We start from the raw sequence: 280681 nt of genomic DNA, 5'->3' as shown, positions 1-280681 counted from the left end.
GGGTACCCAAAGGACGTATATGAGCCGAAAATGTTGCATTGGATGTTGAGGGAAGCTGTGTTAAGATTGATGTCTCTTGTGGAGACTCTGGTTTTTTTTGTGTGTGTGCATATAATTAATAACTGCTCCTTCAAGAGGGCAGGAGCACGGATGTAGACGTAGGCCCCTCGTTGCCCCAAAGATTTGGTTTTTTTTCCCCCAACAGATAAGATCTGATAAGTTGACTGAGGAAATGAATATCGGCCGGTGCACGCTGAGCGCTGTCTCATAACTGAGCACCAGCGCTGCGGGTGATGCAGATAAGACGCAACGATGATGGATTTTGACCTCCCGCAGCAAGAGCGTTGCGGGCATGTGGAGATGAAGATGTTTGTTGGCCCCTCAAAAATCAAACAAGTGACTTGCGACTGTGGAGAACATGCGTGGCCAACAGTGACAAAATCGGCTCAATCATTTCGAGCAACAACCAAGAGGGAGGGGTAGGAGGGAGCAAATGAAGTCATGAATTTGTATTGTCACATTGTAGCATGACGTTTAGCATTTGCAGCATGTCAAATGAACATTTGTCCCTCTCTGTAAAGGGCGAAGCGTCCTGTTATGCCAACGCCAAGAATCGACGCCAGTGTTCCAATAATCCCTCACCAGCAGGTGAGCTTTCCCACAGCGCATCACAATTGTCTTGCCCTCAAATGGGACTTTTTGCCTCCCAAAGCAGACAACATTGTCAAAACGAGACTTACAACATCAAAATGAATTTGGCAATAATCCTCATACAGAGCTTCTCAAACTTTGGGGCTCCCAGAACCCCTTCTGGGTCGCATGTTTCCCCTTCTTCATCCCAACGAGCTCATTGTAAATGTTTTCGGAATCGAAAGAGAAGAATTTGTCATTTTACGATTTAAATGAGGAGTCGTTATAATGAAGTAGTATTTTTCAAAGCTAACCGGTAATAATATTCAAGTACAAATTTAAGAATTTTGGAAGACAGACTTACCAAGTGAATTTCCAATTTTTTTTAATCCTCGTATTGTGCCTTTTATTCTGGGGTGGGGGGGCTTATTTTCCAAAAACAATATTTTTCAAAAATAATTTATTCCTGTCAAAATTGATTCATAAAGTGACGTCGTATTGGTGCTTAATTGATACGCCTGTTCCAATAGGGCGATATGCACTTTTTCAAACCAGCAGACATCAGAATGAGATGAGTTGCAAAATATTTGCGGACGCCCAGGGTCACTTATTTTTTCTGTCGCACAACCTGATGCTTCTCCCTAGTGGTAACTTCAAACATAGTTTAAAACAGAATTTAATCGATGGACCTCTTCTGCTCATCTCCTCCCTGGCCGTGGTCTCAGGTGAACGGTCGCCCGCCAGTCTGCGGCGGCTCACCGGGGCCCGCCCAATCGGCTGGCAGCCCCGCCCACAGGAAGCAGTATAATTCGCCCGTCGGCCTGTACTCAGAGGAAACTCTGAGGGAGATGGCGGCCATTCAGGCAGGCCTCCCCGCGGGGTACGTAGCCAGAATGGAGGGGGGGGGGGGGGTTACAGTAACAACAAAATCATTCAAACATGGCAGTGAAGGCAAAAAGCAAGAGCTTCAGAACATTTGCTGTCAAAATGAAAGCAGGGTGGGCAAATCTTGGTGCTCAACTTCCACTTTTGATTTGACATATGGACACAGGATTGGAAAAAAAGAAAATATATTTGTAAAATGGTTCATTTCATCCACCCATCCATTTCCTGAAGCGCTTATGCTCACGAGGTTCGCCCGTACTCTGGAGCCCATCCCAGGGCATTGAGTCTTGAGTGTTCCTTGCCTCCATCGTTGAGGCGGCCGACCGGAGCTGCAGCTGTAAGCTGCTCGGTTGTGGCGGCAACCCTCAAACCCGCCGGAGGACACAGGCTGTATGGGAGGCTGTCCGTCAAGGCTCGTGGGAGGAAAATTAGAGAGACCCCAGGACATGACATTGTCTCCTGGGAATGCCCCTCCCCCGGATAAGCGGGATGATTGATGGGTGGATGGATAGTATCCTTGTTCAATTCATTATTTGCAAAGAATTCAATCAATACCAATTCATTTAAAAAACTTATTGGACCGGCATTTTCGTATTATATTAATACTATTAATTTATTTAATTAAAGAGCCTAAGAAAGAAATAAATTTTGATTAATCACCTTTAGGGAAAAAAGGCCACTAATATAACAAGACTGTTGACTGGACGAAAGAATTTAGATTCCAAGATGAGACAGAAAGAATTTGTGATCAGTTTGCTCAGCCCGCTTTCGGAGCGAGGGTGTCCCCTGTTGACTGTTTGGAGGCGAGCGCTAGTGAAGACATTGTGCAACAGAGCTCCGACTCCGTTGCCCAGCATGCCTTTGGCTGGGAGCAGCCGGTTGCCGGCTCGCTCCCTTGGACACGCAAGACATTTGACCAAAGGCTTGATTGATGAGCCCTCCTTGTCGCTTGACTTCAGTCCAACCTTTTCAAGCCCTACCAGGGCCGAGTTTCAGGCTCATTCGTTGTGTTTGTCCACAAGCCGGATGCAAGGAATGAATAGCAACATTTTGAGCTGCTTCTGTTTGGAGTTTTGAACCAATGCCGCTAATTAAAAGTAGAACCTTCTCATATCTGTGTGGAGCCCTTTCAGTCATTCGGGTTTGTTGGGCACTCTTGCAGAGAAGCAGCAAATAGCGCAATTTCGCATGAGGTCACTCACCTTTCTCCTCCGTAAGATCACTTACTGGAACCCCCTCGTCATCCTCCTCTTCCCACAAACTGAAAGTGATGTCATGTGACTAATGTTCTCTCTCTTCATCGTCCTCACATTGGCTGGCCGCTTTCCTCCTCTGCCCATGGCCAAAACCAGGTTTTCAGTCCCTCTGTTCCCAAGTTAGTATCATCGTGCCGAGCGCATCAAGTATCAAGTGTGTGTGTGTGTTTATGTTGTCATGGCAGCGCCGACTTTAACGTTGCATGGCATGTGTCGCCAGGAAGGAGCTGCTGAACTGGGCTGGTTGAGTTTTGTTAATTTGCAGTGATATGGTGCTACTAACAGGTGACCTCATTTTGTTATTTTTTTGAAATTATTTAACCTTTATTTACCCAGGCAAACAATTAAGAACAAGTTCTTATTTACAACTGCGGCCTGACCCAAAGAACAATGGCTCTTTGAGGAGGGTTGGGGATGGAGTGCTAAAAAATAAACACATAAAACAAGGTTATATACATACACAATCAAAAATAAAGAACAACAACCAAGAACAATAAAACTATACAATATAACAACATATTTAAACTAACAGCTGCAAGAGTCGGTTAAAACTTGTTGCAATTTTTGTTTGGAAACTGTAAATGATGTGATGACAGTGAATCTAAGGGTATTTTGCATAGTATTCCAATCATAAGCTGCAGAGAAATGGAAGGAGTTTCGACCGAAAACTGTACGTACTTTGGGTATGGTAGATTTAATAAGATTACTGGACCTCTCCCCTAGTCCCCTCGTCCCTCCTCGGACGTCCGCGCCGTGGACCCGGTTGGTCCGGATGACAGCGATGGAACTCCGAGATGAGCGAATGGTCGAGTATCCAGCGGCTCGGCACCCAGGATCGGTGCGCGTTGTCATAACCCTCCCAGTCCACGAGGTACTGGAGGCCACGACCGCGCCGCCGTGGAGGCAAGGAGCGGACGGCGTAAGCCGGACCCCCTTTGATGTGCTGGGGCGGCGGGACGGACGCCGGCCTCGACGTGCTCTCAAAGATGGGCCACACATGGAACGTGGGGTGAACCTTCATGGACTCTAGAAGGAGAAGACGGACGACGGATGGGCCAATGACCTTCTGAATAGGGAACGGTCCAACAAAGCGGGGCGCCAGCTTGCCGGATCCCGCTCGCAGCGGCAAATCCCGCGTCGAGAGCCACACACGCAGCCCCACTCTGTACTCCGGAGCCGGCATCCGGCGCTTGTTCGCCTGGCGGGCGTAGCCTGAAACTGAGCGGAGAAGAGTGATCCGGGCCCTCGCCCAGGCTCGATGACAACGGCGGACACAAGCCAGGGCCGACGGGCACGCTGCACCATGCTCCTGGTGGGCGAACAAGGGTGGCTGGTACCCAAAAACACAGTGGAAAGGCGAAAGCCCCGTGGCCGAGCTGGGGAGGGAATTGTGAGCATACTCTACCCAGGGAAGCTGTTGGACCCACCTGCGCTGGTCCCCGGCGGATATGCATCGGAGGGACCTGCCCAGTTCCTGGTTCAGGCGCTCCACTTGCCTATTGGACTGAGGGTGAAACCCCGAGGAGAGGCGTGGTCGTGTCGCAGGTGATGCCAGCATGTGACACAATGGGCCTAGGATCGAGCCGTGAGGAACCCCTTTGGAGATGGTGAGAGGGTCAGAAAGAATATTTTCCAATTTAATTTACTGGAGTCTATTATTTAGGTAGCTGGCAAACCAATCACATGCGTGTGATGACAGAGCCTCTGCAGGAGGATGGAATGGATGACTGAGTCAAAGTCAGGTCAATGAAAGCAGCAACACAAATCTGCTTGAAATCCAGGGAAGTAATGATATCGTCTAGGACAGAGCTGTCGTGCATTATCAAGTTAGTTGACAACTTTTGATAACACTGTCCCCAAATGTTGGCTTTTTTTTTTCCTGAGGACCATAATATGTGAATGGTTCCTGGTTACTTTGGGCCAGCTGAGCCTGAAAGTGAGGTGATATAATTATTTTGGACCATTAACTGATTGACAGATTACAGATCAGACAATGTGCGCTGGAAAAAAAAGACAGAGCAAAAGGAAACGGCTTAGAGTCCAATGCAGATGCGGATGTTAAAGTTAGCTTAGCGTCGCGCAAGGGGACACAATCGGTCACAATCTCTTCGGGCTGTCTTATTTTCCGCATTTGATCTTTAAAGGCCATATTGACATTTCAAATGATACAACTGGCTTGGTGTGTGTGTGTGTCTGTGTGAGTGGGTCTGTGTGTGTGTGTGTGTGCGTGCGCGCGTGCGTGTGTGTGTATGAAACTAATCAAGCGAAGCTGCCAAATGAAGGTGCATTCACGGCTAAAGTAGCAACGGTGTATGCGTTGCTTTGGTTTGCTGTGTTGCGTTGGATTGCCGTGTTGGTTGGTGGTCGGCGCCGGCTTGTCTGACGCTCGCCGTGACGGCAAAGGTCATGCAGTGCTAGCGCTGACATTTGATTGGCGGAAGCAGGTCGATCCCAGATGACAGGTTCTGTGCTTGTGAGGGGTTGTCAGGCACAGAATTTAGAATTACCTCTCGCAAGCTGCGCAAACGCTCTCGCACTCACTGCTGACACACTTTCAAATTGTCCTCTGACACAGCCGATTTGCACCTGAAATCTACTCTGCCAAACACTGTCTCACATGTGACAGAAAATGCTCTCATGGAAGTTGCATGAGAGCAGTTTTCACACACTACTGACAAAATCTGACCATTAAACTGCCATTTTTGTTGTGCAGTTGTGTGTGTGCGTGAGTGTGTGCGTGCTCGCGTGTGTGTGTCTGAGTAAGAGAGGGTTGCTGAAGTGCATGCGAGGGTATTTTATTCAGGCGTGAGCGGTCATCATGCCTGACTTTGCATTGCGTGAATGATGACATCATACGGTCGAAAGACCCGCACCTCTTTTCAACCGTACGCCGTCCTCACCTCTCAGCGCCGTCGGCGGCGCGGTGGTGAAGCAGGCCGGCACGGCTAGCCACAAGGCCATCGAGGTGACGGGCCCGGGAGGCAAGGCCACCATCATCCACGCCCAGTACAACACGCCCATCAGCATGTACTCGCAGGACGCCATCATGGACGCCATCGCCGGGCAGACCATGACCAAAGGAGACCAGACCGGGTGAGACCCCCCTGCCCAGCTGCTTCTTCCTTTACCCATCTCCTCTCTCTAGTCACTACAAATACATTTTTCATGGAATTTTCAAAAAATCTAAAATCTAAAATCCCAGATTAGAGAGGAGGAAATGAGTGAATGCATGGCAACGCATTCAAAGACTGCAGGAAGCATCATCTCACTCTGCGGGAATGTCGGAGTCAGTCATCGCCTTGGGAGTGGAGCAAATTGTTTGTAAATGATGACACGCCCGTCACACTTGACTTGGTCCCTGCTGTTAGAAAGCGCAAGCATTTTTGGCTTTCCTTCTCCTCTCTCTTGTCTCTCCGGTGAGGGCGTTGTTGCGGTTGGGGGCAAATGAGAAAATGGTGTCAAGTGCTGCATTGTGCTATTGTCTGCCATGAAAATATTGCTGTGTCCGAAATGACAAGAATTCTCCAGTGAAAACTGCGCTCGTCCTCTGACAGTCATCAGCCTTCATCACTCAGATTGAAAGTGACAATCATGATACGCAAATGTTCTGAACTTCTTTATCTTCTGTGTTGAGCACAGGCATGTTTTTCTTTTTCTTTGTGTACCATTGTTGTGCATTCTTTTTCCCCCCACTATGACTTTAATTCATTCCAAAGCCACTTTTTTATTTGGTTTCGTCACCCAAAAAGTACCCCAAAAGAAAGCTCTGAGCTGACTTGTTGTCGGGGTCTTATGCGGGTGGGTGGATTGGTGGTGGTGGCGTCCCCCCTGTGTCCGGTCCCAGTCCATTTCCAGAGCGTCTGGTGGACAGCGCCTCGCCCGTCTACCAGGCGGTCCAAAGCGCACAGGAAGATGAGGACGAGCGAGGACGCCGTCGCCAGGCCAGCACCCAGTCCAAAAGCTTCCAGACGCTCGCCCACATGATGGGAACGGGAACGCAGTGTGGTGAGAAAACGGCCACCACCGTGTTGTTTAGATATTCCAGTAGACTCGATCATGTGAATCAGGGGTGTCAAACTCATTTTTGTCATGGGCCGCATCGTAGTCATAGTTTCCTTTGGAGGTCCATTATGTCAACCCGAATAAATGTATGAACGCCTCGTATTCTAAACAGTATAAGATACAAAACAAACTGACTGAAGACTCTTCAACTATTTGAAAAAGATGATTTTTAAAAGTGAAGACAATTTGCAATTTTAGTAATGACACATGAATTTGATGCCCAATTTGTCCACGGGCCACATAAAATGATGTGGCGGGCCGTATCTGGCCCCTGGGCCTTGAGTTTGACACCTGTGATGTAAATGCTCGGTGGACTACTTGCTTTGCGGCCAACGGGACATGCTTTGCATCGCTAACTCCACATCGTCCATTTTGTTTGTGTCTCACAGTAATGGAGGATGGGGAAGCGGATGTTGAGGTGTTGACAAAGAGCAGGTAGGCTGAGTCACTCACACTTCAGAACCTGCACAGGACGTTCAACCCTGCCCTGCCCCGCCCTGCCCACCTTACCTCAGCTCACCTCCACCCTCACCACCTGCCCACCAACCTGTCACAAACACCAAGTTATTTCATTGCCTTAGTCTTGGTTGTACCTAATAAAGTGTCCAGGTGTATTTGGCAAGGAAAGCATCACTTGGAGGTCCAGCTTTCGAAAGCGGTCCAGGTTGTTCTGTCGTCATAGCAACAGCAGCATTTGAATAGTGACCCACGATACTAAGACTCACTCTTTTGTGTGTGTACGTGATTCTTCATTATTACTGTACTCACATTCTTGCTGTCGGGTGAGTTCAAGTGCAGTTTTATTCTTCTTGTTCTTTCCCCACAAACTGTTGACATACGTGCATCTTGATGTGTATTCTTGACACCTTTGAGAGTGAAGCAGACTCAGGTTGAGCCTTTCTTGTGTGCTTTTGCATAAATCACATTTCTTGCAGTCTTTACCAGGCGAACGTGTTGCCTTCTACTGTGGCATCAAATGCGGGTTCTTTTCTCTCGCCAACTGCTCCAAAGCTTGCACGGCAATCTTTTTTGGGCCACACGTGTCGGATGGTGACATTTGCACTTTTTTTGTGTCCTTCACTTGCAGCCTGACGCATCAATCGCCTGCCGGCGTCCAACACAAAGCGGCCGTGTCCAGGTACCGCCGCCGGCTGATTGTGTCAATGCCCGCTGTGGCAACCGCTCCATCCTGGTCTTTCATTGAGCTTCCACGCCCATTTCACCACTGCTGTCTGAATGGCCAACTGGGGCTGGGGGCTATTTCCGTGGATACTTGCTTGGTCTATTACTTTATTTTTGCTTTGGGTATCGAGCCAAAATTCGGGTTAACTCAACTGTGTGGAATTTCATTTGACTCCAATTAAGGGGGAAATGAAAGGAAAATGGAGCAAAAAAAATACAATGAGCCCTGGCATGTTACTGAACAGGACAAACACAAATGCAAACTGAAAGCACTCGCAAGAAGGCCACAACTCTAACCTTGCTCATCTTCATCATCAACTAATGCCTTCATTGTCATTCTCATTTGTCAACCATTTTCAGGCCTTGATTTGCATCCTCTTTTGCTTCCTCCCCAGTCAATTTGGCCAGCCGGCCCCCGCCGCCCTGCCCCCTGCCCAGCAAGGCTCGCTCACTATGCATTACCAGCAGGCCCCGCCCATGCCGCAAGCCTCGCCCCCACAGCACTACCAGCAGGCCCCTCCCACCCAGCAGAGTTCCATTCAGATACCTGTCAGCTCCGCCCCTCCCAAGGTGGTCAGCACGGCCTGCATCTACCCGTCGCAGCCTGGTGAGCCAACAAGTTTGTCGTAAAAAGAAAGTTGACATCCCTGTTTGTCGATAAGGACGTTTCAGCGGTTTGTTCCGTCACAACTGGATGAGTCGAATAGGAAATATGTTGGGCGAGTGGAGTTTGTGTGCAGCTGAGAAACTCTTTTGTGACATCACAATTAATGCACGTCTTTTTTTATGTGGAAACTCGCGACAGTGCTTATCAGTTGATTTGGTGGTTGAATGATAGTCACAAGTTATTTGCCATCTTAGGTTGGTCACCTGACTAAGGCTTCCTGTCTCTTTCAGCTGCGCCACCTGCTCACCCGCCACCACACATCCCCCAAGCTCACCCCCACCCCACCGCCCCAGTTCCACCCCAGGCAGCAGGTGACGCGGGTGGCAACCGCCCCCCCTGGGTAACCGACAGCTCCTTCGCCAATAAGTTTGACCCGAGCAAGACCACCACTACCGTCATCAAGGCGCCTCCACTGCCTCAGGCCGCGCCTCCGCCGCCCCAGTTCATCCCAAAGGCCTCAGCGGCCGCCCCTGGCCCCGCCCCAGTCACTCCTAGCCCTGCCCCCTTCCCCCCTGTAGCCAGGGGGGTGGCGCAACGGGCCGAGAGGTTTGCCGCCAGCAGCCGTACGCCCTTGTGTGGAGCCTGTAACAGCATCATCAGGTAACCCATCCGCTGCCAAACACCATCTCGACCTTTCCCCACATCACCTCGAGAGGCATACCGGCCTGGTTTTGCCTTCCCATCCGAGTCGGTAACTGGTCTGTGTCGGTCGCAGGGGTCCATTCCTGGTGGCGCTGGGCCGCTCGTGGCACCCGGAGGAGTTCAACTGCCACTACTGCAACATGTCGCTGGCAGACGTCAGCTTCGTGGAGGAGCAGAACAGCGTTTACTGTGAGAACTGCTACGAGGAGTTCTTTGCCCCCACCTGCGCCCGCTGCAGCATCAAGATTATGGGGGTAAGGTGTGAAACACGCAAGCCGGTCGGTCACCATGGACGTCTCTACTCTTTACTACTTGACTATCCTACACTCTTTCAGACCACTTCACACAGTCAAGGAAAAAACAATTTCTGACCAAAAAGAATGTGGTGGTGGTGTTGTAGTTTGCTTGTTGTTGTCTGCCCTGGCAGGAAGTGATGCACGCTTTGAGGCAGACGTGGCACACGACCTGCTTTGTGTGCGCTGCCTGCGGCAAACCCTTCGGCAACAGCCTTTTCCACATGGAGGACGGAGAGCCATACTGCGAGAAAGGTAGGCCGCCGACACTCCTCGTGTACTTTAATGGCGTGAGCGAGTCGTTAACAACGGCCCTCGTTGTGCTCCGCCCCCAGATTACGTGGCGCTGTTCAGCACCAAGTGTCACGGCTGCGACTTCCCGGTAGAAGCTGGAGATAAATTCATCGAGGCTCTCGGTCACACCTGGCACGACACCTGCTTCGTGTGTGCGGTGAGAAACGCTTTCAGGCAACGCCATACCCTCTTTACCTCCACCGGGAGTCCAAGCGGCTGAAGTTAAAGTTAAAGTTAAAATCCCAATGATCGTCACACAGACATCTGGGTGTGGTGAAATTTGTCCTCTGCATTTAACCCATCCCCATGTGATTTTAATCCATCGCCTGGGGGAGAGGGGAGCAGTGAGCAGCAGCGGTGCCGCGCTCGAGAACCATTTGGTGATCTAACCCCCCAATTCCAACCCTTAATGCTGAGTGCCAAGCAGGAAGGCAATGGGTCCCATTTTTATTGTCTTTGGTATGACCCGGCCAGGGTTTGAACCCACAACCTTCCAGTCTCAGGGCGGACACTCTACCTCTAGGCCACTGAGCTGGTCAAGTCTTAATGGACAAAACAAAAAAACTGTCGGCCACACACGCATGCACAGTCAAAATAATGCAGCCGAGATATAAGGAATAGACTGTTGGAAATAATGACAATTTCATGGAAGAAATAATTTGTTTGTCAAGTCAGGTCCAATTTCAACAAAATGTTAGAAGGTCAAAAAAGCTCGTTTCATCTTTGATGTGCATTGAACATTTGCCATCATCAGTATAAAGGTCGGGTGACTTTGTTGTTGTCGTTCCAGGTGTGTCACGTGAACCTGGAGGGTCAACCCTTCTACTCCAAGAAAGACAAACCTCTGTGCAAGAAGCACGCTCATGCCATCAATGTGTAACCTGGCAAACACACACACGCACGCACATGCACACACACACACACACACACACACAACTACTGATCACTACTTTTAAATGTGTGTGCAAAAACAACAATTTGCTTTCAGGTGGTTTTGACAAGAACTTTGCTTTCGGGTAGTTTTGACTAGATTTTGTGACAGCTTCATTTTGGCATGAGTAATTTTCAAACTCTTGCACTCACAATATTAATTCAACATTAGATTTTTCATGAAGACAGTGAAAACCAAACATTGAATCTATCATTGTTCTACATGCTTGAACACAGTTTGAAAAAAAAACGTGGAAGTGCAGCAGTCTTTTTTGTTTGCTCAGCCTACCTAACATGGGCTCTCCTACACTATCTCAGACCCCTGAACTCAACATATATTGTCCTTACTTATGAATAACCCAGAATCAACCAACGACATCCTCTCCTACATTTGTACATCACTGCTCCTATTTATTTTTCAAGTGTCACTCCTTGATTTGGTGCTCATCAAAAGGGATTTACTTAATCTAATATGAGTTTGATTGTTGTATCTAAAGCATCTGGGATTTCCCTTGCGTTTGTCTTTCTTTATTTTAGGGATTATTTTTGAGTGGATACGACAAGCCTGCTCAAGATGTTTTTGTGTTTTTCGCTTGTAGAGAAAATAAAAGGAGCTCAGCAGTTGAATGAGTTAATAGATGTATTTTATCATATTTACCCTTTGCTTCAAAGCCCGAATGAAGTTCCCCATGAAAGGTGCAGAACAAGAACAAAACATTTTTTTCAAGCATCCAACTGTTCCAGAGCGGAATGGACGGTCAAACCCGTCCAGTTTTTCGATGATTTTCATGAATGCGTACGCATACCCCTTGTTTGTCGTCTCACTTTTTTTGCATTTATGCCACCACATCGAGAAAGTGGATTAAAGTCAAACATTTGCTGCAAGCACCATGTCTCGAGTTTTTTTTTTGTTCTAACAAAAAATAAATGAAAACAGAATTTTATGTTCTACATCAAAAAAAGAGTCACAACATCATACTGCATAACAGAATGTAGAATTAAACAATTTTTAACTTCAGTTGATAGTGTGGCTCCTACTGGTGGATGTGCCTTTGCCACTTGGTGGCAATATAATACAGTACATGGTGACAGAGGTCGCAACTTCTGAACACTACGTTGTTTTTTGTGGATGATAAAGAATGTATGTCGGTAATTAAAAAGCACGCGATACTTTGCTGCGCGGCCTCTTTTTTTTCTGTACCATACCAGTGTCCAGTGTGCCAAAATAAATTCACTTGTTAAGCTTATAGTGCAGTTTAGCTTCATCCTAAAATGTCGCCCCAACGTCACAAACGTTTTTGAGTAGTCTCATTTGATAGATTTGAAACACCACCAGACTGAAACAATTGACATATTCGGACAACAATTGACATATTCGGACAGACGTTAAAGGTTCTTTATTTCATTTGCAATATTTTATAAAAGAAAGTAGCACTGAAGCTCAGGGACACCGACTGCAGTTAAGTGTGTGTGTGTGTGTGTGTGTGTGTGTGTGTGTGTGTGTGTGTGCGTGTGTGTGTGTGTATGCGTGTGCGTGTGTGTGTGTGATTGTGTGTGATTGCGTGTGATTGTGTGCGTGTGCGTGCGTGTGTGCGCGCGCGCGCATGCGTACGTGTTCTTTCTTGGCAAAGCGACATGCATGGCAAAAGGCGTTCGGATATGTTTCTGACATCCAGCCCTGTGATTGGACGCTTGAGGCAGCACAGTTGCGCCCGACTGACGTCATTCTACACACCGACCAATCAGCTGAAAGCTGTGTGGAGAGAGGGCGTAACGCAGAAGTGGAGCCAAGACAACAGGAGGGGAATGGCGGGAATTTGTCTTGTTTCTCCTTATTGGACTGGAACAAGGAAGTGACTGCTGACACTAAAAGAGTTCACAGACAGCCTTTTGTAAAACTGCAATTGTGACAGGTAAGAATGACATTGGCTCTGACGCTAATGAAATAGGAAATACGACAATTGTTTACTCACCTACTGAGCTCCTTGTTGGGTCTGTTCTCCATCTTCTGTTTTTGCATTCTCAGTCTGCACGAGAAAAAAAAAACACATCACACAGGTCACATGACTGCTGCCATCTTGTTCTGCCCACGATTCACTGCACTGTAATCTATAACTTTTCTTCCCAAAACAAAGCACTCTTTGTTTCAGCACTGTGGTGATGACATAACTATTAAGTTGCTAGTCTTGCCGTTATTAAGAGCTGTTTGTTTTACCTCCAGTCATTCATGTTGAAAACTAAAAATGTAACATCTGTGTAATACATACTGTACCTGGTTGAAATCTGGTAGAAATGGGATAAAATTCCCAGCATAGGTTTGTCTCAAATGAAGTGAGACTGTAAAGCAGAGACGTCAAAGTCATTTTTTTCGCGGGCCGCATTGTAGTCATAGCTTCTTTCGGCGGGCCATTAAGACTGTCAACCCAAATGTATGAGGACCTCATATTATATAGAGTAAAAGCTACAAAACAAACTGACAAATAACTCGTTTTCAAATCAGATGAATAAAAACTGGTAAAAAAAAAAAAAAAAAAGATATTAAAAGTGAAGACAATTTGCAATTCTAGTAATGACACGCGAATTTGATGCACAATTTGTCTTCGCGGGCCACATAAAATGATGTGGCGGGCCGTATCTGGCCCTCAGGCCTTGAGTTTGACACCTGTGCTGTAAAGAATTGGTTTATTGTTTTTTTGTTGGTGTATGATAAATGGGTGGACCCACGGAATTTCTTGTGGCAGATCAAACTGGTTCTTGGGGCAGAATTTTGCACAAAAAAAATTAGAGGGTGTTGCTGAACAAATTTTCAAAGGTCACACCCCAAATTCCAACAAAACAAAAAAACTGAATAATAACAAATGTGGCTACAACTAGTAAATATTTCCAGAATCAAGTATTCTTCTCATGGATCCCTTATGACAGTGCTTCTCAAATAGTGGGGCCCCTTGGGGGGCGCGGTGCTATACCTGGGGGGGCGCGTGTGACCCTGGGGAACAGGCTTTTTTTTTTGGCAGTACTAGAATAAAGTGTAATTGCGCATCTTCACAGCAGGGGGCAGTGGCGCTCTCATTGTTACTTCTGTGACGTTTGCGACAGTGCGACATTTTACGACTTACAAGACAAGTTAGGATAGTCACGGTGGGGAGGGGGGGCGCGAACAGTTTTCTTCTTGCTAGGGGGGGGGGCGTAACAGAAAATAATTGAGAAGCACTGCCTTATGATGATTGACAAAAATGGACTCAGTTCTCCCTTGCCCGGATACAGGTCACCAGGGCTCCCCCTCTGGAGCCAGGCCTGGAGGTGGGGCTCAAAGGTGAACGTCTGGTGGCTGGGCCTTCACCTATGCGTCCCGGGCGGGGAAAGCCCAAATAGTGGGTCCCCCTTCCCACCGGCTCACTACCTGTGGGAAAGGCCAAAGGGGTCGGATGCAGACTGAGCTGGGCGGCCGCCAAATGGGACCTTGTCGGACCGATCCTCGGCTACAGAGGTTGGCTCTAGGGACATGAAGCTGGTGTATGAGGCAAAAAGGTTTCGACTAGACGTAGTTGGACTTGCCTCCACGCATAACTTGGGTTCTGGTACAAGTCCTCTCGAGAGGGGCTGGACCAGACATGGGCAAACTCCAGCCCACGGGCCACTTCCGGCCCACGGGGCCGTTTAATCTGTCCCACCAACCCTTAATAAACTCTATTATTAAACTTTTTTTTTTTTGGTGGTCATTTTTCCTGCGATGACTGCGTTTCCCCAGTAGATGGGGAACCGCCCGCCCACGCATTTACTACTGTAAGCCGTGTCAGAAAGCTCGGTGCACACTCACAAGTGCGTGTACGTACTCAGTAGTACGGACACGCTGCACTCCGCACTCCATTTCTATCAGTTTCACCTCATAAAAACATCTTTCATAAATCTGACCTGCAGGCGCTGAAGTGATGAAAACTGTTATTCATAATAACAGTGTCGTATTTAATGAGAATCACTGATAGCAGTTTTTTGGGTGAAATGTTTTTTTAATGCTGTTAATACCTACTAAAGGCCAAAACCTTTTATGCAATGACCTTTACACGTCGTTTATATTACTTCACACAAACACAACATCCATCTGCCCCTGGTTCGGCCCCCCGGTCAAAATTTAGAACCCAATTCGGCCCGCAAGTCAAAAAGCTTGCCCACCCCTGGGCTGGACTCTCGTCCACTCTGGAGTTGCCCACGGTGAGGGGCGCCGAGCAAGTGTGGGCTTACTTATTGCCCCACAGCTAGGCTCCTACACATTGGGGTTCACCCCAGTGAACAAGAGAGTAGCCTCCCTCCTCCTTCAGGTGGGGGGACGGGTCCTGATTGTTGTTTGTGGTATGCACCAAACGGCAGCTCAGAGTACCCACCGTTTTTGGAGTCCTTGGAAGAAGTGCTGGAGAGTGCTCCTTCTTGGGGCTCAATCGTTCTGCTGGATGACTTCAATGCTCACGTGGGCAATGACAGTGAGACCTGCAAGGGCATGACTGGGAGGATCATCAAAACCCGAGCGGTTATATTACTGGACTTCTGTGCTCGACATGAATTGTCCATAATGAACACCATGTTCAAACATAAGGGTGTCCATGTGTGCACCTGGAACCGGGACACCATAGGGAGCAGTTCGATGATCGACTTTGTAGTCGTGTCATCAGATTTGCGGTCGCATGTTTTGGACACTTGGGTGAAGAGAGGAGTGGAGCTGTCAACTGATCACCACCTGGTGGTGGGTTGGGTCCGATGGTGGGGGAAGATGCCGGTCCGACCTGGCAGACCCAAACACTCTGTGAGGGTCTGCTGGGAACGTCTGGCAGAATCCTCTGTCAGGAAGAGCTTCAACTCCCACCTCCGGCTGAGCTTTTCCCACGTCCCGGGGGAGGCGGGGGACTTTGAGTCCGATTGGACCATGTTCCGCGCCTCCATTGTTGAGGCAGCCGACCAGAGCTTTGGCCGTAAGGTCGTTGGTGCCTGTCGTGGCGGCAATCCCCAAACCCGCTGGTGGACACCGGCGGTAAGGGATGCCGTCAAACTGAAGAAGGAGTCCTATCGGTCCATTTTGGCCTGCGGGACTCTGGAGGCAGCTTTTTGTTTTTACAAAAAACAATACATCACTATTCGATGTCATGTTTTTCTTTCTTTCAAAAACATTTTTGAATTTCATTTGAAAGTGTAATTAAAAGGTACCGGATGGCCAAGCGGAACGCGGCTTTGGCGGTTGCTGAGGCAAAAACCCGGGCGTAGGAGGAGTTCGGCGAGGCCATGGAAAATGACTTCCTGACGGCTTCGAGGAAATTCTGGTCCACCATCCGGCATCTCAGGAGGGGGGAGCAGTGCACCGTCAACACTGTTTACAGTGGAGATGGGGTGCTGCTGACCTCGAATCGGGACGTCGTGAGTCGGTGGGGAGAATACTTCGAAGACCTCCTCAATTCCACCTACACGCCTTCCATTGTGGAAGCAGGGCCTGGAGACTCTGCGGCGGACTCTCCAATCTCTGGGGTCGAAGTCACTGAGGTAGTTGAAAAACTCCTCTGTGGCAAGGCCCCGGGGGTGGATGAGATCCTCCCGGAGTTCTTAAAGGCTCTGGATGTTGTGGGCCTGTCATGGCTGACACAACATTGCGTGGACATCGGGGACAGTGCCTCTGGATTGGCAGACTGGGGAGGTGGTTCCCCTCTTTAAGAAGGGGGACCGGAGGGTGTGTTCCAATTACAGGGGAATCACACTCCTCAGCCTCCCTAGTAATGTCTATTCAGGGGTGCTGGAGAGGAGGGTCCGTCGGGAAGTCGAACCTCGGATTCAGGAAGAGCAGTGTGGCTTTCGTCCTGGCCACAGGAATCAGCTCTACACCCTCGGCAGGATCCTCGAGGGTGCATGGGAGTTCACCCAACCAGTCCACATGTGTTTTGTGGACTTGGAGAAGGCGTTCGACCATGTCCCTCGGGAAGTTCTGTGGAGGGTGCTTCGGGAGTACGGGGTGCTGAACCAACTGATAAGGGCAGTTTGGGCCCTGTATCACCGATGTGATGATCGGTCATCCGCGAAGGACTCTGAGTCAAACTGCTGCTGCTCCTTATCCATGAAAAGAGCCAGATAAGGTGGCTCGGACATTTCATGCCTCCTGGACTCCTCCCCCAGGAGGTGTTCTGGGTATGTCCCACTGGCAAGAGACCTCAGGGACAACCCAGTATGCGCTGGAGAGACTATGTCTCTCGGCTGACCTGGCCTTGGGATCACCCGGGATGAGCTGGACGAAGTGGCTGGGGAGAAGGAAGTCTGGGCGTCCCTCCTAAAGCCGCTGTTCCCGCGCCCCAACCCCGGATAACTGGTTGGGTGGCTGGATGGATGGACGGACGTGTGGATGGATAGAATATTCTACCACTCATCTCATCAATTAATTGGGTGGTACGGTATATGCATCTGAGGTACAGGTATTACCGTATTTTCCGCCCTATAAGGCGCACCTAAAAACCTAAAATTTTCTCAAAAACCAACAGTGCGCCTTATAGCCCGGTGCGCCTTATATATGGACCAAATTCCTAAATTTAAACTGGCCTAAAGCATTGGCCCGCTGAAGACTATGAATCATGACTCAAAAAGACTATGGATCATTATTTTATGATTATAAAGTAATTTGTTTGCGTCTGAAGTTGAAATAAAAAAGATAAAATGGAGAATGATTTGATTTGGATTAAAAATCTGACATGATGCATTAATGGTGCGCCTTATAGTCCGGTGCGCCTTATATAAGGATAAAGTTTTAAAATGGGCCATTCATTGAAGGTGCGCCTTATAGTCCGGTGCGCCTTATAGGCCGGAAAATACGGTACTTTTATCCACATGCGGTCATCATCCTCACATTCTACAACGCAGTATGAATGTGTTTTGTTTTGTTTGGCAGGCCTGGCCTGGTGAGTGAGGTGGTTTTGATATCAAGTTGGAATAATGTTGCTGCAGCAGAACCATATTTGAAATAATATTCAAGCTTTTGTGAAAGTGAACATGACACAGGGGGAGAATTGGAGTTAATTGGAGGAGAAAGTAGATGAGTTATGGTTAGAAGCAGATTGACATCGCCACAAGCTGCAAGAATGGTCAAAAGTTAAAGTTCATACATATTCATGCCAAAAGGCAAAGGTTAAAATAAGAGGGTATCATTGGCATGTCAAACTTCAGATGGAGTTTAGCACATTTGATAAGGTTTAAGCATTACACTCATAGTCATTTAGTTTTTTAAAAATATATTAATTTACTGTAATAAACTTCACCGTACGCTGTTATTAGCAGCCATGTTCCGATGTACTCATAAATGAAAGACTTGGCAGCTTATTGCTAAATTACAAATGATACCCTACTTACTTTTTGGGTGAGAATACTTGAAATTCCGTGCCTAAAGTAGTGGTTTTTTTTTTTTCATATCAAATCATTAATTGCAACGACGACGATCAATGCCAATAAAAGCCTGCAGTGTAAGAATTTGCGAGGTGCATGAGCGTCATGCCATGCAATTTGTCAGTCATTCATCAATCAGGCACCTCGTCGGTCGCCGGTACCGCCTCCTCCTTTTTCCGTCCAGTCCGGACACAAACAGAGACAAAGACTACTCGTTATTATTGCGGCAAAAATGCAAAGTGTAGTGACAACTCTTCCTGGCGTCTGAAAAGAGTGCCAGCACTGTCAGAAGACGTCGGCGCTCACCACAGTGACAAATCCAGTGGATAAGGCGGCATTTTCCACACTGTCCACGGTGGCCTGGGCAACGTCGTTGGCCCCGGCAACAGCGGCGTCAGCCACAATGTTGGCCTGCTCGGTTGTCTTCTGAGACACTGGGAGGACAGTTTTTGGTCAGCAACCAGTTTCAGGGCAAAAAAACAATCCATGTTCTGCTGCCGATGACTACTGATCAGAGGAGGGATTGAACAAGTGAGTCGTACCTGTATTGACGCCGGTCACCACCCCCTCCATCGTCTTGTTTCCTGGAAATACCACATTGAGGGCACAATGCATGTGTAAAATTTCCGCCGACTTTATGAACCACGAGTCTTGGCTTCGGGTAGCCGTTTTCATGGCCAATAGCATCTCGAGTCTAAAACCAGTAGGCAGTGTGGTGTACGTTTCATTTTTTGTTTTGACCTCAATTACAATGTTTTGTAGAGCTAATGCAGGGCCAATATGCTCCTCCTGACGGATTTTGACATTCTTGGGGTTGGGGGGCCTTCTTGAGCACTGTCAGTCCAACTTTTGCCAAATTAATCAAATGCCACTGCGAGCGGACGTGGGCAGCCCGTGGGCCACCACTGGCCCACCCCTGCTGTAGGTCATGAATTCTATTCGTGACAGTCATTCTTGCGTGACACCACAAGCTTTTAAACCAGGATGAAGGAACAAACGGCTGCTCTGTGTGTGTTGCGTGTGCAAGTGCGTGTATGTCTGCTCTCTGATGTTTGTCACCACAGAATCATTGTTCTCTCATTCCAACTCGTCACATGGTACATTGTGCTCCCCCTGATGTCCTTTTGATGGCGCTGTAGTATTTAAGTGATCCTTTTATAGGCTCTTTGTTCTTTTCAGATGAAGAGAAAAGCAAGACTTTGCGAGAAAGATGAAAGACTGCAGGTGAGGCTTTGACATTACGGTTGCTTATAAATGTCAATTTCTGCTGCAGTTGTCGAATGTTGTATTATTGTCAGTTTTGTGTTTTACCTTCCTGGTAATCCATTCCAGCTGACACATTTTATTTAATAATGATATGGAGCTCATTGTTATATTGGACTTTATAAAATAATGTAGTATGGTGATAACATAATTGTGTAGAACAAAAGTATAGATAGCCTTAAAGACCTTGTGCGTCACAATTATGAATCAAATAGTGATTGTGTGGCTCCAGGTGTCCAAGTCATGCTTGGCCATCAGTGAGAGGATAAAGAATGTATGCCTCATTACCTCCACTGCTTGTGTTCTAATTCATGTTGCTTGATGCGTTGCGTCACCGCCGCATGAATGCCATACATTATCCCATATTGTGTTCACCATTATGTGTTAGCATTAAGCTAATGGACATTAAGCCAAATTTATCTGGTGATTTGAAATATATGCAACAATTAATTGCATCCTCGAGATCTAGTCCATTAAGAAATGAATAATTAGAAAAAAAGCAGAAACCGAATTCTAAGGAATTTCAATTATAATGAATTTCAACTTGAAATTTTCGGAAATAAACAGATGGTTTTTTTTGTTTTGTGTTTAAGCCAAGTTCAAAATCCACAAAATTACGGCAGCACAAATCATTACAGTGGGGAGCGATGTCCTGTGGTTTTCCTCTAGCTTGGAGTGGCATCCCAATTTGGTCTTCTGTTGAATATTTATTTGTACATCGCAACAACCAGACGGCTCAGTCCGGCCACACCCAGACCGCCGCCCTGACTTCCTAATAATTCACTCTACTTGGGGAAGCAAGTAATCACATCAAGTGAAATATTTTCTTTTTTTTTTTTTTCCTTGCACTCACTTGCTGTCATAATAAGATGACATTTGGCTATTGGTAACTCACCGACATACATGACCCCCTCCTTGGTCTTGGCGGCGGCCTCCTCCACGCCGGCTTTGGTCTTCTCTGCGGCTGCCACCACGCCGTCCTTGGCGATAGAGAATCCCTTCTTCAGAACGTCCATGATGCTTCGCTGCTGCTGCTGCTTCTCCTCCTCTTGCCGCCTCGACTGTCCCGTCCTCGTCCGGTCTGCTCTTCTTGCTAATGGAGAGGGAGGGAGAGGGGAACAGGGGAAGGGAGGGGGACCGGGGCGATGCCAACATGGGAGGGAGAGGACAGAGAGTTAGTGGCGCAGAGGAAGGAGGAAGACCAAAAGGAAAACGTGGAAAGAGAAAGGAAGCTTTTTATTCATGGATGTAATTTCTGCTCGTCTTTCACCAGCAATTAGTATCAATGTTCATTTCCAACAAGAACTCTGTTCACAAAGCATTGAAAATGTTGCCACTGGTAGAGGATGCAACAACGCCCTCCAGGGCAAAGGAGGCCTTCTATTGGCTGAGATTTAACTGCAGGATCCTCGCTTGACTTTTTTTTTTTCTCTTAAGAAAAAAAAGATCATAAACTGGTCACAAATCTTGAGGTGGCAGCACACCGCACTGCACTGCATCATACTGAGAGGGCTTTCCAATAAGTGAAGTTTACAACTTTTAACATTATCAGGAGTTTAATCGCAATAAATCATGAAGTGAAGAATTACCGTAAATTCCGGACTATAAGCCGCGACTTTTTTCCAAAATTTTGAACCTTGCGGCTTATAGTCAGGTGCGGCTTATATAAGGATTTTTTCGTGATTCAAGATTTAAGAGTTTTTTATTCGCCATGTTTGAGCGTGCCAAACAAGGAATTTTACATTTAGGTGACTAACAACACTCAGGACATGTGAAAAATGGCCAAAAAAATAAAAAATAAATTTCACTTTTATACACTGCGGTATCTTGAAGAAAAAAACAACAACAAAAATACTATTTTGAAACACTACTATATATACCAGAGATTACACAAAGCAGTGGCGCTGTTTGGACCATCTGCATTGTATTAAAACCCAATCAATCAGCATTTAAATTAAATTCTTCTGACATTTTGCTCATCAAAAACAAGTTGTAATGAACGTGAACTTTTAATGCATTTTATTCAGAAGGTTACTTTGAACCCCGGGGCTTAAATGGCGGCGCGGGGTATTTATGGATTTTTACGGCCTCCAGAGGGCGCTCTCGTAGGAAGCAAGTCGCTCTTGCTTCTTATTCTTCTTATTATTATTATTTTGTGGTGTGCAAGGACTTGAGTCGGAGGCGGAGTGACAAACGACGGTGCCAACGGCAGTTGACATTTATAATTATTCTCATTCAACAACGGCCAGACTCTTTTCCCTTTGAGATCCTAACACACACACTAAACTAAACAGGAAATTCCCACACGTGTAAACTGTCCCACCGGAACTATGTAGCGTGAACTTAGGTTCCGGGTGAATTATGTAAACCCACTACAATTTCTTCTTTGTCAGCGAGACAGACGAAGAAGAAATAATAATAAGAAATAATGCGCCGAAAAAGACGTGCTAGTTTGTGTTTTGAACATTTCGCGCATCACGCACACACCCTCATGGAAAACACACGAAGAAATGCATTTGATGCAGCTTTTAAGTTAAAAGCAATCGATTTGGCTGTCAAATAGGGAAATAGAGCTTAAATGGTGGCGCGGCGTATATATGGATTTTTACGGCCTCCGGGGCGCTCTAGCAGGAAGCAAGAGCGAGACAGACGAAGAAGAGATAATGCGCCGAAGAAGACGTGCTAGTTTGTCAAGACGGTTGCGTAACCCTTTCCTTTATTTCGTGGTCCCGTCGACTCTGGAGCGAAACGTGTCGCTCGCTAGTTTAATGTAATTTAGCGCTTCGTGCATGAATAAAATTACCATGAACAGACCCTCATCACACTCGAAGAAATGAATAAAAGCGACGACGAAAGAGAGACTGATAAAGTGTGAGGCGAAGGATATCTAACGCTATTCCAATCGGACGCTGAGGAGGAAGGCTGGTTTCACCATTGCACAGGAGGAAGATGAAGACGATGAAGCTCTTTTTTTACATTTACTGGTATGTTTTTTAACGAGCCCTGTTGGTGCTGTACTACCGTGTTGCTGCTGTGTTACTGCCGCGTCTCAGTGACTTTTACCGGGTATGTTTTTTTTAATCCAGCCCTATTAGTCTTGTGTTACTTCCGTGTTGCTGCGGTATTACTGCCGCGGCACGGGCAGTGTTTGGAAAGAAATGTTAAGGTATGTTATTAAAACTTTAAAAAAGCTTTCTGTGTCCAGTCTTTCTTTGTTAATAACTCGCGTTGGAAAGAAATGTTAAGGTATGTTATTAAAACTTTAAAAAAGCTTTCTGGGTCCAGTCTTTCTTTGTTAATAACTCGCGTGCACACTTCCGTGTTGCTGCGGTACTACTGCTGCGTCACAGGCAATGTTTAGAAAGACATGTCAAAGTATGTTATTAAAACTTTAAAAAGGCTTTCTGTGAACGGTCTTTCTTTGTAAAAAACGTGTGTGCACGTGCGGCTTATAGTCCGGTGCGGCTTATATAAGAAAAAAACTAAAATATCCCCCAATTTTAGCTGGTACGGCTTATAGTCCGGTGCGGCTAATAGTCCGGAATTTACGGTATATCTTGTAATCGATCACATGATATGGTGCAGCTAGTTAAGTAAAAACTAGACGATGTACAGAGACAACTTGCAAATTAGTCAATTCAAAGCAATCTTTTGGGTGTATGTGGTTGATAGGAGTCAGGTTTAAGTTAAGTTTATTTATATAGCCCTAAAACACAAGCAGTCTCAAAGGGCTTCACATATACCAAACAAATTGACAATTATTCTCAAAGCGTCCCCTGATCTTAAGTTCCCAAGAGGGCAAGGAAAAACTCAAACAACCCTTACTAGGGGAAAAATGAGAAATTTTGAGAAGGGACCACAGATGGGAGGATCCCCCTTTCAGGATCACCAGGCTGCAATGGATGCAGAAAGGGCACATAAAATACATAATATAAAAAATCAAAGAAAAAGTGGATGTCCAATTCAAAGCGAAAAGCTGCAGGAGGTGCCCTCTATTGTCCTGGCACTGTCTCCGAGGGGGGTAATCCGCTGCAGTTCCCTCATCTGGATTGGCCCATGAGAATCCAGACAGGCGCTGTCAGCTTGGGTGTCACCTAACCACCTCCCCGGGGGGGGAGTGAAAACACAAACTCCAGCCGAATCGGCCACTATAGGTTAATTAAAGGCCATATCATAGAAATGTGTCTTTAAACATCTTAAATGTTTCTACTGAGGTAGCAGTTCTAATATCCATTGGTAGGGCATTCCAAAGCTCTGGAGCCCAAATAGAAAATGCTCTCTACCCTGCAGACATTTTTTTGGCCCTCGGGGTCACTAAAAGACTAGCGTTTTGCGAGCGGAGGCTACGAGACGGAACGTAAGGAACAACTAGGTCGACGAGATATGAGGGCGCTAAGCCATGCAATGATTTATAGGTTAATAGAAGAACCTTGAAGTCACATCTTAAATGGACCGGGACCCAATGTAAGTTGGCTAATACAGTGATCCCTCGCTACTTCGTGTTTTGTTTATTGTGGCTTCACTACATCGCAGATTTTTTTCCAAATTAAAAAACAATTTAAAAGTCAAAATAAAACTTCTAAGTTGAGGAAACGTGTCTAACCTTTAGGACAATGTAGTATTGCTCCAAATGTTCGTTCACATTCCTTTAGAACAGGGGTCCCCAAACTTTTTCCTGTGAGGGCCACATAACCTTTCCCTTCTCTGATGGGGGGCCGGTGTCAGTTTGTAACAGAAAAAGTGTGACGATCGTAGGGGAGCTTAAAAAATTGATTGTTTTCCAGAAAGCCACACATAACCAAATAACGGTTATTTAATAACCCTTTCCAGGTTCTTTACAGAAAAAAAGTCAGGAAACAAATAATAACACTATTAATGAAATAAATAATAACTAAATAACCCTCTCTGAGTTCTTCACAGAAAAAACAACTAAAAAAATAACTAAATAACTATCTCTGGGTTCTTCATAGAAAAAAAACCATGGAACATTAACTTTCTGTTGTGCCATGCACAATCTTAACAGATAAAAGTTCAGCTCAGTTGTCAGAGCAGAACCTCTCTGACACATATGAGCAGTCTCTTAAAGTTCTTGTGTTCCTTCCTTATAATCCTTTTGTAGGTTCCAGTAGGCTTGTAGACACCGCTGTCTTTTTTGTTAAAGTTTGATAGTGCGTCATAGTCTGGAGTAAAATTTGTTGTGGCAATTCTTAGGCGAGATCCGAGGTGTTGGTCCGTTTACCTCGATCTGTGACGGGTAGATGTTGACGTTCATGTGGCTGAAACTGCATCTGAAAGCTCAGCGCGCGAATTACAAGAATGCTGTCGTCACAGCCCACGCTCTAAATTCGGGACTGATACAAATAGAGCGCGAGTGCGCCATGTCCGTACACGCACGCACTTGTGAGTGTGCACCGAGCTTTCTGACACGGCTTCCGGTAGTAAATGCGCAGGCGAGCGCTTCCCCATCTACTGGGGAAACGCAGTCATTGCAGGCAAAATGACCAAAAAAAATAGTTTAATAATACAATTTGTTCAGGGTTGGCGGGCCGGATCAAACGGTCCCGTGGGCCGTAGTTTGGTGACCCCTGCTTTAGAAGTTTGTTTTTGCGTGTTAGCACGATCGCGAATTAGCAACTTTCCGCTAACTCGTTAGCCTGCCCAGTACCGTTTTTTTCCATGTATAATGCGCCCCCATGTATAATACGCACCCTAAAAATGGCATGTCAATGCTGGAAAAAAGCCTGTACCCATGTATAATACGCACCAAATGTTTGTTTTGTTGTTGTTTTTTTCCCAATGATCGTCACACACGCATCTGGGTGTGGTGAAATTTGTCCTCTGCATTTGACCCATCCCCGTGTGATTTTGATCCATCCCCTGGGGGAGAGGGGAGCAGTGAGCAGCAGCGGCGCCGCGCTCGGGAATCATTTGGTGATCTAACCCCCCAATTCCAACCCTTAATGCTGAGTGCCAAGCAGGGAGGCAATGGGTCCCATTTTTATAGTCTTTGGTATGGTCTTAACTAGGCTGGATGTATTTTTTTTGTTGGCGTTGATTTCTCCGACTGCCCGTAAAGGCACCACCGCGATCAGTTAAAATGAAGAGAGGAAAGTGACGTGCGGACATGTGAAAAAGGCGGCTCTGTATGGGAGAGAAGTTGAAGAGGAATAAAAACACCCTTGGAAACCAAAACTTGCCCCTCGTCGTGACTCGGAGCCGCAACAAATGTTTCGGATTTGTGTAGGGTACATTGTGACAGCATACGAGCAGGTGATCGAGCAAGCGTCTGATACGAGAGCATTGCGTTCGTATGGAGCGTGTTTGAAGTGAACAGCAGAGACGAAAGGAACAAGGCAAAGTGTTGTGAAATATAAAATTACCTGTAATACGCATTTTGTTATTTGCTGATTGTATTAAACTATCACATTCATTGTCAGTCAAGAAGAGAAGAGGACTATTCGCATCGGATCCATAGTGCGCATGCGCAGTGATACTGCCTCCGTATGACGTCCAGTCCGCGATGGAGATTAAAAAACAAACAATATTTGACAATAACACAGGTTTCTGTTCCTGTCTTTGGTAATGTCATCCTGTCTTTGTTCCACGTCTTTGTCGGTCAGTTGTTGTTGGTTTTGTTAGAGAGTTATGTTAGTTTACCAAGTCTGTGTTTTGAGTTCCTCCAATGAACCCTAGTCCAAGCTGCACTTGGTCGCCCTGCTCCTTTCCAAACTCCATCCGTGACAAGTTTTTCTTCAAAAATTGTTGTACCATGATTTTCTTTAAAAAAAATAAATAAATAAATAAAAATTGTACCCATGTATAATGGGCACCCCGGATTTTAAGACAATAAATTAGTTAAATTTTGCGCATTATACATGGAAAAAAACTGTACTTCTTGTTGATGACCGTACTTCGCGGATTTCACATATCGCAGGTGGTTTTTGGAACCGATTATCCGCGATAAACGAGGGATTACTGTATTGGGGTAATGTGATCAGATTTTCTTGTCCGTGAGAGCAGCCTTGCAGCAGCATTTTGTGCTAACTGTAGACCTGTACTAAAACAAGCTCATTTGTGGGGCAGAGTAGAGAAAACTACAAAAATGGCTACCAAGAGAGTCTTACATCAGTAGTCTAAAACGTACAAATTGACAGTTAAAGCTACTCGGGCAAATTGTTGAGAACAACTAAAACTCACTGACGTTATTTAACAGTTCAAATCATCCAGGCGACGTTTGTGTGGTGAACCATTAAAATGGCTGCCAGGTGAGTATTGATTCCATAATAATCATGATAGAGTTAAGAGAAGATTGAGAGTGAAAGTAGTTTCAGCATGAGTCCAGGAGACAACATCCAAGAGAAACACACTGATAAACAAAAGCAGCCTGTCCTAAGGAGAACTACAAAGATGGCCGGCAAGCTTGTGTTCTGTCCATCTGACGATGGAGGAGAGGGAAGTCTCCTGTGTGACTCAGCAAAGTTTGCTATTGTCTGATTGGCTGCTCTTTTTTGGCTTCTGCCTTCCCCTCTTTCCCCTGCATCATCATCATTATGCCTGAAGTTACCATGACGATGAGTGCTGCACTTTACAAAGCACTGAAGATGTTAGCTTAGTGCAAGTTTGTGATGATGTAGCTTTTCAAAGGCCTCAAATAGTGTCTCGGGGGCACACATTTTGCAAATCGAATACATTTGGAGATGGCTAGCGTGAAATGACTACTGTTGGAGCCAATTTAGTTTCCTTAGCTTAAATTCTTATTTTTGTTTAAGATTCGCTAGCCTTGGCCCATGGACTTTTATTTGACAAAGCCTTTGGTCTCCTGATCAGTCACCTGATCAGGGAAATAGGCTGCTCCCACTTAGTAGTCAGTCTCAGTTAAACAAAGAGGGAAGATAGTAGTGACATTGTTTTTTACCGCTAAAAGGTCATTACAAGCTACTTCTAGTCTGCTCCAAGCTTGTAAGTTTTGGAACTTAAGACTTGGAATTTAGAAAACAAACTCTACTATACTTCTTGGAACCCTTTATGTTGAAACCTTAGTTGGATTACAAACAATTTGGATTTGTACCTGTGTGCCACCTGTTTGCCTGCCTGCCATTCCCCCTCCCCCCTTTCCTTGATGGTAGATGTACCCAATGAATTGTCTCCTGACTTGCCGCCACAATTAGCATTTTATGAAAGGTGTCACAATGTTCAGTGGCCCTTCCAACATCAACCCACTGACAAATTTTACACGTTTTCATCCACTGGGACAAGAAGTACTGGATCACATGTTGCTCTCAGTCATCTTTACGAGGAATGCAACTCCTGCCTGCTAATTGGCGTCACACATCTTTGGAACATTTTTGTTTTAAGCAGCAGCAGAACACCCCTGAACTCTTTTTGACTCTGCTTACGCTAACAATTGTTGTTGTTGTTGTTGTTTAGAGTTCACTCAACATCAAACCCTGCAAACATGAGGACTTCATATTCACATGGTGAGTAGATAAAAATACTTTGGATTTCATCTCAATTTAAATAAAAGTAAAATTTCTTACAAGAAATGTTGAGGGAAACCATAGTTTTTAAGGGAATAATCATATAAAGGGAAAATAAAACTGAGAAAAATGTCAAATACTGAAGGAATAGGGTCAAAAAACAAAAAAACCCGCCTAGCCACAATAACAGATACGCTCACATCTCTTTGGATAAAGTACCGTTTTTTTCCATGTATAATGCGCAATTTTTTTAATTTTATTTTTTTAAATCCGGATATCATACGGAGGCCGCCATTACAGATGCGCTTTCTTCTCTGCTGTTCACTTCAAACACGCTCCATACGAACACAATGCTCTCGTATCAGACGCTTGCTCGACCACCTGCCCGTTTGCTGTCACAATGTACCCTACACAAATCCGAAACATTTCTTCGCTATTGAGTATGCTAACGCATGCGCAGTGATACTGACCGGCAGAATAACATCCGGTTGTTCCCAAAGATGATCTTTTTTCTGAAATAATTTTACGTTCACGGACTCAAGTAGGAGTCAAAATTTGGGTGCGTATTATACATGGGTACAGGCTTTTTCCAGCATCAACATGCCATTTTTAGGGTGCGCATTATACCGTTTTTTTCCGTGTATAGTGCGCCCCCATGTATAGTACACACCCCTAAAAATGGCATGCTGATGCTGGAAAAAAGCTTGTACCCATGTATAATACGCACCCAATTTTAATGAATTTTTAAAAAAAAAAAGAAATTAATTTTTTTTTTTTTTTTTTTTTTTTTTTTAAGTCCCAATGATCGTCACACACGCAGGGAGGCAATGGGTCCCATTTTTATAGTCTTTGGTATGGTCTTAACTAGGCTGGATGTAATTTTTTTTGTTGGCGTTGATTTCTCCGACTGCCCGTAAACGCACCACCGCGCTCCGTGCGCATGGAGCGTGTTTGAAGTGAACAGCAGAGAAGAAAGGAACAAGGCAAAGTGTTGTGAAATAAAATATTACCTGTAATACGGATTTAGGTAGAGAACTGAACTCTCGCTCTTTATATAGCTGACGTGTCTTGCTCATCCGTTCTGCGCATCTGTAATGGCGGCCTCCGTATGATATCCGGTTTGCGTGTGTGCGAGAGAGAGCGAGAGAGAGAGCGTGCGAGAGAACGCTCAACCGTAGCGCGCCGCCGACCGCCCAACTGCACCGGGCTGGTCGATTATTGTGACAGAGCCGTCGCTGAAATTTAGAAGATATTTTTAAAGTCCTGATGTACTTTCTAAAATTTAAGTGGACCTCAGTGCGCACTGCGCAGGGAGCTTAATTTGGTGCGGTCGCGCAACCGCAGCGCGCCGGGCGCTCACTGTCGCATTGCTTAAAGAGCGCCTTTGTGTTTTAGGATGAACAGCAGAGACCAAAGGAACAAGGCAAAGTGTTGTGAAATAAAATATTACCTGTAATACGCATTTTGTTATTTGCTGATTGAAACTGCTAATTAAACTGTGAATTGAAACTAATAGGAAGAAAACAACTCTCGCTCTTTATATAGCTGACGTGTCTTGCGCATCCGTTCTGTGCATTTTATTTCACAACACTTTGCCTTTCTTCTCTGCTGTTCACTTCAAACACGCTCCATGCGACCGCAATGCTCTCGTATCAGACGCTTGCTCGATCACCTGCTCGTTTGCTGTCCCGTGCGCGCACGAAGCGCGGTGGTGCGTTTACGGGCAGTCGGAGAAATCAACGCCAACAAAAAAAATTACATCCAGCCTAGTTAAGACCATACCAAAGACTATAAAAATGGGACCCATTGCCTCCCTGCGTGTGTGACGATCCTTGGGACTTAAAAAAAAATAAAAAAATTTAAAAAAAAATTTTTTTTTTTTTTTTTTGTACCCATGTATAATGCGCACCCCAGATTTTAGGACAATAAATTAGTTAAATTTTGTGCACTATACACGGAAAAAAACGGTACATGGGGGCGCTCTATACATGGGGAAAAAACGGTATATAAGCAGACAAGTATATTCACGTAGTCAACCAATAAAGAAGACATAACTAGACATTCTTTGATATAAGATAATAACAGAGGTTGCTACAACTTCACGATTCAATATGTATTCCGTGAAATAACAAATGTTTTTTGATATATTGCCTAAATAGCTTAATGACCCTTAAGGAACTGTGTAATGCATGCCTGATGGTTTTTTTCTAAATCATGAACACAGCCAGACTCGTCTTGACCAGAGTCGTCTTGACCGTTCAGTACTTGATTATATCTTGTGTCTTGACTAAACTTCATATGTCGCCTAATGCGAGACGCCAGCTTTTCGATTACTACTGAACGCTCTGCACAAAGGGAAATATTTTGCCTAACAAAGAAAAGATACGGTGGGAAGCATGATTAAACTAAGAATATGATGATGTAAGCAAGTACATGGAGTATCAAAAGAACAAACAAACAAAAACATGGTAAGTGGTGAGTACAAACTTTGCATAGTCAGGGAACATTAATAAATTGATGATGTCACAGCCAAAAGCTCACATAATGCCGTCCAAAATGACAAAATTGAAAGAATGACGAATGGATGAGGTGCGACAGTGTAAGAATGGAGCAGAATGTTTACAGGAAGGTCACTTGAAGATAAAACCAGCAGGTGCCAGAGGGAGACAGCCAAGGACTCGGCCAAAGATGATCGGCAAGGCCGAAAGACGGTATGGCACCCACTCCCAATGAATCAAACTCTACTGCGAACTCGCCCCACCCCAACGACTCATCACTGTTAGGGTAGTGCTCACATAATCATACAATGAAGATATTCTGCAAACCCTAACAATTACCCATCAAACTCGCCCCACACCGGCCTGTGCAACTGAATATAAGCTGACCAAAGAACCTTTAACGTTGCCTTTTCTGAATGGAGACTTCCTGCTCTTGAAAGGCCCAGCGCTGTATTGTACTTTCCTGAAAACAGAGCTTTCTTAACAAGAATTGTGATTGAACTCAACCAACCTGTGTAAATCTAATCTAATTTCTGCTTCAGTGTTTTAGCATTTTCATGAATCTGAAGAAATCAAACGAGCACGCAGTGAGTAAATTGGATAACAGGTGATTGGCAATGGCTTTTGCCGTGAGGCGCAGATAGCGCGCTCCCTAAATTATGGACCAAATCCAACAATACAGTCCAGTCAAAAACAATGTATGATGTAACTATGTTTTCTGAAAAAAAAATAATCTGTCAAAAAACGTTTTAATTACACTCATCCATCCATCCATCTTCTTCCGCTTATCCGGGGTCGGGTCGCGAGGGCAGCAGCTTCAGGAGGGACTCCCAGACTTCCCTCTCCCCAGCCACTTAATCTAGCTCATCCCGGGGGATCCCAAGGCGTTCCCAGGCCAGCTGAGAGACATCGTCTCTCCAGCGCGTCCTGGGTCGTCCCCGGGGTCTCCTACCGGTGGGACATGCCCGGAACACCTCCCCAGGGAGGCGTCCAGGAGACATCCTGATGAGATGCCCGAGCCACCTCATCTGGCTCCTCTCAACGTGGAGGAGTAGCAACTCTACTCCGAGTCTCTCCCGGATGACCGAACTTCTCACCCTATCTGTAAGGGAGAGCCCGGACATCCTGCGGAGAAAACTCATTTCGGTCGCTTGTATCCGGGATCTCGTTCTTTCTATCACGACCCATAGCTCGTGACCATAGGTGAGGGTAGGAGCGTAAATCGACCGGTAAATTGAGAGCTTTGCCTTTTGGCTCAGCTATCTATTTACCACGACGGACCGGTACAGAGTCCGCATTACTGCCGACGCTGCACCGATCCGCCTGTCGATCTCGCGCTCCATCCTCCCCTCACTCGCATTCCACCCTTTTCCGATCGAGGACCATGGACTCGGATTTGGAGGTGCTGACCCTCATCCCGACCGCTTCACACTCGGCTGCGAACCGCTCCAGTGAGAGCTGGAGATCACAGCCTGAAGAAGCCAACAGCACAACGTCGTCTACAAAAAGCAGAGACGCGCTGCTGAGGTCCCCAAACCGGACACCCTCAACGCCTCGGCTGCGCCTAGAAATTCTGTCCATAAAAATTATGAACAGAATCGGTGACAAAGGGCAGCCTTGGCGGAGTCCAACCCTCACTGGGAACGAATCCGACTTACTGCCGGAAATGTGGACCAAACTCTGGCATCGGTGATACAGGGACCGAACCGCCCTTATCAGTTGGCTCGGTACCCCGTACTCCCGAAGCACCCCCACAGAACCTCCCGAGGGACACGGTCGAACGCCTTCTCCAAGTCCACAAAACACATGTGGACTAGTTGGGCGAACTCCCATGCACCCTCGAGGATCCTGCTGAGGGTGAATAGCTGGTCCACTGTTCCACGGCCAGGACGAAAGCTACACTGTTCCTCCTGAATCCGAGGTTCGACCTCCCGACGGACCCTCCTCTCCAGCACCCCTGAATAGACCTTACCAGGGAGGCTGAGGAGTGTAATTCCCCTGTAATTGGAACACACCCTCCGGTCCCCCTTCTAAAAGAGGGAAACCACCACCCCAGTCTGCCAATCCAGAGGCACTGTCCCCGATGTCCACGCGATGTTGTAGAGACGTGTCAGCCATGACAGCCCCACAACATCCAGAGCCCTTAAGAAATCCGGGCGGATCTCATCCACCCACGGGGCCTTGCCACGAGGAGTTTTTTAACTACCTCAGTGACTTCAACCCCAGAGATTGGAGAGTCCGCCTCAGAGTCCCCAGGCCCTGCTTCCACAATGGAAGGCGTGTCGGTGGAATTGAGGAGGTCTTCGAAGTATTCTCCCCACCGACACACGACGTCTCGAGTTCGAGTCAAGGTCAGCAGCACGCCATCTCCACTGTAAACAGTGTTGACGTTGCACTGCTTCCCCCTCCTGAAACGCCGGATGGTGGACCAGAATTTCCTCGAAGCCGTCCGGAAGTCATTCTCCATGGCTTCGCCAAACTCCTCCCACGCACGGGTTTTTGCCTCAGCAACCGCCGAAGCTGCGTTCCAGTTGGCCATTCGGTACGTTTTAATTACACTTTCAAATGAAATTCAAAAATGTTTTTGAAAGAAAGAAAAACATGACATCGAACAGTGACGTATTGTTTTTTATAAAAACAAAAATTCATTTTAAAAAGAAATTTGGTCAAATTGCCATGATGTAAATTAATTTCAAGAAAAATAAAAATGCAAAAGAAACCCTTCAAAACGACTGAATATATTATTTGAATTCTAAAATACACATAAATTAAGAAATTACAAAACAGATCTGGTCAAAGTTGATAAACAACACAATAATTCAAACTAAAAGAAGCAGAAATTGAACTTGGCCCTCACAAGTCAAAAGATGTGAAAAGAAAAAAAGGACTTGTCTGACCATTGGAACGTTTGCATGCACAAACTGGTCATCGTGGCGACAGACTCACTTGGGCCACTAAAGTGGTAAAAGGAAATTACATAGCTTGTTTGGTCTTTGATTCCCATCAAGCAGGGCACACAAAGGGCAGATTAAGACCAAGAGCGTGAAAAAGAACAAAAAGCCCATGTCAACGGTGCCTATAAAAAGTCTACACACCCCTGTTTAAATGCCAGGCTTTGTTTCGAATATGAGAGAAATGGAAACAAATTAAAATATGTAAGTTACATTTATTCTGGAATGGAACCTCAGGCATAAATGTCTATGAACCTACCTTAAATGTCCGTGAAAATTTAATGCTAAGCCACACTTAAATATTTGCATTAAATATCAGTCAGGGGGGCGGCTCGGTGGCGCACTTGGGTAGCACGTCCGCCTCGCAATTAGGAGGGTGCGGGTTCGATTCCACCTCCGGCCCTCCCTGTGTGGAGTTTGCATGTTCTCCCCGGGCCCGCGTGGGTTTTCTCCGGGCACTCCGGTTTCCTCCCTCATCCCAAAAACATGCTTGGTAGGCCGATTGAACACTCCAAATTGTCCCTAGGTGTGAGTGCGAGTGCAAATGGTTGTTTGTCTCTGTGTGCCCTGCGATTGGCTGGCAACCGGTTCAGGGTGTCCCCCGCCTACTGCCCGATGACGGCTGGGATAGGCTCCAGCAAGCCCGCGACCCCCGTGGGGACTAAGCGGTACAGAAAATGGATGGATGGATCAGTCAGGGGCAGTTGGACGAGCAGCAAAATGGCAACATCTCCCTCTTGTGGACATCCGTGTACAACAGAAAAGAATTGAGAAGCACTGATTGAAATCAACATTTTCTAATGTACATACATGAGCCCAACTGCAAATGGCGAAAATTCTAAATGAGATATTTTTTCCCCCAAAAGAAAAATAAATCAGGATTAGCTCAGGTAAATAAACAAGTGGGTTAGGTGAAACAATGCAAATAAGCATTTGTGCGAATAACGGTGGAACCCCCGAAAAAATGAGTGGATACATTTGCAAATGCCTCGCCGCCAAGGGCTTCTCAAGCGTTTTTTCAGCATTAACATGATCATCAATGACTGTAAACATTCTATAATAGCAACTTTGGCAAATTTGTCTGCAACTTAGAATCACAAACTTTACCTCACTAACTTCCTTGCCATGCAACATGTAAATGGACACCACTGGAGTTTTTTGCAGACTGGTTATATTTGCTAAATATAGCAGAAAAAGTCACTTTCGGGGTACTTCCCATGTTCACAGACATGTTAGTTAGCAGTGCATATCGGCAGGGACACCGTGAAGAAGAAATACAAATGATACTGGCTTCATCAATCAACAGTCTCGCCTAACTAAAAAGAGACACGAGGCAAGTTTTGATCAATGGACGTTTTTTGTTTAATAGATAATCCTTGAGCACATAATCATAAATGTACATACAGCCCCTGGTCAACATTTGACATACAGACAGTCACTAAAGTGGCAGTAAAATAAGTTAAAAGACTCTTTCGGGCCTGTGAAACCAGGTAAATAACCAGCATCTTTCCTTCTGCGTGCGCACTTTTTTTTTTTTTAATTCTGTGTTTCCGCGCTTCTAACTTTGAATAATTTGCGACCTTGGCAAAGAAGAGGGGCTGCATTTTAGACGCTAACGGGAGATTTTTAGAAATCTAAAACCAAGTGTTGACTTGAAAGCAATGATGGTAATGGCCAAATGATTTCAATCTTTTGAAATGTATATTTCCACATAAGGCGTTGGCCACATGTACGAGTGCCAACGAGAAATCACACAAGCGTCTCTCCCTTCTCATTAGCATCTGTACAAATGACTCAACATATGATGATTTTTTTTTTTTGATGCATGTGAATCAAGAGCATAGGATAAAACAGAAACACCCTTCATGATGTCGCCGATTTGAGGTAAGCAATAAGGTCCTGGCGCTCGCCCTTCTTCTTGATGCCGGCGAAGATCATCTTGGTGCCCGGGATGTATTTCTTGGGGTTCTCCAGGTACACCATCAAGGTGTCCTCGCCCCACACGATTCCTGACACAAATTGAAATTGGGTATCTTGTCAACAAATTGGCCATTTTCAACACAAATAGCCAGCCTCCCTAACGTCTTTGAAGACAGCGACACACGGGAAGTGGTGTCACTTTTTACAGCTGTAAGAAGCCACATCCAATCCAACCAAAAGGTAAGGAAGATTGTGTAATTGATTTTAGTCAAACGTTTTATTCATTTCTTAATAGTTGACAGTAGACCTATGCATTAAAAGTTGTCAATTCAGCACAGAAAGACCTACCTTTGCTCTTGTTGGCGTCTGTGTACGAGAACCCCGGCGCCTGGCCCGTCTTGCGGCCAAAGAGACCCCACAGGTTGGGCCCAACCTTGTGCTTGCCCCCCTCCTCAACAGTGTGGCACTGCGCACACTTCTTCACAAACGTGTTCTTGCCTTTGGCCACGTCGCCCATAGTCGCCTGGAATGAGACGGAACGGACAAGATGACATTCACCACATCCTGCTGCATGAAGGTTTTGAGATCCTTTCAGTATTGCATATTTGTCCAATCTGGCAATCATAGAGTGACACCCCCCAACCCCCAGGGCTTCCTAGGGAGTTCATACAAGGCAAAAGGAAGCAAACCTTGATTGTCCTCAAGGTGGTAAACTGAGGATGAAGAGCATATGAATGAGTGGGTTTGATCAATGACATGCTATCCTTCCTTCCTCGTCTGTCCTCTGCAGTGCTGGATGAAGGACGTCGAAGGTAAAACCAGTGCAACCACCTCTAAGCATGCTCTTATTACATGTACCCAATCTACGAGTTACGTTATCACCCGACTCGTCAAAATGAGACTTCCAGCTCGAGGTTGTTGGAGACCCAAAAGTGTCAAATGCGTTAGCTTAGCTTTAGCCCCCCTCCTCGACCGGCGTTAGCTGCTATGCTACTCAGCATTAGCCTCCCGGTGGTTGCCAGTGTGTTTTACTAAATGAGGCAAAATGAATACTTTTGACGTCATTTTTAATCCGTGAACCACTATTGGGGGTGAGTTCTACCTCGCAAAAAAAAAATAGCGACGAAAACCAAAAAGGCTGGCCGACTAGCAGGGCGGTTGGCTCTCAAGGACGACCATTAACATGGCAGGCCGAAGATTTCAAATCCTTTCAGTCCAAGACTTCACATTGTATTCCAATACCTTGTAGTGTTTTTCGTTTTCGTCCAAAACGTGGATGATACCACAAGATCAGGTTCACGGTGACCTCATGTCACCTCCAACCAGCTCTCAGGATGCTTGAAGGAGTTAGGACACAATCCACACAACTCACTCACCACACTTAAAATTTGTCCACCCGAATAAAAACTCTAAGTGTGTTTACAGAAGCACAAGATAACATAAACCCACTGAAAAGAACAACTAAAATATTAAAATGTGCCCCAACGTCATTGGGGCAGTTTGCGTTCACTCCCCGCGGTTTTAAATATAATTGTTAACATAGCTTCAGCACATCAAATTCAAATGTGTTGTGTTGTACTTGCCAGTAGTTTAGAATTCGTTGAATGGAACTGTCTTCTATGTGGTTCCTCTTCGCTACGAGAGAGAGACACGTTGTGGCGGTCGCACAGAAGGTCAGTTACGAATGCCGGCTTATGACGTCATGTAGTCATGTGATGGCGGTTTCGTCTCGCGTCGTCAAAGGGCCACGTCTCGTTTCAATGTCGGTAGTTTGTTCGAAGGTTCGCTTACTTGACACTCGACCCGCAGTCACAATTAGTCGTTGGTCAAATGAAAAACTGACGTAGTAGGTGTTTTGAAGCTGCTGCGCTGAGTATTCGTTCGTCCTTAAGGCAGAAAGAAAAGCCCAAAAGGAATATGACGTCACCTCCTTTGACCACTTGTAATCGATTGTACTATTAGTACGTTTCATACGCGTTGCGTCAAGGTGTCATGCAAAAAAAAAAAAAAAAATGCTCTTATAAAACAAAATGCCGCGACCTTCGTAAGGATAAGCAATATGAATTAATTAATTATTGTAATTTATTCAGTTAGTATATCTAGTTGCAGCATAGCATCTGAGTATATATCCTTGATGTAATGCAGGAGGTGTATTACAGAAAAGTCCTAATTTGATAATCTAATCTGTCTAGTTGCCGTGGCAATGGCACTTTAGGACCCTATTTAGGAAAAGTGTACTACAGAACAGTGTTTCTTAACTTGGTTTGCACTTCCAATCTCAAGATAAGAAAAGTGTATTACAAAAGCATCCTACCTTCGAAAAATCTTAAATAAAATTGTCCAAATTTTAGGATAACCCATTTCGTTGTCCTAAGTGGTGTTTTTGAGGGATTGAGTGACAAGGTTAAGAACCACTGCACTAGATACAGGCGCAGTCACTGAATTTATGCCACCAAACAATGAATCATGAATGTTTTTGCAAATAATGATAATAGCAATACTCATACCTTCAATTACCTTGTTTTTAAAAGCAATTCAATGATTAAACCGCCATTGAATTGAAATACATTTTCTACAATCAACTAAAATTTACGATGAACTCTATCAATCATACTGCACCTACAGGCGCGTTCACTTTTTGTCACTTCTTATGGATAGGGCTAACCTAGCGGTAGTATAGCAAAACGGCTAAATGTCCACCAGAGAGCACTGTTTCTCCCTTTATGAACGCCAGCTCTTTCTGATGTCTTTACAGTTTAGGAAAGGAGCCCAAGGAGAGATCATGTGTTTCGAAATTATTTGAAAGCGACACCCACCTGCCCTTTTTGGTCGTTATCAGTCAAACATTTGGAGATTCAAGAATTTATCCCCACTTAGTAACTTTTTAAAAAGTATGATGGAACAATCTATACAAGTCTGTTTACTCAACGTTTAGTGATATTTAATATGAATGAAATACAATAATATTCAATGCTATTTTTCCATGTGTCCTCAAATATTCCAAAAACAACCTGTTCATTGAAGACTAAAAGTCCGTAGTTGTGAATGTGGCAATGGATGTAAAAGTTTGGCAAGCGCTGCAATAGGCTCGAGCTAACTGGCGACCTTAATGAGGACAAGCGCTGTGAATGGATGGATAGTTGGACGGATGGATTTTAGCCACTTCTTTCCAACGCAGAAACATCTATTTTCACCTGCATGCACTGACATGGCCAATTTTGTCAATCATCCTCGACCACAGACAGGCGGCGAAGATGACTTATTGGGAAGTAGACAAGGAATACCCTGAACTGGTCACCAGCCAATTGCAGGGCACACAGAGACGAACAACCATTCACAGTCGCACTCACACCTCCAAGCAAATTTTGGAGTGCTCAATAAGCCACACCCTTCAAACTCTGAGGCCGACGTGCTAATCAGTGTCCTAGTATTAGTTTTCGTAACGAGGACAGCATTGGTCATCTGCACACTTACGTTGGCTCATCTGTTTACTAATAACAATTGCAATTGTTAGCCGATCAAAATCGCTCCAGTAATTTCTACAGAAATGGCAAAAGTACCCAGACTTCGTGCTTGAGTAGCAGATGTTGATAAAAGTAGGATTGAATCAACTCTGATTCCAAAATTTAAAACCAGACGTTCTCTCTAGGGATTCTGAATGACACATATAAAAAACATTCTCAAATAAACTTCAGATTATTGAAAAATAACAATATTTTTCCATTGTTAAAAATAATGCATCTTCACAGCCCAAAAAAAGTCTGGTCTCACCCACTTGGTGTGCTTCCAATCAAGGTCCAGCAGGTCGCAGCTCTGTACCACCTTCTTTGTTCACGTTCTCCTCCCGCAGAATGAGGGCACTTGATGTCTGAATGCTAAGTCCGGCATTATCTCACACGGCTTTGACTCCATGACACAGAGCAGGAGGGTACTGTGCTGCTGTTACAGTAGTGATGCAGTTAGGGCCATATTACGAACGGGCCGGGGGCCCGTGGGGGCTCAAAGCGATGCAGATGCTGATGCCAATTGCGATGTCAGAGGGATCTTATGACTACTTACACTGTGATTAGGCATATCTGTAGAGAACCATGAGAGAGGGGTGGTATGAATTGGAACATGGGGGACGGCAATCAGAGGGCCCCTGGGCCACTTCAGAGTCTTGTTAGGATGAGAATCTTCCGCGGATCCGCGGATTTCCGTGTTTTTTTTCGTCGGGAGTATCATTTTTGTGAATCGTGTATCGTGGGCATACCGATTTTTTCCATGTATAATGCGCAAAATTTAACTAATTTATTGTCCTAAAATCTGGGGTGCGCATTATACATGGGTACAAAAAAAAAACATTTTTTTTTTTTTTTTTTTAAATCCGGATATGATACGGAGGCCGCCATTACAGATGCGCTTTCTTCTCTGCTGTTCACTTCAAACACGCTCCATACGAACACAATGCTCTCGTATCAGACGCTTGCTCGATCACCTGCTCGTTTGTTGTCACACTGTAGCCTACACAAATCCGAAACATTTCTTCGCTATCGAGTTTGCTAGCGCTTGCGCAGTGATACTGACCGGCAGAATAACATCCGGTTGTTCCCAAAGATGATCTTTTTTCTGAAATAATTTTACGTTTAGGGACTTTAGTAGGAGTCAAAATTTGGGTGCGTATTATACATGGGTACAGGCTTTTTTCCAGCATCAACATGCCATTTTTAGGGTGCGTATTATACATGGGGGCGCATTATACATGGAAAAAAACGGTAGCTCTAGAGCAACATCATCTTACAACTCGGAACACAAAGACGCTCTTAATGTCATGGATCGGAATGGAGCAGGGCGACCAAATGCAGCTTGGACCAGCGTTTATTGGAGAACTCAAAGACAGACTAAGAGAAGCTCGACTAGGGACAATACTAATTGAACAAAAAGACAAGATAAAGAGGAACGACGACGACAGGCGAGACGAGAACAATCCGGCAGGTGTATGACACGCAGACAGGACTTATATACACGACAGGTAACGAGAGGCAGGTGACTGTGATTATTAGTACATAGATTGAGAACAGACACAGGAAGGGAGGGGCGAGCACACAGACACTTAAAGCAATGCGACAGTGAGCGCCCGGCGCGTTGCGGTTGCGCGATCGGATTGAATTAAGCTCCCTGCACACTGAGTGTAACAATATGATCTATTGTTAGCCAACTGGGAACTGTTGAAGGAAGGGGGAACGTTGTAAGGGGGGACACTTCCCGTCACAGTCCTGCGTAAGTGTACCAGGAGACAGAAATAAAAGTTACAATCACGTTGGGTTGAATTGAGACCAGAGTGTGTGCCTAGTTTCTGATAACACCATACATTAAACAGTGGGGTCCGCTTAAATTTTGGAAAGTACATCAGGACTTTAATTTTTTTTTTTAAATTTCAGCAACGGCTCTGTCACAATAATGCAACCAGCGCGGTGCATTTGCGCGGTCTGCGACGCGCTACGGTTGCGCGTTCGGTGGTGCGTTGCAGTTGCGCGATCGGACAAAAATGCGCAAATGAAAAAATGCTTAAAAAAGAGTCTTGGAACCGATAAAAAAAAAATCCATTATTTGTAATGGTAAAAATAGATTCGGAATTCCACCGATTCGCTTTTCGAACCGCCTTCTGGAACAGATTGTGGTCGAAAACCGAGGCTTGACTGTATTATATTCACCTTGGTAGCCCACCAATCAGGAATATTTTTTTAATAACACTGTTGAAATTGAGTAATGAAATTAATGGTTTTTGGGTTGCTATACTGCCAAAATCCAGGAGTTTCCAGGGAGCTTTTCCCCCTGAGCCCCCTCCGGGGCGTTTCCCCTGGCCCCCTGCGGCCCCAAATGGGGGCCTGTGGGCCCTGCAGCCCCCAATGGGAGGCCTAGGCCATAGCAGGGGGTGTTTTACGATGTTGAGTAAACAGAACAACTTTGATTGCGTACTCTGGTCAATCAGTTCAAAGGATCTTAGCACTTTGTTCTACTACTTTGTTAAGTCAGGACAAGTTAGGTTAATTATTACAGGTTACATTCCAACATAATCATAGGATCAAACTAATCTATCAACCCTAACAGAGTGGACACTCCTTCAACTGTGACCCCTGATCTCTGACTCCTCAGCCCTGGGGTTTTGTGGCTCCCAGCCTACTTCAGTTCACATCGTTTGAATGAAGGTTCCAATTTCCTAAAGTTAATAAGACAAGATAAGGAGCGCATAAAAAAAAAAGTACAAGACCATTCCTAAGAAGTGACTGCAAAAAGTGTTTGAACTTCCCTTTGAAATTGTTGTTATTATGACCTATTGGGAGCATATGAACAATTCATGTAGCACATGCCTGGAAATGTCTCAGAGTAACAATTTGATGACTGTGCTGTACAGGTGACTGCAAAAGAAACAAAGAAACACTGTTTGAGGTTAAAATGGCGGGAGGGAGGGGGCACACAAAGTCAAAAGTCAGTCAAAGTCTACTTTATTGTCAATTTCTTCACATGTCAAGACACACAAAGAGATCGAAATTACGTTCCCACTATCCCACGGTGACAAGACATAGTACACAATATACATACAAGTAAACAACACAAAAAGTAAAAACAAGAAGGCACAAACAATGAATAAATAAGAGTGATGAATAAATAATAAATAAACAAATAACATAATAAATAAGAGGAGCAAAAATGGAGCAAGTGTGCATACATCAGACAGTAAGAATATAGCACAAAAGTACAGGACGCTACGTTGAAGGGGGAAGAGAGTCACAATCTCATTTTGGCGCACGCCTGTACATGCAAAACATGCAAGTTCATTTCCGGGGACAGCTTGTTTCTGCCCTGTCCTTTCAATTCAGTATTTAAAAGTATCAAAGTATTGGTCTTTGTGTCTAAAGTGAAACGTCTCACTGTGACCTTGAATTGGCGGTGTTGTATAAAAACGGAAGCATTCCTCGCGAGCCACACGTGGAAACATTGTGGCGACCTCCACACGAGGTCCGGGAGGCGAGCAGGCACCTTTGCAAAGAGGCGTGCAGGATTGCGCCGCCCCCGCCACCCAAAAGTAAAAACAAAGCCCAAGTCGTCCTTGAACCGAATAGTTCGTAACAAGCTGACAAATGCCTCTGCTGCTGATTTCGTGTTGCACAATGATGCAAATGCGCCTATAATGTGCAGGTTGGGGTCAGACGCGTGCCATGTCATCAAAAGTGTTAGGGTCCCGGACAGATCTGAACACCCGAGTGGATGTGGTACCTACATCCACAAATCAGAGGCTCACCTCTTCTTCCCAGTACGATCGCAGTTCGTGAGAAGTTCTCATGTAGACAAACTTGGTTGGGAAATGAACCTTCCTCTTTTACAAACGGTCAGTCAAGTCAAGTCCTCCCAGATATCTAAAGACAGTTTTGACGCCAGAGTTCCTTTTGCTTATTCCACATTCACCTGTTTACCTGCCAGGGTGTGCTCACTTTTGTGCTCAAGGCCTTTTGTGGAGCCCGTTTGGACAGGAGGTGTTCCAGATTTTCACTGCTCATTCTACTTGCTGTCATTTTGTCAGTTTGACGGACAAAACCTCCATCAGGACTGAAGGAAATAGAAATGATTGTAAATTACCTTAAAAGTGATTAACATATTGCTAAATTTATTTTTTATTATCTTTGTTTATTTTGTTTCTTAAAATAACTTAAGGCTAGGTCATTATTTTTTACACATTAAGTGGACGTGGTTTTATTTTGAATGTGTCTTGTCGAAACTCCGTCAACAGCCAGTTCCGCATTCACCATCAGAGAGAAAAGTGTGCCTGTAAGGCTAAAAGTACCTTCTAAAGTTCCTAAATTTGTTAAAACGCTATAGCACCTGGCTACTAAGGGGCACAAGGTTTGTTTTGTTTGTGTGTCGTGCAAGATTGTGTTCAATTTGAGTTAAGTTGCCGGCGTAGATAGACCCTTGAGGGCAGGTCGTGGCTAGCGTTAGCATTAGCATCGGGCTCGCTGAATTAGTTTACATTGAATGAGACCATAAACTAAGCTAGGGTGGCACGGTGCTGCACTGGTTAGCACGTCCTCACAGTTTGGAGGGTGCGGGTTCGAATCCGCCTCCGGCCCTCCCTGTGTGGAGTTTGCATGTTCTCCCTGTGCCTGTGTGGGTTTTCACCGGGCAACCCAGTTGCCTCCCACATCCCAAAAACATGCTTGGTAGGCCGATTGAGCACTCCAAATTGCCCCTAGGTGTGAGTGAGTGTGAATGTGGATGGTTGTTTGTCTCTGTGTGCCCTGCAATTGGCTGGCAATCAGTTCAGGGGGTCCCCCGCCTACTGCCCGATAACTGCCGGGACGCCCGCGACCCCTGTGGGGGCAAGCGGTAGGATGGATGGATGGATGGATGGATGGATGGATGGATGGATGGATGGATGGATGGATGGATGGATGGACGGACGGACGGACGGACGGACGGACGGACGGACGGACGGACGGACGGACGGACGGACGGACGGACGGATGGACGAATGGATGGACTACGCTAACTCCCCACCTGTTGTAGGCCTGTGGATGGAGCAGCATGTAGCAGCATGTGTCGTATGATAAGCCTGGTAAGATTAAAAACAGTTTGTTGACTTAAAGGGAAACGGTTAGCACCCTATTGGAGGTTGTCATAATAAGAAAGATACATTTACATGATGGTTTATTGCAGGGGTGTCCAAACTTTTTGCAAGGAGGGCCAGATTTAGTAAAGTGAAGGGGCCCGGGCGCCAATAGTTTTTTCCAGACATTTTTCAACTACAAAAATTTCATGCAAACACACACTGTTATAAAACAAATTTCATTGTCACAATGGTCTTTATTTTTCAAATGACAAAATAACCAAATATAAGCCATTCAGGCAGATGTGAACAACTCTAAAACACAAATTCTGCCTTTCATTCATATCTGAAGAGTCAGATAACATTGAACAAACTGTTTGAAATACCTTACGTTTAGATGAGTTTAAAATTGGCACTTTTCACTTTCACTTAAGCTTTGATGGTGACTTTTCCCTAATCAAGTGGCCTGTTATTTAAGAAAAAACAAAAATTAGGTAAACCTGAAACCTGTGTACCTAATGGAGTGTCCAAGTGACGTCACAGATCCAACAGCCAATCAGGAGGTACACCTGAAAATGGGTGTGTACCTAATGGAGTGTCCGAGTGACGTCACAGATCCATCAGCCAATCAGGATCAGTGTCCAACTTTCTTTTCTTCGGGCCACTCATTTTAATGGAAGGATTCCAGGGGAAGGTTTGTGGGTGGCATTAGCGTAAAACTGTATCTGAAAACTCGAAATTCGGCACTGATGAAATTACTACGTACTACTGAGTACGCACACGATAGACCATCTGTTTGAGAGTTCAGACCATCATTTAGCCAGGACACTACAATGATTGTAAATGTTGTCATTTGTAGCCGCTTGCTCCTGAAATGATAAATGTTGCACCTCGAGTTTCTGCCCTTGTTTTAGTGCTGTGTGGTGCTCAATCTATTTTCAGCCATGTATACCCCGTGTGAAATTGTTTTTCAGCCAAGTAATAAACAATGTCCTCCATTGGCTTCATGGTACAGATTCAAAAAAGAAATCATTCACTTTATTGATTTCAAATAAATACAGAAACTGAAGATATATCATCTGAAAATATCAGGAAAAAGAAAAGTGACATCATCTTAATTGTCTTGTTGCCCTGAGCTGAGTCTTTTGGCATGTCGTGAGATGTTTTAGTGAGACACTTAATTGGGTTTGTGCTTGACTTAGCGAGCATCTTTGTCATTCACGGTGGCAACAAGGGAATTTCTGTCACCAAGGTCTTTTTTTCTTTCTTTTAATTTTTCATTGACTAGATGCTACTTTTAAATTGTATTTTAAACTCTCACGTACCCACTGAGCTGCCTTCACTATGCCATGCCTACAGCTTCAAAGCATGTTTACTGCATTTATTTTTTTGCTCGTCTTCAAAGGTCAGTACAGGGTTTGGGAAAATTTCTATTTTCTATTTTCTATTTCTCCACGTCAAACTCAACCCACACATTTTCAGTTTCAAGTTTTAGTTTTTTGTGTACAAAACTTGTATAACATCACGCAAAGCGTGAAAAGCATCATCTCTGCATTCTTGGTTGTGTGTGTGCGTGTGTGTGTGTGTGTGAGTGTGTGTGTGCGTGCGCGTGTGCCTGCGTGTGTGTGTGTGTGTGTGCGATTTGGGAGGAGCTGGCTTGCACATGCTTGAAGTGCAGTTCAGCAGGCAGGCTGACGACGCACCAGCATCTTCCCGAGTGCTCTGCTGCTTTGTTTCTGACTGAGTTGGGTCCACGACCGAGTCCTCACATCCCGAATAATGGTTCTGTCATTCGCCGCCTGGTTCTTGATTGCCCTCGCACTGCGTCACACCTGTGTCGGTGAGCAGTTATTCACTTTATTCTATTAGGACGGAAATGTCAGATGCAGATGGACAGTAGAATTGCATTTATTATTCTTTGGTCGAATCTAATGTAACTTAATATAAACGTCATTTAATGTAATGTATTTTTGGGATCACTTTGAGGTTTTGAATGTTTTTCCTTGGCACACTTGTAAATCTGCTGGGTTAAAAATTGGACCGTCAAACTGGGTCGCTCCGATTTTTGACCCAGCGGATTTCAGGGTGATACATTTAATACATTCATACATTTCATACTTCCTGAGAGCATGCTTTCATGAAATGATCTCTTCTTTCAATCCTGTGCCTTTGAAGACATTTTTGATGGTTGTCGCCATTGAACTTTATCAATCCGATGGCATATATCTAGGTCGTGGTGATTTAAAAAACATTTCATGAAGTTCGTTTTGTTTCTTTTACCGTCACAATCACGTTTCTGTCAGTGCGGGTGGGCGATTACTACTGTGCTGAATGCTGCTGGTGTTTTTTTCCCCCTACCTATTCCCATCCCTAGGCAAGAGCCGTTTGAAACAGTTCCAGACCTAAAAACAGGCTTAATCATCACTGTAAAAATAATAATTATTATTATTGTTTTTATTATTATTTTTTACTGTCCGGAATGGGCTACCTTATCCTTTCCTGAGGCCCAGCAAACTCATTTTTGTTTTCTGTAGGGGATGTGTGCTTTTGGTCCGTAGCTCTAAAGCTACACATACCATTGTGTTAGCTCATATTGGCCCTTACAGAGGACATCCTATGCTTTCACATTTGCCGTACCGTCCCGATACCCTCTCAAAAGCAGATAATTGTAAAAAATGAGCAATTTTTCTATATTGATATGTACATCAATGCGTGAACACATTTTGCCCCCGTTTGGTTTGAGGCTCAGGTGCCTCGGTGAAGCACTGGTTAGCACGTCCGCCTCATAGTTAGGAAGGTGCGGATTCGATTCCACCTCTGACCCTCCCTGTGTGGAGTTTGCATGTTCTCCCCGCCTACTGCCCAATAACTGCTGGGGTAGGCCCCAGCACGCCTGGGACCCCTGTGGGGACAAGCGGTATAGAAAACGGATGGATGCCTGGTTTGTGACTTTGATCGCAACGGCCGGTGTAGGACTTCCTGTTGTCCTGCAGTGCCACCCAGAGGTGTTGTTTTGCAACAACCGGATGGACACCCCCCAGAGTTGCTCCCTGCAGGAAGAATGCAGTCACAGAAATGTTGACATCGTTGCACGAAAAGCTTTCTTGCTGTATTATTTGCTGTCACCTCACTCACTCACTGCTCTTATCTGGGGATTGTTCTTGTTCCAGGGGCGTCCATGTGTCCGACCGGATGGCAAGACTACAACAATCACTGCTACTTCTTTGGAACGGACAGTAGGTGCTGGACCCAGGCTGAGGACTATTGTGTGTCCAAGGGAGGCCACCTGGCAAGCATTAGGGACCAACAGGAGCAGGTAATGTGGTTCACTCACTCACTCACTCACTCACTCACTCACTCACTCACTCACTCACTCACCTTTCTTGCAGGACTGGCTGACACAGCGAACAGTGAAAAGTCTTATCTACTGGATTGGCCTGCGACATGCAACGCCTGAGGGCAGCGTGTGGGAGTGGACGGACGGAACGCCTTTCTCCTACTCGTGAGTGTCCTTCAAGAAAGCACGACAAGCTCGTGAGACTGTAAATCGCTTGAAGTGTTCCTCTTGCACACTTGTTGCTTTAAATGATGATGATGACTCAACTTGATACCTCAATATACACAAACAAGATCTCTGAAAGACTTGCAAACATGACTGGATAAGTTAGTTTCAAACCGTTACGTCTGTGCCCAACATTTTCACTCTTGCAGGGCCTGGTACCCCGGTCAGCCAGACAACAACAAAGGCGAGCAAAACTGCGGTGAGATGCGGTCGACTGATGGTGGTCGCTGGCATGACTACGACTGTGACTATCTCCAGGGCTACATCTGCAAGCTGCCCAAGGGTGAGTGCACACCTTGTTTTGTGGCTGCAGCATTAGCGTCTCATGACACTGAAAAATGTGTGGTGCGGGTGATATTTACTTGGGAAAAGAAGTCACAGTTTTTGATGACAAAATTGGAAGTCAAAGTTTATGAGAGCATTCGACTTACAGCGTCAGTTTCTTAAAAAAGGGTTGCGCAACACAGTGTTACTCTGACACCCGAGCCGCGTTCCCCCTTCTCCAGCGAAAGGTGGGATCAAGCAGACGGCCTTAGGTCGGTCGGGCTGCCCGCCGAGCAGGCCAGACTTCGCGCCTGCAGAAGATTCCGCCACCTCCTGGCAAAGTGGGTGTGACGTCAGGCGCCTCCGTTGCAACCACCATCAAAGCCACACATTTCCAATGTTCAGCTTTGGTCTAGAACAGACATAGGCAAACTACGGCCCGTTTAATTCGGCCCACCAAGCCTAAATAAATTGTATTATCAAACTTTTTTGGGGGGTCATTTTCCCTGTTTCGTCAGTAGATGGGGAAACGCCCGCCCGCGCATCTACTCCCGGAAGTCGTGTCAGAAAGCTCGGTGCAAACTCAGAAGTGTGTGTGCGTACTCAGTAGTACGTAGTAATTTCATCTATCAGTGCCGAATTTTGAGTGTAGGCTGTTACGTCAGTATTCTCGTAATTCGCGCGCTGAGCTTTCAGATACAGTTTTACGCTAAAGCCACACACAAACCTTCCCCTGGAATCTTTCCATTAAATTGAGTGGCCCAAAGAAAAGACAGGTGGACACTGAGTGCCGAGTGTTGAAAAAAGAATGGACAATTTGGCTCGACCTACGTGTGTGAGCAGACTCTCAGCGACATGAACATCAACGAAGTCCGTCACAGATAACGGACCAACACCTCGGCTCTATCCTCAGAATTCCAAACTCCAGACTATAATGCACTAGCAAAAATCATAGCATCATAGCAGTGTCGTATTTAATGAGAATCACTGCTAGTAGTATTTGGGTGAAATATGTTTTAATGCTGTTAATAAATACATTTGTTTTCAAAAAGCGTTTTATGAATATCCATGCTTTACTACCTACTAAAGGCCAAAACCTTTTATGCAATGATCTTTACATGTCATTTATACTACTTCACACAAACACGAATTCACATTCATGAATCAACTCTCCCTTTTGAAGTTTGGACGATTTCGTAATTGGCGAAGGCCTCCAGAAACGATTACTTGTGTGTAGTCACTTTTTTTGCCTGAATGTATTTAACGTTTGGCATTTTATGGGCTTATCTACTTCCAGGCATGTGCGCAAGCCCCACCAATGGGGCGCCTTGTTCCTCTCAGGACATGACGTGCGAGTGCAAGATCGCCATGACATTCAGCGCGGTGAGTTTGTGCTGTGGATGCCCAAAAGCATTTTTACTTTCCCGTGGCAATCGTGTGAACCTCAACACCTTCAAGTGGGCATTGTTTGTTCAAGACATGCAACCAAATGGCTTTGTGGCATCGATGATTGTCAGCATTGTCGGTAAATTAGACTCACTGAGGAATGTTTGTCCACGTCGTCCGTGAAGGATTCGAGCTGTCCCCAAAGCATGTGGCCTACTTGTCACCATCTTTCTCCATTGTGTGTGCGCAGACCGGTGGCTTCCAAGGTGTCTTTGGCGGTCTCAGCGTGGGCCGCAAACTCGTCATTGAGGGACAGTCCACTCGCGAAGCAACCAAGTAATGATACGCCCCCCCCCCCCCCCCCCCCACACACACACGCACACACACACATCCAACGAAGGCAGCCGACATGGCATTTGTGGATTTGTCCTCGTAGACTGGTGATCAACCTGGACGTGCGTGAGAGCAGCGGCAAGGAGACGGGTAGCACGGCACTGCACCTGAATTTCAACTTTGGCACCAAGAGCTTCATCGTCAACGCCAAAGTCAGTGACAAGTGGGGCAGCAAGCTGACCGGGAGCCTTCCCCAACAACACCCCTTCGGACCAGGACTCGCCTTTAAGGTGACGTCCGTCGCTATGTCGGCTTTCAATCATCACCCAAATTCTGAACCCGTAGAAAGTAACCCTTATTCTATCGCCGTCTAGATTGTCATCAAGTGTGGCAGTGGCGCTTTCCAGCTGACCTTCAACGGCGAGCCCCAGCAGAACTTTGATTATCAAGTTCAGGACCTGCAAAGCATCAACTGGCTGTTGATGTGGCAAGTGACGCAGAGCCACGTTCGGCTGATGTGACCACGCGCCCATCCGAGCACTGCTTCCTGTCTGGGCATCGTTACGCCGACAGCAACCGGCTCCATTCGGACGTGTTTTTTTTTTCTTATTGTTTCTTTAGAGGTCGCCACCATCTGTTGTTCACTATAGAATAACTGTGCAAGATAATCTCACGGTACATTTTCGCAGCGTTGAGGCCAGACGACGGCGTCTAAGCGTGCTTATGTGGTACAAGTATAAACACATTTTAATTTAATCCACATGTTCTGATGAGTTATCTGACTTTTTGAAGTGACGATTTAAACATCCATTCGTGCAACTGACTATGTAAACGTGTTTGAACCAGAATAAAGGCATTGGCTCTTTCACTTAATTTTGCTCCATATACTGTATATCCGCATGTGTGGTCCACTTCAGATCTTGCCACAATGGATGCAAAGCAGTCACATGATGAAGTGCTTTACTCCATGCTCTTGGTTGCTTTTCTATTTGTGTTATTCTGGGCATACCATTACTTGATCATTCTTGTCTTAACATTTAAAAGTATCCATTCTCAAGATTATATGATCAAACTGGGGAACGCTAAGCAAGCTAACGTAACGTTACAGGTTGTCTTACTAACGACTGGTCAAACACTAAGCTTCATCTTGGTTGTATGTTTGAGAAGACAACTTATTTTCTCAAGCAATACAAGGACTGTTAGAGTGGTGGTCACTCCAACTTATTTTGGAAGAACCACATGGGAGACAATTAAGTCTTTTCGGGCACCTGCAGGCGGAGAGTCCATTCGTCACTGTGCGTACAGCAATGATCGAATGACGTCTGACTCTGGCCTCCCACAAGAGCCTTTTTATTAAGAGAAACAGGGTGGGGGTGAGAGTGGACTGGATACAGAAGAGAAAGCCCTTGACCTCTAGTCAAAACATAGCAAGGGAATGTTTTACGACGTTGTGTAGGATGGGACAAGCTGGTTATTTATTACTGGTTACGCACCAACATAAGCATAAAACTAATCTAGCTGGGTTATTTATTACTGGTTACATACATTCCAACATAATCATATGATCAAGATACTTTGGAAAACCCTGACAAGGACTGCTTTTGGTCTCATAAAAATTTAAATATATGTGTTTTCAGCCAATTAACAGAAAGACGATCACAGCTATAAGAAACTAGCTTGTGACTGAGGAAGATTGTATGACTTAAAATTTGCTTTACCCAAATAATGATTGATTCCAATTGCATGATTTTTGCCAGAGTAATTTTGGACTTTGATACCACCCTATGACTTTTGCTGTGAGTTACCTCCTGTTTCTGACGATCATATTCAAACATAGCAATGTCCCACTTTGTTGGGGGTGTCATGGAACAGATGGAGCAGGGCGACCAAATGCAGCTTGGACCAGGGTTTATTGAGCAAACGCAAAAGGAAAACTGACACAACTTAAAACAATAACTGGACAGACAGACAGACTGACAGACTGACAGACTGACAGACTGACAGACTGACTGACTGACTGACTGACTGACTGACTGACTGACTGACTGACTGACTGACTGACTGACTGACTGACTGACTGACTGACTGACTGACTGACTGACTGACTGACTGACTGACTGACTGACTGACTGACTGACTGACTGACTGACTGACTGACTGACTGACTGACTGACTGACTGACTGACTGACTGACTGACTGACTGACTGACTGACTGACTGACTGACTGACTGACTGACTGACTGACTGACTGACTGACTGACTGACTGACTGACTGACTGACTGACTGACTGACTGACTGACTGACTGACTGACTGACTGACTGACTGACTGACTGACTGACTGACTGACTGACTGACTGACTGACTGACTGACTGACTGACTGACTGACTGACTGACTGACTGACTGACTGACTGACTGACTGACTGACTGACTGACTGACTGACTGACTGACTGACTGACTGACTGACTGACTGACTGACTGACTGACTGACTGACTGACTGACTGACTGACTGACTGACTGACTGACTGACTGACTGACTGACTGACTGACTGACTGACTGACTGACTGACTGACTGACTGACTGACTGACTGACTGACTGACTGACTGACTGACTGACTGACTGACTGACTGACTGACTGACTGACTGACTGACTGACTGACTGACTGACTGACTGACTGACTGACTGACTGACTGACTGACTGACTGACTGACTGACTGACTGACTGACTGACTGACTGACTGACTGACTGACTGACTGACTGACTGACTGACTGACTGACTGACTGACTGACTGACTGACTGACTGACTGACTGACTGACTGACTGACTGACTGACTGACTGACTGACTGACTGACTGACTGACTGACTGGGACATGAGACAAGAAGACTACAGACGTGAAGACATCAAGACACCAAGACAGTACGACAACGACAACACAATGATCCAACGGGGAGTGAGGGGCAGACAGGACTTAAATACAAAACAGGTAACAAGAGGCAGGTGACTGTGGTTACATTGATTGAGGTGACACAGGAGGGGAGGGGCGACGCGAACAGAAACCGTAGTAACAGACATATAATAAAGCAACCGGGGACGAATCGTGACAGGGGGCCAACGCGCTACTTAGTGTTTTGATTCCCCAGTTTTCTAAAAAAGAAAAAAGGGGCGGGGTAATAAAGCTCTAGTACAATTCCAGTCTTTGTAACCATATAGCAAAATTATATACGTATTTTTCTATGACTACTAAAATTGGGATAATTAATGTTAATGTGATATATAATTGTTGTCAGGGTTGCCAAGCCGTCTCAAATCTTCCTCCAAAAAACTCTGAATGACGTTGGAACCTCAATTCAGTTTGAATTTAAGGTACAATTCTCCTGTGCTGACTTTGCATTGTCGCGCGCAGATAAAGGTGACAGCTGGTGGATCATCTTCCTGACAGCTTCTATTGGCTGTCCTCTGCTTCTTCTTATGGATGGTAACAAGACTGCATGATTGTGCTAGTCCAACTCTTGCAATAAAATCTAGACATTTTTTGGGGAACTTTCGTGAATTACTTGTCATTATGCATCAGCTCAGTCAACATCAAATCAATGATTTTTTTTTCCGGTCTAGCCTGGTTGGGTGAAGTGTACGTGTAGCGTCAAGGCCTCGCACATGGATTTGATCAGAATCTAATTTCATATTGTGAAATGTAAGACAAAGAAACCGCCCCACATACTATCAAACCTTTTGACTTGCGGGCCGAATTGGGTTCTAAATTTTGACCGGGGGGCCGAACCAGGAGCAGATGGGTGTAGTGTTTGTGTGAAGTATTATAAATGACATGTAAAGGTCATTGCATAAAAGGTTTTTACTTTTAGTAGATACTAAAGCATGGATATTAAAAAAGCTTTTTGAAAACAAATGCATTTATTAACAGCATTAAAAAAATATTTCACCAAAAAACTACTATCAGTGATTCTTATTAAATACGACACTGTTATGATGAATAACATTTTCCATCACTTCAGTGCCTGCAGGTCAGATTTATGAAATATGTTTATCTAATGAGGCAAAATCACATCCAACAGCAAACATTCTGACCAAATACATCATCTTGAAGAATCAGTGAAAGAATACATCTAAATAAAGTAATAAAGAAATCAATAGTATTGTTGGTTTCCCTTTTTTGCTAGTGCATCATAGTCTGGAGTAAAATTTGCTGTGGTAATTCTTAGGATAGAGCCGAGGTGTCGGTCCTTTAACCTAGATCTGTGACGAGCTTTGTTGACGTTCATGTGGCTGAACGTCTTCTCACACACGTAGGTCGAGCCAAATTGTCCACTCTTTTTTAACATTCGGCACTCGGTGTCCACCTTTCTTTTCTTCGGGCCACTCATTTTAATGGAAGGATTCCAGGGGAAGGTTTGTGGGTGGCATTAGCGTAAAACTGTATCTGGAAACTCAGCGCGCGAATTACGAGAATATTGACGTCACAGCCGACACTCGAAATTCGGCACTGATAGATGAAATTACTACGTACTACTGAGTACGCACACGCACTTGTGAGTGTGCACCGAGCTTTTTGACACGGCTCCCGGGAGTAAATGCGTGGGCGGGCGCTTCCTCATCTACTGGGGAAACATAGTAATTGCAGGGAAAATGACCCCAAAAAAATTTACCGTTTTTTTCCTTGTATAATGCGCAAAATTTAACTAATTTATTGTCCTAAAATCTGGCGTGCGCATTAGACATGGGTACAAAAATTTTTTTAATTTTTTTTTTTTTTTAAGAAAGTCATGGTACAACAAAACCAACAACAGGACTGACCGACAAAGTCGTGGAACAAAAAGACAGGGTGACATTACCAAAGACAGGAACAGAAACCAAACAGACATCATGACAGTAACACATGCAATGATCCGACGGTGAGCGAGGGGCAGACAGGACTTAAATACAAAACATGTTACATCGATTGAGATGACACAGGAAGAGAGGGGCGACGCGAACAGAAACTATGGCAACCTAGACACATAGCAAAACTGGGGACGAGACATGACAAATCTCCCTCGAAATAAAACTTGAAATCACCTTTCTTCTTGTTTGTTGTCAATCGCGCATCGCATTCAGCCATCCTGCCCAACACACTTAGTCAGTAAAATTCATAATTGACGACACATCGTTTGATGCGATGGTGCAATCCTTGATGGTGTGTTATTGTCAAATATTGTTTGTTTTTTAATCTCCATCGCGGACCGGACGTCATACGGAGGCAGTATGACTGCGCATGCGCACTATGGATCCGATGCGCAGAACGGATGCGCAAGACACGTCAGCTATATAAAGAGCGAGAGTTGTTTTCTTCCTATTAGTTTCAATTCACAGTTTAATTAGCAGTTTCAATCAGCAAATAACAAAATGCGTATTACATGTAATATTTTATTTCACAACACTTTGCCTTGTTCCTTTCGTCTCTGCTGTTCACTTCAAACACGCTCCATACGACCGCAATGCTCTCGTATCAGACGCTTGCTCGATCACCTGCTCGTTTGCTGTCTGTCACAATGTACCCTACACAAATCCGAAACATTTGTTGCGGCTCCGAGTCACGACGAGGGGCAAGTTTTGGTTTCCAAGGGTGTTTTTATTCCTCTTCAACGTCTCTCCCATACAGAGCCGCCTTTTTCACGTCCGCACGCCTTTTTCACATGTGCGCACGGAGCGCGGTGGTGCCTTCATGGGCAGTCGGAGAAATCAACGCCAACAAAAAAAATACATCCAGCCTATTTAAGACCATACCAAAGACTATAAAAATGGGACCCATTGCCTCCCTGCGTGTGTGACGATCATTGGGACTTAAAAAAAAAAAAAAAAAATTAAAAAAAATTGGGTGCGTATTATACATGGGTACAGGCTTTTTTCCAGCATCAACATGCCATTTTTAGGGTGCGTATTATACATGGGGGCGCATTATACACGGAAAAAAACGGTAATACAATTTATTCAGGTTTGGCGGGCCGGATTAAACGGCCCCGTGGGCCGGAGGTAGCCCGCGGGCCGTAGTTTGCCCATGTCTGCTCAAGTAATTTCATGGCACACTTTAACAATGTCCGTTAAGCCCAGGGCCTTCAGACTCGGAATTGATGTCCTGTGACAGATACAGTAGTTGTGATGAGTAGAACCTCTGAATTTGACCGTCCCAGGTTCGAACAAATTGGAATTCGAACTGAAAATTTGAAGCTTTTGAACCCCTGTCACAGAATAAAACACCGGACTTCAAACAACTTTCCAAGGCGGGTTAAGGCTCGCCGACTGCATCGCTGCGACCCAGAGCGTTTCCAAAGAAGTGTTTGGTTCAGCTCGTCAAGCTAAAGCGCATCTCGAGACCGTAAAACTCCAAAGAAGACAGAGTGCTCCAGTAGCCCAGTGACCTCTAGTGGCCGTAACAAACCTCTATAACACAGGTGTCAAACTCAAGGCCCGGGGCCCAGATACAGCCCGCCACATCATTTTATGTGGCCCGCGAAGACAAATTGTGCATCAAATTCATGTGTAATTGTGCATCAAATTCGTGTGTCATTACTAGAATTGCAAATTGTCTTCACTTTTAAAAATATCTTTTTTTTTTTTATATTTGACCAGTTTTTACTAGTCTGTTTTGAAAACGAGCTGTCAGTTTGTTTTGTAGGTTATACTGTATATAATATGAGGTGCTCATACATTTATTTGGGTTGACAGTCATAATGGCCATCCGAAAAAAACACAGTTTGACACCCATGCTAGATGCAACAGCTCTATTTTCATAGTTAAGAGACAAATCAACTGCCTTTAACTCAAAAAGGGTTATCATATACGTTTCTTTTGTCCCCCACAATGAGGGGTTGTGTATAAAAGCTTCCTTTCTCCAGCAATGTACGTCTTGATGGCGTTCTGTCTCTTGTTCGTGGCAATTGTGCGCCACCATTTGCCAGGCAGACGGACATGCACTCAACACACCACTCTTCTCCCCAGTGTATATTAGACATCACAAACATCACTAATTATTCCACAAAGGGTTCATTGTTGCTACGTCAGAACGAATTAATAAATTTTCAATGATTTCTTATGGGAAAAACTTAATCGGACTCCCACCAAATCGGTGTCCGATCAGTTTTCTGGAATGAATTATGGTCAAAGTCAAAGGTTCTACTGTACACTCTTTAGTATATATTTTTTGTTAATTCGAATTCTATGGTGGAGTGAGTTAAGCAACAATTCATTCATTAGTGTCCGCTCCACTTCCAAACAACTACTTCATAAGTGAAAACGTATTTGTTATTGGAGTTGGGGTTTTGTCTTTTGAAGTAAGTTGTGCCTTGACTAGAGGGAAGTGTGATGGGTTCAGGAGCAGGAAATGTTCTTGTAACGAGAATGTGGCCCTTGTGTCACTGTGGGCCTCACGGCACAGTAGTACACTGCAGAGTGTTCAAGTGACGCATCTTCGATGTGCAGATGAACTCGCTCTTTGTCGCTTTCCACGCTCACCGACATTCCCCGCATGGCACTTAATGGCATGCCGTTTCCCAAGAGGGAAAGCAGGAATTGTGGCGCTTGTCCAGGAAGTTGTTTGTACCAGAATAAATTATCACTAGACGACTGTCTGGTGTAGATGTATGACAGTGTGACTTGGCTGCCTTTTGTTGCAAACACTTCACTCGTGACCGGCACCAGATCATCACCGCTGGTGCCTGAAGGATGAGCCAAAATAAATTTCAGCATTCACTTACAAGATGGGCGACTCTTGAGTTCGCCAAGCAGCACTCACCTGCCACAGTGATGACAAGCAGCGTCCAAGCTGACAGCAACATACTGAATGAATTTATCTCTCCCTCTTCTGCATTCAAGATGTTAACTCACTTGTGATTGAAGTTCCTTCCTGAGCCAACGTCAGTTGAAGCAAACAATGGGGCCACAGAAGCTGGGCGTGGCCAATGAGGTTGTAGGTTTGTGTCACAGTGTGCGTTGCTAAGGGTGCTGCTGTGGCCGATCAGATATTCTAAGGGGGTGGGACAAGCGTGACGGTGGAAAACACTAGCATCTTCTTATATTATGGAGCTTGTAGCTTTTATAGGCCATCACATGGACACGGAGAAGGACATCCAGTCAACATAAAGTCAACGGGACGGGTAACGGTGCCACAGTGAAGAGGCCTACAGCTAATGTGAAACTAGATTGAGTTTTGCAACTGGTAGTTGGGAAAATGCAGCTGGAACTGATTGCTACAATGATGATCAGATTATATTTTATTATTTTTGTGTGGATGCATGATGAAAGGGATTTTTTCGTATAGCGCTTTTCCACCTTCAAGTCACTCGAAGAGAATTAACACTTGACTTGTCATCAGCATCTGGAGGCTCTGCTGAGTCAATGTCTTGTTCAAGGAGGCTTCAGCCACGGTCACGGGGGCTCAGGATCAAGCCCACAACCTTCGGCCTCAAAATCTATCGCTCTACCACCTGAGTTGTCTCGTCCCATAGGAGTTCTTGTTTTTTTTCAGGTTGAAGCTCCTCTTGAGGTTTTTGTTGAAGAGGCAACGGATGTGTAGCAGGAACCTGGAAATTAGTTTTCGGAAGAGGAACCAGAGTGACCGTGGAGGCTCGTAAGTTCTGTTTTTCTGCTACAATATAAACACCGCAAAACAAACCGTGGTACGAAGTCAAAAACATGGGATGAAAAAGAGAAAATAGATTTTCTCTGTCCATGTTTTTATACTGCTCAGCATGTATTACAAACTGGACTAAAGTTATGCGAACAAAATGATATCATTCATGTGATACTGTATATCATGAGAGGTTCTTATAAGATTCTTGTTCAAACATCTCATGAGTTTTTTGTTAAGGAAACAACTAATGTGGGATAGGAAATTACAATAAGTTACTTTTCGGAAGTGGGACCAGAGTAACTGTGGAGACCCGTAAGTGAAGAATTTTTTTTTTAAAGAAGACACTTTGTTGTTTCGTTTAATTAAAAGCGGAAACAGAAAGTTAGCCGGAGCATAATTTTTTATCCTCACGTTGACTACGAATTTGTTGATTTTTGGTCTGTGGTACTGGATTGAGTGCACATTTTTTAAATAACTCATTAGCTCAAATGATCATTAATTCCATTATTGCAAAGGTGCTGGACATGAACTTTTTTGCTCAGCAGCCACGGTGACTAGAGGTTTAATGACAAAATGTTGCTTTAGCGGAAGTGTTTGAGCTACCCTTCTACAAAATAGAGGCGGGCAATCTGACGGTATGTCTCGCCGGCTTCAACCGACAAGGTGGGAAAAGGAGACATGTTCAAGGAGACGAGACATCTAGACTCCCAGAAATTACAAAAACGGGTAGAACGGCTATTTGTAGAAGAAACAGAAGAACGTTTGCTAACTATTAGCTTGTTTGAGCATTGTGTTAGCTTGTTTGCTCAATGTACTGCACTTTGTATGCTGCGATGGTTGTGTTTAGTTGATGACTCTGCTGAATGAAAGAATGTGCTCGGTTTTATTTTAGGGAAGGAATTTAAGCCATCCTTCTACAAAATGGAGGCGGGCAATCTGAGTGCATGTCTTGCCACCGGCTTCAGCCTACACAAGGCCACGGCGAAGGCGGGAAAAGGACACATGTTCGAGGAGTCTCATCCCGTGCGAATATCGGACGATTCGCTGTATAACCAGTTGGCGCTGCTATCCCATAACGACACGTGCGAGGAAGGTGAGGAGCTGGGATAAGGCCTCTTGTAAACATAATGGAGTCACCACGTCATGTCACTTTCCGTTTTGCCCTCACAGGTGACAGCGGACCAGGGCGGTGCCCGGATGCGTTGGGTCCAGGTTGGTATTGAACATGCGAGACGCGTAGATTGTCGAGCCAAGTAAAATGTGCATTTTGTTGGCAGACAAGACGGTGAATCTCCTCTCCCTCGCTGTCCTCGCCCTACGCCTTGTCTTTGTCAAGACGCTCGTCATCAACGGTGTCATGACACTGCGCCTGTGCTTTGGCGCGCTGGGGTAGCCATGCCACCAGCTTCCTCCTGTTTGAAGGTGTTGCTTTTCTACATAAACTATAAAATGTGTCATAAAATCAACAATAAATCAATCAAATGAATGTGTAGAAAAGACTGCAGCTATATTGTTATATCGATGATAGTATTGGGCTATCAAACTAACAAACTTTCAATGTGAGTGTGTGTGTGGGGGGGGGGGGGGGGGGTCGTGCATGTTGTTCCACAGGAAGCGGTCGCTATGGCACCTGCATCACAGATGACAGCAGTTATGGTTTCTGTCTCAAAAGCGTACTGGGACAGGATGTTTGTTGTGGGGAGGATATAGAGGTCTGGTTCTTTTGGTTTTATTGTTGTTTAAGATTGTTGTTGTTGATTTGTGTTGTTTGAGTGGAAATACTTTACCAACTAGAGTATTTCAATGACATCAAGCTCTCACAAGGGGCTAGCATTTTCTATTCGGGCATCAGAGCTTTGAAATGCCCTACCAATGGATATTAGAACTGCTACCTCAGTAGAAACATTTAAGACACGTTTAAAGACACATTTTTATGATATGGCCTTTAATTAACTTGTAGTAGCCGATTTGGCTGGAGTTTGTGTTTTCACTCCCTCCCCCACATCCCTCCCCGGCTGGGGAGATGGTTAGGTGACACCCAAGCTGACAGCGGCTGTCTGGATTCTCGTGGACCAGTCAGGATGAGGGAACTGCAGCGTATTAGGGCCAAATATGGCCAGCCACATCATTTTATGTGGCCTGCAAAGACAAATTGTGCATCGACTTCCATCCATCCATTTTCTGAACCACGGGGGTCACGGGCGTGCTGGAGCCTATCCCAGCCGTCATCGGGCAGTAGGCGGGGGACACCCTGAACTAGAGATGCACCGATCCGATATCTGGATCGGATATCGGCCCCGATATCAACAAAATAGATGGATCGGGTATCGGAAAATACAGCCGATCTGTGAGCCGATACTTTCCTTAATCTATTGGGACGCGGGCTACGTCATACGTCAGCAGCACGTGTGCCGCATGCCACGAGAGTTTTCTAAACAAACGCAAACATGGAGCGAACGTTCGCTTCTCTTCCCCGGGTTGCTAAGCGGACGTCAAACCCTGCGCGTTCGCTTCTCTTCGGGTTGCTAATGGGACGTCAAAGGCTGCGTGTTCGCTTCTCTCCCGAATGGGGGGGGGGAGGCTAATCGGATGTCAAACGCTGCGTGTTCGCTTCTCTTCCGGGGGGGGTGTTAATGGGACGTCAAACGCTTTGTGTGGCGGGCTCCATCTAGTGTGGAAACTGAGAAGCTGAGCTCAAGCTTCTTGTGCGGGCCATATTCAATTATGTTTTCAGAATTTGGTGCGGGCCAATAAAAACTGGACCGTTAGTTTGGACACCCCTAATTTAGAGCAAAGAACTGTGTAGTCTGCCTGATGCCATTGCCTTTGGTCTTTTATGTTCCACATGTAGAGTTATGTAGCTTGTTAAGTCAACCATAATATCGGATCGGTATCGGGTATCGACCGATACGCAAAGCCACGGTATCGGTATCGGAACTGAAAAAGTCGGATCGGTGCATCTCTACCCTGAACCGGTTGCCAGCCAATCGCAGGGCACACAGAGACAAACAACCATACGCACTCGCACTCACACCTAGGGACAATTTGGAGTGCTCAATCAAAGTCAAAGTCAAAGTCTGCTTTATTGTCAACTTCTTCACATGCCGAGACACACAAAGAGATCGAAATTACGTTTTCTCTATCCCACGGTGAAGTCCACAACAATCTCCTTGGTCTTGTCGACGTTCAGCAGGAGGTTGTTGTCCCTGCACCACGTGGTCAGAAGGTCAACCTCCAGCCTGTATTGAGTCTCGTCTCCCTTGGTGATGAGACCCACCAGAGTCGTGTCGTCAGCAAACTTCACTATACGGTTGTCGCTGTAGGTTGCAGTGCAGTCATGCGTCAGGAGGGTGAAGAGCAGCGGACTGAGCACGCAGCCTTGGGGGGCCCCCGTGCTCAGTGTGATGCTGGCGGAGATTTTGTCGCCAACACGTACTACCTGTGGCCTCTGACAGAGGAAGTCCAGTAGCCAGTTGCAGAGGTAGGTACTGAGGCCCAGCGCGTCAAGTTTGCTGATGAGGCGTTGTGGCACAATGGTGTTGAAGACAGAACTGAAGTCCACAAACAGCAATCTCACATATGAGTCCCTTCTCTCCAGATGGGTGAGGGCCGAGTGGAGGGCAGAGCAGATGGCATCCTCAGAAGACCGTTTGGCTCGGTACGCAAATTGGAAGGGGTCAATGGTGGGGGGGAGGACGGATCGGATGTGGTCCATGACAAGCCGCTCAAAGCACTTCATGATGATGGGCGTAAGTGCCACGGGGCGGTAGTCATTGAAGCAGGACGGAGCGGGTTTCTTCGGCACAGGTACGATGGTGGCAGCCTTGAAACACGACGGGACGATGGCCTGCTGCAGGGAAGTGTTAAAGATGTCCGTGAAGACATCCGTCAGCTCACCAGCGCAGTCCTTCAGCGCCCGACCGGGGATGTTGTCAGGGCCCGCCGCCTTACGGATGTTGATAGCAGCAAGCGCCCTCCTCACGCTGTCGGCGGAGAGGCACAGGGGCAGCTCGTGTGAAGGGGGAGTGGCCTTCAGCGGGCAAGTGCTGTTCTGAGCGTCGAAGCGAGCAAAGAAGCGGTTGAGGTCATTGAGCAGACGGACGTCACCTTCACAGCTCTGCGGCGCGGGCTTGTAATCCGTGATGGTCTGAATGCCCTGCCAAAGGCTTCGTGCGTCCCTGCTGTCCTTGAAGTGGGCGGTAATTTTGCACGAGAACGCCCTCTTTGCTTCTTTGATGCCCCGGGACAGGTCGGCCTGCGCAGTCCTCAAGCCAGCCTCATCCCCTGCTCTAAAGGCTTTGTCCCTGGCCCTCAGCAGCCTGAAGACAGCCCCTGTCAGCCATGGCTTCCGGTTAGCCCGAGTGACGATGGATTTTGAGAGAGTCACATCATCAATGCACTTCCTGATGTAGGAGGAAACAGAGTCAGTGTACTCCTCAATGTCTGTCCGATCGTCGCAAGTGGCAGCCCTCCTAAACATGTCCCAGTCAGTAGAGCTTACCAAGCATGTTTTTGGGATGTGGGAGGAAACCGGAGTGCCTGGAGAAAACCCAGGCGGGCCCGGGGAGAACATGCAAACTCCACACAGGGAGGGCCGGAGGTGGAATCAAACCCGCACCCTCCTAACTGTGAGGCGGACGTGCTACCCAGTGCGCCACCGAGCCGCCTTCATCGACTTCATGTGTCAATACTAAAAGTGCAAATTGTCTTCACTTTTACAAAATAGATATTGCTCGATTTTTATTGCCATGCATCTTTTTAAAATATTTGAGCAATTTTTACTTGTCTCTGATTTCAAAACTTGTTATTCATCAGTTTTTTGTGTAGCCTATACTGTATATCATGTATGGCGTTGACAGTCAAAATGGCCCTCATAAGAAAACTATGATTACATGACAAAAATGAGTTTGACAGCCCTGAGTACTGTAAAGCTTCATTGTTTTATTTTGTAATTGTAGTTGAAGCATAGCATCTGAGGAGGGCAGTAATGGGCCACCTCGCCTTTACACTGGTGGAAATCGGAAACAAGAAGGAAAAGGCGGCCAAGAAGAAGGCCGAGGAGAACCCAAGATGGACGAGTCGCACTCAAGCACAAGGCAATCGACGGAAACCTGGAACCTGGACGACCCTCCCAACAGCCGCCTGTTCCTGGTGGCCAGTCGCACGGTCACCGAAGAGGAGCTTCGGGAGCGGTTCTCGGTGTTTGGCGACGTCCAGGCCGTGTGGGTTGTCAAAGACAAGCAGACAAAAGAGTCCAAAGGCATTTGCTACGTCAAGTTTGCCAAATCGTCTCAGGCCTGCCTGGCCATGGAAGAAATGCACGGAAAAGCCATGCTTGACGGAACCAAACCCATCAAGGTCGGAACTGACAATAATATTCAGCCCGGATTACTGCGGTCACTCAATATGTCCGAACAGTTAGCACCTATGCCAGTGTAACGGAGCTAATAGTTTATTTATCTTGATATAATTTTTAAAGATTTGGGAATTAAATATGAATGAGTCTTTTTAAATGATTGAATATTTTTCTTGTTTTGTAATATTTGCGCACTCTGTTTGATCTTGCCTGTCGGGCTTCCGTAGCATCCTACTTCTCTAACGGTGCTATGTAGCTTGGTGCAGGCAGCAAATATATTTTAGAAACTAGTCAATTGAGTGTCTTCTTTAAACCCAACACACGTGACACAACTATGCCAACAGTCCTGTAGCTGTAGAGGCTAAATGAGCTCAGTGTGGCCTCGAACCCATACTTTCAAACGCTACTTTTATTTTGTGCAATTCTGTCTTTGAACCATGATTTCAAACCCGAACCCATTTTTGCAACTGCGGCTTAATACTTAGTTAATTTAATAGAACCACACTGAATTATTGTAATGGACCCACAAAATATGAGGTTTGTGTCTGTGTTGCAGCGTTCTGGAAATATTTGAAGGATTGTTTCAGAAAGTTTTGAATTGTCTCTAACTAATGAGTAATTGTAACTGAAGTGGAATGAACACACACGTAAGGCATTAAAATAGCATTGCCACGTTCTCTGAATAATGTTAGGCGATAACATCACTGACTAGATTGAAACTGCCTTCCTCTTTGTATGAGTAATATATACATTTAAGAGTATCACACTGCAATACTATATAATATACATTGATGAGCAATGATCCTTTGTTGTCTCGCTGTAGGTGTTTATCGCCCAGTCGCGCTCGTCGTCCAGCCACAGAGACGTGGAAGATGAAGAACTGACCAGGATCTTTGTCATGATCCCTAAAACCTTTTCTGAGGAAGACCTGAGGGACACTTTTAAGGTACGTGCTCCCACTTGGGTCTTACGTAGCAATGAACTTACCAAATTGTTTACATCATATATGTTTTGGACAGATGAAGGCATTTGTTGACAATGCTTAAATTTGCTCCTCCCGCATTTAGGAAAATAGGCCATTTTGAAACTCTAGCTTAGTTGAAACGGCACAGCCAAGTCAGTACTTTTTATTTTATTTTATTCTGACGAAAGGTCCTATCAAGGTTTTATTTTGAAAGTCAAATAGGTCAGGACCTTTTTTTTCTTCCACCCAGGGTTTGGAGCGAAACAAGCAAATACTTGAGGGATGTTGCTGTGATATGTTCACAAATCAGACCTTGACACGAAATTTTTGTGTCTGAAAATTAGTTCCCGCGATTCTTCACTGTGTTATGAAGATAAAATTCTGTGACTATTTTAGCTGGGAATTTATTTGTGTCTGCATTTCTAGAAAAGTTCTGGTAGTAGTCTTCACAAGGGCTGCAAAAGGCTGTTGTTTGTTGACATTGTTTTCCTCCAATAAAGAGATTATCTCCATCTTTGGCGTTCCCTCAGGAGTACGGCGACATTGAATATTGCGTCGTCATCAAGAACAAGCAGACGGGAGAGAGTAAAGGTTTGGGCTACGTCAGGTACTTCAAACCCTCCCAAGCCGCCTTGGCCATCGAGAACTGCGACAAAGGCAAGACCCCTTTTTTTTGCAACTTTTATTGACAAAGTTGACATTAGAAAAACGTCACCATGATTTAGTTGATCACTTAGCTATCAGCGTGTATTGACGTGCGTCGCGTGGCCTTTGCCGCAGCATACCGGGCCATTCTGGCAGAGCCTCGCAGCAAAGCTTCCTACTCCTCCTCCGAAGACTACAACAACATGGCGACCAGGAGCGACTACTCTGGCGGCGCCGATTCCATGACCGTGTACCCCTTCAACATGTCCGAACCCGTCAGCTACCCAATGATGGACTACCGCGGCGGCGCTGACTTGTCCCGCTGTCTAATGGTGTCAACTCGCGCCGCGCTGACCCAGGAGCAGATTTTTGCGCTATTTGACCTCATCCCAGGGATGGAATACTGCGAGCTGCAGCGGGATGCGTACGGGATGAGCAAAGGTGGGGGTGGCTGGGTGTTGGGCCACATCGTGATTCTGTGAATGGTTTTACATTGGTGTGCTTGCAGGGCACGCCATGATTCGCTACAGCAACCTGGGCTCAGCACTTTATGCCAAAGACAAACTGAACGGATTTGAATATCCGCCAGGAAACAGACTGGTTGTCAATTTTATGGAAGACGGAGAAGATCGTAGCGGGTAAAGCCCCAACAAAGAAACGTCGAACCCCACCAACATGGCTGACACTTCTTGGCAGGGCTGAAATAAGGGGACAGCTGATTGACATGTACTTTGCGTGTGTTTAGTTCAGTAGGTAGAATGGCCATGCAGTTTGTCGCCACCCAGGTGATGTCATCGGTGTGGAACGGAACCCCTAACAGCCAAGGCATCAATTCCGCCACTTCTCATCTGGTACATTTGCACTGCTCTACCTTTCTGCATGTGGATGTACAAATGAAGTCACCCATGTCAAGTGTGACAAATGGTGCTCACTCCCGCCAGGGATTCGCCGGACCGCCTCCTGTGTCCCGGATACAGACGGACGTCAGCTTGCCGCCACCGAAGAAACATGCGCCCCCCGAAAGCAAGACAAAGGAGCGCTTGTTTTTGGTCTTCAGCCCTGCCCCTTTGCCTGTGGACGTGCTGGAGGATGTTTTCTGGTAAGTGCCCCATGCGACCAATCGCTCGTAATAGTCACTCGAGCTCGGAGGCTTCATAAGGGACGCAGCCTGATCCAAGAGCCGCTCGCTATTTCAAGCACCTTGACCAGGGTGGGCCAAGATCCTGGTCATTCTTTTTTAACTGGTGTGTTTGTTTGGTTGTAGCCGCTTCGGTTCCCTGATAGAGGTTCACTTGGTTCCAGGCAGGAATGTTGGTTACGCAAAGTATGCTGAGAAGCAGGTGAAAATCCAATCTGATGAAAAGCAAAGTAAAAAAAGCGATTGCAAATGTTAAGTGTGTTTTGGCTTCTTGCATCGAGTGTGCCAATGAGGCCATGGCGATGCTCCACACCCGTGTGGTCAACGGCGTGAAGATGAAGGTGATGCTGGCAGATCCACCCAGAGAGGAGTCGCACAAAAGGCTTCGCACGTACTAGCACGCCGACACACGACAGGTAAGTTTGCCACGGTGGCCTTTTTGACTATCTTCAGAAATGGCAAAAGAAGTCACGTGCAGCTTGGTATTGGTCAAACAAAATGGCCGCAGCATCGTCTATTTGTGTTCCAGAGGTCAGGAGGGAATAAGTACGACAAAAAAAAGTCAAACTAACCACTGTAATGCACCCAGTTGTTTTATTGCCTCGTACAAACATCGCTGACTAAATTATACAGAAAGTGACACCCCCATCCCCCGTTGTTTTGCATTCACATATACTGACGTTTGTGCATGAGTAACTGTGCAGCTTCTCGTTCTCCAGGCGACTGTTGTCATGACAAAAAAACCCGACCTGACAGACCTGACGACCCACATGGACGGGAGACTTCTTGACACGACCTTTAACTTCCGTCTGACCTTACGCATCTGCTCGCTGACCTTGCCCCGAGCTTCAATGTGAGCTTTCAGTGGGCCATTTTTTTTTTTTAATCCTTTACTTTTCATAGTCAAGTCTCATTTCAAGCTGCTGTGAGGAGGTAGAATGCATATGGGGTGTAAAATCACACATTCTGACATGAAACAAAGATGTCTTTTGCAATTAGACTCAAGTTAAAGCTCCTACGAGTTGCAATTTTTACGTGGCTTTTTTTTTAAATTTGAGGGGTTTTTTTGTATGCTCAAATGTGTTCCCGCTGTGACATCTTTCCAAGTCAAAATAAAACCAACAGATTAACAGCAGAACTTTGTTTTTGTTATCTCTTCTATGCTTTGCCAGTCGGTGCACAACTTTTAAAACATTTTAATCAATGAAGTGAGACCATGTGAGTGCACTGTATTTTTTTTTGTTTTAATTATTCCTTCCTTTTTAAATGACATCAGTGAACATAATTTACAGTCACATCACTCACCTGTTGGTTGTGAGAGGCTGCCTAGACCGGAGAGCCCTTCCTCCCCAATCTCTCTTTAGCGCACCGTTACCGTAGAGGCAGCTCATTGTATACATGGGATACTGTAGAGTTTTGGTGAAAGAACAGAATAATTTCTTAGAACAGAATCACAGCTGTTCGTTTCGTCCACTACATTTCCTCGCTGTGACTATTTCAATCATTGCAGGGGAAAAAAAGCGTAGAAGTTGGAAGTGGGGGAGGAGCCTGGCGGTCACGTGATTGAGTTTTTGTTACAGAGTCTCTGCAACTTAAAAATCAAAACTTAAAGTGTCCATGCATCCATCCATCTGTGTCATCTCCATGTCGCGCTCAGTCGTCCAGTGCCAGCGTGTTGAGCTCTTCGTCCAGTTCCTCCAGATCTTCCCCGGTGAACAAGTTCTCGTCCACAGGTACGTCGCCGCCGTCCTCGTCTTCCCCTCCTCCGGCCTCCCCGTCTCCCTCAGCCCCTGACGGCCCGTTGGCATCAGAGCCGCCGCATGCGCCATTTAGCTGTTCTATTAACAGGAAAAAGAAAAAAAACAAGATCACAATTTGCTCACCTATTTTTGGCCTTGATGCTTTGTTGGCAACAAGCTGTGTAAACATGTTGTAAACACGGAATTATGTTGTCAATTGAGGAGCTTATTTAGACAAAAGTAATGCTTTGTCCCTTTGTGTGTGATGTGTTGCTCTTGCCGTATAGCGGCACAGCACACGCGTTATGTTCAAAAGTGCGACAACTCTTTACCCCCATTCTCTGTGGGGTCGCTCGTCGTTTGAAAGTTGGCCAACAATTTTAAAATCATAACAGCTAAAAATGAATCAGCCATTGTGTGTCCCTCGTTGCCCACACATGGCAGAGCATTGTGTGTGGCTCAGTCTTGTCGTTTTCTTACGGTTGTCCTGATCCATCTTCTGACTCTTACTCATGGCAGTGAAGCGGTCCACGGCGGCCACAGTGATTCCCGTGTTATCCACTTCTTGAGGAACAAAGCGGGACAGGTCTATGTCCTGGACCTGCATGGTGTCATCCTGCAGCCACGCGTAAAACAAGAGGGGCGTTTTGGAATGAGCAAGGACATACAAACTTTCGACTGCTACTGATAAAGCCTTTCAAACAACTGGTGTCTGATCTTTGGTTGTGCGACGACTCTGACCTTTTCCTGGTCATAGTCGTCGTCATCATCATCATCTCCCCTGTTGGAGTATTGTGTCTCGTCCGCTTCTGCGTCGTCATCGTCCACCAGCTCTGGTCGGAATTCAAACACCTCTCGGCCGCTTACCACCAGCGACTTGCCGGCCTTGAAGTCTGCCTTCTTCTTCTCCATCTCCTCCCGGGCTTTGGCCACCTGGGAGAGGTGACTGCTTCATTAGTCGCAACATTAACAGTGACAAAATCACCGGGAGTGAATGGAAAGCGTTCCCACCTTCTCCTGCCGTTTCCTCTTCTTCCAAGCCAGGAACGTCTCCAGGGTGATGCGGGTCACACTGGCACCGAGCGCTGCACGCTGCAGACCAAACAGTAATCTGAACACCTTGACAGACTGACTAATAATGGCCGAAACATCTTATCACTGCATAAATCTAGTCAGTCCTACACCCTACAGTATATTTGGCGATACAAATTTGAATAATGTTTTGTTTTGACCATGCATTTGGGTAAAGTTGACTTGATTTTGGCTTACACAAAGCAGTGGCTTAGCTCACCTCACTCTCTATCAGCTCCTCCATGGAGATCTCCTGGTCCTTCTCCTCCTTCTTCTTGTCCTTCTTCAGCACAAACCCTGGCGGCAGGGCATGCCGGTACATACAATCTCCCCCTCCTGCCTGGCACACCCAAAACCAGCCGTATTTGTTGTTCTCGATGGCGTCCAGAAAGAACTTGCACACCTGCCGCAGCACATGACATCCTTATTAGAATCGTTTGTGAAAATTTGGCATCACAATGACAAAACGGCTCCAAATCTTACGATTTGAGTTTTGGATTTCTTCTTATCTGCTTCGCCGTGCTTCTTGTTGACTACCTCCTCCAGCTTCTTCTCATCCCAGTTGTCCATGGTGTCTATGAGGCCCAGAAGTTCTTATAGTCTTAGTTCTCGTTCAACCAACCTCTATTCCGTCGCTCACCTTTCTCCAGCTCCTCGTCCCGCTCGTCCACGTAGAGGCTCCTCTTCTCGCACTTTCTCTCCATGGACAAGTCGTGACTGAACTTGCACTTGTCTCCTTTGGTGCACTGGCCCTGCTTGTAGAATGCGCACAGCACTGACTTGGGGTCCACACCTCAAAGAAAGAGAAAAACACAATGCGATCAGAGTTTCAAAAAAAAAAAAATAATTGATTTGAATAGCGTTACCTTTGTTTACTTTCTGGGCAGCGACGACTGGCTTGAAGAGTTCATTGAGCTCATCCAACTCTTTCTTCTTGTCTGTCTTCTTGTTGGTCTTTTCGGCCTCCGCCTGAGTCACCTGCGCATGTGCGCATGCCATGACTCAAGAGTTTTGGGCACATTTGATATCAAAAGCCAAACGCCAATGTTTCTCACTGACCTGCCGGGCGTTTTGTTGTCCATGTTTGACTTGCTGCGTGACGTTCTTGATGAACTTCTGTTGCTTGGCGCCTTTCTTGTTCTTCAAGCCAAACGTTTTATCCTGGAGCACAGAGTAAATAGATGGTGAATTACAATAACAAGAACGAAGACAAAAATATCTCTCAAAGAACAGTAATCTGTACAATCCACGCCCTGGATATCATTTTGGGGTGTAAAAAGAATCAGAATGGGAAAAACAAATCCCTGGGCTACATTAGAGGATGCAGTGGGGCAAAGGTCAGTACTCAGAAACCGCAGCTACTCAAAATCAAGGAAATCTTACTTGTGTGTTGGGTTATGTGGTAAAAAGTAGTTGTTTCAATTGAGCATCTCAGTATTTACACACGTTTTAAAACTAGGCTTGCCATTTCCCTTACTATAGTTATTGGTGTACATGAGATGTGGCTCAAGTTAGTTCGACGTGACCAATAAGAAAAGAGGACACGCCACCAACGAGCCCCCGACTGAATGTAGGGCATACAATATGTCAGGATTGAATTAGCTTTTTGCTGACATTATAGATGAAGTACTTTAACCGCAGTATAACTGCTACCCACGACCAGCAGGTCGTGGTGACGTTGGCAAGCTTGCGTTCCACGGGGGCCGAGACAGGACTAATCTTAGCTCAGTTGTACTAGTGCAAAATCTTTAATTTCGCACTAGTAATTCTGTAATTTTGTAATTCTGACACAACTAAAACACTATGAGGAAATAACGTTCATTGAGCTGTTCGTGTGAGGACGTTCGCTCGCGTGCTAGCACCTTAGCAGCGACGGCTAGCCCCACGCTGACATGCTAACTCGTGATTTTCTTTTAAAAAATACCTCAATTATTTTTTCCTTCTTCTTTTCTTGCGTTTTTTTATTCCCTGCGACTGGAGCCGGCTTCTTCGGGGGCATTTTGTCTTAGGTGGAGGTCTGGTGTTTGCGAAAGCCAAGCTTTAAATAAAAAAAAAAAAGGTGCAAATATTCGATGTTTTCCAGCCTGCCAACACTCAGCTTCACATTAGCCACTTGATGCTAACGCGGCGCCGCAACAATGACGCTCCACCCACACACGTGATATGTCGTCGCACTGTGACGTTGTTACGCTACGGATGATGGGTACTGCCATTTATGACGCGGTGAATAAGCGTCGCGGTCTTAGTTCCTGTTCAAAGGTTTGGGGTCGCAAAGAATTTTTGGGAGGAAACAAAAATATGTTTTTTTTAGATCAAATTGATAAGGAAGATGCATTATGAATCTTGTTTAAAAACATTCTCTCCCTGGAGCTCGCGCCAACTTTGGCAAATATTTTCAAAGTGCCAACGGCTCTTGCGCCGTCAAGTGTCCGCTCCGCCCTGGTTCCCGCGGTCGGCCTTAAATGACAAAAAATCAGCCTCTCCCTCTGGAGCTCGCGCCGACTCTGGCGAAAATCTTCACTTCCTCTTCCTTTTTTTGTTTTTTTTCAAATAAGGTAATTTCGAAGTGATTAGTCCGAATTTTGGAACATAATACGCCGGCCGGGTTACAATTCAATTTTGGATAAATGACTGCAAAACAACCACCGAAGGTCAATTTTTTTTTTTTTAATGCAAACATGTACAACTAACTTTTTTCCAAAATAATTCCAACTGGAGACTTGTCAGAACAAGCTACATCACCACATAGAAGTGATCATCCATCCATCCATCCATTTTCTATACTGCTTGTCTCCACGGTGGTCGCGGGCGTGCTGGAGCCTATCCCAGCAGTCATTGGGCAGTAGGCGACCTTGAACTGGTTGCCAGCCGATTGCAGGGCACACAGAGATGAAAAACCACCTCACACCGAGGGGCAATTAAAATTAAGTTTAATCATTTAAAATTCGGTCGGTCGGTAGATTAGATAGATAGATAGATAGATAGAGAGATAGAGATAGAGAGGGAGATAGATAGATAGATAGATAGATAGATAGATAGATAGATAGATAGATAGATAGATAGATAGATAGATAGATAGATAGATAGATAGATAGATAGATAGATAGATAGATAGGCCAGGCAGGCAGATAGATACTGTATTTTTTTCAGACTTTGGGTGGGGGGGTGACTTATACTGAGGAGCGACTTATTTGTGATTTTTTTCAAAGATTTTCAAAATAAAAAATAAAAACAGTGAAACCGCGATAAACGAACCGCGATGTAGGAAGGGATTACTGTAATTTGAATTTCAAGTGACGTCAGTGGCACAGCGGTTGTTTACATAAAGGACAAAGATTCAATCACGGGATACCAAAGATGACGAAGGGCCCCACGTACTACCGGCATCATTAGCGGCTTTGTTTCTAAGTGACACGGAGGACGAAGAGTTTGAAGGATTTAATGATTTGGAGTGACACAGAAGGTTTGAAAAACGTATTGCTTTTACGCACGCCCGGTCCTACTCTTTCACCTCCGTGGATGGAAGTCGGGGGCCAGCGCTCGGCCGGGTGGCTGTCTGGGGACAGTGGATAGGGCTCAGACATGGCTTTTAAGCATGCCCGGTCCTATTCTATGGAGCTCTCTTCCATCTCCGTGGCTGGAAGTACCACCTCTGGGGATGGAAGTCGACACCAGTGCTTGGGGCCGTGTGGCAGTGAACTATTTATGTTATAGTTATTTGTACTGGCGTAGCCAAGCCGGGGCGAGCCGGGGCGGCGCCCCGGTTAGGACTCCCTGCGCCCCGGTTGAAAAAAATGGACCTTTTTCGATTCTTCATTTTCATGCCGTTTTTTTCTTTCGGTCTTACACGAATGTGCTTGCGCTATTCTATGTGCGCGATGTTATCCATTCACCGTTTGCCTCCCGGACCCGGATGTTGTTTTAGCGATCAGCAAACGGCGTGGGTGATGTTCGATTTTTTTTCCTGTGGGCGCGCGCCCCTACTGGGAAAATTCCTGGCTACGCCACTGGTTATTTGCTATATTTTATTTCGTGTAGGAACTTATATATGTTTTTATCGTTACAGTTCAGTAGTTGTTGGCTCGTTGAACTATTGTTTTGTTACATAAAGAGCCGTTTACCAAACCCACGTCTTTCCTTGTACTTTGTTAATGCTACAATATATGTAGGTATATACTAGATCTGTGGAATAACGACGAGGCTGACGTCAGGGCGCACGCGCGGCGTTGTTGACAAAGGACGAGGAATTTGATTCGATGGATTTAATGATTTGGAGTGACACGGATGGTTTGATGATATTATTGCTTATATAATAGTTATTTGACCATATTCCTCACTAAAAGTGGGCGTTTCTGAAAGTACTGGTTATTTCATTATTTCTACAAAATGAATGAATAAAATAGAACATGTTATCTTTTTTAATTTGCCTTATCAAGAAATACATAAACTGCGCTAATTGATGAAAATGGACTCGCTCTTTGTGTCCTAATGTTTTTTTTCACCCCCAAATCAAAACTCAAACAACCAGACGTAAAACCAATTTTTTTTTTTTCCAAATCAAAACTCAAACATCATCCATCCAATTTCTGTATCGCTCTGTCCCCAAGGGGATCGCGGGCGTGCTGGAGCCTATCCCAGACGTAAAACCTTGCATTTTCCCTTTTGAGCAGTAGATGTCAGTGTTGTTCTGTCAAGCAGCCCAACATGCGTCTTGGCGCTGACAAGAGATTCAAGATTCAAGAGATTTTTATTCGCCATGTTTGAGCGTGCCAAACAAGGAATTTGACTTTGGTCCACAAGTCTACAAATAAACCAATAAACCTTGATCTGATTGCGCCGAAGGCAATCCAATCTTTAGTTGTCTTGGAAAACAAATCGAAGGAGTTTAGGGACACTATAAAAGTTTCTTTGAATACAATATGAGGGATGAATGAGTTGAAGCGTGTGCGTTTCACATGTCCAGAAAAGCCTCACTTGGGTTTTTCCCACTCTTTGTGCTTTATTGCGATTTGAGTGTAGCGGTCGTTATACAGAGCTGCCATCTGTCCCATGGACAAAAGTCTTTTTTATTAGCCCCTCTAACGCTTTTTATCCGATGCTTCATTACGACACGCCTGCCATGTGCTTTATTGGCTTTTTGGATGAGATTCCGGGCATGAGCGGCAGCTGCAGTCTGAACGGCTCCTCAGCTCAGCACAAATCATGCAAATAGCAACTAAGCAAGACAAATTTTACTGCACGATTCCTAGTTGGGCCTGGCAGTGCAGATTACAAATACTGGTTGATGTTACGAGCAAGATCTGCTGGTTCACCTTAGTCGTTCGACCTTCGCACTGGATTATCTCACTTGTGAAGACAAAGAGTGCACTCGTTTACTAACTAGGGGACGTTTAAACGTCCAAATTTGGTGCAAGTAGTGAGGTTGCCCGCGAGTTGGGCCTTGCAGGTGTTAATAGTGCAGCACAGAAATTTTATTGCATATTAGAAGGAACAAGTGTTGGAACAAAGAGGTGATGAGTAGCTTCATGGAGGAGAAGGCAAAGGGAGGAATGCTGAGAGGTCTTTTCATGTTTTGTGCTTTGTCAGTGTCGCGGCTCGAGGGCTGCACAGGCAACCAGCAGGACTGTTCCCGCTTCAGCTGCCGATTTTACTTGATTTAATTACGTTTGCCTTCAACTTGCTCGTATGATTTCATCTGGCGTCTTTGACACGTGTGGCCTGGCTCCGCACGCTGCCCGTCCCGCTGCCTGGCCTGACGGTCGGCGTGGAACTGAGTGCTCCTCATTTGCATTTTGTCCGTTTGAATCAAAGTCAAGCAATGACTGGAGAACAGGCACTTTTTTTCCGACGAATACTGGTCATTTTAAATCAAGGTTCACTTTTACTTTGGACAGAAAACCAAGGGGGCGGGGGTGCTCCATCAGCCTACCTGTAAGGCTGACGGGCTAATTCTCATTTCCAAGTTGGCCGTTCCCGTGAAAGACTCCAAAAGTCAGTGGTGCTTCAGCTTGGCTGTCAGCGCCTCTGTACTTGCATGTTAGTCCAAGTCCAGTGTTGCTCATCTTCTGTAGGTTGAATGATTTATTAGTCATGAATAAAATTAAAAAGCGCCAGAAGATTGAACACCTTTACATATAGTGTCCTGGTTTCTTATTCTTATGGTAATGAAGAAACTATTCGAATGACAATTATACGGTGCAAGTTCATTTGATTTATTTTTCGATCTCAGGAGCAGCATTTTCCATTGCATCTCTAAAGTGGTTCTTCTGCCCGCGTGTGTATTTGTGCGTTTGCACGTGCGCGCGTGTGTTCCAAGGTAGCTCCGCTGCCGCGTCGGCTGTGCACTTTGTAAAGCTTCTTACTGTCAGTCACACGCTTGCCACTTTGTCTGCTTGATGGCGCTCGCAGGCTTTATTGCCGCCCTCGCCTCCCCGCCGCAGCGTTTTATTAGCTCAAGCGACTCTCTTTAAAAAGTCTCGCTCGCTGTTGGGGCGCGCGCGCGAGATTTCACCTGCACTCCTACTCCCCGCGTGCTTGCCACGTTTCTCTCCAGAGACATGAAGAAGTGGAAGGACAATAAGCGCCTTAAAACATTCCATGACAATTTAGTTTCTGCTTATCTTGTGGCAGCTGTAACAAGTTGGATGTTGCCGATGACATTTTGTTTTGCGGAAGACGTGCACCTTGTGAGATGCTGAGTGCTTAGCAGAAATTGTCTTTATTACTCAGACCTCAGCCAAGGGTTCCATTTGTTTGTTTTTCCTGGTCTTCAGAGGATGACACGAAGCTTCAGTTTCCTTTGTAGACACTTGCAGACAGGGCGAAATGGGAATATAAAGCAAAATAGAGAAAGAGAAGTGACTCCAAGTCACTTGGTTTTGCCATTCCGCGTAATTGTCAACAACTTAAACCTTGATGTTGACGTGAGTGGGAACGGTCGCAGCTGAATTCCAATAATGGCCAATCACAAATTTCATTTGCGTTAGATGTAGCGCGCCAATCGCATAGTCGAGACTCGAGTCCGCGTCGTGAAAAGTGGCCACGTGGAGACTGCATCACATAATCTTAAGCAATTGTGTCCCTCGTTTGTGTTCGTGTCCCTCGTTTGTGCCCGTGAGCCACGATTCCAGACGAGGAGGACACCAATTGACAGATAGCTAAACGTCTGCCCATTAAAAATGTAGACGGCGGCGGCTGCGTTCATTATTGATGACACACACACGAACGGAAAGTCTCAATTCGTCTCTTCTTCTTATCCCATGTTGTGCGCACACACACAGTTTGATGTGTGCAAGAGAGTCATCACTTTTTCGAGATCAGTTGGCAGTTTAGCTTCTGCTCGTGTTTAAAACATGAAAGCGTCCCAATTTTGCCCTTTTTTCTTTTAAATAAGATTTTCAAAGGGAACCACAAATTAGGTATTACATCAGCTTTCACCGACCAAACACTTTGTGAGCTATTCGATTTACGGATTTTGTTTTGCAAAAACACAAAGTGAGGTGACTTGACTTCATCATTGTTTTTCCAAGATGTCTTTCTGCTAATTTTTGTTCTCGTTTGCAAGTTTGATGACAAATCTTGTAAAGAAGGCTTGTAGCTGTTTATTGCCCATCCCGGTTGATATTTTATGTTAAACTAAACATTAAAGATGTTTTTGTTTTGACAATGTTTGTTTAGCTTCTTGCTAATCCTAAACAGGCTAATGATAGCATTGGCGTTCCTTTTTTGAACACAAACAGTGGAGCCATACACGCAGAATCCGCTCACAGCAGCCAGACGAGCGCTTGAGATTGAAGGACTTAATAAAGGCTGCTTGGGAGGACGACGCGAATAAATTTATTAGGCCGGGAAATGAAACTTGTGAATTAGCAGCACTCTCTGGCTGATGGACGGACGGACAAACGGACTGAGTGGTCACTTCCTGCCACTGCCAAGAAAACAAACGACATCAAGTCGAGGAAAATAATGTGGCAATCGCGTTGTGTGCAGCCGCCTCGGCTTCTTTTGATCTAAAATGTATCGTTTCTTTTGGATTTTTTTGCTATTATATTCACAATGCATTTTACGCACACGCAAAATGTCAGTAACAATACACACACATACGCACGCACACACACACACACACACACACACACACACACACACACTTGCAGATGCATTAAATTACCACTAAAATACTTGGCTTCAAAAACTTCGTCACTCGTTCTTTTTTTGGGTCGGTTTACTTGCAGACAACTTGGTGGGTGACAGCACCTTAAACACACACTCATGCACTCACACAGACACACACACACACACACGCACGCACACACTGGCAGGGAGAAGCTGCATGGCTGGCACTGTGGCTCATGAATTAAAGAGCAGCCCTGGTCCAGGGGGAAGAAATTATTCAGGCAGATCTGCTCTCTGACAGAGGAGGTTGGGAGGGGTGTGTGTTGGGGCTGGAGAGGGAGCAGGAAGAATAGAAAAGGGAGGGAGAAATAGGAAATAAAGGGAAAAGTCCATCAATAAGGAATGCACTTTGACACAAGGCCACGTGTGTGTGTGTCTGTGTGTGTGTGTGTGTGTGCAAATGTATGTTTCTACCCAGCTAAAGTTGCTAACAGGCTGATGTTACATGACAAAGTTGTAAAGAATGCATGAAAGCAAAGCACCTTGACTCGCTTCCTATCAGTCATGACGAGCATTGTGTTCACCACTCGAGTGGGCACACTTGCTGAATGTTGACAATTGGCCGTCTTCAAAGCGTTTCTGCTTGTTTCTGATTGTAGCGAGAGAGCTTCCTCGTGTTTGGGTCCTCCTCTGATCTTAGTTCCCGGCAGGTTGCTCGGTTGTGGAACATCCTTCAACTGTAGCCCTCCAAAAGATGGATTGCAAATAAAAAGGTAACTAATAATCGGATTTGTGTCACAATGTGCCCGAGTGATTATCCTGGCAATGGAGGATGTTCAACGTGTTTCGTGTTGAATGTTGTGTGCACACCGGTTTCCAGCCCACCGTCGGACACAGAGACGAACCTTCGCAACTGTGGACTGGAGAAAGTCTCCGACTAATCTAAAAGACGGTCTCTGTGCAAAAGCCGAGGTACACCCTGAAGAAAAAGGCAAAAAATGGCAAGGCATACGTGCTAACCACTCGAACAACATGCTGCCCCACTTTTTCTTACTTTTTTTTTTGTGAAAGTAAACAACTTTCCTGACTCCTTTAGCTTCTGTCGCCATCAGCAAACGTCTCATTAGCTTCAGCATTATTCATCAATAACCCCCCTTGACCCCCCAGGTGCCCCCAATGGGGGGAACGGCAGTGTGTGTGTGTGTATGTGTGTGCATGTGTGTGTTTATGTGTGTACGTGTTGGAGGAAGACAAGTGCTGACAGTCCAGGCCTGGTGCAAGGTCAGCGTCTGTGTGTGTATGTGTGAGGGGTGTAGTGGGGTTCGACAATATACCACCTGTGTCCCCCCTGCCTTGCCCACACCCCCCCAGCCAGCAGATGCTCTGAAAGTCAACCACACACACACGCGCACACACACACACACACCCCGAGTGTTCGGCAGTAGTGGCGTGCAGAGTTATCAAAGTCAGCAAGGTTAGTGGTGTGATAAATATGAAATATGGATAAGAGCTGTTTCTTAAGCGTGCAGTTGAATGCTGAAATGGGCAACAGCACGTGAACCTTTAAAAAAAAAAACTTTTTGGTGCATTTATTTGCAGATTTGTATGAAGGTCAGAATGATGTGAGACATTTGATGTCGTGTCAGGGAAGATGGTTTAAAATTGCATCTGCTGATGAGTAGCTCGTGTGCTGTCGTAGCGTGTCCAGTCCCCCCAAATTTGAGCGCTAGATAGAAAGATAGAAGTAGCTGTCCGTCAAGCTGTACGAGCCAATCAGAACGAGCATGCGACGAACTGCTGTGGAATTGGCGCTTGCCTTCTCCATTGTGGTGGTCTTGCAGTTTTTCCCCCCTCGTTTGTTGTTGTTGTGCACAGCAGAGGCTACTAATAAAACCAAGTGCGGAAATGGAGAAAAACATGCGAATCCTGCACGCTGCATTCCTGCTTTGCATATTTGTGCAGTTGGTTCAGATTTACGCTGTATGTATTTACACCTGAAGCGAACCGCACCAAAGTTTGTTTGGAAGCAAACCAAGCACTTGAAAAAGTGGGTCTTGGTCCGTTTCTTTAATCCGCACCAGGATTCGTTTGCGTGTATTCACACCAGCACAATATTCTTCCTTTCCTGCAGCAAGACTATCTCGCTGTCTGTCTGCCCCCAGAGGTCAGTGAGCAGTAAAACGCCGCTCAATGTTCTTGGTGTTTTGATTACTACAAATTGCAACGTTATCCATCTACCTATCCGTCTGTCAGCAGGTTGGTAGACAAATCCATTCCATCAGTCCACTCGTCAGTTGGTTGCTTGGTCTGTCTGTCTTTCTGCCTCCATGTCAGTTATTAGCCCAACCGTTGGTTTCCGCAGTCGCTTGTGAAGCTGCGTGCTACGCAGCGTCGCGTGCATCACCATGCGCGGCTAATGAGCTCTGCGCGCCAATATCATCGGGCGCCACGTTGCGAATGCACATCATCAGTTCCTCTGTGCTGTTTTGGGCGCGCGAGATCGTCGGTTAGCCGCAGAGCAGCCGAGCGGAGCGTCCGTTCGCATAATCGATGGGGCACTCTGACATATTTACAATATTGTGCGCTGCTAATTGGCCCGATGGTCAAATTGAGGCCATCGCCGCCGATTGGCTGCAATCGGTCCAGGCGTCTGAGTTGAGCAAATACTCGCGAAAGAGTGTGAGCTTAGCACACGCATCGTGTTTGAGCCAGATCACACCTCATGTCAGAGTTTGTTGCTTTGTGATGAGTCATCGAACTTTGATGCCAAGCTCCGTCCGCATGCGATGAGCAAAACTCTGATTTGTACAATTCATCCGTCTGTCGAAAATGAGCCCAAAATGGTGTTCTCAAAAGAAAATGGCAGACTTCCTGTCTCGTCTTTTGGAGAGGCATGTTTTTGTAGGTCTACTTCTGATAAATGGAATTTTATGTTGCTGCATATGGGGAGCGGTCTGGCCCTGTGGATTGGCTTTTTCATCTCATCTTGTAAAAAAAGAGGAGGGCATGTGCCCGCTGAGGCCGAGATGGTCGGGAAACGAAAGCGCCCATGCAAGCGTCTGCTGTTTATGGAGCAATTAGCCGAGCAGTGGAAGCGCTCGCGATGCTATTTGGAGCAATCAATTAACAACAACGCTGAGCCGAGCCGCAGCGGAGGCCGTTGTTCGATGCCGCCGGACGGCGAGCGAGCCCACCGAGCAAGTGGCAGGCCTGCAGGCCGTCTTCGTTGTTGCTTTTTTCCCCCCTAATGGCAGCCATAACTCACGCACACGCATAAATGCAAGCGCATGCACACACACACATGCTCTCACCTTAATGGCCTCTGAAATGAATGGCCTGCAATGGGCAGCTAAACGCCGGTTGCCATGGCGATGGTGGCAATCGATCACAGCATATTGATTGGTCATCGATCGGATCCAGACAGTCAGCTGCAGGAATAGGCAATGAGGATCGTGTGTGTGTGTTTGTGTGTGTGTTTTCCAATCATTTTGTGTATATCATAGACATTCCACCGCAGTGTCATGGCCAACTATGATTGGGCCTCACACACACGCACACACCTGCACATGCGCACAAACACACACGTTCTCTTCCTCTCTGTCTCTCTCTCTCTCTCCCTCTCTCTCACGTGCGCTCTAAAATGAAAGAAGAGAAGTATGGAGGAGGGAAAAGTTCGCTCGGAAGAAAGGTCGGGAAGAAGGAAGGAAGGAAGGAAGGAAGGAAGGAAGGAAGGAAGGAAGGAAGGAAGGAAGGAAGGAAGGAAGGAAGGAAGGAAGGAAGGAAGGAAGGAAGGAAGGAAGGAAGGAAGAAGGTAGCTGAAATGGCACACGCAAGATGGAAGGCCGCCTCGGTGGGAACGAGACGAGACGCCGTTGCGTTAAGCCAGACGATGCGGCGTGACGGAAGGAAGGAAGCAAAGACGAAGATGAGCAATGGGGGGTGAGGGGTGGACGAAGAGACCAAGCGTGAGATGCTGAAGCTCCGCCAGCAGATGGTGAAGGTCCGACACACAGCTAACCTTCTGCTAGCCTGTCGGCGAAATTGATGTGCGCACACACAGGCACGCGCGCACAGAAAGTAAATAAATAGCTTTATAGTCGGCAACCGCCAAAGTGGGTCAGGCATCAAAGTAGCCAGTGGAAAAGCTGTTCGAGCTGTTACACACACACACACACACACACGTATACACACACATACATGCACGCACACACGCTTGCTTACTCCAAATTGCTACTTGAACTGTCTGCACACACACGCACACACACATGTAATTCTTGTCCTTCCTCTAAATTGCTTCACTCGTCTCTGCTCTTGGTCTTCCTTCTTACTCGAGCGCGTGCATGTGCGCACACACGCACACACATACCTTGTAAATTGCATTGCACATCCACACACACCTTGTAAATTGCATTGCACATAGCTGCCACAGCAGAGCAAATAACAGCAATCAGACTGTGAGTGCTGTGGACTCACGCGCGAAGTTGAGTGTTGTGATGCGCCGTCAACACAGTACAGGGATCACTTGAGTGTGAAACGTCTTTCCCTGTTGAAGTCTCCTCAAACCGGCTCCATGTTGCTTTTTTGTAATCAAAGTCCGGACAGGCTGAGATGTCAAAGGTGCAAATAGATGCAACTAGCTTTTGACGTTAGAAGTCAAGAGCAGCAAGTGGTCAAGCAATCAGAAGCCAGTCCAAAAGGCACAAACAGCAGCCGCGGAAAACACACCACACGTTGAAGTTCCTGGAAGTCGAGCTGCTGGAACTTTTCCAATGCTGCCCGGTGCAAGTGTTGGTGCACGCGTGCGGATTTGCTCACCGCCGCAATGATTTATTGAAGACGAGTCGCATGCTGACGGATGCGTGACTTCTTCCCCGATCGAAGTGACTCCGGGAACGTCTCCTTCTTTTCTGGGCCCTGCTACACGCACACACGCGTGCGTGTGCACTGCACTTCAAGCGGCCAGAAAAGCGTGCCTAGCCAAATTATTCCATCAAAGTGAACTGATTCCCAGGAGTTCATTTAATGGCGTTTGTCTTGTTTTCAGGATTTCTACCGATTTTTGATCGTTTATTATTGCTGTGCCAATTGAATTATTATTATTTTTTATGAATTGATGTATTTTAGCAGTTCTTGTTAAGGCATCTTCTGATCATTTCTGAGCTGCAGACGTTTGCTTCATCTAGCAGCTAAACGCTGCTGTGGCAACTGCATATGTTATATGCATATATGCACCCCCCACCATTTTTGCAATGATTTCTCCCACAAACCATTGACAAAGCCCCCCTGGTTGGTGTGCATGCATTTACGCACACGCAGACCATTCCAGCCAAATGAGAGTCATTCAACTAAATGTCCCTGCTGACGACTACAGCTGCCTCGACAAATGTGCATGTGTGTGTGTGTGTGTGTGTGTGTGTGTGTGTGTGTGTGTGTGTGTGTGTGTGTGTGTGTGTGTGTGTGTGCGCGTGCGAGTGCGAGTGCAACTCACTGATAGCCAGCTGTCCGGCTGTCCCTTCAGGTAATGTCACGCTTGACAAGAGAACGAGGGTTAGAAAAAAAACGAAAAAAAAAAACATTTATTACTACTTCCATCATGTTTGCATTAATAATCCCAGTGTGTGTGTTTTAAATGTCATTTTTCCCTTGTCTTTTCAATTTGATGGTGATGTCACAATTTAGCCTTTTGAGCATGTGATGTTAATTTTGTGCAGTGCAGCCATGGTAGCCTTTTCTTTCCTCTTTTTTTCCTTCAGCGATTAACCTCCTTCTCGCAAACCAGCCTGTGAGCCGAAAGTGCGAATCGATGGCCCCACCTCAGCCGAGGCGCTCCGGGTAGGTTCCACTCGTTCTCATCAAAATGTGCGAATGGGGACGGACAGACTCACCGAAACGAAGCTGACTCGGGAGACCGATTGACAATCACGCTCGCGCCCAGTTGATGACTGAGCGCGGCGCATCCCAATGATATCTCGCTCGCTCGCTTTTTCAGGATGGAGGCCGCAAGTCGGCCAAAGTTGCCAAACATCAAAATAGAATTCAAGGCCACTTGATCTGAACATCGCATGGCGTGAGCGCCAAATGCGACACGTTGAAACACAGCACAGATCCTTCGCCACAATCTCATCATGCAAAGATGCTTCATTAGGCCCTTGGGAAATTCCAACCAGTGGATTGATGCATTATTGATGACGATGATGGTCGGAGGAGGCAGGATGCTCCATTTTTAAGGCCTCTAACAATCCCTTTTATTTACGTTTGGCGGGATGCGGCCTTTCAAGGCCTCAAACAAATCTCTGCTGTTAGAATTAGTGTGGCCCTTGTAACTTTGTTTGCGGAGGGGGGCAACCTGTTCAAAATTGGTGCTGCCATGAAGGGTGCTGCCAAGCCCTACCGGGAGAAAAACAAACTTCAGTGTCTTGCTCAAGGGCTCTTGGACATGATCACCAGGCTTGAGGATTAAACCCACCACCTATTTTTATTTTTTTTGGAGGTGTGTGGGTACACTTCATCTGTTTTCTTGTCGTTATTAGAAAGGAGGCGTAGACTTCTCCCAAGCGCTTGCAAGCATGAACAACACATTTGTCCAATTGTGTCATCAGGCGGCCATGGATGGAATGCCCGACCCTGGATTGAAACCCTAATCTTCTATTAAACCTGGATTTGAACACTAATCATTGTTTATTTGAATCTCTGACCCTTTGCAAGAGTCCCAATTTGATACCATCATTTGAAAGCTTGACCCTACTCTGAAACCCAATTCTAAGTTTGTCACCCTCATTTGGATCCCTAAACCTAGTTTTAAAAACCAGTTTGAAACGCACATTTTAAAACCTAACCCTCATTTAGAATCCTAATTAAAAAAAACAATTTGAAACCCTACATAGAAACTAACTGTAATGGGCCTATGTTGAAACCTTGTCCCTCTTTTAATACCGTGTTTTGAAAGTCTCACCCCATTTGAAACTGCCAATTTGAAAGTGTCACCCAGGTTTGAAACCTTAACCAATCAATGAATTCATCAAGCCCATTGGCCCAGTCTTACACTGATGAAGCGGCTCAAGTGCTGAGTCCATAGATGGACTGCTGCCCAAATTGAGCTCCGGCTCCCACCAGTATTCAGTTCTGCCCTTCAAAGCAAGCAAAATGGAGTCAGCCCATTCAGGTTCTGAGTAGCTGCAGTGACTGCAAAAAAAAAAAGGAAAAACTTGGAAGGCGCTTTTGTTGCTCATCAACAAGCCGCAGAGGCCAAACTACGATGCATTTCTTCTTCTTGACTTGATGCTCATTTATCGGCGGAGGGTCACGCTTGCTCCTAGTGGCAACTCGCACAATGCGCAGGTAGGACTGCTCGGCGTCATAATTTGGATGAAAAATTACAATTTGGCAAGCTCAGCACTTCCACGTGGCCGCATTGTCTTTGACGACGGCCCTCTCCCGTTTGCCCTCATGTTTGTCTTGCCCATCTGCTTGCCACCAGACAAGCCCGTTTCTTCTTCTTTTCTCGCCACGACTTGAGGAAAACGGACAAATGTCACCTTTTCTTGAATCCTAAAACAAGCAAACAAATAAGAAATTTTATCTTCACGCCGGGAGGCATATTTCTAGCATTCTGGCTTGAATGTCACAGCAATGCTTTCTTGCACCTTTAAAAGGTCACTCCGGCAAAATTGTTGGTGAGCATTGATTGGCCGTGCACACGCACAAACACGCCTGTACACGCACGCACGCACACCCACGCATACCCACACATACGAGAGACATGGGTGGGCATGGAGACATAAGGTGAGGTAAAAGCCACGAGTGGGTCCAGCCGTAGTTTGAAAGTTGAGATTGAAACCTTACTTTGAAGCCATTCAAAACGCCAACCCTAGTTTTAAGGGCTACTTTCAAGCAGAGGTGGGCATCCCACCTGTCAAATTGATGCGATACTCCGTCGATCCGCCACCAATGCCATCTTGCGGAATGATCGAAAGGTCAAACAGATTTTCGCCCGTCAGTGTCACTAAGCGGGGCAAGTGCCGTGGACGCTTTCAGTCCGTGACTGACAGACGCCCTGCCGCCCATTTTACTAACAAATGATGAGAAATTCAAAAAAACAAAAGTGATTTTTCTTCTTTCTTTGTTACTGTGTGCAAAAGTCAAAACAAGACCAGAAGTCTACTGCTTTATTATTCATGTTTTATTTCAATGTATCCTTTTCTAAGACAATCGCATCAATAACATCTTTACTATTTGCTCCGAAGTGGTTTCCTTTGAAGTAGTTTGAATTCTAAGTCATCATCACGAGTAGCATCAGCACATAGTCTAAAAAGTGAGTCTCATTCAAGTGAGGTGGTCTACAAAAATACATCCAGGCAGAATTTTTTTTTTCCTCCACAAGTGATGGTCGAAATCTTTTCCTCGGTTGGGAGTCCCAATAATTTTGAACATCTCTTGTGAAATGAAGATGATGGAATTTTATTTTCGTGCAATCGAGTGGCCAGTTTGAAATGTAAAGTGGGGGTGGGAAAGGACCACAGCTGGGTGTCGCGCTACATGGCTGCTTGCACAGCTGAGGCTCGTTTGGAAATGTTAACAATCGTTCACTCATTCTCTACTCTGACTTTGACTGTATTCATTATTTGTGCCACGGAGTGAATGAGCATAGCCAATGACTTGAAAGTCTTTGAAAATGGCAACTAGAACAACAGCTGCAAGGGCAAGGCCGCCGGGTGGGGGGGCGCCAGGAGGGCCGGGTGGTGTTGACTCAGCATGGGGTGAAAATCCGTCGCCAGGGGATATGGTGCATCCAGGAGATGGATGGCGGGCGAGGCCAAGAAAGATGGCGGAGGCGGCGGATTCAGCCCTAGGGGCTGGGGGGCCAAAGCCGGCAGCAGGTAAGAAGGGAGCGGCAGTGGTGGGGGCAGGAGGGAGACGTGGTGCTGGATGACGGTGCGATGGAAAGAGAAGGAGGAAGCTGACGGCGGTAAGAAGACAGGAGCTTGGAGGCGGAGGCACCCCGGCGGGAGCCCAAGGGGGAAACGTGGACTCTTATCTGGGGGGACGGGATCCGTCGTCCGGACTTCCCAACACCTCCTGCCGCCATGCTCGTCCTTCGCCTTGTCCTCACCACGCTGGCCGCCCTCGCTGGGAGCTGCTTTGGGCTCTGAAAGGGGGGCGTCAATGACTTGAGCATTGACGGAGTCACGACACGGATGGTACCCGTAAGGTGCAACACAGGTAGAACTAAACGATTGGCTCTCCTGACACACTCGAACCCGAAGCCTCTCCGGTGACAAGTGCCTCGGATTTGTCTCCTGGCTGCTGAGTTGGCGTTTGATGACGTCATCATGAGCGGCGTCCTCAGGAGGCGTGTCCACAACTTTGTCGTCGACAGACTGGACGGCGTTGGCGTTAGCATCCTGACATATGTGAGTTGTCCTGTCAGGGGAGAAGTGGCTTGGATTCATCTCCTTACTGCTTGCTTCACTTGTTGAGTCCAAAGTTGTTCCCAAACCAAAGCCTATGACTCTTTTGGTTTGTTTTGGTTCTCCTTTGTGTTTCTTCCCAGTGCAGGTTTGCGGACACTCTGTGGACTTCCTCTTGTCGCCACCTCTCATTTCCTGTGCAAGATCTTTGCCGGCGAGTGTCACGTTTGCGCATGCTGACGGAACGCTCGGCTGCCTTTCTGTATTTTGTGCCTCAAAGGTGCAAATACTTGGTGCGGCCGTTTGTCGGTGAGCGCACGCTGGGCTGTCAAAGGAAAGGGGGATGGGGCTAATCACTGCATCGCACGCCGCTTGGGTGTCTGAAGACGGCGCGAGATGGATTTGGCGCCGACCCGCTGCGTCTCGGCGGGGGGACAAGACGCTGCTAATCGTCGCCGCACACACTCTCGCCTCCTGAGCTTTTATCTCCCTCGGATTCCCGCGGCCCTTATCTTGCGGCCCTCGCTTGTCTCCGTCTCCATGTTTGTGCTCCGGCCCCGTGTCCGTACCGGCGGGGTGGGCCGTAATTGCAGGACGGTGTGGTGTCTGAATAGCGGGGCTAATCGCGGCGTTACATGCTGCACCCCCGCAGAGGAGCTTTGTGAGCGCGGGACCCCACCCGGAGGAGGATTGTTGGCACCGATGTGGGCCGGCGCCAACCGCGTTCACCCGCTTCCGATTACACTTATTTGCGGAAAGAGGACATAATAGCACGTGGTTCTCGGTGAGCCACTGCTCCCGCCTCCCCCTCGGACTTTTTGCTGGGCCTTCGAGCGTCCGCCGCGCCGCTGGATGACTTAATAGCCGCTTTTTCTGGCTCTTCTCTGTTCCGCTGTCATCTCTCGCCATCTCATGGAGACCATTCATTATCTTCCTCTTCCTTTGCTCTTTCCTTTTCATCTCCTCTCTTCTTTTCCTTCTCCCCCTCTTCCTCAGCCCTCCCCTCTTCTTCCTTCTCCTCCTCAATCCACCTTTGCCTCGGCGCACCACTTGCAGGGGATTTCCCGCCTGTCCTCCTCCATTCTCATCTGGACTTTGATCTGACTCAGCCTGGCCTCCTCCCCCGCCGCTTTCCGGCTTCTGTCGGCCGCCGGCATGTTTGATCACTGACGGGCGCCCCGCTTCCCCGCTGCCGTCCGCGTGCGCTCGGAAGTCGTACAGCAGCGGGTTGACGCTGTAGGAGAGCGAGGGCGATGTCTTGGTGTAGCGGACCATCTCCGTGGGCCACAGCAGGACGCGGCTGCCCTGGCGACTCAGGACGGGACAAAAGGGTTCTTTGGGCCGACCTAGAGGAGATCCCGGCGATTGTTTCGGACTCGGGTCTTTGGCTTGGTTCTCTATTGCTGCTTGCTGGAGCTCAGCCAGAGTGGAACCATGTAGCTTTCCAACAAAATACGTTTTGTCAGAGGTTTCAAAGGCAGGACTTTGAGACTCCAAAAGTGGCGGCGGTGCTCTTGTCACGTGATCTTCAGCTGCATTCCCACTTCCATGGGCCGATTGGGTTCCAGTGCCTCTCTGACCAGTTCTTAGGGTTCCAATCCAACCATCGTCACAGTCTTGGGTGGTTCCAGCTCTACGTGCGCCGCCGTCTTGGGCTCCCGTCTTAATGTGATTGTCACCCGGGTCTTCAGCTCCAGTATCACGAGCAACGATGACTTGGGATCCATCTTGCTCTTGGGCTGCATTGCTGCATCTTGGAATGATTTGGACCACTGTCCCACGTTGACAAGCAACTTGGGCTCCAGTCTTGAGTCTACCGCCATTTAGGATGGCTCCAGTCCCAAGTCCATGAGTAACTGCAGCTTCAGTTCCACTCCGACCAGTCTTCTTAGTTGTACCCCCTTCACTGTTTTGGGGTCCCATGACACTTATTAGTTGAACTCCAGTCCTATTTTGGGTGGCTTCAGTTGTAGTCAGAGTTTGACTACAGCCCTGGCCTCTCGCACCAGCTCCTGGCCCACCATCACTACCAGTTCTACTTGCAGCCCCATCTTCAGCTCTTGTCCCAGTTCCTCCAATTGTACTTGGACCGCTGGTCTGAGCTCTTATCCCACCTCCTACATTGACTCGGTCTCCTGCGGCGCTTTGGCCTGTTACTTGGGCTCCACCATTGATTTGGACAGCTTCGGTTCCACACCCCCCACCACAAATTTGGGCTCTAAGCCCACTTGCACCTCCATCTTGGGCTCGTGTCCCATCTTCAGTCCTACTGCCAGCAGTGTTTTGGGCTCCTCTCCCACCTCCCACATGCACTTGGCATCTGTTCTGATGGCGGTGGTTGCATAAAGACAGCGTGGCTTTCGTCTTGTCATCCAGCTCGCCGGTCAAGCGTGTCGTCGAGATCTGCTTTCGAGCAACTTTGTTGTCCACTTGTTGCGTCGTCTCGTCGCCGTCTCGCGAGCTCCGCCCGGCTTGGATGAAGACAGCGGCCGACTGGTGCAGAAGAAGGCAGCTCCTTTTAGGCAGTGAGAAGCAAACCGGGCGCCCCCTGCTGGCGACGTAGCCTTTGTTTTCACTGTCAGCGGGGATGTTATTGGCTCTAATGGTGTCGCTTAAGAAACCGGGGGCCCAAGGGAGCTTGTTAAAGGCACCGCCTCGGCTCGTGTGCCCGTTTGTGCTCGTGATGTCGCCAGGCGTAATGGCGTGAGCGTTCCCTCGCTGGTACGGCCACCGCGTGTCGCTCACGAGTCTGCTTCTTAGCGTGGCATCCACGGGAAGGAGCAGTGAGCTTTGAGGAGCTGTAGAGAAGAAAAACAAAGAGAGCTGTCAGAAAAGGCGCAATGAATGTGAAGAGGAGCTACTGGGCAAGGATTCAGCAATGTTACTGCAAGGCTTCACGTTTGTGGCTCATCGCGCATCACAACCTGATTTGTGCGCGTGGGACGTGCTTGGGAAAAAGAAATAAGCATGCTAATGAATGTCAGGCTTACTTCAACGTGTTTTTCTTTTCATCCGTTTGTGTCGCTCTGTTTTGCGCCTCCAGCATTGGTTTGCCGACTGCAGCGTTTATGGCCGACTTCTTCCTACACCTCCTTCTTTCTGTCCTCATTCCAACCGCCCCCTACGTTCTACATGCTCTTCCTCTTTCGTGTTGTCCTTCACCTCGATGCATTTCTTTCTAACAAAGTTTGTGAGGTGAAAATTTTTGCGCAATTGTGTGCTGCTGAGGTCTTTTTTGAAACACATCCTTTGTTTATTTTTTATTTTTTACCCAGACAAATGAGTCAAAAAATGTTGCCTCAAATGTGAACAAAACAACTTCAGTGTCACTTTATGAGGTACACAATTAGAATAATATTCATTCAGTGCAGGAGTGGGAAACATTTTCTTGTGATTCAATTTCCAACGATGTATCTCTTCTATAGTTTGTCTCAGTTTTTACACATCTGCTGTTTTACCATAAAAGCAATAAAAAAAAAAGCATTAACCCTCCCGGGCTGCTCGGCAACATGTGTCAACATATGGGTCAGCCTATCAAAATAAAAGCACACACTATTATACACGCTTCCACACAGTTATTTAACTGCTACACTGCACTGGCATGCTTTTATTTTGAAGAACTGACTTTTGAACCGGCTATTAAGGCCAATGTCGCCCTAAGTGTTGCCGAAGCAAGCCATATTTATGATTGCCTTGACGCGGTGAAGGCTTTTGTGTTTGTCTTAATATTTTGGGTGAGCCGGAATTGGGTTGACACGATTTTCAGTGGAAAATAATGTTTTGGATTTTGTTCGATTGAGACTTTCTGGAGGACAAGTGTGAGTGTTGTGAACTGACAAGTGCTTGATCAGTGATGGCCCACTGATGAAGCAACGGCCTCCGTCAAGTATGGACGTGAGCCTAGTGGTTGAGGAACACTTGCTTACCACTCGCCAGGGCGTCGTCGCCATTGTGGACGTGGCTATCGCTCCACTTCTCCATAGCAGTTGCCGGTTCCACTGCCACGGTTGTGGAGCGGAACATGGGTCCGCAACCCGGAGCGCTAACGGGAAGGCAGAGGAGGAGAGCAAAAGCCTCAGATCAATGTGGTCACGCCCGATCGGCTCTACGGCGGACGTGCCGAAATGCAACTTTCTCCTTTTTGGGATTGAACACCACTTTGACAATGCAGCACAGGACTCTAGCGACATGCACATCTGACCAGATCGGGTCTGAGTCTGAGATTGTGTACAGTTTTGCATGTCTTTTCTGCACTTGTTTGGCTTTGTCAACCCGTGTTGCCAAAAAAATGCAAGTGATCGAAATCAGCGAAAACACCAAATTGTTCCCAGGAAGTTGATTGCTCTAATTACATCTTTGTGTATGTTTGTGATTGGGATCAATTGCATGTTTGGCTTGCAACTGCGAATGATTCGTACGAATGTTTGTGAGTCCAGTCCACGGATACGGATGTTATAGTCTTTGTGACAATGTGCTTCTTTTTTTCCCAGGACATGAAGTGTCGAGGCTGCGCCGTATTGTAGCGCAAAGCTCCTTTGAAATTCTTGCCTTCATGCATGGATTGAAAGGGGTTGATGTGGTCCCGAGGGCCCACTTTCTGGGAAAGGCTGGAGTTCTTGTTGCGTGGGCGTGCGCCGCTTGCAACTCGCAGCTCCGGGGGGGGGTTAGGGTTAGGTGGGGGGTGCTTCACGGCCGCTCGGATCATATTTATATCATGTTAAAGAAACATTAAATGCATAACTTAACTCTTAAGCGATACCCATTGGCAAGGTTTTTATGTACGTATGTGATGTACTAATGTATTTTGAAAGTCTATTGATGCAAGCATTGGCCACGTACGTGGTTACAACCATACAAGTTCAGTCCGGCTTGCAAGTTGTACAGCGTATTCATTACGTGCGCACGTCAACAAAATGTTGAAGGTGAAACTCTTGTCAAGCGCTCACCAGTGCTCTTCTGCTTTGTCCTCGTGACGGTGACGACCATGTTGCTGCTGCTGCCGTAGCGTCTTCCTCAGCGTGCGCTCCTCCCTGCGCCTCCTCTGCCTCCTGCAGGCCAACGCTCGGTAGAACTCGCGATGCTTCAGCTCCTTCAGGCGCTGAAATTGCATTGCTTGTATTAATTTGATGACATCATCATCATCATCCTCATCATCACGCATGGCATCCATGATCTCATTCATGATCTCTTTTACTATGTGTGTGGGGTGTGTAGCGGGTGGAACACAAGTGTGTATCTAATCGTGTGTGTGGCCGCAGTAGTTTGTAAACGGCAAAGCCTTTATCCTCCCTGTGGAAGTGTGAATGTGTGCGCAAGTGTCAGCTTTAGAGGAGTCCAGCTTAATTCCGGCACTGAGCGGTCTGCAGCGCCAAGATAGTGACACACGCTCGCAACAACAACAAGGAACACTAGATCATATTACCTCATAAGGAGCATCAAAGAAAAAATTAAAAATAAAATACGCGCACAAGCCAAATTTGAAGTGCTTGACTTGGAGAAGAGGTGGCACATCGGCCCACTGAACGGCACGTCCGCCTCACAGTTTGGAGGGTGTGGGTTCGATTCCACTTCCAGCCCTTCCTGTGTGGAGTATGCATGTTCTCCCCGTGCCTGCATGATTTTTTTGCGATTGGCTGGCACCCAGTTCAGGGTGTCCCCCGCCTAAAGCGCTATGACAGCTGGGATAGGCTCCAGCACGCCCGCGACCCCCGAGAAGCAGTACAGATAATGGATGGATGGACTTGGAGAAGGTCAGTGATGTGTGCGTGTGTCTCTACAGATCATATTCATGTTATTTGTCTCAAAGTTTTCTCTCATTGACACACAACACATATTCGGAGCAAAAGCTTTTTTTCCCCCTCAGTTCACTGAACATGTCTGATTTGAGGTTAGAACTTCCTTCTTAAAAGGAATTTGTACAAGATCATAGACTTTTTGGGTTTATTTATTTGATGCATTTTATTCCAGACAGCCCAAGATGTTTGGCATAATATTTCAAATGATGTCTATTTAATTTATTTTACGCAGGCCATTTGAAAAAATACTAAACAAAGGCAGCAGTTTTGCAGTGGTGCTTTATTTTACTTTAATCCATATCTTAGCAAGCTAAACTGTGATAAATCCAGCGGTTCTATGTGGTGACAAAGGTCCATTTCATTGTGTGTTAAGTGCTGCATTTAACGCATACATGTGTTGCGCAACATCCCAAACTTCAGCGAGCAGTGAGCTCCTTCTGTCTTCGGTATGGAACAAAAGACACCAAGGGATGGAGGCGGAAAGCAAAAAGCCAAGGCGGGAGGCGGCCCACCCACCCACTCACCCGCTCACTCACCTGCTTGTGGTGATGGTCGTAGGAGTTGATGTGGTTGTCAAACTGCTGGTGTCGCACGTATTGTTTGTCGCACAGCTCGCAGTAGAGACTGGAGGTGCCCTCCTCCTGCATACACACGCACACACACACACGCACGCGTGCACACACACACACACACACAGATGTGAGTCCGTGGTGAAATGCTGTCAGATTGTTGGTAATACACACACAAATGCTGTCCGTGAAGAATGGCTTCCTAAATAAATATTCATCACCATTTACGACGTTCGGGCTGTCACAAATTAATTTTGGACAAATGCGTTACCATGGTGACATATTTTGCACACAAACATGTCGCAAGCATGTCTTGTTGCATGAGCGTGTGCGCCATTTGCTGAGTGTGTTGGAGTACAAAGTGGCCGGGGCTTGTGGAGAAACATCATAACTAAGGTGAAATGTGTAATCAATATTGATTACATTGGAGCTTTTCATTTGAGTGCATATGTGAATGACTGCGTCTCCGTGCCAGATGACCCCTTTAATCGCAACTATTGATCGACAATGTGAGTGTCTGAATGAATGCACGTTTACACATACACACGCACAATATCTGCATTATCACAAACGCACGCACGCCCGCACGCACGCACGCACGCACACACACACACACACACACACACACACACACACACACACACACACACACACACACACACACTATCTGCGTGACTATATATCTCATACATATATCCACACACTCTAGTGTTACATACTCCCACACACACACTAAAAAAAAAAAAACGACTACTTATAACACACCTGGTTCATACCTTTCACATACACGCACCTGAATAATGAGAGCAAATTATTATTATTAAAAAATGAAAATATTTCCCACAGCCATTTTAACGTTGTTTTCGGTGAGTACTAAAGTTTGCTCTGCGCCAACGACCGCTGTGGGAATCCAGCGTTCATTTGCTTGGACGCGACAGACAGAAGACTAAGAACGAAATTTGCCTGCGTCCATTACCGCTGCAAAATCCCCCCCACCCCCGATGATTGCGTGAGTCGCCATAATTGCATTAAGTCCCGACTTATGAGGCACGATTACATGGGGTGGAGCAACATTAAGGAAGGACTTATATGACATTATTCTATTAAACAGGCACCACAAAGACATCCTTCAATTAAAAAGACAAGCAAGCCATTTGCATGATTCCCTCCTGCTAGCTTGCATTAGCCGCTCGCCGCAATTAAAACCCTCTCCGACCGCCATCAACTGTTTGGATTGTTTTGTTTGGACCACAAGTGGATTGGCTTAAAGAAGAGCAGCACATGAAATGTTTTATTTCAGTTGAAACGGACTTCTTTTTAAATGGAGATAAGAGAGATAAAATGTGGGACTCTCGATGGGATCACCGGTGTTTGAGTGATGTTCCATTTATTTATTTTCTTTCTGTGTGTTTGCATTTGTCATGGTGATCGTTCTGGTGTTTGTTTAACTAGGCTGCATGTATTTCGTTTGTGAATGCTGATTTCTCCGACTCCCCGAAAAGGCACCACCGCGATCGGTGAAGGAGGGTGAAAAACGAGAGAAAGGGAGAGAGGTGCGGAGAGGTGAAAGAGGCGGTTGTGTAGAAGTGGAAGGCGAATAAAAGACACCCTGGGAAACTCAAAATCTGTCCCTCGTTGTGACTCGGAGCCGTAACATATTTTGGCGAGCTAGCCAGGAGCCAGGGGGTTTTGTTTTGTTCGAGATCAGCAAGAGCTCTGAGTGGGTACATCGTTAGCGGTTAACGTTAGCGCATCGCTACCAACGAATCCCCCCTTGCTCCAACCACGAACCGGGATCTTCCTGACAAACGGCTTACCTCGTGAGTGCCGAGGATGGAACAAGAGCAGTTAAGAGACCAAGTTACTACCACGCTGTGTAGGCTAGAATGGGATCAACTAGTGGGGGTATGTAACTTTCTAAAGGGCTCCAATGTCGACGATACTGGCGAGAACGAGGAAGCCATCAAGAAATTGAGCCGACGAGACTTGATGAAACTCATTGAAAATAAAATTGATGAAGTGGAGCAAAGTCGCAAGTCAGTGGAAGTAGTCCAATTCATTGATGAATTGCTGGTGTTTATTAGAGACACTGGGGGGGAAGGTGACGCTCGCGAGAGGAGCACTTTCTACCGCCCCACTGAGGTGACGCGCAACTACGAGGAGCTGCGGGTAGAGCTACAAGCATTGCAAGAGAAACTTAAAATGATGGACATATCACCAGCCGGGAGCCACAGCTCATCACCTGCCAAAATATCGGAGGTGACTATTCGCAGGGAGTTTCGCATCTGTGGACAAATCGGTGAAGGTGGGCAGCGCGAAAGGCTGTCCTATACCAACTTGCTCCATCAAATGGAACTTGGACTTCGTAAGGGCCACAGCGAATCAGAAGTGATTGAAGCGGTTATAAGAGCTATTTGCCCAGGGCTTAAACTCAGAGATATGCTTGAACTAAAGACTGATATAACCCTTTCTCAGTTAAAAACAATACTAAGAGGACATTATAGGGAAGATGATACATCCGACTTGTATCAAAAATTGATCAACCTTTCCCAGGAGCCCAAAGAATCGCCCCAGGACTTTCTATTCAGGGCCATTGAGCTCAAGGATCGGCTCCTATATGCATCCAAAGGAGAACCAGCTGAACACTACAATGCAGCTCTGGTCAAGAAGACATTTTTGAGATCAGTGGCCACAGGACTTCTGAATGACAACATTAAATTCCAGCTGAAATCACTTCTTGACAATTTGGAGGTAACAGATGAAAGACTGATCGAAAGGCTCAATGAGGCAGCTAACCTTGAAGCTGAGCGGCTAAACAAGCTAAGGAGGAGCGGCATCAAGCAACCTAGAATTAATGAGCTGCAAACTTCGGAGGAACGGCAGGGCGGCGTGCACACAACTTCATCCCAGGACACAGCAGTAGTAAAAGAGAAAATCCAGAGGGCTGCAGCTCCACCGGAAGTACAGGCCATGGTCGCTGAATTAAAAACTGAAGTGGCAGAGATGAAACAAATGGTACTTAATTCCTTGAATGCCGGCAAGTTCCAGCCCGCCCGGAAACCAACCTACAACACCCAAAGAAGGAGAGGCTGCAGGACCTGCCAGGACAACGGCGAGGGAGACAACTGCACCCACTGCTTCAAGTGTGGCCAGGCAGGTCACATATCCAGAGGATGCCGAGTTCCCCCTCGACTTCAGGGAAACGCCAGAGGGCCGCTGCCATGGGACCAGCAGTGACCCAGCCAACTCATCAGGAGTCCCGCTACTGCCACCATTGTCGACGAGAGGAACAAGGTGACACGCTGCTCCAGACCTGCACAAGCTGCTCATCTGCCTCGTACTGTTCCAAAGCCTGTCAGACTCAACACTGGCCGGAACACAAACACATCTGCACCGCGGTAAGAATGGTGGATCATCATTTGAGTGAGAGGCGAGAAAAAGGGTGGTCATCACACATGGGTAAACTTGATATTTTTCAAAATAAGCAAGGGAGAAAACTTGTCAAATTAATTGGTAGACGTAGGATGGTCAAGTGTACTTTTGATAATGTACCAGTTACAGCCCTGTGGGATACAGGCGCACAAGCTACGGTGATAAATGATAAATGGAGAAAGGAGCACTTGCCCTATACCACAATTCGAGAGATTGAGGAACTATTGGGACCAGAACCTCTAAATGGACTGGCCGCAAATCAGACAAAAATACCATTTATTGGGTGGGTTCCTGTTGAGTTTAAAATAACGGGCACAGAAGTTTCAAGTTCTGGCCTGTTAGTGCCTGTCCTCGTGTCCAGCGACCACAATGTGGCTCAGAGCCCTATCATAGGGTTCAATGTGATCGAGGAAGTCATTAATGAGCACGTAAAACAAGGCTCAACTGAGAGTGAATGTACAGCTAACATTGTGAGTGATGCTTTTGACATGGACATGGTCTCCGCTAAGACTGTTATCCAGTTGCTGCATACACACCACGCAGTCAACGAGGTGATTCAGGTAAAAACGGGAAGAAGTAAAATTGTCTTAGGTCCGAATGAAACTACCACTGTTCGCTGTCGCACGCATATACAGGTTGATGATGACGTTGCTATGCTGTTTTGCCCAGAGTCCAACCAGAGTTTGCCTGAAGGATTGTTTATACAAGAAGTACTGTTTAAGGCAAAGAGAGGCAACTCAACCACGGTCCCAGTACCCATCACTAATACCTCGAGTCAGAATATCACTCTGTATCCACGTATTAATTTGGGACATGTTGAGGGGGTCAAGGATGTATATCCAGCAGCTCTACAGCTTGCGAGCAAGCCAAAAATGGATGGAAACGAGGCAGACCTCAAAAGTTCATCGTCTTCTCCCCGTAACGCGAGTGAAAGTTGGGACCCTCCGTTAATGCTAGACCATCTAACTAATGAGCAGCAACAGTTAGTGAGGAAAATGCTCCGCGAAGAGTGCAAGGCCTTTGCTCGAGATGAAAATTATGTTGGCAGCATTCCGACTCTGCGCATGCATATTTCCCTTCATGACCATACCCCAGTCCAGAAAACATACATTAGTGTGCCAAAACCCCTACACCAGGAGGTAAAAGCGTATCTGCAGGATTTAATCAACCGAGGTTGGGTCATGAAGTCCAAGTCACCGTACTCTTCACCAATAGTGTGTGTAAGAAAGAAATCGGGAGAGCTTAGACTCTGTGTAGACTACCGCGAACTTAATCGCAAGTCAGTACCGGACAGACACCCTATTCCCAGGATACAAGACATGCTTGATACATTGACGGGTAGTTCATGGTTTACCGTGCTTGATCAAGGGAAAGCATATCATCAAGGGTTCTTGGATGAAGAAAGTCAGCCACTCACAGCATTCATCACGCCTTGGGGTCTGTACCAGTGGGTACGGATCCCATTTGGTCTCAGCTCTGCCCCGGCCGAATTCCAGAGAAGCATGGAGGAATGTCTGTGGGGGTTGCGGGATGACATTTGTCTACCCTACCTTGATGACAATTTAGTTCACAGTAAGTCGTTTCAGGACCATGTGGAACACGTGAGGGCAGTTTTGCAACGGTACCAGAAGCATGGTGTCAAACTAAGTGCTAGTAAATGTGAACTTTTCAAGCCTAAAGTCAGGTTTTTGGGCAGGATTGTGTCGAAAGAAGGGCATAGTATGGATCCAGCAGAAATTGCTCCTGTGATGGCACTAAAAGATAGGCAGCCCGGTAATGTGGGGGAGGTGAGGCAAATTTTGGGCTTTCTCTCCTACTACAGGCCATATATAGAAGACTTTTCCCGCATTGCCAAACCGTTGTACGAACTCCTAGCAGCGCCATCAACCACTTCCAATGTGCCCCAAGACTCAAAGCGGCAGAGGGAAAGAGGAAAAGGGAAAAACAAACACAGTCGAGGACAGTTGTCATCCTCTGTCTCGATTACATGGACAGACACTCACCATCAGGCTCTGTGTTCTCTGGTTGACAAACTGTCTAGTCCTCCTATCCTAACTTACCCAGACTTGAATCATCCGTTTGTGCTACACACGGATGCCTCTCAAGCGGGGTTGGGAGCCGTGCTATATCAGCGACGCAATGGAAGATTAAGAGTTATCGCTTATGGATCCAGAACTTTAACACCACCGGAGAAAAATTACCACATGCACGCGGGTAAATTGGAGTTTCTGGCACTGAAGTGGGCCATCTGTGAGCGCTTTAGAGATTACTTGTTACACGCACCATCTTTTGTGGTCTACACAGACAATAATCCGCTCACCTATGTATTAACAACGGCCAGATTGAATGCCTCTGGTCAGCGGTGGGTAGCAGAATTGGCAGATTTCAATTTTACCATAAAATACAGACCTGGCAAAACGAATGCAGATGCAGATGGGTTATCGAGGATGGCCATTGACTTTGAGGACTATATGAGTCATTGTACCCAGTCTGTCGACCAGGATGTGGTAACAGCCACCCGACAGGGCATATTAGCACAGCAAGCTGAACAAACTCCTATCTTTAGCGCAATTTCCTTAGATGTGCTTCAGCAGCAAACAGGAGCGGAGGGACTACCACATACTGTTCAGCCATTGACCAGAGAAGAGATTTGCGCGGCTCAGCGGCAGGACGCTGTAATAGGTCAAATATATCGTCACTTGCAGGAAAAAGGGAGACCGTTAGCATATGAGCTGAACGCTGAGAGTGCGGAGGTAAAGGCGTTGGCCAGAGAGTGGGACAAGCTCAAGATCAGGGAGGATGGGACCTTGTTCAGAGTAACGGCAACCAAAAAACAATTGCTTCTCCCTTCGATATATCACCCCCTTGTATTGGACGAACTGCACAAACAAATGGGCCACTTGGGCTCAGAGAGAACACTAAAGTTGGTAAGGGACCGTTTTTATTGGCCCAAAATGCAAAGAGACATTGAACACTTTGTCATGAATGTATGCGAGTGTCTGAAGAAGAGGAAACCAAACAGGCAAGCGCGTGCACCGATGCAGAATATCGTAACCACTCACCCCTTTCAGCTAGTGTCAGTTGATTTTCTCCATCTGGAACAATGTAAGGGGGGTTGCGAGTATATTCTGGTGGTCATGGACCATTATACACGCTTTGCACAGGCATATGCAACGACCAACAAATCAGCAAAGACTGTGGCAGAAAGATTGTTCAATGACTTTTGCCTTCGATTTGGTTTCCCAGAAAAGCTCCACCACGATTTAGGGAGAGAATTTGAAAACAAGCTGTTAAGTCACCTGAAGGAGTTGTCCGGTGTAAAGGGATCTCACACAACTCCATATCATCCCCAAGGGAACGGACAAACAGAACGATTCAATAGGACTCTCCTCTCTATGCTGAGAACCCTTACCGAAGAGCAAAAATTGGACTGGAAAACACACCTTCCCAAAGTAGTACATGCCTACAACTGTACTGCGAATGAGGCCACTGGTTATTCACCATTCTTCTTACTTTTTGGTAGGGTACCAAGGCTTCCGGTGGACCTTCTATTTGGCATTGAGCAGGAAGAAAGCCCGGGCTCCTACCAAGACTATGTGGGAAAATGGAGAAGCAGGATGATTGAGGCTTACAACATCGCCTCCAGGAATGCAGTTAAGTCAGCCGATAGAGGTAAAAGACAGTACGACAGGAAAATCTATGGTCCACCACTTCAGGTGGGCAGCCGTGTTCTTGTCAGAAATGTCATTGAAAAGGGAGGCCCGGGAAAGATCCGCTCATATTGGGAAGACAAGATTTACGTCATCAAACACCAAAAGGGTGAGGACAGTCCAGTTTTTGAGTTAGAGCCAGAAAATGGCACAGGTAGAACAAGGATCTTACACAGGAATTTGTTATTGCCCTGTGACTTTCTTCCACTAACTCCACAGGAAAATAAGAGGGTGGAAAAGAAAAAAACAAAACAAAGACACTTTGATGAAAATGGGAGAGCAAAGGCACAACAGATGCAGCAGGCGGAAAGGGAGGTGGATCTAGATGAGGACTTATTGGATGCTGCCACATGGTCTGTCCATGAGCCGCACGGCTTGCGTTTGCTGGACCCCACTGCAGTAGAATTTGTCCCACAGATCGCGAGGGATGCTTCCGTGCAGGAAGAGCGTTCCGGACAAGCTGAGGAGGAGGAAAGGGTCGAGATAGTCCCTTCTCCATCTGGTAGGGAAGTTGAGTACACTGCAGATGCAGGTGATATATCCGAGGAGCCGGAGTTCGAAGACGCAAGAGCGGCAGAGCAGAGAGGGTGGTACTCAAAAAGGGAAAGACGGAAGCCACAAATTTTGACTTACAATACGCTGGGTCAACCGACTTTCACAGAGAGGACAGTAGCTACTAAATGTTTAGATGTTAGGGGGTTCTGGCGACCTTGGTGTTGAATGCTTATGTTTATATACATGATTTGGGATGTCATAGCTCGCTGTTTATTGGAACTATACCACCGATGTATTTCGTTGTTCATTGATGGTGGCAAATACAGCCAAATATGAAGATGTAGGAACCGGACAAACGTGGTTGTAACATGAACATGGACAAATGCCACATGTGTATGCCGGTCTTATTGAAAATGTTGTTGAAAATGTTGGGTGGTTGAATGCTTACACTGAATTTTTTCAGGAGTATACACAACTGCAATGTATATTCGTCAGGGTATGTGTAAAAAAAAAAAAAAAAAAAAAAACAAGAAAAAAAAATGTTACCTTGATGTGAGTGTTAGGTCAGGATGACACTGTTTTTTTTAAGTGGGGGAGGGTGTGGGACTCTCGATGGGATCACCGGTGTTTGAGTGATGTTCCATTTATTTATTTTCTTTCTGTGTGTTTGCATTTGTCATGGTGATCGTTCTGGTGTTTGTTTAACTAGGCTGCATGTATTTCGTTTGTGAATGCTGATTTCTCCGACTCCCCGAAAAGGCACCACCGCGATCGGTGAAGGAGGGTGAAAAACGAGAGAAAGGGAGAGAGGTGCGGAGAGGTGAAAGAGGCGGTTGTGTAGAAGTGGAAGGCGAATAAAAGACACCCTGGGAAACTCAAAACCTGTCCCTCGTTGTGACTCGGAGCCGTAACAAAAAGACAAGGCAATCCTTGTTCCTGCAAGATCAGCACTTTTCAGAAGACATCACAATTCATGTACACAAAGATGTGATAGGAGAGCAACTACTGTATTTTCAAGTACTTCATTCTTACAAGAAATGAGCCTGAGAGGATCCTCAAATGAGTCATTGATGTGGTTTAATGAGCAACGTTTGCTGCAATCCAGTTGAAAAATAGATTTCATAATCCATTCCAATGGAGTTTCCGGAACATTTCCGATCCAAGGCCGACTCTAAACGTTCACGCGCGTCGGATGTCTCAACTTTGTTTGAGAACTCGCTCAGCTTTTTTTGTTGTGCGCTTTGATGCGCCGTGTTAGCGCTTAGCGCTGCCTGGGCTTGTCCGTCGCTGCCAGAAAACAAAAGCGGGCCTCGGGATGAAGGAGTGCTAATGTTTTGTGCCCAATTAGCCGCGTGTGGAGTTGACTTCAAACTAACACGTTTCATCGAGCTCGTCAAAGGCCGCAACTCGTTCCCGTTTCCATGCAGTGAAGCTGCCCGACTCCAAAGTCTGAAAACTAGCGAAATACATTTGCAAGCCAAAAGAGCAAAATCATCCACAGAGCGGAAGACTTTCTAACGAGAATAAAAACGTTGCTGCGCGACATTTGCGTCAAAGACCAAACGTGATGGGAGCGTCCGGCAGGGGGGACTGAGTCAACCTTGGCCAGCATATGGGCAGCAAAGCTGCCCCTCCCCCGCATTTACCCCACCCCTGGTCGGTCACAACCCCGCATCCTCGGGGGATGTGCATGCGTGTGTGCCAGAAATTGAACCGTAAAACCGGACGGGATTACGGGATTAATTCCAGCGCCTCCGCATCCAATAGACAAAATTAGAGCTCCTTTTCCATCCCGAATCAATGCGCCTACAACTGCAAGTACGAGTAGGGTGAGGGTTAGAGAATGAGATGGGTACTTTCATCTCCAAATACATTGGCTGATGGAGACCTTAAGCGCTCTTGCGAATCCAGCTGCACACCGTCATAAACGCGCACGCTGGCACATTTGCCGGCGAGCATTTCATGGCTCATTGGCACGAGCACGTCGGCGACACTGAGGCAAAGAAAGAAAATGTCACGAGAAGAGACGGGAGGAACAGTGGAGCATGTGAAAAGGAAAAAGAGCGCCGTCCTCAGGATGCAGCCAGCGAAACTTCCTCTGCCACCGCGTCTGGCCGCACAAAAGACAAGCATCCGCAATTCAGCAGAGTTTTCTCTTACATTTTGAGGATATTGGAAGAGAAAAAGCTTTTTGAAAACCTGCGCTCCGCCACCGCAAAAAAATGAAGACGAGACGGCGGCCATATTGACATGAATATTGCATCTCCATCCCGAGTGGACTGCATGTGCTGCGGCGCACACATGCACACTCTGCTCTCTTGATTTAAGATGACACAAACACAGACTCACAGATTGTCGTAAATGTGATGAATCAATCAATATATAAATGAAATCACATGACTGAAGACATGAACAATGGACAGCTGTCAATCACATGTCATCTGAACTCCTTTTCAGTGAGGTGGGGGACCTTACGCCAATGAGTGACAGTGTTGCGCGTGTCTGTGTGTTTGTGTGTGCAGCCAGATGGAGCGCACTCCAGTTCAACAGTCTTCTGAATAACACACACAAACACATGCACACGCACACACAGACTGCTATGAATGAATTGATTAAGCGTGGTGTCCCAAAATTTCTGTGCACCTGTTGCCTCACACCATCAATCGTTTCCTCTTTTTTTTTCTTCCAACTGATGCGAGTACGAGAAAGTACGTTCTTTGGAGATAGAAAAATCCATTTAAGTCAATGACAGCAAATGAAAACAAAGACTGAGATTTTGACACAGATGGCCACGTGTGCAACTGCTGCGGCACAGCGCTAGCAACTGCAGGGGACGATTTGCTCGATGTCCGATTTGATTTTTTTGCCGTCAGTATCTCCACCATGCTGTTACAGGCCCGATACCTGCGGCCCGACACCTGCAGACGTTCCTCGACACGTTATGTTTTTGTTGCTCTCATGTTGCTGCTTTAGTTTCCTCGCTATTATTTCGATGCTTTGATTGCTATCGTTTCATGGGTATTGTTTCTCGCTATTCAACTTGCTTTCATTTTGGTGATTTTCATTCCTTCGCAATTGTTCAGTCGATTGCTGTTTTCTGGCTATCAATTTCCTGCTCAGATTCTTGTGCGCGCATGGGAGCGTGTTATGGAGTGACTTGTTCGGGTCTGACTTCCCCTCGTGGAATTCCGCTGGCAGGGTTTATCCTTACAAATACACACCGGATATGACAACCAAGTTAGTTGGGATTTGACCTCACACACACAAACGTTACAAAGACACGCTCAAGCAGCACGCCTTTCTCATTATCATGCAGAGCAGCAGCGCTCGCATTGATTTTCACTCTGTCTTAAACGTGGCATGCGTGCATGCGCTCGCGGTCAGCTTGGCAAAGGCTCTCTGGGCTGAGTCAAGATTATGGCTGTGAGATTTTTCACTTTGTTTATCCCCTCCCCCCTCTCTCTTTTTGTTAAAGCTCTCCCCTGTCTCTTTCAATGTCTTTTTCAAGTCTGCCTCTCTTCCTGGTCACTCCATCATTCTGCAAAGAGACCCCTGGACCACCAGGAAGGCGCCAACGCACGTGAGGTCAAAGCCCTGCAGTTTCACCCAACTCGGGTGGCACACATAGCTTGAGTTCAGCTCAGTTTAACAAAAGCTGTTTTGTATATGTCCGTTCGCCGATGAGGGCGGAGCAGGTGACACACGTGCCAACATGGCGGGCATATTCCCAGTGACAAATCTAACGTGCAAGCTGAGCTCCATCACACCTGCTCGCTGCTTAACTCATTTCTCCTCCAGCCGGCCGCCCTCCCATACATCTTCGTACTTCTCTGGCCTCCATCGCTCATTTTTTCGCCATGTTGCGCCCTCCCAAGCGTCTCCCCTCCCCGCTTTTCCATCCCTCCCGACTTGTCATCTATCTCCGACTTCTCCGCATGCATCCGCGCTCCCGTCCCGCCGTCTCCCTCGTATCTATCTCACTCTCAGTGGGGGAATCGTTTACAGGAGATGACCACGTGCACACATGCACGTGCACGCACACAGAAGTGTCTAAACTATTAAGTGCAACTGGTGGTGTTGCTTTGCGAGTGAAAATCTTAAGAGTGATGGGAGAAGGTGTGTGTGTGGGGGTCGGGGCGGGTCGGGGTTGGCTGGGGGAAGAGGGCAAGGCTGAGGTGCAGGAAACAAGAATGAAACACAGGAGCAAGCAAAGCCGGCGAAAAGCAATCCTGTTGGAGCTGATAGATTTCTGTGACAACAATGTTATCTCGCGACACACACACACACACACGCACACACAATCACGCAACAAGGAAAACACACACACAGGCAGGGAGGAGGACGGACTATAGGAGGAGGTACGGAGGTACATAAGAGCACACGCTCGAAACAAATCTGACCAACACAAAACACGCACATGCACAAACTCACTCCAACCAAAGCCCAAAGATACAAAACAACTGCATGCTAAAATCGGCATGAAAAACAGTCAGAAACTCACAAAAATGAACATACACATCCATGCTCACTTTTTTAACGCCAGCATGCGTCTTTGCATATAAGTCTGACATGATTAAATTTAACTGGTAAGACTTCACAACGTCTTACACAGACGCAAGTAAGATCAGACTTGTTTGCTTCTTCATAAGTTTCGCAGGCGCCATTGATGCTAATCAGTGCAAAGCACTTTGTGTTGCGTCTTCCTGCGCAAATTAACTATGATTGATCAACTCTTCTTTTGGTAATTGGCTATTGTTCTGATATTGACATTGTTCTTATGTTGATCTTACAAGGGCCGGTTTCTTTAGCACTTAACACTTTACTATAGGGGTGTCCAAACTATGGCCCGCGAGCCGCAGTTGGCCCGCGGTCCAGTTTTTATTGGCCCGCAGCAAATTTTGAAAACATAATTGAATATGGCCCGCACATGAAGCTTGAGCTCAACTCTGTTGCACTTCTCAGTTTCAACACTAGATGGAGCCCGCCACACAAATGAAATCAAGTGAAGAAAAACTTTTACCGCGAGTATTGTCCGCGCATTTACTCCCGGGAGCCGTGTCAGAAAGCTCGGTGCACACTCACAAGTGTGTGTGCGTACTCAGTAGTAAGTAGTAATTTCATCTATCAGTGCCGAATTTTGAGTGTCGGCCGTGACGTCAATATTCTCGTAATTCGCGCGCTGAGTTTTCAGATACAGTTTTACGCTAATGCTACCCACAAACCTTCCCCTGGAATCCATCCATCCATTTTCTGAACCGCTTAGTCCCCACGGGGGTCGCGGGTGTGCTGGAGCCTATCCCAGCTGTCATCGGGCAGTAGGCGGGGGACACCCTGAACCGGTTGCCAGCCAATCGCAGGGCACACAGAGACAAACAACCATTTGCACTCGCACTCGCACTCACACCAAGGGACAATTTGGAGTCTTCAATCGGCCTACCAAGCATGTTTTTGGGATGTGGGAGGAAACCGGAGTGCACGGAGAAAACCCGCGTGGGCCCGGGGAGAACATGCAAACTCCACACAGGGAGGGCCGGAGGTGGAATCGAACCCGCACCCTCCTAACTGTGAGGCGGACGTGCTACCCAGTGCTCCACCGACTCGCCTTCCCCTGGAATCCTTCCATTAAAATGAGTGGCCCGGAGAAAAGAAAGGTGCACTGAGTGCCGAATGTTAAAAAAGAGCTTTACTATGTTTCAAACATCTATTTGCAAGCTGGATGGATTGACTGACTGATCGATAATGCTTAAAAAGAAATAAAGAAATAATACAAGCAAGCGCAGAAGGCCATGGCAACTGGTGTGTGAAAAGATTGACATCATCACACATACACTTTTTTCTTTTTGCTCTCCTGAATAAATGTGCCCTTTGTCTGTGTGAAGCCGTCACAATTGGATTTGTTTTTTCACAGCTTCCGTGGCCTTTACATCACACAAACACGCACGCACGCACACACACACACGCACGCACGCACACACACAGTTTCCTTGTGTAAGACCAATTCATTTTACCACAAGTGGCGCCCGATTGGATCTGCTCTGAGTTCCATTACAGCTCACCTTGACCGACCTTAAGGTGCCCCAAAGCACCCCTGACATGCACACACGCAGATATGTGTGTGTGTGAGTGTGTGTATATATATATATATATATATATATATATATATATATATATATATATATATATATATATATATAGTCACGATACGATATCATATCGATACAAAGAACTACGATATTTGCCGATATCTTAAAGCCTGCTGCGATTCATTCACGATATATCACGATATAGTGCTCAACGATCGATATTTTTTTTTTTAAATAAGAAATATAGAACAATATCCTGATTTATAACAATTCATACGCAAAATCAACAAGGTACTGCAAACTCTTTATTTAGGAAATCACAAGAGTATTGTAGTATACAAAGTGCTTATTTTAACACTGAACTTTGATGTCGTGTTTTTTCTTTAAATGTGCGGCAAGACACTAGCCATAGCACCAGCCCAGGAGCCGCATACTAGTTGTCGACTCCCCTTTCACGTGCCTGCTCTGCTCACAACACAACAAAGCCGCGCACTGCTCCCGAAAAGAGGAAGCAAGCAACAATGAACTGGATTTCAAAATAAAGTCGCGTCTAATGTCCGAGGTCAAACACGGCGATATAAATCGATGTTTACGTTTAGCATCGATGCCAACAAAACGTAGAGCATTATATCGATAAAATCGATGTGTATCAATGAATCGTTACACCCCTAATACATACATACACATATACCGTAATTTTCGGACTATAAGTCGCATCAGCCATAAAATGCCCAAAAAAGTGAAAAAAATCATATATAAGTCGCTCCGGAGTATAAGTCGCATTTTGGGGCGCAATTTACCGTTTTTTTCCATGTATAATGCGCAAAATTTAACTAAGTTATTGTCCTAAAATCTGGGGTGCGCATTATACATGGGTACAAAAAAAATATATATATTTTAAAAAAAATCCGGATATGTGCGGAGGCCGCCATTACAGATGCGCTTTCTTCTCTGCTGTTCACTTCAAACACGCTCCATACTAGGGGTGTAACGATACATCGATACACATCGATTAATCGATATAATGCTCTACGATTTATTGGCATCGATGCTAAACGTAAACATCGATTTATATCGCCGTGTTTGACCTCGGACATTAGACTCCATACGAACACAATGCTCTCGTATCAGACGCTTGCTCGATCACCTGCTCGTTTGCTGTCACAATGTACCCTACACAAATCCGAAACCTTTTTCGCTATCGAGTTTGCTAGCGCATGCGCAGTGATACTGACCGGCAGAATAACATCCGGTTGTTCCCAAAGATGATCTTTTTTCTGAAATAATTTTACGTTTACGGAGTCAAAATTTGGGTGCGTATTATACATGGGTACAGGCTTTTTTCCAGCATCAACATGCCATTTTTAGGGTGCGTATTATACATGGGGGCGCATTATACATGGAAAAAACGGTATTCGACAAAATCCAACACCGCTTGCACTTCAAAATATTCCACAGGCTCATATAACGCTATATAAATGATATATCAAATAACTATTATATAAGCAATAATGCTATCAAACCATCTGTGTCACTCCAAATCATTAAATCCATCGATTGTCCTTTGTCAACAATGGGTGCGCGCAGCTGACGGCGCTTGCACTTCAAAATATTCCACAGGCCCATATAACGATATATAAATTAAATATAAAATAACTATTATATAAGCAATAGTATTATCAAACCATCTGTGCACTCTAAATCATTAAATCCATCGATCAAATTCCTCGTCTTTTGTCAACAACGCCGCGCGTGCGCCCTGACGTCAGCCTCGTCGTTATTCCACAGATCTAGTATATAACTATATTGTAGCGTTAACAAAGTTCAAGGAAAGACGTGGGTTTGGTAAACGGCTCTTTATTTAACAAAACAAACTTCCGGGCATGTGGCGGCGTGGACTTCCAGCCACGGAAGTGGAAGAGAGCTCCATAGAATAGGACCGGGCGTGGGTAAAAGCCATGACCGACCCCCATCCACCGTCCCCGGACAGTCACCCGGCCGAGCGCCGGCCCCAGACTTCCATCCACGGAGGTGAAAGAGAGCTCCATAGAATAGGACCGGGCGTACGTAAAAGCCATAATAGTTTTTCAAACCTTCTGTGTCACTCCAAATCCTTAAAACTCTTCGTCCGCCGTGTCACTTAGAAACAAAGCCACAAATGATGCCGGTAGTACGTGGGGTCCTTCGTCATCTTCGTCATCCCGTGATCAATCTTTGTCCTTTATGTAAACAACCGCCGCGCCACGCTGCGTCGCGCTGCTGACATGACTTGAAATTCAAATTACAGTAATCCCTTGCTACATCGCGGTTCGTTTATCGCGGTTTCACTTTTTTGTTTTGGGGAAATCTTTTTTAAAAAACCCACATAAGTTGCTCCTTATTATAAGTCGCCCCCCCACCCAAACTATGAAAAAAACGCGGTTTATAGTCCGAAAATTACGGTATATACATGCATACGTACAGACACATATACGTATATACGTACATACATACTGTAGTATATTCATAGTCACACATAATCTCACTAGAGGCTCACTATGAAAAGAAGCGCACATAGGCAGACTACCATACAATTTACTGCAAGCAAGGTTTACCCCATCCATGTCACATGCATGCATGTGCATGAAATTCCCCCCCTCATCTCGCACACACAAACAAACGTACCCCAGAACATTCTGACACGTCAGGTTATGGTCAATTCAAGCAAAGATGTATACGCACAAGGTCAGACAACGTGTCAGCTTCGAGTCAACCGCAGATGCACGAAGAGAGTGTGGCCTATTTGAGACAGGTTAGGTCATAGTGACATCAGACACACGCAGCACACACGCACAAACAAAGCGAGACAAAGAGAGTGTTATTGATTGCGTGTAAGCTTATCTGGATGGGATCATCGGTATTGATGGTCAGAGAGGGTCGGGCCGATCGATATGATCTGCTGCTGCGCTGTCATTAGAAGTGCTGACGCCACACCAAGCAAACACACACAGCACACACAGGGCGCTGGTGGCTTGCGTGCACGCGCGTGTGCATGCGCATGTTTAACGCAGGGTAAGATAACCGCCATGACCTTTGGTGGCCGCAGACACCACTTGGTTATCTTTGACGTCGTTCGTGTACATTTCCTTTGACACAACACAAGTCACAATTTCACTAATAGACACACACACACATGCAACACTCTCATTCATTCATCTGTTTAGTCACAAACAAAAATCATCATCGGCGGTCACTTGTAATCGAGTATGACGGTCCTCATTCTTGGTCTTTGTGGGTCTTCAGGTGGTTGAAGAGGCCGATCCTGGACCCGATAACTCTGGTGCAGTGTGGACAGAGGAATGTAATGGTGGTGGGTTTGGGTTGGGCCTGCTTGGTGGGGGCTCTCTCCTTTCTGCGTCTGCGTTTGTCTTGAGCGGCATGGTGGAGGTCAACGTTATATTGCGCAGCGCCGTCACGGACAAGAATTCTCCACGTCGTCGTCTGCGGCCTTGTCTTCCCAAGTTTTAAGGTACATGTGACAATTCTTCAGATTTGCTTTTATGTTGTCCTTGAACCTCTTCTTCTGACCTCCCGGGGCCCGCTTTCCTTCAGCGAGCTGGGAATAAAGAACTTGTTTTGGGAGGCGAGAGTCAGGCATGCGGATTACATGGCCAATCCATCTCAGTTGGTTTTGGGCAATGGTGGCAGTGATGGTAGGCAAGCCAGCCTCCTCCAGGACGCTGGTGTTGGTGCGTCGGTCCTTCCAGCTGATCCTGAGGATTTTCCGGAGGCATCTCTGATGGTAGGTCTCCAGTGCCCTTAAGTGCCTGTTGTATGTGGTCCAGGCTTCTGACCCATACAGAAGGGTGGGGAGGACCACAGCTTTGTAGACCAGGATTTTGGTCTTTGCTTGGAGGTCACGATTCTCGAAGACTCGCTTCCGTAGCCTTGAGAAAGCCCCACTGGCACAGCTGAGGCGATGGTCAATTTCATCATCAATGGTGGCTTTAGATGACAGGAGGCTGCCAAGATAGGGGAAGTGGTCAACCTTTTCCAGTCGGATGTTATCAATAGAGATGTTTGGGGGGCGGACAAGCAAACTGCAGTTTGGTAGTGGTTGGTGGAGGATTCGGGTCTTTTTTATATTAATGGCCAGACCAAGCTGTTTGTATGCCTTCGCGAAGGCAGACAGAATACTCTGTAGGTCTACTTCTGACAGGGCCACAAGGGCATTGTCGTCCGCATACTGCAGCTCCATGATGGATATGGTGGTGGTTTGACCTTCAGCCCTGAGTCGGTTGATGTTGAGGAGTTGACCGTCAGTTCTGTACATGATTTTGACTCCGTGGGGCAGATGCTTGCTTGTATGGCGGAGGATAGCAGCAATAAAGATGGAAAATAGTGTTGGAGCGATGACGCATCCCTGTTTGACACCTGTGTCAACCCTGAAGGGTTCCGTCTCGTCTCCACTGCCGCTGAGCACTGTGGCTGACATGTTGTCACGCAGTAGTCTCAGTACTCGGATGTATTTGTCTGGGCAGCCAATCTTGGATAGAACCAGCCAAAGGGCCTGACGGTTAACTGAATCGAAGGCTTTGGTGAGGTCTATGAAGGCCATGTATAGTGGTTGATTTTGTTCCCGGCATTTTTCTTGCAGTTGTCGAGCAATGAAAACCATGTCTGTGGTGCCTCTGCTTGGGCGAAATCCACTCTGAGACTCAGGAAGGATGATTTCTGACAGGGGGGTGAGTCTGTTGGCCAGAACCCGAGCGAGGGCTTTTCCTATGGTGGAGAGGAGAGAAATGCCACGGTAATTCCCGCAGTCTGCCTTGTCTCCTTTCTTGAATACGGAGACGATTAAGGCATCTCTGAGCTGCGCAGGGATTTCCTCTTCTTCTCAGATCTTAAGAAGCAGTGCATGGATGTGCCTGAGAAGGTCGGGTCCGCCTTTCTTCAAGACCTCTGCTGGAATTCCATCGGGCCCAGCAGCCTTGTTGTTCCTCATCTTCCCAATGGCATCCTGCAGCTCGTTCAGGCTGGGTGGCTCTCCCATGCTTTCAGCTGTGGGCTGTTGTGGTAGTTGATCAAGAGCCTCCATCTCAGGTATAGTGTCCCTGTTTAAGAGGTCCTCATAGTGTTCTTTCCACCTGTTTGCAATTGCCTCCTTGTCCTTCAGCAGCAGGCCATCCTTTGAGCGAAGGGGGGTTAGGCAGCGGTGGCTGGGACCATACACCGCTCTTGTGGCATCAAAGAAGCCTCTCGTGTCTCCAGAGTCAGCAAGCTGCTCGATCTCCAGAGCCTTCTTTGTCCACCATTGGTTCTTCAGTTTCCTAACCTGTGTTTGGACGGCTGCCTTCGCTTTGGCATGAGCTACTCTTTTCACCTTGCAGTGGGTCATTTTGCCAGGTGATGAAAGCTTGCCGCTTGTTGTTAATTAGCTGCTGGATCTCAGTGTCATTCTCATCAAACCAGTCTTGATGCGTCCGGTTTTTGTGCCCGAGGTTTTTTTTTGCAGGTGTTCATTATGGTAGTCAAAAGTGTGCTCCAGTGTGTTTCAGTATCCTCTGGGTAGTGGTTGGGCAGCGCTGCACTAAGAGCCTCCTGCAGCTGCTGTTGGTAGGCGGTGTCATTCAACAGCTCGATGTTTATTCTTGGCCGGCATTGTCTTTTTTGCATCCGTTTTTTCCGCATTAGGCGGATGGACATGATGGAGCGAATAAGGCGATGGTCGGTCCAGCAGTCGTCTGCACTGGTCATTGCTCTGTAGTTTAGGACATCGCGGCGGTCTTTAGAGCGGACAATGACATAGTCGATGAGATGCCACAGATTGGAGCGAGGATGCATCCAAGATGTTTTGAACTTTTTTGACGGAAAAGTGTGTTGGTGATGACCAGGTTGTGTTCTGAGGACTTGGTTAGTAGTAATGTGCCATTAGAGTTTGTGTTTCCAACCCCTTCTCGTCCCAGCGTACCCCTCCATAGGTGGTGGTTTCGTCCCACTCTGGCGTTGAAGTCTCCAAGCAGGATTAGCTTATCCTCCTTGGGGACTTCCGATAGGACTTTGTCTAGGTCAGCGTAGAAGGCCTCCTTATCTTCGTCCTGTGCATCAAGTGTTGGTGCATAGGTATTAGGCACTAATGACCGTGGCCATCTGATTGTTGGCAAGCATCAGGCGTATGGTCATTAGGCGCTCGTTAATGCCCATAGGGAGTTCATGGAGGTGGTTGATGAGGCGGTTCTTGATAGCAAAACCCACACCGTGGATTCTTGGCTCAGTTGCAAGTTTTCCTTTCCAAAAGAAAGTATATCCACTATTTCCTCCTTCAGCTGCCCTTCATCTGCTAGTCGGGTCTCGGAGAGTGCTGCGATGTCGATCTGGAACTTCCTTAGCTCTCTGGAGATGATGGCAGTTCGCCTTTCAGGTCGAACACTGGCTTGGTTGTCCGTTAGGGTCCGCACGTTCCAGGCTCCAATGTGTACATGTTTTTGTTTCTGACCGCGTGATGGTGATCCCTCTGGATGCGGTATTCCAGACAGGACATATGTAACTACTAACTCACCAACAAACTAGTAACTAACTAAAGATCAAGCAAATGTTTTCAGAACAAAGAGCTGAAGCAGAGCTACCAGAGCTCTTTTCCAGTTAGATTTTGACTTCAGTCTACCCCCCAAAAAATTCTAATTTATCCTGAGATGACAATACATTCTCTGAAAAATATTTTCCTTACGTTTATGTTTTTAATACATTTTGTCCTCTATTTCATTCCTTTGTTACAATATTTTAAGATTTTCTTCATAAAGCTTTCTTGAAAAAAAACTAACAAATTAATTTCAATGTTTGTCATAAATTTACCATTTAAATCCCCTAAAACCATTCCTAAAAAAAAGATTATAAACACTTTCTTTAAAACTGTTAACATTTTCACCATAGTTAAATATTGCAAAATTAGACTTCAATCTCGTTGTCTTTTTGTCAACTGTTTTTTCTCTAAAGGAAAATTAAATTTTCTTGCAATAGTTTTGTCCCAAAATATTTTAGAGCGAATCTAATTGTCATTCTACTTTTATCGCAGAAAAATGTTTCAAACCAAACATATGAATCCAAATTAACTGTCATGTTCTCATAATGATGTCATTCCGTTTTAGACGTGCGGAACAGGACGCGCTGTTTGTGACCACTTGTCGTTTCCTCATTTCATCCCAATTTGTCATCACTTTTCAGCGTGCGTAAATAAAAACAAAGTGCTCACTTCCACTGTTGTGGCTTGAATAAAACAATTTTCTCTCTTTCGGGAGGATTAAAAAAAAAAGTGCACATGCGGAGCACCGTGATTGCTTCTGTCTGATATTGACACAACCTTTCGGCTGATTGCTCGTGAAGCTGTCAAGTAGCCTCGAGAGGCTTGTTTTGAACTCAGGAAAAAACTGCACACGTGTCGGAATGGATGGTACGAGATGGCCTACCTAATCTTGTGACCGTCACCAGCTGTTGTCCGCTAACGTGTCACTTGTGCGTGTATCTGTGTGTGTGTGCACGTGTGTGTGTGTATCATTGACATTGAGTTGACATCTGTTTTGCTGCCCGTGGCCTTATTTACATGCGAGTGGGACGCGCGTCATACCCGTCATTTAAATTGAACACAAAACTAAATCAGACATTGGTACCGAATGTGGCTTGTGCACATACATCCACAATGTAAACCCGCCCTTTGAGGAGCCACGTATGTCTTTTTGCCGGGGGCGGGGGGTGTTTGGATGAGGAAGGGAGGGAGGACGGGATCTTGGCCCAAAGACAAGAGCCGCCAGGCCGGCCACGCTCGCCTCCAGTAGAGCGCGCATCCTTGGCCTTCTGTTTCACTTCCTCTTCAAGTCACTGAGCTCTCCACGTGGGTGCGTGCGTGCGTGTGAGCCATCCAGATGGAGATGGCTGAATAATGGCCGGATTGTTGTTGTTTTTAGGATGATTCCATGCTTGTTTTTACTGCTCACTAAAGGGAGACTGAACAGGGGAGCACGGTGACAAGAGGAGGGGGAGCTAAGCGCTAAGGCGAGCATGGATGCAATCAAAGGGGAGAAGAATGAGAAGCCGATTGAAGGAGAAGACGAGGCGATGAAGAAGAAAGGCGGCCTGCTGATTGCGCAGTATCAACGGGCACGAAATCAAATGAAATGACAACAAGAAAGGCAAAGAGGGAAAAGTCCCCAGGGGAGACGAATTAGAAGAAAAGGCAAAAGAACACAATAACAAGTCTTTCCTGGAGCGTCTTCGAAGTTTCAAGCAGGCAAACGTGTCCAGCAGATGACGCTGTGGTGAAAATAAATGACAATATTATTCCAAGTTTTTAATATTGACTTTGGTCATCATGACGGTGTTTGGAGAGCTCCAAAAACCATCATGATGACCAAAGTCAACATTGAAAACTACCGTGAAATACATACCCGCAAGTCTTAGAGACATGTTGTTTTTTTTATTTCGACGGTTTTTCTGAACCCATACTGTGCCCCTCCGTTACAAGTGCACAATTTTTAAGAAAATTGGCTTCCCCTCTGTTGGTCATTGTTTTTTTTTGTGTGTTTAAATATTGTGTCGTGGGACAACCTGAACCGACAACAAAAAAAGAGTAGCTCCTCCTATTACACCAAAATATATATATAAAAATATTATATATATATATATATATATATATATATATATATATATATATATATATATATATATATATATATATATATATATATATATATATATATATATATATATATGTGTGCGTGTGTGTATATATATATATATATATATACATATATACACGTATATACACACACACACACACACATAAATGTAAATGAAACCTGTAATGAGCATAACATGGCTCTAGTTGAATAAATGACCAATGAAGCGAACTTGTCTCATTTCCTGCAGTGCAACGCTTGGGAGAACCAATGAAATGAAACAATGACTTCAAGTAAAAAAAGAAAAACGAAGCAGCGAGGCAGCAGGCTAACAAACGTTAGTGTGGGTAAACTTGCGTCTCACTCTGCGTCTCGTCCATCTGCTTGCATTTCCGACGTCACCATCGCACCTGGCGACCATCCATCTCCCCTCTGCCCCCCTCCGCCCCCAGTACCGCCCACCTCATTGGCAGGGTTCACCCGAGTCGCGATGACGCCCCCTCAACGCTGCCAGCTCGCTACCCCACAGTTGCCATGGCGATGGGGGAGCTACATAAATATATACTTTAGCATGCAACACTCCACAACTCATTAAGAACATCTTAAGAGGGAAAATCATTCTCTGGATGGAGAGGGGGGGGGCTCTTTGTTTTTAAAGGGCCACGGCGGCTCTTGCAGTAGAGTTGGCATGGAGGATAAGTGTCATTTCCGATCCGGCAAATCCAGGAATAATTCCTTGTAAGCATACGTACATGTTGAACTGGCTGCTGTTGAGCGCGATATACTTACTCCAGAGTTTTTTTGGGGGGGGGGTTTGTTTTACAAGCAAGCGCATGACACAACAACAGTGAAAGCATTGAAAACGCTTTAAGCCTGATGCAAAACAACGGCCGCAAAAACTGACCAACTAAACGGGAACAACCCGGATGATGAAGTCTGCCAACTGGGGAAAAACTGCAGCACACTTCATTTTGCTTGGACAAGCAAAATACAGAGAGCAAACTACTCAAATGGATTCGGCGAAACCCGATTTTGCAACTTTAAACACGACATCAGCAAGGCGAGTTTTGGCTGCTGCTGCCATGGGGAACGAGAGGCCACCTTGGCAGCAGCTCGTTTCCTCATTCATGTTTTTGAAATGCCAGGAACAAATGAGCCAAATATTTGGATGGTTCTTTGGATCGAAAGGCTGACTTCTTAACCTGTATGTGACTCGGCGGTTTGCAGAGAAAAAAAGAGCTGTCGCTACAGCATTTACACCCCCAAGATCAAGACGACTTATAGCACTAATATAAAGCCTAAAGTCATTTTGAATTTGTCTGAGTGCAGCTAAAAAAGCTCTTGGGCAGCGTTGGCCTGGGCAGTTTTCCACTAAGACTGATAGCGCACAAACGAGCTGCCGTTACCGTGGAAACTTCCAAAAAGGCGACATCTGAAAGTGTAGACAGAGTAACGTGTTGACGTGTAAACACGCTTCGCACGCTTCCCTCTGAGGGTCAACGTGAGAAAACTCTTCATCTTCCGTGGGATGACATAAATAAGCCACATGGGTCAGCTGGGCACTCGCACTGTGTCACAGGAGGACACACGCACACACACACACACACACACACACGCACGCACGCATACCCACACGGAGCTGTGGGCAGCAGATGGCTCCTCAGTCATGGCTGATGTTTCACACATCCACAGAGTTCCTGCCACATGCGCGCTCGTCATGTCGCATGCAGTACACACGCACGCACGCACACACACACAAAACTATAACTAGGATTTTGCACACATCTATTGCAGTAACAACATATGTAGATTGTAGACAACAACACACAAACGACACACAATGACTGCAAGAACATGTATGGTAATAACGTACACTAATACCACTAATACCTATCACAGGTACACACACAAAGAATCTAACAGCAGATACCAACGACACATACGTAATCAAACACTCTTATGGCTGTTAAAAAAAATTTTCAAAGCCCATTTGGTATCAGAAAAAAAACATCGACAAGTGGAAAAATGAGGTAAAATCTGTTTTTTGTGTAAAAACCCTGAACAATACTGACACAGGATGCAGAGAAAGCGGCACTACAGTATTTGCCTTGACTGGAATGGACGTTGCCGCGGTAACGTGTCCGCCAGGCTGGCCGATGTTGGGAAAAGGTGTGAAAAATTCCAATGGCCACGCACAAGCTCCATTTGGATGCGTCTTTCCTGTGAAAAGTTTTGGCTCATGAGTCAGGTTGACGCTGCTGGCGCTTTTCAAAGCGAGAAAACTCATCAACACTTTGACAGTCATTAAGAATGAAACGACACCATTCGACAAGCAGCCATGCTTGCTAGCTTGGATGCTAATCCATCTAAATAGCAAAGCCAACCGGCTCAGGGAAGCAACCCTTTCAAGTGATAAACGTGTCTCGCACAATTGCTCACGCTGTGGGCGTTCTTTCCAAATTTGAATGATTCTAAATATGGCCAAGGATATATAAGAGAAGGCTTAGAAATGGTGTCATCTAAATGCGCTGAAACCACGCCCCACTCAACTGTCAATCAAATACCTCCACTATGACCCGCGAAAATTGAGGCGATTTCATCTAGCATCGCAACATTACGTACATATTTGAGCCACCATAATGCACCTGGCAGAAAAGCTCTTATGGCTAACAAAAAAAAAACCTAACAACCTCAAATTGGATTTAAAAAAAAAATCTAAATTCAATAACATGTGTGCACTCTTAGGGGACAGCTACATAAAAAGTCCCACTACAAAAGTCAGAGGTTTTTTTTTTTTTCTAAATGTCCCATAGCATTCCTTTTGCCTCCTCTCAGTGACGAGCGCAAACTCACGAGCAACACCGAGGTGCCCTCAGGCTGGCAGGTGACAATAGTGAAAAAAGGACAATTCTATGGTTTGCAATTATTACACATTATCAGCAATTACCTTCAAACATCCAAACAAATCCAAATTAGAAATCCAATCGTCCAACGTGACCTGACCAAATGTAGCTGATGCCTTACAGAAGGAAAGAAAGGACAGCAGCGTCCATTTGAGGTGAATGTTGCCATTTTGTTATGGCTGACCACGTGCTGTCGGTCACTGCGCTAATCCTCGACATATTAGCGGGAATGTGCACTCAAGGTCAAGATGCGTACTCTCTCTTGCTGTCTCATTTTGGGCTCTTTAAAATGTGCCGAACGCTCGTCAGGAAGGAGATCGGAACATCTCCGATCGGGGGACCTTTCTGGGCAAAGTCCATTTGAGGATTCCGATCGTGTCTGAAAGGGGCTGACTTTGGCTGCTGATGGAGGTCTGGAGAAATAATCCAAAGCCACATTTGAGAATTAATGCAGCGTTTCTCAACTTTGTTCACTTAACTTGCATCCCTTGGGCCCAGAAATGGTTCGGTCAAAGATAATTTAATCCTAATACTTATCATCATATTTTATCAGAACTATTAAGACCCAAACAACATTTATTTTTACAGGCATTGCGATATGTTGCAGAAAAAAATAACTGATTAATCAGCTGATTACATATATATATATATATATATATATATATATATATATATGTATACATATTGCATTTTAATGTGTATGTGAATGGATGGAGAAGAAAGACTTCTCTGTCTTTTACTTCCTGCCGGACGGAAGGAACACCGTTTATTCTTACATGAAAAAGTAAGACCATGTCGGGCATCTAAATAGAAAATCGCTTTCAGTGCGACAGAGGGGAATTGGCGGCAAACCCAGTGACCTGTCACGGCACAGTGGTTGGGAATCACCGAGCCAATGTATATGAAAGATGATCTCCTTTTTCTTTCTTTTGTGCTGCGCAAACACATCACATCTCAGCGGCTTACTTTGAGGCGTGTCGCTTTCACGCCGTTTCATCAGAAGGCTGCCCGCGCCGACCGAGATAAAATTAGTCGTCGTGCGCACGAGGATGCTCTTCCGTAGCGAGGCGGCCGTCGTGTGCGCTAGTTTGCCAATTAACTCTCTGAGTAAATATAGCGCACTATTCCGGGAAGAGGTGGCGGACGCCGTTTCAAAACACTCATTATTGTTTCACTTTCTTTGACAACTTGTTCGCATTATTACTTTAACGCATTTTGCTGGAGAACTCGTGTGACAGTGTTGTTGTTGTTTTGATAAAAAATAAAAACAATGATTAATGACAAAAAGTTAGATTTGAGCCAACCAGATTTGAATGTGGCCGGACTTCACGGGAGCTTCTGAGCAAGGCCACGCCGAAAGTTGTAACGTTGTCAAATTCGCAACAACGACCCCTGTTCGGCCGCTCATCAAAGACAGGTGCTCCGGGCCGAGCCAGGGCGGCCTGGCGACCGGGATTCCGAGCCACCGCCTGTGCCGCCGGTGAGCCAACGGAGCGCTTAGCTTAGCGTGGCCTCACCGCCCCCACGCCATCTGCCTCCCTGCGCCTCCAGTCAATTAAGCAAATGGAAGCAGCAATTAATTAACTGTGCAAACACTTTGATTAAAGAGCTGACAATCAAGTTGCTGGGAGGGGCATAGTGACGCTGATGTGGACCTAAAGACTCAGTGACTGTCACACGGGAATTCACGTCACCTAGCACAGCTTGGAGGTCCACTAAATGACTCGCAGTGAATTATTGACAAAGCGTTTGAAAAAGTGCAACTCATCTGGAAACAAGATTAAATCTTGTAAATCAAGGCAAAATATGCTTGTTGTGTCTGCCGACATCGTTCTTCTTCTGAGGCATTTCTTGTTAAGCGCATTTTGCTTGCTTCAAGCATTTTATCCTGTATTGCAACATCGGCAATTCTCATTTATTTGTGCGATAAAGGAACGACTTGCTCATATATAATGTTAAAGATTTTTAGCCTATTAGCATATTGGCCAAGCCCTTTTCTTTCTCACTGTCACAATATCCATTAAAAATGGAAACAATTAGACAATTGCGACAAGGCTAACAATAGTGAGCATTCTTTGTAGTTGGGTATGCCCGCTTTGCCTACTAGTGGTAACAGTGTTGGCTAACTAAAGCCGTTAAGGTTGTGTCGTGGCCTGGCAAGGAGAGCCGGCCATCGATGCACTTTGGGTTGTCTATCGATCACTCGCAAGGATATACCGGAGGCCCCTACTCACACCCAGTCGCCAGGGCCGGACTGGGAGATTTTTTCAGGCCAGGAGTCAGTTATGTAACCAGGCCACCCTGGCCTTGCCCACACGTGCATGTTCACACCCTCACTTAAATGCATGAGGACAAGCAAAACGTATTTGTGCGCACACACATGCACACAACCATTATTTGGGTTTTGTTGTGGGTGGTACTGGAAAAACAAATCAAAATCTCTAGAATGAGGGCGAGCAAAATAATCAAAAGGTCTCTCTGAGTCTGTCTGTGTCCTGAGTTGGCCTTTCCCTTGCACTGCTCCCTGGACTCGTCTTGCCAGTATACTCTGTATCTGCTGGGAGTGTCAGAACAACCAATAACACATTTAATCAATATCAAAAGAATGATATAGTTAAATATATGCTTTTCCCCCCCAAACGTTTCATGATAGTCATGGACTATTCAATCCCATGCATTGATAGATGACTGTCTGTTCTTTACCTGTCAGCTGCTCTGAGCTAGTACTGGGCCTACTGTCTGAAGCACCAAAACTGGCAATATATCCACCTTTGTATAGGAAACAGACATATTTTAGTATTAATTTAGCCAGGGCCAGTTACAAAGTTTAGAGGAATGTGCATGTAGAATAACAAATGACTCTTCAACTTACAAAATCAACTACAACTAAATCTAACAATAAATCAGCAGAGGGACAGACTTATTACATGGCAGCGGCATGCACACAACACATGCAAACTGGCATGCATACACGCGCGGGCACACACACAGTTTTTAATGGCACCGTGTGGGGGGCTGAATAAATCCGTAACTTTTCTGTATTTGGCCGCGCCCCCCTCCAGCGCCTTTGTTTTTTGTCTCTCTCCCTCTCTGCACCGCCTTTCCTCTTCTTTTTAACACATTCGAAGTCCATTATCCTCGCTCGCTACACAGCAGCCGGCACCTGACATACGTAACACACCCCTTCCTCCACACACGCTCTCAGGTGTGTGATTGATATGGACTGTGTGGGCGGGTGTTAATTGATATAAACCAGTCGTCTTTCCCTCCTCACATGGTCTGAGTGGCCTGGCCTGTCTCTCTGATAGGCGCGCCGCCGCACCGGCAGTCTTACAAAAATACAAAAACAAAAATAAACAGAGAGAAGCAGGCCAGCAGGCCAATCCTAGTCCGGCACTTGGGGAATACTCCCGGTTCTCCCTATGGTCAGTCCGGGTGTGCCAGTCGCTCACACCCACACTAAGCCGCCAACCCGACTCCAGCACCCGATGATATTCATTAAGCAATGTTCAAGACTTGAACACAACAGTGGTTGCAACTCAGAAAGATTGATTCTGTTTTTTTACTGTACAGTGCTCTTTGTTTTTTATTTTGCACTTGAAACTCTAAGTGAATATTTCACAAGTGATATCTTCCGGCCTTCCAATCTTACTCAAGCTATAAGGATTGAAGGAGTGAATACTAAAGTGTATTGAATATTAGATCGTACTGGGCTGGTCGGCCCAGCGTCGGTGGAGTACAGGTGGCCCGACCCGGCGGGCCACTTGTCGTCAAACGGGTTTGAAAAAGGTGCCTTACCGTTTTGTTGCTTTGGTGTCCGCCAGCTCCAATTGGTCCTCGGAACACCCCTTTGATGCTCCTGAGCTGTCCGTCACGCAGGTGGGTGGAGCTGATCACGATGTAGTAGCACGCCATCGGAAGCTCCTGGCAGACTTTGCCAGACTTGCGCTGGGAGCGAAAGGCGTCCTTGTTGCTCCTACTTGAGGGCAACCAAACACACACAAAAAGAGAGTTTATTCCCTCTTGCTGCCGCTTCTGCTGATGAATTGTCTTTCTCCTGCTAGTTTCTCTTCCGATATTTCACTGGTCTCATGTCCTAAATGCGTCTCTTCTTGCCGCTGGCTGCGCGCCGCATCTTTCTTTGGTAGGTTTCTTCCAAATGTTGCCCCCAACTCGCCCCGTTTGTCTGCTCCAATCTCGGCTCCCACTCCTCCTCCTTCTGCACTTTTGCTGCTGTGTCCCGTCAGCGTGGGCTCGGAGACAAAGTAGAAGCGGCGGGCGGCAGCACTGCCAGCGCGCCGATGCGTTCTACGGGGCAGTGCGAGACGCTGCGGTGGCACGAGTGGAGCGGCCGAGCTGAGCTTTGGCTGAGCGGCCGGCAGAGTGCTTTGCTCCTCACTTACCCGCCGTTACCATCTGCCCTTTTAACGCATGGAGTGCTGACGCTTGCTCTCGCTCTCTCTCACTCGCCCCCCCCCCCCCCCCCCCTTAATCATCTCCGGCTCCGGTTCTCCCTCCTCCTCCTCCTCTTCATCCAAAGGAGACAAGCTCCACCTACCGGCGAGCAGGGAAGCGGCGTGGAGAAGTTCTCTCATTCTACCCCCATTGAGAATTAAGGTCCATGGTAAAGGGGAATGTACTTTCGGCAGTTTGCAAACACATTTGATTAAGGCTGCGTTAGACACATATAATTATATCAATATAATTTCTAGTAGTAGTGTGGTCCCTTAATAAGTGGAAAGGAATGTGCAGACTACATGAATTTGTTTTCTACAAAGTAATGTGGAACAGGAGGTCCAGACAGGGAGGACATCTCAAGGCCGGTGAGGAACGCAAATAACAACTCGTCTTTGTGGTCCAGACACCTGTGCTGAGCAGGGGAAAACCCAAACGAGGAGGAGATGACCATCGACCAATCACCACACAATATTTTGCATGCTTGAATATTCATATTGTGTTTCTTTAAAACTGGGCAACCCAGAAGAATATGTTGTCTTTGATGGTCACGAAGGCACACGAGCTTTTTGGTGTTAAGGACCCGAGACCCAGGTGCCTGTATTAGCTTGCTTTGTCAGGATTAAACAATTGGTAAATTCGGCCTAATTGGTTTACTGGTCTTCTCTTTGACAAAACGAACGCAAAATTGTTAGGTGCGGCAGTGTGTGGATTTGGACATAACAACTCTTGTGTTAAGTGTTGATCGTAATTTGGAGTCAGATCAATAACTAAAATCCGTAGCCTCACAATGGACGGCTCATTGTCATGCTCACTGGGACAGCTTTTAGTACACTCATTGGTAGTCAGGCAAAATGCACTCGCTGACATTTGCGTGCCGCTATAGTTTTGCCTACAGATATGAGTTTTTTAGAGACCAGACTTTTTTTTTTCTTTGACTTGCAAACACAAATTGAAGATACGAGTACTGTAAGGCGACAGTGAACTTAAGCAAGCAGAGAATGGAAAATACGTCAGAAAAGAGATTTTCACATTGTGTATTTAAACAAGAAAATAACATTGCCTCTGCTAGCTTAATGCTATAATACACAATGGAAAACATAATTGACAGGCTAACCAAACCAGCACCGATGTCCCTTTAAACCTCAAAGTGCAGCAACGATAATATAACACTCACAGGCATATATTCTTCATCCTCTACAAAGAAGGCCAAGCAGGAATAGTGAAAAAATGCGACAATGGCTTGCTCCATCTGACACCCGCAAGGCTTGAGCCGTAACAGTTTTTTTTTTCTTTTTACTGGAAGCCACGAGGCATCCTCCGATGGTTTATGATAAGGAACATTCTGTAGGAGATGAGTGTGTATCCCGCCGGGTTTGCCCGCCAGATCTGTTGGGATACAATAAGATGCACAATGTGCAGCTTGCTTTGGGTGTCACCGATTACAATTCCTCACGTCCAAAATTGCATGACTCAAAAAATTATTCAGCGGGATTATCCCGTGGTGCATTCCTCCCTGCCCTGCTCATTAACATAAAGAAAAGGGGAGCACAGACAGTTGTGCTTGATGTTTGTTTTCACAAAAAGCTCGTTTGCTCCACATTTTAACCAGCCAACGTGTTGATACATAATTGGTTCAAATGTTTTGGGTGTCACCAGGTTAACACCCAAAAGCTGAAGATGGTCCTAATAAAAGCAGTTGGAAGCAGATGGGCAGCAACTCCTTCCCAAACACGAAACCGCACGGACTCTGGCGGTCTGCTTCGCGCTTGGTTTTGCTAAAGTGTATTGTGGGAAATGATTGGCGGCAGGAGACCATTTGCTTCCTCTCCGTGACCGCCGACGCAACCACTTTGTAGCCGCAGCTGAGAGTTGAAAGCCGCGCAATCCTTCTAAACCTAACGGGAACTTTCTGAAAGCAACCAATAGAAGCGCAAATTGCTCTTTGGATGCCGGCTCTCACTGACCTTTTGACAAGACAGCATTTATACGCACTCAGTGGCCACAACATTAGGAACACGAGGCGTCCATTTCCTATGGCGCTGAGCGCTGTTAGGCTGATGACCCAGGTGGAGCCTATCCCGCCTGATGGAACCGGAGGACGAGAGTACACGCCTGACCATCCGGCCAATTACGATTCTGAAATATCTGATAAGTGAACTTGAAAAACTACGTGACATAAGTTTCATTGGCAAGTGCCACTTGACTCACGCAAATAGAAGCAGATGCTTGGCTCGCCGTCTCCATTGTGCTAAGCAGAAGGCGTTTTCCATCTCCTCAACTTCTCAAGGTCATCTCCATCTCACCGAGTGTGCCCGATGCTACGATGAGGACTCCCAATGGCAAAAACAAAGCACATTAAAAGCACGTCAAGGTTTCAATTCAAGATGACTACAAGCATCTTTCACTTCTCTGCCTTTTTTCCAGCTCGATTGCACTCAAGGGCCAAATTGAAGAATGAAGCAATAATAATCAAAACATTTTAATGGGAAAGTGATGTCGTCTCACTAACTGAATTTGAATATTTGTTTGTATAGAGAATTGTTTATTTTTATATGCAACAAATCTGGGGGGGGTTGCAACATTTGCGCAGGGAGTATGGCCGTGGCAGGAGTGTCGGGACCAGAAAGCCCCCCCCCCCCCCCCCCCCGGAGAATCTCTTTCTTTCTCTGGTGCACTGAGCAAATATTGCTGCAGAGCGTTGAGCAAAATAAAGGCCACTCTAAGCGGCTTATCTGATGAATTCCCCTCCCATGATCCACTGCTGTAATAATAAGCTTAAAAACCTCCCTTAAGCGCCGCTGGATTCATTTAACAAATGCAAATGTCGCCTGTTTAAGTCCTTGCTGGGGTCGCTATTTATTTACTCTTTGATTCATATAAAGGCGCACATTATGTGAGCAGTGAACATATGTTTGCAGATACGCACTTTGCCAGCGTTGTGCGCATTAAACGAAAGCCTGCTTTATTTAATAATACATCACACGCACACTGGGAGCAATAAGAGAACTCACGACGGCGGAGTAGCAAGCCTGAAGAGAAAAAAATGAAAATGTTGTATCCCCGCGAGAGGATGGGATGTTTTGCTGCTTTGTGATAATAAGTGTGTGAACTCTGACACGCTCTGCTGGACCATGAGATGGTCCAACACGTGGGATGGATAAGACTTAAGTGTTTGCACTGGAAGATCCTCTGGCATTTTGCCGCAATACAACACGGGAAAAAAAGGAAACATTCACATACTGCACTTAGGAAGCATAGTAAGGCCGGTCTTAATGATTCCTGAGTTATTTCTTAGACAAGTATGTAGACCGCGCCGGACTATAAATTGCAGGTGTTTTAATGTTTAATTACCATTTGTAAGAGACCGTATTTTATGGAGTATAAGTCACAGTTTTTTTCAGTTTAGCCAGGGTTGCGACTTATACTCAGGAGTGAGTTACATGTGACATTGTTAACACATTATTACTTGATCATTAACACATTACTTACTTACGAGTAGTAGATTCACTTCACATGTTATTTTCAGACTAAACTGCATGAGAGCGCTCTAGGCCTGTGGAATAATTGGAACTGCAACTGACGATGAGTCTGAATCCGTCCACTAACTTCCGGAATCAGCGGAGTTGTTTACAAGTGACACAGAGGATGAAGATTTCAATGGATTTAATCATTCGGAGTGACACGGATGGTTCCATAAACTTGTCATTTATGTTATAGTTATTTGATATATCGTTTAGATGGAGTTATACAGGCCTGTAGAATAATTGGAACTGCAACTGACGATGAGTCTGATGTCAGTGCCGCATGTACTTCTGGAGCCAGCAGCGGTATTGTTTCCACAGAGAAGATTTCGATGGATTTAATAATTTGGAGTGACATGGATGGTTTGATAAACTTGTTATTAATGTTATAATTATTTGAATAACTGTTAATATGTTACGTCAGGACTATTCTTAGTTAGTGTAACATTACAGCATACTGTATCGTTTAGCCCAGGGGTGGGCAAACTACGGCCCGCGGGCCACATCCGGCCCACGGGACCGTTTAATCCGGCCCGCCAACCCTGAACAAATTGTATTATTAAACTTTTTTTTTTTTGGTCATTTTGCCTGCAATGACTGCGTTTTCCCAGTAGATGGCGAAGCGCTCGCCTGCGCATTTACTACCGGAAGCCGTGTCAGAAAGCTCGGTGCACACTCACAAGTGCGTGTACGTACTCAGTAGTACGGACTTGGCGCACTCTCGCTCTATTCGTATCAGTCCCGAATTTAGAGCGTGGGCTTTGACGACAGCATTCTTATAATTCGCGCGCTGAGCTTTCAGATGCAGTTTTGCGCTAAAGCCACCCACAAACCTTCCCCTGGAATCCTTCCATTAAAATGAGTGGCCCGAAAAAAAGAAGTGAGTGCCGAATGTTAAAAAAGAGTGGACAATTTGGCTCGACGTACGCGACGTGACGTTCAGCCACATCAACATCAACCCGTCACAGATCAAGGTAAACGGACCAACACCTCGGATCTCGCCTAAGAATATGCACAACAAATTTTACTCCAGACTATGACGCACTAGCAAAAAAGGGAGACCAACAACACTGTTCCCACTGAAAATGAACGGGAGGCTCTCAAGTTTATTGTAAAAAAATGCATTTTGAATATGATTTGTACACATAGCAGGGATTGAAACTAGCGACCATTCTCATTTTCAAACAATGCAGGATGCTCAAGGACATTGATGCACCACCTATTTGCGACTAATCTTAACCTGTAAAGTTCTTAAGGCTTACTTTAAGGAGGTGTTTCCCGTTTCCTCACCTCTGTTACCAGGTGTTTGCGAGTTAAAACTCTGCTCTGATTTTCAGATACCCCTCAACGTGTTGCTGTTTTGATTACTTCATTTGGATGTATGCTTTCACCGATTCTTCAAGATGATATATTTGGTCAGAATGTTTGCCGTTTGATGTGATCTCATAAGATAAACATCTTTCATTAATCTGACCTGCAGGCACTGAAGTGATGGAGATTGTTATTCATAATAACAGTGTCGTATTTTATGAGAATCACAGATAGCAGTTTTTTAGTGAATTATTACTTTTTTAATGCTGTTAATAAATGCATTTGTTTTCAAAAAAATTGTTTGGAATATCCATGCTTTACTACCTACTAAAGGCCAAGATCTTTTATGCAATGACCTTTACAGGTCGCTTATATGACTTCACACAACGCCTACGTCCATCTGCTCCTTGTCCGGCCCTCCGGTCCAAATTTAGAACCCAGTTCGGCCCGCGAGTCAAAAAGTTTGCCCACCCCTGGTTTAGCCTGTTGTTGCCTATTCATGTCCATTCTTAGTGTTGTATTTTGTCAAATAAAGTTCCCCCAAAAATGCGACTTGTACTCCAGTGCGACTTGTATGTTTCTTTTCTTCTTTATTATGCATTTTATGGGTGGTGCGACTTTTACTCATAGTCCGGAAAACACGGTAATAATAAATAAAATTGGAGCACATACAGGTGTAAAGTTGGCAATGCGATACGAGCTACACGTATAGCTCCGGAGATCACATGACCGGGTGATAAATAAATACTGAAAAGGGCAATGCAACAAGATGTCATCAACAATAGCCCACTGCATTCTAGTGGCCGGAGGAAACCTCTACAGTAGCTTCAGCAGCTCTATTTCCTTCATTAAGAGCCAAATTTCTCCCTTTGTTGAGAGCCAATCTCTCTCTTTAAAGGACACATATCATGGAAAATCGACTTTTTTCCCTTTAAAATCATTTTATTGTGTACTTGGAGTCTCCAAGATTGTAGAAAAGTGTAATCTATCTCTCCAGGTGCTGCAGAGATAATTTTATGATCTGCTTGGGGGGCTATTTTTTACACCGTTCAGATTTCTCCGTTTTCTATTACCGTTTTTTTCCATGTATAATGCGCAAAATTTAACTAATTTATTGTCCTAAAATCTGTGGTGCACATTATACATGGGTACAAAAAATATATATATATATATATATATATTTTTAAATCCGTATATGATACAAAGAGTGCCATTACAGATTAAAGTTAAAGATTAAAGTCCCAATGATCGTCACACACACACCTGGGTGTGGTGAAATTTGTCCTCTGCATTTAACCCATCCCCGTGTGATTTTAATCCATCCCCTGGGGGAGAGGGGAGCAGTGAGCAGCAGCGGTGCCGCGCTCGGGAATCAGTTGGTGATCTAACCCCCCAATTCCAACCCTTAATGCTGAGTGCCAAGCAGGGAGGCAATGGGTCCCATTTTTATAGTCTTTGGTATGACCCGGCCAGGGTTTGAACCCACAACCTTCCGGTCTCAGGGCGGACACTCTACCACTATGCCACTGAGCCGGTTAATAGTTGAGGTTCCACTGAGATGCGCTTTCTTCTCTGCTGTTCACTTCAAACACGCTCCATGCGAACACAATGCTCTCGTATCAGACGCTTGCTCGATCACCTGCTCGTTTGCTGTCACAATGTACCCTACACAAATCCGAAACATTTCTTCGCTATCGAGTTTACTCGCGCATGCGCAGTGATACTGACCGGCAGAATAACATCCAGTTGTTCCCAAAGATCTTTTTTCTGAAATAATTTTACGTTTACGGACTTAAGTAGGAGTCAAAATTTGGGTGCGTATTATACATGGGTACAGGCTTTTTTCCAGCATCAACATGCCATTTTTAGGGTGCGTATTATACATGGGGGCGCATTATACATGGAAAAAAACGGTACGTACTTTTTATCTATTACGTCACATCCGTTGGGGTGGGACAAACCAAACAAGGTAATGGGTGTTGCCAAACAAAAATAAACATATTCGATTCGCAAATCTGCCATGTTTATTACTCGGAGAGACTTATGTAGTCCAAACAACTCAAGGGTGTCGAAGTGGAGGGATCAAAATGTTCCGTTGTTCGCTGCATCAATCCAGACAACTCATTGCACAACATCAGAACCTCAAAGAAGTGCCTGGTCAAATTTAAATTTTTAAGCAGTGTTCCCACATCTGTGGGCAAAGTCCTGCTTGTTCAAGGAGTGTTTCAGAAATCTTTTGTAAATATAGAGAAGGATTCACCGAAAGACTTCGTTTCGTTGATGGTTCAGTTCCTTCAATCTATGGAAACGATGGACACGGTAAAGCGGTAAGCTTGAGATGATACAACAATAATAAACTGTACTTCACTTTGTCTATGCACTCGTTTTCATAGCATTAATGTCAGTCTTTCTGCTGATTTTGGAGCTGTCCGCTGTTTTCACTTATTGTGGGTGTATTTTGAGATGAATCAGATGAATTGCATCGAAGGTGCTGTATTATGCTTGAGGAACACAATAATGTGGTAAATGCATTCGTTAGCTTTTCTGTATTAGACATCACAAAACTCTGATTTGTCGTAATTTTTGCGCCGCACCAGACTACAATGCACAGGGTTCAAACCTTGAGCAAGAAGTAGCAGCTTGTAGTCCGGAAAATACGGTGTGCGCGTGCACCCACGCATGCACACACACAACATAATGAAAGCAGCCTTAAAGTGTACCTGTGCTGGCATGTTATCAGTGAGGCCGCCATGCAGTTAGGCCGGCTGAGTATCCGCCTCCTCTCCCCGGAGATGCTACAGATGGGACGGCTAGAGCCATACTGCAGGCCCTCATCCAGATGCTGAAATGTCAAAAAATCATCAGGGGAGGCACGGTTGGCTTCACTGTGGTTAGTCCCGGGTGGGGCCGCTGAAGAGCAACAAAGAGGAAAGGCCAAAGCCGAGCAGTCGCGCTCCACTTTGCACTGTGTGTGTGTGTGTGTGTGTGTGTTTGTGTGTTACGGACGCTCCTGCAATTGGACAAAATCTACCATGGAGACTATTTCGAACAACAAAGTCAAAATTGTGGGTGGAGAAAAAATGAAAGTGCGATACTGGTCTAATTGGTCAGGCTGGAAGAGCATTTGGTCATTAGGAGGAATTAAGCCATGGTGTGCAAACATTATGCTTCTCAACAATGACAGAAGCCGGCGCAATGCGATCACTCGGCAGGTTTTACAGGCCCGTTAAATAATCTACGACCTTTATGAGACCAGCAGGAATTGCCAGCCATTTGGAGCAATTTAGCTCCTCCTTTACCCCCACCATCACACACTCCCCAACAAGCGACTGCTGCCAATGCAAAATCCAAAATCTGCACTTGAAAATAAATAAAGAAATAAAAGAGGACAGATCCACTTTCAAACAAGAGCAGATACATCTTTCACATGACAACGTACAAGCATCTCTCATTGGGAGATGATTTCTGTGTTTCTGGCACACAGCAGCACACGTGGCTATACACTACGCTCACTCAGATGCAACCACACTCACACTCTCACACACAGTACACTTTTCTTGGAAAACAAATAGAATCGAACTTTATTCTCATAGCGGTACAACTTGTTTCTTTTATAAAGATTATAAAGATTTTTTCTTTTCCCGTCACAGTTTTGCAATGTTTTTCTGGCCCGTGCACGCGCTTACATTTGATGGGCATTCGGAATCTCGGGTGATTCTCGAGTGATCCTCGGAAACATCTCACCTAATGGACCCAAGAAGTTAGAGCAGCCCCTGTCTCACCTTTGACTGGACTTGGAGGTGTGTTCCTTCGGCAGACGGACATTTCTTGCCTCAACGGCGCAGTGCTTGCTCACATAGGAGCGCGCTTCTTGTCGCGCTCTATATGGAAGGAATCTTCAGATAAAGTCTGCTGTGAATCGTTGCTGTCGTAGAATCAAAATCGCTTATGGTTTGAAGTTCTGCAGCTGGTGCTGGAACCCCGGGTTGGGCCGACTAGAAGGCCTCGCCAGCTTCACCTGGCGGTAGGCCTCGTCAAACGCAAGCCCTTCACTCTGCATCAAATAGGCCGTGACGATTGCGGCGGAGCGTGACACGCCGGCGTTGCAGTGGACAAGAACCACACCATCCTGAAGGCACAGGGAGAAAAGCAGCTTTGGTCTGACCGTTGATATTAGACGTAAAAATTAGATGCAGAGCTTTTTAAGCTACGTACCGTATTTTCCGCGTCATAAAGCGCTTCGGGTTAAAAGGTGCAGACTGAATTCTTGGGGCTTTTCTTTTTTTTAATCCACACATAGGGCGCACCGCATTATAGGACGCATGCATGCCATGACTTACGGTAAACGAAAAACATCACGGGAGCAAGACAGTGTTGTACTTTATTCGACTATTTAACCATGTACTCTACTATGGTCACATTATTGGTAATCGATATTCATATGCAAATCCATCCAAGTCCTCATCTTCTGTAACCAAATTAAACAGTTCGCCATTATATATGCCAAGTTCCTTCTTGTCGTTGTCTCGTCGTTGTCACGTTGCTCTTCTGCAATGATCCTGGCTTTTCGGGAAGCTTGAATTGTGCCTCGTAAGCATGTCCATTTTAGAGGGTCCTAATGCAGTTTTCTTTGCACAAATGCTAGTATTATTTATCAATGATGGCGGAGGTACGTACTCTACGTGTTAAGAACAGACCTCTGATTGGTTTACCACCCCGATCTGCATAAAATGTAATGTTCTCTGATTGCTTCATTGGGTCTACAGAATATGCCTGTATACCACGTCTCTGTGTGGCGGAAGCCACACAAAACAACTTTATAGATTTGCACAAATTTATTTATCAAAGGCAGCGGAGGTACATACTCTACGTGTACTCTACTCTGTGGCGGAAGTCACGCAAAACAACTTTACGGATTTGCACAAACGATAGTACAGTAATCCCTCGTTTATCGCGGATAATTGGTTCCAAGACCACCAGCGATAGGTGAAAATCCACAAGGTAGTGTCACCCTCTCATTTTTAACAGACGTACATTTTTTGTGTACCAATAAATCTATATCAAATCATATACGTAAGTGCATATGTTATTATTAGAACATTAACATAGTTTCAAACATGTAAATACTATATTAATAGCATAAATGACATACAGAAAATAATGTGTAAATAATATAAATATAAATATGATACATGTGTGTGTTGTGTTTGTAACATATGTAGATATAGCTAAAGTATACATACTGTAAATATGTTTCTAGAATTATTATTATTATAACAACTTTTTTATAACAAGGTGCAAGTGTACATACTGTAAATATGTTTTTAGAACTCTTTTATTATAACAAGGTACAATACTGTAAATATGTTTTTAGAACTCTTATTATTAGAACTTTAGAACAAGGCACAAGTGTACGTACTGCAATTGTGTGAGCACTCCCTGCCTTCTGCTGGCGTGCGGGCAACTTTCGTGCCAAAATTCCTCAATTTAGAATTTTTATTTGTAATTTTTTTTTTTTGGGGTGTCCGCGATGTACTGAAGCCGCGATAAATGAACTGCGGTATAGTAAGGGAATACTGTACCGTAATTTTCGGACTATAAATCCCGTATTTTTTCATAGCTTGGGTGGGGGGGGGCGGTCTACTTATAATGAGGAGCGACTTATATGTGAATCTTTTCAAAAATGTTTCCCCCCAAAAAAAGTGAAACCGTGACAAAAAAAACACAATGTAGCAAGGGATTACTGTAATTTGAATTTCAAGTGACGTCAGCAGCGTGGCGCGGCGGTTGTTTACAAAAAGGACAAAGATTGATCACGGGATGTTGAAGATGACGAAGGGCCCCACGTACTACCGGCATCAATAGCGGCTTTGTTTCTAAGTGACACGGAGGACGAAGAGTTTGAAGGATTTAAGGATTTGGAGTAACAGAAGGTTTGAAAATCTATTATGGCTTTTACGCACGCCCAGTCCTACAATACGGAGCTCTCTTTCACCTCCGTGGATTGAAGTCGGGGGCCGGCCGGGTGGCTGTCCGGGACGGTGGATGGGGCTCGGACATGGCTTTTACGCATGCCCGGTCCTACTCTACGGAGCTCTCTTTCACCTCCGTGGATAGAAGTCGGGGGCCGGCGCTTGGCCGGGTGGCTGTCCGGGGACGGTGGATGGGGCTTGGTCATGGCTTTTACGCACGCCCGGTCCTATTCTATGATCTCTCTTCCACCTCCGTGGCTGGAAGTCCACGCCGCCACACGCCTGGAAGTTTGTTTTGTTACATAAAGAGCCGTTTACCAAACCCACGTCTATCCTCGTACTTTGTTAACACTACAATATAGTTATGTACTACATCTGTGGAATAACGACGAGGCTGACGTCAGGGCGCACGCACGGCGTTGTTGACAAAGGACGAGGAATTTGATCGATGGATTCAATGATTTGGAGTGACACAGATGGTTTGATAATATGATTGCTTATATAATAGTTATTTGATATATAATTTATATATCGTTATATGGGCCTGTGGAATATTTTGAAGTGCAAGCGCCGTGAGCGGCACGCACCCATTGTTGACAAAGGACGATCAATGGATTTAATAAATTGGAGTGACACAGATGGTTTTATAAACGATTTATTTATGTAACAGTTTTTTTTAATGACTCTGAATGTTATGTCAGGCCCGTTCTCAGCTCTTCGTTTGTGTTTACGTCAAGTTAGCATACCTATCGTTTAGCCTGTTGTTGCTCGTTCATGTCTGTTCTTGGTGTTGGATTTTGTCGAATACATTTCCCCCCAAAATGCGACTCATACTCCGGAGCGACTTATATGTTTTTTTTCACGTTATTGTGCATTTTATGGCTAATGCGACCTACATTCCGGAGCGACTTTTAGTCCGAAAATTACGGTATTTATTTATCAATGGCAGCGGAGGTACGTACTCTACGTGTTACGTACAGTCCTCTGTTTTTTCGCCCCATCTACGTAAAACATAATGTCCTCTGATTTGTTCATCGGGTCTACATATTACGCCTGTATATTGCGGAAGCCACACGAAACAACTTTACAGATTTTGGAATTTGGTCCACACAAAAGGTGCGCCTTATTAAAAGGCGCACCTTCGTTTTTTGAGAAAATTAAAGGCTTTAGTGCGCCTTATGGTGCAGAAAATACGGTACTCAACTTGCAAAGAGTTCAAGCGATTCATGGACTTGCGACAGTGTCGGGTTTTGAGGCGCCACATAGGCACAATATACTCAAGTGTATTATTCCTAAGTGAACTGCAAAAACATGGCAACTGTGCATGATCACATTGCTGACGCAGCTTCTGATTTTCATTCGTAGCCGGCCGTCCATTGACTCCACCCGCCTCTTGTGAAACAACATGATGAATGGACAGTGTGCATTGGCTGATTGAGCGCATACTAAAGCTGGGCACTGAGAGCCAATTGCAAGTACTCCCCTGAGACACAGCTGGTGAGTGCATTTGGATGAATTCTCCCCACATATGTGTTACCTGTTCCCGGGCTTGATCTATAAACGAGCCGCACTCCTTCAGGTATGAAGTGATCTCCGTGTCGGGGAGGTCCAGGATCTGGACGGTCTTGTAGAGCAGCTGATGCGGGAAAAGGTTGGCCACGCCATAGGCCACGTTTAGCACGTGTGACACCTGCAAAGCGAAAATGAGGCACCTTGAGCAAATGAGCCTCCATTGTGAAGGAGGGCCCTTGTGATCGCACAACGGCTTTGACGAGAGCAAGAAAATTAAGCAGCTGTGTGTGTGTCTGGGGGGGGGGGGCGCTTCGGGGACAGACGGAGTGTTTATTATGAGACAGATGGCATTGATTCAGTTTGTTGTCCATGTCTACCCTCTCACTTAATTTGACTTTACCTCGGAGGCCTCCTTCCTCTCCTCGAGTCTCTTGACATAACGCAGCTCATGTTCCTTCTTTTGCATATTCAAGATTCAAGAGTTTTTATTCGCCATGTTTGAGCGTGCCAAACAAGGAATTTGACTTCGGTAAATGACACCCTCTGTTCAACATTTAGGTGACTAACACTCAGGACATGTGAAAAATGGCAAATATTCTCAAACATCATGATCTTAAACTCCCAAAAGGGCAAGGAAAAACTCAAAACTCCAGCTAGGGGAAATGAGAAACCTTGAGAAGAGACCACAGATGGGAAGGTCCCTCTTCCAGGATGACGAGGCTGCAATGGATGCAGCGAGGACACATAGTACAAACGGTGTAGATAAATCCAAAAAAGGTGTGGAGAGCAGTATGTTATTGCACAGTAATGACTCTGAGACTCTAAGAGTGGTGTGAGTTCATCAGAGCAACAGCCTGGGGAAAGAAGCTGTCTCTGTGTCTGCTGGTTTTAGCGTACCGAGCTCTGTAACGCCGTCCGGAGAGGAGTAGTTCAAACAGACTGCAACCTGGGTGAGAAGGGTCTGTAGAGATGTTCCTTGCACGTTTCCTGGTCCTGGCCAGGTACAAGTCTTGGATAGATGGGAGGTTGATTCCAATGATCTTTTCTGCAGTCCTGATTGTCCGTTGCAGTCTGCGCTTGTCTTGTTTGGAGGCCAACCCAAACCAGAGTGATGGAGGTGCAGAGGACAGATATACCTCCTTGCCAATTTTGTACAGAGACTTGAGTACTGTTCGCAAACATTAGTGGGACTGTTTTGTGTAACTAAACGGATTTCAAAGGCCAGCCCATGCTTGGTAGGTCAGAACGAAACCTGTTACCAATCTGTAGGCATAGCGTACTCATCAGCATCTCAGATGAGTGTGATGCGTTTTATTTTTGTCATATTATTAGCGGCTCGGTAGCGCACTGGGTAGTACGTCCGCCTCACAGTTAGGAGGGTGCGGGTTCGATTCCACCTCCGGCCCTCCCTGTGTGGAGTTTGCATGTTCTCCCCGGGCCCGCGTGGGTTTTCTCCGGGCACTCCGGTTTCCTCCCACATCCCAAAAACATGCTTGGTAGGCTTATTGAGCACTCCAAATTGTCCCTAGGTGCGAGTGCGAATGGTTGTTTGTCTCTGTGTGCCCTGCGATTGGCTGGCAACCGGTTCAGGGTGTCCCCCGGCTACTGCCTGATGGCGCTGGGATAGGCTCCAGCACACCCGCGACCCCCGTGGGGACTAAGCCGTACGGAAAATGGATGAATGGATGGATATTAGAAAAATACCAATTGTGAACTGCTCCAGATAATGCCCAAATAGTATTGATGGCTTGTATAAGGCAACAGTATTAACAAATGGATTAAATCCAGCAGGATTTAAGGGACCAAATGTACAGCCCAGTATGGTTCTGTGCTGTGTGTGTGTGTGTATAAAAGGCACTCACACTTCACTCTATTTGAAGTCACACTGGCAATAAAAACAGGAGTGCCAAATGAGTAAAATGATGACTGCGGTGTACTCACAGAGCACCATGAGTGTTGTGTTCAGCAAATGGAGAGCAGCGGTCCAATGTGAATGACACTTTTGTGGCTCATTTATGGGGCGCGGCTGCAGCGGTCGACGCGTAAGAGCCGATTCGAGGGGGTCAGCAAATACACTCGAGTGCTCGTTTCTCTCGCTCTTAACGGCGCCACATCTGCTTGGGAAGAAAGGTAGGCGCAATGCAAATGTGGTCCAAATCAGCAACCCCGACCACTCCGGCCGATGGCCTCATCTACGTTTGCGCGCATTAGCATGCTAGCATGTGATCGATGGCGTTAATTACTGTGCAGCGTGTCACAGGTGCACGCTGGAATTAAATTACAACAGTCAGTTAGTGTGATGAGGAACCTAACAGGCTGCGCAAACGAAAGTCAAAGAGGACATCTGCATTTTTTCTGGTTTTGTAGACATTTGATGGTGATGTGGCATTCATCCTCGTTGGTGACTTTATGAAATAACTACTTCAGACCTATCTTGACTCAGCAGTTGAATTTGTAACATTTCTAAACTGCGAACTAAATTGATTGGAAATCAATCTCTTCCATTGAAATGCTCCCTGTGCTCGCATGGGTTTCCTTCTAGTGCTCCGATTTTCTCCCACATTGCAAAAACACGCATGGTAGGCCGATATAGCGCTCCAAAGTGCCCATAGTTGCGAGTGTGAGTGAAGATGGTTGTTCATCTTTGTGATCATCCGTCTCATGAGCTTCGACAACAAGTAAGAAACAGCCAGCTCGTGCCTTTTCAGGCAGAACAAGGCGAGGTATGAAACCGATCGTCCCCGGAGCAGTCCTGGGATCATTTACTCCCTCTACTGAGCGGAATCGACACTGCACGAGTCGACGTCTATTCTCATCTCACGTCTCGGCACGTGATCGTAACATGGCAAGGACGCGCCAGCCTTGTTGATTATAACACACACATTCCCACCTCCACTGTCTTCAACACTGACCTGGTATCGTTGCAAAATGTCCATGTCATGGGCCACATCCTGAGAGGCTGAAAGAGAATGGGAAAAAAAAGTGAGAAGTGTTTGAAGCCAAACTGAGACTTTTCTGCACTTTCAAATTCCCGTATTTTCCGGACTATAAGGCGCACCGGACTATGAGGCGCACCTTCAATAAATGGCCTATTTTAAAACTTTGTCCATATATAAGGCGCACCGGACTATAAGGTTGTCCTCCCCCACCGTCTGTTGTCTTCCGGGTTAGAGCACGCTGGCGTCAGATTTATTGACTGCCGCTTCTGTCCCGGACCGTGTGAGTTACCGTTTTTTTCCATGTATAATGCGCAAAATTTAACTAATTCATTGTCCTAAAATCTGGGGTGCGCATTATACATGGGTACAAAAAAAAAAAAAAAAAAGATTATTATTGTTTTTTTTTAATCCAGAGATGATATGGAGGCCGCCATTACAGAGGCGCTTTCTTCTCTGGTGTTCACTTCAAACACGCTCCATACGAACACAATGCTCTCGTATCAGACGCTTGCTCGATCACCTGCTCGTTTGCTGTGACAATGTACCCTACACAAATCCGAAACATTTCTTTGCTATCGAGTTTGCTAGCGCATGCGCAGTGATACTGACCGGCAGAATAACATCCGGTTGTTCCCAAAGATTACCGTTTTTTTCCGTGTATAGTGCGCAAAATATAACTAATTTATTGTCCTAAAATCTGGGGTGCGCATTATACATGGGTACAAAAAAAAATTTAATTTAATTTTTTTTTTTTTTTTTTTAAAGTCCCAATGATCGTCACACACGCAGGGAGGCAATGGGTCCCATTTTTATAGTCTTTGGTATGGTCTTAACTAGGCTGGATGTAATTTTTTTTGTTGGCGTTGATTTCTCCGACTGCCCGTAAACGCACCACCGCGCTAGAGGAAAGAGGCGTGCCGGGCGCTCACTGTCGCATTGCTTAAAGAGTGCCTTTGTGTTTTAGGATGAACAGCAGAGACCAAAGGAACAAGGCAGTGTTGTGAAATAAAATATTATCTGTAATACGCATTTTGTTATTTGCTGATTGAAACTGCTAATTAAACTGTGAATTGAAACTAATAGGAAGAAAACAACTCTCGCTCTTTATATAGCTGACGTGTCTTGCGCAGCCGTTCTGTGCATTTTATTTCACAACACTTTGCCTTCTTCCTTTCTTCTCTGCTGTTCACTTCAAACACGCTCCATGCGACCGCAATGCTCTCGTATCAGACGCTTGCTCGATCGCCTGCTCGTTTGCTGTCTGTCACAATGTACCCTACACAAATCCGAAACATTTGTTGCGGCTCCGAGTCACGACGAGGGGCAAGTTTTGGTTTCCAAGGGTGTTTTTATTCCTCTTCAACGTCTCTCCCATACAGAGCCGCCTTTTTCACGTCCGCACGCGTCTTTCCCGTGCGCGCACGGAGCGCGGTGGTGCGTTTACGGGCAGTCGGAGAAATCAACGCCAACAAAAAAAATTACATCCAGCCTAGTTAAGACCATACCAAAGACTATAAAAATGGGACCCATTGCCTCCCTGCGTGTGTGACGATCATTGGGACTTAAAAAAAAAAAAAAAAATTTTTTTTTTTTAAATTCATAAAAATTGGGTGCGTATTATACATGGGTACAGGCTTTTTTCCAGCATCAGCATGCCATTTTTAGGGTGCGTATTATACATGGGGGCGCACTATACACGGAAAAAAACGGTATCTTTTTTCTGAAATAATTTTACATTTACGGACTTAAGTAGGAGTCGAAATTTGGGTGCGTATTATACATGGGTACTGGCTTTTTTACAGCATCAACATGCCATTTTTAGGGTGCGTATTATACATGGGGGCGCATTATACATGGAAAAAAACGGTACTTGTTTTTCGTTTTCAGTACTATCACATAAACAACAATATTATCAAACCATTTGTGTCACTCCAAATCATTAAATCCATCGATCAAATTTCTCATCTTTTATCGATCGTCCTTTGTCAACAATGCCATGTGCCGCGGCGCAGTTCAAATTATTCCACAGGCCCATACAACGATATATAAATTATATTTTAAATAACTATCACATAAACAACAATATCATCAAACCATTTGTGTCACTCCAAATCATTAAATCCATCGATCAAATTTCTCGTCCTTTATGTCATCCTGGTGACAGAGGACATGTCCAGAGGATATGGCGCTTTAAAGTGTTAATTACTTTATTTGATTTTTTCTCTCTATTTTTCATGTTTTGAATATGTTCAAGATAAAGATATCAAAGCATGTGAAGTGATCAACTATACTAAAAATAACATGTGAAGTGGTCAACTATACTTGTAAGTGATCTGTTAATGATCAAGTAAAAATTTCTGAAAAAAACATATATAAGTCGCTCCTGAGTATAAGTCGCAAAACTATGAAAAAAAACGCGACTTATAGTCCGAAAATTACGGTATATATTTTAACTCTGATTTAGTAATCTATAAAAAGAAATTGTGTCATGCGCCGTGCCACCTGTCATCTCTTGGTAACAATGGTCACTCCATCTCCATGGTTACCGCTCACAGCCACGCCATCAAGTTAATCACTGCTCTTACCTATTACCGGTCCACTACTTAAACGTCACACTCCTGTCACTCCATTGTCAGATCGACCCATGAGCTACCTGTCCGTCCCTGTGCCTTGTGTTTGTTGTAGTCTGTCTGATTCCCAGTTGTCGACCCAGTTCTATGTTGTGACCGACCAAGCTCGTCCGCCGCCCGTCTTGATCACTTGCCCGTCTCACGACCAAGCCCGATCGGCGCCATCCCCGACTACTCACCCGTCTCACGACCAAGCCCGAACGCCGCCTGTCCCGACCCGTGTCACGACGCCAACTCAGTCCGATCCAACTCCCAACTCCCCAAATAAAACAGTGTGTCGCATTTAGTCGTGCTGCTCGTCTGTCAAACCTGACACATTGACTACCAAATGAATTGTTAGTTGGCGCCCTACTACTATCATCAATACCATCTCGGGGCATTTTCCACCTTCTGAGGTAGTATTCGAGCCGTATCAGAGACAGGACGTTAACTGTATGTACTGGGAGACAATTTGCGTTAAGTCAAAAATGTTCAGTGCGTTGTGTTGGTACATGTCGGCAAAAAAAAGTGCAATAGTCAATTGATCCTCAGAGAACAACTGAAGCGATTGTCTTTTATAAAAATGGATAAGGAGAGTTGAAAGTGTGTGTGGCTTTCACGGAGTAAGTGTGTCATCCTGAAATGAGTTTGCTCAGAAAAGAGAACGAAAAAAAAAAAAATCCCAGAAAATCCCAGCAGAGTACTAAACGAGCGGTGTCGTGTCGCGGCGCGTACTGCCGCTGATTGGCTGACGTCAAGGAAAAATGAGCGGCACTCCAATGCTGTTAGCGCCAACGCGCCATAAAGACAATATTCCCTTTTACTGAGCCGAACAGATGCAATATTTATATTGATCCCCGCTGACGGGTCGTCTCGTCTGCGAGGTGGAGTGCCACGTGTGCGTTTACGAAACCGAACGGCCATGCCGAGCTGTGAGGGAGTTCAATGTCAGGCTCAAGGACACTCAAGCAGAATGTGGATGGACAACAGCGTCAGGGCTTTTGGGTTTTGTTTCCTTTCTTTAATAAAAAAAGTCATGGAGTGATGTTGCGTAGACATAGATAAACTTGTCATGTAGGCCCTACAGCGCTCAATGCTACGATATGCAGTAAAAGAGACTTAACCGATGCAGGTAAGCTCCAGTTAAGTTTCTGTTAGGGTGGTGCTCACTCTAACTTATTTTGCAAGAACCACACGGGAAACAAGTAAGTCCTTTTAGACACCTGCAGGTGGAGAGTCCATTCGTCGCTGTGTGTACAGCGATGATCGAATGAGGTCGGACTCAGGCCTCATGCAGGAGCATTTTTATTGAGTTAGAGAGTCAGCTTTATTGTCAAGTCCTTCATGCCAAGAGAAACAGAGTGGGGGTGAGAGTGGACAGGATGGGGTTGAAGCCCATGGCCTGCTGACCAAAGCATAGCAGGGGTTCTTTTACGACGTTGTGTAAACAAAGCAACTTTGATTGTTTCCTCTGCAACTAGTCAATCAGTTCAGAAGATCTTAGCACTTTGTTCTACTACTTTTGTTAAGACAGGACAAGATAGGTATATTATGACAGGTTACATTCCAACATAATCATACAATGAAGATAATCTGTAAACCCTAACAGTTTCTTACCCAGCAGCAAGAAGGGTCGGACCACTCCAACTTGAAGGTCCAGACTTTTATCCTCCACAAATCCGCATCCGTTGGCGTCCTCAAGCTCCTCTACTTGTGTGCTGCCATCGGTGCTTCTTTCCAACAGCTTCCTCCCCGTCACCGTGGTAACGCGGGTGCACTGTTTCCTCAGGCGGCTTTTGGAGAAGCCCTGGATCTCCCCGGACAATGAATGCATTGCACGAGGGTCAAGCAGAGCTCGAGACACACAATGGACGAACTGAACAAATTTAAAAAGAAAGCATTTTTTTTTGTTTTACTGTCATTAATTGTATCTATGAACACATTGCAAGGTAAGCAAACGATGTTACAATATAAATATTGAACATGTGCGATTTGTTGCAATTCCAAGTATGTACTTACAATTTACACTCCAAATTACACTTTGTTTCTTGATTGAAATCAGCAGGTTTATTTCCCCTTTACCAAACTTTTAGTGAGTTCTAGGGATGGGCAAAATTCAAGGTACTAGGCTTGGACCAAATCATAGCTTTGCAGTGAGTTGAAAGATTATTCGTGTACCCACCTTGTTGAAAATATAGAAGACTATTAATGACACGACATGCAACTAAAACAATCGAGGTCCCTAGACTTTGCGTAACGTTAAATCAGCTGATGTTTATTCTACATAGAGAAAAGTGGAATACTTACCAGCGACGTTAGAAACGGTCAACATTCCGGAAAAGCCGGAAGTACGCAGCGCATGATGCGTTCACATTTAGAGAAAAGTAGGAATGCTGACGATCGTACATAGAGTAAGTGTCAGCTCTAAAGACTGGATAAAGTTACTTTATTTTATGGGCGGTCTGTGACTCACAAATTATCCGGGTCCTTAAGTAGCAAGCAGTTCACACGACCGCCACCATGCATGACTGCTGGTGGGGTTTTTTTCTTCCCAGAAATGCCGTTGCTTTTAAGTTAAAGTTAAGTTAAAGTCACAATGATCGTCACACACACATCTGGGTGTGGTGAAATTTGTCCTCTGCATTTAACCCATCCCCATGTGATTCTAATCCATCCCCTGGGGGAGAGGGGAGCAGTGAGCAGCAGCGGTGCCGCGCTCGGGAATCATTTGGTGATCTTTTCCAACAAATGTTACTTGACACATACATTGCAAAAAAAAAAAATCACCTTTAGTCTCGTCCGTAGAATATTCACCTAAAAGTATTTTATCATCAAGATACTTGTTTGCAAAACTAATAGAGTAGCTTTCGCCTTCTGCCATTTTTGCATAGTCTCTCTATACGTTTAGTTATCAACACTAAAACCCGTAGAATTCAACAATGCCGAAATATAGACGAGCAAAAGTGGGGAAACATTGGCAGTCTTCCCTATGCAAGTCGTGACGCGAATTCGAGGTGCGCTGACCGTGAACGCCTCACGATGTGGAAACGAGGACGCCTCCTCTCATCCCATCTCATCCCAGTGACCGAGAAAAAAAAAAAAACACGGCGAGCGGCTAGAGCGACGGTGGGTGGAGTACAGGAAGCTGCTGCTGTCCTCGGCTATTTGATCATGGCCCAAATCTAATTCCTACACAAACGCCACCAACAGACTAGCCGAGAGTGTGGACATTTGTGATTTTATATACGTGTTTTTTTTCCCATTTCTCGACTGATTTGTGGAGATCGAGGCGCTCCAAGATGTCTCGGGGAGTAATCCAGCCCAGCCAGCAGAAGCTGGCCGAAAAACTCACCATCCTCAACGACAGAGGCATCGGGATGCTGACCCGTGTTTACAATATCAAAAAGGTTCGCACGCTCACATATTAAATGCACACACTAAGCACACGGGCAAGCTTGAACGTAGACGAACATGTGTACCCAAAAGCCGGTGTCGCACGTATTGACGCACGTCAGTGTATGAATGGTTTATTAGTTGGCATTGTACGGAAAATCTCGACATATATGGCAACCTTTCGTCTTTTTCCATATAATAAGCGTTGTGGATTCGCTCATAACGGAGAATTGGCCCCAATTTGCTATGATGGAGGCTGACGATGGGCACGGTTACGGCTAACAGCGTTAGCTTGCGGTAATGTTGGCCCCTTGCACCCAAAGGGGAATTCACGGCGGATTTGAGGCGTTTATTCGGCATGGGCGTTCATGTATACATTGTGTAATCAGTCAGATAAAGAGCGACGACGGAGATGACTGAATAGCCACGCCCGGGCTTCTAACTACAACCGTCGGGGCCTAGTGCCGAGCTAGCGTCGCTTCGCTTGTTATTGAGTTAATGGCGGAGGGTGTCGGCTAAGCTAGGCTAGGCTAAACTAACGAGCCGGGATCCGCCTAACTCACGATGGCAACAAGCCTGAAGGGAGAGCTCAAGCGCGGCCGCAGCCTGTCAGGCTGCCCGCTGTCAATAGAGCTTAACAGTGTTGAGCGCTCACATTAATGTAGCAATTAAACATACTTTTTGTTTTTGTAACAAAATTACAAAATGACCCTTTGAGGCAAGTGTAAATTCACACAAATCCACCTTAATAACAAACAAACAAACATATTTTACACTTTTTTACAATAAACAATTTCTTTTCCGTCTGTCATGATTTTATGCAACCTCCAATGAGATCCAATACAAGAGTTGTATCAAAAAATCAAAGTTTTACAAGCTTCAATTTGGTTGATTTGATTCTTACACAAATGCAAAATTAAAAAACAGCTCTTAAATAGCAACGTGACAAGATTCACCTAAAATGCTGGGTTTGGTTGGAATGGCTACATAAAGAATAGAATGGAATAGAACATTTTATTTGCCAAGTTTGAGCATGCCAAACAAGGAATTTGACTCTGGTAGATCTTCGCCTCTGTACAGCATTTAGCATACCAAGATATTTGAAAATCAAACAATGACTTCTGGAGGAATTTTTGTGCGTGATGGGGAGCATTTTTATGCAATATTGCCTGTAGAAAATCTGGCCTTGATAAAACAAAATGACTGATAATTTCTCTTCACGTATCTCCACGACCATTTCTAGTCATATTTTCTTTGGGGAATCCCTCCTCCAATTATCTGGCAAGTTTTGGTGAAAACACTTTATAAATGAAACTTTCTTTGTGAAAAGAGCAGTAAAATACGTAGGTCCTGTACGTCAGCAATAGTTGGGGTTTGACAGTATTTTATTCACTCACCACAGTGGGGGTACTACAGTATTTTATTCACTCACCACAATACACACACTGAGTAGTTACAGAACTGCCATGGGCAAAAGCAAAAAATAAATAAAATCTCAGTTAAGCATTCCAAGATGTTACTCCAAAATCAGAAAGACATCTTCTTTTAGTACTTTTTACAACTTTTTGGACAGTAAACTTGCTTACACGTCTTAAATCACATTGAAACTCCCGAAATGAAAAGTGCTTTTGTATGGAGTTAGGAAGCGGAAAGCATTTTGTTGCTGTTGTGGTTATGGAGGTGTTTGAAGTGCTGATTCTTTTTTGGGTGTTTTTGAGAATTTCACAAAGATGTCACGTTGCTACTGCAATCAGTGGAATAAACATAAGATAGCAGTCATTATTGTCCTTATGAAAGCTCGTACGACTCTTATATCTGAGTTTAAATAAAAGTGTTTGGTGAGTAGACATATTTGCATGGCTTGGTCTTGTGATAGAGTGCATGTGTGATTCTCTAATCTTTAAAGTAAGCAAAGTGCTCTTTGTTGAGTATTTGTTGGAAGGCAGCCCATGTTGTGTCATCATAGTTGTACTGTTGTGCCCTCCTCCCCTGTGTTTAAAAAAAAATAATAATCCGGATGTGGTCGTATTCCTCATGACTTGTTAGTTGGCGTTAGGTCTTGAAGGCTACTTTGTGCAGACAAGAGAAGTCCAACCAGTGACGGCTTGTATTGTTTATGACCGAAAGTGAGAGTAGAGTTAGTCAATCATCCAAAGTTGTACAAAAGAGGAGCCAATATAATTATTAAGTTGCTAAAAGTACCTACAGGGATTGTGTGCCAGTGAACAATCGCCACCACAGTTTGGTCGATCACATCTACGCCCACTTTGTGTGTCAAACTGACCCATCTGAACGCCCACACTGATCTTTCTTTTACCACCATTCACACGCCGCACAACAAGGAACGGTCACATTAATGAGAACAGAGGACCTTGCTAAGTGTGTGTCCACACAATGAGCTACATTGCTTCTGACTTGATTTTGTTGGAAGCCGTCCTGTTGGTCCCCTCCCATCATGGCCATTTTATTTTATTTTTATTATCAGCATGTTCACCCTCAACTGCTTGAGCTTTTCCTTTATAATGTCTTAAAGTTTTTCTAACCATCAGTCCATTTCAAGTAAATTGGACAGCAGAGCACTGGATTAATTATTACAACAGTGTCCTTATTGGTAAATAAAATCACAAATTACAAAATTGGTTGTTTGGTTCTGTCTGTGAAAGGCATTCATAAACATAACGGTGAATTAATGGCCGTCATTCTAGGGTGATTAGAGTTCAATTTGATGTTTTCCAGACGTTTTACATTTCAATTGCTGCGGTTGTTTTTGTTGTGATGGATTGTGTTGCGCAACGGAGCCGCCACCACCACAACACCCCTACACCACTACCACCCCAGTGTTGTGTGCTTTGTTACTTTCCAACTGTTCTGGGATCAACTAAATGTACTTCCATGAATGTTCCGGAATATGGAGCCTGCCCACCCTCTGGCAGATCTGTTGGCCTCAGGGGGAGTTGGGGGCTTACTGGCAACAATCACACACAAGTTATCCTCTAAATGTAAGGCAGAACTAAAGATGAAAGTCTCTACAAAATAGCATCTCCAATTACCGCAATTTTCTGACTATAAGTTGCGTTTTTTTTCATAGTTTGGGTGGGGGGTGACTTATAATGAGGAGCGACTTATTTGTGAATTTTTTCAAAAATTCCCCCCCCCAAAAAAGTGAAACTGCGATGTAGCAAGGGATTACTGAAATTTGAATTTCAAGTGACGTCAGCGGCGTGGCGCGGCGGTTGTTTACAAAATGGACAAAGATTGATCACGGGATGACGAAGGGCCCCACGTACTACCGGCATCATTAGCGGCTTTGTAAGTGACACGGAGGATGAAGAGGTGTAAGCATTTAAGGATTTGGAGTGACACAGGTTTGAAAAACTATTATGGCTTTTACGCACGCCCGGTCCTACTCTACGGAGCTCTCTTTCACCTCCGTGGATGGAAGTCGGGGGCCAGCGCTCGGCTGGGTGGCTGTCCGGCGACGGTGGATGGGGCTCGGTCATGGCTTTTACGCACGCCCGGTCCTATTCTATGGAGCTCTCTTCCATCTCCGTGGGTGGAAGTCCACGCCGCCACACGCCTGGAAGTTTGTTTTGTTAAATAAAGAGCCGTTTACCAAACCCACGTCTTTCCTTGTACTTCGTTAACGCTACAATATAGTTATATACTAGATCTGTGGAATAACGACGAGGCTGACGTCAGGGCGCACGCGCGTTGTTGACAAAGGATGAGGAATTTCATCGATGGATTTAATGATTTAGAGTGACACAGATGGTTTGATAATATTGCTTATATAATAGTTATTTGATATCTAATTTATATATCGTTATATGGGCCTGTGGAATGTTTTGAACTGCAAGCGCCGTCAGCGGCGCGCACCCATTGTTGACAAAGGACGATCGATGGATTTAATGAATTAGTGTGACACAGATGGTTTATAAACGTGTTATTTAGTAATAGTTTTTTGAATAACTCTGAATGTTACGTCAGGCCCATTCTCAGCTCTTCGTTTGTGTTTGTCACATTAGCATACCTATCGTTTAACCTGTTGTTGCTCGTTCATGTCTGTTCTTGGTGTTGGATTTTGTCGAAATAATTTCCCCCAAAATGCGATTTATACTCCGGAGCGACTTATATATGTTTTTTTTTCACGTTATTGTGCATTTTATGGCTAATGCGACCTATATTCTGGAGCGACTTTTAGTCCGAAAAATACGGTATTCATCTTTCTTCTCATCTAATGTTATTGAAGACTCTGCCTCAAAATTTTCCTGGGATCATGTTCCCACTTGTTGCAGTCCTACAATCTCCTCTGTCAAAATAGGTTGGCATAATGCTGTAAGTCAGAAGAAAGAGTCCATAAAAGACAGAGTGAATGTCCAAACATTTCACCTTTTATTACACTTAAGAAGCAAGATAAAGTGCACTTACCACAACAGCACATCTACATGTCCAACGCAAGGTAACTTTGGCTAATTTCACGTAGCCTAACTGTACGAGGTAGAATGTATCATCATGCTCCCTTTTGGCCACAACTCACAACGCAGTAAACAGCGAGCCAACTTGACACTCTCATTTGCTTTCACCCACATCATTCACCAGGCCCGAGATTTCCTGTTAAAGCCAGACACGCTCAAAGTCACAGATGCAAAAGTTGAATGTGTGGGTGGCGACCCTGAGTGGACCCAAATAATCATCGCACCTTACATGCGCATGGTACTGTATTTGCTAAAGCAGAACTTGTTTTGTAAAAATACTAAATAGCTTCAGCCCCTGAAGAGAGTTTGTGAAGAAGGGTGCCTCTGGAATTGTTGATGCAGCTCCAAAGCTATAGGAGGACATTAGCAGCGGCCGAGTGGCCGTCGCCACGGAGGAATAATTGCAGTCTGCCAGTTACTAGGCAACAGTCTTCCCCAAAAAATGTGGGGGGAAAGCACACGGGCCTAACTTTGTGTTTGCGCGGAGTATCGGCCATATTAGTCGGCCACCATGGTGGGCACTCAAAATGGACGTGTTAGTTCCCCGCTGAGTTTGAAGGTAGGGATGCTACTCGGTGTGTCAGCGGCGAGTCAGCGTGCGTTAGGCCAGTGTTATGCGGCGACAGCATGCTCATGTGGCCTTTTTAATGTGCTGTGGATAACAATGTAGCAACACGTGTGTAACACAATGCATGCGTGTGTGCGTATGTGCGTGTGGGTGGTTTTGATTTCTTCTCTTCTTCTCTCTGTTCCAATGCTTCCCCCTTCTCCTATGCAGCAAGGACAAGTTTGGAAGGTTTGCAAAGTTTATCACCTTCCACCGATGAACCTCCCTCTTAATCCACCTCACCCACCCTTTGACTCCTTCCTGGTCCCACCCTTCTCTCCTTCCTCCCCTACTGGCCACTCATCTGTTGGTCCTCTGCGCTTCTTCATGTTTCAATTAACCAATGTGGGCTACTTCACAAGCACTCTAAAAACCAAATTCGCTTACGTTACATTTAATGGAAATGTAACGTAAAATGACAGCAAGTCAGTCAACCCGTGTGTAATGCAGATTGATGAGTCCATTTTTAGATTCTGTGTGTTACATTTTCTCTCTTGATTAATACCAAACAGTGTTGCTGGATTATGTAAATAGTTTACAAAGGCCATGACTGTAATCATACACAATATGAACAAAAGCTATTGTTCTCACTGTGCAATTACACTTTGATGATTTCACTACATCGTTAAAGTAATTGTTGCATTCAGCCAGCAAGCTAACACGTTTTGAGTGCCCATAAAAGCAGCTTTTTGCCAATTAGCTTGTTTCTAATGTTCATATGATGAAATAAAACAGCTCGAATAATTCCATGTGACAATAATACTCTACTGCAAAGCACAACTACTGTAATTCAGATACCATAACAGCACGTCAACGGTCTCCAACGCAAGGTATCGATGGATCGATGTTAGCTAATTTCATGCAGCCTACCACCCGTGGAACCTATCCCTCTAGTTATCCACATCAGACACACAGAAACCATAACAAAAATGCTCGTAATTAACATACTTCTACGGCCGCTTCTGACGTCTGGGAACTCATAATTGCGCGGACTGGCTAAAGGTTAGCCGGTTAGCATTCAGCCATCAACCAAATCTACTTTTGTTGCCTGACACACACATCGCTCACCAGGCCTCTTGAAGCTATACATACTCAAAGTCACAGATAGTCCAGTCAAGCACGAGCTTGGGGATCCCAAATGGATAAGAATACAACACTTCCTTAAAATGTCACCAAAACATCAAACCAATTCTAAAGCGGTTTACGGAACAGCTGAAATGCCGATGATAGCTGAGACACGCTCGCAATTCGACCCTTCCAGAAGGCCGGCGGTAGCTGCTGGAGAAGGCAAGTCGGTCTGTTCCGGTGTCCTGGCAGCCGCTTCCACACTCCTCCCCCACTACGCCCAGTCATTGTCATGCCGTCCTTCCATTGGCTGCGCTGTTACCCTCCCTCCCTCCCTCCCTCCCTCCCTCCTACCTTTCCTCCATTCATCCACCCATCCATCCATCCATCCATCCATCCATCCATCCATCCTCCCTTCATTCATTCAGCCAGGCAGCTTTCTGCTCTGTGGCGCTTCATGTCAGCAAAATCCTGCAGTCGTAGTTGAGTCCACTTGACGTAAAATCAACTACAAACTTGTTAGCTGCAGACATGAAGGTGTTCCTCGGTTGAGCGTTTAAAGCTCTTGCATGTTCTAACACCCCACTGCACAACCGTGACTCTGAGCCTCAGCAAATGCGGAACGTCCACGCCGTCGACTCTAAACGCATGTGAGAAGCTCCCGTGCCGCGACATTGCATCCAAAACACATACGTGTCGTCAAATTGGACTTCAACCAAATCGACCGTCGGAGCATTGCGAAATCATTGGAACAGAGAAAGGAGAGCAGTTTACTCGGCGCCCTCACTTTTTAATTTGATATGACATTGGCACGGCGTTTAGGTGGTTGTATATCAGCGACGCAGTGTGGCCTTGAGAATAATTTCACTTGTGCTGTGGTCAAGTAGACTTGAAGTGTCCCATTTTAAAAGCTCGTCTCTTGTTGGGTTGGCTTGCGCTTATGTTTTGCAACGGTGAATCAGTGTTTGGTGCTTGGATCTTGAATACGGAAAAAATTTCAGGATTTACTGTGGGTGTTAAGTTGTGTATCGTTATGCCGCTTGAAGTAATGTATTATTTTGGCATTAATGTAGCACAATCTAGCTACTATGGCAACCACTATGACTCTCATTACTACTACTCAGTCAAGGAAGTTTTCAGTGGATGGCACATGCATGAACTGCAGCTTCCTCACCATTCACAACTACGCCACCATGATGCATGAGCTCCGTCGCTTCCCGCCACTCAGACGTCTTCTCGCTGACTACCATCACACACAGCGCCACCTGTTGGTGTGGAGACTAATCAGCTAAGGAGGTTAACTAAAATCATGAAAATCCACATTTAGTTCATTTTGACATCAAATTTTTCCCATTGAAATGTCGTGACTTCTTGAATAATGAGGCTCTTTTCAAGTTGTAACTGCAGTGGTGGGAAAGTGGTGCCGTAAATTTGAAACATGAAAAGCACAGATGGACTTTCCACTTTTGCAAAGTGGGTACTCAACCACTTTTTGAGGAAGCCGGCTACTAGCATGGTCTTTTTTTTTTCTCCAGGCATTATTTTTTGCTTCTACAACTCGTCAACTCGTGTGTCTTCTCTATAGGCATGCGGAGACCCCAAGGCCAAGCCCTCCTACCTGGTGGACAAGAACCTGGAGTCTGCCGTGAAGTTCATCGTCAGGAAGTTTCCTGCGGTGGAGACGCGCAACAACAACGTGAGTGGGCTTGCAGCTTGATTGGATATGGATCCTGAAATGGGTATTATGTCAAACTGTTATTATCTCCGAAGTCGTCAGTCCGGATCTTTGGAGAAGATCGCCACTAGAAAACGTTTTATGGTTGTTGTTGTTTGGTGTGTGAAGGAGTCACAAAACCCGTGTTGGGATGGAAATGCGACATTTACTCTGAAGTGCACGAGTAAAACAAAAACTGTGTGCGTGTGTGTGCGTATGTGTGTGTGTTTCTGCGTGTGCGTAGAGTCATGACGCCAAATGTTTCATTAGCTTGCGGCATGTTTTTGGCTAACAGCTTGATTTAATATTATAAATGTGCACAAATGGTCTCTTATGTTCTTTTCTGTTTGTGTGTGTATTTGTTTTGCATGCTAATCCTGGCTTATTCCGGACTTGTGCTTTTTGGTAAGTTTGTGTATTTCATTTGAGTTTTGTAACACTGCAATGGTTTCTTTGCACACGTTGAGGCTATTTTTTTGTTTGTTTGTTTTGCTCGGCTGGCCACATTCTATATTTTTTATGTTCCGGAGTCTAGTGCGTCTACCAGCCGCGTTACAGCGCGCGTACCAGCAGGCTAATTGACCTGACTTACTGTTGATGTCCCTATCAAAGTGTGCATTTTAAAAGCTCTTTACATTCACCAGGTTTGCTTACTAGGAAATGAGCCCCGCCCCCAACTAAAATGAGTAGTGGTCTGCATTGTAGTTTGCCGTTGTAATGTCAAGACTCTTTTGTGATGTCACAGCAACAGTTGGCTCAGCTGCAGAAGGAGAAGTCGGAGATCCTGAAGAACTTGGCTCTCTACTACTTCACCTTTGTGGATGTCATGGAATTTAAGGTTAGAAGTGCTACTGGTGACATTTTGAGAAGAAGGTGTTTCACCAACGTTTTGTGTGCATCAACAGGACCACGTGTGTGAGCTGCTCAACACCATTGATGCCTGCCAAGTCTTCTTTGACATTGTAAGCTCGCTCGTCACGAGGGTTTGTTGTTTGTGGTGCGTGACGGGACCGTTTTGTTTGCTGTCAAGACGGTGAACTTTGACCTGACCAAGAACTACCTAGACCTGGCGGTGACGTACACGACACTCATGATCATACTGTCACGCATCGAGGAGAGGAAAGCCATCATCGGCCTGTACAACTACGCTCATGAGATGACGCACGGCGCCAGGTGAGCAAAACGCACACAGACTTTACGCCTGCTGAGTCAGGTGACTTCTGATGTGTATGCCTGTGTCTCTGCGTTTGTGTTTGTGTGTCGCAGTGACCGCGAGTACCCCAGGCTCGGCCAGATGATTGTGGATTATGAGAACCCTCTGAAGAAGCTGATGGAAGAATTTGTCCCCCACGGGAAGGTAGTCCATCGATGCTCATTGCACGTTAGCATGTTTGCAGTCGGAGCAGAGCTATGGGCCTGAAAAAAAAAGAGATATAACATAGTGAGCCCTTCTGTACCTGTTAAAGATAAACAGCTAAGAGGTAATCAAAGGTGTTTTTCGACCCAATCAGTCAATTGCGTTCAATCAATGCTACAGTCAGGAAGCGCCAGATTGAGTACAAGTGCAGGGACTTGCTTTGGAGAACTGGCCCATATCAAATGCCAATAATGTCATTTCCACATGCAATTGTGATCAATGTTTTTTCCCCCCATCAAATATTTTTCAAAAAAAGACACAACACTTTGCTTTTCTGGTCAAATAGTACTTGAAGGAAAACAAGATCCACAACGCAAAGGGGATTCTTCAAACCATAAGTGCATCGCGTGTGGGCTAACGCAGACGCTAGCAATTCATTCGCTCGCATTGTACGGAAAGCAAAACACGGCGACTTGTATTGACAACGTACGCCTGAATGCAGGTCGCTCAGCATTTACAGCACGTTGCCGCTCGTGGAAGGCGGACGCACGAGACGGCAAGCCGCCTCACAAACGGGCAAACATACATGCATACATCTGCACACTAATGAGAATATGCCTTTTTGCGCAGTCTCTGTCCGACGCTTTGACCAGCCTTCAGATGGTCTACCCCAGAAGGAATCTTTCCGCCGACCAGTGGAGGAACGCCCAGCTACTCTCGCTCATCTCGGCTCCGTCCACCATGCTCAACCCCGCACAGTCAGATACCGTGAGTGGCGACTTGCCGTCACCTTCCTCGCTAACGAGTTCGTGACATGACCAGATCAACTCAAAGTCTTTGTCTCTGGCTCTCTGCAGATGCCCTGCGAATACTTGTCCCTGGACGCGATGGAGAAGTGGATAGTTTGTGAGTGGCGAAGCGAGGTGTCTGTGCGCCCGACGGAGCTTTCTGATTGACTTTCTTGTTTCCAGTCGGTTTCATTCTGTGTCACGCGGTGCTGAACAGCGACGCGGGAGCGTTGTCGCTGTGGAAGCTGGCGCTGCAGAGTTCCACCTGTCTTTGCCTCTTCAGGGACGAAGTCTTCCACATCCACAAGGCCGCCGAGGACCTTTTTGTCAACATCCGAGGGTACAAATGAGTTTGAAAAGAAAATCTCAAATACAATCCTTTTTTCCAGCATCCATTGAGCAAAGCGCGTCGCCCCCCCCGTCTGTGTTTTCCAGGTACAACAAGCGCATCAATGACATCAGAGAGTGCAAGGAACAGGCCCTGTCTCACGCGTACGTACGAGCGAGCGAGCGTGCTCCATCCCCGGCTGCCGTCGCATCGTCGACTTGCCAAACTGATTTCTTGTTTTCCTTTTATGCGCTTGCGACCCGCTCATCTCATCTCCTTCGGGGATTCCGACTCAGACGTCTCGCCTTCCTTTTTCCCCCCCTCTTTGGCTTGCCCACATTTCATCCTCTGTACTTAATCCACTTTGATGGTTGTTCTGGTTCTTGCCGCCGTGGCTGTCACTTCCTCACTTTGGTGTCTGGCGAGGATTGTCCTCAAAGTGTCAACGCTGACTTCCTCCTTCTGTCTGCCCAACTCCACAGAGGCTCCATGCACCGAGAGCGCCGCAAGTTCCTTCGGTCCGCCCTCAAGGAGCTGGCCACCGTTTTGGCGGACCAGCCGGGCCTGCTGGGTCCAAAGGTGGCACCGTGAAACAATTTTCAACACGCATGCGCTTTGAAAAGGTGTTGACCGACGTCTACGCTTTCCATTTAGGCCTTATTTGTCTTCATGGCATTGTCGTTCGCCCGAGACGAGATCATCTGGTTGCTCCGGCACGCCGACAACATCCAGAAGAAAAGCACGGATGATTTCATCGACAAGTACGCACGCGCTCTAAAGGTCTGGCCTGCGCACGCGCGTCCGCACTGACCTGATGAATTTTGCACTTTGTGCGCCAGACACATTGCGGAGCTCATCTTCTACATGGAGGAGCTGCGAGCCCACGTGAGGAAGTACGGCCCTGTCATGCAGCGTTACTACGTGCAGTACTTGTCCGGCTTTGACGCCGTTGTACTCAACGAGCTGGTGCAGGTGATTTTTACAAAAGTGCCGCAGTCATGGCACATTTGCGTTCAAACTGTTCAAAAGGTGGCATTCCAGTTTTTCAATCCATGGCTACATTTTGGCTGTATTTCACTTTTGAAAAGTCAAGACAGATTTCAGACACTTAATTTCATTGAGTTATTATTTCAAAGTATTTTTAATTGATTCTTTTTATTTTGCTACATTTAAGCATAATGTAATTTTGTGTGATTCTTTCAATTTGTATTTGTGCTCGACTCTCTTTTGGCCGTTGACTCAACGGTTGAACTGAATCGGTCACTCCAGTTGTAACCGGACTCGTGTGTTTTGTCCGCCAGAACTTGTCCGTGTGTCCGGAGGATGAGTCCATTATCATGTCGTCTTTCGTCAACACGATGACCTCACTCAGTGTCAAACAAGGTAAGTTCCACGGAAGCGCCCATGGCGGAACGTGCCATCTTTTGCCGAGAACTGACGGACGCCGTCAATTGCGTTTTGCAGTTGAGGACGGCGAGGTGTTTGACTTCAGAGGCATGAGGCTCGACTGGTTTCGACTGCAGGTCTGAAAGCGCTCCTCTCTCTCATTGTCTGAATACAGTCGTGGCTGCTTTTGTGAACCATGTTTGCCCTACGCAGGCTTACACCAGCGTGTCCAAGGCCAGTCTCGGTATCGCCGACCACAAAGAGCTGGGCAAAATGATGAACACTATCATCTTCCACACTAAAATGGTAGACTCGCTTGTGGAGATGCTGGTGGAGACCTCTGACCTCTCCATATTCTGGTAAGCTCGAACAGGCACCCGGTGGGTCCGTGACTACTGTTACACTACGAGGCATGACGCCACCACCACCACCCCCTTTTTTCTGTTTCGTCCATGATTTTAAATCGGTGCGCGCGGGGGCGTGCAGTTTCTACAGTCGTGCGTTTGAGAAGATGTTCCAGCAGTGCTTGGAGCTTCCATCGCAGAGCCGCCACTCCATTTGCTTCCCTCTGCTTTGCACACACTTCATGTCCTGCACTCACGAGCTTTGTCCCGAGGAGGTGAGCGAGCGCAGGCACGCACACACGATCGCAATATGCTGAGTGTGGCGTTTTGCATCTCCCCCCGTCATGCTATATGCTCCCTCTCCCTGCAGCGGCACCACATAGGGGACCGCAGCCTGTCGCTGTGCAACATGTTTCTAGATGAGATGGCCAAACAAGCGCGAAACCTCATCACAGATATCTGCACTGAGCAGTGCACCCTCAGCGACCAGGTAGGAAGGCCATCGTTCATTTTCGCCGACCTACAGAATCATTCCGCTTCAGTTCCGTCACGTGATGGACGATTGGTCTTCTTTTGTCATTAAGTTGACATGCAATGCCAAATCAAATCGTCGCGCTCGACCCGGTGATCGTGTGCCATCTGTTGGACCGACCCTCTGTTAGTTTTTCCCCTTTGCCCGCAGCTGCTTCCCAAACACTGCGCAAAGACCATCAGCCAGGCCGTTAACAAAAAGAGCAAAAAGGCCACGGGGAAAAAGGGCGAGCCGGAACGAGAGAAACCCGGAGTGGAGAGCATGAGGAAGACCCGACTACTGGTCACCAAGTAAACCCCCAATCAGCCGCCCGCAATGGCGCCGGAGGCTTTCATGCTTCCTAACCTGCATTGTGCTCTTCCTCCTTCTCCAGTCTGGACAAATTGCACACGGCGCTCTCGGAACTCTGCTTCTCCATCAACTACGTTCCGAACTTGGCGGTGTGGGAGCACACCTTCACGCCGAGAGAGTACCTCACCTCCCATCTGGAGATCCGCTTTACCAAGTAAGGATCTACCACAGGCGTGGGAGGGGCGTCAAACGGAATTAGACATGAATTGCTTGAGTTGAAGTGGGACTTGATTGAAACCCGACGGCAAAGAAGAAAGTCCCAGGCGGCACATGTGACCTGAATCAACTGTTTGCAGGTCCATCGTGGGCATGACCATGTACAACCAGGCCACTCAGGAGATCGCCAAGCCCAGTGAGCTGCTGACCAGTGTGCGGGCCTACATGACGGTGCTGCAGTCCATCGAGAACTACGTCACCATCGACATCACGCGGGTCTTCAACAACGTCCTGCTGCAGCAGACGCAGCACCTGGACAGCCACGGCGAGCCCACCATCACCAGCCTGTACACCAACTGGTGCGGCTCTCGCTGTTGCCCCATGATGACGGCGGCGCCTGCTCTTGACACAACATAAATTTATGGTGTTGTCACGGCCACTGACTGACTTTAATGCCAGTGTTCAAACTGTGACGTAGGTACCTGGAGACGTTGCTCCGGCAGGTCAGCAACGGACACATCGCATACTTTCCCGCCATGAAGGCCTTTGTCAATCTCCCCACAGAGAACGAGCTGACCTTCAACGCTGAAGAATACTCTGACATCTCAGGTACTCTCGCCCACGCGTCCTCTCCGCTAAAAGGTAAAAAAATAAAAAGACAATCAGCGACTGTCCTTGTGCTCCCTGCCAGAGATGCGCTCCCTGTCTGAGCTTCTGGGGCCATACGGCATGAAGTTCCTCAGCGAGAGCCTTATGTGGCACATCTCCTCGCAGGTGGCCGAGCTCAAGGTAGGAGCACCGCGCGGCCTCACCATCCCGAGCATTGGGTGAGCCATCAACGTGTGTTTGTGCGTGCAGAAACTGGTGATGGAGAATATGGACGTGTTGACCCAGATGAGGACCAGCTTTGACAAACCCGACCACATGGCGGCGCTCTTCAAGAAGCTTACTTGTAGGCATCGCTTTCTTCATTCTTCCCCATCAAGGAGGCATTTGACTGTTTGGGGCATTTTTTTAACTCTAATCTGATTTCAAGCAATCACAAGCAAGCTCTCTTTATAGAAAAAGCAGATGACAATGGCATTTTCAAAACGTTTGCTTGTTTGTCATTGCGCCATGTGACTTTTTTTGTAGCCGTGGACAGCGTCCTAAAGAGGATGACTATCATCGGAGTCATCTTGTCATTCCGCTCCTTGGCCCAGGAAGCACTGAGAGATGTAAGAAAGACAAAAATCTGCACACACTCACTGGCACAATAACTTTGTCATGCTAGCTGACATTCTGCAGCAGCAATGAAACGCTAAACATGACTTGGTTTCTGAGCAAAAAGCAGAGCACACCAGCTTTTTGTGGGACACAAACAGTGACCTTGACACAGCTTTTTTTCCTTCATCATTCACTCGATCTTTCCTTGCAACACACATTCTCGTACCTGCTACCAGCCACAGAAATTCTGTTATAATGTTTATCTACATCCAAGCTTTTATGATGAGGATGGTTAAGTGCTGCTCAAGTGCCTCTAATAGTTCTCCTCCACAGGTGTTATCATGCCACATTCCCTTCTTGGTCAGCTCGGTGGAGGATTTCAAGGACCACATTCCCAGAGAGACAGACATGAAGGTATACCCGCCACCAAGAGCTTGGTTCGAGTTTGTGCCGCAACATTTTTCTCCCTATTCAGGTGGCCATGAATGTCTATGAGCTATCTTCCGCCGCGGGTTTGCCCTGCGAGATCGACCCGGCCCTGGTGGTGGCGCTGTCTTCGCAAAAGAGTGGTAAGAGGCACGCACTTTGAAAGAGCCATGCGGGCTCGCCCTAAACCATTTCTACTATTGTAGACAACATCAGCCCAGAGGAGGAGTACAAGATTGCGTGTCTGCTGATGGTGTTTGTGGCAGTTTCCCTGCCTACGCTGGCCAGCAATGTGATGTCACAGTACAGCCCCGCCATTGAAGGTACACGCGATGGCCGGCCAATCGGGCCACCAACATAATCACAATTTACTTTTTAACATCACTCGATCCCAAATACGATTTTTGCCTGTCTTCAAGTATCTACAGTTAAAGAAAATGGATGTTCATTAAATTAGATGAAAATATCAAACGTATAGGATACAAGTATCAGTCGTGCGAGACAAAATGATGTGTTGTTGCCAATTTGTGTGGCGTCAGAAGTGTACTCGACTTTTCCCGATTTGATTAAAAAAATAGCACTCAAGTGAAGGCAGCTTCTGAGCGGAAGAAAATATTCAAGGACGTCCCTGTCGTGTGTTGTCCCAAAAAGAAGAGCGAGATATCGCCGTGTTGCGACTGCGGCAGAAGCCGCATCGGCAAATGTCATTTACTGCTCCAGTGGCACGAGGCCTGCGAAGCGGGGGCCGCGATTGCTTCATTACGCCGCTTACCTCCACGCTGAGGTCACTCCACTCGCTGGCGCTAATTAAAGGTGATTATTGCAAAAAGGCTGCACTGGATAAAGTTGGTTCTTCAGCATGAGAGCCTCTTGATAGACTCATTGAAAGGCAGCAGCACTAACAACCTTGAAATGAAAGGCGCCATTGTTAATAAGGGCCGTTGGAAGAGGATAATGACTGGTAATGGGCTCTATTGTTAGTGTGCGGGCGTCGCGTGTCGGAAATGTCTCTCCATATCACACACAATCATTGTGTATTGAGATCTCCCTTTAGCTTGGGCGCAAATCCTTGAATGACCTCCAGCTTTTCCTGTCTAAAAGGAATCAGGTTTATTTTCAATAAATCAATCAACTGACAGATCACATGGTTGAGAAATTAATTCATACAGGGTTTCTGTATTATTTTATCATTTTTATTTTATTATTGTTTGAAAAATGCTGGATTAAAAACAACCCACTTAGGGTTAAAAAATTGAACCAAGCCAGGATGTTGCGTCAATTTGACCCAACTTCATGGGTTGTTTTGTCCACAACTTTTTGGGTTGGACGAAACTAGCTTGTTTCTTTGCAAAACAAGTTCCTGTGTCGATCCAATTCATAACCAGGCAGTTTTAAGAGTGTAAGGATAAGTGGCTTGGAAAATGAATAATTACATTTTAACTCAACGCGTTTTTTGGGGGTGGGGGGGCGTTGAACCAAATAGCCATTTGGCACGACACTAAATAATGTTTTAAACCCTTGGTGGACCGACCATATTTTCCCCTCCACGTCTTGCCACTGATGAAAGAGAGGACCTAGGCCAGGGGTGGGCAAACTTTTTGACTCGCGGGCCGAACTGGGTTCTAAATTTGGACCGGAGGGCCGGACCAGGAGCAGATGGACGTAGGCGTTGTGTGAAGTCATATAAGCGACCTGTAAAGGTCATTGCATAAAAGATCTTGGCCTTTAGTAGGTAGTAAAGCATGGATATTCCAAACAAGTTTTTTGAAAACAAATGCATTTATTAACAGCATTAAAAAAATAATAATTCACTAAAAAACTGCTATCAGTGATTCTCATAAAATACGACACTGTTATTATGAATAACAATCTCCATCACTTCAGTGCCTGCAGGTCAGATTAATGAAAGATGTTTATCTTATGGGATCACATCAAACGGCAAACATTCTGACCAAATATATCATCTTGAAAAATCGGTGAAAGCATACATCCAAATAAAGTAATCAAAACAGCAACACGGTGAGGGGTATCTGAAAATCAGAGCAGAGTTTTAACTCGCAAACACCTGGTAACAGAGGTGAGGAAACGGGAAACACTTGCTTAAAGTAAGCCTTAAGAACTTTACAGGTTAAGATTAGTCGCAAATAGGTGGTGCATCAATGTCCTTGAGCATCCTGCATTGTTTGAAAATGAGAATGGTCGCTAGTTTCAATCCCTGCTATGTGTACAAATCATATTCAAAATGCATTTTTTTACAATAAACCTGAGAGCCTCCCGTTCATTTTCAGTGGGAACAGTGTTGTTGGTCTCCCTTTTTTGCTAGTGCGTCATAGTCTGGAGTAAAATTTGTTGTGGCAATTCTTAGGCGAGATCCGAGGTGTTGGTCTGTTTACCTTGATCTGTGACGGGTTGATGTTGACGTTCATGTGGCTGAACGTCACGTCGCGTACGTCGAGCCAAATTGGCCACTCTTTTTTAACATTCGGCACTCACTTCTTTTTTTCGGGCCACTCATTTTAATGGAAGGATTCCAGGGGAAGGTTTGTGGGTGGCTTTAGCGCAAAACTGCATCTGAAAGCTCAGCGCGCGAATTATAAGAACGCTGTCGTCAAAGCCCACGCTCTAAATTCGGGACTGATACGAATAGAGCGAGAGTGCGCCAAGTCCGTACTACTGAGTACGTACACGCACTTGTGAGTGTGCACCGAGCTTTCTGACACGGCTTCCGGTAGTAAATGCGCAGGCGAGCGCTTCGCCATCTACTGGGAAAACGCAGTCATTGCAGGCAAAATGACCAAAAAAAAAAAAAGTTTAATAATACAATTTGTTCAGGGTTGGCGGGCCGGATTAAACGGTCCCGTGGGCCGGATGTGGCCCGCGGGCCGTAGTTTGCCCACCCCTGACCTAGGCTCTCCTAAGCGTGTCTTTGCTGCCCCCTGCAGGCCACTGTAACAATATCCACTGCCTGGCTAAAGCCATCAACCAGATCGCCGCCGCACTCTTCACCATCCACAAAGGAAGCATCGAGGACCGCCTCAAAGAGTTCCTGGCTGTAAGAAGCTTCATCTTACTACACATTATTGTTTTTGTCATGCCATACGGCAGACAAATCCAGTGGTTGTGCGTTTGCGGCTCACACCAATCTCCCGCTGTGTGTGTTTTTATTGTTCGTTTGTTTGCTTGCAGCTGGCCTCGTCCAGTCTTCTGAAGATTGGCCAGGAGACGGACAAGATGACGACGCGTAACAGAGAGTCGGTTTACCTGCTGCTGGACATGGTGAGATTTAGTCTGTGTTCAATGACGTCGCGCGATGAAATGCCCTTTGATTGATCCACTTGAACATTTAGGATCAAATCAATTAGCAGTCGAAAAGTGACCAACCACAAAATACTCGCTTTTTGTTTTGCTGATGTGTGTTGTTGTGTCAGATTGTGCAGGAGTCACCCTTCCTGACCATGGACTTGCTGGAATCCTGCTTCCCTTACGTGCTCCTGCGTAACGCCTACCACGCTGTGTACAAGCAGAGCATCAGCGCCAACGCATAAACACGCACACGCGCATCCAGCCAGCCACTCTGGCCGTCTGCTTCCTCAGCAAATGTCAGAGACCTCCATACACGACACTGTTCTTGCGCTTCTCTGCCACCTGCAAATCCACGTATGCTACCGGTAGGAACCTCACCTTGAACTACACAAACACACACACACACACCATAGCACTAAACCTCTGTCTAATGTCAAAGTAGTGATATGGCGCATCTATAGGAAGTTGTACATTTTCCTGTGTGTGTGGGGTCAATTTCTTACAGATATTCACTAGTGGCAGCAAGCAGTGAAGGTTTAGAACTGTTTGGAAATGCCACAAGATACCGCCAAATCACTCCTTTTACAACAGTGCTTTGACTTCTCCCTTTGTCCAAGAATTAAGAATTGCTTATAGAGCTTCCACAACAACCACATAACACTATTTTTGTCTAAAAAGCGGCACCTCAACCGTCTTGAACAAAGTTCTTTGGCACCCAAATGCCACAAAATGGCGGCAAATCGTTAGTTTTGTTTTAATGAAGTTCCTCATCCTACTTGATGGCAGCAGGAAAAATAGCGATGTTCTTCTAAAGTTCCCACCAAAAATGTGCAAATACACAAATTTGCCAAAGGCCAAATGTTCGCGGGTTCACTGTACTGGACTGGACTGCTAGCACATAAAGACACACACATAAGATGTAAATAAGTACATATGATGGCTGACTGACCAACAACATGTGACACATAAACACGAGCTGGATTAGTTGGGGATCAGTCTACATTTGTTGTCTTTTTATTCCGTTTTTTTTTTTTTTTTTTTTAAATATTATGTCATGCTGATGCGATGGGGACCATAAGCGTGGCAACACAAAACAAACCCAATTGTTTGTTTGTTATACGAGGACAAAAAATATAAATAAATAGTATATATAAATTTACAGTATATATATTGCGTTGACACTAAACTAATTGACGGCTTGTATGTGGTGGTGATGGATTTGGATGGTTTCCTTCCTTGATGTTTTTAATTTTTGCTCGAGGAGGGCGGCCAACGTTTGCTTGCTGTTTGTGGACATTTTCCATTTATTACACGGACAGCCCGGTCATTATGCCGCCTTGTGACATTTCATAGCAAAAACACGCACGCATACACTCGTAACATGGTGATTTTGTTATTTTCTAGTTAGTGGTAACATGAACTCTTTGTGGGTTGTTATTTTTTTAAAAAAAAGTTTTTGATGTGAACTCAACTCGTCTGTTTTTACGTTTTCTTACTTTTTCAATTTGCCGATCATTCTAACAACACTACATCTGATGTTTGCGTGCGAAAGGGATAGGGAGGGAAGGGGTATCGGGATCATGCGTTCTGTAACATAGTGGAGTTTAAAAAAAGAGACTGCTCTCAATCACGGTTAATAAAGTACAAGTGGACATGTCTTCATTTGTCTGCATGGACTCTGAGCACTTTGGTTCTTTGCTTTGCGGTCGTCTCCCGGGCAACAAAAACACTTGAAGGTCATTTCAAAATGTCAATTTAGCTCACTTCACTGCAGTACACGAGGTGCGTCAGTAGTTGCCGTGGACTCTTTCTTGAGCGTTTACCTCTACTTAATAGGAAATCAAAAGTCAACCTCATGTGCTCATCAACAGTAGGATATAATTATTGCTCCAAATATAACATGGAAGATAAAAAAATTACCCAACTCACCACCCAACAGGCACCATGTGCACAGCTCTTGGAAAACCACACTCAAAATGACAAATTTAAATACAACATACACATATATATATATATATATATATATATATATATATATATATATATATATATATATATATATATAAACAAAAGAAATGCTGATGTTGTAGTGGTACACCCGCCTGTCTTGTGTACATGCACCATGAATTCGATACCTGTGCGTACGTGCACCCGCGTGTAAAAAAAAAAAAAAAAAAAAGCCACAGGCGAAGTGAGCTTTTCACTCCATTCTGTCCATTTGATCCTGGCTAGTTGGCCAAGTTTGAGCGTACCACTTCATCCGGCTCGTGTAGAGATTGGCCGTTGGCAGCACACGTTGGAAGGACCAATCAATGTCGGATGACCAAACCCGCTCAAGATGTTTTTAAGCCCAACTTGGAAAAAAATAACAACCACCATGAAAATGTATTTTTATTTAGGGCTCTGAGCTAATTTAAGTCATACAGTGCGGCAGTCCCCTAGTATGTTTTATTCCGAATAGTCAAACACTCGCACCCACTCTATTCAGCCTGATGCGTGATGTCCTCCCCCTCCTCCTCTTCTTCAGGTAGGGGAGATTCAAGCTTGCCTGCAAAAACGAACAGCTCAGTGATGAAACGCATTTTTGAATGGTTTTGAAAAGAAAATCAATACAATAAAACACACGTCAACAAACAAAAGACTCGTTGCTTCGATTAAATTCTCAATTGACTTGGATGGCAGAAAGAAAAATCTAAATTTTAGGGGAGCACGTATTTTAACGATTTGGTGTCCAGCTGAGCTGGTAAAGGATTTCTTTTAAACAAAAAAGAATAAAATGTAAAGGACGGAGAAAATCGCTATAAATTGCGTCATAATTTCATGCGCAATACCCATTGACATTGCGCTCGCTCCTTTTAGTGTGCAAACAATGGCCATAAGAGGGCAGTATAATACAACTCTAACATGAAGAGCGCTTTTAATCCATAAAGTAGTACGTTTTTGCCGGTAATACTTTTGATCGTCTATTTAAGCATGTGCATTACGGAGAGTGACGCAAACGATGGCAGGACTCAACAGAATGGCACCGGGTTCGTTTATTGGCTGCTCACATGACCACCCCGTCATATTTCCGTGATCATTGTTGCGTCAATATTAATGTATGATGACCTCATAGATGTGTTATGTACCCCCCCCCCCCCCCCGGCGCCCCAAAGATTTCTAGAGGATACAAAATGGGTACAAAACATGAGTCAATGAGGCTGGATTTCAGAAATCTCATTCCACAAAGCCACAATATTCATCATAATTCATGATTCAAGATATGTTCTATGTTTCCACCTGCCATATAATAATAGCTCTTTATTCACAGCCATGTCGTGCATTAATGCCATCTTACATGAGATTGATTGTACAGGGTTCTAGCTGTTGTTTTTGTCAAGCCGTTAATGCAGCAGCATGGACATGAGGAGGAAGAGAAGGAGAAGAGGAAGAGTTACTTGGAGGAAGTGCAGCAGCAGCGGCTACCGGGAGACCGAGTCGGGACTGGAAACCTCTTTATGCGAATCACATGACACATCTGAGGAAATGGAAGGACGAAAGGACCAAGCAAAGAGATGCGTAAGAAACAGAAGTTAGTCGAGTAGGTTCCATTCAAGCCGACTGTGAAATGCACACGTATTGGAAACCTCGTTGCACATTTTGAGTGCTTCCAACTTTGTTGATCCAGGAAGACATGTTTGCATGCATGATCAGAAAATGCTAAATATGTTCAAAATCATTTCAGATTGCAATATAATTTAAAAAGTGTTTGCCGTGCAAAAACAAATATTCCATGATTAATCATTTACCGCCTGAACTGTTGCTCTGCGCCACGCCTCTTCCGTGATTGGCTAAAAGGGCCGTCGGGTTCCCATTGGCTTCCTCTGGCCTGTTCTGATTGGTCCACGGGTAGGAACCGGCATAGAGCTGCGCTGTGATTGGACTCAGCTGACAGTCGGGCAGTTGCTCCGCCCCCACGTGAAGCTCTGAGAACGGCAACCACAGCGCCTCCACATGTTTGCCATTCAATTCAATCAAGTCCAGTTAAAATCTTGAAACTAAATTAGATTTCATCCAAACCATATCATGAATAATTTGCAGCAAATTAGATACCTTAAAGTTAAAAGTAAATGAAAACGGACAGAAAACACATTCAATTGAATAACAATGATATAAAAATGCATACTTTACAACTCGCATTAAAATGTAACAGAAAATAATTGTATCACTTGAACAAATCTTGCATCAAAAGTAATAAAAATCCAATTTGCGTGATACATTCTCATATTGAATGAGTTGAAATTGAATTAAAATCAGAAAATACATAAATAAATCAATTAAATTAAATCTGCATAGTAAATATATATATATATATATATATATATATATATATATATATATATATATATATATATATATATATATATATATATATATATATATATATATATAATTAAATATAAACGGCAATAAAAAATAAAGGAATTTGAATAAAACTTGCATTCAACTAAAACATGCAACTACATTAAATTATGAACATACAACTTAAATTTGTTAATTAAATTAAAATAGATAAAGAATGCATCTACATACATTAAAAAATGTGCAGTTCAATTAAATTAAATGTACATAGCAATCAAATGAAACCCTCCAAGCAATACTAATTGTTTGAAAAGTAATAGCTTGCTGAATCTCGCACTGTGCTGCAAACTCCACACGCAACGGTCAGAAATCATGAAATTTTACATTGATCCAACTTTGCAATTCACTGCAGTATTTTAGCCTTATTCCGCATTGGGGAAATTCTGCTGCTCCGCTTTAAATACTGACGCTGCTCGTGAAGCACTTAGAAGCTGGCGCGCGCATACACGCACACACTCTCAGTGAATCGATAGAAGAAAAGCTTTTAAGGTCTTCACTTTGTGCCTGGCTGTTAGAAGGAAATGCATCAAGTTTGTTGTTGTTTTGCATCTCTTTGTGGACATGCCGCATCACAATCACAACAAGGAAGGTAACCAACTCGCAATTCCCCGCTCAAGCTGAATTAGCTGTGTTCACACTCACTACAGCACAGACTGCCCTTTTTTGAATGAGCCAGCTCGTGTGGGTCTGCGAAATTACCACGCTCCAGTCGAGCGCACCTCCGCACACATTTATGCGCCACTTGTAAAAATAGAACTCTGTTTCAAAAATCGGAACCATGAACTCCAGAACTGACGCGGACACACAAGCCATCTTCCACCGCGATGTGTTCCAGAATTAGAGCTTAACTCCAATTTATGATTGATATTTTATAATGAACTGTTTACCTTTCATGGTGGGCGGGGCCAAGGTGCTTTGCTTCCTGTGAGCGCCATCTACAGACTGCAAAGGGCAGACACACCAAAAACCTTATTCCACATTCTACTGTGTGCGTATGTGCACGCGTACAAACCTGAGAGCCTCCACTGGCGTTGTTCTGATCTCCAGCCTCTGCACGAGACACAAAACAGAGTCACGGCATTGTTGTTGTTGTTTTTTTTAATTAGAACAAAGCAAAATACCGTATTTATCGGACTATAAATCGCGTTGTTTTTCATAGTTTGGGTGGGGGGGCAACTTATACTCTGGAGCGATTCATATGTGAAATTATTCACGTATTTTCAAAATTAATAAAATCTGCAATGTAGTGAAACCGCGATAAACGAAACGCGATGTAGCAAGGGATTACTGTAATTTGAACTGCAACTGACATCAGCGGCGCGGCGCACACGCGGCGGTGTTTACGTAAAGGACAAAGGATTCGATCACGGGATTTAATGACTTGGAGTGACAGAGATTGTTTGATAAAATTGTTGTTTATAACTATATGGGCGGCTCGGTGACGCACTGGGTAGCACTTCTGCCTCACAGTTAGGAGGGTGCGGGTTCAATTCCACCTCCGGCCTCCCTGTGTGGAGTTTGCATGTTCTCCCCGGGCCCGCGTGGGTTTTCTCCGGGCACTCCGGTTTCCTCCCACATCCCGAAAAACATGCTTGGTAGGCCGATTGAAGACTCCAAATTGTCCCTAGGTGTGAGTGCGAGTGCAAATGGTTGTTTGTCTCTGTGTGCCCTGCGATTGGCTGGCAACTGGTTCAGGGTGTCCCCCGCCTACTGCCCGATGACGGCTGGGATAGGCTCCAGCACTCCCGCGACCCCCGTGGGGACTAAGCGGTTCAGAAAATGCATGAATGGATAATTATATGGGCCTGTGGAATAATTTGAACTGTAACTGAAGACGAGTCCCAAGTCAGCGGCGCAGCGCACACCCAGCATTGTTTACTTAAAGGACGATCGATGGATTTAATGATTTGGAGTGACACAGATGGTTTGATAATATTGTTGCTTATATAATAGTTATTTGATATATAATTTATATATGGTTATATGGGCCTGTGGAATAATTTGAACTGCAACCGGCGTCAGCTGCGTGGTGCACACCCGGCATTGTTTACGTAAAGGACGATCGACAGATTTAATGATTTGGAGTGATACAGATGGTTTGATAAAGGTGTTATTTATGTTATAGTTATTTGGATAACTGTCAATGTTACGTCAGGCCCGTTCTCAGCTCTTCGTTTGTGCTTATGTCACGTTAGCATACCGTATCATTTAGCCTGTTGTTGCGTGTTCATGTCTGTTCTTGGTTTTTGTCGAATAAATTTCCCCCAAAATGCGACTTATACTCCGGTGCGACTTATATATGGTTTTTTTTCACTTTATTGTGCATTTTATGGCTAATGCGACCTATATTCCGGAGCGACTTTTAGTCCAAAAAATACGGCAATCATCGATTTCAAAACTTTTCACACTACTTATGCAGCCCAGAGCCTGTGCGACTCAGTTGAATAGAAAATGAAATCTGTTTGAGAAGGGATGTAAAACTAAACAACTGATATGGCGGTTGCATAAGTGAGCACACCCTTCCACCATTTTTAATGTTGTCTTCACCCTAGCTTGACTTCTATGAACCGCTTTGTCGTTGGGTCTTTTCTGCCACAAACAGGTGGGAAATTTGACAACAAGTCATAATTCCACCCCACAACCTCATCTCAATTGTTTATTTTTAACCACTCCTTTATTTCCCCAAATTAGGATGTACACATTTAAAGGTTTTCACATTAAGGCTTCTGTTTTTTCCACCTGCAAAAAACATGGTGTTTGAAGAGGGGTGTGTAGACTTTTCAGACTCACTTTACAGACTAGACATTACAATATACTCTGTGAACTCCTCTGTTGTACACTTGATGCTGTTTGGACACTTTGCACGAGAAAACTCGCCAAGCTGAGCTCACAAAATGGAACACAGCCCGCCACTCCATCAGTCAGTTAGTCACACGCACACACGCGCGCACGCACGTGCGCACACACACACACACACACATACGTGCATGCTCAGCATCCATCAGCTCAGTCTTCACACTAACTGACATCACTTCCCAAATGCTGCAGCTCCAATCTAATAAAGGCCCCATTATAGCCTTACTATGCCTCCCACCCCTCAACGCCCCCCCTCCATCCCCCTCACATTCAAAAGGTTCTTGTTTGCCACAAACAGTGTTGCCAAAGCGCCAATTACCTGTAGTTACGCAATGTGTGTGTGTGTGTGTGTTTGTGTGTGCGCACCCATGTGTGTGTGTTACCTGGTTGTCTGTATATTTGCAGAGTTGCAGGCGTCGGTCGTCTACGACGTATCTGAAGAAAACAACATGGAAAAAAACACACTTATGTTAACTGCGCTACAAAACGATCAACACAAATTGGTTCAGAGTGATACACTGTGGGAATACATGTATATTAACATTCTCAAAAAAGTTGTATGGTCTAAAGATTAACTGACAAAAGCAACCATGCAAGTTTATTTTAATGACTCAATACATAGCAAGAATCGAAAGAAGGTCAACAGAAAGTCGGGTGGAGAAAAATACTTTTTCAAGTGCATAAAATGCTGAAGCAAGAAGCTGATGAGTCAATGTGTCAGTGTTCACCACCGAGTCCTGTTCCCATCACTTAAACTGCATGGAACAGACTGATTCTGCCTGACAACAACAGTCATATTAATTACATTCATGCACTGTGTAAATATTTTCAATGTTATTTTTTATTACAATTGACTTTTGTTCTAACGAGAGAGAAAAAAGAATCGTAAATTAAGGTACAATTATGATATATTCTGATACCAATGCAATAAAAGCAATTACGACCCATATCCATGATTGTGAATGTCAAATATAATCTAGGTTTAGAAAGTATTACCACGGTAAAATCACGAAAATTGTAAAACACACGTAGAATATACAGAAAGGATTTTGTGCGTGTACTTGCATGGCGTATTGATGAAGCATCGCAAGCCACTTGGAAATTTTCGAATCAGATTTGTTCCACTTGAATGCAGACAAGAACTTTGCGTTCGTGTTTACATTTTGGACAGACGACATTTTGTTCAGCCTCCCGCAAACACAAACACATGATGTCATTTAGGCATCATCCTCCTCATCTTCATCGCTGTGGAGGAGCAAGTGATGACCAGTTGGAAGCCGCTTCGTGGGAAAGACACGCTGGACAACTTGGCCATTGTTGCGTCCACCACCCATTTTCAAAATTTGTCACTTTTAAAAAGTGTTTTTCATCGAGTGTTATTTGACACTCAAGAGCCCGCAATGGCTTGTTGACGAGAGTGGCGCCCGCATGACCGCCCGCAAGCATTCCAAGTAGAGAGAGGCCCCATTGATGGTGGCTTGGCCCACTCACGTGTTCGGCGGCCTGAGGGTCCAAGTGCCCCTGCAGTGGCGGGACGTCAAACTGGATCTTCTTGGGGCTGCTGGGCTCCATCACGGTCCGACGCTCGTGCAAACAAACAAAGAAAGATCGACACAGAGAGCGAGAGAGAGCGTGCGTGTCTGTGTGTGCGCACGTGTGTGGTGAAGAGGGAGTGGTCTGAGCCGCAGCCCATTACGGAAAGCAGCGTGCAATAAGGCGAATCGACTCGGGCACCGTCAATGTAGCTTTTGTACAGTAGTTTCAAAAGTGTCACTCCCACTTTTTGTGTTTTATTGATTTATTTATTTGACAGATGATTGACTTTGTTTGATGCAATTTCGATATGAAATGAGGGTTATGGTTTCAACACAGGGTTAAGCTTTCAAGAGCGTAGGTTGGGCTTTCAAATAGGTAGATAGGTCGATATGATGATCATGAGGGAAATTAAAGGTACAGGATTTCATTTGAAAGGCTGAGAAGGTAGAGATTTAAATTAGGACTTTGGGACAGTTTTCAAATTAGGGATCCAAACCAGAGATGGTGTTTCAAACAAGCATTAAGGTTTCAGGTTAGGCAAATTGAACATGTTTTGACACTTTTCAACAGGGAAGCATGAACCTAAGACTCGGTTGTTGCTGTTTTTTTTCCAACGGAGGAACAAAAACACTCAATTCGTAGAGTCTGTTATCTTACTATAATGACCAATTCATTTTCAATGGCCAGTAAACAATGTGTGTGTGTGTGCGTGTGTGCATAGGTGTGTGTGTGCGTAGGTGTGTGTGTGTGAGTGTGAGTGAGTGTGTGTACATGAGCGATCAAGACAATCAGCTGACCTGTGATGGGCTCTCAATTTTCAACAAATAATGATTATGACTAGTAAGAGGCATGTTTGTTTGCGACTTTGGGGAAGAGCGCACGTGTGTGACATGACAGGCTGCCTTATGGGTCCGTGTTTTGGCTGGCGCCCTCTGCAGGTGAATGCTGGACTTGAGTCGAGGGGGACACGCCATCTGAGGGGCAACAAAGGGAAACACTTTCAGCGGGAATTGTTGGACGCATTTTGCAATTTCCATTAGTAAAAAGTTCAGATTTTTTCTATAATTCATTTGATAACCAACCAATCACGGCTCAGCAAATGATCACAAGCTGAGTCTTGACTGGCCTCAACACACGATGTCATTTTCAGTCAGCAGCGGGTGTCAAAATGCCATTTTAAAAGGTATGAAACGTACATGAACCGTAATGAAGTTATCAAATGAATTATGGACAAAATATGAACTTTTTACTGATGCAAATTTGTGAATTGAATATCATAAAAGGAGAAAAAACACTTTGGCCAACAATGACAACAGCGACAATAAAAAATAAAACATGACGTGTGGAAAACATGATGATCTTACACATAGATTGGTTGTGTTTGTTTTCTCATGTGTGCAGATTGGGTAGCGTGTGCATTCTGGGCAAGGGAATTAGGCAGCAGTCACCTTGCAGGCCGGTGGTCCTGGCGTCTGGCGGTTCGCTCTGCCACTCGGCCCGGGGTCCCTCGTGCTCACTGGTGCCCGCTGTCGGCGGCTCGCATTCCAATTCATTGTCGTCTTCTTCACTGGAGGACGACTGATCCTCCAAGGGTCCTGCCGCCTGGGTGGCGTGTTTGGGCCGCTTGTAACAACCCGCGCAGCGCGCCAGAACCACCAGCTCTGGAGCGCACCGGGCCTGGAATGCAACACACACACACGGGAAGACACGCGCACACACGGTTAACTTCTTTTTACACCTTCCATTTGAGTTTTCAAGTAGCGTACACTTCACTTGCATTTAACCTTTAAATGTTTTTGAACATTCATTGAGGTACATTGTTTTGCCATTTTCAGTGAATCATCAATCATGCATTCAGTCTTTTTTTTTTTCTTTTCCTGTATATCTAAGCGCAATGTTAAGGTTCAAACCAATTCTATTTTGATTGTTGCTGGCATTTGGTTTTGACACAAAAGTAACAGTAACATTAACATTCGTTTGTGCTGTTACCTTGCGTGGTTTTGGACTTGCTCCAAGTTGCTCCTCGGCTCCTCCTGCCCAAATTAAACAAAGTGGCAAATTGTTACGCACGTTAAAGAGAAATATCAGACAAAGACATCCAAAACGTGAAGTGCAAACTGACGGCCGAGCGCCTGTCGTCTGTTCATCGCCGCGTCCATCTGAGCCAGGGACCGCGCCCAAAGCCACTTTTTAAACGTTTGCTTACACATCATCGTCATCGCTGTCATCGTGTCCGCTTTTGCAGAAGTGAAGCTGGAGCGCAAGAAAGGGTCATGCCATTAAATATGAAATGCTTCAAGTTCATTTGTCAACATCACTTTTCAAGTGATCTATTGAAACAGACCTTGCTCATTTGAAAAAGTTGAACAAAGGAACTGACTGACCTTTCCATTCCAATAGTTTTGGAGGCGACTGCTCAATTTCTCATTTGTGTTCACACCCTTTTCAACGGGCGAGCTCAGACCGCATCCGGCACGGATGCCATCGTGGGTGAAGCTTGCTCATTGAGACAAAAACAACAAATACCACGAGCACACACACCTTCTGCAAACACACACACAACAGTGGAATGGCTTATGGGAAAACATTAGTGGAAAGAAGAATTCTGAGTACAGTAATGGGTGGTCAAAGAGTGTGGACATTTTTGGGAGAGCCTGTACAGAAAGTAATTTTTGTACGGGTGTTGGTTCTTGGGGACGCACACAATATTGCATGTGACTCAAAACAGCTGTTAAATCAAAACTTCAGTGAGATAAATGAACTACTTGGACAGATGCTTTAGAAAGGAATCGTGTCTGATTTTATTCAGGGGTATCATAACATCCAGAAAAAGACTTTTTTTAATATATCATAATTCTGATTATTTTTAGGTGCTTTAGTGCAGTTTGTTTTTTAACGCCATATGGTTAAGTGCCGAATCTGTTGCCATGGCGACACAGTTATCCCAATCCCTCCAGAAAAGGAATTCGACTGTTAAAGTGCACAAGCGGCAAGTAAAAAAATGGATGAATGGAGTCCAGCTGCTGTCTACAAGTACCAATCGTGCATTGCACCGCCCTCACATTGGCGCTATTGGGAATAGATCAAAAACACGATGGCATATATTCATGGAAGGGGGGAGGGAGATAACGTGATTGATTCTGAGCGCAGTTGCTGCGAGACGGTACAAAGATTTTGATTTTGTGAACATTTCAATGAACCAACAGAAAATTGCTCATGAGAAAATAAGTCCCAACACAGGTATGGTCTTTGAAGGCAGCAGCAACATCAAAGCCGCGACCATCACCACAATATGGCGCCACATGTTCACATTGTTGTGCGGATGGGAGAGAGGGCCGGAAGGACAGCGTCCACTTTGGTCCCACTTGCCGCAGCAGGAATTCAAGTTCTGAGTCCCATGGGCAAATATAAATGAAAGAACCGACGTCCAAAGTGCTCATTTGCCAAAGGTGTGCTCCCACAGAGAGAGCGAGTAAAATACATTCACGGCGTCTGCATCAAAACGACACCTTCCGACCTTCAGATGGACAGGTCTGTGTCCGTGTCTGCAGGCGTGGTCTTCGGACTGGCCGCGACCCCTCGTTCTTCAGGGATGTGCGATGAGTCCGGCAATCCTGGAACACAAACACCTGGTCGCTTTAGTCATTGCTGAATGACGCTCAGCCAGGCCTCCCGTGCGCTGCTCACACTAACAACACGGCTGTTCCCTTAAAAACGGACCGTTCACTTAGTATCACTGGCATATATTCTTTATCTTCTGCAAAAAAAAAAAGAACCAAAGCCACAATTAATATTACGGTAGATTACTGAACGGTTGTCTTGAATGTCGTTTGTTTGCCCGATTTGTAACAAAATGGGTTCTATTTGGAAATCAACTTTGCGCTACATCTTTTTAACGTAAAGACCAAATCCAAACTTGCTGGCACCTTTATACGTCAACTCTGAAGTGTCTGAGCTGGCCCGGTCCCGCCATGGCTTGGATCCGCTGGAGCTCTCCTTCAGTACGCCGCACCTCAACGACGCATAAACAACACACCGACCGTTATTTTGCCAGAGTGGAAAATAGACAAACACAAGTTAATTGACACAGTCATTGGTTTGGTCTGTAACATCTCGAGAAAATGGGCAAAAGTATCGGCCACTGTTTGAAAAAAGAAGTTACCAAGTTACCAAATAATTAAATTATCAATTAGTTGATTTATCCATTCGTTACAAAGCTTAGACAAGGGCCGTTTAAAGGAATGACAAGCAGAGAACCTTACACAGAAAGAATAAGTCAGAAACATGGAAGAGTTGCAAAGAAGCTGAAAGCGGGATCAGCAAGCGGGAAAGCCTGAAGGACAGAATTAGGTGGGAACCCAAAGGGGGAGTGTGCGCTGGCACTAACCTGTCCAAAATGGACGTGCCGGGGTGACTGACTGATCTTCTCATCTGGACACCAAACATTTCGCATCAACACGGAATAGTCAACATCCATCCATCCATTTTCTGAACCGCTTGTCCATGCTGGAGTCTATCCCGGCACATCTTCTTAAAACCATCATTGTCAGGAAGTACACGTTCAATGATGTACCGTAATTTCCGGACTATAAGTCGCGTTTTTTTTCATAGTTTGGGTGGGGGGGCGACTTATACTCAGGAGCAACTTATATATGTTTTTTTTCAGAATTTTTTACTTGATCATTAACACATCACTTACTTACAAGTATAGTTGACCACTTCACATGTTATTTTTAGTATAGTTGATCACTTCACACGCTTTGATATCTTTATCTTGAACATATTCAAAACATGAAAAATAGAGAGGAAAAAATCAAATAAAGTAATTAACACTTTAAAGCGCCATATCCTCTGGACATGTCCTCTGTCATCAGGATGACATAAAGGGCGAGAAATTTGATCGATGGATTTAATGATTTGGAGTGACACAAATGGTTTGATAATATTGTTGTTTATGTGATAGTTATTTAAAATATAGTTTATATATCGTTGTATGGGCCTGTGGAATAATTTGAACTGCGGCGCGGCACACGGCATTGTTGACAAAGGACGATCGATGGATTTAATGAATTGGAGTGACACAGATGGTTTTATAAACGTGTTATTTAATGTAATAGTTTTTTTTAAATAACTGAATGTTACGTCAGGCCCGTTCTCAGCTCCTCGTTTGTGTTTGTCACGTTAGCATACCGTATCGTTTAGCCTGTTGTTGCTCGTTCATGTCTGTTCTTGGTGTTGAATTTTGTCAAATAAATTGCCCCCCAAAATGCGACTTATACTCCGGAGCGACTTATATGTTTTTTTCACATTTTTGGGAATTTTATGGCTGGTGCGACTTATACTCCGGAGCGACTTATAGTCCGAAAATTACGGTATGTTGTCTTTGTATGCTTAAAACACACATCGCATACGATACATACGCACGCACATTAGGAGGGCGGCTGAGCCTTTCAGGAGGTTGTGGGCGCGGCGCGAGGCTCTGCTGCGCCAGGCTCATGCACTCGTCCAGTGTCCGGATAAAGGTGGTGCAGGTGGCGCTGAGGAGCGAGGCCTGGGGATCAGGTGGAAAAAAGTGAGCTTCCGCTGGCGTCCAAGCTGAAACAGGCACAAACAAACCGTGTTTTCGTTTCGTTTGAAACCTCGGATGTGGGCGTGCCCTCCTGCTCTGCGCTGCTCTGTGATTGGATGGTTTGGACCTGCTGCACCAGCAGGTCGCAGTACAGGCGAAGCTCAGACATTTTGGTGCGCAGACAGTCCGGACCTGCAACGCACACGCATATCCACATATCAGGGGTGGCCAATCATCCACTTGAATGAGTAGTATGAATCGATTGCTCAGGATGTTGTATGAGTACCTCTGTGTCTGTGCGAGTCCAAGGTTCCGGCTTTAGAGGACCCGAGCGCCACCAGCCAACGTTGTCTCTCTGCTGCATTGACCGCCCTCACGTAAAAATGCTGCTCGCCTGGAATGATCAGCTCCAGACGCGTGGTGTCGGTCGGGTGAACTGAAACAGAGCCACGTCAGGTCCGCTTGCTTTCACTCGACGAATGTTGATGAACCAACCTTTAATTTCACAGACGGACATCTTGATGGAACCTTTGCTTCCTTTGCCGACATCATCCTCGCTGTCGTAGTATGAGATGACGCCGTTCTCCAGCACAAACCAGCGTGGCTGCCACCCTAACGCACGTGTGTGTGTGCACACAAAGAAATACTATTCAATTCATCCAAAACATTATGAAGATGCACATCAAACAGCAATGTCAATTCCAATGAAAGGTAAATATGCTATGCCATTAGTCTTCCATGTGAGTAAATACAGAACGGTATTCGTTTTACAGATGACTTCTTTACAAACGCTGGGATTAAAAATACTCGCATTGCTCATTCTTCTCAAATATTTGCATTGTATATAGTATTATTTCAAGATTTGTACATATATTTTGGGCTTTTCTCTAATAAGTTGGATTTATGGAGCACAATTCAAGGGACCTGAAAAACACAAAAAAATTCTGAGTTTCAAAAAAAAAAAAAATCTATTTCTTGTATTATGTACATTTACTAAACAGTGTCATATTTTAAATCTTAAAATATAATTTGTATGATTACATCTTACTGCGAAGAAAAGTAAAATAGATTTTTATCAAATATATAAAATCTTTTCTAATTTTTCTTCTGAAAAACATCGAGCAAAATATTTCCGTGAGTTTCACTTCTTGAGCTACTGAAATAAGTAGTCATACAAGTAGTCAAACAATTAGCGTCACACCAGTATATCATGTAAGTAGTGTCTTGGCTCTAATTTAGCACGATTGTAATTCTATCACAATCAACATTCATGACTATTAAGATAGCAATGGTCCTGTCCAGAAATGAGACATATTGTGAATACCCATAACACAGAAAGGAGACTCACCTGTCATGTAGTTGGTCCATTTGTACAGAACGCCCTCCATGTGTGTATTTTTTCTAGTTTAAATTGTCACAGCTGCTAACGGGCTAAAGCTAACTGTCGATTCCTCGCGGCATTATAGCGACGAAACACGACGGGTCGGTCAACCGCGGAACTGTCATATTGCGCTTATTGCGCTCTAAAATAAATCGGAATTTGTCGAGCTGGCGTGAATGTTGGAGGCATTGCGTCGTTCTATGTGAGCTTTGTCGCTAACTTGACGACAAGTCAGTTAACGGAGAGAGGACAAAAAATGTCAACAAAACAAACGCAGACGACGGAGGCTGGCGAGGGTCTCTTCACACAAATTCAACTAAATAGTAAATGCTACTGCGTTTTTAAATAACTCGGTGTATTTATTGCATTATTTTATTTATTTTATTGCAATTTTTCCTCTCTCTCTCTCTTCAGCTCAGTGGACTAGTGGTAGAGTGTCCGCCCTGAGACTGGAAGGTTGCGGGTTCAAACTCCGGCCGGGTCATACCAAAGACTATAAAAATGGGACCATTGCCTCCCTGCTTGGCACTCAGCATTAAGGGTTGGAATTGGGGGGTTATATCACCAAATGATTCCCGAGCGCGGCACCGCTGCTGCTCAATGCTCCCCTCTTCCCCAGGAGATGGATCAAAATCACATGGGAATGGGTTAAATGCAGAGGACAAATTTCACCACACCCAGATGTGTGTGTGTGTGACGATCGTTGGGACTTTAACTTAACTTTTTAACTTTAACTTTAACTTTCTCTCTCTCTCTCTCTCTCTCTCTCTCTCTCTCTCTCTCTCTCTCTCTCTCTCTCTCTCTCTCTCTCTCTCTCTCTCTCTCTCTCTCTCTCTCTCTCTCTCTCTCTCTCTCTCTCTCTCTCTCTCTCTCTCTCTCTCTCTCTCTCTCTCTTTGCATAGTCGTATGCAAAAGTTTGGGCTCCCCTGATCATTGGCAAGATTTGACTTTATAAATCATTGGTTGTTCGGATCAGCAATTTCAGTTAAATATATCGTATAGCAGACAAATATTGTGATATTTGAGAAGTGAAATGAAGTTCATATGATTTACAGAAAGTGTGCAATCATTACCAAAACAAATGTAGACAGGTGCATAAATTTGGGCACCCCAACAGATAAATGAGATCAATATTTAGTAGATCCTTCTTTTGCAGAAATAACAGCCTCTAAACACTTCCTATAGCTTCCAATGAGAATCTGGATTCTGGTTGAAGGTATTTTTAAACATTCTTCTTGACAAAATATCTCCAGTTCAGTCAGGTTTGATGGTTTCCGAGCATGGACAGTCCGCTTTAAATCATACCAGAGATTTTCAATGATATTCAGGTCTGGGGACTGAGATGGGGATTCCAGAACATTGTACTTGTTCCTCTGGATGAATGCCTTAGCAGAAATTGAGCAGTGTTTGGGGTTGTTGTCTTGTTGAGGCTTCAACTTTATCACTGATTCTTGAACATTGTTTGCAAGAATCTTCTGAATCCATGCGACCTTCAACTTTAACAAGATTGCCAGTACCTGCACTGGCCACACAGCCCCACAGCATGATGGAACCACCATCGAATTTGACTGTGGGTACCAAGTGTTTGCCATGGAATGCTGTGTTCTTCTTCCTCCATGCATACCGTCCAAATAACAAAATTTTAGTTTCATCAGTCCACAGCACCTTATTCCAAAATGAAGCTGGCTTGTCCAAATGTGCTTTAGCATACCTCAAGCGACTCTGTTTGTGGCATGTGCGCAGAAAAGGCTTCTGCCTCATTATCCTCCCATACAGCATCTCCTTGTACAAAATGAACAATAGTTGTTGTTATATATATATATATATATATATATATATATATATATATATATAGTATGTATACATACATATATTGTTGTATATATATATATATATATATACATATATGTATAAGTTTATACATTTTTGTACACTTGTTTTATAACATGTTAGAAAATACATGAATTTTGGAGGTATTGCGTCGTTCTATGTGAGCTTTGTTGCTAACTTGAGGATAGGTCAGCTAACGGAAAAGGGAGGATAAAAAATGTCAATAAAACAAACGCTGATGACAGAGGTCGGCAAGGAAAGAGTAAATAATACACAACTGCATTTTAAATAATAACTCATCGTTCTGTATTTATTGCATTAGAACATACATTTGTCATATATATACACACACACACACACACACATACATACATACATACATACACACACATACATACATACAGTTATATTAGTTTATAAATGTGAATTTGTACACTACAATCTTGTAACATGTTAGAAAATACTGCAAAAACATAGCACTAAAAACAGATACCAAACAATGATTAATACATTTGTGTTGTTGTTTTTGGCCACCAAGAACTTCAAAACAAGTTGGACAGAGATGGGGTTGTCCATGTCAGAACGGGGGCACACGTCATCATCATACATAATTGAAGACAAATGAACACTTGGACCAGTGGTTTACTGCCTCTGCACAACTAATATCTGTGATTCACATAGTGTATTTTTTTTATTGATATTTTTCTGGTTTTAAAAGTTCAACACCAATCACACACGCAAATAAATTACATCTACCAGTGGAAGTGCTTCATTCGGCACTATTTACACAACATTTTAAAGATGAGGCGGTATGTTGATCTTCTTCAACAAACATTGATAGAAACATCTATCTCGTAAATCATTTGTGCTTCTTTAGGAAAGCAATATGAACATTAACATATCACATTTGAGTCAGCAGGTTGCAGGTACTGCCCAAATGAAATGGAGGTCGGAAGAGGATAGGAAACGCACAAACAGGTGCATTGCCAGCCTAGTAAAACGATCTAAGGGAAGCGGGGCAGACTGGGGTACATTTGGTTTGTACAAGTGATGGCAAGAGGTGATGTGAGGCATCCAACACATCCCACGATTGTCCTCTTGAATACACACACACATATATATATATTTTATTTTTTAAAATCATTTTGATAAAGATTCTCAGTCATCCAGGCCAATATAATCCCAAAACCTTGAATCACAACTGCAACTGGAATCTTTGTTGTTCTTTTTGTCATGATTTTTGAAAATGTTCAAAAGTGAGCTTTCTGCAATCATGCTGCTAGGCTAGTGATAAAACTTTCTACTCTTTCAGAATTTCAAACTGCACTCAACATAGGGCTGGAGTCCAGCCGCTGGCCCATCAAAAAAAAATTCCAGAGTTTTCTCCCCCCTTCACGTAAAGAAAAGCAGATGATAGTAACACTCAAAACAGGTTTTGCATTTGTTTTGTTTTCTCTTGAATTGATATCAACTCAATCTTCCACATTGAAATCAAATGAGATGCAGTTACCTTTTCAAAATCAAAACAGAGCCATATTATATAAACAAAAGCAATGAAAGAGAATGTAAAGAAATCAACTGCATTTAAGCCTCATTTCTGAATGTGTGCCTTTAAGGGGCGTGGCCTAGTGAATGACATCAGGTTGGGCTGGCCTGACAGCAGTTTTTTTTATTTGACTGTTTGTCCTCTCCAATAAACATCTGAACGTGACTGTGGCTCTCCTTACCCAAACGGCAGTGCATTGCAGCCACTTAGCTGTAAATTTGCCACTTTTCTTCCACTTCACTCAAGTGTTAGCATATCGGAAACTCGAGGACCTCAAGTTGGTGGCTAAGTAAGTAGTAAATGCTTTTTCTTTGCCGTAGGTGTGATTATGTGTGTGAATGCTTGTTTGTCTGTGTATGCCCAGCAGTTGGCTGGCTACCGGTTCTGGGTGTCCCCCGCCTACTGTCTGATAATAGACGGACGGACAAATAGATGAACTGCCCAATCCAATTAAGTTTTTCCCTGTTCACAAGAATTTTAAGGGGCCTTAAAGTGCTCCTTTGTTCTTATTTGGCCACATTTACAGTAATTTCTCCCTTTTTGTTGACCTTATCTCTCACTCACACACACATGCGCGCACACACACACATACACACACACACGAAACCCTGTGACCATTCATGAATAGAAATAGGCACGCACACAGCTTGTGAAGACACACCAGGTAGACATTTGGACCGCGCAACATGGCCGCCCGCTTGGCGAGCAGGAAGCTAAGACACTGTCGTCAAAAAGAGCGACAAGCCAGATGAAGCTGACATAGAAGCTAATACACGTCGATATGCGTGGAGCAGAGATCAAAGCAGCTTAATGATGATCTCTGTGATTGATTGTGATGATTAACAACTAACTGCACAATTACCAGTACAAAGTTAGCACAAAGATGAACGGGATAAAACTCACCGAGCGGCTTAGGACACATTTTCTTGTCTAAATCTTGTGTGTATTTTGTTCATTTCAAGACTTCATCAGTCATTTATATTTATTTAGAAGAATTTCCTGTCTGTAAAACTAGTTATTGAGTATTGATTGTTAAATACTTGCATTTCTAGATTCTGGAATAATTGGATTTGCATTATTTCTTCGGGGGGGGGGGGGGGGGTAGGGTTAGGGCCTTGCTGCTGTTTTGGTTAACAACAACGTTCAAACAGGCTGAGCGGTCAACGCTTGTCAAGTGCGTGTGAGAGCAAGAGAGCGCAGCCTCCACTTGAGGAAATACGGGCAGGACACCAGAGCAGACTTGAAGTTATCAAAGACCGCAGATGACAACCAAAACTGCATCGTTGTCATTTCAAAAGCTGTTGTCCATTTTGGTAAAGACGCATCAGAATGTTTCAGGCCTCCTCACGTCACCTCTTATGATGGCGGGTACACTCAAGTATTTGATCTTTCAACCCAAGACAAGCATTTTCATGACATGATTGATTTTCATCAGCATTTTAGAAATAACAAGATAAGACCCACCATGTTCTCTGCTTTTGTCAACGTTGGTGTATGTACGCACCGAAAATCGGACCCAACTTCAGTGCTTTTCAAAGTCACCTAAGGCCTGATTATCAGATGTCTTCGAAAGTGAATTGGGGGTGATTATCTAATTGTGTGTGGAGAGAGATTTTTCCAAATGTTATTTTCTCAAAGAGCAATGGTCAACTTGTTGAATATTTATGATTGTTGCTTCATTCCAGTCAGTCTTGGTCACTACTACCACAGACATCTGGTTTCAGGGGAGGAGACTCACCATTAGTGGACGGCACGCAATAAGAGAAGTGAAGACACACTTCCTCCCTTTCTGAAATATCACTCCAGATGTTAAAAACCAATATGTGTACCCCTTAAAATGGAGCTAAGTAACTTAAACTATTCAAGTACTAGAGTAAAAGTGCCAATGTATTTGATAAGTCGAGTGACGTGTAGTTGAGTAGCACACCAAGGTCAACCAGACAGTTGCGTTGTCACACAGATGCTCCAATACAGTTTGAGCACAACAACGAGACATCAACTATATACATTGTGCGGTTTTTTTTTCTTTTTTTTTTCTGGTCGTATTTTCTGGGGGGGTTGCTCACCAATATGTTACTGCTAAAAGATGCGTGGAAGTGGAGCCGCAGATACACAAGTTGGGGCCGTTTGTGACGAGCCGCCCTTGCTGTCTATCTGCAGCTCAGCGCGGAGGCTAACGGCTTGTCGGGAGCGCTGAGGAGACTACAAAGGCTCCGAGGGCCCAATGCGTTATGAAATGCGTTATGGAGGCTGGCGGTCGTTACGATATGACGGTGGCCTCCGTCACGATGGCGGGGTCTTCGATGTCGGCCTTGCTCTGGACCATCCGCAGCTCCAGTTGGGGTGGACTGGGCCTCCGACCGGGACCTGCTAGTTCTGAGGAGAGAAAGACGGAGAAGACAATCAAGACTTTGAAGAAGATACAGAAATAAAATGTAAAAAAATAATAAGAATCTGAGCTAAAGCAACGGCGGCATGGTGGCGCACTGGTTAGCACGTCCGTCTCACAGTTAGGAGGGTGTAGGTTCGGCCCTCCCTGTGTGGAGTTTGCATGTTCTCCCCGTGCCCACGTGGGTTTCCTCCCACATCCCAAAAACATGTTTGGTAGACCGATTGAGCACTCCAAATTGTCCCTAGTTGTGAGTGCTCATGGTGTCCCCCTCCTACTGCCTGATGACTGCTGGGATAGGCTCCAGCACGCCCGCGACCCCCGTGGGGACATGCGGCATAGAAAATGGATGGATGAGCTACAGCAGGAAAGAATCCCACTGACTTGAATAGCAAGAATTTTGGGACCGTTACAAACTCTTTTTGACTCTTTTTGTGGTTTTACAATTGTCGTCAATTATACGGTGATTTTCACGGACGGACTGTCTGCTTAAAAAAACACAAACAGCCGTTAGTGTACAGTCTTCCGGCATAGTTTTTTTTCTTACCGTGAGCGTACGAGATGGTCCTCTGGATGACGTGATGCATCACCGAAAACGTTTTCTCACATGCCGTCTGATGGTCACAAGAGTGGACAGAGAAGAAAAGTATTGTGAGACCTTGGCAGAGTGAGAAATGAAGGAACGTGGAGTCGACAGCCATCAGTTGTTCCACTCTTCTGGGAGGACTTTCCACACACTTGCAATTCGTGACACCACAGCGAGTACTCATCAAAATCATCGGGATTTTGGCCTGTTCTACTGCCGCTTCTCCTATCTCTGAGGGACCTCCTCCAACCACTGGTTGGTGAATTCATTGGTTAAGAGCCGTGTCCCAATCAGTTGGTCCGCACGAGAAGAGGCGTAGGTACCTTGAGGTCATTTGGGTAGTGGTGCGTCCACGCCAGCAGCATGGCGGCAAACAAGTCGCCCGTGCCAACAAAGACGGCGTCCACTTTGGGAACTTCTATTCTGACCCTCTGCGTGGTTCTGCTGCCGTCGGGACGAACTAAACGCAAAGCCAGGATTTATGTTTGTCTCCTCGATCAATCAATCGACCAATGGAGGTGAAGTGGCACCTACCGTGACGCTGGCTACCCAGCGACACCAGGAAGCGATCGCCCAGTCTGGCAGGTAGATCCGAGGAGGTGATGACCACCGTGTCCGGGCCCATGGTGTGCAGCAGGTCCATCACCTGCGCACCAAACAGACACTTCCTAAGTGTCTTGTCCAAAGGTACAGAACATTTGTCATGCATGGAGGTTTCCGCTCACCTCCACAGCATCTTTCTCCGTGCTGATGTTCTTCCCTGTCAACAGTCTAAAAATTAGGAGGAAAAAAAGAAAATTAGTGCCAGGGTATGATGAAACCTATTGTTCTGCCGTATTTTTTTTTTTTTTACCATATGGGGACATTTCTAAAGATAACACTTCACTGTTGATGTTTCACACGGGCTTCTGCAAGCTCAAACGTCGAGTGGTACACTTTGGAGCGCCAGGTGACAACTAGCAGGCATCTTTCAAGTGTCATTCGTTGCAGACAACCAAATGCAAATTGTACGTTGACAAATGTTGTTTTCTCTCTTCCAAAACGAATGCAGACATTGTTGGAGCGATCACGGAAAATCATGACGGCTACAAGAATGAGCGAAACGCAGCGCAACTTACTCAGCTTCAAACTGGTTAGGCGTGATAATGTCCGCAACAGGAACCACCTTGTTCTTGTACACCGGGTAGAGATTCTGAGGGACGTACTGTCAAGACATTGATAGCCATAAGATGAAGACAAATGCCTAAGACTCGGACAAACGCAGCAGCGGCAACCCACCATGGAGCCGTGGTCACCCAGCACCGGGTCGCACACTGCAACCACAAACATACGTGCGCTCAATTTGAATCACTCAATTGTGGGCTCCCTCGAGTGCCATGCGCAAGAATCACTAAGCACAGTTCAGCTCGGAACTTTAAAAAGGTTTTGAGGTATCAAAGTTTTGAGCGTTCCTGATCTCAAAAGAGACCACTCACCATACACCAAGTTTGGATTGGCTCTCTTCAGCTCCTGAACAATATCCACCACCATCTCCAGGAAGGATGTGTCCCTAGTGTAGCCTGAACACACACACGCACAATCTGTACAGGCGGCAAACTAACATGCTCGTCGGCGGCCGCTCGGCACGCGCGCACCTGTCAGAACATAGTCATACTGGTGCACGTTGTTGAGCTTGATGCCTTCGTAGAGAACGTGCAGCTCGTCAGCCGTCAGCACTTGCCCCTTCCAGTGCGAGTAACCTGACCAAAGAGGAGGAGCTCATGAGTCGCACGCACTGCACTGGAGTCACATTCATTGATTGACTGGCAGATGGCAACAGGACCATTTATTTTTTTCACATTTAATGTGTGCCCGTATGCACACACGGAGATGATTGAGCAAACGCATTCAAGGACGAATTGACACACACGCACGAAGCAGACCACACACAAAAGGACCTACATACACACTGACAGACAGAGACACACACAAACAGGGACAACCACACACACAGATACACACACACACGGGGACAATGAAACAGACAAGGAGATAAATGTGTGACTTGAAATAGTTCCGTTTTTTGTGTGTGTGCGTGTCTGCTGCAGGCTGGTGGTGCAGCTCCAGGTGAGTCACAAGCGAGTCACGTGTTGGGGAGGAGGGGGGGGGGGGTTCTGGTTGCCAAGCAACACGGCAAGAGAAAGCCAGAGGGGCTGAGAAGGGACGTGAGCAGCGGGAACACCGTGCCTGCACGTGTGTGTGTGCGTCTGAGATGATATCATCACTTGCTACAGTGGCAGTTGACAACGTCGTCATCCTCCGTGTCCTCCCGGTTTTTTTTTTACCTCTTCTCAAGTCTGAGCTGAGAGATACTTATTATTATTAATGACAAGTACGAATTTCAAATCCACCCCAAAAGAGCACGCTTTTGTCAAATTCATTTTCGGGCGTCACTCAAGACGTTCCTGAGCCATTACCCGTTGCAATTGTAAAAGTTAAAGCTATTCACTGTTTACGGTGGCGACTCCGGCAGCCAGTCGAATCGGGCCTCAACACGTGGCCATGACAGCCAATGGGGAAGCTTGCTGAAGTTGGTCGTGCCCAGCTTCTTGTATTTCTTCTCTTGTGACTAATCACTATTCCCTCTGGACCATTTCAGCAGTCTGGATGGAGTGTGGCACCGTACTGCCTCTCACAGGCCAGTACGGGTTCTCCAACAGAGCCGCTTCGGTATGTTTTCATTGCCATGGGTCTGACACGCTGGCCCTTACAACTGCAAGCAGTCGAGTAGTGTGAAAGAATGAAAATGCCTTTTGTCTCCTTGTCTGCCGACAGCAAGAACAACATTCATTCAAACAGGGAACAAAGCTCATCAACAACAACAACAACAACAACCGGCTGATGTTTACAATCTCTGCCAACTATCCGAGCAGGCGACCCCCACACGCAGCAAAAAAGGTTGAAAACGCCATTCTTCTTACCGGTGTGGTTGGAGAACTGCACAGAGTTGATGGAGTCCACCTCAAAGCCCAAAACCTGCGAGGACACACACACACACACACACACACACACACACACACACACACACACACACACACACACACAAAGAGGATTTGTTTTAATTTTCAAGATAAATATTCAAATTTGGAGAAGGTGAAACGCCCGCAATGAGTCAATATTACATCAGTGCCAATAACGTTTTCAGAAAAAAAACTACGTGACCTCTTTGAGCAGCACTGGCAGGTCAATGACCGCGCGTTGACGAATGCGGGAAGATTGCAAATTCACGTCGAGTATTGTGACAATCATGCATCGTTGCCACTTGCGGCATGTAATGACAAGCATGCATAGCACTGCACACCAACGATTCAAGAGGGAAAAACACACACACATTCAGCACATGGCGTGGAAAATGCCGACATGGACACGGTGGGCGCAAAGTAGCTCTATGCTTTGAAATTTGCCTTTTTTGGGGATAGTTTTTGCAAAATGCCTTTAAATTAGCGTAAAGGAGCACTTGATTCGTTCTCAATATAACATCCTCCACTCTTTGAGCAGTTTCTACATCAACTGTGTCCCGTAATGGACTGTTTGACCTTAACAGGTTCCACTAACTATATGGGACCCGTAATGGAATGTTTGACCTTAACAGGTTTCTAACTATATGGGACCGATGTAAACACAAACAAGACACACAAGTCGCCTACTGTCAAGATCGAGTGAGGCGAGAGCGAGAGAGCGAGAGAAAGAGAAAGAGAGAAAGAGAAAGAGAGAGAGAGAAGCAGTGCGATATTTCTCGTGATGGACTGGAAGACACTGGTTAAGTCAGGACACTGATGTCGGTTTCAATGTCAGTCTTTGCCTCAATGACATGAAGAAAAGGTGGATGATGAGTCGTGGAGGGAGATAAAACATCATTTTGGAGGCTTCCCAGGATGACAAACTCAAAACGGACATTGCTTAAAAAAAAAAAAAAAAAACTCGCGACCAGGCACGTCACGACTCGTTTGTGGGCAACCATAATAAACTTCGATTCTCGTTCTTTTCATCATGACGTGCAATGGATAGGGTAGCATTTTAAAAGGGAGGTATAAAAGCAACACACACACACACAAAAAGAGCATCACACAAGAAATGTCAGTCAAGGTCCCCTCTCGTCACATCATGGATGCGAAGAAGCAAAGGGGAGCTTGTGACTCGCTTGGTTTCTACCTGCAGCGGGAATGAGGCGCTCTTGTTGCCCACATAACCCCGCACGACGTGGCTCTGGATGGACAAGACGCGGCACTCCATGGCGCGGCTCCCGGTGGTCAGCCAAGGAGGACAGACACAGGCGGATGCTAGCTTCACCACATAACAACACCGAAGAGACAGCCCGGCGCGCGCCTAGTCGCCTCCCGGATATTTAGCTTAATGTTAGCCTAATGGCTAACCGGAGGTGTGTCACGCCCACGTATGACGACGGCGAGCCTGGGCGCGGGTGGGCGTATGGCGATTGAGCCCCCGTTCTCGCGGGGATTTATTATTTCTTTAACCGTTTATAAAAGTTAACAGCTAACATAGTCCGTTCGTAAAATATCCTCTCACGCGCAGCCACTTGAAATTACTATAAATTAAACAGTTCGTATGCCAATGCTCTTGGTGGCGCTGTTTGCTTCGCCATCACCGAATTACCGGGATATAAAACGTAGACGAAGACGTTTTCGCAGCGCAAAACTTCAAAAGATTAGCACATATTTGCGTGGACGGGAGAGTATGTTTATTCTTAAAAACAAAAGACGGCAACAATTACTTCTTAATAACCTGTATGTTCGTGTCACAAAATTAGCAAAGGTGCTGTCGTCGAAGGTGGCGTGTGGTTAGGTAACCTTTCTAAAGCACAGCTGAAAGACAGCAACTCTGAACTATCGTGTTTCGGTGTGACAAAAATTGCAGACATCCTTTTCTTGTCGTGTTTACATTAGTTAAAAGGCAGAAACAGTAGTGTTTTGGACAGGCAAAATGGGTGGCTCCCTAAAACCCAGTGACGCCATCAGTAAAGGGACATTCATGAACAACTTGGTCATTCGACATCTGTTAGAATTTCAATATTTGTATATTTTCATTATGATAAATGATGGTTGAAAGTAAGCCGGGATAGAATAACGGGACTACATCGCGATTGGGAAGGAGTCGTGACTCAAGGGGATTTGGCAAATCGCACATAAACAAGCCGCAGTAGTTGATTGGCGGGGGGCTGCATATAAATGACAAATATAGCACAGCAATGCCGCAGAGTCGTGAGTCGTGATTAGAAGACTAACGAGTCCAGCAGATGTCTCCAACTCCCCCTGCTGTTGAACGAGAGAAATTGCCTGCTTGTATGCCCATATTTAAACGCACACATTTCACATTCTCTTGTTCAACAAAGTAAGAGTTTTAAAACATGACAGTCGAATATCAGACACATGATTGTAATCAAATTCAAACTCTGCAAAAGGAATGATGAAGGTTACTAACAGAAACCTAAAAAATAAATGAAATAAAAGGGAATCATTTGTTGTTATGGGTAAAATGTTTTTTTTTTAAAATGAAAACACAAGCACATTAATTATTCTCAAGTGCAATTACTTTCATAGGTTAAAAAGTAAAACCAAGTTAATGACCATCATGGGCAAAACATTTCATCAACTTGAAAGTATTTTTTTCTCATGGGTAAGAAGAAAAATAGAAATACTGATGCAAGTAGTGTGAGCATGTGGCTTGCATTACAACGCAAACGATTGACATGTTGGTCCAACTGAAGTTTATTTTGAACTTTAACACTGAAAAGACAACAAAGTACACATATATTCATCTACAGTAGCGCGACGTCCGTCTTCTATCGTCCAGTGGTCATATATTAACGCTTCAGTTTTCTCAGTAGTATTTCTATAGTAGCCGATAAGGCAGACAGTATGAAGGGGTCATTAGCAGAGATGGGACCAAGTCACACATGTGCAAGTCTCAAGTGAGTCTCAAGTCTTAACCTTCAAGTCTCAAGTAAGTCCCAAGTCATTTTTTCTTGGACAAGTCAAGTTAAGTCCTTAAATAGGTCAAGTCCAAGTCAAGTCACCTTATTATTGCAATTTTACCCGCAGAATCTGATCTTAGTAATGTGAAAAGACAAGATATAAGTACCTTTAAGTAACCATCATTGTCCAATGTGCCTAACCTGTTTAAAAAATATGACAATAATTTGGATTTGCACTGTAATTACTGATATTCAGTAAAATACACCATGGAATCAAACAAAAAAGAAATTACCTCGTACAATGATTGACAGGTCAATCTAAACAAATGAACGTCTGCCGACAGTGTCTGACACATTTGAGTTGCAAATATGAAAAAATAATCTGAAAATCTGAAAGAAGAAACACATTAAAGAGCATTATAAACATTTTATGTTTCATCTGTAACATCTGGAGACACCAGAGCTCTATAAACTTCAAACGGACAAAGTTTGAAGTTGTCGTCTGGCTGTCTGAAATGTTTCTGTTGCATATCTTGCACTGCTGTTCGTCTTTTGCCTTGCAGTACCGCTCCCGCTGACATGTTTGTGCATGTCCCTTATAAAGGGGCGTGATTCTCCAATAAACACGTTAGGTAGGTAGAGAGGGCACGACTGATTGATTGACAGGGTAGCGATCCAATCATGACAACGCCATTCTCAGCCTGCGCTCCTACCGTGTTATCGATATTACTTTTTTAAATGTATTATTAATTTTATATTCAAACTGAAAACATAAACTAAATGACACTGAAGTCATTCAAGTCATTGTGTCTCAAGTCAAGTCCCAAGTCTTTAACTTCCAAGTCCAAGTCGAGTCTCAAATTTTTTTATTTTTGTCAAGTCACAAGTCATCAAAACAGCGACTCAAGTCGACTCGAGTCCAAGTCACAGTGACTCGAGTCCCCATCTCTGGTCATTAGCTTACTTTTAGTACAGTGTGAGAGGGTACGAGGGGGTCTCAGGAGGAAAATACAGGCTTAAGACATTTTTCTCATTGTGAAGACACACCACCCACAGCTGCTTGTACAGTGGCTGGTCGCTAAGGTAACCGTCGGTTGTTTACAGTGTTGGGGAAACGTGGTACACAGCGTTCCTCTTTGAGATAAATAACTTCAGTCCACTTTGTGCGTATGTATGTGTGCGTGCGTGCGTAACAACCTAAAGAGGAGAGAGGTCACTGAATGGAAAAACTGAATATTCATCATAATTCACAAAAAATAATTGAGTAACAAATTCAACTAAATACCCTTATCAGTAAAAATAAGACAAATGTAATCTGCCTCATAGAAGAAAAAAAACCAGGCTCATCCTTATGAGTGACCAAAAAAAGGAAAACGTAAATTCATAATTTTCATTGGTACAAAGTGAAAGGGGAAAAACAGTTAACTATCCATATGGGTACAAAAGAAATGATAAATCGGTTATCCTCAACACTCGGCTTCTACTGCTGCTAACTGATTAGCGCTGTTAATATCTTCTGTTAAGTCTGTAAATTTCTCACACATACGCACAGATTGTCACTGGAGTGAGTATCTGGGGGGGAGGGGAGGATGAACAGCTAAATCGGAAGTCAAAAACAGCGCACAAAAAAGCCCAATGTTGCCTCACATTGTGGCTTTCACTTGAGTTCTGCCCATCAAAATTGCGTTGTTTGATGAACGTGAAGTTTTGTAAGCGAGCTGCCTCGTGGTCCAACTTACCAGATGATGATTCAACTTCTTCTGGTCAGTCAATAAATAACAAGAATAAGAAAGTCTCTCTTCCATCTTCAAGCCAGGTCCAGTTGTGTCCAGTTGTTCCTGATAGAAAGGATCCCGGTGCAGGTTTTCAGGGCTCCTCGAATAGTTGAAGGTCCAATCTGACCACTATCTCGCCTGTGGGAACCTCGTGCAGCAGTAAGCGCTTGGTGATTGGTCCCTTGGAGCCCTGGTCCTTCTTGATCTCGGCCAATCTTATCTCGGTCCGGCCCAGGAAGTCTGAAGGGAAATAAAAGGAGAGCAGGAGACACAGTGAACTCTCTGTGGACGGTGGCTTGTGCTATAAAGTGTAGAAACAAGAATGTCTGGAAAAGCCCAGAAAACAGATTGACTTAATTTGGAGTTAACCAGATGTACTTAAAGTGGTGGTGTAGATGTGTGTGCTGACTTCAGAGTCACATTCAAAATTACATTTCAGCCCATTGAATTGTATATAATGGAAAAATAATACAATATTTTATCCCGGTCTACTTTTTGTATTACAAAAACTATCAGTTGAACAAGGGTATGTAGATTTCTTTATATTGTAATTACTTGACGGTTGAAGTTGAATCTAAAAGTGACAATAAAAACAAAGAGATTCAAATACCAACATTTTAACCAAACCATATGATTTAGTCTGGAGAAGTTCAGCTTAATGGTAACATACAGGTATGACATAGATGGGCTAACAGAAATTAGCGTCGGCATCCCTGTAATTGTGAACCTTCCGCTGCTGCTTTAACACATTGTTGCTTTCACATGGGACAGCAACATCCGTCAGATATGAAATAAATATCTGGAGTACCAACCGTCGGGTGAGAACTGGTCCCGTTCAAACACGGTAACGCACAGGACGTCCTGCTCCAAGTCCTTGATGAAAAACTGGCAGTTGGAGTTCCACTTGGGATTCAGCGTGTCCTGCCACCAAAAACACAACTCGCATAGCAAATAAATAATGCAAGTAGAAGTAAATAATTTTAACATCTAAAAAGAGCTAGGTTTCATTCAAATCCTAGATTTTTTAAAATAATTCAATACACAACAGAAACATTTCATACTAGATACATTGATAGACTTTATTTAGATACTATATTTATATAGTATAATATTTATTGTCACGCTGCCTATTGTGGCCTGTCAAATAAATCAATGAGCAACACAGTTGCCTTTACCTGCAGAGTTTTGGTGATGTGGCACTGCGAGCCCATGGTAACCTCACAGTAAGGGTTGCTTTTACCTGCCGCACAAACAAAGGTCAAAGAGCACATCCCGGCGCCCACGCTCCTTTCTGGCCAAATGCCTTCTTGTAGTTGTTACCGTGCGAGCGACACGGCTTGAGTTCGATTCCCTCCACAATGTTGACCATCAGCCTGCCGATGCCTGTTGCCCTCTGGGAACGCACTGCGGCCGGGCACAGCGTGGCGCAAAGCGTGAGCAGCCAGCACCAGCGGGTTACGACATTCAAAGAGTTATCAAAGCCATACCTAGATAGGCCTTTTCTCGCTTCTTCTTCTCTGTTTCAATGAAGAGTTCGGAGGCCGCCTTGATTTTCTGGACCCACGCCGTCCTGCGCGCACGCACACAGACACACACACGAGGCTGCTTGCTCAAACCCCAAGTTGCTGACACGCAAAGTTCTGTTTCGGCTCACCGCTCATTGATGCTCTCGGCCCTGAGCGTGTAAACTCTGTCGATGTGCGAGATGTGGAAGAGGGGCTCGTCCCCCGACGGGTCCGTAGGCAATTTCACCAGAACCTCGTTCAGGAAGATGGGCTGCACACATGTCACCTTCTGTTTATAACATTCAATTTCATTGTTTCAAAAGGTGGTCATTTTGTTTTTCTATGGGAGAAAAAGATTCATCATGACATCGTTTTTAAAAGAGCAAGCGGTATTGACGATGGATTCAAGATTTCACGACCACGAGTGACTCTGACTACGAGTAAGCGTATTTGTGTTGCGTGAGTTCTGACCGTCTTGTACATGCGGTACTGCAGGTGTGTTTTGGCCGAGAAGACTTTGTCGGATCCGGATGAACCCAGAGGCTTGGTGACCTGCGGCGCGGACGACAAGGGCCGTTCAGACAGAAGAGGAGACTCGGGATGCGACAGGGACGGATGTGCGCGTCACCTGCGTCAGCAGCAGGAAGTCGTTGAAGAGGAAGCCGTAGAGCTCTTTGCTGCTTTTGGCTTTGAAAAGTTTGCCGCTGTGAAGGAACTTGCGGGGACCCAAACAGTTGGTCACAGAGTTGAAGACCAGTTGCTGCAACATTGTGCCACAGAACTTAACGTCACTCACGTCACGTCGCCTATTTTCAAACGTCACTCATATGCGTTTCCACCGCTTTGACTTTCTTTGGGTACATTTGTAGGAGGCCAACTTTGTCTTTCTTCAATTTGTAAGATGAAGGTGAAAATGCGGAAAAGTACCTCAGACAGGCCTTCACACTGAACGTGCGTTTGGATCCACTCCAGACGATCAGAGTTCTCCTTCTCCCTCACGCCCTCGTTCACCTATGCACCACCACAAAAAAGCTCAGTTTTGTATTCGGGGCTTTTGACTATACAAGTGAAGCCATGAAAAAGCACCTGCGAGCACAACTCCTCCGCCTTCTCCAGAGCAGCTTTCAGGTGACTGTGGTCCGGATGTGACTCAGGAGTGTTTTCCAAGATCTGCTTGCAAAGAGCAGAAAACCGGAGAGACATCACTCCGGGTGTGTGCATGCAGCGTGCGTGTGTCAAGCGTACGTTTTTAATGATGAGCGGGTAGCGAGTGACTCTCTGCATGGGCTTGAGCAGGAAGCTGGAGAGCGGCATCCCCTTGCAGCGGGGGTCCATGGCTAACCTCTGACACACGTGAACAAACAAAATGCAAAATCATCAATGCTTCTCACTCATCAGTGTTGCAACCTACTGGTTTACAAAATAAAATGGAAAAATACTGAAGTTCCATACAATTTTCGTGAGTAAGACGTCAAACTACAGTTATTTTGATTTCAACATAAAGTGGTATTTTTCAATGAAAAAAAAAGGGTACAACATACACGAATAGAGTCATTTTTTTCTGGAATCAAGTTATACTCTTTGCGAGTATGTCATAATTGTGAAGAAGTTTAAATGAAAATCAAATAGAAAGTCAGTTTTTGTGTGTGCACTGGAAATCAATAAAAAAAAGTACATCATTAGCCAAAATGATAAATATGAATGAATGTTTCCCAACCACTGTGCACGCGGTACACTGGTGTGCCATGACAGGTATTCAGATGTGAAGTGGGAAATTGTCCAATTTTAATTACAGAGTGCATTGTTAACAGAATCGCGAAACCACTGGTCAGTTAGCGTAAGGCCTGCTCAGCAATTTGCTAATCACGCATGCGTGGCTAATCGGAGAATCTTGAGATTTCATGTTGTGTTGGTCTGATTATGCTGCATCGGCACATATCCAGTTTGCTGCTGTGTGTTTTTGATAACAGTGTACACTCTGACAGGCGTGGTGCGTTTGCGAACCGACGAAAATCCCAGCATGTAGCTCAACCGGAGAACCTGCATTGTTCATTATCACCAACATGAAATACACAGTCAAGTCATGATGCCTTGACTGTGATCACCACTCAGCTGCTGCCAGAACAGTAGAGTGTCTATAAACATGACTTTATTCTTATTTTCGCAATATTTATAGAACTACAGTAATCCCTCGTTTATCGCGGATAATTGGTTCCAAAAACCACCCGCGATAAGTGAAATCTGCGAAGTACGGTCACCAAAAACAAGTACTGGGCAGGCTAACGAGTTAGCGGAAAGATGCTAATTCGCGATCGTGCTAACACGCGAAAACGGACTTCTAAAGGAATGTAAACGAGCATTTGGAGCAATACTACAATTTCCCAAAGGTTAGACACGTTTCCTCAATTTAGAAGTTTTATTTTGACTTTTAAATGTTTTTTTTTTATTTGGAAAAAAAATACACAATGTAGTGAAGCCGTGATAAACGAAACGCGAAGTAGCGAGGGATCACTGTAGTCTAAAATGGTAAAAAAAGTCATGTTGATTCTTTTGGATTTTAACCACAATCACTTTCAATAGTTTATTCCTTACACTGTCTAAAACCTTTGTAGAAAACTGTCACTTTAATTAAAAAAAAAAAAAATACAATTTAAAAAAAATATTTTTTTTATTCAATTATTCCACTCTCCACACACACCTATATACGTATATACACACACACGCGCACACTCACACGTGCGCGCGCACTCACACGGAAGCACGCGCACACACACACAGACACACACACACACGGGACTTTATTGTGTGAAGGCGAAGGCCTTCACACATATGTTATTCTACTCCATTCACTTTATTGTGTGAAGGCGAAGGCCTTCACACATATGTTATTCTACTCCATTCACTTTATTATTAGTGTGAAGGTGAAGACCTTCACACTATTGTTATTCCTGTCCTTTATTGTGTGAAGGCGAAGGCCTTCACACATTGATATTGTACTTTATTATTAAACAACTTATTCCTCCCACTTTTTTGACATCTAACTACTCCCACATGCTTCAACCGATTCACCTCGTTCAACCTTTCACACGTTCCAAAAATTCATGGCACGCTTGCCAGTATTTTTCGCGTTCATAACATTTACCGTTTTTAAGTAATTAGCAAATTTGTGCCTTTTATTTCCCCATTCATTCTTAATGGCAATGTCAACCCGAGCCAGTTTCCTGTAGTGGGTTCGATTCCCACATTGGGCGTCATTAATTATTTTACTCTTTATTCTTCCCGCTTATCATTTTCAACGCTTATCATTTGTAACTAACATTCGCATTCAACATTCATTACATTAAGCAATTTCCACCACTTTGATTACGTATTCGCATTCAACAAACACATTCATTACATTAACCAATTTCAACCAGTATGTAGACAGGGACACAATTAGCTCGTGGGAAATACAAGTGATTCCAGTACACGAGCATCTTTCCCGAGTGGTATCAAAACCCGCGTCAGTTCGATTCCCACATTGGGCGTCATTATTTAATTTACTCTTTATCCTTCCCGGTTATCATTTTCAACGGTTATCATTTGTAACTTTTGTCATTCGCATTCAACATTCATTACATTAAGCAATTTCCACCACTTTGATTACGCATTCGCATTCAACAAACACATTCATTACATTAACCAGATTCAACCAGCATGAAGGAAGAAGCCTCATTAGCTCAATCGGAAACACCATGGCAATGTCAACCCGAGCCAGTGTCCTGTAGTGGGTTCAAATCCCACATTGGGCGTCATAAATTATTTTACTCTTTATCCTTCCCGGTTATCATTTTCAACGCTTATCATTTGTACCTTTTTTGTAACATTTGTAACATTTCATTTTTAACGCTTATCATTTGTACCTTTTTGTAACATGTATTTGTAACATTTTCCCATTTATTTCACAACTATTTCTTTCCCTTTTCATTCTTCCCGCTCATCATTTTTAACGCTTAACGTTTCTAAATTAACATCTGCCTTCGCCTTCACACGCAATTTCTTCCGAAATTGCAATTCTAGTTATTATTCTACTTATTCTGCCCACTTTTTTGGTGCTTAACTACTTCCACATACTTCAACCGATTCACTCCATTCCACTTTTCACTTATTCCAAATATTCATGGCAAGTGTGCTCACATTTTTCTCATTCCAAAAATTTTCCGTTTTCGCATAATTCATAAATTTATGGCGATTTTTGCCCCATTCATTCTTAATGGCAGATTCAACATTTCACATTTACGTTGTTCCAGTTTGAAATTCACCTCATTCAACACATTCAAATCACATTGGGGACATTCCCAAACTTGCCAAATTCAACATTTTCACGTTTTCATCTTTTATTTTGAAATTCACACCCAATTCCTTTTTTCCTTCTCATTTCTACATTTTTCAACCGATTCAACCCATTCCAACTTTCAACTGTTCATCATTTCTCTACCTATTCCACAACTTCCCACTTACCAAAAACTTCACATCTTTTATTTTGAAATTCAACCAAAATTCCCTAAAATTTCCTTTTTCTACTCTAATTTCTACATTTTTCAACCGATTCAACCCATTCCAACTTTCAACTGTTCATCATTTTTCTACCTATTCCACAACTTCCCACTTACCAAAAACTTCACATCTTTTATTTTGAAATTCAACCAAAATTCTCTCAAATTCCGTTTTTGTACTCTAATTTCTACATTTTTCAACCGATTCAACCCATTCCAACTTTGAACTGTTCATCATTTTTCTACCTATTCCACAACTTCCCAAATACTTCACATCTTTTATTTTGAAATTCACACCCAATTCCTTTTTCCCTTCTCATTTCTACATTTTTCAACCGATTCAACCCATTCCAACTTTCAACTGTTCATCATTTTTCTACCTATTCTACAACTTCCCACTTACCAAAAACTTCACATCTTTTATTTTGAAATTCACACCCAATTCCCTTTTCCCTTCTCATTTCTACATTTTTCAACCGATTCAACCCATTCCAACTTTCAACTGTTCATCATTTTTCTACCTATTCCACAACTTCCCACTTACCAAAAACTTCACATCTTTTATTTTGAAATTCACACTCAATTCCCTTTTCCCTTCTCCTTTCTACATTTTTCAACCGATTCAACCCATTCCAACTTTCAACTGTTCATCATTTTTCTACCTATTCCACAACTTCCCACTTACCAAAAACTTCACATCTTTTATTTTGAAATTCACACCCAATTCCCTTTTCCCTTCTCATTTCTACATTTTTCAACCGATTCAACCCATTCCAACTTTCAACTGTTCATCATTTTTCTACCTATTCCACAACTTCCCACTTACCAAAAACTTCACATCTTTTATTTTGAAATTCACACCCAATTCCCTTTTCCCTTCTCATTTCTACATTTTTCAACCGATTCAACCCATTCCAACTTTCAACTGTTCATCATTTTTCGACCTATTCCACAACTTCCCAAAACCTTCACATCTTTTATTTTGAAATTCACACCCAATTCCTTTTTCCCTTCTCATTTCTACATTTTTCAACCGATTCAACCCATTCCAACTTTCAACTGTTCATCATTTTTCTACCTATTCCACAACTTCCCACTTACCAAAAACTTCACATCTTTTATTTTGAAATTCACCACAAATTCTCCAAATATTCTACATTTCTCAAGTAATTCAACACGTTTCAACATCGTTCGGCAGCATTCCCCGAAGAAGTTATTCATACATTTCGCCTTCACACGCAATTTCTCCAGAAATTGCAAAATTCTAGTTATTGTGTGAAGGCGAAGGCCTTCACACATATGTTATTCTACACCATTCTCTATTATTGTGTGAAGGCGAAGGCCTTCACACATATGTTATTCTACTCCATTCACTTTATTATTATTATTATTATTATTATTCTTCTATTTTATTCTCCTCACTTTTCTGTCCCGCTTCTTCTTTCACAAAATTCATCCGATTCACTCCATTCCACTTTTCACGTATTCCAAATATTCAGGAAAGGGTGGCTTGTATTTTTCTCATTCCGAAAATTTTCCGATTCCGCAAAATTCCCAAAATTCCGACAAATTTTTCCCCATCCATTCTTAATGGCACATTCGACATTTCACAAAATTTCGTTTTTCACCTCTAACTTCTACATTTTTCAACCGATTCAACCCATTCCAACTTTCAACTGTTCATTTTTTGCCTACCTATTCCACAACTTCCCACTTACCAAAAATTCCAAATTTTCAAATTTGAAATTCAACCAAAATTCTCTAAAATTCCGTTATTCCACTCTACTTTCTACATTTTTCAACCGATTCAACCCATTCCAACTTTCAACTGTTCATCTTTTGCCTACCTATTCCACAACTTCCCACTTACCAAAAATTCCAAATTCTCAAATTTGAAATTCAACCAAAATTCTCTAAAATTTCGTTTTTCTACTCTAATTTCTACATTTTTCGACCGATTCAACCCATTCCACATTTATTCCCCTTATTCACCTTATGCTTCCCACATTCACTCCCATTCACCCCCACTTCCACTATGCTTCCCACATTCACTCCCATTCACCCCCACTTCCACTATGCTTACACAATTCAACCCTTGACCCCCAATTCCAGTGTGGCGGCCATCTTGGATGACCCTGAAGTGCCACCAATGAACCCAGAATGAACCGGAAGTGCCCCAAATAGACCGGAAGTGACCCCAATTAGACCGGAAGTGACCTCAGGTAAACCGGAAGTGACCCCAAATCAAACCGGAAGTGACCCCAAATGTACCGGAAGTGACCTTTTTAGACCGGAAATGACCCCTAATAAACCGGAAGTGACCTCAGACGAACCGGAAGTGACCCAAATTAAACCGGAAGTGGTCCAAATAAACCGGAAGTGACCCCAAATAGACCGGAAGTGACCCCAAATAGACCAGAAGTGACTTCTGGTAAACCGGAAGTGACCCCAAATCAAACCGGAAGTGACCCCAAATGAACCGGAAGTGACCTTTTTAGACCGGAAATGACCCCAAATAAACCGGAAGTGACCTCAGCTAAACCGGAAGTGACCTGTTTTAAACCGGAAGTGACCCAAATAAACCGGAAGTGACCCAAACTAGACCGGAAGTGACCCGAATCAAACCGGAAGTGACCTTATTTCAACACTGAGTGGCCCAAATAGCTACATTTGCGCTAACTTTTTCGTTTTTTGTCGGATTTAACCCGTTTCAACATTTTTACCCCAAAAGTGAACCTCCTGAGGCCGTTTTTTTTGTTTTGTTCCAAATTTAGAAAGATTTAGGCGCAATTTCTTTTTTTTATTTTCCCATTCATTCTCTATGGGGATTCAACATTTGCTCTAACTTCTACATTTTTTAACTGATTCAACCCGTTCCAACTTTCAACTGTACATCTTTTGCCTACCTATTCCACAACTTCCCACTTACCAAAAATTCCAAATTTGAAATTCAACCAAATTCTCCAAAATTTCGTTTTTCTACTCTAATTTCTACTTTTTTCAACCGATTCAACCCATTCCAACTTTCAACTGTTCATCTTTTGCCTACCTATTCCACAACTTCCCACTTACCAAATATTCCAAACTTTCAATTTTGAAATTCACCACAAATTCTCCAAATATTCTACATTTCTCAAGTAATTCAACACGTTTCAACATCGTTCGGCAGCATTCCCCGAAAAAGTTATTCATACATTTCGCCTTCACACGCAATTTCTCCAGAAATTGCAAAATTCTAGTTATTATTATTCTCTTTTATTCTCCACACTTTTTTGACACGTTTCATCTTCCACATAATTCATCCGATTCACTCCATTCCACTTTTCACGTATTCCAAATATTCACGCGACGAGCGCTTGTATTTTTCTCGTTCCGAAAATTTTCCGATTCCGCAAAATTCCCAAAATTCCGACGAATTTTTCCCCATTCATTCTTAATGGCGCATTCGACATTTCACATTTACGTCGTTCCAATTTGAAATTCACATCATTCAGCACATTCTAATCACATTCGGAAGGATTCTCGACATTCCCAAAATTCCCAAATTCGAAAATTTCACGTTTTCACGTTAAAAATTCCGACAAATTTTCACAAAATTTCGTTTTTCACCTCTAACTTCTACATTTTTCAACCGATTCAACTCGTTCCAACTTTCAACTGTTCATCTTTTGCCTACCTATTCCACAACGTCCCACTTACCAAAAACTTCACATCTTTTATTTTGAAATTCAACCAAAATTCTCTAAAATTTCGTTTTTCTACTCTAATTTCTACATTTTTCAACCGATTCAACCCATTCCAACTTTCAACTGTTCATTATTTTTCTACTGATTCCACAACTTCCCACTTACCAAAAGCTTCAAATCTTTTATTTTGAAATTCACACCCAATTCCTTTTCCCTTCTCATTTCTACATTTTTCAACCGATTCAACCCATTCCAACTTTCAACTGTTCATCATTTTTCTACCTATTCCACAACTTCCCACTTACCAAAAACTTCACATCTTTTATTTTGAAATTCACACCCAATTCCTTTTTCCCTTCTCATTTCTACATTTTTCAACCGATTCAACCCATTCCAACTTTCAACTGTTCATCATTTTTCTACCTATTCCACAACTTCCCACTTACCAAAAACTTCACATCTTTTATTTTGAAATTCACACCCAATTTCCTTTTCCCTTCTCATTTCTACATTTTTCAACCGATTCAACCCATTCCAACTTTCAACTGTTCATCATTTTTCTACCTATTCCACAACTTCCCACTTACCAAAAACTTCACATCTTTTATTTTGAAATTCACACCCAATTCACTTTTCCCTTCTCATTTCTACATTTTTCAACCGATTCAACCCATTCCAACTTTCAACTGTTCATCATTTTTCTACCTATTCCACAACTTCCCACTTACCAAAAACTTCACATCTTTTATTTTGAAATTCACACCCAATTCCCTTTTCCCTTCTCATTTCTACATTTTTCAACCGATTCAACCCATTCCAACTTTCAACTGTTCATCATTTTTCGACCTATTCCACAACTTCCCAAAACCTTCACATCTTTTATTTTGAAATTCACACCCAATTCCTTTTTCCCTTCTCATTTCTACATTTTTCAACCGATTCAACCCATTCCAACTTTCAACTGTTCATCATTTTTCGACCTATTCCACAACTTCCCACTTACCAAAAACTTCACATCTTTTATTTTGAAATTCGCCACAAATTCTCCAAATATTCTACATTTCTCAAGTAATTCAACACGTTTCAACATCGTTCGGCAGCATTCCCCGAAGAAGTTATTCATACATTTCGCCTTCACACGCAATTTCTCCAGAAATTGCAAAATTCTAGTTATTTTTATTATATTTTATTCTCCTCACTTTTTTGTCCCGCTTCTTCTTTCACAAAATTCATCCGATTCACTCCATTCCACTTTTCACGTATTCCAAATATTCAGGAAAGGGTGGCTTGTATTTTTCTCATTCCGAAAATTTTCCGATTCCGCAAAATTCCCCAAATTCCGACAAATTTTTCCCCATTCATTCTTAATGGCACATTCGACATTTCACATTTACGTCGTTCCAATTTGAAATTCACATCATTCAGCACATTCTAATCACATTCGGAAGGATTCTCGACATTCCCAAAATTCCCAAATTCGAAAATTTCACGTTTTCACGTTAAAAATTCCGACAAATTTTCACAAAATTTCGTTTTTCACCTCTAACTTCTACATTTTTCAACCGATTCAACTCGTTCCAACTTTCAACTGTTCATCTTTTGCCTACCTATTCCACAACGTCCCACTTACCAAAAACTTCACATCTTTTATTTTGAAATTCAACCAAAATTCTCTAAAATTTCGTTTTTCTACTCTAATTTCTACATTTTTCAACCGATTCAACCCATTCCAACTTTCAACTGTTCATTACTTTTCTACCGATTCCACAACTTCCCACTTACCAAAAGCTTCACATCTTTTATTTTGAAATTCACACCCAATTCCTTTTCCCTTCTCATTTCTACATTTTTCAACCGATTCAACCCATTCTAACTTTCAACTGTTCATCATTTTTCTACCTATTCCACAACTTCCCACTAACCAAAAACTTCACATCTTTTATTTTGAAATTCACACCCAATTTCCTTTTCCCTTCTCATTTCTACATTTTTCAACCGATTCAACCCATTCCAACTTTCAACTGTTCATCATTTTTCTACCTATTCCACAACTTCCCACTTACCAAAAACTTCACATCTTTTATTTTGAAATTCAACGAAAATTCTCTCAAATTCCGTTTTTGTACTCTAATTTCTACATTTTTCAACCGATTCAACCCATTCCAACTTTCTACTGTTCATCATTTTTCTACCTATTCCACAACTTCCCAAATACTTCACATCTTTTATTTTGAAATTCACACCCAATTCCTTTTTCCCTTCTCATTTCTACATTTTTAAACCGATTCAACCCATTCCAACTTTCAACTGTTCATCATTTTTCTACCTATTCCACAACTTCCCACTTACCAAAAACTTCACATCTTTTATTTTGAAATTCACACCCAATTCCCTTTTCCCTTCTCATTTCTACATTTTTCAACCGATTCAACCCATTCCAACTTTCAACTGTTCATCATTTTTCGACCTATTCCACAACTTCCCACTAACCAAAAACTTCACATCTTTTATTTTGAAATTCACACCCAATTTCCTTTTCCCTTCTCATTTCTACATTTTTCAACCGATTCAACCCATTCCAACTTTCAACTGTTCATCATTTTTCTACCTATTCCACAACTTCCCACTTACCAAAAACTTCACATCTTTTATTTTGAAATTCAACGAAAATTCTCTCAAATTCCGTTTTTGTACTCTAATTTCTACATTTTTCAACCGATTCAACCCATTCCAACTTTCTACTGTTCATCATTTTTCTACCTATTCCACAACTTCCCAAATACTTCACATCTTTTATTTTGAAATTCACACCCAATTCCTTTTTCCCTTCTCATTTCTACATTTTTAAACCGATTCAACCCATTCCAACTTTCAACTGTTCATCATTTTTCTACCTATTCCACAACTTCCCACTTACCAAAAACTTCACATCTTTTATTTTGAAATTCACACCCAATTCCCTTTTCCCTTCTCATTTCTACATTTTTCAACCGATTCAACCCATTCCAACTTTCAACTGTTCATCATTTTTCTACCTATTCCACAACTTCCCACTTACCAAAAACTTCACATCTTTTATTTTGAAATTCACACTCAATTCCCTTTTCCCTTCTCATTTCTACATTTTTCAACCGATTCAACCCATTCCAACTTTCAACTGTTCATCATTTTTCTACCTATTCCACAACTTCCCACTTACCAAAAACTTCACATCTTTTATTTTGAAATTCACACCCAATTCCCTTTTCCCTTCTCATTTCTACATTTTTCAACCGATTCAACCCATTCCAACTTTCAACTGTTCATCATTTTTCTACCTATTCCACAACTTCCCACTTACCAAAAATTTTCACATCTTTTATTTTGAAATTCACACCCAATTCCCTTTTCCCTTCTCATTTCTACATTTTTCAACCGATTCAACCCATTCCAACTTTCAACTGTTCATCATTTTTCTACCTATTCCACAACTTCCCACTTACCAAAAACTTCACATCTTTTATTTTGAAATTCACACTCAATTCCCTTTTCCCTTCTCATTTCTACATTTTTCAACCGATTCAACCCATTCCAACTTTCAACTGTTCATCATTTTTCTACCTATTCCACAACTTCCCACTTACCAAAAACTTCACATCTTTTATTTTGAAATTCACACCCAATTCCCTTTTCCCTTCTCATTTCTACATTTTTCAACCGATTCAACCCATTCCAACTTTCAACTGTTCATCATTTTTCTACCTATTCCACAACTTCCCACTTACCAAAAACTTCACATCTTTTATTTTGAAATTCACACCCAATTCCCTTTTCCCTTCTCATTTCTACATTTTTCAACCGATTCAACCCATTCCAACTTTCAACTGTTCATCATTTTTCGACCTATTCCACAACTTCCCAAAACCTTCACATCTTTTATTTTGAAATTCACACCCAATTCCTTTTTCCCTTCTCATTTCTACATTTTTCAACCGATTCAACCCATTCCAACTTTCAACTGTTCATCATTTTTCTACCTATTCCACAACTTACCAAAAACTTCACATCTTTTATTTTGAAATTCACCACAAATTCTCCAAATATTCTACATTTCTCAAGTAATTCAACACGTTTCAACATCGTTCGGCAGCATTCCCCGAAAAAGTTATTCATACATTTCGCCTTCACACGCAATTTCTCCAGAAATTGCAAAATTCTAGTTTATATATAACGTTTGTCTTTTGTTGTAATACAACTAATTTTATTATAGAAGCTGGTGTAACACCTAACAGGTTTTTGTTGGTGGTGTGCCTCGAGATTTTTGCCAATGAAAAGGTGTAGTGTGGATGAAAAAAGGTTGGGAAACACTGTTCTAGCAAACCTGTCCTAGTTCTGAATGATGGTGGTAGGATTGGTGGACATTGGTGTCTGAAGCGAATTGATTACCTTGAGGAAATCTTTGATTTCGGGATTGTCATCGGTTTTCTGCTGAATCAGCGTGGCTCCGTTCAGCTGACACGAGCAGAACCTGCGCAATCACCATTGGGCGTAAGGAAAGGATCACGTGACTTTCGACACTGTGCATGCGTGCATGTGACCACCTACCTGATATACGGCTGCATGTGTGGCAGCTGATTGGTGAGGATGTCGCCTATCATCTTGACAGGCATGCGATCGCCCGACATCTTCTTCCTCACCCGCAGCGCTCTGAGGCGGTTGTCACTTTTTAGGATGGTATTTTCCCAAAGGCACAGCTCACAGTACATGAAGACGATGACAATGTGTGCTTACTTGAGCAGCTTGATGTTGCACATGATGAGCTCCTTCCAATTGACAAAGATCATGGCCACCTCCTTCTCACTCAGCAGCTCACACTCCAGCAGAGGCTTGTGAAAGATCTAAGTGCGCGAGCGTACACACACACACACACACACACACACACACACACACACACACACACACACACACACACACGCACGCACGCACGCACGCACGCACGCACGCACGCACGCACGCGCGCGCACGCACGCACGCGCACGCACGCACGCACACGCGCACACACGCACGCACGCACACACCCACACACACGCACACACACAAAATATTTTGGCGTTATATGGACAAATGAGGGCGGCTTGTTGGTGCAATTGGTGAGCACATCCGCCTCACAGTTAGGAGGGTGCGGGTTTAATTCCACCTACGGCCCTCCCTGTGTGGAGTTTGCATGTTCTCCCCGTGCCCGTGGGTTTTCTCCAGGCACTCCGGTTTCCTCCCACATCCCAAAAACATGCTTGGTAAGCCGATTGAACATTCCAAATTGTCCCTATGTGTGAGTGTGAATGGTTGTTCGTCTGTGTGCCCTGCGATTGGCTGGCAACCGGTTCAGAGTGTCCCCCGCCTACTGCCTGATGACTGCTGGGATAGGCTCCAACACGCCCGCGACCCCCGTGGGGACAAGCGGGATGGATGGATGGATGGATGGATGGATGGATGGATGGATGGATGGATGGATGGATGGATGGAAAAATGATTAGATTTTTTGTTTTGGGCACAGGATAAAGAATACATGCCTTTGAGTAACATGCTATGATACTTTGCACTGTTTGTGTACGAGTGTGTGAGATCTGTTAGCTTGTCTATACTGTCTGGCCAATAGAGTCATGTTTAGTTAGACAGCAAACTTTAAAGTAATTCTGAAAAATTATGACTGATTAAGTTTGTTGGCGGCATCAAGTGCATTTAACAAAACATTTTTGATAAAACATATTGCAGGATAGTGCTCATATCTAAAAGTACTCAGAAGTAAGCCAAAGTAGCACTAAATACATACGATATTTAGTTAAAAACAAAAATGTCGTCCAGGTGAACACAAAAGATCTGCTGCTCCCTGCTGATCACCAAAGGACCACATAAATATAAAGGCCCTTCTAAATAATTCTCATGGAGACAGTCTGCATAAAATCAACACTAGTCAAGAAGAAAATGGAGTTATGTTGAAAAGTCCCCCACCCCTACCTCAGTGACGAGCTGCAGGTCGTTGACGTAATTCTCCTCCGTTACGATGAGCTCGTGGATGTAGCCTTGACGTTTCCTCTCCATGGGACTCAGCATGTCCAGCAGGTGCAGGTCGGCGCACCCTGAAAACACAAAAAACTGCACATCAACCAACATTCGTGGTGTTAATTAACCAAAAATGAGAATGAGATACATACCTGATGTCACATTTTTTTCTGTTTGAGAAATTGTGTGGGTGTTAGAATAAGGAGCATGTGCGTTGTGTCTCAGAGCATTTAATCATTGTGATGCAGTCAGATTCAGCACCTTGCACAACGCAGGACAATTGCGCCGCACTTACATTCATTCTGTACACGCCTTCCTTGAAATCTGCGCAAAAAGCTCGCTGGCGCCCACCATATTTTCCCCACTGCACCGAGCGCAAGTAGTGCAGTGCGTTTGCATTTGGCTCATCAGAGTTCATCAAAGGTCAGCCCGTGAGTAAAGTCAGACACATTCAAATAACACAAGCCCATGTGGGATGCCGGCGGCTTCGTTCGAACTCGATTGCTTCTTGGATATTAAAAAAAAAAAAGTTAATAAACCAGCTAATTCCATTTGTGAGGGTAAACATTAAAAATCACAATACTGTCAACAACATCCAAATATATGGCAACTATTACAGGGCTCGTCTCTTGCTATGGGAAAAAAAGTTAAGGGGGACGTCTTGTTGCCCTAGTACAGTGCTTCTCAAATAGTGGGGCGCGCCCCCCTTGGGGGGCGCGGTGCTATTCCTGGGGGGGCGCGTGGGACCCTGGGGAACAGGCTTTTTTTTTGGCAGTACTAGAATAAAGTGTAATTGCGCGTTTACTACAGCAGGGGGCAGTGGCGCTCTCATTGTTACTTCTGTCACGTTTGCGACAGTGCAACATTTTACGATTTACAAGACAAGTTAGGATAGTCACGGTGGGGAGGGGGGGCGCGAATAGTTTTCTTCTTGCTAGGGGGGGGGGCGTAACAGAAAATAATTGAGAAGCACTGCCCTAGTAGCAGCGGTTGTTTCTCATGTCACGGGCGTTTTTGATTGTTAGTTTATGTCAAGTATATGTTCATGTTATGGCGACACACACAATATAACACATCTTTATTCATTAAGCGCTTTCACATGGTGAATTTTAGTTTGTGATCTGTTAAGAACGCAAATTATTTAATGGGTCTTAGTCTTAGAAGGTTTGGTGATTGTGACGATTTCTAGGATTAAATTGAATAGAGCGATTAAATGTGTGTGGCTCAAATGTGAATACAGTTTGTAAAATCCAGAAGAAAGGCTCATTTCCTATGGCAAGCTATAAAAAAAACAATTTAAGTGAAGGCCATGTGCTCATTTTGTGCTACTGAGGTAAACACGGCTACCTTTTGTGTTTGTGTTTCAACGAAAAAGGCACACATTTCTGAGTATAAGAACATTATTATTTGGGTAAATGTGTTTTTGTGACACGTTTCGTGGTGTGCCGTGAGATTTTTCTTGTTGAAATAAAACGTGCTTTGACAAAGCACTGCTCTACAGCACACACAACATGTCAAACAATTGTTGATCTGGTTTCGATGAAGCAAGATGAAACAAACTCTTGGCTGGAATGACTCACGAGTACTAGAAGTGCATGCCTTGTGCAGTTGCAGGTCGAACCATGTGATCGTTATAGCAACAGACGAGCCCATATTAAAGACGTAAACAGAACATAAAGTCAATACATCAATAAGTTGTTTAAAAAAAAAAACGGCTGTGGGTAAATCAATAGTGTGTATAGATAAATGTGTAGATACAATCCCAAAACTCTGTACCGTGTGTGTGTGTATATGTATGTGTGTGTGTGAGCGAGAACGCAAAGAGAAGAGGAGGAGTCTGGACGAGTCTTTGGCTGTAACGTTCCACTTTGGAACGCATCCTCCAGCAGATAGTGGGTCTTTCTGTGAAGCTGTGGGGAGGGGTCGGGTTAGTCAGGGAGGGGGAGGGGGGTGGGTACTGAGAGGTGAAGGAAGCTACTGAGGGTAGAGGTAATAAAAAAAGAAGCAAAGCGTGGATGTACAAATGAAGATTAGGACCACACTGAAAAAATGAGACTTAAATTGTTGTTTTTTGTTTAAAAGAAGCCATCATAGTATGAAATTTTAAAATTTTCATCGTATTTTGGGGGAGACATTTTTTGAGAGGCAAATTGTAATTTTGTCAACGGAGGCCCATTTTGTAGATTAAAAAATATTGAATTTGTCTAAAAGTCCAAATAGTATGAGAATTAAGTCTAATTCTTAGAAAAAAATATATAAATATTATTGAAAATCTGTAACTTTTTCAAGAAAGACTTTGATTTGATAAAGTATAACTTTAAAACACCCTCCAATTAAAAATATATTTTTCCTATTTCACTCTTCCCCAAAAAGATAAAATTGAAACGAAAATAAAACTTTCCTATCATGGTCTGTCTTTTTGTTCAGTGTGGCTCTCCTACTTCCAGACAGGGATGAGCTGAGCTGCTTCTAAAATGGCACAATCTCCCGTAAAGCCACAAAACGACCCACTATCCACTTCTCCACCGCGCTACGACTGAGGCGTGCATGTGCATGCGTGCATGTGAATGTGAATGGAGTCCCAGTCAAACATGTCAACCAGTCCAATCTACCTCTTGCCTCTCCTCGCCTCACCTCTCGGTAGACACAAGATGGTGAGATGAGGCGAGGCGAGCGGAGACGCGCCAACAGGCAGACGCTTAACGTTACGGTCACTCAGTCAGTTTGTCTGTCTGTCTGTCTGCCTGCCTGCCTCTGTGTGTGGCTTCTATTGGTGATGGAGGGTCGCCATTTCCGGGTCATGTGACCGCTCGTTGCTGTCCCATTGGTTGAGTGGTCTAGTGGGCGTGGCCTAGTGGGTCTCTTTGAGGGCTTTGAGGAGAGGGGGGTTCTGGGGAATGATATGATCCTAGAGAAAGGACGACAACAACAACATCAACAAAAACAACAACAACAAATTGGGTGCTAGGCGGGTGGAGCGTGCGGCGACGGCGACAGTACACAGGTCGAACATCAAAAGCGGGCCAACCCGCACAAGTATTTGTTGCATTCATTGTCTTTCCCATAGAACCTTTTTTTTTTTATTCACATAGGTCAATGGATATTTGGTTGTGTTTCATTGTAAATGCAATAAAAATGATTGGTAGTAAATTAGTTTTACTGCTACATTTAACTGCTTGGTGTAATAAATAATTGGTGAATTAAAATTGTCCACTGCTTGCCTTAAGATCTAAAAAAGACTTTATGATGGCAACAATTTCTATTTCCAAAACTATGGCAAGACTACTCATACACTAAAGTATATTTGTAATGACGCACATGTAAAAAATAACGTGTGTGTATGAAGGGCTTGTGTTCACTCTGGAATCTTTTTCTCTATGATGGACAATGCAGGAGAATGGGTTGGGAGAGTGGTGGGGGGTGGGCAAATGCGGAAAAATAGGAAACACCTAATAACACTGACAGAAAGACGCGTGCACACACACACAAAGACTATCCAGAGGTGGTGTGACTGAACAGGGATATCACCATAGAGGCCATAAAGGCAAAAAGGCTGACGGAGATGGAAGGCAAAGGACACAGAGAGATGGACAGAGACATGAGAGAGAGAGAGACATGAGAGAGAGAGACATGAGAGAGAGAGAGAGAGAGAGAGCGAGAGAGAGCGAGGGAGAGCGAGAGCAAGAGAGAGCATGAGAGAGCAAGAGAGAGAGAGAGAGCGAGAGAGAGAGCGAGCATCGCCACACTACAATCTGGCGTGTGTGTATGCGTGTGAGTGTGTGCATGTGCATGTGCGTGTGTGTGTCAGAGGGCGACAACGTTTGGAGTCGTTATATAGTTAGTGCGTGCATGCGTACTCACACTGAGTGCTGGGGTCGGTGTCGGTGGTGAGCTTGACGTAGTTGCTGGGAAAAAGCCCCTCGTGGCCGTTCAGCTCGCCTTTCCACCAGTCGCAGTCGTCCTTGTTGAGCACGGTGATCACCTGACCCTTCTGGAAGGCCAACTCGTCATCGTTCTGCGCCACGTAGTCGTACATGCCGATCACCTGGCACACGGCTTCCGCAAACACCAAAAGTGCAAAACAGAAGCAAGTCGGACGCAGGACTGAAGCTATTGAATCGTTTCAGAAAAGAGTATTCTTTGAATTGCCTAGTTTAAAAATAGATTTGCAATACTAGGCAATAATGACTTTTCACCCAGATGCATCTTTTTGTCATGTTCCATGAAAACTCTGTGTACGCGTGTGTGTGTGTGTGTGTGTGTGTACCAGTGTTGGTGGGGACCGGTTTTGGCGGCGTGGGCTCAGTGGGCGTGGTCTTGCTGGTGCTGGGGCTGAGCAGCTTGACGTAATTGGCCGGAAACCATCCAATTTGTCGCTTTTTCCCCCGGGCCTGGAGTGATCACAGCGCACAATGTCAAGCACCCAATGAAACGGCTTGCTTTGTGCCGTGAACGCAACTTAGCACAGCGCTCGGATACCATCCATCTGCGTATGGCAGAGTGTGCTTCACTAAACACATCAACCCTTCTTTTCATGCGTCCTAGGATCAAGCACTCTGAAGCTTGTGCAACACAGAAACAAATTAGGAATCAATTTTAGCTATCGATCTTGCCGGCACTTCTGCTTTAGTGTGAACCATGTTAGAACTTTAAAAGGTATATTGAACCAGCTCAGTTGCCTAGTGGTAGAGTGTCCGCCCTGAGACTGGAAGGTTGTGGGTTCAAACCCCGTCCGGGTCATACCAAAGACTATAAAAATGGGACCCATTGCCTCCCTGCTTGGCACTCAGCATTAAGGGTTGGAATTGGGGGGGTCAAATCACCAAATGGTTCCCGAGCGCGGCACCGCTGCTGCTCACTGCTCCCCTCTCCCCCAGGGGATGGATTAAAATCACATGGGGATGGGTTAAATGGAGAGGACAAATTTCACCACACCCAGATGTGTGTGTGACAATCATTGGGACTTTAACTTTTAACTTTAAATGTACTTCACAATTTTCAGCACTGAAAAAAATTACTATAATTCATCGTTATTTTTCATGCACAATCATGACACATTTTGTCACTTGCTGTTGACTACAAATGACATCACGCGCACAAGGGTTGGATGACGACCAATCACTACTCCGCTTGCAAACGTCCGCTGAATGTTAGCCTGTTACTGTCGTTGCTCTGGCTATCCATGCATTGTTGTACCTGAAGCTCGCCCTCCCACCAGCCGCCTGGGTTCTTCTTCCTGATGAGGATAAGCTGGCCCGGCGCTAACGTTAGCTGCTCCGCTCCCGTTGCGCAGTAGGGGGCAATCACCTGGGCGATCTCTGATGAAGAGACAAGTGAAAAAATAAAGAGGATTATTGAGTGGTCACGTTTGAAAAAGATGTGCTTGTGCTTATAATTAAGTCACCTGGTTTTTTGCCAAGGCTCCCCGTTTTTCCTGCTGGTCCTAAAGACTGGAGAGAGGGGTGGGGGAAATGAACTTTTGTCAAGAGCTACATGCTGCTTCATCTCATTCCGTGCAGCGGTCTATATATCTCACATCCGATGAGGTGTCCCGCGGTTTGACGTAATTGGAGGGGAAAACCCCGGTCTTTCCCGCGACTGTGCCCGTCCACCAGTCGCCCTCCTTCCTGGTCACCGTGACGACGTCTCCTTGCTGGAAACTCAGGTCGCCCTGCTCGCTGCTCTCGTAAGTGTACATGGCCACGTACTCTACGTAAGCACGTGAGGACAAGTGAGTGGCGGCGCACGTGCACACAAGCAGAATGTGGAGGGGTACGCTTTGTGTGTGGCTTACCTTCTCCTGACTCCAAGGGCTTGCTTGGGGTGGGTGAGGGGCGTTTTCCATTAGGGGGACTTTCTGACATCACGCATTCACTGCCGGAGAAAGGAGAACTTCAGTGATTGAAAAGTGCCTCTTTAATTGGAGAAGAGAAAAAGCATACCTTGTGTTCTTGCCACGTGCTAAGGAAACAAGCGGGGGTGCGATTGGGGCTGCCATCGGAGCCGCCGGAGGAAACGCGAGTGGGGTCGTCATGGTGGCAGAGATGAGCTTCACGTAGCTTTTGGGGAACCATCCTCTCTGTCCGCTCTGGAGCTCTCCCAGCCACCACATGTCCTGCTGCTCCAGCACCGTTATAATCTGTCACACAATGATGTCTATTTTAAAAAAAAAAAACAGACAACACTATACGATACAAATCTACAGAAATTGCATGTGACTGCTGAGTGTGGAGACAGAAAGAATCCAATTTGGAAATCAGTCCACCAGCACTGTATTTTGAAGGTGAAGATTTGAAGGAGTGGAAGCAACAGTGGTGGGAGAAATAATAAAAATGAGGAATTTGGTCACAAATAACTATGGGTCACGTAATTTAAAAAAAAGAAGTTGTGATGATGGTGACCTCGTTTTTGTTGAAGTTGAGGTGGTTGTCCTTCTTGGCTCTCCAGGGGTACAAAGCCTGAGCCTGCAATCCCTCCACCTTCTCCCCCTGGCCGAGCACGGGAGAGGGCGAGGACCCCGTGGTCATGGTGGCCGGCGTGAACGCCGAACGCTGTCGCAGCTGAGCTGACGGGACGCTGAGGGACGGATTCTGAGCGGCGGAAGAGGTGGGCCACGCGTCCCATCCTTCGCTGTCCATCTGGCTGCTGCTGTTTGATGGCCATCTGAAAAGTTCAAAAGTGCCATCAAAAGAGCGTGTCCTCTTGGTTGTTGTAAGGGTCAGTGCTTAACTTGTCAGAAAACACACACAATATTCTGCGACTTAAATGATTCCCATTGTCAAAATGCTCGAGAACAGCTGACGGTGAAGCCCGAGTCGTGTTTAAACTGGGGAGGGGTATTAGAACAACCTTTGGACTTGACTTTGGCTTTGAGCCACAGGGTTTAAAGCTGAAGAAAAAGGATTGTGGCTTTTCGGCACGCGGAAAAAATGTCGAGCGTAATCCTCACGTGGTGCTGAAGTCGGCCCAGTTACTGTTGGCAGACGGCGCGGATGAGGTCTGCCCAGGTGCGGGGGGCGGCGTGCTGACGGGCTGCCAGGCCGAAGTGGGCGTGGCCGAAGCAGTCGCCCGCAGGCTGACAGGCGCTTCGCTGTCCGGTATCCGTTCAGCATAATTGGCCGGAAACCAGCCGGTTTGTCCCCTGAGCTCTCCGCCCAGCCAACCGGGCTCCCCTGTCTGAGTCTCGTCCACCTAGTGGGACACAGGAGACGGTGAGAGTCATGGACAACATGCAAAGCTGAAATCCAGACACATGGTCATGTTTCTGACAGAAAATAGATCAACCTATGGCTTATTTATGGACAAGCTGGTGCGGTGATCTTTTTCTTTTTTTCAACACAGCACATCTAAATCCATACAGGATAATCTAGCTGGTATGAAGCATTCAAATGGCGGGTGGAAAAACATGAGTGAGTATGAGCTGACAATGTCCACAACACCGGGCTGGGCCGGGCCCGACTGGTCCGGGCACTTACCCATTCCCCCCTCACCTTCAGTTTGCACAGCAGAGAAGAGAGCAAAATGTTACACACACACACACGCACACACACACGCACACACGCACACACACACAAAGGCATCTGGGAATTTACCAAATTTACACTTGTCCCTACTCGAAGCACAATTTATTTGACATGATGACATCAACGGGAGGTCGGATTGAAACTGTGTGAACTTTTCACGTGACAATTTTAGTGAACAAAATGATTACGGTTAGTGGTACTATTAAGATATTAGTAAACGAAAAGAACTGGAAGGAAAATAACGCCCTCTGCCAGCAAAAAAAAGGGGTTTATTACAGTCGCTGTGCCCAATTTGATGAGTGTTTATTGAGCTACCATTTCATTGCTGAGGGGGTGCCAAGTTGTGTGCATGCTTTGTACCATAATGACGTCACCGGGGGCGATGCTGATCTCATCATGGCTGCGAGCGTCAAAGGGGTACAGCGCTCTGTAGTAGACCACCTTTACCGCCGCCGGCCGGTGTTGCTCAAAGCCGCTGCCTGCTGCCTTCTGCTCAAACAGGCTTGCCACTGGAGCCTTTTCTACTGTGCAAAGGAAATAGGATTACCAAACCAAGTCAAACATGGACAACGTTCAAGTCTGCCTCAAGTCTTAACCTTCAAGTCCGAAGCACATCTCAAGTTATTGTGCCCAAAATTGATCAAGTCAAGCACTAAATTAGGAAGGCCGAAGCTGGAATCCGCCCGCCAATCGGAACTAGACACAGCAGCACGTCGCCTTCAACTGACCTGTCGAAGCCCAGGGATCGACCGGCTGGCTGAAGAGCTTACTGAGTTCCTCCTGCATGTCCTTCTTGCCCCGGGCGTCCTCGTCCTTCTCCTCCACGGATGCAGCAGTCTTGTGACCTTCCGCGTCCTCCTCCGGGCCTCGCCTTTTCCTCTCCTCTTCCTCCTGGGTCACCCGGTTGAGCCAAGCGTGCGAGGCGGGTGCGGGGCTGGGCGCCTTTAGGTCGGAACTGCCTGCGTCGTCGTTCCTCCAAGTCAGAGTTTTGTCTGAGGACAACCTGAAGTACAATGTCAGGCCATCGTGTAAAAATGAACTTGCATACAAACAAAGTAATCGTCTGCGTAATCAAGTTTATGAAAATCCAATAATGTTTCCTTTTGAACATACCAAGTCTTCTGCTGGAAGACGTTTGCTCCGTTTGGAGTCCTACCTGCTTTCCTGCAACTCGGCAGACGGCCTGTCGATCGGCGCCTGCGTCATCGAGTGTGCGTCTCTCTCCGGCTCCTTCTGCTTCTGCCTTTGCTGCCGGCTGTGGATCTCTCTCAGCTCCTGCGAGGCGACACGGGAGATACGGGAAGCCAGAGTGGTAAGGAGGGCGTGGGATCGGGCAGGCTGCCTGCTTCAGGTGCCGACAACAGCGGCGACAATAACCACTCTGTAGTTATGACAACCAACTGTGCCATTAGAGAGCTCATGTGTCTTTTGCGCAAACTCAACTTGTCTCGACTTGGGAGCGAACGGATTGAAGTCATCCCGCAACAGGAAGTGCGGGACACAATGTGTCATGCATACATTTCTGTGGACCAGTGGACCGCCACATACTTGCTGTTGAGCATTTGAAACTTGTCATAGTTACGGAGTTTGAGTTGAGCCAACACCCGGCCGCTTGCCCGCTCACTCAAACGTTCGCGTTGCAAAAGCAGTGAATCTTTTGTGAGTAGGCATAAATTCAGACAACAGCCAATCGCAAATCTAACAGCCGCCGTATAAGTTTTGTGACTGAGCGTCAACGTGAGAGGACGTCAAAATTTGTGGCTCCCATGTCGGCTGCTTTGGCGAGGAATATGAAGTGTTTGATCAAACGAGGACAGAACACGACATCACAGATTAGCAGAACGCCGCACGACTGCTAGCATCCCAAGAGAGGAAACGGACATGTGAATGGGAAAAGAAGCAGGAGAGAAAAGGGTAAGCAAAGACGCAAGGAGGGGATTCCATAGGGAAATGTTACACTCGAATCGCAACTTTGGTGGCGTGGTAGCACGCGTTTGCCATGGATGAGCCAACGTCATCACCTGAGACGTAGCCAGCACAGCACAGCACGCGCACACAAACACACATAATGGTCAGTCCATGCGTGTCAAGTCCCAGCAAAGGCAACAAAACCAAAGCAACCTGGCCCGTCCGTGTGTGTCCATTTAAAATTGACTACGTTTCCGGAGCGTGTCAAGCACACTGCAATTATCGAATAAAAAAGAAAACATGTCCCAAACACCTGAGGATTGTTTAAAGTGTGAGCAAAAAAATATAATATGTCCCCTTTAAAAAGAAAATTCTCACACGGCAAATGCTCATGCTCCTAAGTAGTTCTTGTCCACTACTTCAAAAGTGTTTTCCACACAACCCTTTTTATGCCCTGACATGTGTTTTCTTTTTTTTTTTTTAAATTCTCATCTATCAGGCCGAATCCCGGTCACAGTACCACCCCAGCCCAGCAACGGTGGTGTGCTTCTACCTGTCTCCCTCTCTGCTCGCCGTCAAGCTGTCGTCGCAGGGCTTCTATCCTGGCACAGTGGCTGGCATAGAACTCACACAGAGACTGGCATTGGCAATGGAGCAAAAAAGGGAGAACAGTGTGGGAGGGGGATAAATAAAGGAATATTAAACAGAAGGAAGGGTTCAGTGTGCAAATCTCACAAAAGTCGGGTTATGAGGCGGGTTATGAGACCAGAGAAGAGCAATGGAATAATACAGGGGGGGGGGGGGGGGTTGCTGCTGAGTCAAAAGGAAGCCAGGTCAACTTCAAAGCAGGAATGCTAGCGTCTACCTATAGGTCAACTAGCAACGTCTTCCCCATGTCTACGAGTTGATCCACCTTTAAATAAGCCACTCAAAGAAAATAATTCTTTAATTCAATAATTCATTCAAATTATTCTGCTTCTTTCCTCCCTCCCGAGTCCATGTCTCCAATTTGACTCAAACATCGGACAGTAAATACAGTGAAGCCTCCATTTTCCTTTTTCTGCGGGTGAAATTAAGACAGCTCGTTTTTTTATTATTAATATCCTACACGGCAACACACACTAAAGCAAACATCAATACTGTAAATGACAAATCAATGCTGTGCAACAGTGAATTAAATAAGCGGCGTAAATGCAGACCACCACTGCATAAAGCAACAACATATTTGGGTGTATTTGGATGAATCGTGGAAAGAATACTGAAAAATGTCAGTTCTTGACTTGCACACACAGAATATTTAGCAAATAAATAGTGCAATGCCGTGCACGTTGCGTCAAGTCTTTGGTTCAATGTTTGAGACAGACAGACAGACAAACCTACAGCCAGCCAAACGTCACAGAGTGTTTGTATACCTTAAGCTGAGTGTTGAAAGCATCAATCTCGAGCAGCTTGGCCCTGGTTTCCCTCTCCACGGTGTCCAGCTGCTCTTTGAGCTGCCGTCTGCTGGACTCCTTCTGGTCCACAGCCTTCTGCAGCAATGAAAGACTGTCGCCTGCACGCACAAAGCGAGTTTGTGGGGATCAGATATTCACCTGCTATGATCATGAAACGCTAGGGCTACCCAGGAAAACTGGGATATTGGCCTTTCGGTTGAAATATCACCATTCTACACCGACGTCTATAAAAAGAAACCTGAGCAGCGAACAGTGTGTTTTTTTGTTGTTGTTTTTTTTCTTAAATCACTCACGGTGCTGGCTGCTCTGTTGAACCTGTTTGAGCTGGTCGTTGAGAGTCTGCTTGTCAGGAATGAGACTCCCGAGCCAGTGCTGGGAGTCCTGCAACGACACAAGCAAAGCGTTGCGGTCAGCGGCGCGCCGTATCGGAGAAAAAGAAGCCACAGGGTCGTCGCCGAGCATACTTGCAGCTGCCGCTGCAACAGCGTGATCTCGGCGATGCGCGTCTCCCGGGTCTGGTTGGTCTGCTCCACTTCCCTGCGCTGAGCCGACAGACGGAAGCGGACGTCCTTCAGTTTGCCCTCCAACTGGCTCTTCTTGTCATTCTGCGGCCCAGGCAGAACACCCTTAAATGCCAAAGGCATTTCTCGAAAGGAGCCAAGCCACCAGCCGCTCAGCGCTTCCCGGCGATCAATTTGCATTTGCCAAGTGTGCCAGCTCTTGTTTGTTGTGTGTGCGGTGTTGTTACCAGCGCCTCCAGTTCAAACTCCAAGGTCTTCTTGCGGGCTTTGAGGAGAACAATGCTCTCCTGCTCTCGGTTCCTCTGAGTGAGAAGCTCCTGTCGACGCTGCCGCTCCCACTCCAGCTGCCTCTGGCGCTCCAGCTCACGCTTTGCGGCCTAGACCACACACAGAGCGGCCGTTAGCATCGCCGTGGGAATTAAGCTGGATATAAAACTCAAAGTTGGGACGTTTGTCGATGAAGGTGCCGCTTTGGTGACATTTGCCAAAAGGTGGCTCACTCAACATTGTCAGAGCGGCGGTGCGTCTGCTCCCAATCTAACCTCTCTCCTTTCGATTTCTTTGCGTCTCTCCTCTTCTCGCTGCCTCTCCAACTCCCTCTGCTTCTCAAGCTGCTTCTCCAACTCCTGCTGTCGCCTCCTCTCTTGCTCCAGTCTCTCACGCTCCTGACGCACAAACACCGAAGCAAGACATTTCCTGGGGTGCCGTTGGCTTTCTGGCTTCAGATTGCCACGATCTGCGCAAGCGACCTTCCTCTCCTGCTCTTCTCTCTCCAGCGCCGCCAGCCTCTCCTGTTCTTTCCTCTGCTGCTCCTGCAGGGCCTGGCGTCGCTTCTCCAACTCCAAATTGCCCCGCTCAAAGTTCTCCCGCTTCTTGTCCTCAAACGTAACTGGGGGTTGGGGGGGCAAATACAAGATCATTGCAAATGGTTAATGGCAGTTCCTCTCTTCTCTTTACTATTATCACCATGCGGTAGGTAACCATGGCAACCACAACATATGATGGAGCACCTGGGAGTTTCTTGTCCTGGTTGCTCTCCACCTCCTCCTCTGCCTCTTCAGGGACACTCTTCTGGTCCGACTGCACGCTGTCACTTCGCACACGCCTGAAACGCGCGCAACAACACTATTCAGTGGTGCACGTGGAAGTTATGTTTAACTGGCATTTGGACTATGGGGGGGGATCCTTGGAAAAAAATTCTCTCCTCTCAAGTGTCCGGAAAACTGTGAGAACCAATGTACCTGAATGTGGGCGGGATGTAATCTGGCGGCAGCACAGGGGGCAAAGGCAGGCCGGACATAGCCATGTCGATGAGGTGCATGGCCAAGATGAACTCCTCCGCCGTCAACTTGCCGTCCTGGTCGATGTCGGACAGACTCCTGTCAAGAAGAGAACATTTTATGCTTCAGCTACGAGTGGGCAAATGTAGGAATGAGGAGTAGAAATTTCAAGTAGTGACCATATTGAGGCTAGCTGCCCTTGAGGAAGACTGGACTGCATGAGGATGGTACGCGCCTGTGGACCTGAACAACAACAAAAGTGCAAAATGTCAATGAATATACACACAGAGGACAATTCTGGAGGTGCCGGAGAGCGTACCAGTCAAGTGTCCGCTCATCATTTTGTCGTGGGAGTTAAAGAGCTGCCTGTACTTGAGCCTCGACGACTGAGGGACGGCCCAGTCGACGGGTGGCTGAGCGCTGCCAAGATCAACGCAGCATAAGAGAGATAGTTGGTGTTTTTGTTTTCCTCAAGGTATCAGACAGCAGACACTTGCGGCAACCTACCTGGCGGCATCCAACGATGGAGCCTTTTGTAATTTGGTGCTGGAGCGGTTGAAAGAGGCCTTGTTGATTGAAGATGCTGTAAAAAGGACACATATTTAAATTCCTTCCCCAAAGATGATAATAGTGATTTTATTTGATTATTGGAAAAGCAAAAAAATGACGACGATGAAGACGTCTCCAGTATGTCTTAAAAATAAACACGATACCACGTGTCAATACGTGCTTGCTGAGATGGACTCACGCCGAGACACGTCACCTGGGTGGGAGAAGCCCGAGATGGGTTGCATCACGCCTGTGATTGAGGCTCCGTTGGCCATGGGCGCCGCCGCCGCCGAGACCAGAGGCGGCGAGACGCCGACGGGTAGAGGAGGGAGCGGAAGAGGGGGCACGCCCGGCAGAGCAGTGGCAATGGGCGCCATGGCGGGCATGCCTGAAGGCGGGAAAACAGACATTGAGTATACAGATCCACCATTTGTTGCGGATCGTCTGCACGAGAACCTTACCGAAGCCAGCCTGCGGGGGTAGAGACAGTGGGGCCTGTTTCATACTGGGGGGTAACACGGAAGGGAGGGGGTGTCCTTGGAGTTTAAGCTTAATGAGCTTCATGGCGATAGAGAACTCGTAGATGTCCATACGGCCGTCATTGTTCATGTCAGCCAGGGCCCTGCGAGCAAAATAAATGGACATGAGCGACGGTACTGCAGGAAGGAGGGCTTCTCTTCAGCTACCGCTCCACAAATACACAACTACAAACGCTAGAGAGCGAGAGAGTAAGAGATAGAGAGAAAACCAAATATGTTTTTTCAGCCCATGCATCATTCCCAAAACCACATTTATCACCCAAAATGTCTCTGCGCAGGACATGGACACAACCGTCAAAGCTTTCGTCAGAATCTGTGTGCAGACTCACCAGATTTGGGCCAGGATGGGTGGCGGCAGTCCGGATTGCAGGAAGAAGTTCCTGGCTTGATCCCCTGAAAACATCAACACCCACACACAGGAAGTGAGCATAGGGGATGACACGTCATTGCACAATGCTCGACCTTGACAGAGATGTGCAATTTCATGCGTATGGCTTCAGGACATCAAGTTACCCGTGATGTATCCCCCTGCAGTGGGAGAGAGGCTGTGAAACTGTTGGTCATGTTTGGCTCTCTCATCCACCGAGATCAGGAACACGTCTAGACCCGAGACCCCAACAAGCGGACAGGAAGAAAAAAAAAAAGGGGGGGGAGACGCGGGGCAGCAAGAGGCGAGGTTTGAGGAGAATGTGTTAGTCATGAGATTCACTTCCCGTGGAGAGGCGGCAAGAGCACAGGGTGTTGCGCTTACTGACCCGCGAATGTTGTGGGGAACTGGGCCATGGTTCACTCAGTCTTCTTCAGAAACACGACCTGTAAAAGTAGCAAAGAAAAGTATTGGAAGTGATGAATGTGATTAAGCATCAACCAACTCACACAAAGATTGGGTCACTGAACATGGAGACAGACCATACGAGTGTCATATGGCTCAAGGGTCAGCAACCTATAATGTGTGGGCCACATACAGCGCACTCCGCTCTGAGCATTTCCATTAACTCACTAATTACAATTTGGACGTTTACATTCCTTGACTGACACCAATAGATATTTTCGTAAAGAATATTTCTCTTCAGGAAGATGTGGAAGATTGAGTAAGCATTGAGTGTGAAATTTAGATTAGTATACTGTGCACCAATAGATAAAATAATCAAAAATGAGAATTTAATTATGGCTTCATATGTAGACATTTTAGCTTTTTTTTTTCAACCTCGATCAGGAATGACCCAGACTGTCTATGTTAAAAAAAATATTGCCCTTGAGCAAAAAAGTTTGCCCACCTCTGGCTGGCATCAAGACTCCTGAGCTGTTGTGCAAACAAAAATCCTTGACTCAGTTTGTCGTTAGTCGTAACATTAAATAGAGGGCTAAACAATTTAATAACTTCAAAAGTTAATTGCTATTCAAAATTTTTCAAATCGCAAAGGCTGCAATTTGTGGCTTAGAAAAACGACTTTCTTTTTTATTTATATTTATATTTTAATTATTACAATTCATCGTGTGTACTATGCTTTGCATTTAAGAAGTACAGTTCATATGTTTGGATATCATTGTTTCATCATGAAACAGGAAAAGTTGAAGCAATTAAGCCTCACATTTTATTGCAAAATTGTTGTAATTTGTAAAACATTGTAAAGTCATCTGCCAGCACTTGCACGATGGCGCCCCAAGTGGTCGCGGTTAAACACAGCCGCCAGTACACATACAACCACTTCATTCAACAACATAAATTTGTATCATAAGCATACTCGGAATGGAGCTTTGATGGCCACAAATGACGAGTAACTCAACTTGAGCGCTAGCCAGTTACCAACCGGCCGCTAAACTGAATCAGCGACGGCCAACGATGCTCTCGTTCAGTGACACACACTCAATCACCGGGCCAAGCCTTGCTAATTAAAGCCACACACACTCAACGCTGCAGAAACTACAGCGTCAAACGTGAGGCCGCAAAGGGACAAAGGCGGCACCGCTCATACACATGTGATTGCACGATTCATCGATAGACAACTGGGTTCTAAATTAAGACTATACTTCTACGGTCAGTAGGTCGGGTATGTGTGAAACATGGAGGATTGAAATTTCATACGCAAGGGCTCAAAAACATGACAAAACAAAAATAGAATCATAAACATAATCTACCAATGATGCATACATACTCTTTGTTGTTTGATGCTTATTATCGCGGCGCGATGAGCTTGGAAGGGAGTACACTCTGAACTAGTCGCCAGGCGATCACAAGGTATGATTAATGCTCACTGAAATGCATATTATAATTACAATAACCAATAAATCGACCGATTCATAAAAAATGTATATTTGTAATTGTAACAACTTCTTTTTGGCACCTTAATCCTGCCTTAACCCATTTTTGCCAAAAGCTAACATCAGCCGATTCATCAATCTGGCCCCATCTATTATCAATCTTATATTCGATAGCCATATCTGTAACGGTCAGTGACAATAACGGGTTCAATATTATGGCCTCACTCTACACTGCGTCGCTTCTATTTTTATTATTCCACAATTGTTGTTGTCTAACAAAATGCCTCCAGAGTTTTTGTTTTTCTTGCGCTTCTGACCAAGCCAAAAACCTGTAAGCGGGGAATATTTGGGGGGGGGGGGCATGTGATTTAGCTCAGTGGTCCCCGACCCCAGGTACCGGTCCGTGGATCATTTGGTACCAGGCCACACAATTAAGAATCATTAACACATTATTTTACACCTAGGTGACGTGTATATACCATTACTCATGTTGTGTTGTTGGTACAATGTTATGAGGGTGCTGCAACTAAAGTTGTTGATAAAAGTTTATTGTTATATTATACTGTGGTGTTCGCATACAGACTTCCCCTATGCAACTAATGGTTGATGGATGTTTTGGGATGGTGGTGTTTATGTGTTGACGCACTTCCGTTGTTGTTCTGCTATATGATTGGCTGGAAAAACAATACGGCGACGTTTATGATTGTGGTTGGTCTGTTTTGCGGAAATGGGATAGTTCACACACGGGCGATTTTTGCGAAGAAAACTTCCGTAAACAATGTGCACTCTGTGATTTATTTATGCTATTTTTTTATTGATGCATTTGATTTTGATTTTCTAGAATTGATTTTGGAAATTTTCTTCGCAAAAATTGTGACGTCATCAAACACCGGTCCGTGGAAATATTGGCTGGCAGTAATCCGGTTCATGGTACTAAAAAGGTTGGGGACCGCTGATTTAGCTCTCATCATACCACTCAACATTGTATTTTGCTGCATTTAGTACCGATTGAAAAATATTCATCACTTCGAGTCGTCGCTTTGAGTTGGACGTATTTCTCAGAGTTTGTTTTGATGGAATTAGTCTGGATAAATTAATTAGAGCACGGGGATGAAAGCCGCAATGCTGTTATCAAGGCTTGTAGCAGATGCCGGTTTAACAGTGACACACACACACATCCCAGATTGTTGTGTGACGACAGCGATTAAGGTTGAGTCATTCTCTGCCCCCTTGTTTGCCCCCATGACCCCTCTTACATGGACATGTTTATGGATTTAAGAACTGTTAATGACACCGATGGCCTGGAAAGTCATATTTCGGGGATAAACAGCCAGACAACTGTCGTTCCTAAAAGATCAACAAGGACGCCACATTGATTGAAAATAGTTGATGTCTGTAAACAGTTGCAAAAGAGACGCAGTGTGCTTTCTCACAGCAAATTCTTGCTATTTTGGTTCAATCAGCAGGGTCGCAATCCACTAAATCCTGTGTATTGGCACTGGTTGGCTTACAAACAGTTCTTATTGCAAAACAAATGACTCCCCATTGGAAATAATGGATGTGAATAGCCTTTTTATGAGTATAAATGTGCAGTAGAACAAAACTAACCAAAATTGTTAACTATGAATAACTGTAACTATAACTAAATGTAACCCCACACATTGTGACAATAGAACTGTACTGATACTTTATCTTAGCATTGTTTAGTTTAATCTACTCGATTTACAGAGCATAAATTGCAGTTGTTAGGCATGTCCACACGGCTCAGGCTGGTGAAGTGGTATTGGTGCAATTTATGCTAATAAAAAAAAAAAAATGAACTGCTTTATTGAGCTTTATAAGCTACATGCGCGAGCATAACCTGGAAGGCCAAAATATGAGCTCCAAATACACTTACCTTATTTCAAGCATCAATCGTTACCATAGAAACTACTGTACTTCGCACTGGCGTCTTGATCGAATTTCCAACCCAGGAGGCTGATTTCGACTCTTCCCCGTTATGCAGACACGTTTAGTGACACCAGATGGACATTAAATCTGCATTTAATATGACATTTACGCACGCGGCTGCATTTTCTTACGCAATGATTTATAGGGATGGGCAGCCTAAAGTAGCATCAACCTATCCCTGAGCTAATGGGAAACATTGTTATTCATCGTTATCAAGCGGACTCATGGCATTGTGCGTGCTAGTTAACCAAAAGATGGGTTTGACCATAAACGACACCCGGAATGTTGGTTAGCGTGAGGTTAACAACAAGCAGTCCAAGATGCAGTGATTTCACGTTAGCATAGCAACGGCTAACACTTTGGCTGCCGGGGTAACGCCGCCCAACATCTGTCATCACGATGAATAGACGCCGGCGAAGTTACACTTTGTCCGGGCACGGCGAGGCAACGAGCTTTGGAACTGTTATGAGACATCAATCATAACGTCTAGCATCGTTGCTAACGCGGAGCTAACGTCATCCCCCTATGCTCACTCAGCCAGGGGACATTCTTTCGCATCACATCCGAAACAATTCCGCTTACCTCATTGAAACACTGCCATATTGAATTAATGCACAAAGTCCCTCCTTCGCTCAACTAGATGACGTAAACCACACCAAACCGTGTAGTTTAATTCCCAAAAGCGCCCCCGTTCTTTTTTTGACTCGGTGCTGGTAGTTCCGAAATCCCGACTGAGTGCGAGCAGGGACAGTTGGGAAAATGGGGGTGACGTCCACAAAGTATCGCGAGACTAAACCGGGGTCAAAATTTAGGAAATGCAATCTCGCGATGGATGTACGCGGCGAGGCAATGAACAGGAGTGGACCCCTCTATAAGGGATAAGAACCAGCCCCCCCCCCCCCCCCTTATCACGAAAATCCATGATAAATGCATTAATAATAATAAAAAATTAAAACTATTTAAACTGTCATTCTTGAAAAAAAAACGGGGATAATCCCCCCTATATAAGCGTTTGCCAAGATGAACAGGGTTGGCATAAAACAAAACAAAACAACAAAACTATAAATAAATAAAACCCAAACAAAACGCTTGAAACATTGTGCCTCGACACCAATGCTTATCTTTCCTCAGCCCAACTCATTCTTCACAAGGAAACACTTTTCATCCTTCCTGCCAAGATGAGTAGATGATATTACAGGTTATACTAATATAGTTAACCTAATATCCATATGAATTGGTAAGACTTCAATAATAAATCAGATCAGATATTGAATTATATATAGAATTATATAGATTCAATATAGAATTGGTAATACTTCACTAATAAATATTGTAGCGAAGTTATCCAGGGTTATGTGGATTTGGTTTATGGTAACAGTGTGTTGCTACTATGATATTCTCTCTTTTATTGGCAAGAAAACACCAAATATCATTCATACGGTATCTTACAAAAGTGAGTACACCCCTCTCATTTCTGCAATGTTTTAATTATATCTTGTCATGGGACAACACTGAGGAAATGACACTTTGAGACAATGTTAAGTAGTATTATTTTATTTATTATTTTCCAGCACCGCCGTAATCCTTTTAGGCATGGACCCCAAACACACCTGCAAGACGACCACTGCCTTCCTACAGAAGCTGAGGGTGAAGGTGATGGACTGGCCAAGCATGTCCCCAGACCTAAACATCTGTGGGGCATCCTCAAATGGAAGGTGGAGGAGCGCAAGGTCTCCAACATCCACCAGCTTCGTGATGTCATCATAGAAGAGTGGAAGAGGATTCCAGCGGCGACCTGTGAAGCTCTGGTGAACTCCATGCCTAAAAGGGTTACGGCGGTGCTGGAAAATAATGGTGGCCACACAAAAATATTGATATTTGGGTCCAATTTTGACATTTTCAGTTGGGTGTACTCACTTTTGTTGCCAGCATTTTACACATTCATTGTTGTATTTTGAGTTACCGTTTGTTTACATGTATAATGCGCAAAATGTAACTAATTTATTGTCCTAAAATCTGGGGTGCGCATTATATGTACATGTACAATTTAAAAATATATATATATATATTTTTTTTGTTTTGGAAGAAAATCATGGTACAACAATTTTTGAAGAAAATCTTGTCACGGATGGAGTGTGGAAAGGAGCAGGGCGGGCAAGTGCAGCTTGGACCAGGGTTCATTGGAGGAACTCAAAACACAGACTTGGTAAACTAACATAACTCTCTAACAAAACCAACAACAGGACTGACCGACAAAGACGTGGAACAAAAAGACAGGGTGACATTACCAAAGACAGGAACAGAAACCTGTGTTATTGTCAAATATTGTTTGTTTTTTAATTTCCATCGCGGACTGGACGCCATACGGAGGCAGTATCACTGCGCATGCGCACTATGGATCCGATGCGAATAGTCCTCTTCTCTTCTTCACTGACAATGAATGTGATAGTTTAATACAGGGGTCACCAACTCCGGTCCTCAACACTTTCACAACACTTTGCCTTGTTCCTTTTTTAATCTCCATAGCAAACCGGATTTTGGTTTCCAAGGGTGTTTATATTCCTCTTCAACTTCTCTCCCATACAGAGCCGCCACCTAAATGTTGAACAGAGGGTGTGTTTTTACCGAAGTCAAATTCCTTGTTTGGCACGCTCAAACATGGCGAATAAAAACTCTTGAATCTTGAATCTTGAATCTTTTCACTTTCCTCTCTTTTCATTTTAACCTAACTGATCGCGGTGGTGCCTTTATGGGCAGTCGGAGAAATCAATGCCAACAAAAAAAATACATCCAGCCTAGTTAAGACCATACCAAAGACTATAAAAATGGGACCCATTGGCTCCCTGCTTGGCACTCAGCATTAAGGGTTGGAATTGGGGGGTTAGATCACCACATGATTCCCGCCGTTGCTGCTCACTGCTCCCCTCTCCCCCAGGGGATGGATCAAAATCACATGGGGATGGGTCAAATGCAGAGGACAAATTTCACCACACCCAGATGCGTGTGTGACGATCATTGGGACTTTAAAAAAAATTTTTGGGTGCGTATTATACATGGGTACAGGCTTTTTTCCAGCATCGACATGCCATTTTTAGGGTGCGTATTATACATGGGGGCGCATTATACATGGAAAAAAACGGTATTTTAAAGTAATGAAGGAATGGGGTCGAAATACAAAAAGTCCTGCCTAGCTACAAAAACAGATATGCTCAAACCGCATTGAATAAAGTACATAAACAGAAAAGTATATTCACATATTAAATTAATAAAAGAAACATTTTAAGCATATAATTATGCTTACACACCAAATCAATAAAGAAGACATAAATAGACATTTTTGATAGGTGGTAATGACAAAGGTTTTTATAACTTTATGATCTGATATATATTTCTGAGCACTTGGAAATAACAAATGTTTTTTTTAATATATTGCCTAAATAGCTTAATGACCCTTAAGGAACTGTGTAATGCATGCCTGATGTTTTTTCTCTAAATCATGGACACGGCCAGAGTCGTCTTGAGGTGCGACAGTGCAAGAATGGAGCAGAATGTTTACAGGAAGGTCACTTGGAGATAAAACCAGCAGGTGCCAGAGGGAGACAGCCAAGGACTCGGCCAAAGATGATCGGCAAGGCCGAAAGACGGGATGGCACCCACTCCCAATGAATCAAACTCTACTGCGAACTCGCCCCACCCCAACGACTCATCACTGTTAGGGTAGTGCTCACATAATCATACAATGAAGATATTCTGCAAACCCTAACAATCACCCATCAAACTCGCCCCACACCGGCCTGTGCAACTGAATATAAGCTGACCAAAGAACCTTTAACGTTGCCTTTTCTGAATGGAGACTTTCTGCTCTTGAAAGGCCCAGCGCTGTATTGTACTTTCCTGAAAACAAAGCTTTCTTAACAAGAATTGTGATTGAACTCAACCAACCTGTGTAAGTCTAATTTGTGCTTCAGTGTCTTAGCATTTTCCTAAATCTGAAGAAATCAAACGAGCATGCAGTGAGTAAATTGGATAACAGGTGATTGGCAATGGCTTTTGCCGTGAGGCGCAGATAGCGCGCTCCCTAAATTGTGGACAAAATCCAACAGTAACAATACATTTACTTTGCTATCCAAGCTCTACAGTGACTACTTAACATTGGATCAACGTGTCATTTTCTTAAGTGTTGTCCCATGACAAGATATAACTAGAATTTTGCAATTTCTGGAGAAATTGCGTGTGAAGGCGAAATGTATGAATAACTTCTTCAGGGAATGCTGCCGAACGATGTTGAAACGTGTTGAATTACTTGAGAAATGTAGAATATTTGGAGAATTTGTGGCGAATTTCAAAATAAAAGATGTCAAGTTTTTGGTAAGTGGGAAGTTGTGGAATAGGTCGAAAAATGATGAACAGTTGAAAGTTGGAATGGGTTGAATCGGTTGAAAAATGTAGAAATGAGAAGGGAAAAAGGAATTGGGTGTGAATTTCAAAATAAAAGATGTGAAGGTTTTGGGAAGTTGTGGAATAGGTCGAAAAATGATGAACAGTTGAAAGTTGGAATGGGTTGAATCGGTTGAAAAATGTAGAAATGAGAAGGGAAAAGGGAATTGGGTGTGAATTTCAAAATAAAAGATGTGAAGTTTTCTGTAAGTGGGAAGTTGTGGAATAGGTAGAAAAATGATGAACAGTTGAAAGTTGGAATGGGTTGAATCGGTTGAAAAATGTAGAAATGAGAAGGGAAAAGGGAATTGAGTGTGAATTTCAAAATAAAAGATGTGAAGTTTTTGGTAAGTGGGAAGTTGTGGAATAGGTAGAAAAATGATGAACAGTTGAAAGTTGGAATGGATTGAATCGGTTGAAAAATGTAGAAATGAGAAGGGAAAAGGGAATTGGGTGTGAATTTCAAAATAAAAGATGTGAAGTTTTTGGTAAGTGGGAAGTTGTGGAATAGGTAGAAAAATGATGAACAGTTGAAAGTTGGAATGGGTTGAATCGGTTGAAAAATGTAGAAATGAGAAGGGAAAAAGGAATTGGGTGTGAATTTCAAAATAAAAGATGTGATGTTTTTGGGAAGTTGTGGAATAGGTAGAAAAATGATGAACAGTTGAAAGTTGGAATGGGTTGAATCGGTTGAAAAATGTAGAAATTAGAGTACAAAAACGGAATTTGAAAGAATTTTGGTTGAATTTCAAAATAAAAGATGTGAAGTTTTTGGTAAGTGGGAAGTTGTGGAATAGGTAGAAAAATGATGAACAGTTGAAAGTTGGAATGGGTTGAATCGGTTGAAAAATGTAGAAATGAGAAGGGAAAAGGAAATTGGGTGTGAATTTCAAAATAAAAGATGTGAAGTTTTTGGTAAGTGGGAAGTTGTGGAATAGGTAGAAAAATTATGAACAGTTGAAAGTTGGAATGGGTTGAATCGGTTGAAAAATGTAGAAATGAGAAGGGAAAAGGAATTGGGTGTGAATTTCAAAATAAAAGATGTGAAGCTTTTGGTAAGTGGGAAGTTGTGGAATCGGTAGAAAAATAATGAACAGTTGAAAGTTGGAATGGGTTGAATCGGTTGAAAAATGTAGAAATTAGAGTAGAAAAACGAAATTTTAGAGAATTTTGGTTGAATTTCAAAATAAAAGATGTGAAGTTTTTGGTAAGTGGGACGTTGTGGAATAGGTAGGCAAAAGATGAACAGTTGAAAGTTGGAACGAGTTGAATCGGTTGAAAAATGTAGAAGTTAGAGCTGAAAAACGAAATTTTGTGGAAATTTGTCGGAATTTTTAACGTGAAAACGTGAAATTTTCGAATTTGGGAATTTTGGGAATGTCGAGAATCCTTCCGAATGTGATTAGAATGTGCTGAATGATGTGAATTTCAAATTGGAACGACGTAAATGTGAAATGTCGAATGTGCCATTAAGAATGAATGGGGAAAAATTTGTCGGAATTTGGGGAATTTTGCGGAAACGGAAAATTTTCGGAACGAGAAAAATGGAAGCGCTCGTCGCGTGAATATTTGGAATACGTGAAAAGTGGAATGGAGTGAATCGGATGAATTATGTGGAAGCTGAAACGTGTCAAAAAAGTGTGGAGAATAAAATAGAAGAATAATAATAATAACTAGAATTTTGCAATTTCTGGAGAAATTGCGTGTGAAGGCGAAATGTATGAATAACTTTTTCGGGGAATGCTGCCGAACGATGTTGAAACGTGTTGAATTACTTGAGAAATGTAGAATATTTGGAGAATTTGTGGTGAATTTCAAAATTGAAAGTTTGGAATATTTGGTAAGTGGGAAGTTGTGGAATAGGTAGGCAAAAGATGAACAGTTGAAAGTTGGAATGGGTTGAATCGGTAGAAAAATGTAGAAGTTAGAGTAGAAAAACGAAATTTTGGAGAATTTGGTTGAATTTTAAATTTGGAATTGTTGGTAAGTGGGAAGTTGTGGAATAGGTAGGCAAAAGATGAACAGTTTAAAGTTGGAACGGGTTGAATCAGTTAAAAAATGTAGAAGTTAGAGCAAATGTTGAATCCCCATAGAGAATGAATGGGAAAATAAAAAAAAGCAATTGCGCCAAAATCTTTCTAAATTTGGAACAAAACCAAAAAAAACGGCCTCAGGAGGTTCACTTTTGGGGTAAAACTGTTGAAACGGGTTAAATCGGACAGAAAACGAAGACGTTAGCGCAAATGTAGCTATTTGGGGCACTTAGTGTTGAAATAAGGTCACTTCCGGCTTGATTCGGGTCATTTCCGGTCTTATTAGGGTCACTTCCGGTTTATTTGGGTCACTTCCGGTTTAAAAAAGGTCACTTCCGGTTTAGCTGAGGTCACTTCCGGTTTATTAGGGGTCATTTCCGGTCTAAAAAGGTCACTTCCGGTACATTTGGGGTCACTTCCGGTTTGATTTGGGGTCACTTCCGGTTTACCTGAGGTCACTTCCGGTCTTTTTGGGGTCACTTCCGGTCTATTTGGGGTCACTTCCGGTTTATTTGGGTCACTTCCGGTTTAAAACAGGTCACTTCCGGTTTAGCTGAGGTCACTTCCGGTTTATTTGGGGTCATTTCCGGGCTAAAAAGGTCACTTCCGGTTCATTTTGGGTCACTTCCGGTTTGATTTGGGGTCACTTCCGGTTTACCTGAGGTCACTTCCGGTCTTTTTGGGGTCACTTCCGGTCTATTTGGGGTCACTTCCGGTTTATTTGGGTCACTTCCGGTTTAATTTGGGTCACTTCCGGTTCGTCTGAGGTCACTTCCGGTTTATTCGGGGTCATTTCCGGTCTAGAAAGGTCACTTCCGGTACATTTGGGGTCACTTCCGGTTTGATTTGGGGTCACTTCCGGTTTACCTGAGGTCACTTCCGGTCTATTTGGGGTCACTTTCGGTTTGATTTGGGGCACTTCCGGTTCATTTTGGGTTCATTGGGGGCACTTGAGGGTCAATCCAAGATGGCCGCCACACTGGAATTGGGGGTCAAGGGTTGAATGTGTAAGCGTAGTGGAAGTGGGGGTGAATGGGAGTGAATGTGGGAAGCATAAGGTGAATGCATTTGGAATGGGTTGAATCGGTCGAAAAATGTAGAAATTAGAGTAGAAAAACAAAATTGTAGAGAATTTTGGTTGAATTTCAAATTTGAGAATTTGGAATTTTTGGTAAGTGGGAAGTTGTGGAATAGGTAGGCAAAAGATGAACAGTTGAAAGTTGGAACGGGTTGAATCGGTTGAAAAATGTAGAAATTAGAGTGGAATAACAGAATTTGAGAGAATTTTGGTTGAATTTCAAATTTGAAAATTTGGAATTTTTGGTAAGTGGGAAGTTGTGGAATAGGTAGGCAAAAGATGAACAGTTGAAAGTTGGAATGGGTTGAATCGGTTGAAAAATGTAGAAGTTAGAGGTGAAAAACGAAATTTTGTGAAATGTCGAATGTGCCATTAAGAATGGATGGGGAAAAATTTGTCGGAATTTTGGGAATTTTGCGGAATCGGAAAATTTTCGGAATGAGAAAAATACAAGCCACCCTTTCCTGAATATTTGGAATACGTGAAAAGTGGAATGGAGTGAATCGGATGAATTATGTGAAAGATGAAACGGGACAAAAAAGTGAGGAGAATAAAATAGAAGAATAATAATAATAATAATAATAATAAAGTAAATGGAGTAGAATAACATATGTGTGAAGGCCATCGCCTTCACACAATAATAATAAAGTAAATGGAGTAGAATAACATATGTGTGAAGGCCTTCGCCTTCACACAATAATAATAGAGAATGGTGTAGAATAACATATGTGTGAAGGCCTTCGCCTTCACACAATTAAAACATTGCAGAAATGAGAGCGGTGTACTCACTTTTGTGAGATACTGTATATACTGAATATCATCCTTGCCAATAAGTAACTACCATTGACGCCAGAGACAAGAAGTTGGTTTCAATACATTCTTTTAAAGTTTTTTTGGGGTTAGCACAATTTATGATTTACGTCACCTTTTAGTTGAATTTGTATGTTCAACTGTAAACTGACGTGGAAAAAGTTTGTGACACTGAAACTGCAGTGCCTACAAATGATCAACTGAGGGCGCGACAACAAAAATCATCACTTGACTCCTCTGCTTGTGACCAAACAAAGAAGACAAAAGGTGGTCACATGACACGCGCAAGTAAACAGAAACGCTCGTATTATGACTTGCAATCATATACGAATTTAATCTAACAAATATTTAAATTGAAACAACATGAAGGGTTTGTTCTGCCAGATTACTGGCAGCGAGCTCAAATTCGTCGTCCAGGAAACGGTGAGATTGTCTTGGTGATGCCGGAAAAGCAATTGAACCAAATAAATTGTCTTTTGAAGAGTGCGAATGTTTTTCTATATTGTACGTCAGACCTTCAAAGCTCTCTTTTTATGATGTTTCCCCCTCAAGACCCTTCCTGAGATCTTCGGCAGTCATGACGTCAGAGTGAACGTAAAAGCGTGTGGTCTCAGCCCAGTGGACCTCAAGGTAATATAACCGCGTAATATAACCTTTAAATACTATCAAGTGGACCTTTTTAAATAGAGATTTGTAGATATATCACCATGCTTGCAATTGTCACGGACCTGATACTCTCTGTTTGTTGCCTACTCCAGTTTTTGGAAGACATGGGGCTGCAGGGAGATACGATTCCCCTCGGCAGGGAGGTGGCGGGCATTGTACAACGAGGTGAGAACTCAAAACATGACGCACCACACTCACGGGTGGCAGAACTAGCCACTTCCATAAAAGTACAGAAACTTGTATACAAAATGACCTTGGTAAATGTACATTGGGTGTGAAACCTAGTTTAGGGTGACCAGATTTGGGTTTCTGAAAAGGAGGACACCTTTTTTAAGAGGGGGGTTATAGGTGTATGTTATGACACAAATGACATGGTGTCTGTTTTGCAATTGCATTTATTGGCCTGAATAACAAACACACACACACACACGCAAAATCAGCAAAGTGACTAGATTTGAGGAGAAGGGCATGACTTAGTTGCGAACAGAGTTGCAGTTCTATTGACAATGTACTGTACATGTATTATGTTTGAGGCAGTCAAACAAAAATCCCGGACGATTTTGAAATCCCCCCCCGGACATTTTTTTAGGTCTCAAAAGTAGGACATGTCCGGGAAAAAGAGGACGTCTGGTCACCCTAACGTACTTAACACATATACTGTCTGTTAGGTTTACTGACTTGACTTCTTTTCCTTTTGTGCGTGCAGTCGGTCCAAAAGTCACTTTCTTCCAACCCGACGACGAAGTTGTGGGTAGGTTACCCATAATGTGTCATGTGTTTGCTACACAAACTTGAGTTCTCTCGTGTGACAGGTATTCTACCGCTGGACTCCGTCTGCTCGGGACTCAGCAAGGTCATTGACATAAATGAGCAGTATCTAGGTAACGAGCTAAAGGGGTGATGAAATAATCTGATCAGAAACCTAAGTACATATGTTGTGCAGTCCCAAAGCCGGAGAAGCTGAGTTGCACCAGCGTGGCCGCGGCATTGGAGGACGGCCTGTGTGCGTACCGTGCCCTCCACACGCATGCTCACATGGCAGCTGGTCAGATGCTCCTGGTGGTGGACGGCGCCAGCGTACGTGGGTCCTGTCTGCCACTGCCGCGATGAGCCATACACTTTAATTCAGACCTCTTCCTATGTGCCCCATCCTCCCCACTTAGTCTTTTGGCCTGATGTGCATCCAGCTGGCGTGCTACCACGGTGTGAAGGTTCTGACCACATCACACTCGCAGGAGCAGCACACTTTCTTGGAGCAGCTAAGGCCCGCTGTAGGTCTGTACGACAGTGTTAGACTTTCAACACCATGTAGGAAGTTTGTTCCACTCGGAATGTTTTTTCGTGGCAGCACCGTGGATGGGTGCTTAGCTCATCATTAGTTATTATTTTCTTAATAGAAAAGGCAATTGTGATCATTTTAAATAACTTGTTGACTGAAATGATATTCATTTTGTGAATGACCAAATGGGGTTTTGTCACTGCAGTGAGGGTGATTCCCATCTACAAAAACTCATCGGAGCTTCTTGCGGCAGTTATGGAGGAGACGGGCTGTCTGGGAGTGGACATAGTTGTCGACCAAGGCGGTATTTAAAAAAACAAAAGGGGGGAAAAAACACACCTAAAAGATTTTGATATTTGTGTGTGAAGAGGACTCTTCTTCTTGACTCAAGTTAGTCTGCAAGAAAAGGAGCAGCCAGACGAGGAGGGGAGAGAGGAGGCGACATTCCTCCCGCACAAGCATGACATCATCAGTATGTTGGCAGTAGGGGGCCACTGGGTGACATCCCAACAAGACTTGCAAGTGAGTCAATTTATGCATCAAATTTTGTGCTGTGATTTAATGACCTTGCATTTTTAAAAAAAAAGAGTATCATCAAGTTTAGATATGTTCCAAGTATGCGCAAGAGATGGAACTTTTTGCTCTCGGTTTCATGGCTCTTTACTTGTTGCGAGTCTGGTATTTTTCCACAGTCCATCTCTTGCTTCTATTGCAGCTAGATCCTCCTGACAGCCGGTTAATGTTTTTGAAGTCTGCCTCCGTGTCATTCCTCAACCCTCACGTGTGGTTGGCGTCGTCATTCCAGCAGGGACGACACCTCCGTATCCTTGGCTAAGCGCACGCAATTGAATCCGCCGTATACCGTGTGCTGTCTCTAACAACCCGCTGGCAGATATTCTCAAGGACATTATGGAGAAGATGTCCTCTGGAGTACTCAGGTACACAAAACAGAATAATATTTGAATATCCCAGCAGCGTAGAACGACTGCCTCACAAACGACACTAACATGAATAGATACGTCTGTTCTTTTACCGTAATTTTCGGACTAAAAGTCGCTCCGGAATATGGGTCGCATTCGCCATGAAATGCACAATAACATGAAAAAAAACATGAGTCGCTCCGGAGTATAAGTCGCATTTTGGGGAGAAATTTATTCGACGAAATCCAACACTAAGAACAGACATGAATGAGCAACAACAGGCTAAAGCAGGGGTGGGCAAACTTTTTGACTTGCGGGCCAAACTGGGTTCTAAATTTGGACCGGAGGGCCGAACCAGGAGCAGATGGACGTAGTGTTTGTGTGAAGTAATATAAGCGACCTGTAAAGGTCATTGCATAAAAGATTTTGGCCTTTAGTAGGTAGTAAAGCATGGATATTCCAAACAAGTTTTTTGAAAACAAATGCATTTATTAACAGCATTAAAAATAAAATAAAAAATAATTCACTAAAAAACTGCTATCAGTGTTTCTCATAAAATACGACACTGTTATTATGAATAACAGTCTCCATTACTTCAGTGCCTGCAGGTCAGATTAATGAAAGATGTTTATCTTATGAGATCACATCAAACGGCAAACATTCTGACCAAATATAACATCTTGAAGGATCGGTGAAAGCATACACCCAAATAAAGTAATCAAAACGGCAACACGGTGAGGGGTATCTGAAAATCAGAGCAGAGTTTTAACTCGCAAACACCTGGTAACAGAGGTGAGGAAACGGGAAACACTTCCTTAAAGTAAGCCTTAAGAACTTTACAGGTTAAGATTAGTCGCAAACAGGTGGTGCATCAATGTCCTTGAGCCTCCTGCATTGTTTGAAAATGAGAATGGTCGCTAGTTTCAATGCCTGCTATGTGTACAAATCATATTCAAAATGCCTCCCCTTCATTTTCAGTGGGAACAGTGTTGTTGGTCTCCCTTTTTTGCTAGTGCGTCATAGTCTGGAGTAAGATTTGTTGTGGCAATTCTTAGGAGAGATCCGAGGTGTTGGTCCGTTTACCTCGATCTGTGACGGGTTGATGTTGACGTTCATGTGGCTAAACGTTGCGTACGTTGAGCCAAATTTGGCCACTCTCTTTTAAACACTCGGCACTCAGTGTCCACCTTGCTTTTCCTTGGGCGACTCATTTTAATAGAAGGATCCCAGGGGAAGGTTTGTGGGTGGCTTTAGCGCAAAACTGCATCTGAAAGCTCAGCGCGCGAATTACAAGAATGCTGTCGTCACAGCCCACGCTCTAAATTCGGGACTAATACAAATAGAGCGCGAGTGCGCCATGTTCGTACTACTGAGTACGTCCACGCACTTGTGAGTGTGCACCGAGCTTTCTGACACGGCTTCCGGTAGTAAATGCGCAGGCGAGCGCTTCCCCATCTACTGGGGAAACGCAGTCATTGCAGGAAATACGACCAAAAATAATGTTTAATAATACAATTTATTCAGGGTTGGCGGGCCGGATTAAACGGTCCCGTGCGCCGGATGTGGCCCGCGGGCCGTAGTTTGCCCACCCCTGAGCTAAACGATAGGTATGCCAACGTGACATAAACACAAACGAAGAGCTGAGAACGGGCCTGACGTAACATTCAGAGTTATTAAAAAAAACTACCGTACTTTTATAAGTCGCGTTTTTTTTCATAGTTTGGGTGGGAGGGCGACTTATACACAGGAGCGACTTATATGTTTTTTTTCACAAATTTTTACTTGATCATTAACACATCACTTACAAGTATAGTTGACCTCTTCACGTTATTTTTAGTATAGTTGATCACTTCACATGCTTTGATATCTTTATCTTGAACATATTCAAAACATGAAAAATAGAGAGAAAAAATCAAATAAAGTAATTACCTATAATACGCATTTTATTTGCTGATTGAAACTGCTAATTAAACTGGATTGAAACTAATAGGTAGAGAACTGAACTCTCGCTCTTTATATAGCTGACGTGTCTTGCGCATCTGTTCTGCGCATACTGTCATGGCGGCCTCCGTATGATGTCCGGTCTGCGATGGAGATTAAAAAACAATATTTGACAATAACACACCATCAAGGATTGCATCATCGCATCAAACGATGTGTCGTCAATTATGAATTTTACTGTGTTGGGCAGGATGGCTGAATGCGATGCGCGATTGACGACAAACAAGAAGAAAGGTGTGATTTCAAGTTTTATTTCGAGGGAGATTTTCTTCAAAAATTGTTGTACCCATGCATAATGCGCACCCCAGATTTTAGGACAATAAATTAGTTAAATTTTGCCCATTATGCATGAAAAATCACGGTAACTATATTGTAGCGTTAACAAAGTACAAGGAAAGACGTGGGTTTGGTAAACGGCTCTTTATTTAACAAAACAAACTTCCAGGCGTGTGGCGGCGTGGACTTCCAGCCACGGAAGTGGAAGAGAGCTCCGTAGAGTAGGACTGGGCGTGCGTAAAAGCCATAATAGTTTTTCAAACCTTCTGTGTCACTCCAAATCCTTAAATTCTTCAAACTCTTCGTCCTCCGTGTCACTTAGAAACAAAGCCGCTAATGATGCCGGTAGTACGTGGGGCCCTTCGTCATCTTCGTCATCCCGTGATCAATCTTTGTCCTTTTTGTAAACAACCGCCGCGCTGCTGAGGCCACTTGAAATTCAAATTACAGTAATCCCTTGCTACATCGCAATTGAACTTTTTTTTGTTTTGAAAATTTTTGAAAAAAGTCACATATAAGTTTCTCCTCATTATAAGTCGCCCCCCCCACCCAAACTATGAAAAACCTATAGTGGCTTATAGTCCGAAAATTACGGTAATTTTGTCATATGTTGATATTCGGCATCCTGAAATAATCGCGAGTGCCGCAGCGTGAAGATGTCTTTGAACGATCAAGTCTCATGGACATGTCTGAGACGATGACCTGACGGGAGCTAATTGCTGTGTCCATGCATGGTCCCTCTAGACCTCAGCCCGAGGAGGCAGTTCCTCTACAGGAAGCGGCGGCCGCCATGGAGGACGTGCAACTTCAGAACAAGAAAAAGGCTGTGGTTGAAATGTAACGACGGTTTGAGTTAGGTGGCGGGACTGTCGACCAAGTGACGGGGCCAATGGAAGCGGGAGCAACAGCATTTTCTCTCTAATCACGTAGCAACGTGGTCTCTGCGGGCCACACACTGTCCACCATGCTGTACAAAAAACATGTTCAATAAAGCCCAAGCGTCTTGCGTGAAGGTATGTTTTAGAGTGGAACCCGTCACCGTCAGCCTGGAGGACACCCAACCGTGTCTGCTTGGCTCACTTCTCAATCACACAAGGCATCTTTCCAGGATGTGTTTCTCCTCCAGCCGCAGTGACTGGACCAGCCGCAGCTGCTCCAGGAGCAAGGGTGCCTCCTGTTGGAGAAGACTGGAGATCTGGATAGAAAGACAATTACTGTGGTGGCTAGCAATAAAATACAATTCATAACTTACTCAGTCTTGAAAAATGTGTACTCTGTACTTTAGTAGTTTTAAGGTGTCTATCAGTACCCCATATTTGATCAATTATTTTGCAATTTCTACATCTTAATTTGCCAAGACAGACTCGTTACTTGTTTCAATGACAGCGCTCACAAATGTTCCATCTAAAATGTGACATTGGTGCATGTTCACTCCAAAGTTAAAAAGATTCACAAACGTGCTTGGACGTCCTCACAAACCTTCTCCAGAGCGGTAAGCGTGTCTCGTAGGAGTGTCCGACACAACTCCTCGGCAGCCCGGACGCTTCGGCGCTCGACCTCCTCATCTACTGCTTGGCCGCGCATCACCGCCTTCCACTGCTGACTGAGGGAACAAAACAGATTCAAACCTTTGATTTGAACCATTGGGGCGGGATTGCAGACGAGGGTCTTACTTTTGATTTTGAGGCAGCGACATCAGTCTGAGGACAGTCATTAGGCTCCAGCTGGGACCTTCGCGGCTCACACTTAAATCACTACGATGGATGAGGAGGACACAAGAACTATGTGAAGACGAACAATTAGCACCCACACTAATTATCGTCGTCATTTGGAGGAAAAAGAGGACGTGCTGTAGAGATTTGAGAGAAAAGAAGGCGAACTTGAGGAAGTTGTTGTCTGTGAGGAACTTCATCTTCTGCTCCAGACTTGTTGGGTCTCCTTCCATTACTTCGCACAGCATTTCTACACAGCAAAAACAAACTAAGGCTCTTGCTCGTACTACAACTCGTTCATTCTGCTACCACTATTCCTCCAACTTACATGACGATTACTATTACTATGACAATGATACCAGTATTAAATTACTATCTTGGCTGACTGTCACTCTAGTTTCTGCAACTATACTGACACCGACTATACTGTCATTACGTTGGGTAGTATTAGTACTGCTACAAAACAACTATGATTACAATTACTGCTACTATTACTATAGTACAACTTGTAAATACCACGGCTGCCACGATACTAATGCAAGTGCTACGCCAACACTACTACTATTACAATTATTACCTGTGTCCACATAGACTACGCTGTGCGGGTTGTCGGGGGCAACAAAGCCATACTCCAGCAGCAGGCGCTGGTTGTCATGGGAACCATAGTTGATGAAGGCCTGCTGGAATCGGCGCGTGCCACATACGCTCCTGATCTCGTACGTTTTTCTCTCGCGGTTGAAACCCGCTTTGACCTGGCAAAGAAATAACAATGAAGACGTTGAAACGCGCTGTTGACAAGGTGACATCTACCTGCACATCAGGCCGGTGGTTCAGCAAATCCAAAAAGGGAGCCAGCGCATAGTCATCCTGGCCACATAAAAACTGGTGTGACGGCTGACGCATGTAGACCGACCGAGTGTTGACGCTGCACCATGCCCACCTGGACATTTGCGTGTTGTTTGTGAATGGTCGGCGATGAACAGAAACAAAGGCAATTGTGTTCAAGTACTCCTTGCTAGTACATGTATGTCGGACCTCAGAGCTTCAAATGTCAGAACGTTCTCCACAGGCTGACTGAGGATCGGCTGCAAAGACCTGAAACGAAGTATTACGCATCAGAGTTCTGAGAAACACAATCAATCATTCCAACATATACACGCACCTAAAAAAATCCAAATTGGACGAGTGCATTTCCCGTACGACGTCCTTCTGCTCCAAAGCTTGTCGGCGCAGTCCGACAGGCAGGAGCGCCACGGCGTCGTTGGCGAAATAGACGGGACACGTGTAGGAGGCGGGAAGGACATGTATGTACGGCGACCACTCGGCGTCCGCTCCTCTGTGCCGCTCACACATCAGGAAAACGCACAGAGCCAACAGAGGCGAGGGCGGCGGCTTCCAGCTGACCGAACAAAAGTATCGGGACACCAAAAGTGAGCTTAACCGAGAGCTGCACTATTACTTTTACTACTGTATCACAACAATAATGCTACTACATTTACTGCAGTTCCTTGGAGATCCATGAAGCACATACTGACAATTATCCAAAAGCTTTTGACCAGATAAAGAGAAATGCTTTTTTTATGATGTGTTGGTTGAAGTGCCCCCCAAAAAAATCTAAGCATCTGCATCAATGTCAAATTTGTGTAGTACATTTATATTAGTGCTCTATTTACCTCTTGATGTAGTGCCCAAGGTAGCTGTCCAGCACGATGGAAGTTGTCAGCAGACAAGACTCGGGCAGAGAAATCAACAGTTGGTTGGGCTTTAGAAAGCAGAGATGTTTTAATCGATTCCTGGTTCCTGGGCCCATATTTGGGGAAGCTGACTGGGTGGTGACCACCTCTTACCTTTATGCTCCTCACAGCCTGCAGACCTCGGCCTGTGTCTGACGAGACAAGCAACAAGCAAACATTGAGCTTTCTGTTCCACCCGTGTGCTTGATATTGAATATAAACTTGTGGAAACCAGAGAAGAGCGCGGGTTGCAGCAGCATTGACATGAATCCTCGGCGGTGAAGAAATCTGAGCAGCTCCACATACTCGGTCTGGTGGCTCAAGGAAACTGGTCAACAAGAGGATATATTATGAGAAGTGAAAAGATGTGACTACTGTGTATCGCAACAACACACTTTTACAGAATGTCGTTTTATACCTGACTGGACCACGCCACCACCTTTTTTCTTCCTCTTTCTTGCCACTCGCCCACAACCACTCATGACTTTGGTTGGACTTTGACCATTACATCATTATTTTATAGTAGGCATTAATTAATTTAGTTTTGATGGGGGGGGGGGGGGGGTGATTCAACAGAATTACAGTGTTGTTGTTTTTTTTAACACACTATCTGACTAGCGACACAATACATGACATGCGACGGCAGAGCAGGTACATTTTACAAGCCCACACCGAAAATTTTGTTTAGAAAAAACAACAACAGAAGAACATTCTCGACTATTTCTAACGGTGTCTAACTACATTCTTATAATCGGGTACAATTGTGAACAAAAACATTCTTTCCATACTCGGTAACGGTAAGAAAAATAATTGTATCATTGACAAAATTGCTCGGATTTTGAAATTAGATGCAACACGGGGGGCCAAACGCGCCGTTAAAATGAACGAAGTTTACGTAAATGATCAGTGTAGCTAAACTGAAGCCAAACTATGAGTAGAGTAAATACTTAACCCCAATAAAAGCGTGTGTTAATCAAAAATACTACTCGTACTACTCGTACCACATTCCACATTACCATGCAGTGTTGTTTTTACAGGCATGCGCACTGAGTGTCGTGAATGGCGGCCGGAAGGAGTCAAAAAGGGAAATTGACATCGTTCCCATACATTCCTCATATTTCCACTTATAACTTGCTGCTGGGAATCCTCATCCCACCCTGGCCATTTGCCATGGGAACAAGAAGACTTGATTGTTTTGTGTTTAGTTCTTTAAGCTTCCTCAGTTATCCAATTTTGTTCTCAATTGCCCGGGCCTATCAAATAGATGTTGTCACGTATGGACCTATATGTAAATGAACGTTTTATTGTGTGATTGAATAGGACGGATGATGAATGATATAACAGTGATGGTGAATGAAGTAAACATTTGCAGAGTCGCACTTTTAAAAAATAAAGCTGTTGAAATGTTTTAACAATAAAACCCACCAAAGTCTTTTTTTTATAAAAAAAAAATAAAAATACTTAAAAAAGATACTGCAAAGCCGAATTTTTACAGAAAGAAATGTCTTAATATTACTACAAGAATAAATTCTACTCTAAATAGTATTTTTGATCATGAAAAATAATCCACAAAAAAATATTTTTGAAAATGAGTATTGCATTTTTATTTCAGAAAAAGCTGCAATCAAAAATGTGTGATAACTATGTGTTTTGAATACTTATTGTAGTCCGTTGTTGCTAATGCACATCTAAAAGCACAGGTGTCTACAAAACCTATCTGTAAAAAAGTCAAAATTGGAAAAATTCAGAACTCAACCAAATTTGACATCTTCCATCAATTTTTGAGAAAATATGTTAAGGTTTTGGGCAGTGTTGTGCCTGTGCTTCATGTTCAACATCCTGCCCATGTCTTCTTGTCAAAGGGTTGTTGTTATTTTTGCACACAACTTATTGTCCAGCAGCAGATGCAAAGTAGGCCACTGTAGTCCATCCTAAATTCAGTAAAAAGAACAAGACAAATCTTGCTATTGTTTGTAGGCACTCACGCCTGCCTTGTTTGAGTTTTGCAGTTGCACATGGATTTCATAGACAACTGTGTATTAATCGCTAATCGTATCTTCAAGGCCAAACAGAGCAAATACCATCACTGCCTGTGATCAGCAGAGGAACTGTTGATTCTGTGAAAAAAGTCATAACACTACAAGATCTAAGTTGTTATTGTTGTTTAGCAAGCATCAGTATAATGAAGTTGGATTTTTTTTTGTGTGCGGTAAAGGGAAATGTGCTTTTGGGAGTTTGCAAACATATTTTAAGGTTGTGTTAAACTTATAATCATATTAATATCTAGTATTGGAGTGCTCGTGTGGATTGGTGGGGCCGAGGAATGTGCAGGCAAACTGTATGAACTTGTTTTCTCGGAAGTGTTGTGTATAGTTCTAGACAGGGAGTACCGGACGAGATAATCTCAAGGTCGGTGAGCTACGAGAACAACGAGCAACTATATGAAACCAGACTTCGAGGGGAAAACCAAACCGTCTGACCTCAGCGACACCTGGACGGGGAGGAGATGGCCATCCACCAATCATCTCACAATATTTTGCATGCTTTAATATTCATATTGTGTTTCTTTAAAACTGGGCAACCCGGAAGAATGTGTCGTCTTTGGTGGTCACAAAAACGCACGAGTTTTAGTGTGAGGGACCCGGGACCCAGGCCTGTATTAGTGCGCTTTGTCAGGAATAAATAATTGGTAAATTTGGTCTAATTGATCTACTGGTCTTCTCTTTGACAGAACGAACTCGCAAAATTGTTAGGTGCGCCAGTGTGTGGATTAGGACATTGCAATTTATGTGTTAAGTGTTGATCACAATTTGGAGTCAGATCAATAGCTAAAATCCGTATCCTAACAGTTTCTTGGTGACCCCGTACGTGATGTCAAGAGAAGGGTAATTGACAAACTCGTGGTCTGTGTCCAAGTCATCGGACAGTTAGTCTGGGACAGCTGTCTCCCGGTCGGCGTACCGTTTGAATAAGGAATAAGCGCACAACGTTGAGCTGGTACGACGTCTCCTAAACCCTGAGCTCATCAATGATAAGGTAAGCAGAATACCTGTTACTATATGTCGAAATTCTGCAAATTGAAAGAGGAAATTTAAGAGGAGACTGTCGTTCAGATCAAATAAGGTGTGCATGAAGTGAATATACATACGGTGAATAAGTTTGGAACTTACGTGTGTAACGTGTACGGTAAAGTCAGGGACTTACGCGTACTACGGATAGGTCAGGGACCTAGTGCTTCGTCGTGGCGGACAAGGGTACGGTGACGATCGTATTCAGATAGCTGGGGTTAATAAAGAGATCCCCGAGGGGAAGTGAGGCCTCCTCAAAAAATATCCGGTGGTAACAGTTCCTCCTGTGAGAGACCAGACCGCTAAAATATCCAAAATGTGCAACCAAATTGGGGGGAGTGTGTGTGTGATGAGAGGAATGAATGGAGTGAGATTGAGAGGAATGTATGCTGGAAGTGCAAATTGTGAGCTACATGAGAGATGGATTCGAATCCCTTTGTCTGTGTGTTCTGTGTATGTGCGTAATCTCTGTAAAAGTTTGTGTCAGTCTATCGTCGTTCGTCTGAGCTCTGCGCGAGCACTTTGTGTATTGGCGTGCGTGCCGTGCGGATGCGTGTGTGTATGTGCGGTTGTGTGCGCGCTCGCTGTGTGTGCGTTTATGTGTACATGTGTGGTTGCGGGCGTGTGAGGAGGAAGAAGATGATGTTGTGATGCAACAGAGAAAAATGTTGGAGTGCGCGAATCAGGACAGTAGAAAGAAGTGCAGCCAGGGAGAGAGAGAGACACGGAGAAAATATAATTTGCGGAGTGGTCAGGGACAGATGACACAGGCCGAGGTGCAGAAAAATGAATTGATGTGTCCGCTGGTGACCACATCGGGCGGTCAGCACTACGAGCCCATGGTGCTCCGTGATGTGACCGCGATGATGGAAAAGATGCCCCCACTTCACAGAGGAGGCAAGGTGTGGCTGAACAAATTTTTAGCTCTGATGAGTGGGCAGAGCTGTACACTCGGTGACATGCGCCAGATGTTGGCAGGAGCATGCTCTCTAGTGCAATTGCAGGCAATTGAGGAAGCAGCAGGCACAGCGAGGCTGGGGAGGGAGGTGCCCTTGCCACAAGTAGCAGCGCCCCTGTTTGAAAACATTAAATTGACTTTCCCACAACCCACCGATCTGGCCCCCACTATGTTTCCTTATGATGTGAAAATGTCACCTGCACAACATTATGTAACATGTGTGGAAAGTTGGATTGAAACCACAGGTCGACATCCAGCTCTCACGCACGAGGCAGAGGTGCTCTTCCGAACGGCGCTGCTGGATGGACTTCCGCCAGATGTGAAGAAGCAGCTAATGTCAGATCCTGACATTCTGGTTTGTGCCGAAGAACGATTTAAACGTCATCTTTTGCATCACTGCAGAATGTTCACTGAGTCACAAGCTAAAGTTGAAAACGAGACAGATGCATTATCTAAACAGTTGTTGAAATTACAGTTGGCAAAAATGCATGGTGAAGCTAAACAGTCTAAATCACAAAAAAAGGAAATGCAAATGTCACAGGCTCCTCAGGTGGTGGGGCGCGGAAGGGGCCAGTTCCGGGGCGGATACAGAGGCCGGGGAGGGAGTGCACCTGCTTACCCGGGGAGGGCAACATACAAGCCCCATTCAACAAATGCATGTTTCATCTGCGGCGAAACCGATCACTGGGCAAGAGGATGTCCACAGTATCGACCACGCGGAGCCACCCACCCAGCCGAAGGCCCGCCATACCAACCCGGAGCGCCGATGCAACAGGCAGGAACAGCTCCACCCGGTGGACGGCCCTGGCAACAGCCACAAACGCACGGAGGTCAGTACTACCAACATGATGATCTCTGGTGTGGACAATTTGAATAGGGCTGCCCGGGGAGCCAGGAAAGCAGTGGCCCGGCGGAGCCAATGCTTCATGTGACAGTGGAAGGAAAACCTGTGAAGATGCTGGTGGACACGGGAGCAACTTATTCATCAATAAACACTGCCCTTCCTGTATCCTCACTGTCAAAGAAAACAACGACTTTAGTCGGCTTCTCGGGACAACCACGTACTCTGCCTTTCACCAAACCACTTGAAACTGTGATCACCCGAACAGGGTGTAGACTGTGGCACAAATACATCCATTCCACAGACACTCCGATCAATTTGATGGGAAGGGACTTGCTGTCAGCCGTTCAAGCCAGAATTCTGTGTGGGCCAGAGGGAGTGATTATTCAATTTCCAGATGGCATCAGCATCCAGTGCTCACAGCAGCTACAACAACATGGTCAGTGGCTGATGGCGCCCCTACCGGCAGAAGCAGAAACTGCAACCATCTACTGGGCCAGGCTGGAGCCAGAGACCCCTGCTGGTGGCGGTGTGTTCTCGACCTACCTACTGTGGAAGCCCTGGATCTGCTCACTGGCGCCATACCACCCACCTGTTGATCCTTTGCATTGCACGCTATATTATGACCGAAAAAGTGATGATGTTTATCGGGATTTGTTTGAAGAAATTGAAGGGCACATGTGGGATTTAACTTCATCATGCATTTTGATTGGTAAAGAGGGAGTTGCAGCAGCTACTGAATTAACACCAGAACAAATGCAGTGGTTCAAAATGACAGAAAAAGGGGTACCACACATTTCACTAGCTCTTGCCCCAGGTCATGAAGCCAGAGAATTGGGCTCAATGGTCAAACATTTGTTGCTGCAAACCGACTGGCGGAAGACACACATCCCTAATTTGTACTGGTTAGAGTCTCAGAAAGCTTAACATTACATACCCTGTTTTGCCGACAAAACTGGTGTCCTCCGAGCCCTGATCCGCGAACAGGGGGCCAGGAATCTCAAGGCTTGCCTGGTCTGGACACCGGAGGCTACCGAGGTCTTTGTGTCACTGGTGCAGGAGCTGGCCTCTGCTGCGACCTTGGCCACTCCTGACTACACTCTGCCCTTCCATCTAGATGTCTCTATTTCAGGGAAAGTTGTGAATGGAGCTCTGTACCAGAAAATGCAGCATGGACGTGCAGTGTTGATGTATTGCAGCGTCCCCTTGGACAACATTGAGCAACGACAACCCGATTGTTCCAGGTATGCGGCTGGCCTGGCGAAGGTCTTACTCAAAACAGCCCACACGGTCATGGGGCATCCAGTCTATGTGTTAACTGATCATGCGGTCTCCTCGTTTGTCGCATCGGCGGCATTCACGTTGACTCCGCTGCGACAAACACGATTGTTGAAAATATTGACTGCCCCAAATGTCAACTATGTCCATTCCGGTGTGAACATGGCCGATCAATTGTTGGTGGGACCCCATGAGTGTGCATCAAAGGTCCAGACGGTGACGAAAGTCCGACCTGACCTCTATTCCACTCCGCTCGGGCACGGTCGGGTGGCGTTTACAGATGGCTGCTGTTGGAGAGACAGGATGGGCTCCCTCCATGCGGCCGCGGCGGCGGTCGAGTGGAGGGATGGCTCCTTCCAGCCTCTTAAAGTGATGAAGCTCAACACCCACCCATCAGCCCAGGCGGCGGAAGTCTTTGCTCTGGTGTTAGCTTTGCGACAATGCAAGGGGGAGGCCGTGACCATCTATTCTGACTCCGCTTATGCGGTGTCGGCGGCTTTGATCGATCTGGTAGGGTGGCTACAGAATGGGTTCACGACGGCCAGAGGCTCGGAGATTGCGCACAAGGATTTGATGTTGCAGTTGTTTGAGGCGTTGAAGTACCCGAGCGAGGTGGCCATTGTCAAAGTGCCTGGTCACTCCAAAGCTGACACTTTAGTGGCTAGGGGGAATCGAGCGGCTGATGAATTGGCCAAGCAGACGGCCGGGTACGGCGGGGCAGAGGACATGATGGTGTCCCGCGGTCCACTAATTGTGGACGGGGAGCACCCCGACTCCTGTTTGCCTCTGTCACTCTCGCATGCCGATCTGTGTGCCGCCCAGGGTGCCACCTCCCCGGAACAAAAATCGGTTTGGCTGGCAGCAAAGGCTGTCAAACGATCAGATGGCTTGTGGGTAGGACCCAAAGGACAGCCAGCTCTTCCGGAGGGAAGGCTGATGTCGGAGATCCTGACACAGGCTCACACACCTTCCCATGTGGGTCCCCATGCCATGATGATCCATCTTCGAAGTTGGTGGCATCCCAAACTCTCGGATGTGGTCTGGAAATTCGTTGCAGATTGTGAGTCTTGCCAGACGTTCAATGCACGCCCTACGTTGAAACCAAAGCCCGGCCTGTTTCAGCCGGCCCCGTGGCCGGGGGCAGAGGTGATCATTGATTTTACCGACATGAGTACAAGAGTGAATGGGAAACGCTTTTTGCTTGTGATGGTTGACGCTTACTCAGGCTGGCCTGAGGCATATCCGTGCTCGAAAGAAGATTCTACTGCTGTGATCAAGGCTTTGATCACCCATTACATCCCCACGCATGGTTTCCCGGCCCTGATCCGCTCTGACAATGGTACACACTTTAACAACAAAGCCTTGGCCAAGGTAGAATCAATTTTGGGGTTGAAGCATCGATTCGGCTGTGTCTACCATCCTCAGAGTCAGGGCGGAGTTGAACGTATGAATCGAACACTGAAGGAGAAATTAGCCAAAATTATGGCTCAAACGACAATGAATTGGCTCCAAGCGCTCCCGCTTGCCTTGTTGTCTGTGCGGCAATCCGTTAACAGGCGCACTGGATTCGCACCATTTGAATTGATGACGGGTCGTCTAATGCCGGGACCAGCAACGACGCTCGTCCCACCAGAGGATGTTACGGTACCAAATTTGTCTCATGCAGCATACTGGTCCTATTTGTCTGCTTTGGTGTCCAGTGTTTCTGCACAGATTGGAGAGAAATCCGCTGCGGCTGCGGCGGAGGAAGGCGTGTCAGCGGAGAAACAGCTCACGCCGTACGTGTACGTCCGAGTCATCTCTAGAAAGTGGACGGACCCCCGGTGGAAGGGCCCCTTTCGTGTCTTGGCCAGGACGTCTCACGCGGCCCAGCTCGACTTCAAAGGACGCCGGTGGTATCACTACTCACAACTCCGTCCGGCCCCAGAGTTTGTTCCGTCAGGATGAAGGTATTCCTGTTTGGCCGTGTCCCGGACCCGGCCAAAAGGGGGGGAACAGAAGGAACAATACGGAAAAGGAAAGGTTTTTGGGAATTTTCAGAATTATTTTTAGTAGGAGTGCTATGTGTGAGTTGTCTTTTTGTGTGGGCATTGATGACAATTGATGAGACCATCCAGCAGAAAACGTCCCAAATTCAAAATTCACCCACCAACAAACAATACCGATGCAGAGGAAAAGTAGTCTATGAAGCTGAGGTGAACACAACAGAAGAGCTCTCACGAGAGGAACAGGAAGGTTTGAGACAGAGATGTGACAGCAAAAATTGGCAAACGTATGTCACGTTGTCTAATTGGACAGAGACCAACCAAACCTTACATGACAAATTGGAAAAGTACCAGAGAAGGGTGTGGAGGAACCAAATTCAACAAGTAAAGAGAGTATTGGATTTAGCCCCACCCGATAGAGAAGGGACATGTATTTACCAATGTAAAGAAGATGGACAGTTTGTTGTTGCTTCGTGTCATGGGAAAAAAGAAAGCCCATTTTTGACAACCATGTGACTCAACAAAATATGACATGTTTAAAGTTAAACGGAACCGGCATAAGTATTGGGACAATAGATCCCACATGGTGCAAAGTCAATTTGTCACTGAATGTAACCTCTCCTCTCTCTCGTGCAGACATCTGGTTGTGGTGTGGTGATGACAAATTATATGATCGCTTGCCGAAGAACGCATCAGGTATCTGTGCCCTCGTGTCTTTGATAATGCCTGTGGTGGTTGTCCCCATTGAAATACAGAATCTCAATTGGGACCTGGAGTTCCCACTGGCGGAGCTCCTGAAGCGAGCCAAAAGAGACGTTTTGCCCCCGTGGTTGAACGACGACGATCCAACATATATTGACGCTATAGGAGTGCCCCGGGGTGTACCAGATGAGTATAAACTCGCTAATCAAGTGGCTTCGGGATTCGAAAGTATCTTCCTATGGATCACCCCCAATAAAAATGTAGACCGCATTAATTACGTTCATTACAATGTCCAACGACTGGGTAATTATACAGCTGAATCATTCGCCGCAGTTCATGAACAATTGGCTGCAACGTCGTTAATGGCGTTCCAAAATAGAATTGCGTTGGACATGTTATTGGCTAAGGAACATGGTGTATGTGGAATGTTTGGTGACGCATGTTGTACTTTTATCCCAAACAACACGGCACCAGGGGGCCGACTGACCAGGGCGTTGGAAGGACTAAGGACACTGAACAAAAAGATGAAAGATCATTCAGGTGTACACACCGATATTTGGTATGATTGGATGAAAGCGTTTGGAAACTGGAAAGGGCTCATCATGTCTGTGCTTGTTGCTGTGGCTATTTTCACTACAATCATGATATTATGCGGTTGTTGTTGTATTCCATGTATTAGATCACTCACTGTCCGGTTGATCGAGAAAACCGTTGGCCCGTTGCCACCGATGGGGCAATATGTCCTGTTGACTCAACATGAGCCGCAGGGGGAAGGAAGGATCGACACCACGCTGGTGGCTGTTTGCTAGGGTAACGGGTGATGACCTCATAAATGAGGTCATGAGAGGGAATAAAGGGAAATGTGCTTTTGGGAGTTTGCAAACATATTTTAAGGTTGTGTTAAACTTATAATCATATTAATATCTAGTATTGGAGTGCTCGTGTGGATTGGTGGGGCCGAGGAATGTGCAGGCAAACTGTATGAACTTGTTTTCTCGGAAGTGTTGTGTATAGTTCTAGACAGGGAGTACCGGACGAGATAATCTCAAGGTCGGTGAGCTACGAGAACAACGAGCAACTATATGAAACCAGACTTCGAGGGGAAAACCAAACCGTCTGACCTCAGCGACACCTGGACGGGGAGGAGATGGCCATCCACCAATCATCTCACAATATTTTGCATGCTTTAATATTCATATTGTGTTTCTTTAAAACTGGGCAACCCGGAAGAATGTGTCGTCTTTGGTGGTCACAAAAACGCACGAGTTTTAGTGTGAGGGACCCGGGACCCAGGCCTGTATTAGTGCGCTTTGTCAGGAATAAATAATTGGTAAATTTGGTCTAATTGATCTACTGGTCTTCTCTTTGACAGAACGAACTCGCAAAATTGTTAGGTGCGCCAGTGTGTGGATTAGGACATTGCAATTTATGTGTTAAGTGTTGATCACAATTTGGAGTCAGATCAATAGCTAAAATCCGTATCCTAACAGCGGGTATTGCATAAAATTAGTCACCCAACGATAAATACTTTAGAGTTATCAGTAGGGGGTATCAGTGAATACTGAAACAGGGAATGCATAGTTGTACTGGTATCGTTCTGAAAAAAAACAAAAAATGAAAAAATAAGATCCTAAGTTATTTTGTGCTTTGGTTTCTGTTATTGCGATGTCAAAGTGGTGGTACCAATTGCATGGCCTTCTCTGTTGGTGACCCACATGCAGCCCATCTTGTTTGTCTTTGAAGAGTTCAAAAATAACTGTTTAGCCTGATTCCCACTATTCTGTTTCCATTTTTATGACCAGCGGCTCAGGTCTAAAGAGCGGAATGCTCCTTGGAGGCTTCTGAATGAAGACCGCAGTGTTGAGTGCGCGCATCACAAGTTCAAGCCAGGAGCTGAATGGCCCCCATTGTCAGATGGCGAGGTCGTCGGCTCGCGTTCGCCCGCTCGTGCCGCTGCTTTTGCTGAGTCGCCGTTTGTCTTTTGGGACCACGTTGGCAGCACACAGCAGCGGACGCTTGACGCTGCCCATGTTTTGGATGTGCAGGCAACCGGCGGCGTTGTAGCAGGCGGCTACATCAGCGGTGCCGCGCCAGCCGTCCGGGTAGCAGCTCATTTGCAGCAGGCTCTCGTCGCCGTGGACTCCCGCCGCCATTTTCTGCTGCTCGGTCACCATGTTGACCGAGTTCTGCTGGTGGGCTAGCCGGTGGTTGGGGAAGGGCAGCGCCAGGAAGTGCGAGGAGCTGATCACGCACTGGCTGAAATCGGGAGGCGGGGTGGATGGCGGCGGTGGCGGCGGAGTCAGGATGACTTGTTTGGATCGAGTTGACTCCGTGATAGTCGCCGACTTCTTGGAGGCCAACAACCTTCTGCAAAGACAAAGATGACCTTTTGAGCTAGAGTTTTGTCAACAAATTTGTAGTAAAAAATTTTATTCAGACATGTAGGTAAACCTTTATTGATTATTTTTTTTGCGCTGATTCTGACTCCGTCCTTACTTTTAAGAGTAAAATTAATAATAATAATTTGAGAAAGAACTCATTTTAACAAAAACCAAGACCTGCAGCAGTGCCTCCAGGCCAGATGATGAAGCTCCAGCACGCTGAGCACCAGTGACACGCCCGACACGGCCAACATGAACACGATAAAGACATTCTTCTCCGTGGGCCGCGACACGTAACAGTTGACCAGGTGTGGACATGGCCAAGCCTAACCACACGCGCCCGCACACACACACACACACACACACTTAATGGCTGGTAAAAGACCTTCAATATATTGTTTCGCTTTTTACCTTGCACACATAGAGAGAGTTGAGGAATATTCCATACAGGAAGTATTGCAGGCACAGAAACACCACCTGCATGGAACAACACATCACCTACAATAGGCTACTTTTCTTTTTGAATCGAGTCAAATACAGTGGTAACCTATCATCTTCTCTGACACACACAAAAAACTAAATTACTGCAAAACCGTTCCATTCCAAGCAAACAAACTGTCATTTTGGGCAAATTTTATTGCCATGTGTTAAGAGAGAAAAAAAGAGCAATTTAATTTATATAACGAAACAGTAATAACAATTAAATTTAAATCTTAAACAGCTCATAATTGCACGCGTCAATATCCAATGGAGTCGGCGTGTACCTCCATGAAGCTCCTGATGACGATACTCAGAACATAGGTCTGCAGCAGCGCCCCCTTCAGGCGCACTCTGCCCCCCGCAGGCCCCGCTTTCTTTCTCTTCCCTGGTTCTTTGCCGTCTTTGCCGCCTTGTTCCTCGTCGTCGTCACCCCCTCCCGGGTCGTCGTCGCCATCCTCCTCATCGCCCTCGTCCTCTTCTTGGCTGCGCCGCTTCTCCTCCCGCCGCACCGTGTGCATGGCGTGGCCCATGTACACTAGACTGGGCGTGGACACGAACACGATCTGCAGCACCTGGCAACACAAGAAAAGTCCAACTTGCTAGTGACGTCACACGGAGTCGCGTGGTGGCTGGGATGGATGTGCACAATTTTAAGAGAAAAGAGGTGTAATGGCACAACTAGTCTATTACGTTTAGACTTTGTGCCTTGAGGTCGTAGTTTGACATAATGCTTATCTGAATATTCTATTCCAATAGGTAGACAAAATTACAATACAGAAAAACATGCTACTGCGCTCTGACGTTTTGGCTACAAAAAATTATAGCATGACAAAACATGGGATTGCAATGTGTGCAAATACAAGCAAGGCAAATTTCTGCTCAGCGCACCCAGTATCGAATGTGAGCGATGGGGAAGGCTTTGTCGTAGCAAACGTTCTCACAGCCGGGCTGCTCTGTATCGCAGTTGAAGTCCTCCTGCTCGTCGCCCCAAGATGACTCTGCTGCCGTCCCGAGCACCAGGATGCGGAAGATGAACAGGATGGTCAACCACACCTGCAAACCCAAATCTCCATTTCATTGGCTTGTCTTAACGACTTTCGGAATATTGTTTTTTGGTTTTATGATATTGGCCCCAATAGCAAGAACATTCTCGACCTTCTATTTGAATGAGTTATTGCTGAGCGAGGCAGAGGGGGTTGAGCGGCTTTTACATGCATTTCAGTGAGGAAAAGATATTTAGTTGCGAGCATTTGATGTACGTACGTCATTTCACTCTTGCTGTCTTTTCAAGTATTTTCAAACATTACGTGGTGTCAAAACAAGAAGCCTATGGACACAAAATGACCTCATGCCACCAGAGGGGACGGTTTTAGTCAGTGTGTGTGTGTGTGTGTGTGTGTGTGTGTGTGTGTGTGTGTGTGTGTGTGTGTGAATGTGTGTACCTTCCCAATGGAGGTGGAGTGTTCCTGTACTTCCTCGAGGAAGTTTCCCAGAAGACTCCAGTCTGCCATTGATATTTGCTCGTTGGCGACCACTCAGACAAATTTACCTTCTTGCCTTGAAGTACAAAGCATTACAAAATCAGTTTGCAACCTTGACTGGCGGATGTACTGGCAAGAAGTACTGAAAAGTCAGATGAATGAGACAAGGTGTGTGTTGATGACTGGCTAAGAATGTGAATTGTGAGCAAGGTTTGATTCTGGAACAGGATTTTGGCAACGGTGTCCTTGCTCATTTGTTAAGCTTCGGCTTGGACACAAATAGTTGTTTCTCCATCTAATCTACATCATCGCCCCCACGGCGAGGTTCTCCACCAATGACTGCGTAGTCGGGCCGGGCGAAGAGTCTGAACGGAGATGCGTAGCGTTCCTTTCTGTTAAGATGAACATACCCGATATGAGTAGTGCTAATCAACTTTTTGATATGAGAATAATCCTTCCATCTGAATTTATGGAAGAGTTGGGATCATTTGGCTGTTCTCATCAGATCAAGAACCCCACAGTCGGACCCTTTTAAAGAACATACATTTCATCTTTAGCCCTCATCTTACTAGAGGTTCGCTTTCAGTTCCCACACTTGCCCGTCGCTCTCTTGGGAAGGCAAACATCCAAAACAACCCCCCCCCACACACACACACACACAAATACGCTGGTCCTTTTGCTGCTATTTGGGTACGAACACAAGCTACTGGAATTCCGCTCCCCGATGGAACTCTTGTTCTTTTTTGATTGCTGAATGTGCACATAATGGAGTGTGTGTGTGTGTTTGCGTGTTTTCATGTCTTTCAGAACTGCTCTTAAGATACTTAATAACAATATTACTTCCTTGTATAGACGATTGCTTGACCTCATTTGTGTGTGTGTGTCTCCTGCGCACCGCATTGTTCTGCATCCTGCTACAATAACACACGCACGCACACACACAGTCACGCAGTCACACACACAGTCTTCTTGCACTTCAGGGTGTCTTTTTTTTCTGAACTAAAACAAAGCTTCATTGAGGCAATTTAAGCATTGAGGGATAAATAAAAAAAACCTCAAACCACTTGAAACGAAATTGCCAAGCCACTGCTAGCTACCACAGCAAAATGCTTCTTTAATCCTACATTTTAAAGTTGTCACTACTGTGCGTGTGTGTGTGTGTGTTTGTCCGCGTGTGCGTGCGTGTGTGTGTGCGCGTGTGTGTGTGTGCATGTATGTGCGTGCGTGTATGTGTGTGTGTGTGTGTGGGTGTGTAAGAGAGAGAGAGTTTGTGCTCGCAAAGCACTGATTGGTGCGCATTTTATGTATATAGCATCAAACTGTATAATAAAAAAATAGAAAGGTTATAAAGCACAACTTCAGATTCATCTATTCATAGGACAATGTCCTGAGTACACAAAAGAACAAGTTGAGGTGTGTATATGTGCAATCATGATTGAAGCAAGCGTTTTATTGCTTGTTTTCATGTTTTTTTTTCAAGCAGTTTTCCGTGTTGGACAACCCCAGAAAAAGGTTGTACATTTGTGTGCGTGTGAATGTGTATGTGTGTGTTGCGGATACACACCAAGGATGATGACGATGAAGACGTGAGGATATTTGTGGGCTTCAAGTTTGCAAAGTCGCACCTGGGTCAACTAGCAGCAGGTTGGAGCTGGTCCGTCAAGGCGCCCTTGAGCAAGGTAGGAAGGAGGATTCGAGTGTGGCTACACCTGTGAAAAGTGGGCACACCTCGCAGATTCCAAGAGAATTCTGGATTACTTTTGGCAAAAAAAAAAAAGTCGCCAAGAGATAAATTCAACAGATCATTTGCAATGAAAAGTGAGCACACCTCGCAGATTCCAAGGGAATTCTGGATTACTTTTACCCAAAAAAATAAGTCGCCAAGAGATAAATTCAACAGATCTTTAGCAATCCCAAGTGAGTTGTCCACAGATGAGAGCACACAAAAGTGTGTGCAATAGTGTGTGTGTGGGGGGGCACTTATCTAGTTCTCTCTCTCTCTCTCTCTCTCTCTCTCTCTCTCTCTCTCTCTCTCTCTCTCTCCTTTGGTAGCCCTGGGCCGTGTCTCCAAAGGAAGTTGTCCTGGTGCCATGCTGCTGCTACTGTTCACAAAGCTCATGTACTCTATGTGCATGTGTGTTTGATAGTGAGTGTGTTGGTATACATTTGTAAGACTGTGTGTGTGTGTGTGCGTGCATGCGCATTTGTGTGTGCATATAAATGTCAGACTGTTCGAGTGTGTCGTGTGTGTAACAGTTTGTCTATGCATACATGTGTGTGTGTGTGTGTGTGTGTGTGTGTGTGCTTGCGTGTGTGTGTTTGTGAGTTTGCATCGCCTGGCATGGAGAGGAAGTCCTATATTGTCTGAGGACACAATGGCTTTGAGTCCTGGCCCAGCATTCCCTCCTTGTCACTTTTCTTATCTGGCCGCCGGTTCCCAAAACGTTGAGATTTGTTTGCGTGTGTGTGTGTGTCACTTGGGTGTGTACGAGTGAGTAATTGGGAACTCTGAAAGGAAACGGGTGGCGTTTTTCTATTGCGCGGGCGCTACCTGAAGGTCATTGCGATTGGCTATTTCCAAACTATTGTGCTAAGGTCAAGGGAATTGATTTGCGAGTGAAAAGCTTTTCCCCGAGCAAGAACGCCGTCAACACAAGTCATTTTAAGGGGCGGCCATTTTGCCTTCACTTGCTGTACGCTGAAAATTACACCACAGTGGCGGCCCGAAACGACCAAATCGCGATTCACCTCTTTGCCGGTCTTGGTCACGTGTCATTCACAAGATGAGTCTTTAGTCACTGTGACGTCATTTGCAGTCGACAGCAGGGGGCAGCGCAAGAGGGCAGAATAACCGCCCCATGAGTATCAAGTAAAGGTTTTAAACCAGATTCAGATTTCAAAACCAAGATTAGGTTGTTAAATTAGACTTCTAAGCCTGTATGAGTTAAGGTTTCAACTACGGATGGGCGAGTACCCAAACCAGGTATTGTATTTTATTGTTATTTAGACAACTTGATGACTTTGTAAGCGTGTGGAAAAGTTTCAACAACATTTTTTCCGAAATTACGTCACAGTTGGAACATTTCCATCTGGAATGATACCACGCCTTCTTCTTGGGTTTTTATTGTTTCTCCGCTAGGATTGAGAAATAATGACCACAGCTGGTGACTCTGTGACTGTTACGCCAAAAAAATATTCACAATCTCGCACAAGAATCAAGACGAAAACTTCAACATGTCTTTTTTTAATCCTGCGCAGAACTTGTGACAGCACTGAAAGCAGGCCGCCTTCCTGCAGGCTACAAGCGTGGATTGCTAAACTACGTCCACGTTGAATTGATTCACGCAGCGGTTTTGCCATGTGACTCTATATTTTGGAACATGGGAGTGTTTCTTGCCCAATGACAGAAGCTCAATTGTATTTTTATTTGCGACTTGTGTTTGGATGCTTGCCTCTATAAAAGAAAATATTGACAAAAATACAAGGGGTCGAACAATCAGATTAGCAGATAACGTACGTCCAAACCTCGCTGCTGCCATTTTGGCACATAGGGGGCATCTGGAAGGTATCCAGAGTGCTTGGCTTTTTCCACATTTCGTGTTACGCTCTAAAATGTTCCACTCAAGACTAACTCAAAACCCTGTTAGGAAAATTTGCTGCAAATTTATTCATAATAAGAATCACATAAATGCAGCCCTTAAACTATCTCCTATCCTTTTTTAATAGTACAATACATGTGAGAGATTAGTTGATTCTGTCCAGTCTACTGAGGATGTTGACAATGTAAAGATTCAGGAATCAATGGTGGCTCGCCATCTCCATCGTCTCAATAAGGCCTCCACACAGGTTCCTCTCCCCTGAGGGTCAAACACGCCCCCTCAATGTAAGCGCTCAATGCCACCGCTGCCGCCGTGGCTCCATCATCCCCCGTCTGGATGGCTTGGTTGGGCCCGTAGTAATAAGGGCCGCCGTGGCTGAGCGGAGGGTGGGACGTTGAGGTAAGGTAGGAGGCACAGACGGGGGGCTGGGCGGAGTAGGACAGGACGGGATGGCACTGACGCTGGCACTGGCGCTGTTGCTGGTGGCGCATTGTGATAGGCGGAGGAAAGGAAGATGTCAAGGCGGCCATCTGACCCAACAGGGATGGCTCACTGGACCATAGGGAGGAGGAGGACCAAGTTCTGCAGTCTGGAGAGGAGGACTACAGTTACTCATTATCCACACTCAACCTAATCTGGAGACTAGAAGATGGGAAGTATGGCAACTTCCTTTGGACTGTCTAGGTTTTATGTCAAACAAATCATGAATAAATATGATGGACTTGGTACTCAATCCACTTAGGGAGTTGGAAAACCGCAAATCCACTTGGACAAACCCATGTTTCTCAAAGACACAAGTGTGCAGCTGATACCACACACCAAAAGACAAGAGAACAAATGCAGCAAACACATGAAGCATTATTAAACAAGATACAAAACACATGCTTACATAATAGCAATGACGGAAAGCGTCACAAAAATTCAAAAGTACTTTTTTTACCAGAAGATGACAAGCCACAGCTGGATGATCTGAAAAGTGCTGACTCCACTTCTTTCTGATGCTGTCCTGGGAGATAAAAGCAATGGCCTCAATACCAATCCACTAGAAAATGAAAAATAAACATTATAATTATTCTGTGATTGGTTGTGTTTTGAGTGTGGGGGGCATGCACTGACGTCTGGGCATACGCGGGCCGTCCACCGTCACCTTGATGGCCCTGTGCAGCGTGGCAACCTGAGGGGGCGTGGTCAGCACATTGATGGACAAGGTGAAGCTCTTACCTGGAGAGAAAGAGAGATAGAGATAGAGATAGAGATAGAGATAGAGATAGAGATAGAGATAGAGATAGAGATAGAGATAGAGATAGAGATAGAGAGAGAGAGAGAGAGAGAGAGAGAGAGAGAGAGAGAGAGAGAGAGAGAGAGAGAGAGAGAGAGAGAGAAACATCGGTTATCGTTAAATGTGACTACGACTGGTTCGGCGTGCAATCTGCTTGATGTCAGCTGACAGGCTCCAGAACTCCCGTGACTCTGAACAGAATAAGCCGTGTTGAGAATGAACGGATTCTACCTCTGCCGCTGCGACCAATGAAGCGCAGGTCGTTGAAGTGGGCGTGACCCTGCCTCATGGTGGCCGTGGCGTTGCGTAACTCGGCGCTGCTGTTGTCATCGTTTCCCGCCATCAGCATGACCAGTGCGCCGTCCGGCACGTCATTGCCCAAGGAAACGACCTGAACAATAAATGAAAATGGCACAAGGACGTTATCAGTTATCAATATTAATAATCTGCTTAAATTTTGATGGTGACATAATAATGCTTTGTGTGATTCTTATACGATGAGGGAATGTAGAAGGGCTCACACTTTTCACATTTCACAGAAATTCATAAAAGAATGACTTGGTTGTTTAATTTCCCACTTAATGGATGGGCAGGCACTCAAGTGTGTATACAACACATTCAAAAGCTGTTTTTTCTTAATAGGTGTAATTTAAATGCAGGCAAGTGCTCACAGTGAAGGGTCGAGGCAAGGTCTTGTTGCACCTCCAGTGATAAGGCAGGCTGCTGCACAGGAAGTTGGGGCTGTCAGTGGCCACCAGGCCTCTGGCAAGCGCTGCACCACGCTCGTGGAGGTCGCACGTTTTGGCTTCGTCCGGGTCGAGGTTGGATGGCGATGGAGCAGGTCGATTCTTCGACACAGCATCTAATTGACACAAAATGTATGGGTTTTCTTACGGTACTGTACATATGTTGTGAAATAAAAAGCTTGCTTGCAAACTTCAGTATATTATCTTTCCGTTTGCATTTTTACAAAAACGAGGCATAGCCATTTATTTCAACCATTTCTTCAATATATTTTCAATATCCTCTTATTTTTGAAGGAATAAGAGCTTGCTCTTAAAAAACAAAAGACAACAAAAAAAAACCTGCCCCAAACTGCCATAAATAAAACTTGCTTTAGTTTTTACAAAATCAAGCTATTAAATAAAAATATTTATTTGAATTTTTACTTTTTTTTATTCTAAAAAAATAAACAGAGTTCAGCGAAAACTACACGTAGTGCCATGCACGCTATTTTCCGGGCCTCCTATTTGCGTCATCAAAACGCGCCGGGATTGTACTGAAACTAAAACACACTGCATAAACAACGACGAGGAATTGCCGGAGAACTTTTGGTGAGTTTTTCCTCATGTCTTGCGCTATATATATCCTTATTTTATCCCTCTGCCGTCATGTCTTTGTCTGTCTTTTTTGTATTCGTGGAGCATTGATGCCCCCTAAACCGCACTGTTTGAATATGGCGCAACGGTGTCGTTTTTATTATTCAGATTTGACTACCGGAGGGGAAGCAGTGCGGTTAAAGCACCTGCCAGTGTGCGTGTATTGCTGCAATACTTTAATTGTATTGTGGCGTTCTTTTTAGCGTTTTGCTCGGCCTAACCTTAAGTGTGATCGATGCATTTATGAAAACAAAATCAAACCACCAAATAACCATAATACCATACAAAACAACAACAACAACCTAAAAGTGATTTCCAGTCATCTTTTCCTACTGTGGAGAAGAAAATTGGAAAAGATGTTGGAAATTACACTACAAGTTTTGATTTTTTTTAAACTGTGGAGTCAATGTGTTATTGTTATCGAGTAAAAAGTGTCTTGATGTTTTTGTTTAGCATCAGAGTTTGTGACTGATCCAGAGAGGTCACATGGCTGGTTCGGCCATCAGCGGCTCCCGAGAACGTCCTGCTGCAACCAGGACCAGTTTTATACCTGAGATACAGGGCATGATGTATGTATCTCTCTCTCACGCACACAAACACACACACACTCACACACACACGCCTTCTCTCGTTCTTTTCCACTCACACACAAACACAGAGACTCACTTGTATTGAGTGTGTGGCCGCTGGCATTGAAGAGACTGTTTGAAGCCATGTCAGCCTGTTTATGAACACATGCCACAAAGCACATGGTCACAATACAATTGAAAGGCATCATACCCGTTCTAATGACACATTTTCACCAAATGCGTCAGTATTTCTCTCTCTCAAATGTGATTTGCGCCTTGGCACTCAAAATAACACATTTGCAATTGGATAACTGCACATGGGAATCAGGTTGCACAGCTAAACTGGAACAATGAAATCTGATGTAAATATCATACATTAGCAGTGTATATATACATTCAGTGTGTGTAATGTAGATTTGGCACATTCGATAAAAAAAGCAACTGTAAAGGTGTAAGAGGATGTTCTCCCTTCTGTTCGTGTCTCCTCACTGCAATCTCTTGAAAGACTAAGCGAGCAACAAAATGACAATTTTTGACTTTATTTTCTTACCCCAAAGAAGAAATTAACATGCATTTGAGAGAATAATTTTAGATACACATTTTAAAATCTCATGGTCATCATGCCCAGCTGGCGTTTGTGTATTACTCACCTGGTGGTGTCGTTGGCGGTCGGAGACGCCTGCAAGCCAGTCAGCCTCAAAACCGAACCCTAAGCCTCAGGGTGAACCTCTCAACCTCAAAGTTCAACCCCTCTCTGTCATGTGAGCGACAGCTGCCGACGACCAATCACGGCACAGGGGTGGCGGGTTGGGGAAAGATGAGAATGGATGTCGAGGATGTGGTTTTCAACTTTGTGGGTTGTCCTGGAACTTCTTTCTCTACATGCAAATGGGAGGTTTACCCAAATGTGTTTGACTCACCTGTGCGTTTGCCCAAATGTGTGTGATTCACCTGTGAGTGTGTGTCTGTGCCTGTGTGTGTTAGGTTTGCCCTGGGAGACGCGCGCAGGCCGCTGCACGAGACAGCAGCCCTGGTGGAGGACATTGTGCATACACAGCTTATCGCCATGGTAACACACTGTTTTACACACAATGATGGTGTTTAGTGAAAACGTTTTGCATTTTCTCCTAAAGTTTTCTTTCGAAAAGAAAGTGAGAAGAGAAAGGCAAACTTAAAATGAACCCGAGCAAGTGGTAGTGCAAGACAAGGCTGGCCTTTTGATGTTCACACGCAATTTTCAAATACGACATTTGCACATGGCAAAAGATATTTATGATAACAATCGCTTGAGAATGTCCACGTTACTCACTAAGTTTGATGTGTTGACCAGCTTCATCAGGCCAGCGAGGGCGCCACCCTTCGTGGTTCGAGGGTCATCGCCGTGGAGGACATCCTCTTCCTAATGCGCAGAGACAAGGTCAGCACAGTAAACATGCACAAATCGAGTGAAACTTTTGAAAAATCAAAATGTTTCTTTGGAAAATGTGACCTTTTACTTGGTTAAAGAAAAGGTTTCTTTTTGTGTGTGCGCGCTTGTGCAGAGGAAGGTCTCAAGGCTGCTGAAGTATCTCCAGTTCCGCGATTACAAGTCAAAGCTTCTCAAGGGCCTGGACGACGATGACGGGCAGCAAGAACAAGGTGGGCCTTTTGCGTCTTTTTCCACCAAATCACAAACCCCAAACAATGACACCAAATTGGGCCACAGGGGCAGGATTGTTGGCCACTGTCGGTGGGAGCAACCAGCGTCGCCAGCGTTTGGCTCAGGATTACCTGCTGTGGTTGGACCACACGGGCGAGCTCCTGTCGCTGGCCGAGCGGCAGGAGATGGACCCGGTCAAGCAAGAGAGGCTGGAGGTGGTTGCCGTGGTGACGCACCATTAACCTCACCTTTTAGGATTAAGGGCTCTAATGGTGATTATTATGAGATTCTAGCGTCTGGAGCGTCACAGCAAAATGATGGACCAGACACAGTATGCCGAATTCTGTGAGAGTCGACAGCTCAGCTTTGGTAACTGTCAAAATAGCTGTACACATTGATACACACATTTCTTAATCAATTCTCAATCATTCTGATTCTTTCAAGATTTCTTCTAATATTTTATGAGTTTAAATTACGATGTAATTCTGGTAACATTACGTACTCCATTTTACATCCATCAGCCAAGAAAGCGTCCAAGTTTCGCGACTGGCTGGACTGCAGTAGCCTGGACTTGAAACCCAACAGCGTTGCCATGGAGATACTGTCCTACCTGGCCTACGAGACTGTCGCACAGGTAAGCGGTTCATTCATCCAGAGATCCGCCTTTTTGTTGAGTCCTTTCAATTCATGGTTGCAGATTGTAGACTTGTCTCTGCTGGTGAAGCAGGAGATGGTGGCAAAGACCAACGCCGTCACTCATGTCATCTCGGCCAGCCACATACTCTACAACACGCAGGCTGAGGTACACACAGTATGAGTCTAGTTTTTCATTTGTTGGCCTAAATTAAATTTGACGTATTGCCTGGCAGGTCAAGAAAGAGTCAGAGTCCCCTGAGGCCACACCTCCCTCCACTCCTGGCTCCTCCCACTCATCCAAGCCTCTCCTCCAAGGCAACGGAAGCCTCGACGGCAGAGCGCGGCAGAGGAAACGTAAAAAGGTCAAAACGCTGTGTTCAACTAAGGCCACAACCAAGAGAAATACATGAAAACGTCTACTATTGCATAGTATATGAAAATAATTTTCAAGACAAATGTGTTTTGCCCCACAACCAAACTTATATTTTCACTATCTAGTCTTTTAAAATTTAATGAAATACCCCAAGTCCTCAAGATTTTTGTAGAAAAAAAAAAACTATGGCTTAGAAGAACCCCTCAAAAGATACTGAATGCACTTGAAACTCTTGCTTCAGAGCTGCCTTGCCACAGCGGAACCTCCCAGCGGCGCCATCCAGCCTTGTCACATCCGAGAGGCCATAAGAAGATACAATTACCGACACACAGTAAGAAGGCACACACATCGCTATGTCTGTGTTCATGCGTGCTAAAACCGTTGCGTTTCTGCAGAGCCCCTACAGGAGGAGTGGGATGCCTTACCTGGCCTGCTGACCACCACACATGGAAAACCATTGCCCCCCCCCCTCCACTTTTTTTTTTATGTTAAAAAAAACATCATCCAGTGCACACAATTTGGCATTGTGGGAAATAAACTTTAATTTTTGCCAAGACAAACGTAGAACACAAAAGGTGCGTGGGACACGCTCGCTTGCTCAATTTACTGGCCAGTATCCTACACGTTTGACGTTTTCCTCCTCCAGCACACCTGATTCAAACGATCAAAAATGTGTTAGGGGAGGGATACATCTAAAACGAGCAAAATCCCAGCCCTCGAGGACAGGAGTCTGAGACCGGTAGCGTACATTGTAAAAAAGGAACGGTTCACCGTGGCCTCAGAATTTCAGAGCGCCGTTGACCAGGCCCTCACGCATCGTCACAAGTTCTCCATAGCGCTGCTGGAGTTCCCGCTCTCGTTCCATTTGACGCTCCACGTCCTCGCGCAACATCTGCATGGGTGCACACGGAAAATGTAAATGATAATAAAGGTCTATTTTTTTCCAAATATTGAGTGTACGTGTATATGAGGAAAAAGAGAGAGGGACGAACCTCCAGTCTTTTGGGAATGGCTGTGTCTTCTTGTTTCTTCAGCTGACTGAAAGTCTCCAGCTCCATAGCCGCTTGCTCCACCTGGTGCACAAAAAAACAAAAACAGTTCAGAGAATGCAGATGCATTTGGGTTATGTGCTTTGTGTCGAGAATCAGGCATTTGTTCCAAATGTATCGAATAAGATCCACTAAGTGTTGTTGATTAGGTCAACGTAATTCAGCCGCTAAAAACAACTTTGGGCTAACTGGTTGAAAGTGTTACGGCTACAAGAGAACCTCCAAATGACAATTGGGATTTGGAGTGAATTTTGGTGTGTGAAGGACTTCGCAGAGGGATGTTTGGAGGCTGACCTGCTCCCAGAGTTCGTTGTGCTGCTTGAGGAGGCCGAGAGCTCGGGACTGGAAGCCGCCGAGGAGGATCTTGAGCTTCTTCTCCAGTTTGGCTGCCTTGCGGGCTTCCGCCGTCATGTGACCGCGGTTCACCTGCACCGAGAGCAATATCAAAACACCATTAGCAACAAAAAACAGAAAAAGCATTTTAGGAGAAAAAGCCTCAAAAATGTAAACTTTTTTTTTTTTAAATATATATTTCCAGTAAAATTACCTCCCTTGAAAGGCAAGCTTACCCCACAAAACATTGTTTTGAAAAAATATAGACTTGCTTTTCTTCTCTCTCCTTATGTGTGACTTACTTCGAGTTTCTTTTCCACGCTCTCCAGTCTTTCCTTCTTGGTTGCCAGATTGGCTCGGGTGTATCTGTTTTGTCCTGGCAGGTACAACACCTGCGCACACACGCACGGTGTTATGAAAACTTGTGATGGAAATACTAATATACAAATAAGAATGCGAATGCAGAAGGTGACCTGGCTGTAGCATTCCTCCCACACTTGGGAGTAGGCTTCCATGCTGAGGTCTCCGTGCCCCATGCCCGCCTTCACCACCTCCATCTCAGCCGCCAGGACCACTTTGGCCTGATCAGCCAAAACATGCACAGAAAATTGATTAGTGTTTTTTTTTACGGTTGTAAATTTAGGTTATTGTTAATCTATTTTTAGAGATATCTTGTGCTTTTATTTAGCTTTATTTTCAAACTGTTCGCTGCAAAACTAACGTCTGTGCTTTTTTATATATATTTAATTTGGAGCACCATTTATTGAGCTTAAACTTTATAATCAGATATTAATAGATAATACAAGACTGATGTTGATTGCTGCATTTCAATGAAGACCTAAGGCTTGACAAACACAGGCCAGCGCTTCATTTCTTCCGTGTGGTAACAGTACTGGAACGAGAGGTGAGAGACCTTGTCCATGTCCTCGGTGCTGACGGTGCTGTAGGCATGCGCATCCAGGTAGGCGATGTGCGGGGCGTTGTTGGAGGTGGCTGTCGGTCCTCGGGCCTTTGCACGCTGCAGTTGCCCGCCGCCCGTGGGATGGTGAAGACAGTCATAATGCATCATGGTGATCATCTCCTGTTTGATCAGCTCCTCGGCCACCTGCAGGTCGTTCAGCTCCATGGAGGCGGGACGCAGTACTGACTCGTTCACCTGATGGTGCAACCAAACGTGTTCAATTGCTTGACATGTGTGCTTATGCTTGTGCCTGTGCGCGCGCTCATTACATCAGTGGGTCTGGGCAGGTTCCTCTGAACAGCAGTGTGGCGCAGCTTGAGCTCCTTCTCCCTCTCCGCATCGCGATGGGCCTGAATAGCACAAACACATGCTAACATTTGTGTAGCGAGCAGTATAAACCCAACATGGACAATTTTGTCTAGGATATGAATTTTGATGCAACTGAAATGTCAAATTAAGGCACGTACGACTTGTAAAAGTTAGGTAATTCCACCAGCAGTGTGTGTGTGTGTGCGCTCCTGTTGACCTGCTTGCGCGCCTCGACGTCAGCAGCATCTTCCACGTAGCCGCCCCCCATCTCGGTCTCTTCCAATTCTTTCTCTGCGTTTTCAGGCAGGACAATCTCAAAGTCGTTTTTGGGCAAAGGAAGTGACATCAGGCCCTGCCTCAGCTGCTGCAGACTCTCTCGTTGCTGCCACAGAATGTAAAAAGTCACTTGGACCTTAAGTCAGAAATTGCTCAACATGTTTTTGTGAAAAAATTAATGCAAAACTAGGGGAACCCCTCCCCGTTTTCCTAACCGCATGTTTAGCGTAGGACGGGTCAGCCAGCTGCTCCTCGCTGTTGATGTTCAACTTGTCCCTCAGCGGCGTACGCAAGGGGGTCAGACCAGGCGTGACCGGCCCGCGTGGGGTCAACGCCTCGCTCGCTTGCGGGGTCATGCTCTCTGGCCCTTGGCCATGCCCAGGGGTTCTGCAGACCACAAGGTCGCTCAACATTGTTCTTGACGCGCAGGTCCACAGATGGAGGGCGGAGGCGTGCTTGCCGGCGGTTACCTGAAGGGGGTGCTGAGCACGGTGTTGGGGGTCTGCACCTGCTGCCGCTGGGGCGTCACGCCGCTGAAGTCGCTCTCATGCAACGGCGTGTTCAGGCCACCCTTCAGTGGCGTGTCAATGTTGGTCAGCGCCATCAAATTCTGAGCTTCCTGCAACAACAAAAAGACAGCAAATCTTGACACTTGCCCTCCATTTTTTTTCTCTTGTCCCAATCAGTCACTTTGGTTGATTCGGATCATGACTGGGTTTTGAATCTTGTTTTGGGTTCTAATCCAGCATTAAGATGTCAAATAAGGTTTTTAAAGCTTGGGTGAGGTTTACAAAATAGGCAGAGGTTTCAAACAAGGGTTATGGATTCAAGGCTGGCTTAGAGTTACAAGCCTAGGCTTGCTTTTCAAAACAGGGTTGTGGTTTCAATTTACGGTTTCAAGGCTACCTTAACTTATCAAAGCAGGGTTTGAAAGCAGGATAAGGGTATCAAGTTAGGGGATCAAACAAGTCCTGAAGTGTTAAATCTGGGTTGCAAGCCAGGGGTCGGGTTTCAAATGAGGGCTTGAAGGCGGAGTCGTGTTTAGCAATTCGGAAGTAGAATGACCTGCATGATCCGGTCCTGGGCGACAGGCGTGCGCAATTCGGCGCTCATGTTGTTGGTGACGCTGTACTCGGAGAGCAGTGCTGAAGATGCGCCGTTGGCGCTCTCGCTCTCCTCAGCTGCCTGGCGGGCAACCTCGCTGGCCACGGCCATCTTCACCACCTCCTCCAGCTTGGCGTCGCTGATCTACAAAGGGAGAAAACGACAGTCACTAATTGCCGTCAGCCACTGAATTGGCCTCAAATGAAGACGTTAGCCTCAGGTGCTTACTTGTGGCGCAGGCAGGACCAATTTGGAGCGCTTCTTGGTAAACTCGGCCACGCCGCTGGTCTGCAGGATGGCCGAGGGCAGGTCGCTCTCCTTCTTCTTCTTGATCTTCTGCTTGTCCTTTTTCCGGTCCCGGTCCTCGCGCTCGCTGCCAAGAAAACACAAAGGTGTGGTGTGAGGTCGACAAGCATGCTAACACATGCTAACCAGCACTAATACGTGACTGACTTGCGCAGCTCGCCGTCCAAGTGCTGCTGGCGGAGACGCTTGAAGTTGGGCGCCAGGGGGTCGTAAATCTCCATGCTTGTGTCGTAGAAGCCCTGAAAGAACACAAAATGGCCGCTCAAACGTTCTGCACTTTTCGATGGGCAGAAGGCGATACAGTGAACACCCCCAATGTGTGAAAGGCTCAAGCTTCAACTGTTATAAGAATTCAAGCAAGTTCTGAGTTACAGCGGCAGGTTTCTTTTCAAAGGGGATTTCAGCATTGTAGTCCACTCCTCGCTTCTTCTTCCTCCTCTTGCCGACGTGGATGCCCGCCGCTCTCAACTCTCGCCGCTTCTGCAGCGCCGCCAAACGTCTGCAAAAAGAGAAAGGTGGAACCTGCGTGGTGAATATCCACAGGTCCAACAAAAAGATCAACCAATGAGTAAGATGAAAATGTGACCTGGCTTCCTCCAACTGCTTCTCTCTGGCCTTCCTCTTAGCTTTCTTGCCCTGCGTGTTGGCCAGTCGAGCTCGGGCCTCAGACAGCATTTCAAGTTCATCTGAAAACATTTTGATGTTGTTGATTTGTGACAAATGAACACAACAGCACTCAGGAAATGGCAAGACTGATTTTCTCAGATCTAGTAAATTCCTGGCAGATATGCAAGTAGCAAAATATGGATGCATGGACACACAAAATTGTGTTTATGCGTATAACATGCTTTTTAATTTGTGCATAAATAGAATGCGATCCAATGTTATGGTTTCAAAGTGGGGCTTCAAGCAATGGTTAATGTTTCAAATAAGGTTTCAGGGCAGGGTTACGTTTCAACCCAAGAAAGTAAATAGCAAAATAAATTAAATGAACCCCAAAGCTCATCTATGATATTAGCTAAATAAGATGAAAAGGAAGAACTTTTACTTTACAAATAGTTTCATTTTTTTGGTTCTGTTAGTTTTGGTTAACTATGTTTACTTGCATAGGGTTTCAAAACAAGTTTTTAGCATGACTGATTGAATTTGATACTTTAGCTTATTACTCTCTTCTGTAAGTGTAACAGAAGCCATAAAGCGTCTATCTTATCACACGGATGATCTAAACAGTGACAAAATGGTTGCTGGCCGAGTTGGTTTACCTTCATCCATGTCCACGGGGTCGGGTCTGGCCGGTTTAGTCTCGGGGTTGGGGTCTATCTCTCCCGGCTTCAACTTTCTGGGGTCCTCTCCCACTTCTTCCTCGTTATCTCGCTGCGCTGCCTTGTCGCTAAAAATCACACATACATTCAGAGTCACACGGGTGGATGTGAGGCCCGCTGGCATCATGTGGCGACTGCGTGCTAGCCAGCGTACAGCAGGTATTCGTAGTGCTCGAGACACTGAGCGGCCGTGCGTCCTATGATGGGCGCGATGGTTCGCCACTGGGTAGGCATCAGCTTGGCCAGATGGAGAAGCTTCTCCTCCTCCTCTCGGGACCACTCAGTTTTCTTGATGCTGGGGTCAAGCCACTCGTACCTGAGGACACACCAATTAAGTGGGGGATATGCCTCTGCCTCAGTTTCAGCCTCATAAAATCTTGAATATCACATTTAAATGTAGCGGGAAGGACAAACTCACCATCGGGCTTTGCACTGCTTGGCCGACTTTCGGTGGAGCAATGAGGCAATACGGGACCACTGATTTTTCCCATATTTCATCACCGCTGCTTTGAGGATTTCATCCTAAAATTGGCAGATTCGTGGAATGATTGACATTTGTAGCAAGAATGGATTCAGAGTTAGCAAGAGTATCCAAAAATGACTATTATGCACCCAGTGATAGCTAGGGCGAACTAAATACAAATAGCGTCTTATAAGGTATCTAGGTCTTATAAGGTCTCCTTAACTTTATATCTAGCTTGTAGTTATGTGAAGCTGCTCTGATCTCTACATGCTAGCGGGGTTAGCAACAAGCCAACCCCGCTAGCTGTGTCAATGCTTACCTCCGTATTGCGCCAAACGCCTCCTTTGATCATGATTCGCGGCATCTTGGCGACTTTGTTGTTTTCTTTATATTTTCCAAAGGACGAAACAAGTAAGGAAGCAAAACTATCAGAAAATAAAAGCACACAGTCCGTACGATGGGCTGCAACTCGAATGAGCTACAAACAGGAAACGTGCGACGCTGATTCTTCGACTTGGAAAGAGAAAAAAACTATGACGCTTAATTTGAGAACTACTGCCCTCCGCAGGACAAATAGGAAACTACAACACGACAGTCACGTGAAGTGATTGGGAAATTTCTTAACAACACGGGCTCATTTGATTTAAAAAAAAGGGAGAACTGAGGTGAAATGTAAAATATCGCCATCCTGTAATAAAAAAAACTAATTGAATCTGCAAATGTATTACTATAACTACAATTGTTCATAAAAACATTACTTCTCTTCCTGGTTTGGTATGTTTTTACAGTAGGTTTGTGTAATTTGCACACAAATTCAGCTAAAGTCTCCAAACATTCTAAAATACTTGCAATTATGAAAGACTGAATTTTTATTGATGTCAGATTCCATTTTGGCTCATTCAATTTGTAGGGAAAAAAACGAAACACACAATATCTGTCATGATAATGTATTTATTTCAAGATACGTTTTTACCCATTGCCCACAAACGATACCAGACAACAGGCACGAGTGCTTTTTCCCACAGTTAAGCACGACACAGCGAACACATCAACATGAGCACAGACATGCATAAATCAGGCCCTGGAGTGGTCGCTATGGGAGACGAGCAGTGAGTGATGATGTCACTGAAGAGTGGACACAACCAAATAAAGGGCAAATTATTAACACTGAGCACCATAATAAACAATAAATGTCCATATGGAAAATTAAATATCTTAAACATATATATTCCTTATTATCTGCTCAAATTCCCTATCAAATAACCAGCACGCATATTCACACAAACCCATTCATACTTTTCCAGTGTTACAATACAGTGTGTGTGTATGTATGTGTGTGTGTGAGCATGAGTAGGGACACACAGAGGTGGTCTACCGGTGATGCTTAGCTTGTTTGGTTTGATCACATGCAGACTGATATGTACAAGTTCAGCTTGTGGCCACTGAGCTGCCCGCCGGCCACGTTGCTCTACTTCAGGTCCCCGGCGTCCCCCTGGATGGTCTTCTTGATGCGCAGCAACATGGTGGTGAGCCACTGGTCCAGGCGGGAAACTGAATCAAACTCTTTGACGGCCTCGGTGAAGGCTTCGCTGTTCTGCTCTTCGTGAGCCTCCAGAAGTTTCTGTGTGCACACCGACGAGAAGGGTATCTCAAAATAATGCACAATGAGAAGAATGAGCATGACGTGCATTCAAACCTGTATTGAGACCTGTGTTGTAGCAACTTGGGCTTGTTTTCATTTCATTCACATTTGTAGACCATATAGGAAAATAAATGCATGTAGTAGAGCATATGAGGACACACACCACTATATTAGGTGAACACTCAAGGACATTACATACCTGTTTGTATTCATTTCACATTGACTGAGGTTATCCAAGATCATAAATACATAAAACATAAAGACCTTTGAGGACTAAACATAGTGCCGTAAATCTCAGAAGAGCATTCGTCCAAAGGATTTCAAATGGGTATTTGTATAATGTGGATTTCACTTGTAGCAGGGGTGGTTTGAAACCCAACCCCCTCAACATGAAGTAGCACGGTTTGAAACACAACCCCCCACATTGAACATCAGGGGAGGTTTGAGAATATTGTGTTGTTAGTCACCTAAATGTTGAACAGAGGCTGTGATTTACCGAAGTCAAATTCCGTGTTTGGCACGCTCAAACATGGCGAATAAAAACTCTTGAATCTTGAATTGGCAAGCATTCTTTTTACACTTGTATATACTGTATACATGATCATCAAATAATTTTTTAAAAAAATGTCAAATCAAGTAAATCATTACATTTTTTTGGGGTTGATATAGCCTTTTCTGAAATATGATGAAAAGCAGACAGCTGTGCTCGTAAAAGGCTTGAAAACCTCTCAGAGCAGTACATTCATGTTCATTATAAAAAAGTTATAAATTACTGTTAGAATAATTAGTTTTGCTGAAGCGCTGGTAGGCCTGAAAGCGGAGGTCACATATCTTTGCTCAAGCCAACATATCTGCCAGCTAGCCTTGGGGAGTCTTTATACTCCCTTCCTTTTCTTATCTGTGAGAGGCCCTCACTAGTTATGAACAGAACACCTTTGTTCTTTGTTAGTTCAAGAGAAGTCCTTTCTCTGTTAATTGTTTTTGTCCGAGACAGTTTTTTAGTTATCCCATATTTACTCAATGTTTGTTTAAGTAGACTTCATGCAAGTTATCTCACATCTACTTAACGTTTACTGGAGTGTATGCACAAGAGGTATCTGATTATTTACTCATTATTATTATTGTGTGAAATGTAGCAAGAAAGTCTAGAACATTGTTTTACAGGGACACGGCATCCAGGTTTGGAGATTGCAGCCGGGAACGAGGCTGCCAACCATCTAAGAACAGACTCTGCATTCCTGGGGTCACGGATCGGCCAAGGCCATGCGGCCTCGCACCACACAACATTATTAGCTAACTGAACAGCGTTGCTACAGTCACACTCTCCCCTCACTTTAGTGTAGCAACGCCTCTTGTAACCAGGGCGACCCAATATAAAAAGAGGAGATGATGGTAGGGCAGGTCAGAATTGGTGGAGGACTGTGAACTGGGCCTTCTACCTAATTCTCCTCGCGAGCAAAAAGAATACTGGTTGTCTTCTCCTCTTTGTTTCCAGCGTGTAAATAAATGTCTGATGGTATTTAGACCTGACAAATACATTTTACCTTTAACAGCTTCAGCTCTCTTGAATCTGAGAAAGCGGGGAACATCTCCTCATACTTCTCGATGGCCAACTGCAAACATACAGTTAAGTGTCAAGTCATGCAAATAATGACAACAAATGGAGCAAGGTGGGTTTGTGCGCAATGCTTAGCTGGCAGGTGTGTGACCTTGGCGTTGAGCTCATCCACGATGAAGTGACATAGGGAAGCCTTGAAGAAATATTCTTTGGCATTGTACTTCAACAAAGGGTTGTCCATGGTGCTCATGGCCACCTGAGACAGACAGGCGTACATTTTGTTCAGACCATCCATCCATCCATCCATCCATCCATCCATCCATCCATCCATCCATCCATCCATCCATCCATCCATCCATATCCATCCATCCATCACGAATCGCCACCTGTTCATAGATCTCGACGGCCTTCTGGTACTGCTCCAGCTGGGCGCTGTAGTGGCCCACCTTCAGCAAACACTTGTTGGCCGAACTGAAACGACACACCGGCTAAAGTCGGGGTTTCCGCGGCGCTCACCACACTGCCTCCAAAAAGTACCTGTTTGACTCTTCCCCTTTGTAGTAGTCTGCCGCTTGCTCGTAGTGTGCGATGGCCTGGGGGACACAAACGCCACACGGACGATGGCCATGATGGGGACTGAGGAAGAAAAGTTGTTGTGTTTCACCTTCTCAATGTCCACCAACTCCGACTCATAGACCTCTGCGATGGTGATGTGATGTTTGGCAGCGATGGTGAAGCGACCCTGCAAGTCATCATACATATAATATGTAAAAATGGCACAAATACTACTTTACAGGACACATCTTTATAATAGTCCTAAAGAAGCTATTATGACTGAAATATGCTCTTTGGTGCAATGACTAATAATGAATTGCGTGTGAATGATCAATCAAGTGGAATAAAAACAAGATAGCATTTGGCCTAACTGCTAAATTTGACATGTTTGTACATTGACAAACAATTTTGTGTGAATTACCGTATTTTCCGGCCTATAAGGCGCACCTAAAAACCTAAATTTTTATCAAAGGTCGACAGTGCGCCTTATAGTCCAGTGCGCCTTATATATGGATCAATTGATGAATTTGTTGATCCATACTGGTTGTACACAGTGCTCTGCCAAAATGTTTCAGTACGTTTTAGTACGACTAGTATATTACAAGGTCGCATCGCTTCCCAACATTACGGCAACTGTAGACAGGGGGCGTCACCAAATAGCTGTTGTACCCGCGAGGCTATTTCATTTCAAAATAGGCTGCTCCGTTAATGTTTCGAGTAAATTTACGGATTGATATGGAAGGGAAACATAGGTAAGCAGTACCAATGTGTTAGATCGAACTTTAGTCAGTTCCGATCATTTTACAGGAGATCGTTTGAGAAACGCGATTGTTTACACTTTGCTGAGGCTCATGGGGGTCTGCGAGCTGAGGCTCATGGGAGTTTGCGGGTGGCTAATGCTTTAATAATAGCTGGTATACGCACAAGGCTATTTCATGTCAAAATAGGCTGCTCTGTTAATGTTTTGAGTAAATCTACGGACTGATATGGAAGGGAAACATAGGTAAGCAGTACCAGTGTTAGATCAAACTTTAGTCAGTTCTGATCATTTTATAGGAGATTGTTTGAAAAACGCGATTGTTTACAGAGGGCTCATAGGTTATTGGCTAGTGGATGCATACCGCAACCCTAGTCAACCTCAGTTTGTTGCAGTATAGCTTCTATTTTATGCGCCTTTTAATCCGGTGCGCCCTATATATGAAATAATTTCTAAAATAAAAAATTCCTTGAGGGTGCGCCTTATAATCCAGTGCGCCTTTTGGTGCGAAAAATACGGTAATTGCAATGCTGTGTGATCGCTGCTGAAAGATAAGAATAAGTTAATACAGATCCCGAAAACAACAAAACAAATGCACACAAGATGCCACTCACCATGTCAGTGTAGATGTCAATGGCTTGATTGAGACAGTTGATGGCCTCTGCAGAGAAAGCGACAATGCACGTTTGTTTCCATATACACTGCGGCCCAGCCAGTCTGCTTGAGATGGCACGTCTCACCCTGCGGATCAGCCTTCTTGTAAGCGTTGCCTGCATCCACAAAGCTGGTGGCCGAGTCCAGCTTGTTTTGAAGCTGCATGTGGAGCCGGGCCGCCTGGCAGAACGCATTTCCTGCAGCTAACGCACGAACACACAAAAACATACATGATGACTGCTGCTTTGCTCACGAGTGTTGCTCTCAAGTTGTTGTGCTGCTAAATAGACAATGAGAATTTCATTGATGTAGCCCAAAAAAGCATTTCATAGAATAGAAAATGTAGCTCCATGTACTTTGTATTTGTACATACTAAGCACGTTATTGTCAACTTTCAATTGGCTGAGCCACGAATGGCCTTTGTGCTTGCCAGCACGTTTCTGCATCTGTCTACTGGTCACCTTGGAATTGTGAGTGTGTGTGTGTGTCTTCTCACCGCTCCAGTTCTTTGCCATCTTGAACATATTAGCTGCTCGAGCATACATCTCACAGGCATCCTCTACCTTGTGGTTTCCACTGCACACATGTAGCAGCAGGTGCATGGGTGGACACACAAGCAAAAACAATCATTATGTGGCCCGGGGCCATGCTTCGATTTGCTCAAATGTTACTGTCGTTGTGACTCAGCTTGAAATAAGCATTATTAGGAATGTGAGCTTGAGCACTAACAAATGCACAAAACTGCAATTGTTTGTTTACACTCAACCGTCAGTCAGTGTGAAGAATACATACAGCTCTTCATACCACCAACAGGATAATCATCATCATCATCATCATAAGCATCATCGTAATAATGAATGAACTTTACTGTACCACTATCACTGTACTGCACCAAGTCATTTTTAAATGCTGTCACAATATCAATAAATCATACCAATGCATTTTGCTAGCAAAATAAAATAGGTTTAGGTCTGCTTTTTTCAGTAATTGTGGTCACAGTAATATGTAAATGCTGAATTAGGTCACCTGAATTATTATTGTTCATTGAATTTGTCGTCATTTTTTTCTGAAAACTTTCTGAACAACGAGACGACGATTATACGATCAGACGTTTCCTGAAAATGCGCAATATCGTGTTTTTCGTAGCCCTAAGAGTTGCACCACATACGCATGCGCATCTCTTCCATCGCTGCCACGCACGCAGCGACTCGTCTCATGATGTTATCCCTCGCGCACCTCGCAGAAGTGGATGGGGTGTTTTTTTATTGGTTTTATTTATACACGCTCGCTGTGTGACAGGCACACGCAGTGCGAGTGATGACGTTTGCAAATAGACCGAATAACACACAATGCCCCCCCGCAAGCTCTCATCGTGACTGACAAGCAAAACATCCACCCATTCATCCATCCATCCATCGATCCCTCCATCCATCCATCCCTCCATTTTAGCAAGGCAAAAAAGAACGCCCTAAAATAATGACGTCAGATTTAGACGAATGTGCCGCATACGCAACACGAGACAGATGTAAACTCAACATACACGATCGACGATATTCACGTGAACGGGAGTCCAACGGCCATTTACCCAAACATTCCGCCAAGAAACGAGCCGGACGCTTTGACCTTCTTGTCGGCGTCGGCCATGAGCTGCATGGCCTCCTTCTCTTTGCCGCTGTTGTCCATGGTGACCCGCGGGTGGCTGTGCGCTGCTGTCTGGCGAAGGTCAGGGAAACGGCCCGATGTTCCGCAGTGGGGGCGAAGGTAAGAAGACAGAAGAGCCCGCTGTGATGCTGAGGCTGGAGGGAGGGAGGGAGGCGGGAGGATAGAAGTGCCCGTTGGTGCTGAGGCTGAAAGCAGTTCAGCGTTGCTCTTCTTCTTCGGAAAAAGTAAGAGGAGCACCTCGTGAGCTCCATTAGCTGGATGAAAAGCGAACTGCACAAAAGCAGAGGCAGAACGCTTTCAGTAGCAACATAGAATCGCAAATCATTTCAAGATCAATTATGATTAATTTTGCTTATATATATGCTTATAGTATGCTTATAGCTGCTTTTGCTGACAGTCTTTTTGATGCCCAGTGCCCCCGGCTGCACCCCCGAAAAAGAAAACTTTATGCCCATGCAGGTTGCCTCTTCAACAGAACCTCTCCATCTGTGACGGCCATACTCCCAAAATTGTTGGTCGGCTGGGGGGGGGGTTGTGAGGTCATCCACCCGTGTATTGAAAGTCTAATTTGAAGCCCTAACCCGACCCTGAGTGGTGTGAAAAGTGCTGGATTGTCCTGCTTTCTTCAAATTGCACGGATGTAATATTCACATTTAAAAAAAAAGAAATTCAAAGCGTCTGCTTGTCTGTAAACGCTTGTCCAAGGCTTCAAAGTGACGTCATACATGTGTTGTCCACAAAGCATGCAAAGCACAAAGACATTTGAGTGTGTGTGCAAGTGTGTGTGTCAAAGTCAAAGTCTGCTTTATTGTCAATTTCTTCACATGTCAAGACATACAAAGAGATTGAAATTGCGTTTCCTACTATCCCACGGTGACAAGACATATTACACATTCAAGTAAACAATACAAAAACTAAAAATAAGAAGGCACATACAATGAATAAATAACAGCAATGTGGTGGAAATGGTGCAATTGTGCATACAGCAGACAGTCAATATAATAGCGCAAAAGTACAGGAGGAGTAGTGCAAGTGGAGTAATGCAAGGCAGCCATCGTGGCCCAAAAGGCCAGGACGTCATGTAGCCGAGGGGGCAGGGGGGAGAGAGTTCAGGATCCTAACAGCCTGGAGTATGAAGCTGTTGGTGAGTCTGGTGGTGCGCGAGCGCATGCTTCTGTACCTCTTCCCAGAGGGCAGTAGATAAAACAAGGTGAGCGGGGTGACTCACATCACTCGCAATCGTGGTCGCCTTGCGGGTGAGATGGGAGGTGTAAATGTCCTTCAAGGAGGGGAGCGAAGCACCAAAGTCAAAAAGTCAAAGTCAGCTTTATTGTCAATCTCTCCACATGTCACAACACACAAAGAGACCGAAATTACGTTTTTCTCTATCCCACGGTGACGAGACACATAACACGATAGACATACAAGTACGCGACACAATATAAAAACAAGAAGGCAGAAATTCAAACAATCAATAGTAAGAGTGATGAATAAATAATAAATAAACAGATAACACAATAAATAAGAGGAGCAAAACGGAGCCAGCAAGCATAGCGCAAAAGTAAAAAACATCATAAACAAAAAAAGCACAAACAATAAATAATAAGAGTAATAATAAATAATAAATAAACAGATAACACAACAAATAAGAGCCAGTGTGCATACAGACAGTACAGACAGTAAAAGTACAAGACGCTACGCAGAACGGGGGAGCGAGTTCAGGATCCTAACAGCCTGGAGTATGAAGCTGTTTGAGAGTCTGGTGGTGCGGGAGCGCAGGCTTCTGTACCTCTTTCCAGAGGGCAGAAGCTCGAACAAGGAGTGAGCGGGGTGACTCAGATCACTCACAATCGTGGTCGCCTTGCGGGTGAGATGGGAGGTGTAAATGTCCTTCAAGGAGGGGAGCGAAGCACCAGCAATCTTACCAGCCGAGTTCACTATGCGCTGCAGGGCCTTCAAGTTGTAGTCAGTGCAGCCGCCACCCCAAACAGCAATACAGCTGGAGAGGACGCTCTCAATGGTGCCGCGGTAAAATGCAGTCATGACGGCCGGAGGAGCGCTCGCTCGCCTGAGTTTCCGCAGGAAGTACAGGCGGCGCTGAGCTTTCTTCGCCAGTGTTGCAATGTTGGTGGTCCAGGAGAGGTCTTCACTGATGTGCACCCCCAGGAATCTGGTGCTGCACACTCTCTCCACCACAGCACCATCGATGGCCAGTGGCAGGTGTTGGGTGTGACCCTTCCGGAAGTCAACAACAATCTCCTTGGTCTTGCTGACGTCCAGCAGAAGGTTGTTGTCCCTGCACCACGTGGTCAGAAGGTCGACCTCCAACCTGTATTGAGTCTCGTCGCCCCCGGTGATGAGACCCACCAGAGTCGTGTCGTCAGCAAACTTCACGATACGGTTGTCGCTGTAGGTTGCAGTGCAGTCATGCGTCAGTAGGGTGAAGAGCGGACTGAGCCTTGGGGGGCCCCCGTGCTCAGCGTGATGCTGCTTGAGATATGGTCGCCAACACGTAATACTTGAGGCCTCTGACAGAGGAAGTCCAGTAGGCAGTTGCAGAGGTAGGTACTGGCACTGGCACTCCTCACGCTATCAGCAGAGAGCCACATTTTAAA

General features: G+C 45.0%; 20 protein-coding genes and 1 long non-coding RNA gene across 57 annotated transcripts in view; 8 read left to right on the top strand and 13 right to left on the bottom strand.

Moving 5' to 3' along the window:
- Positions 1-11726, top strand: part of LOC133158052 (LIM domain-binding protein 3-like) — a 17462-nt gene extending 5736 nt beyond the window's left edge. For 3 of the 6 annotated variants that reach the window (XM_061284872.1, XM_061284876.1, XM_061284871.1), the window contains 10 exons: positions 582-648; positions 2868-2890; positions 5679-5864; positions 7921-7971; positions 8411-8622; positions 8913-9282; positions 9398-9578; positions 9752-9872; positions 9953-10068; positions 10702-11726. In XM_061284872.1, the coding sequence (XP_061140856.1) occupies positions 582-648; positions 2868-2890; positions 5679-5864; positions 7921-7971; positions 8411-8622; positions 8913-9282; positions 9398-9578; positions 9752-9872; positions 9953-10068; positions 10702-10791 (1417 nt within the window). In that variant the 3' untranslated portion in view covers positions 10792-11726. Of the gene's footprint in view, positions 1-581; positions 649-1355; positions 1511-2867; positions 2891-5678; positions 5865-6615; positions 6777-7222; positions 7269-7920; positions 7972-8410; positions 8623-8912; positions 9283-9397; positions 9579-9751; positions 9873-9952; positions 10069-10701 lie in introns of all 6 variants that reach the window. The other 3 variants (XM_061284877.1, XM_061284875.1, XM_061284874.1) reach the window with 3 other exon arrangements.
- A 497-nt stretch (positions 11727-12223) lies between these two features.
- Positions 12224-20535, bottom strand: LOC133158053 (synuclein-like). Of its 6 annotated transcripts, none has more exons than XM_061284878.1 (6): positions 20401-20535; positions 18785-18826; positions 18549-18676; positions 18386-18412; positions 12815-12868; positions 12224-12707 (listed from the first exon to the last, which is right to left on the bottom strand). In XM_061284878.1, the coding sequence occupies exons 1-5, from the start codon at positions 20519-20521 to the stop codon at positions 12815-12817; spliced, it is 372 nt and encodes a 123-aa protein (XP_061140862.1). In that variant the 5' UTR covers positions 20522-20535; the 3' UTR covers positions 12224-12707. The 6 variants fall into 6 exon arrangements, with proteins under 6 accessions (XP_061140862.1, XP_061140864.1, XP_061140863.1 ...); XM_061284880.1 differs by having other exon boundaries at positions 12224-12701; XM_061284879.1 differs by having other exon boundaries at positions 12224-12698.
- On the top strand, positions 12616-31694 carry LOC133158055 (uncharacterized). 2 transcript variants are annotated; one of them, XR_009715123.1, is made up of 4 exons: positions 12616-12754; positions 19422-19466; positions 27933-27982; positions 30608-31694. It is a non-coding gene; the product is annotated as an uncharacterized LOC133158055 (long non-coding RNA). The 2 variants fall into 2 exon arrangements; XR_009715124.1 differs by lacking the exons at positions 27933-27982; positions 30608-31694 and adding an exon at positions 20375-22697.
- A 3075-nt stretch (positions 31695-34769) lies between these two features.
- LOC133158419 (cytochrome c) lies at positions 34770-37093 on the bottom strand. Of its 2 annotated transcripts, none has more exons than XM_061285643.1 (3): positions 36935-37093; positions 35700-35874; positions 34770-35440 (listed from the first exon to the last, which is right to left on the bottom strand). In XM_061285643.1, exons 2-3 carry the CDS (start codon positions 35866-35868, stop codon positions 35295-35297), a joined length of 315 nt encoding a protein of 104 aa, XP_061141627.1. In that variant the 5' UTR covers positions 35869-35874; positions 36935-37093; the 3' UTR covers positions 34770-35294. The 2 variants fall into 2 exon arrangements, with proteins under 2 accessions (XP_061141627.1, XP_061141628.1); XM_061285644.1 differs by lacking the exon at positions 36935-37093 and adding an exon at positions 36594-36694.
- Positions 37094-45514: 8421 nt separating this feature from the next.
- LOC133158200 (galectin-4-like) lies at positions 45515-50353 on the top strand. The gene is made up of 8 exons (XM_061285212.1): positions 45515-45775; positions 47106-47251; positions 47325-47437; positions 47647-47780; positions 49059-49144; positions 49398-49483; positions 49584-49770; positions 49855-50353. The coding sequence occupies exons 1-8, from the start codon at positions 45715-45717 to the stop codon at positions 49999-50001; spliced, it is 960 nt and encodes a 319-aa protein (XP_061141196.1). The 5' UTR covers positions 45515-45714; the 3' UTR covers positions 50002-50353.
- Positions 50354-63119: 12766 nt separating this feature from the next.
- rbm45 (RNA binding motif protein 45) lies at positions 63120-68658 on the top strand. Of its 2 annotated transcripts, none has more exons than XM_061284891.1 (10): positions 63120-63469; positions 64291-64413; positions 64962-65088; positions 65212-65517; positions 65585-65714; positions 65822-65927; positions 66018-66175; positions 66341-66416; positions 66496-66630; positions 67872-68658. In XM_061284891.1, exons 1-9 carry the CDS (start codon positions 63182-63184, stop codon positions 66610-66612), a joined length of 1431 nt encoding a protein of 476 aa, XP_061140875.1. In that variant the 5' UTR covers positions 63120-63181; the 3' UTR covers positions 66613-66630; positions 67872-68658. The 2 variants fall into 2 exon arrangements, with proteins under 2 accessions (XP_061140875.1, XP_061140874.1); XM_061284890.1 differs by lacking the exon at positions 67872-68658 and adding an exon at positions 66934-67352.
- zc3h15 (zinc finger CCCH-type containing 15) lies at positions 67434-71169 on the bottom strand. 2 transcript variants are annotated; one of them, XM_061284892.1, is made up of 10 exons: positions 70949-71169; positions 70084-70185; positions 69891-70002; positions 69665-69817; positions 69508-69599; positions 69245-69427; positions 68965-69045; positions 68695-68886; positions 68434-68569; positions 67434-68052 (listed from the first exon to the last, which is right to left on the bottom strand). In XM_061284892.1, exons 1-10 carry the CDS (start codon positions 71021-71023, stop codon positions 67868-67870), a joined length of 1311 nt encoding a protein of 436 aa, XP_061140876.1. In that variant the 5' UTR covers positions 71024-71169; the 3' UTR covers positions 67434-67867. The 2 variants fall into 2 exon arrangements, with proteins under 2 accessions (XP_061140876.1, XP_061140877.1); XM_061284893.1 differs by having other exon boundaries at positions 69891-69993; positions 70949-71168.
- A 14135-nt stretch (positions 71170-85304) lies between these two features.
- Positions 85305-130902, bottom strand: LOC133157994 (uncharacterized). The gene is made up of 7 exons (XM_061284727.1): positions 130189-130902; positions 124845-124966; positions 121977-122157; positions 92875-92979; positions 91490-91641; positions 90470-90585; positions 85305-89341 (listed from the first exon to the last, which is right to left on the bottom strand). Exons 2-7 carry the CDS (start codon positions 124904-124906, stop codon positions 85815-85817), a joined length of 4143 nt encoding a protein of 1380 aa, XP_061140711.1. The 5' UTR covers positions 124907-124966; positions 130189-130902; the 3' UTR covers positions 85305-85814.
- A 207-nt stretch (positions 130903-131109) lies between these two features.
- Positions 131110-143061, bottom strand: LOC133157997 (dual specificity protein phosphatase 19-like). 4 transcript variants are annotated; one of them, XM_061284731.1, is made up of 6 exons: positions 142683-142805; positions 142520-142599; positions 142118-142376; positions 137865-137911; positions 134978-135130; positions 131110-131597 (listed from the first exon to the last, which is right to left on the bottom strand). In XM_061284731.1, exons 3-6 carry the CDS (start codon positions 142332-142334, stop codon positions 131415-131417), a joined length of 600 nt encoding a protein of 199 aa, XP_061140715.1. In that variant the 5' UTR covers positions 142335-142376; positions 142520-142599; positions 142683-142805; the 3' UTR covers positions 131110-131414. The 4 variants fall into 4 exon arrangements, with proteins under 4 accessions (XP_061140715.1, XP_061140717.1, XP_061140716.1 ...); XM_061284733.1 differs by lacking the exon at positions 142520-142599 and having other exon boundaries at positions 142683-142768; XM_061284732.1 differs by lacking the exon at positions 142683-142805 and having other exon boundaries at positions 142520-142676.
- A 516-nt stretch (positions 143062-143577) lies between these two features.
- Positions 143578-163607, top strand: nckap1 (NCK-associated protein 1). Of its 2 annotated transcripts, none has more exons than XM_061284728.1 (31): positions 143578-143907; positions 151626-151736; positions 152500-152592; positions 152660-152716; positions 152785-152927; positions 153021-153111; positions 153742-153879; positions 153969-154017; positions 154083-154239; positions 154335-154391; positions 154710-154806; positions 154882-154988; positions 155067-155199; positions 155529-155610; positions 155692-155750; positions 155827-155972; positions 156100-156232; positions 156328-156447; positions 156640-156779; positions 156863-156994; positions 157137-157355; positions 157475-157605; positions 157688-157785; positions 157855-157948; positions 158131-158213; positions 158536-158616; positions 158678-158771; positions 158835-158951; positions 161571-161680; positions 161815-161904; positions 162057-163607. In XM_061284728.1, exons 1-31 carry the CDS (start codon positions 143800-143802, stop codon positions 162171-162173), a joined length of 3387 nt encoding a protein of 1128 aa, XP_061140712.1. In that variant the 5' UTR covers positions 143578-143799; the 3' UTR covers positions 162174-163607. The 2 variants fall into 2 exon arrangements, with proteins under 2 accessions (XP_061140712.1, XP_061140713.1); XM_061284729.1 differs by having other exon boundaries at positions 143579-143907; positions 152506-152592.
- Positions 163608-164307: 700 nt separating this feature from the next.
- Positions 164308-178294, bottom strand: plekha3 (pleckstrin homology domain containing, family A (phosphoinositide binding specific) member 3). Of its 6 annotated transcripts, none has more exons than XM_061285482.1 (12): positions 177642-178294; positions 176789-176905; positions 176580-176729; positions 176364-176485; positions 176153-176275; positions 175112-175155; positions 174651-174736; positions 173069-174338; positions 172847-172977; positions 172714-172757; positions 172173-172401; positions 170969-171698 (listed from the first exon to the last, which is right to left on the bottom strand). In XM_061285482.1, the coding sequence occupies exons 1-8, from the start codon at positions 177679-177681 to the stop codon at positions 174244-174246; spliced, it is 777 nt and encodes a 258-aa protein (XP_061141466.1). In that variant the 5' UTR covers positions 177682-178294; the 3' UTR covers positions 170969-171698; positions 172173-172401; positions 172714-172757; positions 172847-172977; positions 173069-174243. The 6 variants fall into 6 exon arrangements, with proteins under 6 accessions (XP_061141469.1, XP_061141470.1, XP_061141466.1 ...); XM_061285484.1 differs by having other exon boundaries at positions 172931-172977; XM_061285481.1 differs by having other exon boundaries at positions 173109-174338.
- Positions 178295-181087: 2793 nt separating this feature from the next.
- On the bottom strand, positions 181088-191867 carry LOC133157810 (pyridoxal kinase-like). 2 transcript variants are annotated; one of them, XM_061284380.1, is made up of 11 exons: positions 191736-191867; positions 186986-187040; positions 185660-185764; positions 185501-185584; positions 185304-185338; positions 185144-185229; positions 184751-184796; positions 184560-184671; positions 184349-184485; positions 183987-184053; positions 181088-183426 (listed from the first exon to the last, which is right to left on the bottom strand). In XM_061284380.1, exons 1-11 carry the CDS (start codon positions 191799-191801, stop codon positions 183311-183313), a joined length of 909 nt encoding a protein of 302 aa, XP_061140364.1. In that variant the 5' UTR covers positions 191802-191867; the 3' UTR covers positions 181088-183310. The 2 variants fall into 2 exon arrangements, with proteins under 2 accessions (XP_061140364.1, XP_061140363.1); XM_061284379.1 differs by lacking the exon at positions 191736-191867 and adding an exon at positions 188217-188629.
- Positions 189773-226290, bottom strand: itsn1 (intersectin 1 (SH3 domain protein)). Of its 8 annotated transcripts, none has more exons than XM_061284369.1 (45): positions 226105-226290; positions 222066-222123; positions 221824-221910; positions 221640-221703; positions 221233-221393; positions 220971-221159; positions 220730-220805; positions 220542-220642; positions 220402-220465; positions 220184-220321; positions 219953-220047; positions 219692-219831; positions 219485-219607; positions 219170-219319; positions 218886-219026; positions 218715-218802; positions 218380-218519; positions 217521-217604; positions 216216-216334; positions 215788-216062; positions 215420-215583; positions 214486-214727; positions 213938-214199; positions 213479-213675; positions 213331-213410; positions 213073-213245; positions 212941-212986; positions 212733-212854; positions 211804-211927; positions 211398-211592; positions 207492-207613; positions 206268-206374; positions 206082-206183; positions 205923-206004; positions 194522-194620; positions 194363-194446; positions 194204-194287; positions 193905-194036; positions 193748-193828; positions 193426-193547; positions 193259-193341; positions 193092-193175; positions 192947-193011; positions 192584-192692; positions 189773-192011 (listed from the first exon to the last, which is right to left on the bottom strand). In XM_061284369.1, exons 2-45 carry the CDS (start codon positions 222091-222093, stop codon positions 191863-191865), a joined length of 5373 nt encoding a protein of 1790 aa, XP_061140353.1. In that variant the 5' UTR covers positions 222094-222123; positions 226105-226290; the 3' UTR covers positions 189773-191862. The 8 variants fall into 8 exon arrangements, with proteins under 8 accessions (XP_061140353.1, XP_061140354.1, XP_061140358.1 ...); XM_061284370.1 differs by having other exon boundaries at positions 215420-215580; XM_061284374.1 differs by having other exon boundaries at positions 215830-216062.
- Positions 226291-234114: 7824 nt separating this feature from the next.
- On the top strand, positions 234115-240034 carry cryzl1 (crystallin, zeta (quinone reductase)-like 1). Its single transcript, XM_061285266.1, has 13 exons — positions 234115-234303; positions 234433-234510; positions 234639-234711; positions 235253-235297; positions 235359-235427; positions 235490-235623; positions 235710-235821; positions 236031-236129; positions 236217-236347; positions 236541-236646; positions 236718-236763; positions 238937-238980; positions 239767-240034. Exons 1-13 carry the CDS (start codon positions 234244-234246, stop codon positions 239877-239879), a joined length of 1110 nt encoding a protein of 369 aa, XP_061141250.1. The 5' UTR covers positions 234115-234243; the 3' UTR covers positions 239880-240034.
- Positions 239152-243517, bottom strand: setd4 (SET domain containing 4). Of its 4 annotated transcripts, none has more exons than XM_061285264.1 (12): positions 242886-243517; positions 242700-242795; positions 242582-242619; positions 242408-242496; positions 241897-242133; positions 241770-241829; positions 241545-241674; positions 241312-241486; positions 240903-240984; positions 240696-240803; positions 240502-240625; positions 239152-240217 (listed from the first exon to the last, which is right to left on the bottom strand). In XM_061285264.1, exons 1-12 carry the CDS (start codon positions 242947-242949, stop codon positions 240110-240112), a joined length of 1311 nt encoding a protein of 436 aa, XP_061141248.1. In that variant the 5' UTR covers positions 242950-243517; the 3' UTR covers positions 239152-240109. The 4 variants fall into 4 exon arrangements, 3 of the variants coding, with proteins under 3 accessions (XP_061141248.1, XP_061141249.1, XP_061141247.1); XM_061285265.1 differs by having other exon boundaries at positions 240696-240776; XR_009715168.1 differs by having other exon boundaries at positions 240502-240650; positions 240696-240984.
- A 4642-nt stretch (positions 243518-248159) lies between these two features.
- On the top strand, positions 248160-252648 carry LOC133157982 (uncharacterized). The gene has a single exon (XM_061284700.1). The coding sequence runs from the start codon at positions 248499-248501 to the stop codon at positions 250557-250559; it is 2061 nt and encodes a 686-aa protein (XP_061140684.1). The 5' UTR covers positions 248160-248498; the 3' UTR covers positions 250560-252648.
- Positions 252649-252788: 140 nt separating this feature from the next.
- On the bottom strand, positions 252789-257762 carry LOC133157983 (gap junction alpha-5 protein-like). Its single transcript, XM_061284701.1, has 8 exons — positions 257470-257762; positions 257206-257369; positions 255603-255717; positions 255049-255213; positions 254445-254732; positions 254092-254157; positions 253858-254006; positions 252789-253666 (listed from the first exon to the last, which is right to left on the bottom strand). The coding sequence occupies exons 3-8, from the start codon at positions 255669-255671 to the stop codon at positions 253210-253212; spliced, it is 1194 nt and encodes a 397-aa protein (XP_061140685.1). The 5' UTR covers positions 255672-255717; positions 257206-257369; positions 257470-257762; the 3' UTR covers positions 252789-253209.
- Positions 257763-259028: 1266 nt separating this feature from the next.
- On the bottom strand, positions 259029-263555 carry runx2a (RUNX family transcription factor 2a). The gene is made up of 8 exons (XM_061284704.1): positions 263419-263555; positions 263118-263345; positions 262565-262619; positions 261191-261381; positions 260751-260910; positions 260357-260461; positions 260181-260246; positions 259029-259829 (listed from the first exon to the last, which is right to left on the bottom strand). The coding sequence occupies exons 3-8, from the start codon at positions 262611-262613 to the stop codon at positions 259468-259470; spliced, it is 933 nt and encodes a 310-aa protein (XP_061140688.1). The 5' UTR covers positions 262614-262619; positions 263118-263345; positions 263419-263555; the 3' UTR covers positions 259029-259467.
- On the top strand, positions 261732-266063 carry supt3h (SPT3 homolog, SAGA and STAGA complex component). The gene is made up of 12 exons (XM_061284703.1): positions 261732-261853; positions 262352-262467; positions 263452-263536; positions 263798-263884; positions 264009-264105; positions 264173-264321; positions 264400-264475; positions 264628-264740; positions 264804-264908; positions 264976-265104; positions 265357-265446; positions 265511-266063. Exons 2-12 carry the CDS (start codon positions 262385-262387, stop codon positions 265550-265552), a joined length of 1056 nt encoding a protein of 351 aa, XP_061140687.1. The 5' UTR covers positions 261732-261853; positions 262352-262384; the 3' UTR covers positions 265553-266063.
- Positions 265633-271763, bottom strand: cdc5l (CDC5 cell division cycle 5-like (S. pombe)). 2 transcript variants are annotated; one of them, XM_061284699.1, is made up of 20 exons: positions 271558-271763; positions 271194-271297; positions 270930-271091; positions 270716-270843; positions 270040-270139; positions 269826-269952; positions 269601-269692; positions 269376-269520; positions 269109-269291; positions 268514-268662; positions 268259-268430; positions 267985-268149; positions 267728-267808; positions 267411-267653; positions 266971-267078; positions 266800-266889; positions 266459-266590; positions 266108-266188; positions 265864-266007; positions 265633-265766 (listed from the first exon to the last, which is right to left on the bottom strand). In XM_061284699.1, the coding sequence occupies exons 1-19, from the start codon at positions 271600-271602 to the stop codon at positions 265894-265896; spliced, it is 2421 nt and encodes an 806-aa protein (XP_061140683.1). In that variant the 5' UTR covers positions 271603-271763; the 3' UTR covers positions 265633-265766; positions 265864-265893. The 2 variants fall into 2 exon arrangements, with proteins under 2 accessions (XP_061140683.1, XP_061140682.1); XM_061284698.1 differs by having other exon boundaries at positions 265633-266007.
- Positions 271764-272180: 417 nt separating this feature from the next.
- napba (N-ethylmaleimide-sensitive factor attachment protein, beta a) lies at positions 272181-278283 on the bottom strand. 2 transcript variants are annotated; one of them, XM_061285967.1, is made up of 10 exons: positions 277990-278283; positions 276901-276980; positions 276491-276607; positions 276365-276411; positions 275103-275180; positions 274976-275031; positions 274825-274909; positions 274590-274694; positions 274425-274493; positions 272181-272859 (listed from the first exon to the last, which is right to left on the bottom strand). In XM_061285967.1, exons 1-10 carry the CDS (start codon positions 278085-278087, stop codon positions 272707-272709), a joined length of 888 nt encoding a protein of 295 aa, XP_061141951.1. In that variant the 5' UTR covers positions 278088-278283; the 3' UTR covers positions 272181-272706. The 2 variants fall into 2 exon arrangements, with proteins under 2 accessions (XP_061141951.1, XP_061141952.1); XM_061285968.1 differs by lacking the exons at positions 276365-276411; positions 276901-276980; positions 277990-278283 and having other exon boundaries at positions 276491-276598.
- Positions 278284-280681: the final 2398 nt, after the last annotated feature.

This window comes from Syngnathus typhle, linkage group LG8, assembly GCF_033458585.1.
Source record: "Syngnathus typhle isolate RoL2023-S1 ecotype Sweden linkage group LG8, RoL_Styp_1.0, whole genome shotgun sequence".
Classification (NCBI taxonomy): domain Eukaryota; kingdom Metazoa; phylum Chordata; class Actinopteri; order Syngnathiformes; family Syngnathidae; genus Syngnathus; species Syngnathus typhle.
This window is presented reverse-complemented; position numbering and strand designations above follow the sequence as displayed.

Coding starts and splice junctions, on each gene's coding strand:
- LOC133158053 (XM_061284878.1), bottom strand. CDS start 20,521: ATGGACGTTCTGAAGAAGGGATTCTCTATCGCCAAGGACGGCGTGGTG. Junction 18,677..18,784: donor GGTGACCGGCGTCAATACAG/GTACGACTCACT, acceptor CTGTCCTCCCAG/TGTCTCAGAAGACAACCGAG. Junction 18,413..18,548: donor CCACTGGATTTGTCACTGTG/GTGAGCGCCGAC, acceptor GGACGGAAAAAG/GAGGAGGCGGTACCGGCGAC.
- LOC133158419 (XM_061285643.1), bottom strand. CDS start 35,868: ATGGGCGACGTGGCCAAAGGCAAGAACACGTTTGTGAAGAAGTGTGCG. Junction 35,441..35,699: donor AGACGCCAACAAGAGCAAAG/GTAGGTCTTTCT, acceptor AATTTGTGTCAG/GAATCGTGTGGGGCGAGGAC.
- LOC133158200 (XM_061285212.1), top strand. CDS start 45,715: ATGGTTCTGTCATTCGCCGCCTGGTTCTTGATTGCCCTCGCACTGCGT. Junction 47,781..49,058: donor CATCTGCAAGCTGCCCAAGG/GTGAGTGCACAC, acceptor ATCTACTTCCAG/GCATGTGCGCAAGCCCCACC. Junction 49,484..49,583: donor TCCACTCGCGAAGCAACCAA/GTAATGATACGC, acceptor TTGTCCTCGTAG/ACTGGTGATCAACCTGGACG.
- rbm45 (XM_061284891.1), top strand. CDS start 63,182: ATGGACGAGTCGCACTCAAGCACAAGGCAATCGACGGAAACCTGGAAC. Junction 64,414..64,961: donor ACCTGAGGGACACTTTTAAG/GTACGTGCTCCC, acceptor GCGTTCCCTCAG/GAGTACGGCGACATTGAATA. Junction 66,417..66,495: donor CAAAGTATGCTGAGAAGCAG/GTGAAAATCCAA, acceptor TCTTGCATCGAG/TGTGCCAATGAGGCCATGGC.
- zc3h15 (XM_061284892.1), bottom strand. CDS start 71,023: ATGCCCCCGAAGAAGCCGGCTCCAGTCGCAGGGAATAAAAAAACGCAA. Junction 70,186..70,948: donor AGAAGGAAAAAATAATTGAG/GTATTTTTTAAA, acceptor TCTGTGCTCCAG/GATAAAACGTTTGGCTTGAA. Junction 68,887..68,964: donor AGAGGAAACGGCAGGAGAAG/GTGGGAACGCTT, acceptor CACCTCTCCCAG/GTGGCCAAAGCCCGGGAGGA.
- LOC133157994 (XM_061284727.1), bottom strand. CDS start 124,906: ATGGAAAACGCCTTCTGCTTAGCACAATGGAGACGGCGAGCCAAGCAT. Junction 122,158..124,844: donor AAGCATCTGCTTCTATTTGC/GTGAGTCAAGTG, acceptor GTTGCCCTCAAG/TAGGAGCAACAAGGACGCCT. Junction 92,980..121,976: donor GACACCAAAGCAACAAAACG/GTAAGGCACCTT, acceptor GTGTGTATGCAG/GAGGAGGGCACCTCCAGTCT.
- LOC133157997 (XM_061284730.1), bottom strand. CDS start 142,334: ATGCATTCATTGTCCGGGGAGATCCAGGGCTTCTCCAAAAGCCGCCTG. Junction 135,131..137,864: donor ACATTTTGCAACGATACCAG/GTCAGTGTTGAA, acceptor TTCGCTTTGCAG/GTGTCACACGTGCTAAACGT. Junction 131,598..134,977: donor TAGATCAAGCCCGGGAACAG/GTAACACATATG, acceptor CTGTGCCTTCAG/GATGGTGTGGTTCTTGTCCA.
- nckap1 (XM_061284728.1), top strand. CDS start 143,800: ATGTCTCGGGGAGTAATCCAGCCCAGCCAGCAGAAGCTGGCCGAAAAA. Junction 158,952..161,570: donor GTACAGCCCCGCCATTGAAG/GTACACGCGATG, acceptor TGCCCCCTGCAG/GCCACTGTAACAATATCCAC. Junction 161,905..162,056: donor TTTACCTGCTGCTGGACATG/GTGAGATTTAGT, acceptor TTGTTGTGTCAG/ATTGTGCAGGAGTCACCCTT.
- plekha3 (XM_061285482.1), bottom strand. CDS start 177,681: ATGGAGGGCGTTCTGTACAAATGGACCAACTACATGACAG. Junction 176,730..176,788: donor GTCCGTCTGTGAAATTAAAG/GTTGGTTCATCA, acceptor GCTCTGTTTCAG/TTCACCCGACCGACACCACG. Junction 176,276..176,363: donor AGGGCACGCCCACATCCGAG/GTTTCAAACGAA, acceptor CCTGATCCCCAG/GCCTCGCTCCTCAGCGCCAC.
- LOC133157810 (XM_061284379.1), bottom strand. CDS start 188,297: ATGGAGTGCCGCGTCTTGTCCATCCAGAGCCACGTCGTGCGGGGTTAT. Junction 185,230..185,303: donor TGGGTGACCACGGCTCCATG/GTGGGTTGCCGC, acceptor ATGTCTTGACAG/TACGTCCCTCAGAATCTCTA. Junction 183,427..183,986: donor GACCATCTCGTACGCTCACG/GTAAGAAAAAAA, acceptor TTCTCTCCTCAG/AACTAGCAGGTCCCGGTCGG.
- itsn1 (XM_061284369.1), bottom strand. CDS start 222,093: ATGGCCCAGTTCCCCACAACATTCGCGG. Junction 211,928..212,732: donor GGTGGGAGGGCGAGCTTCAG/GTACAACAATGC, acceptor TGATCACTCCAG/GCCCGGGGGAAAAAGCGACA. Junction 192,012..192,583: donor GGACCAGTTCTCACCCGACG/GTTGGTACTCCA, acceptor ATTTCCCTTCAG/ACTTCCTGGGCCGGACCGAG.
- cryzl1 (XM_061285266.1), top strand. CDS start 234,244: ATGAAGGGTTTGTTCTGCCAGATTACTGGCAGCGAGCTCAAATTCGTC. Junction 236,764..238,936: donor ATGTCCTCTGGAGTACTCAG/GTACACAAAACA, acceptor TGTGTTGGGCAG/GATGGCTGAATGCGATGCGC. Junction 238,981..239,766: donor GACGACAAACAAGAAGAAAG/GTGTGATTTCAA, acceptor TGGTCCCTCTAG/ACCTCAGCCCGAGGAGGCAG.
- setd4 (XM_061285263.1), bottom strand. CDS start 242,949: ATGAGTGGTTGTGGGCGAGTGGCAAGAAAGAGGAAGAAAAAAGGTGGT. Junction 242,620..242,699: donor GCAACCCGCGCTCTTCTCTG/GTTTCCACAAGT, acceptor TTGTCTCGTCAG/ACACAGGCCGAGGTCTGCAG. Junction 241,675..241,769: donor CTGACATTTGAAGCTCTGAG/GTCCGACATACA, acceptor GCAAATGTCCAG/GTGGGCATGGTGCAGCGTCA.
- LOC133157982 (XM_061284700.1), top strand. CDS start 248,499: ATGCAGCATGGACGTGCAGTGTTGATGTATTGCAGCGTCCCCTTGGAC.
- LOC133157983 (XM_061284701.1), bottom strand. CDS start 255,671: ATGGCAGACTGGAGTCTTCTGGGAAACTTCCTCGAGGAAGTACAGGAA. Junction 254,007..254,091: donor ACTCTCTCTATGTGTGCAAG/GTAAAAAGCGAA, acceptor GCGTGTGGTTAG/GCTTGGCCATGTCCACACCT. Junction 253,667..253,857: donor GCCTGGAGGCACTGCTGCAG/GTCTTGGTTTTT, acceptor TTGTCTTTGCAG/AAGGTTGTTGGCCTCCAAGA.
- supt3h (XM_061284703.1), top strand. CDS start 262,385: ATGGCTGGTTCGGCCATCAGCGGCTCCCGAGAACGTCCTGCTGCAACC. Junction 263,537..263,797: donor ATACACAGCTTATCGCCATG/GTAACACACTGT, acceptor TGTGTTGACCAG/CTTCATCAGGCCAGCGAGGG. Junction 264,741..264,803: donor CCTACGAGACTGTCGCACAG/GTAAGCGGTTCA, acceptor TCATGGTTGCAG/ATTGTAGACTTGTCTCTGCT.
- runx2a (XM_061284704.1), bottom strand. CDS start 262,613: ATGGCTTCAAACAGTCTCTTCAATGCCAGCGGCCACACACTCAATACA. Junction 261,382..262,564: donor CGGCCACACACTCAATACAA/GTGAGTCTCTGT, acceptor TGTGTCAATTAG/ATGCTGTGTCGAAGAATCGA. Junction 260,247..260,356: donor CGGCCCGCGTATGCCCAGAC/GTCAGTGCATGC, acceptor TTTATCTCCCAG/GACAGCATCAGAAAGAAGTG.
- cdc5l (XM_061284698.1), bottom strand. CDS start 271,602: ATGCCGCGAATCATGATCAAAGGAGGCGTTTGGCGCAATACGGAG. Junction 268,431..268,513: donor GTGCTCAGCACCCCCTTCAG/GTAACCGCCGGC, acceptor TGTGGTCTGCAG/AACCCCTGGGCATGGCCAAG. Junction 267,079..267,410: donor GCACCGAGGACATGGACAAG/GTCTCTCACCTC, acceptor TTGGCTGATCAG/GCCAAAGTGGTCCTGGCGGC.
- napba (XM_061285967.1), bottom strand. CDS start 278,087: ATGGACAACAGCGGCAAAGAGAAGGAGGCCATGCAGCTCATGGCCGAC. Junction 276,608..276,900: donor GATGGCAAAGAACTGGAGCG/GTGAGAAGACAC, acceptor TTCGTGCGTTAG/CTGCAGGAAATGCGTTCTGC. Junction 275,032..275,102: donor AGTTGGTGGACATTGAGAAG/GTGAAACACAAC, acceptor TGTGTCCCCCAG/GCCATCGCACACTACGAGCA.